We start from the raw sequence: 288,358 nt of genomic DNA on the forward strand, positions 1-288,358 counted from the left end.
GAAGCCGGCACGCCAGGTCACAGGATACGGCGCCGCGAGATAGCGACCTGAGACGGCGCGGCGAGATAACGACGGGAGATCGGTTTCGCCGCGACGCGATAACGTCGGCATCGCGAGATACGGCCGGGATCGGTTACGCGGCGTCTCACCGCGATCGGTTACGACTCGGTACCGCGGGAACAGCGCGCCACGACCGCGGGACACCTGCGCGGCGCAGAGTGACGTCACACAGACACAGCCGCGCACAGCCGCGCACGCATCACCGGGCTTCCGCGGGACAGGAGGCGTGCGAGCACGGGACACTGACCCGGGGGTGAGGGGAGGCGGTCCTCCCTACCTGCTCGCGCCCTGTCATCGGCGTCCTGATCCGTCGACCGGACAGTCAGCCGCGAACGCGTAACAGGTCACAAGCCAATATGAACGGGGACAACCCGTGGGAGATGTGCTTACGGGCGGGAAAGCACGCCGCGGAGAGGGGCACCGCAAGACGTCCTGGGGACGAGAGGGACCAAGCCGCGAAACAGGAACCACAGAAACTGGAATCGCGAGTAGGCGAGTGCGGGGCCGCGCAGTGCCGCGGACGGGACGACGAGCTAGCCATGTGTTACCAGTGTGGCACGCTGCGTCACCGGACATGTACAGTCGCGCGGGAGTTTCTGACGTTTCGGGACGGACTATTCATGTGCCAAGCGTGCGAGAGCAGGGCGATCGCGCCGGCGCCAGTAGCAGTCATGTCCGGCCCAGTCCGCGCAGGCGCCGGAATATGACTCCCCGAATTCGCCGGGCAAGCACACGAAGACCCAGGGGCATTCGGCCGCACCTGCCGAGACCGTTTGGCCCGTTACAGCGTCCCGCTCGATGAATGGACAGAGCGGGTGAGTGAGCAACTGAGGGGAGCCGCACGGGACTAATGGACCATGGTCGGAGAAGGAGAGATGCCCTGGGACGATTTCATGTCCCGACTGGAAAGCCGTTTCGACGACGCGCGGGCACGCGCGCAGTGTCGACGTTCCCTGTTTTGCACCCCACAAGGCGACGGAGAGGACGTGGAGGCCTTTCATTCGGGCCAAGGTACGACTTCATCGCCGCCTAGCCACAGGCGGTTATCTAAGTGAGGCACTAGGGATAGTGGTCGAGCTGATGCGGCTGGAGCTGCGCCCTCACCTGAGGGGGGCCACTGGTCAGGACCTGGAGGACTTCGTACAGCTGGCCAGGGAGATCGAGCGGGACGTACTAGCATTGCCGCGGCGTGTGGCGCCGGAGGATCGACTGGCGGTAGTGCCCTACAGGGCCCTTGCGCCTTCAGACGCTACACCGGCGGGCGAAAGACGGGACCGCACTCCTCCGACGGCCGCACGCCGGCCCGACTAGGCAGCCCAGCAGACCCGACGAACAGGCGAGCAACACACACGGCCACCTAAGTGCCGGTACTGCCAAGGGGTGGTGTATCATTGGCACGAAGTCTGCCCCACCCTCGCCGCGCTGGAGCAGGTTCAGCGCTCAGGAACGTCGCCGGCGGGAAATGCCAAGTAGGGGGCAGCATACCAGCGGGCTACTGCCCCCAGCTCACGGCCTTGTCACCAGAGACCAGGCCCGCCCGCACCGACTCGCCAACCGCCACGTCAGGCGGTGGTGCCTCGCACCACGTGTCGCCGCCCCGCTCCGGGTCGCCGCCGCGCCACGCCGACTCGTCGGCGCACCTGGCGACTCCGGCACCACCTGCGGGGCGCGACCACGCACCACCGCCACCTGTCACGTCAGGCGGTGGTGCCTCGCACCACGTGTCGCCGCCCCGCCCCGGGTCGCCGCCGCGCCACGCCGACTCGTCGGCGCACCCGGCGACTCCGGCACCACCTGCGGGGCGCGACCACCCACCACCGCCACCTGTCACGTCAGGCGGTGGTGCCTCGCACCACGTGTCGCCGCCCCGCCCCGGGTCGCCGCAGCGCCACGCAGACTCGTCGGCGCACCCGGCGACTCCGGCACCACCTGCGGGGCGCGACCACGCACCACCGCCACCTGTCACGTCAGGCGGTGGTGCCTCGCACCACGTGTCACCGCCCCGCCCCGGGTCGCCGCCGCGCCACGCCAACTCGTCGGCGCACCGGCGACTCCGGCACCACCTGCGGGGCGCGACCACGCACCACCGCCACCTGTCACGTCAGGCGGTGGTGCCACGCACCACGTGTCGCCGCCCCGTCCCGGGTCGCCGCCGTGCCACGCCGACTCGTCGGCGCACCCGGCGACTCCGGCACCACCTGCGGGGTGCGACCACGCACCACCGCCACCTGTCACGTCAGGCGGTGGTGCCTCGCACCACGTGTCGCCGCCCCGCCCCGGGTCGCCGCCGCGCCACGCTGACTCGTCGGCGCACCAGGCGACTCCGGCACCACCTGCGGGGCGCGACCATGCACCACCGCCACCTGTCACGTCAGGCGGTGGTGCCTCGCACCACGTGTCACCGCCCTGCCCCGGGTCACCGCCGTGCCACGCCGACTCGTCGGCGCACCCGGCGACTCAGGCAGCGCAGACGGCAACACCAAACCGGCTGGGGCGTGCAGGGGGTAACGCGGAGGCGCTGATCCGTGTGCCGGTCCTGGTCAACGGGCGATCTGTCCACGCACTGGTGGACACCGCGGCGAGCCATTCCTACATCGCCGCCCACCTGGTACCTGAGGCAGAGCTGGAGCCGGGGGAGGAGGACGTCCTCCTGGCCACTCGTGGGACCCGCGCGCTCACGTCTGGGCGCGCCCAGGTAACGATCACCATCAGAGATATGACTAGTCAGACCACTGCCCTGGTGCTGCGGGAGTTGAGGGACGACCTCATCCTGGGCCTCCCGTGGCTCGTCCAGGAGGACGCATCCATCGACGTAAGTGACGGTAAGGTACACGTGGGACGTACGAGCCGCAGGATGGTGTACAGCGTCGGCGGGAACAGGCCCCTCGCGACCGCACCAGCCATTACCATAGGGGAGTTGCGTAATGAGGTACCGAAGGAACACGTAGGTCGGTTCAATGAGGTCCTAGCGCAGCAACCGCAGGTGTTCGCGGCCGCGGACATGCTTCGCCGCACCACGATAACGCAGTACACGATCCCGACCCGTCCTCACGAACCTAAATTCGTAAAAACCTTATAGTTTCGGACCCAAAGAACGTGAGGCCATACAGGTGCAGATAGCAGAGATGCTACGGGACGGGGTGATTGAGCCAAGCGAGTCGCCTTACAACTGTCTAGTGGTGATGGCGAAGAAAAAAGATGGCTCACTGAGATTTTGCGTTAACTTTAAGCCCATCAATTCCATCACCATACCAGCACCTCCACCTCTCATCAACATAACCGACGCTCTGGCGGGGCTGGGGGACGCCCGTGTCTTCACCTCACTAGACCTGAAGTCAGGGTATTGGCAAGTCCCAGTGTGCCCGGAGGACAGACCCAAGACAGCCTTCACTGCCCCCGATGGCCGCAGGTTACAGTTCTGCGCCATGCCGTTCGGGCTGATGGACGCCCCCGCGACATTCCAGACCATGATGGTCCGCGTCCTGGATGGGTTCGTGGGCAAGTTTGCCGCGGCCTACCTGGACGACGTGATCATCTGGTCACGTACGTGGGAGGAGCATGCGCAGCATCTTGCCATGGTCCTCGAGCGGCTGGCCAGACATGGGCTGACCTGCGCGCCACACAAATGCCACGTAGGCGCCACGGAACTTGAGTACCTAGGTCACATCTTGAGCGCGGACGGATGCCGACCCCTGCCAGCGCAACTTAACCTAATTGAGTTCAAGACCGCACCACATACCCGCAAACAATTGCAGCAACTCATAGGCCTACTCAATTGGCTGAGGGGCTTCATTCCCCACTTCGCCACTGTCACGGCGCCGATGACAGCCCTTCTCTCTCCCAAGAACAGGTTCAGGTGGACAGACGAGGCGGACCGCGCGCTGGCTGACGTGAAGCGTTTGTTCCGGGAGTGCCACACCCTCGCCCGCCTCCGCCCCGAGGAGCACGTGTTCCTGCAAACGGACGCTAGTCAGGAGGGGATGGGGGCGGTGCTGTACCAAGTAGGTCCGGAGGGGGAACGGCGCGTAGTGGAATACGCGAGCGCCAAGTTCAGCCCAGCGGCGCGCCGCTACCATGTCAACGAGCAAGAGTGCCTCGCGGTCGTGTGGGCAGTGGGGCGCTACCGACATCACCTGGAGGGTAGGCCATTTACCCTAAGAACTGATAGCCAATGTCTCAAATGGCTCGACTCGGCACAGGGCCGGAAGTCGAAGTTCACGCGGTAAGCCCTGACACTCCAGAACTTCGACTTCCACGTCGAGCACGTTCCAGGGCGCGAAAACCAATTGGCGGACGAACTTTCACGACATCCCGACCCTAACACGGAGTATCGCGACGAGGGCAGCTGGGAGGAGTTGCTACCGCCCGTAGGACACCCCGCGCACACCCCTGGGACAGGCGAACCCACAGTTCTGTACGCTACCAACTCCAACCCAGATCCAGACACGTCTTCCCCGGACACGCTCACGGCCCTACATCGTGTCGTGCTGGAGGCACAGCACGACGACGAGTCAACAAGGGGGTTGGTGGCCAGGTGCGGGGAGCAGGTGCAGCCGCACCACAGATGAGTGGACGGGACGCTGCTGACCCGGGTACCAGGGGACAGGGGGGCCTGGAGAACATACGTGCCCGTAGCGGCCCGTGCAGCTGTCATCAACTTCTACCACGATCATGACCTGGCCGGCCACCCAGGCGCGGAGCAGACACGAGAGGCGCTAAGTCGGGAGTTTCACTGGTCCGGTGTTACCGGGGATGTCCGCGACTACGTGCGGAGGTGCCAGCTGTGTCAACAGCGCAAGTCGCGGCGAGCCGACGGAGTAGAACAGCAGCAGTCCCGCAGAACAACGGAACCCTTTCACACACTTGCCTTGGACATCATGGGACCATACCCCCGCACGTCACGCGGGAAAAGGTTCTTGGTCGTCATTACCGATCTTTTCACCCGCTGGGTGGAAGCCTTCCCGGTCTTCAACGTCAGGTCGGGCACCATTCTGTCCCTCCTTGAAACAGAAATTTACCCACGATTCGGCTTCCCGAAGGTACTTCTGACATACAATGGGTGCCAGTTCACTGGGGGGCGCTGGCGAGCCGGATGCCGCCAGTGGGGAATTCTTCACCTTACCACTCCTACGTACCACCCTCAGGCGAATCCCACCGAGCGGAGGAACCAGGAGATAAAGGTTCAGCTCCGCCTCCGCCTCGGGGAGGATCATTCAAAGTGGGACATACACCTACCAAAACTTCTGTATTGCCTGCGCCGACGTACCAATGTGGTCACGGGCCACTCTCCAGCCGAACTCCTCCTGGGGCAGAACCTGGCCCTCCCTGGGGAGTGTCGGGTAGCCGCGGCGGCCACTGAGGATCTATGTGGGGAGGAGATCGCAGCCATGAGGGAGCAGGCACGCGTAAAACAAACACAGTTCCTGGCCCAAAAGACACCGCAGTCCACCCGCCCTCCGACTCAGCTTGAGCCCGGTCAGTGGGTGTATGTGCGGCAACACCATTTGTCTTCCGGAAAAAATAACTTCTGCGCGGGGCTGGCCCCCAAGTGGTCAGAACCCCGTCAAATCCTGTGGCGAACCGGGCCGTCAACATACACCGTGCGCACCCCCAGCGGACGACCGGCCAATGTACACCGAGACGATCTGCGTCTCGCAGCACTCCACCCGGCCCCAACAGGGGCGGGAACCCCGGATGATAGGCCACCAGGCACACCTCCGGGCCCGATTCCGGGCTCGCCCGAACCGGACGTAACTAACCCACACCGACACCACGACGGCCATACAACCTCCACTGCACCCAACCTCCTTCCTCTTGCAGGAAGTGCCGCACCAAGGACTCCAGTCGAGTCCATCAACATCATGGACTCCACGGTCCCCAACGACCTCCCACCCAGCCTCCTTCCTCTTGCGACAGACAATACCAACCTAAACCCGATCTCTCTGGAGGGGGAGGAGACGACTCCCCTGGTCTGGCAGCCGGATGATATGAACGCGACCAAGGTGGGGGACGAGGTTGACGAACCCTGGTGGCCGCTGGACGTCAGCTTGAGCGAGTCCGCGTTTAATATGTCCATTGAGGAGCCTACGTCAGAGGGGGAGGGTGAGACTGGGCAGAGGCGGTATCCGCAGAGGCGGCGGCGTTTGATGACCCGCACGTGCTGCTCTCAACCACAGCCGACAGTTGGAGGCGCGACAAGCTCCGAGAAAGAACGCACGGCTGAGAACAACAGGGTCGGTGGCGAAGGGGAGGAGCAGGCGCTTGTAGATGTTAGTGTTAGCGAAAATACCATACCTCGCCCCCCCGGTGCATTCACAGGACTACGTCACCGGAAACACACAGAAACAGGTAACGACAAGCGTCCCGGAGGTGACTAGCGCACAACAGGGAGGGCGACGGGAACAGACGACACCAATATTAATTCCTACCAGAGTATCTCGCCGTGTTCCACGGGTACCCACTCGCTTAGGAGACTACTTTCTGGGGCAGATCATGGTGGAGGAACCTCGAGGGATGATAGGGCGGTCTCCCACCTCAGCAAGGGAGGACTCACTCGCAATTTTCGACCCACTATTAGGCTCGCAATCACTAACAAATGAAAGCCCTCAGGGCCCACGATTCTCACCCCTCAGACGGGCCACGCCAGATCATCCCCTGATTCTGTTATAAACGGTTCCACTAGGTACGCCACACCCAGGTCCCCACCTTGCCTACCCCGCAGTGCATCGATCGGCGTACCTCTTCCATGCGTGTGAGGAGCCGTGTTGTTGAGCATAGTGGCCTCGTTGAGGGGGGGCATTTGACGCCAACCGCCGGTGCTCCCTCTGGTCCGCAAAGGTCGTTATGCCACAACAACATGGGCTCCGAAGTGCGACGAACACGCCCGAGCGTGATCTTCACAAAGTGTAAGAAAGTGCACCGCAACGAACGCCGCGACGACGACAGCGCCCGGCCGGGTGTGGCAATGCGCCTAACTAAGCACTTGATTATTTGTTAATTAGAACAACCAAATTAATAACAATTTAAAAGAAGGGTTCATGTAAGGGTAATTATGCCTAATTGTCTTATAAGCATATGTTGTATAATTTGTTTCTAAGTCCAAAACTGGTCGGGTCGGTTTTCCCGCGTTCCACGCGTTTAGGCGCGAGGCCGCCAGGCAGTCTCGCGCTCAGTCTTCAACAGGGGCTCTGAGGGGTCGGGCGCTCCGCGAACGTCGGGCCAGCACTTCTAGTTTCTCTTCAACATTTCAGCAATAGTGTAAGTTTCTACAAACCTTTCAATTAGCTCGGCGCCGACCCCACTTAAGTCGCACGATACTTCGTGCGACACTTAACTTAATATTTTATTCCCTATAGGGATTTTCAACGTAATACGTAAGGCCATGTCCAGTTTAAGGACCGCGTAATATTGGCACGCAGTTTTCGGCTCCAGTAGCCAATTAATTGTTATCATCGAGAATCTTGTGAAAGACTGAGTAACTTTCATATTGTAACTTTCTTCGTGTTTTAGTGTAATTGGTAACGTGTGTTTTAAGTGACTATCTTGCCACGCATTGAAACTTTATGCGTACGTCGCTCACTGACGTGATAGCATAACTTTTCGAGACTTTAGTTTTTCGTCGCAGGCTAGACTGCAAACCACCCTAATCACAGGGTTTCCGCTACTCGTTTACTTTTCTACATAATTTGTTGCAACTATAATTCCGTGACTGAATACTGAATCTTACTCAGGGACATGTAGCCACCGATTCAACCCGTTGATTTCACTTTGCAATCTACCCTGGTCGCGCGTATTGTTCGCCCGCGTTTATACGTGTGTCACGGCGGTTCGACAACGGACGCGGCCAGTAACAGGACCAATCCGTGTATCAACGTTGAATAAAGTGCAGTGTTTTTGTAATCTGTTTATTACTCATTTACATGGCGTCCTGGGTGGCCTAAACAGCCCAGGTAATTTTTGAACGTAGTTTTCAAACTTCGATACGCACTCCTGCCTGCAGCCACGAGGCCGAACCCCCGTTAAAAACCCTGAGATATTTCACATTATTAATAATTAAATAAAAAGCTAAAAAACCAGGCAGCGGGAGTGGCGTCAAATATTTTTACAAAAAAAATCGTCAGTTGTACCAATATTAGTACAAAACAATTTTCAACACATTAAATTTCTCATCACAACAAAATACACTATAGGCATGGGCATCACTAGGTCATTCTCAGATGATTTCATATAAATTCAAATAAATAAATATGAATTTTAAAGCTTGTGTTAGTATACTTCTACCAAATATTATATTCGGAATAATAAAAATATATTATACAAATTAGAATAGTATAAACTAATCAAATGGAAATGTTACAATAATCAATTGCAAATCATGGATCATCCAAATGACGGTGTTGAATTTTATTACTTTAAGTTTTAACCCTTTATAGGGCAAAAGGTTGGCAACAAACATTGTTCCCTAGATCCTCAGACAGATGCTACAGTCGTCCAAGCTACTGTGGCTTTGTATGCTATCTGTTGGTTGCCAGAGGAACTTGGAGGAGCTCGGTAAATTATTCTACCACTAACAACAATTTAATGTGTAAGTTTCATGAAAATTCCAATTTGCAGTTTATAATTATTAGTTTTATCACTTTTTGTGGTGGTCCTTTTCAAGGCAAAATGAGTCATTGTGAAAGTATGGCGAGCACTGTTACTACGCTTAGATCTCCTTTTATTAAATATAAACAAAGACATCTTATATGGATCCCCTTTGGAGAGGTTTTGAAAAATGCCCAATAGAAACGGTAACTTAACCAGAGGAGGAGATCTGAAGGAGCACATAAATTTAGCACACACACCACTCAGGTTGAGTGTAAATGTGGATCGGCAAAAGCACACTAAATAAAACACTGGATATCAGGATCTAATTTACTGATCTAGTTTCGTTGTCACCATAATCAAGTGTACAAAGATATATATCAGATAAAAAAAAAACAGGTCACTTTTAGTTATGGTTAGGATTAGGCAATCACTATCTATGGATGCTAAATTTGAAACAGTCGACAATTCATTTTTACAGAACAGAATTATAATTTTATCAATTTTACATAATAATTTTTCTCAGGCCAGCCTGTTAGTTGTGGAAATACATTAAGCAATTTTTACATGATACTAAATTAAGTCAAGGCTATTACTGTATAATATTACAGACATATATTTGTCTATTTTTCTAATTTCTTAAGATCCTAAAAGGTCCATTATGAAATATCTTCGCTCTGTGGCAATCTGTTAATTATTTTCGTTTTTTAAAGAGTCTAGAGATAATAAATTTTACATTTCAAATTTTTTTTTGTCTACTCATACTGCCAGCCAGTACACGACGGAAGTACCGGGGATGGCACAGGCGGAGAGTAGGGGTAGGTCCGAAAACTGGTCCTCGGACTGGAGTGGAAATGATTCCCGCTCGTGACATGGAACCCACTGTGAAACAGAAGGTCACACAGTGGTAGAAAAAGGAAAAATAATCAAACCGGAAGGATCAGAGTTTAATTATAAGGCCAAAAGGGGGAGGGGGGTAGGAAGTGAAATCTTAGTGAGAGATAGAGAGAGAGAGAGAGAGAGAGAGAGAGAGAGAGAGAGAGAGAGAGAGAGAAGAGAACACTTAGCACAAAAGTGGGCACGATCCAAAAGATTTATTCCATGGATGGGGATCGGAGCACCGCAGGAGCCGATCCGAAACGCACTACCGCACGCGACATGGTGACGACATTTAATACTACTACAGATTGTAAAGTGAGTTGGGATAACACCCTTACTTTAGGTAACTACATATTTTCGAGTCGATGGGTCGTGGAACTTTGTCGCGGTAGAAGACGATTAGTTGTCGTGGCGGTCGTTGAGCCAAGACTCGATGATAGCAAAAATCACAAGTACCCAAAAGGTACTGCCCCCCAGGGTGTTGAGACCAGAAGGGAGGGGAGAGAAACCAAAAAAGGGAAGCTAGTAGGACTTACCGGGGGGAGAAACGCTTTATTATTGGTCAGTTGTACAGCCTGGGTAGGCCCGACAAGAAAATTAAAACAAACCGCGGCTGTGCAACTTGGTTCGCGAGGCTGCCGCTGGCTCGCGCCACTAGGTCGGTGCTCTAAGCTAGTAGCATAGCATACAGGACTCCAGGAGGTGTCGCCACCTGGTGAGCAAACCCAGGAGTTACCAATGATAGTTCTAAACATTGCCAAGAGATGGCGCATGGCTTCAGTTAAAGGCGAAGACTACAGCGGGGAAGGAGGGATGTTCAGAATTTCTTGGGCGTAGCCATGGTTCCTGTAGACTCGGCATGAAACTGAATTGGCGAGGAGGGGGGGGGGGGTGCGAAGGAAACTGCGTGCGCTTGTAAAGACAGCACGATACATTATCCAATGAGCGTGACCCGTCGTGGGACAAACAAGACAAGAGAACTGATTAGGTATGCTGGGCACCAGTGAAATACTAGCGGGAGACAAGACTGCAGGTGCTGAGGAGGCAAAGACAAGCCTATCTCGTGCGTGAGGCGAAGCGAGAGCTACGTGAAGCTGACAGCCCGCAAGCAATGTGAGCAAGTCTTGCTTGGGAACTCCCAGCCCTCAGGGAATTTGTGTTCATTCTAAGGCAAAAGTATTTTGAGGTTTATCGAATTACGAATTTTTTAATTTTTCAGTTCGAAAACGGGAAATTTTCTCTCAAAACGGGAATTTTTCCCGTGAAATTGGGAATTTTTTTTGGAATTTTGAGGAATTTTTGAGTCAAAAATGTTCGCCGTGACGTCACAACCAAAGATGGCGGACCGCCACCATCACCACGCGCCTGGCGATTGGCGTAGTACTGACTAATTCACAGATATATAAAAAATAACACATATTCAGACTTTTAATATTTTTAATTTGCAGTAATAATAGAATCACCTGTTTACCGAAACGCCATCTTGTTTTCACCACTCGATATTCTATGAGTGATAGTGTCGTGTAGAAATGTTACCTCATGTTAAAACAAGAATAAATTATTAGGGCTTAGCTTGAGATATACCTATCAGTAACTATTACAATCTTCCTGGAGATTTCGTGATGATCCTTAACAGCATTTGTCAAAACATTAAAATCATATAAGGCATGTCTTCCACATCAAGTCATTCAAAACAACTTACATCGGGTTTTCTAAAGTTGTAGGGGCATTCATTACATGAATACGTGGAAGGGGCTAGCTGACCTTTTTAGTGATATCATCCAAACCTCAGTTTGCCATCCTTTTTTGCTACCAGGACGACTGGCGATGTCCAGGGACTCGCTGATGGCTCTATTACCTCACCCATTATCACATCTGTAATCATCTTCTCGGCCTCCTTTTGCTTTGCTAAGGGCAGTCGCAGTGGGGCCTGTAATCCTCGAGGGAGAACACATCCTGGTTGTTTCCTAGAAAAACAGAAACTTCTACTTCTTCAATGGCAAGGTTAGCCCGATGTCGCTTTAATATCTGCGCTAGAGCAGGACTCAGAGGTGGTAGTGTGTGCTCGTAAGGTGAAGTAGTCTAACACTGGACTAGCCAAATGACTGGTTCACAGATAGCTGTTGGTTCTTCTTGTTTCAAAACCCGCATTTATGAATCGAGGTTGGCCACCCTTATTGGCAATCTCACCAGCCTATTTATTGCTTTTTATGATTTAACTTTAGGTACCTCTTTTTAAACTTAATAATTGTTTAAAAGTGAAAATTATCTTATGACTGTGCCCATTTTATTAAACCTGGCTTCTTGCATGAACCTTTTTTTTTAAGTTTCTTGTGTAAAAAAGAAAATTTTTTCCCCCAGAAAAATGTCTGATCTTAATTATTTGTGTATTTGGGTTGGAAGTAACATTGGTCTTGTTTTTAAAGTCTCTATATATTCCGGATCTTGGCAACCATATTTGCTGCATTTTTTCTGTCGACTGTTGCTCAGAGCCGCTATGCAGCAAAGTTTTTTTTATTACAATAGAGCCGAGGCGAAGATGCATATCGTGCCATTTTGATGAAACAAATTACACATAAAGAAGTTTTTTTGTGTTCTGAAAGATAATATGGTTGTTGTAGTGAAATAGTGATAGAATATATGTCACGAGAGAGGTATTTAACGGCTAAACACAAACAGAGGGAAGTTGAGGGAATTTTCAATACCTTTGTGCTTTCATTTAAAATATTAGACTATTTCACATAATAAAATTAATTAAATCATAAAAAAGGTGTAGTAATTTAAGCACAAGCAATAAAATATGAAAAATAGACTTATGTTATTTATTTACATATCATGCTTATAATAAGTTTACAAAAATATACAATATACAAAATATTTTGATATAATTTCCTTAACAATTATGCAATACCTATAAAGAAATAAATTACATAAATAATGTATCGAAAACTATAAAGTAAGTAATGTTGACACTTAAAACAATGTGTAGGTTTAAATTCATACATAATATTTCAGCATAAATGTGGCGGTTATTACTGATTAGAGGAATCACAGATTAAGATTGGGTACCAGCCTCTTATTCTGTCAATGGCTTGAGAATTTCATATACATTTTTAAGCCCACAAAAGAGACGCCACCCTAAAGGGTCACTATTTATAAATCTAGAATCTTGAGGTCATCGACAGGGCAACGAAAGTGTCCATAGTTCGTCTCTTCCCTTAATCAACAGACAAGTTACATACTTAGGATTGAATGTTTATGTTAACTCAGAAAACTCAGAACTATAAGATTAAAAAAAAAATGGCAGTTTAATAACCCCATCCAAATTGCGAGTAAACTTCTGGTTTCCTCCTTTTTTTAAAGCCTACCTTTATGATGCAATACTGGTAATTACAATAAATGGGTTTAGGGCTACTTGGATTTATTTAACCTATTACATATTAAAGACCATAATTTTGCAGCTAAAGAGATTCTTATTATCTGCTCATGATTGGCTGGTATAGAAACAGTTTCATCAACTACTAATACCTACATTGTGGGTACCTTGCTTTATAGCTCGTTAGCACCATCTGTTGTTAGCTTTTAAATTAGCTACTCAACTAAAGTTTTGTTATTTAAATTATATACTCAACAAAAGATGGTACTCACATCCAATTGCAATACAATTTTATTGTGTTATTATGTTAAGCGATCAACGTGTCGTGTTAGCTATATATTTCTTTGGTTATCAGGCACTCGAATTTACAACAGAATTACTTAATACTATCAAAATTTCAGACATGCCACCACACTAAATTAAATTGAGAAAAAAAAGCATTAATAATGCTGTTGCGTAATTTGGATGTATCAGAAGGTTTATGTAACGATGTAAGACTAATTGTGACAAGTCTTTGTGATAACATAATAAAGACAAAAATTGTTACTGGTGAACAATCCTGCAAAAAAGACATATACCTAGAATAATTTTTGATCTATCAAAAGGCAATCTGGGATGTACCATGCAGCGACACCAATTTCCAGTAAGATCTGCATTTACCATGTCAGGACACAAATTTCAAGGCCAAACTTTTAAATATGTTGGAATGGACTTAAGATCATGTTTTTATGCATGGCATGTTGTATGTGGGATTTTCCCGAATCAAGCGACCAAGGTCATTAAAATTACTCATCACAAATGAAAATCCTCAACATACCCGCTACACAGTATGGAAGGAAGTATAAAATTAAGTTCATAAACTTATAATTAATGATAACTGACTGATGATCTGTTTGGTAATGACCTAACTGATGATGGGATTGAACCTAATAGTCTACTCAAAGTAACCAGTCCAAGAGAAATCAAAGACATTACAAAAATACAAGCTTCCAAATCTTGCGGAGCTGGCATTTCTTCCCGGTGACAGGATTTCTCTGCGAGGCGGCACTGCATGCCTCCCTGAGGAAACGACACAAATGCGAGGAATTTCAGAATAATAGAACAGAATGAAGGGCAAAAAATAAACTAAACATTGCATCTAAAGACCAACCAGGATTAAACAAGGACATGTGCTTCAAGCTTCAGTACGACATTGAGAAAGAAATTAACTAAAGTGCAATTCTTATCAAATGACTATGATGACAGTCCGATGACGTTGATGTGCCATGTCCTATTTGTGGGAAACTGTTTAATCAGGACAAGCAGAGATATGGCTTAAGTGCACCAAATTCTACGAAAGATGTTACGAGTTGTGTCCATCCTCACCAACATCAGCGTATTTTTTGTTTGGGAGTATGAAAAATACTTTTAATTCGACAACTGTAAACTACTGTATACATGTAAAAATTAAAAAAAAAATATTTTTTTTTCAAATTCAATCAGTCCTTAAACGTTTATCAAATTTAAATAATAATCATACTACATATGGCTAAGGGAATATGGATTTAGACCCTGACTCTTGAAATATTACCAATTAATTTTTTTGTTTTCTTTTAATAAGTTTCAAGGAGGTTTTGCTCCATTGATTATTTTACAATTAATATGAGGTTAATTTTATTAAAGTTATGGCTATGGTTATTTTTTACCTCTAACTCAGTTTATACAATTCGTAATACCTTCGGGACACGATGTTATAGACACGAAATATCAAAACTGAGATAAAATTTTAAAACTCAGACTCACTGATTGCTATGGTTACCTCAAAAATATGTAAATTGTGTACTCCAGAAGACTTTAGTTTAGCAATTCTATTGCTAAATAATATGTCGAATACCTGAATAAAATATTTAATGCGTGGTTTATCCCACCGTTTGTCTGTGCTCCGACCAGGCCTGTCTCCTAGAAGCCTTCGTTGCTCTTTCACCAGTAATAATGACTTCTATTACTTCTTGACGATAAAAACAAAGAGTAGTTTATAAAATTTTAATTTCAGAAATATTTCGGCTATTACTCGTATAACAGTGAACTATAGCTCGTTGTTTGGGCGATATTCTCTATGCAACAGGATATGAAGACACGGATTTATGGAAGCATTGGCACTAGAGATAGCAGGTGTGTTGATGCGTCGATGCAGGGCGTCTACGTACGGGGAGATCGAGGCTATCGACAACTGTAGCGTACTATTTCGACCATACACTGTGTCGTGATCACGAACAGAGAGCGCAGCGAACAGTAAAACCTTCTTGTTAAGGAAGTCTTATATGCGCGCTGTCTGACGCCTCGATCGAGCAGCACGCATAGTATTGTGTATGCAGTCCCGAGATTGACGAAGGAGGGAGGGGAGGCCGGATAGTCACTGGGGCCCAGACACGATGGGGGCCCGGTTAAGACTCGTGATTGTTTTTAACGCATCAGTTTACACTGATAGCATAGGAAATTATTAGTCTTTGTTAATAGAATTTATTGAAAACCTCCAAAACTATGCGATAAGCTCCGATCACATTTACAGCTAGTAGGTACGTAGTTTCTTTGGGTGTATGTTGGGACATTTTTACGCCAGACTGAGCGTCTCTGCTGTGCTAGAAAGAATGAATGCGGTGTTGTTGCGCTGAATTTACCGGTGCATGTGGCATGACTGGGCTATGGTTTGGCCAGCTAACAGCGCTTATGTAACGTACGGCCTGGCCTTTATTTGGAACAGCTTAGGTCGATGGTCTGTGCCACCATGGTGCGCATTCGACTGCCTTCACGTGAAAGTGTCGCAACCTGTCGCACGCTTGTTGTACTACGTGGACACTATTGTGCCCAAAGGTGAACACAACGTGGATTGGACGTCGCAGAAGTTTCTTTTTAGTTTTTCTTCAAACGTTCTCGATAGAACCTATTGTTTATTCCTGGATATGTATTAGAAGAAGACGATGATTTCAAAACAATCGGTTGTGGGCAGGGGCCAGTGACAGTCTCATACGCTCGACATGTTGTCCGATATCGCTGTGATTAGAGAGAGAGAGAGAGAGAGAGAGAGAGAGAGAGAGAGAGAGAGAGAGAGAGAGAGAGAGAGAGAGAGAAATTTGGCGAGTAAAATATGGTGGTGCTTACTTGTGAGTCCTTATTTAAATATATTTTTTAATGTTAGTAGAATTTTCCTGGAGAAACATGAATACATATTAAACAAATTAGTAACTAATTGATTTTCTAAAACAAATCTTGAAGTTAGAAACAATTTTGAAGATGTTTTAAAGTAAACATAAAAGCATTAACAATTTTCGTATCTTAACCAATTAACATCACAACGTGGATTTACTTAACCAATTATTTGTTTATGTCAGGATAAAAAAGGAGTTACTTATTTCTTGAAGTGTTTATGTAAGAAGATGGAGTGAATGTGACAGTGAAAGGGAAGAAACTTGCACTGTAGTTTTATCTTTTACCTTTAAAATTAAAGTGAATGTGGGTTAACCTTGTGGTTTTTTTTTCAGTTAAACCCTACACTCCCTGCAAGGGCGCCCATACCCGGGGGCAGGGGGGGGCCGTGGCCCCCCCCTAGTTTTCAGGGAAGGAAAAATATATAGTGTAGTCAGGTGTTTTACTTTAAAGAAAATTATTTAAATTCGGTATTATGTAGAAATGGTTCAACACGAAGATATTATTGTATATCGTTTTTTACACGTCTACTTCATTTTTTATGTTAGTTCAAGCATTAGTTTCTGCTGCTGCGATATAAGGTGTTGTGTACAGGGAGAAAACGCTGTTCAAGCGCAACGCCCGTGGCGAGTCATTCCCCTTCGTAATCCCGCCCAAGCTCACGCGATAACACAACACAACAGATTTAGACAAGTCAGAGTTAGACGACGCGACAGTTGACATGTGCTTGTAGACGGCAAAATGTTTTGCTACTTTTTCGTCATAATAATGTGAATGTTCACAAATAACTTCTCAAAACAGAGATTTTTCAATAGTCTTTAGATCTACATTTTTCTGCATCTGGTCTAGATTTATTTTAGTGTATTCAGTCAGTATAAATAACTTAAGTGTAAATAAATCAGTGAAAAGTGTAAAGATAAAAACTATTGTTATTATGTAGTGTTTCTTAGTTTTCCTCATTCGTCACATCCGCTCAGAATATTCACAATTTTTAAGGTAAGCTAACACCTTTAAAGTTACTCAAATAAGAATTATTGTTCAGAAAAGTCTACAACGTAAAATTTATTTTGGAATTTTGAATTTAGAGGAAAACCACTTTTTCCCTTCAAAAGTGTTTAAAGGAATAAGGATTCCGCTACCTTCAGTAGACTCGGAAGCAATTTACACTGGAATCTCGATTTTACGTACGCTCACGGTCGCTTGGATTGCATTCGTAAAATCGTTATCTTCATAAAATTTTAAACACCCCATCCCGTGAAGATACATGTTATAATTTATTTAACGGAATATATATAATATTAAATAGTAAAAACAATGACTGCCGTCTGCCCTCTGCCCTCCCCTGCGTTCCCCTTATTTTTTTTTAACATTCCACAACTTGCCTCATTGCACGAGTGATATAAAAGTGACATCACAGCGACTAAACACAGTTGCACCACGCATTGCATCATGTTAACTTTTGTGTGGTGACAGTAGGTTGTCCGACATGCCTTTCTTGGATATCTTTCCTTTTCGTAAGACGCGTGCTACTAAAATAAATTTATATTTGAGTTTGCAAACTTGTCCACTCCTTGCCAGAGACGACTGAACACAGACGAGACTATCCAGGGTAGGGTTGATGAGCTGGAAGAATTCCCTGCCTTGCATTTTTATGGACTTTACCTTATCATATTTATCAGTTAATCTTTAACAGATCGGCTTGAAAAATATTAATGAACGCACTTTTAGTAACATAATCGAGGAGAACAAGCACACAGTTCAGTGTACACCTGTACTGTTTCATAAAAGTGATCATAGGTAGGGATTGGAAAAATTCGCGGTTTCAATGACCACTAGGATAGACTCCACGATTCTCTATGTACTCGGGCAAATATCACCTGGCTATTGGCTACCGACTCGGGACACCTGTTTATTGCGATTCTTATGATTCGATACTTCTTTTGTTGAGTGTTTGCCATTGGCTCAGAGTCCTTCAGGTAAATTGCGGTCCAATCACTGACGCAGCATTAAGCTAAACGAGTTTGGATTCCAGCCTGTCTCGAAAGGAATCCGCGAATTTTTACGGTCTCTAATCATAGTCTTATTTGGTGAAGAAAAACGCTGCTCTGTAACGACAGACATTCATTAAAAACACAGTACATTTTAGTGCGAGCATACCTTGAATTTGTGATAGCCATAGGGAATTATTTGTTTGTATAGTAAGTTAAAAAAAAGCTTAGTTAAAAAACCGCTCGTCACGTCTACTTGCTGCGTCACTTATACCATTTTTGAGCGGTTTTTTTACTGGCAAACCGATGCAGCGAAGGTAATGAATGCGACACATGTCAAGAAAATGCCTAATGACATGGGTTGCTGGATATTAGCGGAAAGGAGAGGAAGTAGCTACTCAATATCGTTTCTTTCTCTCACGCTTCACAAGGTTTCAAGCTCAGTTGCTATGCTCACGAGCTGGAAATGTTGGAATGGGTAAGGAATGTTGAGTATAGTTCATTTGCGGTAAAATAAATATTTTTACGGCCTTGACATAATTTTTCAATCGAAGAAATTTCGAACTATGCGACAAATAGTGTACCTAGTCCATTTTTTCTTTTAGATTTTGAGTTTGATGACGCAATAACGTATACAATATTCACTAACGGTAAATGGATGTTGTATTAGCTTAAAAATATGAATACGCTGTGCATTAAAATTAATATTTTTATATGTTTTCGTAGTGTTTTTTAATTTTTTATTAAATAAATGTTGGTGTCAAATTTTCCGAATTTTAGATGGTTCCTGAAAAATGTATTCGTGAAATCGCGGCTTCGTTGAGTCCGGGCTCCGTAAAATCGAGGTTCTAATGTACTCTTAATTCTGAAGTTAAGTAATGAACATGTTATTTAAGGGTTTATTAGGGCCGTATTTACGCGCAGGCTATCTAGGCTGTAGCCTATGGGCCCGCACCACAAATGGGGGAAAAAAAAAAAATTATACTGTGATGTGGATCTTCTTATATTCTTAAAATACGCGTCGACATAGTGTCCAGTTGTTTTGTGTGGATTAATTGCGCCGAACTAAACTCTTCTGTGGAAAGCTGACATGAGTTATGTCAGCATTTAGAAATTTTCGATTAGTTTCATTGGTTTTGGTGTCAATTAATTCCTTAACCTCTAAATACTGTTTGGTTAAATTGTCTAGTTAAATAATAAACTAATTTTTTCTGCGCTTTTCTATCACTAAATAAACTTATAGTCCTCGACTACTGAATCCATCTGTGCTAATTCTAAATGATAAGCAATTATGATTCATATCGAAACATAGTAATATTCATTTAATTGTGAAACAATTTTTGACTATAATTATAAGCGTAGTTCAGGTGTTACATATAAAAACAACTGTTTTCTGACTGTGATAACATATTTAAATCGTTTCTCTCCCAAAGTTGAATCTTTTGACCAACACGTTTTAAACTTTATAATTATTTTAATTTAATTTGTACGCGATATTTATTCATGGGTAAAGAGAGCAATTAGTTGAAGGATTTTATTCTTGATATCCGTGTACCCAAGACGCTGTAAAAGTATAAGGACTGTATTCCTGCATTTTTGTTGCTAAAAATTCATTTGTTTCAATAAAATAGTTAATAATTAATTAATAAAGTAGCCAATATAGATTTTTTTTATGGCGAATGAGTACTGTTTGTCTAGTATTTTAGTAACAGGACAAAAAATTTTAATAGGGTCAGAATGGAACTATTTTATGGCTAGTAACAAGCCGCAGTTAAGTCTTCCAAAATATTAAAAATACTTCATACCCCTAAGGGGTCGTCCATTAATCACGTGATGTTTTTTTTAAGCAAATTTTTAACCCCCCCCCCCCCCCACAATAAATCACGTGTATTTTTTTGGTACAAAATATTTTTCAAAAATTCAGAATATTATCTTCTTCCTAGTGTGTTAAAATTAAGCACAGTGATAAAAATGTCCAGACACACATTAAGGTTGCAGGTTTATTCTCACTGGCATAAAAATAATAAAGGAAAGGCTTATATGTGATTTACGCATGTATTCGGCGCCAAAATCACAGTCTTACTGGCGACTGGCAAGCGTGCCGGGTGGTTCATGTTGCGGCGGGCGGGGATATTGTTGCCTGGCTACGGCGAGTCAAGGTCACGCGTCGCTTTTCGGTTTAGTAGAAATCGCGCGAAAAAATAAATACACGTGATATCTCTCTACACCCCCCCCCCCTCCCACATTGTGATATTTCGTGATTTTTCCCGACACCCCCCCCTCCCTTTTCGAGCCTCACGTGATTAATGGACGATCCCTAAGTCTGGCCCCCCCCTACAAATTATCAGATGGGCGCCCTTGACTCCCTGTACAGACATACATCGTTAGGGGATTTCTCACCCCTTTGGTTTGTTTACCCAGCCCTCTAAGCATGAGCTTTTCCAACCTGGGCCCCCACGGGCGTGGATAAGGAATACGCCGTATGCGCAATCGGGAAAGGTGTTAGGGCTCTGGCTGTGACCAGAGGCTGAGGCTAACCATCCCAGTATGGTTACCACCTCGACCCACTGCCTCACTCAGCTAACCAGACAGTACAGGGAGACAAGATTTAAATATATTTTGTACCTTATCACTTGACATTAGGCCTACACATTATTTGATTTCAGTTCTGAGTTAGTTAAACAACCGCCCCCTCCATTTGGGACAATGTTTTTATTTGTGAAGGTTTTGAAAAGTTGTACATTAAGTAATTAGGGGAGAGGGGGACAAATAATTTGCTCCCTGCCAATTAGTTTCTCTTAACAGCCCTGTGTGTAATGTAATCACTTCCCATTGAGATGCATGTAAGTTGTTTTCAAATAAGTCAAGACACTCCAGCAAGTCACTTTTCCCATATTTAGGCCCAAACACAATCAACATAAGAACTTCACTAGTACAACACAGGATTACACATAACAGTTAAACTTCACATATTTATAAATTACTAGATTCAATCGTACATTGCGAGAAGAATTTATTCAAGCATAATATTATTATTATGTCAAGTTCGCTAAAGATTTATTTAATTCTTTTTTAATAGTGTTACTTCTAAAACCATGTCACATTTTCGTCCAATAAAAAGTTCTGAACATAGTTTTATGTTTTAATTTGAGAAATATATTTAATAAATAAGAAAATGCTTGTGATGACATAATTATTCTGAATATTTTCTTTTGATATTTATATTCGCGTGATGACGTTACTCTATATACACTACGGGGCACTTCCCAAATGAGGAAAAATCTATTCCACAATTTAATGTCTAATTATTGTGCTATTATGATTTTTTTTATTCCGTAAATACTATTCGGCGAGGTGCACGACTGCGCTCACCCAGCCACAGGTAGCTCCCGCACCTGAGGCCAGCATGGCAGTGCTGCCAACTGCACCGCCCGCGCCCCAAGAGCAGCCAGCCCCGAAACCAGGGCTGGCTGACTTCCAGAAAGTGCTCGAGCAGTCGCGCACTTTCAACACAGATGAAAATCTGGCGGCCACCATTGTCCCCATGTGCCAGCTTATGGTTATATGGTGCGACCCATCTGTTTCACTAACGGAAAAAGTCCATGCGATGATGGGCTTCGTCCAGTCACTGGCTGCCAAGCTCAATGGCAGCCACTAGACAGGCCCCGAATTGCACAACAACCCCGGCCGATAGGTTAAGTCTTCATTCCCTCCTTTTCTGGAATGCGCGTGGCATTAAACGTAAATTACCGGAATTCATCCACCACCTGGAAAAATATAAAATCAAAATAGCTGCGATTAATGAGACGAACTTGCGGCCGACCGACCAACTAACAATACTAAACTATACAGTTTATAGGCGCGATAGTGAACAAAAAAGATGGGGAGGAGTAGCTATGGTAGTTCACCACAGCATTAAACACACTGCATGCCAGCTACCTATTTTTAAAAATTTAGAAGCTGTTGGAATAAACTTAAACATAAACCAACAAAACATTTAACTCATCTCAATGTATGCTCCACCAGGTAGGTCCCTCAGAGTGGCGGATCTAGATGCCCTGTATGGGGCAGCTCCGAGCTTCCTCGCTGTAGGTGACATAAATGCGAAACACCTGGAGTGGAATTGCAGGCGCGCGACGGCAAATGGTGGGCTTCTCTATGCGAATCAGCTCGATAAAAACTATCAAGTTCATGCTCCTACTGAACCCACATTCGTTTCAGGCAGACTGAACCAGCTGCCAGACATCCTACATATCGTGCTTAACAAGTGTGTAACTTTGGGATTCGAACTCGAGGTTGTACACGACATGTTGTCCAACCATTTCCCTGTTCACCTACATTTCGACAATGCGAACATGGAAACCAACCTGCCATGTAAAATTCGGGACTACAAACACGCCGACTGGGAAGGATTTAAAACTCACGTCGCGCAAAATCTGTCAGACATCGCTGACATAAATGATAGCGAAAGTTTAGACACCGCATAACTAAATTTACTGCGGAAATCCAGGATGGTATAAGCCAGTGCATCCCAGAAAGGGAGGTTAAGTTAGTGCACGACGAACTGCCAGCATACATACGCGACTTGATATCGCGCAAAAACAGACTGCGTCGTGAATACACACGACGACGCACTCTCCAAACAAAATCTCGCTGTGGCGAAGCAGCCAGTGGGAAGCAAAAATCGCTTGACTAAATATTCAGGATGGGAGTGCTTGGACCATGACGAAGCGATTTTTGAACAAATCTGAAAAAATTCCGCCCCTCGAAACCAATAATGGCCTATCCTTCAAACCCCTTGACAAAGCATAAGCTTTCGCTAATACACTGGAAGCATCCTTTCAACCAAACATGGTGCCTAGTGATAGGCAATATACAGCGAGTTACGCGAGAAATTGCGCCAGCCCACTGTTTCTGAGCCTTTATTAACTCAGGCACAGGAAATCAAGCGAGCTATCCGGAATAAAAAGCCGCGAAAAACACCTGGAAATGACAGCATACAAGCTATCATTCTCAAACAGCTCCCAGACGAGGCCTTGGAATATTTGGCTGCTTGCATTAATGCAATGCTCAGACTAAGTATTTTTTCCTCCCAGTGGAAGGAAGCTAAAGTAATAGTTTTCCACAAGCCAGGAAAAGATAAAAAAAAACTGCCCCAGAATTACAGACCAATAAGCCTGCTTAGTACTGTGTCGAAAATAGCCGAAAGCATAATATTGCATCGACTAAACTGCCACATACACGAAAACAACTTGCTGACAAATGAACAATTCGGCTTTCGCGGTGCTCATTCGACAGTTCACCAGTTAGTGCGTCTCAGTGAAGAGATCACTAGTGCCTTTAACGTACGAGACTATGTTGTTGCGACGTTTCTAGACGTAGAGAAAGCCTTTGACAGAGTGTTTCATGCAGGGCTTCTCTATAAACTATATCAAGCTGATTTCCCTGACTGCTATGTCAAGGTAATCACGTCCTACCTAGCAGGCAGAACCTTCAGAGTGTCAACTGAAGGGGCAACATCAGACTTCAAGCAGATTAGAGCAGGAGTGCCACAGGGCAGCATCCTAGGCCCTGATCTGTTCAATGTAAATGTGCGAGACATGCCACGTCCCGCACATCGACTCGTCAAGCTAGGCTGCTATGCGGACGATACTGTCCTATATAGCAGATCACATAACCTACAGCTGGCCACGACCAGGCTGCCAGTTGCGCTCACTGAGATAGAACAGTGGTGCACAACGTGGCGCATTAAAGTGAACACAACGAAGTCAGAAGATATTGTGTTCACTCGTAAACACCTCCCGCCAATAGACCGCAGGCCGCAACTGAGTTTGTTTAACGAACACATTCCACACAAAGATGTGGTTAAATACCTAGGTGTACACATGGATAGGAAACTAACATGGCGCCACCACATAGACACTAAGAGAGCACAGGCTCAGACTAGACTGTGCTCCTTGTATCCAGTTATGAGTAGGCGATGCGGCAGCAGAGTTAAAACTGGCCTACTGCTCTACAAAGCCCTCATACGACCAATGATCACGTATGCAGCCCCTGTATGGGCCACTGCAGCAAAGACACACTAAAACTACAGCGAATTCAGAATAGATGCATTCGAATCGCTACAGACGCCCCAGTGTACTGCCCTGTCGAAGCATTGCATCGTGAAACCTGGGGCCTATTCCACCAATAAACTTTGCAACTTTTCACTTTGCACTTTGCACTTTTCTTTCTTACTTCTGTTCCACGAAAATTAGAATTCACAAAGCAAAAATTGAAAAGTGCAAAGCGAAAAGTGCAAAGACTTTGCACTATTGAACGTGTTTCTGTTCCACAATAATCTCTCTCTGCATAACTCATCTATAAATATTTGCAAAGTTTTCAGAGGTTATGCAAATATTATTTTGCTTTTGCAGTTTAACTTTTTATTGTGTGATCTTATTTAAATAATTTGTTTTAGGTGGATAAAAGTGTTGTTTGTTATAAATTTAGCATCTAAGTAATTATTTAATTTAATTTAATGTGGTTGAGAGAAATGAAAACATAGTAACATAATCACATAACCTACAAAAGTAAAAGATGGAAAATGATGAGGCATATTTTATTGTATTCAAGTGATGAATCTGATGAAGATGACAGAGTTCCAGTAAGGAAGTGTACAGATTAAGAATAAATTTCATGATTGACAATGATATTTATTTTGCTTTTAAAAGAATGTCAGTCCATTCCTTCTCCTTTTGTTTCTGTGTTACTGTACTCGAGAAACTTGCAAATAATATTTTTTTTTCTTTTATAAGTTCTAATACTGCTAATTTTTTTATGCACAACTTCTATTTTCTTACTCATCATACATTATATAACCTACAAACTAGGCAACAGTAATGTAAAAAATGAATAAAATAATGCAAAGACTTTGCAGACTGGCTGTAGGAATGCAAAGAGGTTAAAATTTTTTGTGGAACACATTTACTTTGCACTTTTCAGTTATATGCAAAGTGCAAAGTGCAAATTGAAAAGTTGCAAAGTTTATTGGTGGAATAGGCCCCTGGTCGGAAACTTTGCATGACTTCTACATCCACACTATTCAGACTTTTTACGATAAATGCGTAAATAGTCTAAATCCACATATTTCCTCGCTAGGGAACTATTACCCGGACGTAGAACAGAAGTATAAACGCCCGAAGTCACTCCTGGCTCACCGGCCGCCGTATTGCCGCGTGATTGGCCGAGGAGTCTGTCAGCCAATCACAACGCGCGGCGCGCGACCCCACTACAACAAAACTAGTTCCGCCTCCCGCACGGAGCTCAAGCCCTGGGCGCGTGCACACGCGTCAGACTCACGCCAGTCCGCAAAATAATAGTTACGGACTGGCGGAAACAAATCTGCCTCTGTGCTTCTCACAAAGAAAGGCGTCCAATTGTACCACAAAATGACATGCGCACCACACGCATGTACGCTGGAAGTTCATTTAGTTTAAGTTATATTTCTATTAAACATAATTAATTTTAATTTGAGGCCCCCCCTCCCTCACCCCCAGTGTCCCTAATATTTTTCACACAACCGTAGCCTACGAATGCGTAGATGCTGAGGTTAGGGCCTCGCGATGAAGGACTGGATAATTTTCCTAGCCGACTTTGGTCAACCTGAGACGCTGTCCACTCCTGAGTGCAGGTTCGATGCACCAGCTCGCGAAAAAGCACGATTAAATTAAAGCTACCAAACTAAACATAATTTTTAATGTTTATTTTTATGTTAATTTAATGTTTCTTTACATTTGCTTAAATTCAACAGCGTACACGAATTTTTCCCCTTATTAACTTAGTCTAGGCTGGCTGGCAGCCTGGTGGGAAACGACAAAGTCGCCCCCGAAACAACCAGTGCCGCCAAACCAAATGCGGACAAAATGTGCAAGCGCCCAACCCCCCACATAGTAGACTCTTTTCTACTCTGTCCAACTCTTCTTTCAGAACCATCCTTCTGTTTCCTGTAACCAACCTGCTTGTAATTAATGCATTAAATGTTGTATCCCGCATGTCAGTGCCCAGGGTTTTCCCTGTGTCTATGCAGGTTTTACCTGGGCCCAACTTATCTAGTTTTAACTTAGAATAGTCAGTGAGGGGAGTTAGTCATGGCTTAAACGTTGCCATGGCTGGCCAATCCCCTCCTAGCACATGATGCATGCATCCCCTCCTGCATGGTTCATAACCTGCATGCTTAGAGCGTATAGGCTTCGGCCTGAGACGCACTTAGAGTCTTCCCTACCCAGACCCCTCCCAAATACACTTAGTTATTAGTTAGGTTAGGAAAAAACTGCACTGACGTATTTGATAATTTCACAAACTGCCGCCAGCCATTGACAGGCGACAGGCGACAGGCGACCTGACGCTCTATCCATTATGGAGTGAGACCCGATGCAACATCTCGCGATTAATTAACATAATTTACTTATCTAATGTTTTCACATGCGTCCTAAACACGCTTCTCTAGTTTAAAGCACACGAGCTGGCTGGCAGCCTGGCGGGAAACGAATGCGGTCGTAATATCCAAGCGCCCAACCCCCGCATGGTAGACTCTTTTCTACTCTGTCAAACACTTCTTCATAGGCCGCCCTTCTTTGTCCTGTATTGAATCTGCTTGCTTAATGTATGAATTTTGCATACCGCATGATGTTTCCAGGGTTTTCCTGTGTCTATGCAGGTTTTACTTGGACCCAACTTAACTAATATAAGCCTAGAGTTTAAGATAGGGGAGTTAGTCATGGCAACAATTGCTGCCTTGGCTGGCCAATACCCGAACAAGGCACACGATGCATTATACCATTTCCGCATGGCTTAGAACCCGCCTGATTTGGCGTAAAGTCTTCGGCCTGGGAAGGTTAGGAAAAAAAAATTAAAATTTTCACAATGTTTCACGAAAATGATGCTTTAAAATTCGGCCTTGATATTTTACTCCCATCGCGCCCAAAGAAGTTTCACTTCAAAAAGGTGGAATTTACATATTTTCCGATCAGTGTAGGCAACTAAAGCTGTCATAAATAGTCCATATACTTCTTAAAAGAAAAAAAAATTGTGGAGTACATGTATCACAGTAGATCTCACAATATTAAAATTTTTAAATATTTTTTCGCCGGGAAATTTTATTTATATAATATAGTAGACACATTCATTAATATTTAAAATGGACAAACAAACATGACTAATATGATTGAAAGTTTAGCAATATCTAAGAGTACTTTACAATGCAAGGTCTTAATAAAAAAGCGTTATAAAAGTTGAAAGATAGTTTGTAAGACGACGTGACTGCGCATCAGTCAAGCTTGAGCTGCCGCTTGCACAGGGGGCAGTGCTGCGAGCTGCCCAGGCAGCGGCGCAGGCAGTCGCCGTGGAAGAGGTGGTGGCAGGGCGTGACCCTGGCCCGCCGCATGGCGCCCAGGCACACGGCGCACACGTCGTCCCAGGCGGCCAGCTCCTCGGGCGCCGCGCGCCGGAAGGGCGCCAGCACGGCGCGCTCGGACCGCAGCCCGCGCAGACTCTGCGCGCGCGTCTCCTTCACGCGCAGGTGCAGGTTGACGTAGGCCAGCGCCAGCAGCAGGCGGCCGTGCTGCTGCGGCCTCGCGGCCAGCGGGACGGCCACCAGCAGCGACATGAGCAGCGTGAGCGCGCGCAGCAGCACGGGCGCCCACAGCGCCTCCAGCGACTCCAGCGCCTCCAGCCGGCACAGCGCCAGCAGCGAGGGGAAGGCCTCGGCGAACACCTTCTCGGTGGCCAGGTAGTAGGTCCACGTGAGCGCGGTGTAGAGAGCGGTGGGCCGGTAGTGCTGCAGCCCTTGCTCCAGGCCCAGCACCAGCAGCATGAACACCACCGTGACCACGAAGGTGACGGCCTTGGTCCACTCCAGCACGATCTTGGTGGCGGACATGGCGAGGTGTCGCACGCTCGAGTGCCCGGCCACGGTCACGTAGGGCGACCAGTCTTCCTTCTGCACCAGCTCCTTGATGTAGGACACGCAGTACGCCAGCACGTTGTAGAACATGAGCGAGTAGAGGCACGTGACCTTCTGGCCGGGCACCAGCACGCGGTCGCACGCCATGAAGAACAGCAGCTGCAACATAGGCCCTATAGTTACACACAGCACTACAGGTTTCAGTAACATTTCACTTGCAGAAATGAATTACAGCTTTTAAATTTTTAATCTTTAATTATTTGCATATTTTACAAATATTTATTTTACGAAAATATATTTACTTGCTAAAGTTGTTAAGTTTTTGAAATGTAACCACTAACATATTACTTTCACTTTTTAGAAATATATTCTACAGATTATTGATGTTATATTTCTTTAGGTGCGTTTTGAAAAAAATGCTGAGAATGAATTCACAGAATGGAAAAAATGCGACACACAAATAAAAATTATATATGATTTTAAATCACATACTTTGGTAATTGATATTAAATACTAGTCCATATAATTAGAAACATTAATTTATTGTGAATATTAGTGATAGAAATTGTGTTGGTAAACTTTTTTAAGTGTATTTTCAATTGAATTTATATAAGTGAGGAAATGTTCCCGTACGTATAGCGATGTCAGGTTCCTTGAAAGCGCCCATTGTCGCTGGCAGGAAATGTCTGTGGAAGGTTTAGTAGGCCGTTTTCATGGGAGTGTTTTTAAGGCTATGTTCCCGTATGTATAATTTATTTTCTTTATATATAATAAATTATTATAATTTTTAATAAATAATAAAAATTGAATAAATTAGGAATGCTATTGGACATATATTGCTTTTCAATATTAATTAAGATTTATCTTAATTTTTTACTTAATAAATAATTAATTTTTACATGTGTCAATACTATTAATAAAATACTTAGGATTTTAATTTTTAAATTTAATATATACTTTATCAACCGTATTTATAATATCACTCCAGTCCTTTTATTATTTTATTTCTATTAATTATTTGCATGCAAAATTAATTAGTTTTTACTACACCAAGTAAGTATAATTTCTAACGCGCGTACGTAAGTACACGCACCCGTTTCCCCCCGCAATGCCACATTTCTGTTGTTTCAAATATTTCTCTATTGAAATAGAAACTTTATAAATTTTTTCTGAATCCTTACTGTAACACTGAAATAATATTAGCCAATGTTTGTTTATTGCTAAAATTTTTTTAAATATTTCTGTAACATCACATATCTATACATTCGGTTCTTGTTACACTGATATAATATTTACCAAGATATATTGTTTTTGTAAAAATCTTATATAAGTACATTTTATAAACCTGAATTACTATAGAAACTACAGAAATATATTTCAACATACAATTGCATGTTTTCAGTGTTAACAATTTTATATTTCTGAGTTATTTTCCAATGATTTATCATGCGCGGATTATTTGTTACTTAACATAATTTGCAGTAAATTTTCTCTCGTTAACATATTCAACGTCTGAATGTAAGATTTAAATGATTTCACTATATCTATGTAGAGATATGTAATACAAAATTAAGAGTTTAAAAGGCCCTACAACTTAACTCAGAATCATTGTTAACGAACATTTTATGTGGTTGTGTGTTATCATATTTACTTTTGTAACTATGACATATGTATTATTTATATTATATATAATAAATATTGTGATTTTTCAAGGTGTATTCGTAAACTATATTACCTTCCACATTCATTGCTATTTTGGTTTAGTATCTGTACATCATATCTGGACGTCAATTATGAAACAAAGTATCACATAAAATATTTTTACTGTTGCTGATTGAAGAAACAAACGAAAACTTCTCACTGGAGTCAGCTAGTCCAAGCTAGCTACTATGTGGTACATGATGGCGTGGATGTTTGGTTTTGTTTTATTAGTGTTGAGTATATTTCTCCAGCTCTGATGTGATTAGAGTGCACCGGAGGTCTGATAAATAGGGTTGGAAAACGATTTACTGTACAACAAAGAAAAAAATGAATAAATGTACGTCTTACATGGGACAGAGTACATCACTGACCTATCCCACATATCCCAGTTAGCCATACATAATTAATTCAAGCTTCAATCAAGCGAACTTGTAAACTTGCAGCAAGCCTGCCATGGCAAGTAAGTTAGCTTACAGCGAGCTTAAGTCATTGTTACTAGTTTACAATGACAAGCTTGCAGAAAGATTGATTCAAGATTATTAGTTATACATGACAAGCTGGCAGTAAGCTTGATTGAAGGTTACTAGCTTACAAATGACAAGCTTGAAGCAAGCTTGATTCAAGGTTATAAGTTGAATCATGACAAGCTGGCAGGAAGCCTGCCACAACAAGCTTGCCACAGCAGGCCTGCAAACTTGTGACAAGCTTGTGTTTCCATGCTTGCTGAAAGCTTGCAGCAAACTTGTTTTGACAAGGTTTACAGAAAGCTTGTTGCTATATTGTCGTGGTATATTGTGGTGGCATGCGTTGTTGCAAGCTTAATGCGTGGAGACTAGTTAGCTTGAATTAAGCTTTTACAAATCTGCAATACTACCGCATAGATGTCTGTTAAGTTTGAAGTGTGACACTATACTTAATTTTGATAAGAGCAAATTCCGATGAGTCATGGCCTGGGGGGAGGGAACAAGGATAGCAGACTAGAGAAGATAAGAGGAGGAAACGAGACGACGAGTCAAGAAGAGAGGAGACGTGACGAATGGAGTGGAGAGTAGAGAAGAGGAGGGAACAGAAGCTGAGCCGAACCAAGCCAAGCCAAGCTAAGCAATTCAGAGTCGAGAAATTAAAATCAGGAATAAGGAAAGCAAAGCATCGAAAATAAAAGAAAACAAAAACAATACAAGTAAATCAAGCCAGCCAGCCTTAGCAGATTCGCTGCATTGTAGAAAGTTGTTTTTTAAGTGTTTCTAGCAATCAAAAATTTTCTGGTATATTGATGTTGATATTTTTAAAACTATTAGGTTAGGTTTGTGTAAACATAAAATGTTTTGAGAATATGGGACAGTTAATGTTGTGCATTATATGTGCATTTACTGTACGATATGGAATGTGTTCCTTATGCACACCATGCCTAGAACTTTAGAATCAAATTGATTCTTTTTTTGTCAATTATTGATAGTGATATGACAGCACTCCCAGTGCCGCACCCTAGCCGCTAAATTTATAACTAAAACAGAGAACACTTGAGTAGTATAATATAGAGCATACTGGCACGAAGCTATTCTTATGGTGGTTTTGATTTTGTGGTGTATTTATTCTTGTGGTGGCTTGTCAGTCGTCAGGTTTCGGCCATGTTCGAACGTTTCAGTCGCTGGATGCCTAAGATTGAACAGTCGCTGTATGCCTAAGATCGATAGTTCTCGACAATCTTCGGGAACTTTCGTCTTTTGTTATCCGCAATTCTGCTCAGTGGTTCACAGTTGTGCAAGTGTCGCATGCTAGGCTCACTACCGTTTTGGATAGTCATATTTTTATATTATTCTCGGTATAAGCTACTTTTAAATTAAAAATCGTTTTATATTAGTAATTATTGTGATTCCTGAAAATAATTACAGATTTTTTAATTATTACGGAGGTGGGATTCTAATCCACGACCTTCAGATTAACCACTCAGTGCTTTGACTGCTCAACTACTGAATCGATCATTTCTAAGAGTAGATTATAAATGAATACTAAAAGTAATTTCGAACTTTGGTAACTCGGACCTCTGAATTGGAAAATTTACGCCTTTGACAGCACGGCAAACGAGACATTTACCAGACCAAGAATTAAATAAGGTATATAAAAAACTAACACACTTTTCGGATATTATTTTTGAAAATTTGAATAAATAATGCCACCTGCTAGAAGGCGTTGCCGCCACCTTTATTTTCAATACTTGCTACCAGGAACACTAAATAATACACATAGTTAGTTATCTAGGGCGCGGCCGCCAAATTGTTTTCAGCAATCGATATAAGAAGCGCTAGTGCCATGTATGGCATTTTCTAGATTGCGCTGAAGTACAATTATTTAAATTTTTACCTGCTAGAGTACCAATGAACCGACCGTCATGTAATCCGCCATTTTGTCAACCATCTTGGCCGCCATCTTGAAATTCTGTAATTATTAAACTGTGCCCCTTGTGTAGTTAAAGAAACTTTATATATGGTTTTGAAAATACTGGAAGCTGCATCAAGTGGGCGAAACAGTAACTACTGTTTACTCAGAGGACACAAGGGAGCAACCAAAAATATTAGTTAGTTCTCACAATGGGAACTAGGAAGGAGGATCGTATTTGAAGTAAAAAAAAATATGTTTGCTTAAAATTTACCCTTTTTATTGTTAATTAAAATCTGCATTATATTATTTTGATGTTCTTTGAAATTACAAATTTACCATTATTGGAATCAATAATTAATTATTTTAAAGGGGGCCCGGGCCATTTGAAGTCATTAGTTACAATTTTATGATACATTTCATAAATGAGACTATGAAAATAACCATAATAGTTTTAACATTAATAAAATTGATAGCTATAAAAAAACATTAATTGCTCTGATTGGTGCTGGAGTACATATTCAAAATGTTGCATAACGGACTATTCACTGGCGAAGCATAATTAGGAGGTTCTGAGCTTCAATCTCCGAAGGATCAGCGTAAATTTGGCAGACTAAGTCTTGAACGGAAACTTCACTCGAGTCTTGAAACATTTCTTGACTCAAGTCTTGAACCTCACTGGAACCAAAAGGGAATCCAGTGGTCAAGAATAGTAAACTAATTAAGTTAGGGCAAAAGGATAACCGGGAGACAACAATTGTCAAACAGGACGTTGACTTTTCCACTTACCGATCTGAGGTTGAAGGGAAGTGAAGTGAAGTTAAGTGAAGTCACTCCCCTAAGGGAGGTGGCGCGAGTAGTCGCGATGAACCGTCGCGAAACATTATGCGAAATTACTACTTGGCTAAACTAATGGCAAATGCCAACCAGAAGAATAAAAGAAAATGTTAGGGAACACTCCCGAACTTAAAAGAGATCACATCTCTTAGCTAGGTTGCGGCGGCTGAATACGTAAACGGCGCGGGCGATGCAGCTCCGGCGCGAGATGCTATCGCGGTGACCGCCTGAAGGAAGAATCTCTCGCTCTTCCAGGTGACATGAAGTTAAGTTCGAGCGAGATGCCCGGAGTCTTAGGGAGTGGGAGAAGTGGCCTCTGATTGGCTAGAATAAGCCCGGCGGAGTACTTGCTCCGCCCTCCAAAAAATAGATATGAAGAGGGCTCATTGACTAACTTAAAGGGGCCTCGGAAGTGCAAAGTAGAGCGCTCTGTTGGGGACAACAGGAACTGACTCTGTGTTGGTACGCAAGAGTCCCGGGGGGAGGGGGGGGACTAGCGAAAGGTAGTACCATATGGAGCCCTCTTGATGCGAACTCTGTCGGGGAGGAAATGAACTTAGATTAAGTATGGTCGCGGCCGCCAGAGCGCTCGATCCGACGCCTAAGAGAAGGTAATTTAGTTCGCCGTGCCACCGGGAAATGGCGCAAGCTGTCCATTCGCCGGCCTGGGGTCTGTTATAGAGACCGGGAGGGGGTTTATCCAGAGGGAAGGATCTGGAATGGATAGAGGGGAAAAGAGAAGGGGGGGGGGGTTAGTGCTGCATAGTGGGAACGGCCGCCGACAGGACTCCCGAGGCGTGTCGGGACCGACTGTAACCTGTGCTGGCGAACCTGACCAAAGTTGCTTCGGTCAACTGTAACTTGAGCTACGGGTGTGCCTAAAAGGGCTGACGGAAGCAGAGGTAGCGTGTGGCAGGACGTACGCAGAGCACTGAAGGGGTGCGAAATTTCACTCGCGTACGTGCCGAGAAGCGGTGAGACATGAGACGATGCTTAATCAGGACTTGAGTGGTGTGGGAGCCCGTGGATGAAACGGCCGGAGACAAAATTAAGTAGGAGAGTACAATACTGGGATAAAATTTTGATAGGCTGTAACAGGCTACAGAAAAAATACAAAAAATATTTATTTAAATTATGCTAAGCCTAATGATGAGCCAGGATAATAAGACAATTTATGGCTCATACTCCCCCGCTCAAAGGCGGAGCCCAGGGTAATCATCATACATACAAACACACAGGATTCTTTTTTACCCTATTAATAGATAACTAACATTTGATCTAACTCAGGTGAGTTTCAACTCATTATACACAAATTATAACTAAAGTGGCGCCACTTAAATCTAATAAATCTTGAGCTCAACTTAAATCTAGTACCATGGTTTTTTGGTGTTCTTACGAACTAGGACCTAGGGATTTTTTGTACATCCTGTAGATGTGAAGAATGGCATGCCGATATTTAGTGGATCTCCTATGGTAGGAGCAGGGAAAGCCCAATAACACACTTATTTCATTTTAGGGTGTGCCTTTTTCAAGTGGTAGACGTTAGCCCTAGTCACATACTGCCCCGAACTTGGGTCTACTAGTGACACTGTTACAGGTGTCAGAAAGCGCTGGATCTGTAGTGGACCAGTCCAGCGATTCATAAACTTGGCCGACTTCTTGTCAATGGCCTTGCTCTGAGGATGTGCCCGGCACATCACTACATCTCCTACCAAGTAGGGATTAGGGGAACGTTTCTTATTGTACTTGTTTCGGTTTAACTCATGTGCAAGATTAAGATTCTTGTAAGCCCTATTACAAATCTCCCGGATGTCCACTGGATCATCGGGCAAAAGTTCCGTTAAGGACCACTGATTGGAAAGGGGAGTGTTTGGCTGGTAAGTGAACATGAGTTGGAATGGGTTTGTTTTATGACCCTCATGATGGGCATAATTGAATGCCATCTGTAACCACATTAGGTTACTGTCCCAATTGTCCTGTGCATTCGCATGATACGCTATAAGCGTAGAACGGAGATTCCTTTTGAATCTCTCCGCATGCGATGGTTTAGGATAATATGGAGATGTGGTGACATGTTGAATTCTGTGAGAAAAACACATGTTCTTAAAAAGCTTGGAAGTAAATTGAGAGGCGTTGTCAGAGACGATTATGCTTGGGAGTCCAGCATGTTTAAATATCTGGGTTTGCAGAGCGGTAATTGTAGTTGTAGCCGTGGCTTTCCTTAAGGGAATGAGCCAAACGAATTTGGAAAATGCATCGATGCACACCAGAAGCATGGTGTGACCACTTTTAGAGCGTGGGAATGGCCCTACGAAGTCAATGAACATTTTCTGCATAGGTCGGTCTGCTACTTCGGATGACAGGAATCCAAATTGGGTATTTTGGGCAGGTTTACTGAGTGCGCACAGCTTTCACAGTTTTACACGCTCGGCAATGTCACGATGCATGCCATCCCAAATGAAATGTCGGCGTATGCTCTGAATTGTTTTATATGTACCCAAATGCGCACCTAGGGGTGAAGAATGGTAGTACTGGAAAATAATATCCCTTAAATTTTGCGGTAGAACAATTTTGAAAGATTTCGACTGTTGTGTTCGTCGATACAAAAGTCCTTTTGAAAACATGTAAAATTTTGGGGATGTACCGGCCTTAACTTGATCAATGATATTGGTAATATATTGGTCCGATTGCTGATGAGACTGTATGTCTTGAAAAGCCAAGGGAAAGTCTGTAAGAAGAGCCTGACACCTATTTGGGGGGGCCTCTGGGGTAATTTCGTCAGAGGTTTTCTCGTACATGCGAGAAAGTGTATCCGCCACAATGTTTTGCGAATCTCTTATGTGTTGGATTTGGAATTTAAGAGATGAAATCTTGGCAATCCAGCATCCGAGTTTCCCCAGTTGTTTCGGATGTGCCAATAGCCATGCAAGAGCTTGGTTGTCTTTTTCCAAAAGAAATTCGCGGTGTTCTAAAAATTGTCTAAATTTATCAATGCCAAAGACAACTGCAAGGCATTCCAATTCGTAAACAGAGGATGATTTTCTTTCCTGGTGTGTAAGCGTTCGAGATGCGAATGCTATAGGCTGTCGGCAACCATCAATTTCTTGCGATAAAACTGCTCCAATGGCTAGGCTGGATGCATCTGTCTGTAGAATGAATGGCTTGCTGAAATCAGCCATTCGCAATACAGGAGGACTAGCTATCGCCTGTTTCAAAAACTGGAAAGATTTTTCCTGTTCCGGTCCCCAGTGGAATTGTATGTTCTTTTTGCGCAGCGCATTTAATGGGGCTGCATGCTCGGCAAAATTTGGGATATACTTGGAGTAGAAATTGGTCATGCCAATGAAACGAGCAATGCCCTTGTGGTCTTTAGGGGGCTGGAAATCCATGATGGCCTGTGTACGGTTGGGATCTATTGTAACTCCTTTGTTTGAGATTAAAAGTCCTAAGAAGGATATTTCCTGAACTGCAAATCTTACTTTTTTGGTATTTACTGTCAAACCTGCTCCACGTAACCTGTGGAGTACTTCTGTCAGGTGGTTAAGATGCTCCTCAAATGATTCCGAATATACCACTACATCATCCAAATAGTTGAAGACAAACTTAAATTTTAAATCCCCTAGTACGTGGTCAAGCAGTCGTGTCAGCACTTGTGCTCCGGTAGCCAGGCCAAAGGGAACTACTGTATATTGGTAGAGGTTCCAGGGGACTCAAAAACCAGTGATAGGTTTGGAATTTTGGGTCAGTGGAATTTGGTGATAGGCTGAATTAAGGTCGAAAATACTGAAATATTTTGCCTTGCTGAACCAATGGCAGGCTGTGTTGAGGTCTGGGAGAGGAACGGCCTCTAAATTTATTTGCTGATTCAACTTTCGGTAGTCGACCACCAAACGATGATCTTGACCTTTAGGTACCAGAAATGTGGGCGAAGAGAAACTGGAGGTCGAGGGCTCAATCACCCCCTTATCCAAGAGGTCCTGAATATGGTCACGCATAATTTGCATTTTTGGACCAAGCAACTGATATGGGTGGCATTTTACAGGAGTTGGGTCCAAAAGTTTTATATCGTATTCCATTAAGTGGGTGTGTCCTAAATTTTTTGTTAGAACATCTGAAAATTTGTCGCACAGATTTTTAATCGCTGATTGCTTTTCATGGCTAAGATGTTCCAGAACTAAATTATCTGCATGCTCAATGCTTGTTGTTATATTGTTGGTGTGGCCTTGGAGTACAGATTCTTGCCTAACCAAAGGGATTACAACATTTTTATTAAATTTAAATTTAATATTTTGTGCATGTAGGTCAATCACCAATCCTGTTTTAGCAATAAAATCCGAGCCAAAAATAAGTTTTGTTGCTAAATCATTACACACTAAGAATGTGAATGTCCAAGAAAACAACTCAATTTTGACTTTGATTACCACAGCGGTGTCAATGTGTAAGGGCTGCTCAGAGGCTGTAAAACATCTCACATTTGTTGATTCAACTTTCTTAATTAAATGGTTTTCCTGCAATTTTCGAAAAAGAGTTCCTGAAATAAAGCTGTGAACAGAACCTGTGTCAATTAATCCAGGTATTTTATGTGTGCCAATCAAGGTGCTGGCATAAGGAGGCATAGGGATTTTACCAAAAATGTTATGACAAGTACGTTTTCCTGGAACCTTCGGACAAATACAAGATTTGCACTGAGTAAGTTTAGGGAAAGTGCTCTTTGTGCTTCTTGGTTGAGCAATGTTTTGATAATTTTGTTGCTGATTTAAAACCCTTTTTCCTTTTTGGAAAATTTTTCCTGTTCTACCTCTTTTCTGGTTGAATGTTCCTGAATAATTACCTTTATTCTTGTTAAAATCTTTATTACCCATTAGGGGCTTCTCTGTCACTGAAGTGTAGGTAATGCTAGAAAGGCGATTCTCCTGGGCATATAGCTTAGGTGGCGCAGAGTACTTGTTCTCTGGCCACCGAGTTACAGGTTTTTTGATGTTTTTGAATTCTGGTAATTTTGGATTCTGTTTTTCGTGCGACATTCCTCAACTACATGCCCCTGTCGTTTGCAGAATTTGCAGAATGGGGTTTGCATTTGGGGGTAGTTGTATCTAGGCTGTTGGTTGTTGTGAGAGGACTGTTTGGATTTGAAATTAGTATTCATGCTTTCGTTCCTGGGCCCTTGGGGCTCCGTGTGAATTACTTGCCGATTCCTTTGGTAGTCGGCATACTCAACATTTATTGACTGAATACACCATCGGTCTAGCTCGGCAAAATTCTGTGGTCGAGTCTGGAATACCGATCGTGAACGCTCCGCTGGATTAATTCCATCAATAATGTTAGTAACAATCTCGCATTCTGAAACTCCTAAACGAAGGACTTGTGCGGCCAGCCTAATGTCTGATATGTAGTGGGGTAATGCTTCGTTTTTGTGTTGCAATCTATTGTACCACTCTAATCTCAGGTTCGTGATCATACGAGCTGGAATAAAAAAACTCAGTACATCAGCATGATACTGGTCAAAGTTCCAATTATTTTCTATAGCCATAGAAGTTCGCTCACTCAGTGGTGGTTGAGTCAATGGGAATATTACCTCAAACAGTTGTTTATCTGGTATGTTACCCTTTTGGTGCAATTTGAGCAGGTGACATAGAAATTTGATTAGTTTTGTCGGCTCTAACCCGTTGGTTTCCGGGAAGCCTGTTAACAACCTTTCCACTGGGTGGGCAATTTTACCATAGACCTGATATTCGTGTCCTGGAGTTGCGGGTGTTTGGACCTGTGTTTGTACAGGGGTGGGATTGATATTCTGTGTTGTGAGGGATGGGGGTTGTATTGGGGGAAGGAGGCTCTTGGGACTAAGGGAAGGTAGGTTGTGGAAGGACTGATCTGTGGCAGCTGCTGGTCTGCCCTAGGAACGGGTGGTACAATTACTGGTTGTGAGACCGTGGCTTCCAAGGTGCATGGGAACGGCTGGGGTAGGGGTGAGACTTGGGTGCCGAGAGCCAAGGGGGAAGGACGATGTTCAGGGGTAGTTTGGATCGAAGAGGAGGCAGAAGGAAACTGATGGTAGGGGTTGTAAGTGGTGTGGGTGGTGGGGGGAAGGTGCATCTGTTGGGAGGGATGAAAGGCAAAGCCTGTAATGGGGTGAGTGTAGGTTACCTTGGTAAGTGGGTGGGATGCAGGCGCCATGACAGTTGCGGAAGGGAACAGCATACGACCGGGAGGGTAGGTGATGGTGGTGAAAGAGGGATGGCTCATGAATGGAAGGGAGGGAAAGGAAACTGGTGGTTGGGGTGGAGAGTGCTCGGGTGGTGATGCTGGTAAGGGTGAAGCCAGAGAGGGGATAGGCTGCAACACCTGTTGCCCTGTTCTTGGGTCGTGGAGGGGTGTTGTCCTTGGATTGGGTTCTGTGATTGTATTACTTCCAGGCGTTTGCAGCTGGGGACTGGAAATTGGATTTTCAGGCTCGGGAAATTTCTGTTTTAATAAGAGAAGCTTGGTTTTTAACCTATAGGTGAGCTTTGGAATTTGTTGCCGACACTTCTCTACTTCCTTGCGGTAAACTTCATTCAATTTACCCGGGGACAAAATCACTAAATTTGTGAGTCTGGTGGAGACATGTGAAAGTCGTGTAAGAACACGCAGTATGTTATTTTTGTTTGTTTCCGCATCCAAGGTATTGGTATAACTAGCAATGTCTTGGAACTTGCTAACCGATGTATTAAATTCGTCTAGGGCGTCCAGTGTCAAATTCGTCACCGATGGCTGTATTTGATCATGACAAGCGGCCCTAAGTCATTTTCTTAACATTTGGGCATCACCTAATGAAGATAGCCCCCGGAGGGCTAGCTCATACGCTGCCTCGTCCTTCAAGAGATACTCTGGTGTAATCATCTTACATTGGTTTCGGTACAACCTAATATAATATAAAAATGAGGGTGTAGAAACACCACTCATAACCTGTACTTAACCTAAACTTAAATCTAAGGACACTCTTAGACTAATAAAGTACTTATTTTAAGTCTTACACTAATTTATAACAGAAAGCTCTTATTGATTACCCTGAATTCTGCCAGGAGTAAGGAGTTTAGCGGATATGTTTGGGTGGTAAACCAAGGTTAAAAAGGTTTTGATTTTATTCGTAGCATATATAGCAAAAGGGGAAATTTTCTTAACAAAATTTGCTGCTAAAGGCGGGAACCATTGGGTACCTGTAACGATGGGCGATCGTAATTATCTGCACCAATGTATCAATTGTAGAGAGACCCTTAGCAGGCCTCGAGTCGCGTGCCTGAGATAGCGGGTCTGCGACGTGTGTTATCACGGCAGGCGGACGTACTCCGAAAGAAGAGGGGAGAAGGGGGGGGGGGCCTTGTTCTGCCGGGACAAGGTTGGTTGATGTCACAAGGGCGTCAGCCTGGCGAGGTCGCTGAGCGGCAAGTGATGAGGGGGAGGGGGAGGGTGCTACAGCGTGATAAGGCAGTCACGGGCGGTCCGTCTGGACCGCGCTAGTTAAAGAGCGAAGAAGGGGGGGAGGGGGGGGGGTCAAGTAGCTGGGTTGCTGGACTGCGCCGAAGACAGAGAGGCGGCCAGCGGGGAATGAAAACATAGTTCGTCTACTGAATTAAAAATGTCAACTTTCTCTCATTAGTTGGGAGTTGATAGCGTAAATATTTAGAAGGCCTACTTATAAGGAAGAAAATCCGCCAAAATTTGAAGCCAAGTGACGATTTTGTTTATAAGTAGAAACTTATCTTTTTATGTTTTATTTTTAGGTATGGGAGTTAAATCTAGTATCACCAAGGGAAATACTATCCGCCAGTCACAGTTTACAATTATAAAAAATTAAAAGATTAAAAAAAATATGGATTTAAAATTTATATTAAATTTTTTGTAGTACTTCAACACTTAGGGTAGACTTATAAGCAAACCATTCTAATGCATTTAACCAATGCTCTGCTACCATCTGTGCCCCTTGTGTAGTTAAATAAACTTTATCTATGGTTTTGAAAATACTGGAAGCTGCATCAAGTGGGCGAAACAGTAACTACTGTTTACTCAGAGGACACAAGGGAGCAACCAAAAATATTAGTTAGTTCTCACAATGGGAACTAGGAAGGAGGATCGTATTTGAAGTAAAAAAAAATATGTTTGCTTAAAATTTACCCTTTTTATTGTTAATTAAAATCTGCATTATATTATTTTGATGTTCTTTGAAATTACAAATTTACCATTATTGGAATCAATAATTAATTATTTTAAAGGGGGCCCGGGCCATTTGAAGTCATTAGTTACAATTTTATGATACATTTCATAAATGAGACTATGAAAATAACCATAATAGTTTTAACATTAATAAAATTGATAGCTATAAAAAAACATTAATTGCTCTGATTGGTGCTGGAGTACATATTCAAAATGTTGCATAACGGACTGTTCACTGGCGGAGCATAATTAGGAGGTTCTGGGCTTCAATCTCCGAAGGATCAGCGTAAATTTGGCAGACTAAGTCTTGAACGGAAACTTCACTCGAGTCTTGAAACATTTCTTGACTCAAGTCTTGAACCTCACTGGAACCAAAAGGGAATCCAGTGGTCAAGAATAGTAAACTAATTAAGTTAGGGCAAAAGGATAACCGGGAGACAACAATTGTCAAACAGGACGTTGACTTTTCCACTTACCGATCTGAGGTTGAAGGGAAGTGAAGTGAAGTTAAGTGAAGTTACTCCCCTAAGGGAGGCGGCGCGAGTAGTCGCGATGAACCGTCGCGAAACATTATGCGAAATTACTACTTGGCTAAACTAATGGCAAATGCCAACCAGAAGAATAAAAAAAAATGTTAGGGAACACTCCCGAACTTAAAAGAGATCACATCTCTTAGCTAGGTTGCGGCGGCTGAATACGTAAACGGCGCGGGCGATGCAGCTCCGGCGCGAGATGCTATCGCGGTGACCGCCTGAAGGAAGAATCTCTCGCTCTTCCAGGTGACATGAAGTTAAGTTCGAGCGAGAGGCCCGGAGTCTTAGGGAGTGGGAGAAGTGGCCTCTGATTGGCTAGAATAAGCCCGGCGGAGTACTTGCTCCGCCCTCCAAAAAAAAAGATATGAAGAGGGCTCATTGACTAACTTAAAGGGGCCTCGGAAGTGCAAAGTAGAGCGCTCTGTTGGGGACAACAGGAACTGACTCTGTGTTGGTACGCAAGAGTCCCGGGGGGGGGGGGGGGGGACTAGCGAAAGGTAGTACCATATGGAGCCCTCTTGATGCGAACTCTGTCGGGGAGGAAAGGAACTTAGATTAAGTATGGTCGCGGCCGCCAGAGCGCTCGATCCGACGCCTAAGAGAAGGTAATTTAGTTCGCCGTGCCGCCGGGAGATGGCGCAAGCTGTCCATTCGCCGGCCTGGGGTCTGTTATAGAGACCGGGAGGGGGTTTATCCAGAGGGAAGGATCTGGAATGGATAGAGGGGAAAAGAGAAGGGGGGGGGGGGGTTTAGTGCTGCATAGTGGGAACGGCCGCCTACAGGACTCCCGAGGCGTGTCGGGACCGACTGTAACCTGTGCTGGCGAACCTGACCAAAGTTGCTTCGGTCAACTGTAGCTTGAGCTACGGGTGTGCCTAAAAGGGCTGACGGAAGCAGAGGTAGCGTGTGGCAGGACGTGTGCAGAGCACTGAAGGGTTGCGAAATTTCACTCGCGTACGTGCCGAGAAGCGGTGTGACATGAGACGATGCTTAATCAGGACTTGAGTGGTGTGGGAGCCCGTGGATGAAACGGCCGGAGACAAAATTAAGTAGGAGAGTACAATACTGGGATAAAATTTTGATAGGCTGTAACAGGCTACAGAAAAAATACAAAAAATATTTATTTAAATTATGCTAAGCCTAATGATGAGCCAGGATAATAAGACAATTTATGGCTCAAAACAAGTGATTCGGGAAAAACTACATCATTCATCAAAAAAAGCCATTTATTAAGAAAATGATTGATTCGATTGATATCCATTCTCGGTTAAATCCTTGTTTGAAGCATAAATATAATTTCAGATAAATAATAATTTAATTTAAATTTCCATAAAAATGACAGTTTCGAAAAATAAGGCAACAAAAATTGAATTAAAATTTTATTACATAAATTCTACAAGTACAAACGAAAAAATTACTAGTGTTTCTCGATTTCTACAGGCATTGCAGAAGGCGAAGCGAGTTCTTTACATGCCTTGACATGTGTTTTCAGGTCAGTTATAAATAACAGTCGACTAACCAGGCATGACTATTCATCAGCCAGGCACGTAATCGGCGGCCAGGCACATCCAGTCGTAGGTTAGGCACATTAAGTGAGTGACCACGTACATATTCGACGGTCAGGTAAGTCCAGTAGGTAGCAAGGCGCGTCCAGTCGGTGGCAAGGCATGTAAGTTCAGTGGTCAGGCGTGCATTTAGCGTACAACCACATTCAGTTTGTTGACTAGACCAGTCCAGTTGGTGCTTAGGAACTTTCAGTTTGTGGTCAGGCTAACACGATCAGTTGGTGTCAGGCACATCCAGTCGGTGGCCAGGAACATCAGGAGTTGTTGGCTATACACCTCCAATCTGTGGCCAGGCACGTATATTTAGTGGCCAGGAAAACATGTCCAGTAAGTGGCAAGACGCATCCAGTTGGTAGCTAGTCATGTCTATTCAGTAGCCAGGGACAATCAGTTTATGGCAGTAAGGTCCAGTTATACCGTTTTATCTTAAATAAATACCGATGCACTTACTATTAAGATAAAAGAGCATTATTTAAAATATATAATCATGTCTTAAGATTATTATTAAAAATTACAATTAAACTTTTAACGTAAGTAATATATATTATAGGCTAAGGAACATATGGTAGAGACACACTTGTGCAATAAGTTTATAAATATATTAAAGTTTTAATTACAAAAAAATAATGTTATGATCTAGGGTACAAATTTAAGGTTGGACTTAATTATGTCATTAGATTATTAATATCGATTTTTAAAACAATTTTAATGTATTGTATAGCAATTATTATATATGGTGCGAATAAAAATGGCGTATGCTAGAAACAAATTTATGTCATAAGATCATAGTTGTGTGAACTTTTCATTTAAAGGCATTTAAATGTATATTTATAGGTTATACTATTATATATGGTATAGATAAAGGGGCTCAGGTTAAAGACATACCTTCATTCGATCATAGGTATATTAACATTTTATTATAATAATTTTTTTAACACTAGTGCTCTCTATTAGCAAAGCATATCGACTCCTGGCTCATGCACCTGTTATAGAATATACTTGTTCCATTAACTCACATACATTTGTTTCAATGGTAAAATATCATAAGTATCTTGAAATTTTCACGAGCAAAATCACGGGTACTTATCTAGAAAATTACACTACAGTAACTAATATTTGTAATTCGATGTGTCATAAGTAGGCTCTTTTTATGTTGGTTGCAGGACCCTCTGTCATGGTTGCAAGAGAAAGAGACCTTCGCTATGTCTCAAGAAGAAGGGAAATTATTTTTTGTAGTCTTTGTTATATGATAGTATTTCTGAGTTGTACTAAGGCAAAGTTAACAACTTGGTGATATTTTTTTTCCCATTGCCTATCACACAAAGCTAAATTTTTCCCTTGCCAATACAACAAAAGTAAGGTAGGTTGTGGTTATAAGGCCCACCAGGAAATAAGGCCCAGTTGTTTTTTAAAATATATCCCGCCAAAAATCTTGCACGCTGAGAGTGCCGTCATGAAGCTACTAGTAGTGCTATCTAACGACAAACTCATCAACTTCGTAGTCTTCGTTGTGTTCAGTATACATCACGTCAAAGAAACGGGAGGTGAGTGTTTGCTTTATTTTATAAAATTTCTACAGAAAAGAAGCTCTACATTTTAATCAATATATTAATAATAAGTTAAGGTAAGATAGAGTGTATTAGTGTACTTTATTAACAATGCAATCATGCATTGAAATTTAGGTTAAGACTATTCCTCTTTTTTGTGTTGAATAAAACAAAAATGGCGTGCTAACAGGAAATAAAGCCCAGTGTTATTCGAGGTGGGCCTTATTACCTGCCATTGGTTTTAAAAAAATGTTACACTTCACGTACATGAATTTCAATTCTAAAATAACTTTTGACTATTGTTAAGTAAAGTTTTAATGAATGTGATTAGTGTAAATTTTAAAGAAATCTTTTTAATAAAATATAATTTCAACAAAACATGTTAATCTCTGTCCAGATATATTAATTTTAATATTTAAAAATCTAGAATTTAAAGAAAATATGACAGTTACTGCTGCCATGCTTCGATTTTTATTTTAAACATGAATTTCAAATAAATACTTAATCACTATCCGCAAGTAAATTCGTTTCTTGTTAGTGGCCACACATTTTTCTATCTACAACATGCATAGAAAATAACTTATAACCAACACTTATTGTTTGATATATCAAAAATAAAATTGTTGTTCCAGATTATTGAACAATGGGCAAGAAATGCATAGGACTGAGAGCAAAGTGGGACCAATCTACGATGCAAGAAGCTCTGAGGTTACTATCACAGGGGAAATCGCAAAGGTATGTGGAAAATAAGTTGGGTATACCACGCAGAACCCTGAGGAATCACATAAAATCAGGGTCATCTGAGCATAAGCTGGGGAAACGATGCATTCTAACAATTGATCAAGAATGTGACCTAGAGAACAGAATAATACGCTTCTGTGAAATTGGATTCCCACTCACACCGGTAATTCTACGCAGGTGTGTTTACAAATTTGTTGAAAAGCACGGTATTCCACACCCATTCAACAAAGAGGAGCAGCTCGCAGGTAGGGAATGGTACCGTTCATTCATGCGCCGTCATCCACGTCTTGCTAACAGAAAAGCACAATCATTAAATCCAGCTAGAGCACAGAAACTGAATCGTGTGATTGTTGGCGATTATTTCACTCAGCTTGCCGACACTATTGATACTCTGGATTTAAAAAGTCAGCCGCAAAACATTTTTCATGGACAAGAAAGGGGTTAGACTTACGTTACATCATCAACAGTCAGTATTGGCACAAAAAGGAGCAAAGCGAGTGCATCTTGTAGCTCAAGAACATGCGGAAAACGTTACTGTTGTAGCATGTGTGAGTGCTTTAGGCCAAGTGATACCGCCAATGATTTTGTTGAAGGGTGTAAGGTACAAACAAAGTTTTAGGTATGGATTGTCGCCTGGCTCAGCTGTGGAAATGACAGGAAAAGGCAGTATGACAACCCAAGTGTTTGTTAAATGGTTAGAACATTTTAGTAAATTCAAACCTCCCGGCCCTACACTGCTCATTCTTGATGGAGCAAAATTTCACCTTGACATTTCAATTGTCGATAAAGCTGAAGAACCTGATATTACTCTGTTTTGCTTGCCGTCCAACACGACTCACGAGCTTCAGCCTTTGGATAAGGCAGTGTTCCGGTCTTTTGAACACTACTGGGACCAGCAGCTCCTTTTGTTTTGGGAAGAAGATCCCGAGGAGCCAAATAGGAAGCTTACTAAGGAGACTTTTTCTCATGTATTCACTCCTGTTTGGAGTAAATGTATGACACTAACAAACATTGCCAGTGGTTTTAAAGCAACAGGCATTTGGCCATTTAACAGTGCTGCGATACCTGATGAAGATTTTGCGCCCAGTCTTGTATCACACCAAGATGCATCAGACGATGACATGCCTCTTTCTCAAAGATTGGAAAAGCTTAGCAAGTCACCATTTCAAGAACTTGTGGGTACACCTAACATAAAACCTAATCGTAGCAAAGTCTCACGAAAAAAGGCTGTCAACTATAAAGTTCTAACATTGAAAAGAAACCTTTTTGAAAAACATTCCACCCAATCGTTGCAGCAAAATGATTCTACAACCATGGCTCAACCGTCCACTTCAAATGCTGATGCTGATGAAGGGGCTGCCCAAGAGCAATGGCTGTGTGGTGTCTGCCAAGAAGATTTTATTGCAGACATGCGAGCATGCCGTTCCTGCAATACTTGGGTCCACGAGGACTGTGTTGGGCTCACAATTGATGATGATGATTTTATTTGTTTTGATTGTAATGAGTAACTTATGGAATTTATTGATGTTAGCTTGTGTTGTTAACTTACCATAACTGTGTTACATGTTGTCTTTATTTCTCAGTTTGTATTATGGTTTAAGCTTATGGTGTCGATGGTTAATTTTTTAAGGTTATCTTTAAAAGATTTGTGCAATGGGAGTGCATGACTTGATGGAAGTTTTTGGACATACGCCATTGCTAAGAACTTTTTCTGTTGAAGAAAAACTAATAAATAAAATAAATAAATAAAAATAAAAATAAAAATACTCAAAAAAAGATACAAAAAACACACAAAATTAAGCAAACAATTGCTGTTGTCAACAAGGATATGAACACCACAAAATATTCCGAAACAGGAATATGGTCAGCAAACAAAGAAAAAACAAAGAAAAATGTACTAAGAGAACGAAAAAATCCCCACAAATGATGACAACACAAAAATATTGAAACCCAAAATAATTCAGCACAACAGTTGAAGCGAGACAAAAAACATGACAAAACGAAAAAACAAACAAATACAATAGTTTTACCTAAACAGAAACAAGCGACGTTTCGGGAACTGCTATCTGCTCCCGTCCTCAGGCAGAGACGCACATGGTACGGAAACACAGGTGCGACTGTCGCGACAGTCGCACCTGTGTTTCCGTACCATGTGCGTCTCTGCCTGAGGACGGGAGCAGATAGCAGTTCCCGAAACGTCGCTTGTTTCTGTTTAGGTAAAACTATTGTATTTGTTTGTTTTTTCGTTTTGTCATGTTTTTTGTCTCGCTTCAACTGTTGTGCTGAATTATTTTGGGTTTCAATATTTTTGTGTTGTCATCATTTGTGGGGATTTTTTCGTTCTCTTAGTACATTTTTCTTTGTTTTTTCTTTGTTTGCTGACCATATTCCTGTTTCGGAATATTTTGTGGTGTTCATATCCTTGTTGACAACAGCAATTGTTTGCTTAATTTTGTGTGTTTTTTGTATCTTTTTTTGAGTATTTTTATTTTTATTTTTATTTATTTATTTTATTTATTAGTTTTTCTTCAACAGAAAAAGTTCTTAGCAATGGCGTATGTCCAAAAACTTACATCAAGTAATTTTTTAAGGTTTTTTCTTAAGTTCAGTATCCTTTACTCCCAAGTTAGATGTTAAGATCAGATTAAATTCAATAATGCGCACATAGATACACATTTTGTCTGCTATGAGTTTTATTTGAGTATTCCAGATTTATTATTTTTATCCTCGTGTTAACATTTTGTTTGTCAAACCAATATAACTATTTACAAATATTTCTGCACTTTATATGTTTTCATTCTGATGTTATACATGCGGGCCTTATTATATGCTGTTACAGGTAATTTGGCCCAGTTACACTTATCTACATTTCTTTTTACATAATTTCCATTATCTATGTTATAGTCAATTTTGTACAACCCTCATGTAGCAATATAATCTGCGAACGTTTTTTATAAAAAATATTTTTTTTAAATATCCAATATTAAAATAATTACAAGCAATTATTTTGTAAGTGGGCCTTATTTGCCCCTCTTACCTTATGTGATATTGATATTAGTAATATGAATATTCAAAGGATGATTCTATGAATAACATATTTAGGTTTGCCGAGATCTTGTTAAAACCAAACCATAATCTCGGTCAGTTAACACCAAGTTACGTGAGGAATAATATTAATTATGGTGAATTTTTGTCTTCGGATTAATGGGAGTGGAACAAAAAAACCAATATCAATTTCAAAATAAGTTTAATAAAAGTGACAGTTTGTATTTTGATAAACACTATAAATCTGGAGGACATAAAAAAGACTGTGTTTAAACCCATTGCATAAAATATTAATTTGTGATAATGTTGCAGGTGGTTTACAGGAATAAAGAGTTAAAAAGACATGATAGGACTTGTAAAGTGATGCTCCTCATAAGACAAGAGAACAACGGTAAGTTGATGCACATCCATTCAACACTGACAAAGCAATTTGATTCATTCTCCAACATTGACACACTATTCGACACATTCACCTACTCAAATGCACAATTTGACGCACATCCAACTTCATTCATGCACAACTCGATGCACATTCGCTAACATGGACGCGCAAGTCCACGCACGTTTACCAGTATAGTTGCACAATTCAACACGCATCATCAAGCTGATGCAAATTCACACACATAACACCCTATCAATAAGACAAAAACCACACAAACATGCATGTACATAGTCATGTGTGTTTACAGAAAGTCAAAGCCCAGATTTGATACGATCTTGGATAGTTGACGTACAATATTACATTTTTAAAAATAAATTTTGGAATAATTTTTATTTTAATAGCTTTGCAAATAAATGTGAATTAATATTTATTATTTTTCATTAAATATTAACTTAGATGGCATAATGTTGATTGGAAATACGGTTTTGTTTTGTAAAGATTTTACGAGCATAGAGGCTATGTTCATCTATTTATATTTACTTACTTTAGATTACATTGAAAATGAATGTCTCGATAGCCATGGTTACTAAGGAGTAATGATTGAATGATATGGGTCGTAGGTACCTAAAATCCACCATCATACAGAATATGTTTTCTATACGAAGAAATTTTTTTTATAATCTCTATATGAGGTCTTATTTAAAGTGATTTTAGTGAGAGTGGTAGTCAATAATTAAAACTAAATACAAAATAGAGTAAAAATATTATATGCCTGTATACTTACCTACACTTCCAACTATTTGTAGATAGTGCTTAGTACATTAGATAGTTAAATAAAGGACTACTTAAATGTAAGCAAAACTGTGCTCAAAAAAGAGGCTTCTGATGCAACTGTACTGCAATGATGGTCGTAATTTACTAAGTAAAATATATTACAAATCTTTGACAAGCAAGAAAAAATTCAATTATTATTGTTAAAATAGCCAACAAAGTTGCATGATTTGTATTTGTACCTTTTTACTAGTCTTGAAAATGTTTTAATTTGCCTGCTGCTTGGTTTTATGAAATCTACTACACGTTGGTAAATACCACATATAAAATTTAAAAAAAATAAAAAAATCATAAACATTGAGCTTAATACAATACAAAACACTAATTTTTTGCGTATCACAAAATTATTCATTCATAACCAACTAATAAGACAAATATTTAAAAACTTTATACTTGCAAACATTACTGCATTTATATTTCTACTTTTAATTTTTAAAAAATTAGAAAATGTGATTCCAAATTTTCACACGGATTTGGTAAAATTATGACTGATAAATTATTAGTTAATTTTAATATGTTTTATAATCGGAGTGATTAATTTTATTACAATGCAATTTCAGTATCAATACTATAATATTATAAATGTGAAAGTAACTCTGTCTGTCTGTATTCTGTTTGTTTGTTACCTTTTCCCAGCTGAACGGCTGAACGGATCATAATGAAATTTGGCAAGGAGATAGATTATATCATGGGGATGGACATAGGCTATCTTTTGTCTAAAAAAATAATCTTTAAACGGGTTAAAAATATATCTTAATTTTATGTAATGTGTGTCATAGATATACAAACTGTTAGTGTCATTCCTCTATGCCTGCCGAGCAATAGCTTTCAAGCCATTACGTTACGTTTTTCTATTGTAAGGAACTAAGTAGAGAGTAAGAAAAATATAAAGATCTTGACAGTTTGTAGTGTTGCCATATTTGTTTCAATTTTCAATTCCGTTTTTGTATATTACAATTTAAATTGCAGAAAAAAATCATTATTCATAAGTAGGTAATAAGTTTTTCTATTTGTCAATATTGTTATTATGGTAGATAGGAGCACAGTAAATGCCTACATTCTTATATTCCTTTATATCTCTTTTGATTTGGAGTGTTTCCGTGCCATTCGGGGTCCCCCCCCCCCCCCAGGTGGTTAAAGCCCCAAAATTTCGAAAGTTTAAAAATTTTTAAAAATCTTTCTCTTTCTATTTTAAGTGTTTTAGAGCCATTCAGGGTCCTCGAATCCCCCGCCCCCCTCTGGAAAAAAAGCCCCAAATTTCGATAATTTTAGGAATTTCAAATATCATTTCTTTCGAGATGGAGTGTTCCGAAACATTCCAGGTCCTGAACCTCCACCCCCTCCCCTTCCACAAAAGTGAAAGCCACAGAATTTCGAAAAATTGGAGTAAATTGTATTAAAATTAAGTCATTACGAACTTAAGTGTCCGGGGCATGGTGGAACTTTTACCCAAAGTCGACTTCCCACCCAATTTTGAGGGAGGGGGGGAGTGCTAAACCCCAAAATTACGAAAAATTTCAAAAATTTCTTAAATTTAAGTATAATTTTTTACTATTTGGAGTGTTTCCGAGCCATTCGGGGTCCTCAAACTACCCTCCCCCCACAAGGAGTCAAAGACCCAATAATAAAAAAATTTCCCAAAATTTCGAAAACCTATTCTCTTTCGATTTGGAGTGTTTACGAGCCATTCGGGGTCATCAACATAACCCCCTCCCCCCTTCCCAGGGGTCAAAGCACCAAAATTTAGAAAATTTCAAAAATCATTCTCTTTCGATTTTTAGTGTTTCCCTGCCATTCAGGGTCCTCAAAATCACCCCTCCCCCTCTGGGTACAAAGCCCCAAATTATCGAAAATTTCAGGAATTTCAAATATCATTTCTTTCGAGATGGGGTGTTCCAAACCATTCGAGGTCCTGAACATCCACTTTCCGCAAAAGTGAATGCCCCAAAATTTCGAAATATAAGAATATATATAATTGGAAGTTGGCATGTATGACGTCGATAAACTCTTACACCGTTTGAGCGATCGCCATGAAATTTGGCACATCGAATGTTTTTATCATGAAGAAGGTTTTTATGATGCTATCCATTTTTTTTGTAACTCGCCGCTAGATGGCGCTGTAGCGCATCAACTTCTAAACCTTTCAACCGATCGCCATGGGTAAACAGAAAATCATAGGTCACAGATACACAAACAGTAATTATGTGTCATTTCTTAATGTCCAACACACTGGACATATCGCTATCCATTTTGCTGTAACTCGCGGACAATATATCACCCGGTGTTCAGCCCGGGCAAAGCCGGGTACTGCAGCTAGTTTGTAATATATTTAAATACCAATTTTAAAACAGATTTATAAGAGGTTAAGATTAAAACTAAATATAATATATATTTTGAATTTATGAACACTTAAAACGTTTTAGCTGGCTTAGTAACGAGTAAATAGTGTTTTATCATTGTTTAGTATAATGGAATTTATCATAAATATTCTACTATATATATATATACTTATATAGTATACAGAATATTTCAACAACAAAATTACATTATATATTCTCCTTTAAAAATAATTTTTCATGTTCAGATACCTGATTAGCCATTGTAGAAATGTTGGACATTTTGATGAATACTTGTTCGGTCCTGTCCAGGGGCGCGTACACTCGCTTCAAGAAGCCGAATACAGGCCTGAGTCGCACTGTGGTTGCCGCTGTAACAACAGTTCACTGTGTCAGTGTACACTGTACATGTCAAAAACATTCTAAATACAAATAGAAATGTTTGCCATTGTTTGACTCGTACTTTTTGTCAACACAACCTGACTACGGAGCACATCAGATATCGAGCTCGGCTTACATGACGTCACTGTGCGGAGGAACGCTAGGGCTGTACTCTGAAAACTCTGCAGGAAGGGTACTCTTGATTGGTTAAACTTCTGGCTAATATTTGTCTCACAAAGTAGATTTTGACAGCAAAACTAACTCACATTAACTAAATAATGCTCAGATTAAAACACACACATTCAATAATACGAGTGTAATACATTTGGTGGCCAAGTTTAATAACTCTAAATTGAAATATATGTGCTGCTATCTTGTTTTTTTTTTACTGAACACGTTCTCATTTTAATTATCGTACATACACTATGAAATTATCTAATGTAATAAAAGAAGCTAAGCAGTTTGAAAAAAAGTACTATGAAATGAACCATTTAAATGTTCTCTGTTTAACTTAACCAAAATAACATTGGAATTGAAAAGACAAATGTTATTTGAGAAAACAGACATATACCATTTACATCACTCACTCATATGATTTACAGAACTTCTAAAAACGTACACACGCAGTGACGCAAGGATAGGAAGGGTGTAATTATGATTAATGTGTTAATCTAAAGCACATAGATGGCTTACTTGATGTATATACTTATATGTAAATTTGTACAATTACCGTTTCTTATACAACATAAATTATGGAAGTTTTTATAGTTAAAATATTTTCAGCACCTTTAAGGGTGAATGCAATTATATCATCACAAAACTTAAATGTTACCTCTCGCAAATTAGGCCTATCCATTTGAAAGAACTGGTGGCGCTTGAGCTGACACTTTTAACCCTATCACAAAAGTATTCAAAATCATTATGATATATTTACGCACCTCTAAATTGAACCCTGCAGTGAATCATAAGGCAAAAAAATTTGGTGGGGAAGACTTGCTCATAGATTTTTTTGTCTAAACATAAATTAAATAATCCTGCAACTTAGCATCTTACAACAAAGCAACTAGTCTGGAAGAAAGAGGATACTTAGAGGGTAAAATGTTCTAATAAAACATAACATTAAAGTCTAATGTTTAAGTTACATCGCTTGAGGATAATTTGCGATATTTATTTAAGTAAGAATCGTAGTTAACGTTTGTTAAAAAACTTTTCCCGCCTCCTCTCTGGAACGGCTCGAAGCTGACCCATCACGCCTCTTGACGTGTTTTTCTCGTCGAACTGTTGTTTCCCTGAAGCACGTAATTATTCCAGGCCACGGCCCAAGTGTCTGGAGGCTTCAATCACCCCTCCGCCCTCCCGACCTACCATCTGCCGCCTGTCAGAGTGTCCGGCCTGGCGGAGCGAGTAGCTCGACCAGCCCGACCTCGCAGTGACTACCATCTGAACCGTACTGACGTTTATCCAAACCGATACAGGTCATCCATGTACAAGATTTAAGTAAGAATGTACAACGCAAATACATTCTGCACGAATATCTGGAATGCAATCATAAAGCTAAAATAAGTTGCTCGAATAAATTACGAAAATAAAATTATCCTTCTATCTCAGTGTTCAAATAAATTTATTTTCCTCTGTAAATGACGCAGAAATGGTGTCATTCAGAACAGACTTGCTGTAAAGTATACAGATAACAGCAAATATGTTCTTAAAAATACAGCATAAGATATTCTTAACCTTTTAATCGAAATTATAGCCTTTCACCATTTCTGGAAAACACAGATTACCAAATGAAATTTCATAAATTCAATTGAAAATCCAGGCGATTTTTTTTTTTTTGGGAAAAGCACTCAATCTCAAAATTGCTCCTTATATTATCCCTGTTTAAAAAAATATATTCTGTAGAAAGAATCCATTAATGCTTTTGCGACCTATCATCAGTTTTCGCAACTTTCTATGCCAGATGGTTTCTTATATCTGCTAACGATTGTTGAATAACGCACAGTCCGAACACGTATCTCCGGAAAATATTCGGGCCACTTCATCTCCACAGTAAAAACATTAGAAATAGCATAAACTGGCACACCTGTGAGCTTTGATGTTCAAAACCTCTTCACCGATATGCCTGTGGCAGTAACACCTACTTTTATATAAAAAAAGGTAAATGATAGAAAGCTGAAAAATCAACAACATAAATATTTATTCAATCAATCATGGAACTTATAACTGTCTGTGTACACAACATATTTCCAATTCAAATACATATAATCAAACAGATGGAATAACAATGGTTTCTTCACTTTCAAATTTCATGGAGAATATTTTAATGACAAGTTTCAAGCAAGAGACAACGAATATAACAAACACCCCGATTAAAATCTGGCTTCGCTATGTTGACGGAACTTTTCTTGTCTGGCAACATGGACCTGAAAGGTTCACTCAGGCCTTCTATACAGTTCACATATAAAACGAAAACCAATGGGAGCCTTCCTTTCCTAGATGTTCTTATCTTCAAAGAAAAGTGTAAAATCACCATTTAAGTATACTTACAGGAAAACCGACACCTACATGCCAACACAACCCCTGTACTTTAATTCGAACCATCCAACAAGTACTAAAACCGGCATTATTCACACTATTATTAACCGAGCTGAGGTAATTTTCTCTGACAAGAAAACAATTACACATAAAAAAAAACATCTTTTGTATGAACTCCTAACAAACAACTACCCACCTGGCATCATAAAACAATACATGGCAACCTACAAGTTCCATTTCATTCTACAAATATTTGGTGAAAAACCAAGTGATACAATCATTACTCCTCATGTCCTTGGCCTTTATAAAACACTAGCTGCCCGACCCGGCTTCGCACGGCTATACTAATGGAAAAAAATTAAGCCACATCTCCCTTTTACAGTAATGGTAAATAAAAAAAATTCATTGAAAATTTATTACAATGCTGTATAATGTACCGGAGAGAAAATGAATAGCACCGATGGTTTCCCGACTCGTGCACGCAACGTACAACTAATGTACCCGTATTTCGCTACGGCAGTCTACAGGCAGATAACTCTTGCGCCGCTCATTATACATGCCCCTCCTTGTGGGTATGCCACTGCCGCGCGATTCTCGTTGCCATGGAGACGCAGAAGGCATGAACAATGCAAAATCCTGTTCTCATGCAGACAAAGTACCCACTGTTGCCTGGTTTTAACCACCCATGGGATCTAATTTTCGGAAAATGTCATCCTGCGTAACATAAGAAACATTACTGTGAAGTTTCAAGTCTGTAAAATATATATACTTGAAAAAAAGGACAATTTTTGATATTTAAAGTACCAGCAAAATTTCAACGGTGATGAGGACTGCACTAACAATGAAATAGTCGTTAACTTCTAGCGCCTGCGGCATCGTCAACACACACTTCGAACGTGTACTGCATGTTGTATCTAACCCCCTCCAACGCATTTGATTCTAAATTGGACTTTTAGTAAAGATCCCTAATTTTATTGATAATATAATATAGCATATAGCCATCCTCGATTAATGTACTATCCAACCATGAAAGAAATTTTTAAATGGGACCAGTGGTTCCTGAGATTAGCGCGTTCAAACAAACAAACTCTTCAGCTTTATAATATTAGTATAGATGACGATTGGGAAACAAACATGGGTAATAACAGTTTTCAAGTAAAATTCCACAATCAAAAGCATGATCACCAGAGTAAATACTACCACAAATGTTTTTTCAATGTCAGATTTATGTTTATCAGATTCCTTGTGAACGTGGATACACGTACATTGAAGAAACTGCTCAATTGATTTCAACACGCATTATAGAACTCAAAAGAAATAACAAGGACGAAACTCAAAAATCTAGATTTACCAAAACTTCCTCTACTCATAAAGAAAAAACATCCATTTAAAAATAAAATAAAAGAATAAGGATTTACTTTCTGCAATAATAATGTTATCAGTGAAAAAAGAATAAAATTAAAAAAAGTATACCATAGTTAAAACTGAAACTTATTTACCACAAAAAAAAATTGCAAACCTCTCACCATCGCAGTAAGACACAAGCCAATAAGATAATTTCTCAGGCGTTCGGTATTATCTGTCATTGGCCGTGTCTTACTGTCGTATCCATGGATTCGAACAAAGTCGCCATCTTATGTTGAACCTCCACATAGCGATTTATGAGTATCTATAGGTCTATTGCGGATCTCACATTACCCCGTCATAACGATAAGGCTTTATAGTTAAGACCTCGCACAGCGAAATGCTATTACCGATCTCTTATGACGCCTTAATATTATGATATTCCGTCATATCTAGAGTCGCTCAAAATCTGCTGTCGTAAGTTAACAAGTCGTGTTATAAGACATAAGATTTTTCTGCGAGAGATTTTATAATATTAGAACATATTCTCTGCAATATTGTTTTATAAATACAATTATAATGTATTCCAAACTCGACACACAATTGCGAGATGTCTGTGATTAATGTGTTTCTCACGAAATATTTTTACAGGTTATTGTACTAATGTTTAAGTACTTTAAATTATGAAAATATTATTACAAAGTATAACAGGAATTAAAAAATACGCGTTGACAGTAAATAATCGGGCATTAATATTTACAATTCATGACCTACCCTTGTAAGGATAAAAGCAATTTCGTCACTGTAGATCCACAAAGTGGGATATTTCATTATGCAAGAAAGATTAACTTTATGATTAAATATTGTTTGTAAATAAATACCCTTTGTTTCCCCTATTCCTAAAACCAATTCTCTAGATTTTGGTGTGGAGTCAAAATTATCCTTACAACAAGTGAAGTGAAAAATGTAAATATACATCATGTTTAGAATTTTTTCTACAATAAAATAGCAAGGCTGCTAGTAAAATAATGTTATTCACCAATGAAAGATTACACAGTTAAGACAGATCCTATTTACGAAACAAAAAAAAAGGGTTTGTCTGTAAAGTCGGTTTACGGACGATAATTTTACGTGATAACGTCATTAGAAAACATTGATGAAAAATGGCATAGTTTTTAATTTTCAAATATTATTTACAGTTTTGCAAATTTAATTTAAATAATTTGTTTAAATATATTCACGAACAATTAGTTATAGAAATAAACTGAAATCAAATCAATGTCAATAAATTGTTAATATGAAATGACGAAATAGGACAAATAAATCATTTTTTTTTAAATTGCTGCTTTTAAAAAGTCCGCCTTAACCTGTTTGATATTATAAAAGATTTTCTCGCACGGTGGTTGGCCGGATCTTGCACGCTCGACTCAGGCGGAACGTGACAATGAGTCATGCTTTTTCGTGCGTGCAGCCGGCGTTCATCGATTTATAAGACGTAATCACGTCAAAATTATCTTAGTATTCAGAATGTACACCTTACTAGAACTAAAATTAACCTAGGCATAGGCATACTGAAATAATGAGTACGTATTATTAAGTCAAATGATTGGAACTAAGCATTTAATGAGGATTCGTATATGTTTCACAAGGAGTATAATACTTAATTGGAACACAAACTTGAGGTTTGTTCACAATATCATAATTTTGTAAAGTAGCGGCTTCTGGGAAATAAGGCTAATCTAATGTGAGTGAAAGTTTTGGTTGGTCAAGTCAGATACATTAATAATATGTATTTAATACACAAGTAATATTTATACGTAACTAATAAAACTACCCTAACCTTTCACATAAGTTATTATTCATGTTATTTCCCAGAAGCAGCTTCTCTGTTAATGTATCCTGAAACATGGACATACTGGATATTTGGAAAAAGGTTTATTTTGAATGCATACTGACGTGAACTGCTTAATTATTATAATTACATACGGAAACGGTCACGTATTCTTCTTCGATTTAAAAACTCATCAGCAATTAATAAATAATTACACGTTTTTGTTCATAATTAAAATGTTTTACTAAAAGGAATGTTGTGTGTTTCAAGAGAAGTACCCGATATTTGTTATTTTCACCTGTACCGTTTAAAATAAGACAACATTATATTAGCGAATATGTACAAAATACAAGAAAATAATTGGACCGTAACGCTTGTAGTGAGGAAATAAAGTCACCAAAAAAAATTATATTGTAGGATTATATTGAAATCAATGAAATCATTATATGTGAACATACAAAAGTTTAAAATTTATGTAGCTAAATGAAAAATAAAAGCGATCACACGGGGTAAATCCACAAACATAACTTTAAATATTTATTTAGAGAGGAATGTGTGTTTATACATTTACGCTATGTCAGTACTGGAAATGGTTGAGATTGGTTTTTAGCTGACTAGTGTGTTGCTGAAGTTAGAAGACCACAATAATTCATAGAGTTGACACAATCAAAGCGTCAGTAACACCATCGACTGAAAATTATACGACTTTGTAGCGTCGTACGTAAAACGCCCTGAGTAAGGCGCGGCCTTTATGACGAATATAAACACCATCAATTTTTTCGCTCCCCGTCATAAGGCGACCGTTCTAACAATAAGGCGTAATGTTTATGACGCCTTAGGCTAAAAGACCCGGAATCGTCACGCCTCTGGCCGAGCATATGAGCATAAGGCAGCGTATTGGCGGACGGGAGTAGACGTGTAACATTCCCACCATGCCGAACAAGAAGAAGCAGATCCAGAAGCTAATTGCAGAGACGTAGCCCAAGCAACAGAGAAGCCCTCGGCCACGGCGCAGCCACTAAGCCACGGCCTCACCAACTACCGGAGCAGGCTGAGCTCCAGCCCAGCAGGAAGACACGTGTCGTGGACGGCTGAACCCGTCGCCCAGCTGCGAGCTGCCTGAAGCCCCAGGTTAGCTGCGAGTGTTCTCGAGGAGCTCTGCACCAATGACACCGGCCCCGCAGTCGACACAGCCAGACGCGGGCACCCCCGCCTCCCCCCCCTCCCCCGACACAGAGCGACCAGGCGGTCACAGCCTGCTCAAGTGCGCAGCAGCGGCCACAGGGAACACTCGGAACTCTGCCGTCCGTCAGAGCGACAGGAAGGCCGATGACGCGACCACAGAGTGCCCCACGGGCCACTCAGGTGCTCGAGGCCGGGAACATCACCAGTGGTGGAGGCGTCGCACGGCAAGTCCCAGCAACCAGCCAGCAGCTGCCCTACACGGGTGCGAGGGAGTGCTGCTAGCTCTCCAGGTGCTCTCAAGATGGACTCGTTCCCTCCGCACACCTTGCCACCGCTCCCGCAAAGGAGTCTCTCAGTATTAACAACACACCTAGCACACAGAGACACAGCCCAGAAATAAATACCATATTCAGTCAGTAGCAACCTCCCCACGCAGATAAGTTAACTCAACCACCCCTATATATCACAACTTGTAAACTATCAAAATTTACGTTCAAACTGAAAAATAATTTCAAAAATGAAATTTCAAACATTTTGCAAATAAATAAAAAAAAAAAAAACTGCTTCAAAGCATGTTTGAAGACTGGAGGTTGTGGGCGACATTCAGCCGCCTGTACTCCCGGCGCTGCCCTGGTCTGGCATCGGCCTCGGGCTCCGTGGCCCTGTGGCAGCCAGCAATGCTGCCTGGGACTGCTGCATTAGGCAGATAATATGCACAGGTAAATACAACATCTGTGTTACAACCACAGTGTTTGCCTGTGTTGCCGACCAATGCCTGTGCTGTCTATGCTTTTAATTTTTGACATCGGATGATCTTGGTTTGTTCTCAGCGTGTCTGCATATTCATATTATTTTTTGTCAGGTATTGGCATATAGTGTAACCAGCAAAGGCTTGTGTTAAAAAAATGTGAGGAGAGTCTTTCAGTACTCGCTAGAGATGTGTAACATCTAACCTCGGTAACAAGTTAATTTATGTGTTCTCATGTTGCAAATACACTTATAATACGAAACTTGGATACGATTTTTAACTTTATTTAAAATAATGACGATAGTGATAAATATACGTAAAACGTTTAGTATGCACCAGAAATACAATGAAATATGTGAACATTAAGGACACAACGGAAATTTATTAGGATGAAAGTCCAATGAGCACATGCATGCAGAAACTGCTATAACCACAAGCCGAAGTCCTCAAGATGGCGGACTCAAGTATGGCAACATGCAACCGTACACCGGGAGAAGTAGTACGCGTATGGGTGTACCAAGAAAAACTTCATGATAGTGAATCTATCCTAGAATATATTTTGTAAACTTAAATAGTCGTAGCAATATATAATCGCAACTTTAAAATCACCTAAACATTACTAGCCAGAAAATTGTGTTGGAGCAAACATAGCGTATAAAGATAATTAACATTTTTGGTTCTCTAGAGCATTTAAAACGTGGCGCTATATTTTAAGTATTTTTCAAAATAAAATTTACAGATCAATAGATACATAGAACAAAATTAATCTGAAAATTTTTAAAACACATATTATAACACTATGTATATGCATACATACATATATATATATGAAAACACAATTATGAATTTTATCACGCTCGGCATTATATAAAAGAATTTTGCTTTAAATTTCGTGTCAGAGTTTCGTATTATAAGTGTATTTGCAACATGAGAACACAGGAATTTGCTCGTTACCAAGATTAGGTGTTACACATCTCTAACATTTAAAAAAATTTTAAAATTTAATCTGTGAAATGTTTTTACGCAATATAATCTTAAACTACTGCAAATAGTGAAACAAAAATTAACTATCAAACGTTTTATAAAATTTGGCCAAAAATGGATTTTCAAACATTTATGCAATATTTTTCACATAATATAATCATAAACTACTACAAAAAGTGAAACACAAACTTTTGTTCTACGCCAATGTTGCACCGAGGAAACTGTGATTAGAAACATCTTGTTACCCAGAGATTTCAGAATTACCTGAGAGTAAAACGCGCTCAGGGAAAGCATGAAGGAAGACCTTCGGGTCATCCTCGCTGGCACAAAGCCACCGAAACCACCAGCGACCTGCTTGCCAGCATCAGATACACGTGTAGCACAGGTCTTTATTTTTAAACTTTTCTGATTCATAAACGTACTGGCATTGGCCCGGTCAAGAAAAAGATGGCGGTCACTGACACATCGTGAAATAGTAATATAACTAGTTGTCGCAGAAGTGCAAGTGTGTGGTAAATAATGAGAATGGCTTACCACAATGACAAAACTGTTAAGGTTGCTGGATCGTGTAGTACTGCAAGTCTCAACGTGACGTTAGTCCACAGAACTAAACGCCCGCATGGTAGGCAGTCCGCCAGCCACTCACGGCCTACTGCTATCTATCTCTCAGGCTGCACAATGCACGCCAGGAGGAGAGAGTACCTCACCACACTCCCACGGAGAGGTTGCTGGGGATAGAGACACATCTAGGTACAGCCTGGCAGTCCGTCCATACAACCACATGCGGTGTTTCCGACCAGGCTGGACGACTACAGTTTATAAAATATGAACTATGACTCGGTGAACGTGAGGAAACCCAGCCGATTGAAACAAATGCAATAACTACAACACAATTACTGGCAGCAGCACCTACTTCCTCTCCCTGAGAGGCAGGCTCTGGAGTGCATCGCCTGTTGCGTGTCGGCCAGGCGCGACAGACCACTCGGCAACAACGTCAAGAAACAGTTTTCCCACATAGCGTGTTTCTGACAATTTCAGGCACAATTTAAGAAGATTTTCGCAACGCCCAAGAAACCTTACATATCGCTGGAGACCCTAGACTTTGACAGTCAATGTTACCAGTAGGCTGAAAGTTCAACATATATGTTTGAATGAATGAACAATTGTAATTTTAACACGCTCTACGAACCTACAGTCAATAGTAAAACACTTAGCTCTCGGGTGATTAAAATCGGACAGAAATACGCAGTGGCATGTATTTTTTGAGAAAAAAATGTGATCGCTCACTGGACTGCGTGCCCCTGCGCTAGAGAGTGTTCCCTTGCAACTGGCGGTCGTCTGCAGGAGAAGCCATCGCTCTGTTTGGCCGGGCCCTTCAGGACGCGTCTGCTTCCGCAACGAATGGCTATGGCCGGTGTGCTGGCAGTGTGAATGTACCTTAAAGAAACCCAGTCCAAACATGAAACACAGACAATGCTACGAAGTTTTAACAAACAGGTGGTCGGGGATTCTTTTAGTGAAAAATACATGCCCTTAGGAATGCGGCGTCACGACTTTGCAAGTAGGCCTAGGTATTAGTCCTAACAATTAAGTCTTGAATACAAACACGTAGAATAATATGCTGACATCAGCTATGCATTAAAAAAATTTCTGGATACGTTGTGGTGTTTACGCAGAACGTTGTTTATAAATTATCTATTGAATTTTGTTATTTTAGTTGACATATTTAACATGAATCAACATCAATAATATTATTATATAAAAACATCCAAACACGTTTTGGTTTAACACATAACTCGGAAGACAGAATCCGGCTAGTGAGTTTATCAGAGACGACGAAGAACCCCTGGTGTCTGCTGGCAGTGAAGTGTGACGTGATGGGGCGAGGCGACACGTGACGCGGGCGCAGTGGACCGTGCTGACGGGGGCTGACGGGGGCTGACGGGGGCTGACGGGGGCTGACGGGGGCTGGCCGGACACCGTCCCGCCGCTATATAAGAGGCGGCAGCAGTCCTCACGCACAGCCTTCTCAGCGCCGCCCCACAGCCACACACCGCGCAGAGCCACAGGTACGAGCCGGCGTCACATTGCTTCCACACGCGAGTATTGCCTCCCACTTAGATTATGGTGTAACATTTTTCAATCATTACCACATAGAAAAGTATAATACAAAGTCCATATTGTAAGTTATGCCATATTCAAAGGGTTAGTAAAAGCAGATATTTCAAATTTTTCTTACTTATGTACATTGATTTAAAATGTAATGTTTTCGTATCCGAAAAAAGAAGCAAAAGTGAAGCAAAAATTAACGATCAAACTTTTATAGAATTTCGCCAAAATGGATTTTCAAACTCCTATGAAATATTTTTCACGCAATATAATCATAAACTACTACAAAAGGTGAAATACACAAACTTTTGTTCTACGCCAATGTTGCACCGAGGAAACTGTGATTAGAAAAATCTTGTTATCCAGAGATTTCAGAATGATCTGAGAGTGAAACGCGCTCAGGGAAAGCATGAAGGAGACCTTCGGGTCATCCTCGCTGGCACAAAGCCACCGAAACCACCAGTGACAGTTCCACGTGCAGCACAAACTCGGGGCCACGAGCGCAGCTCCAGGCTAGCGCTAGCCGCGCGAGTTGCTGTGCTTGGGTCGCAGGCGCCGCGGGAGAAGTGGCGCAGACTCGCGCTACCCAACTGTTAGTTGCTGATGCTAGCACGCATCTTGTATATTGTATATTTTCTCGAAGAGTGTACGAATGTATTGCAGTATTATTTATTCACGCAGGTGTTCCTCTGATAAATGGAACCCTAGATAAAACAAACTAAAAAAAGATAATATTTTTTTTCAACATCATAATTTTTAAACTAACCGATTAACGAGTCGTATTATCACTTTTCTGCTATACAGTAAAAATTTAGTTATTTATAGTAATGTGAAATTTTATTTTTGTGCATGCTGGCCTTATTTTTAATTTTACTTTGCTATTGCTCTCACTATTAATATATTCTTAATATTTATATTTGTTGTAAATGAATTAATTTATTTCTTTTAGGTAGTTTTCGAAGAAAGTCTCTGCCTTTTTAGTCATTACGTTAGTGCAACTTTGGGTGAATTTCCAACTTAATTTTTGTTTCATGGTTCCTAGACCCCCAAAACTATTGTCAATTCAAAAGAATATGTGCATACACAAACCCGCACACACACACACACACACACATATAGTTTTTAGACGAAAATGGCAGTAATTTTTCACAAAATACATCAAAAGTTATACATAAAATATAAAAAAAGGGGTTGTCTCTAAAGTCTGTTTACAGACGAAAATTTTACGTGATAACGTCATAAGAAAACATTGATGAAAAATTGCATACTTTTATGAATTGAATTTAATTATTATCACTGAATTATCATTATTTTGTATAATACAAAGAAAGAGTTAATTGAAAATTACAATTTTTTTCATTGATAAGGTATTGAATAAAAGCGTTGACTTTTTATACGATCGTTTATATGAGATAATAATTTTTTAGTCAAAATTGTAACATAACTTATTATTACTGCATTCGCCGACCGATTCTACTTTTTTTTTAATAAGCAAAGAACAAATATATGAGACTGTTGTTGTAATAAACAATGGAAACCACATTAACTTTTCACTTAACTTTATAAACAGTTGACAAAACAGTTCACGTGTAGGTTGTGTGCTGCCGCTGTCTCTCTTCTACTCGGACGCATCGGCCGATGGAGTGGAAGAGAGATAGATGCGTCACAAGCCGATCGTGCCTCTATCGCTTGTTCCGCGCTCTCGCTTGCACGCTCGGCTCAGGCGGAACGTGATAATGATCATGCTTTTTTGTGCGTGCAGCCGGCGTTGATCGATTTATAAGACGTTATCACGTCAAAAAATGGTCATTTTAAATAATGGCCCGAATCAAACTAAAGGGAGAAATTTGTAGGTTTAGACACAAAATACCTTATAACTCCCATGTAATAAAAATATTATGTCCGTTGGAATTTATTAAACCTTCTTTTAGAAGTACCACAAAATAATTGTCTGGGACTATAATAAATACGACCAAACATTACTGCAACGGATAGCCAAAGTTAAATATCTTATAGGTAATTTTACCAAATAAATGATACTATTTCACATGCGTAAACTGTACCTCACATTATAGATTGTCAATTACTATATGATGACTTGTATTTTCTTGTTGTATTTTTGCAAGGTGTCTCGCTATCTACTGTGTCCTGGGTCTACCCTAAGATCATCATTATAACAAATGAATTAGTGAAAATATATTCATTAATAAGTATGCATTCATTTTGATTGTTTTTTATCTAATGTTATACTATAACTGACGGAACAAAACCTATTTACGTCTCACTTCAATGCACTATTTTTTGTAAGTGAAACAGAAATATTCATGTAAAATTACAGATATTCGTAAATTTGTACATTTACATGAAAATACTGTATGACTACAAAATAGTTTTCGCAGTAATACTGTGTTCGGATTATTACTTACCCGAGCATTTATGCTTTGTGTTGTACTAGTACTTCTAAACAGTTCTAAACAGTTGTAAGCAGTTCCCTGAATAGATTTCCAGTATTAACTGCGCACATTAATAATCATGATAAAACAAAATAGATGTTCAATTATTAAAACATTCCATTATATTTTCCTAGCTTAAGTTAATATAAGTGCGTGCGTGTGTGTGTGTGGGGGGGGGGGGGGGGGGTTCCAGGTTAGGGGAGGACCTAAGTGTGTCTCAGACCGAAGCCTATACACTCTACCATGCGGGGTTTTAACCATTCAGAACAACAGCACGTGCATCGTGTGCTTATTGGGGTTTACTGGGCAGTCATGGCTGCGATTGTAGCCATGGCTGGCGCCCCTTTGGTTGCCTAGCCTGAAAGCTAACTAAAGTGACCCAGGTAAAACCCGAATAGACACAGGGAAAACCCTGAACCAGGTCATGCGGGGATGAATTAATCATGCATTAAAGAAAGCAAGAAAACTACTGGACAAGAGGGAAAAAGGTCCAGGTAAGAAGAGTTGGGCGGGCAGAAAGATTCAACCATGCAGGGGTTGGGCGCTTGGGCCTTGCGTCCCGCATTATTTGTTGGGCACACCTGGGTTATTTTTACCAGGGGCGCTAGCGCCCCCAGGAGCGGATGACTTCATTCGTTAGCCCAGCCCAGCTGCCTAGGCAGCCATATGCTTGAATGAAATATCAATTAAAGAATAAAATTATTTGCCAATTTTTGTAAGAAAATCACAGTATTATATCCCAAAAGTTATTTCATTTATGCGAAAATAAACATAGCCATGTGTTGTACAATGTTACAATATATTTTTTTTATATTACAAACTAATTCTTTGCAACTGGTTCCCAAATGAATATATTGCAAAAGTACAGAATTTTTTTTATATGCAGTGACGTCTATCGTTTATCTTCCATCTCCGCAAGACCAAAAAGGCGATTAGTTACTTTTTGCGCCACATGAGGGCAGTGGTGGTGGCGCGGCGAAACACCTGTTTCAAGTGGTCAGTCTGGGCGTTGGTATTAATTTCTCTAGACCATAAAATAAAATACCAATTGGAGTGGTGCGTGGTTGGCACGACATGTGTGAGGGACTTGGAAAATAAGTGTTTCTTTGAGAAGCGCGATAGTCCACCCGGTCACGGCAGGGCGATCAGCCACGACACTGGCCGAAGCTGGTATCTGACGGCGCCAAGTGCGCGCCCAGCACTAGTCGTTAGTGCATCGACGATTGGCCACGACACTGGAGAATTCTGGAGGCCACATACACGCACAGTTTTGCCATTATTCCAGATTGATGGATCTGAGACAGTTACGTCTGTCCCCTCACAACTACTCTTCGGACTGACAGTTCACCTTGAGATCTGGTTGATTGTTCACGCGTAGCAAGATTTCATGGGGAAAATATCATCAGTTTATTAACTCCAAGTGTACCCAGAATCTGGTACTATTGCTTACGCATGTATGGAGAACTTATTTGCAGCTTTTAAATATGGTTTCTCCTCAAATCATGAAAAAATACTTGTACACCCTTAGAAAATATTCAAGCCATATCACCGTAGTAGAATATGATGTTTCGTAAATAACACGATGTTTTTCTCTGCACGCTGCAAGCGGAATTAATATCCATCCTCCACACACGGCAGTGGCGCCTGAGAGGCCATGCCTGTTGGGCCTATCGGAAGGCGTGTATGGGGAGCCTAACCCAATGAAGTGAAGATTATAGATTCACCCCTTATTCAAGTAAATCCAACGCCCATGCTGACTGCACCTCAGCGACATCTCAAGGTATCCAGAAATTTGTTCCATGCATAGCTGCGGTCAGAATATTATTCTACGTGCTGATATTAAAGACGTACATTTTAGGACTGATACTTAAGGCTACTTGCAAAGTCGTGACTTGAGGCAAAGTAGAGTGTTTAATTTCATTTGATTAAACTTTCAAAATAACGCTGACTCTGGAAGTAACACTTGTTTGCTACGCCTACGGCCACGGTTAAGTTCGCTCGTGCGGCGAGTCAGCACAGCAAGAAGCGAGTCGAGTGGATCTCCGAACTATCGACCGCTGCTACGAGTCATTGCGTCTTCTATACAGATAAGCAGACTTCATGTGTCTGTCAACCACTAGAGCTAGGCGAGGGCAGTAATATGTATGATACAATCCGGTTATAACACTTTGGAGAGCTTGCAATATGGTTTACATTTTAATGATTGTTATTACATTTGAAATATAATTTTTAATCTTTAATTTTTCATTTGTTTGAGATTAGTGAAATGTTTAGAGTTTAACACATAAATGATGTGGATTAAATGTCACGAAACCAAATCACGTTCCCCTTCTTCAAGCCTGACATTAAAGTAGAAACTCCAGGTAATAGTCATGCTGATTTACTTTACGTCATCAAATTATTGAGTAATTACCTGCTACTTAAGATCTGTCTGTTCTTACAAGGATGTCATAAGGTCATAGGTGACCAAAGCTATTTGCATTAATAACTCGAAACTAACAAAGATTTGATTTTTAAATGAGTCATGAAATGGGGAATTTTCATTTAATGCAGTTTTTTGGACATAAGACATTGCAATTTTACACTGTTTGTTATACAAAATTCCAAAAATCAAGAACAAAATGAAAATATGAAGATAACAATTTCACAGAAAACAAGACTGAATCAGCTGATGTCGGACAAATGGAACCAACGATGAAACTAAACACGTATTATGGACAAATAAACGACGACAGCAACAAAGATTTGCTGTAAAGAACATCAGTTTTGTATTGCTAAAAAAAATAAAGGTGTTGTACAATTTACAAATTTGTCATCTTGAAGCTTTTAGATCACAATTGAAGTATTAATTTTTTTTAAGTACAGAATTTTTAGCATGTATGTTTGCTGTTTTAGTTGATTAAGATGCCATATTTAAGCTATGGAATAGAAATAGTAGCGTTTTGGCTACATTACCGGCTTTTGTGAATAAAACTATTACTTATGTAATTTACAATGACTATTTACAAAGAAGACAGGGAGGAAATATTTTAACTAGAAATACCTTTAATTTTGTATCTAATTTGTGCCTATTTGGTTGCGCTATAAGCTTTGTAACTCTCTTTACACCAGTACAACACCTCTGTTTAAAACTATCGCGTTCCTAAACTTAAAATGTAAGTTTTTAACCTCAACGCTGATTAATAATGCCTCCCTTTACATTACGGTCACTTTTTAAATAAGTTTAGTAAAACGTTAGACACAAAGGAACTGCACCACAAGCATGCAGTGCTTATAGGTGCAGGAATGTCCCCGACACTTCGCCCCGCTGGCGCTGCGCCGCGAGCGCGTGGACACTGCGTGGCCCTCGACGGCGCGTCGCTGTGCAGAGCTTCGGGTAAAACCCAGCGTGGAGTCTGTTTACGTCAAGCGTTTAAGAATACTCCGAGGTCGCGCATTAGTAGTTCTCTTTCCGGATTTCATTTTCGTTTTTAAACGTTCATTTTAGATGATGAAAATAGCTCAAACGCCTGTTTTCAATGCACTATTTTAGCATGAAACACACGGTAAATATTTTTGAAAACATTCAAGGATCTTGCATTAAAACTTAATATTCATTTGTCCTCATTTTAACGTTATGGTTACCACAAAAAAACTCCTAGTTGACCTAAGGACGCCTAGCAGACTGCGCGCCTTTCAGAGCCTAGCGCTTAAGGCTGATACCGTGTAGCGTCGCACATATCATTCCGCCTCAGAAACACAAATAAACCCCTGACTAGAAGGGAATCTGCCTCAAATTCGTCTGTATTAGCCCACAAAAGCGCGTTCATCACTTTACTTGCACACAATAGCACGGGAGCGGCACAACTCCCGTCAGAGAACTGACAAGCGGCGCTGCTCTCTCTGGAACCGGGCGACCATTTCATCAAACTACAAGTTCAGAAGATACAGGGGAATTCAATAGTAAATCGTAACATTACAGTGGTTGTTGTCTCGTGAAACTACATGTCAGCATTTCTTGTCACAAATGATCACTTATAAGTTTATAATTTGTGCATTTTACAAATTTGATTATGATTATTCCTTCAAGCACCTTGTTTTTATCACGCACTAACAGATTTTATACAGGTATCCGGATCTGTTGTAACAAAAATTTATACGTGGATTTTCAGAGGCATTTGAGTAATAATGTTTATATTTAAGTTTTATTAACGTACTTAAAAAATCTTAATGAAACACCTGTAAATTATACGTGTAAAAATTCCCTTGTAGCCTGTACATTGTAAACTTGTAGTTTTATGAAACAGTCCCCAGGTCTTGTTAAAAGCTCCACGCGCCTGGGAGATAGACTTCCTGTAGATGCTGCCCAGAAAAAACAGTCCTGATAAAACTTTGCTCTATAATTAGCATATTTCCAAAAGGAACAGCTTCTGATTAAATAAATATGTGGCATTTCTGTTTTCATGCAGGCACACACAAAATAGTTCTGCCAAAAATAGAAGATGTACTTTGCTCCTACTGCGATGATAATCTCTCCGCTCTCCAACATATTTTCGGTAATCATCCGGGAACACGTAAATGATCCGTAAACGTGTTCGCCGACCTCGAGCGTCAGAACTTAAGCTGCGCTCACGCGCTTCCGTAGTTAGTGTTTGCTGGCAGGTTGAGCGCATATACAGAGTGTATCTAAAACACGCGTCGACACACATGCACGACATGTAGGGGAGGCAGGAATATCCATTTACATTGTTCCGGAAATAATTATTTTTATTGACAGAGACAAAACCCATTAACGTGTACAATGAGCTACACTGGATTCACGCTAAGTGAGATGCCATTAATGGCGATCGTGTGTACAGTACATATCATACCATACATACCTAGTGGGAGTCCATAATAGAGATAGTTGTAGCATGTTGTGTGTGAATAAAGTGGGTTATTATTTCAAAAGTGGTGCCTGTTTGTATTGAGTTAGGCACCAAATTTATCAGACACAATGTAAACACCCTAAACGATACATTGTTTATGTTTAAAACTAATTGGTTTCATGTTAATTATGTTTGAATTGTATGTTTTCTTAGAAACTATAAAAATTAAACTAAAATTATTATCTTCTATCTACGTGTCACAACAAGTATTTCAAATTAAAACAATATTCTTATAGTAGTATGTCTTATTCACAAATGCATATACTCGTAGAGAGGCCATAACAATACTAAATAATTATAATATAAATTGCCCTTCGGTTTAATGAAGATTTTATCTGAATTATTGTCAGTAAATCAGATAAAATCTCTACTGGTGAACATGATATTTAAAATAAATTATAGGCTATCTGAAAATGCATTCAGGCTCGTGTAGCAATTATAAACAGGACTACTGGTTTCCATACCAGGCAAAACAATGTTTTTTACATTAAAGGAAAAATCTATTCGTGTTGATGTAGAATTTAACGGTAATTATTTTATTGTCACCTAATAATTCAGATTAAATACCTACACTACAAGTTCAGCAATCACATACAAAATTAAAACTACAAACTTTTCTACGACTTTCTATTGAGATGATGAGATAGCTACAATAGTCCTCAGAACCCGATACTACCATAAAACTTCCAACTGTAGGAATGCTACTAGTCTGTAGACATAAATCCTTGAAGAAACAGGCCTCCAACTGGTCAACCGGAAAGTTCGTATCTTGAGGCGTCAAACAATTGGATCATAAATTATCTTATGATTGTAAGCAAACATTTCTGAATGACTATTACACTAAATATTCTGTCATCACAGTTATGATCCATCAAAGTTTTTAGTCAAGTTCTTACGTATGAACAAGCAAGAACCATAAATCATATTCCAATAATCTTACTAGTAATAGCGGTGATAGTAAAATGTCTTAAATTACTTTAAATTATTATAATACATACAATATTTAGAGGAGAACAGAAAATATGTCCAGACTCTTTAAGTCCACGAAAGCTATTTTCTTTTCTATGAAAAAGTTCCCAAAAAACTGCAATGGAAAATTTTTATGTTTTGTGAGTAAAAAAACATAATTGATTTGTAAAGAAATATATATAGTTTATACCTTTTAACAGAATTGCTGAGGAAAATAAAATAAATAATAAGTTTACATATAAGTATTTATGGCATTTAATACGTTCAAATAATCAAAAATGGAAACGTCTGTAAGCATTCTTTGAATATATACTTGCTTCAGATAGGTATATTAAGCACTTGTAATAAATCATGTACCGGTAATATTCACATGGTGCAGTTTCCGGTATTGTAAGCCGTGTTTCTTGGCAGCCAACATTACAAAGATACACCGTACCTCAAAGTGCAAGGAAACAGTTCTAGACATAAACAGAAGCATTTCTGGACCTATATTTACTGTTATTTCTTCTTCCTCTACATGTCACAATTTTAGCATGTATTGAATGTGTACTGTGCGATGCATCGCGCTAATCTCTTGATTTAAAACCTTGCGTGAACATGCAACTAAACACATGCACCAGCCTGCAGTTGCAGCAAGTCAGGGAGAGCAGTTAAACGTCGAGCCCTCCATTGCTTACTTACATCAGCACAAAAAACTGTCTGTTAGTCACAAATAAGACACACAAGACATAATAGAGACAAGATTCCCGGTTGCAGTAAAACTTCCCATTAAAATAAATTTATAGGTTTGTCGTAAGCGAGTGCAAGATTTGTAAATAACTTAGATTATTTTTTTTCTTGTAACAGTAGTTTGTAAATGGAAAGTATAGGACAGGATACAGGATGTGGTGAATGGTGTAGTTACATGATAGACCAAAATCTTAAATAGTGTCATGGCCTCTAGGACATCAAAATTCATATGATATCACGGTAACACAGACGCCATTACAACTATATTAAATCCCCTACACCTTAATCAGGCATCCAAACTGAAATTTGAAAGCTCAATAAAAAGAAACAAAAATTAATTAAATAGATACTTAGTATTTAATATTAATATAAACAAATTTGTAAAATAAATGATTTTTAGTAAAATAATCTATATAAATTAAATCAATAATAAAAATCGATCAATATGCCGAATGTTAATCATAATTTATTAATTATAATAAATAAATTTAAAATTTATAATGTAAATAATTTATAGCATACATACGGAAATATAAACTCACTTATATAAATAGAAAAAAATTGAAAATACACTTTAAAAACTTAATTAACACAATTTATATCACTAATTTTCACAATAAATAAATGTTTTATATATGGATCAGTATTCAAATTCTGAACGCGATTCACACGCAGTTCCGCCCCCGACGATAGAATTCACTACTAGAACAGCTACGTCAACTATCGAATCATTCGATTTGCAGAGCGAAAGGTAAACTATTAATGAAACGTCTCTGATAAAAATGAAAAATATTTGAAAAAAATTCTAAACTCCGGCTTGGACTTAATTTTTGACAAGACATTATATTAAAACACTGCCCAGCTTGTTGAAATTGATAAAATATTTAATACTAAATAGTATCAGCATATGTTATATGAATTTAAATTACGAAGTAATAAAGAATATGTGTACTATTATGAAGTTTAATTTATTATTACTAATGCGAATTTAAGGGAATTTCATTTCCTAACAAACGCAACTAATTTTTATATAACCTTAAGTAAAAAAAGAGGAATATAACCGTACCTAGTATGAAATAATCAATACAATGCAGTGAGCTACGTATTTAATAATAATATAGCAAGCGATAAACAAATAACATGTCTTTATACATATTCACTTAAAGCACAATTTATATAAACCAGTATAGCGTAAATAAAAAAAAATTAAATAAAAAATTCCACTTCACTTTTGAACCACTTAAACTGGCACTTAAATCACTGCGCTATCAAGCTAACTGATGACGTTAAGGTGAATATGTAATATATTATTGTAATAACAGGATACTTAAAACCTGAAAAAAATCTAGCTATGATTATTTTAATTCTAAAATATACTCTAGGATATTTCATTATCATAAAGATTCATTTGGCATTCCAATACGTTTCGTATGTCTCCTAATTTTTATTAAAGTGATTATATATGGATTTATGTTCATACATGTGGGTCCACCATCTTCAGGTGAAAATTTCGTAGCATGGTGCGTGAGCAACGTAAAAATTCACTCTCACCATTTTTCCATAAAGCGCTTAAAGAAACACAAATTAAAAAATTAAAAAAATAATACTAAAAATTAAATAAAACTAATAAAACAACACTAATGCCATTAAACACACTTTAGACAGCAAAGGTAGCAGTAGGCCAGGCCCATGCTGCCTAACATGAGATCACCTCGCTAGACTTAGAGCGAGGAGCAGAGTGGCTGACCTGCAGCGCGGGCAGCGTAAGGCAGCAGCCAGCCGAGCGGCCGCCAGGCGAGCGGGTACTTGTAGTTGATGGATACCACCATGGGCAGCACGAGGCAGGAGTAGGCCAGGCCCATGCTGCCCACCATGAGTGGTATATGACCTCGTGCCAGGTAGGGAAGCAGCAGCACCACGGACAGCAGGCACACTGCAACAAGCACGCAAGTCTTATCTTTCTTTGTTCTGACTTTGTGAGCCTGCATATTATGTAACCCAGTTTTATAGCTTTTTGGCTATTTTGCCTATTTTTGCTTACATTGTTTTATTAAATGAAGAAACAAATAGTGAATTACCGAATAATGTTTAAATAATATTTTAACTTCGAATGTTAGTTTGTCACTATACTGTTTAGTACTTTCTTTTTATTTTCATATCTGTTTAAGTAATGTGTTTTATTTTTACTTTTTAAAATCAATACAGTGGATGCTGGTGTGACGTTAGTTGGCATGTATATGTTATAGGAACATGTATAGTGTAGAGTCTGGTGTTGTGTCACCTTCGTGACTTTGTTTTGTTTTGTATTACTACCTTTCTATGACTCTGTGTGAATTACCCCCAACTTAGGTATGTAATGAACCAAATATATGACACAACTCTTGTAGTTTTACATAACTAGATTTTACCAGAACCACCCCCATATACTGCACCACAAAAAAATATACAGAATTTATTTTGGTACACAATATACCATGAGTATATTTATAGGTCTTAAGATTTATATTTTATTTATTTGTATTTTGATATCCAACACTTTCCAACATTAAAAAAAAAATAATGTTGGTGCTCGAAACTTCAAGAGTTCAATGGTTTGTTAATATTGTTCATAAAATAATTTATTTAAAACCAGGCATTTAATTTTATTGATTAGATTCTCAGGGTGCAAATATGTTTACAAAAGTTAATGCTCAGTTGGCTCAAAAGCAGAGGTAGTTTAATCCCAGGATATTAACACTGGTTTTTGACTTCAAACTATTAGAGATTAACTTTTTTAAATGTTTTATTGGTTATCAATCTAAGTAAACAAGCTCAAAATCTTTATCCCTGGTGTGATTATTTGGAAAAATCCCATCATAATCAACAATTAAATTGGAATATATTAGTGCAGCAAAATTAATTGTAGCTTCAGTTGGTGAAAATATTTCACTCATCCAAAATAAGCAATATGGCTATAACCATGCATTTAAAATCAGTAACTGATTTTTCACTTGAAATAAATTCCAAGTACTAATTTCTTGCACAAACTTATAATCAGTCACACTTTAAGACTCACTTGGCTTTACAATTTACCAGTCTTCAAACTTAATATGCGGCTAATATACACTATAGGCCTTAAAATTTGCCAAGCCAAAATCAATTCATTCTTACTACATTATGGTAGAAGAGCTTCCTTCTTAATCTCCTCTATCTAGTTTACTATCACATAATTTTTCAAACTATGCCAATTAAAAGAGTTGAAATACAATTTTAACATTGCGCCAAACAAGCTGCCAAGTAAATTTAAGGTTGCTGAATCTTCAATATGAAGCAGTTGGCACCACTGGCCAACAACGATTGGAAATCCGTGTCTAATGACGGGAACAGATGCCAGTTTCCTAAACGTCACACTTTATTGTAATATGAGACCTACTGTGTTCGTCAGTGTTGTCATTGTGTTGTCAATAATATATGTTTATCTGCATCGTTGTGTTCGTATATTTTTGCGTTATCCATGTTTTATTGTTCGTCTGAATTTACTGTTATTGTTGAAACTGTCTCGTGTTTGTCATCCCACTGTGTTCGTCTGTGATGTTACAATCTTTTATAACTAAATTCCTTACACGGAATTATTGTGCATTCTGATACTTAGTTTGAAGGTGTTCGCCTGTGCTGTCGTCGTTGTGTTGTCCATAATACCTGTTTAGGTTCATCACTGTGTCCATCTGTTTGACATCAGCTGGCTTAGACTTGTTCTCTGTGGGTTTATGTTCTTATTTATTTATTTCTTATGTTTTATTTATGAATATTTTCCATGACAAAAAGTGCAAAACTGGAATGGCGTATGTCCAAGAAATTGTATGAAATGAAAATACCCCATTACATGAATCGTTTAAAGAAATTATATCACTAAATCATTCAACGAAGAAGAAAAGGACATAATGAAGGATCTAAATCCCTGCAACTTCCTTTCGCTTCCAATGCACCATCTATAGTAGCGGAGCCCATGCGGCTAAATGGGGATTTTCTCGAGCGTCGTGGGGACCTGTTGGATTTTTAAGATTAGATGATAGTAAGAATAAAAGGTTATATACTGTTTTATCTTTCAGCAGTGGAAGAAGCATCTACAGGTTTTCAAAAATGTAATATATATATATATATATATATATATATATATATATATCACATATAAATACTTGAACTTGTCAGATATTTATAGTTTAGGTTTCCCAACGTGTCTCTGATATCAAAAATATTTTAATCTGCCAGCTTGCGTGGTGGGGTTTGCCATCCGGAAGGGTAGAAAATTAAGAAAAAAAAAAAAAAAACATATATATTCGAGCGCGTCAGATAGATATTCAGAGGGGATGTTAAGTGAACCCTAAATATGCTCCCATTCAAAAGACTGACGATTCGGAAGTGACGCAAGATCTTAGCGATTTTGTTTTAATTTTTTATACAGACTGTTCAGCATGATGTCCCAGTCGTACTAGCCTAAAATCTGACAATTATTTGGAGGGAAATTCTTAATGTGACGGCAAGGAATTTTTTTTATGAATATTTTTTTTCTTTTCAATAACCATGAAATGTGACAATTAAGAGCACGAAAAATTATGTAAATATTTAGAAATATAATTTATTCAGAAAATTTTTTTTAATAAAATATAATTGTTGAAAATATTTTTTTTTCAATCTTCATCATCATCAGAGGAATTATCGTTGAACTGCAAATATACTGATTCAATTGGGTCGTCGATATTAACTGCGGTTTCCATATATGTAACAAGAAATCGTTATAACACTTTACAATATTTTATTCATTCCATGAAAGGCGTGTTATTAAAGTATTGAAAATAAATATATCTAAATCAGAATTATGGGTGTTATGACAACATCTTCATACGTTTCTGGTAGTTGATTACCAAAGAACCAGGTTTGAGAGAGTCAGAGATAGGGAAAGAGAGGCGTGGAGTGGGGAATACATGCTTTAACCCAGCTGCACGCACTAAACGTTTTAGACGATTTTTGTTACTTCGGCTTTATGAGATCGGCAGGTTACATTTTTTCCGTTATTCTTGCATTATTTCTAGGGTTCTGCGAATATTCGAAATTACCGAATTCGAGTTCGAATTTTTTGATATTCGATTCGTAAATTCGAATCGAATTCATTTTACAATAATTCGACTTGACATCCCCCTTCCCCAATTTAAAAAGAAATGTAAATGGACGATTACATCTTCCACTTACAAAAAATTATACATCGAAACCCCTTAGTTACGTTACCGTTATTTACGTTTTCACGTTATTTGAACCATTTTATTTCTGTCCCGTTTTAACCTCATTGGATGTAATGCAATGAATTCCCGTTGTTTACAACGCGCCTATTGCTTTACGCAGTTTACGCCGTTCGTTCTGATAAAACTGCTTACTAACTTGATTAATTATATTACAAAGTAATCTGATATGTAAATCGTGTTTTAAAGACTTTTTTAAAAGTTAAAAACTTCATGTTAAACGTCTTGGGAGTCGCTTTATACAGCTTATAAAAACGTAAACAGCACCAGTTTGGTTGTGTTGATTCCTGTATTCCTGTATAGAGCGCGCGCACGTAGTCGAAAACTGATGCCGATAGCTCGCAGACTGCATGCATGCGCGCGCTCTGTCAGTAACCAAGTTAACCCGCACGATCGTTATGCGTATAGTTACAAATCACGTTCTTGTTACAGGTTTCTTTTCTTTTTTTTACGTTGCATAAAATGGTTTTTATTGCATCACTCATTAATTTAAATTATTAAGCTTGCTTTCACAAAGTCTACTTTTTAAATAAACGTACTTTCCATAAAAAGGTCTTGTTTTTATGGATTACTTTACATTTTTTTTTTGATAATATTATTCTCCTTTCGCCCTAACCGGAATTTTGGAATAAACAAACATTTGCATTGGTTGCCGTCCGCCGCGCACATTATTCGTGCCCAAGAAATAGTCCCTTGGTTACGTACCATTTGTAAGTATTTTTACACTGCCTTTTTTATAACAATTGTTGTTATATAGCATTATAGCGTTTCACCATTAATATCCAATACAGTTTAATGTGTCAGCAAGTATTTACTTACAATTATGTTAGCAGACGCTGTGTACGGTCTACAGTTGATACCCGGCGCAACAGTTGTATTTCGGATTCGTGCGCGCACGGTTTGTTATGGCTGACGCCGGACAAGGTTTTGTAAAGCACAGAACGGGAAAGCCTTTGAAGAAAAGGAAACTTGAGTATCCTGTTATCAAAACTTGTGATGATTTTGTGAAGACGGCTTTCAGGCGTAAAGTGCATAGTTTTTTCTTCGCAAATGAACCACCTACGCTGAACAAAGTGCTACGGTGCTTCCTGTTATATTACTTCGCCGTTATTTTATTAGCACCTACTGTACTGAAGTGTGTGTGTTGCAACTAGTGCTTGGCGCGCAAGAAGAATAATTCAGCCTATCACTTGCTGACGCAGCGCAGTGATACGACGGTGTTTGTTTATTTCAAAACTCAGTTAAGAGTGAACCCACGGTCTCACCCCTAATTATAAACTTGATTTTAGAATAAAAAGTGCAATGCTTACGCGATAAAAACGGTAATTTTTTTTGACGTGATAACGTCTAATAAATCGATGAACGCCGGCTGCACGCACGAAAAAGTGTCCCGTTACTAACATTGCACCGTTACGCTTTGTCCCGTTACGCTCATTGTTCTCTTGCGCCACATCTATCTCTCTTCCACTCGATTGGAACAACCATCGAATTGACTTTTTCGAGGCACATTAAACTTGAAACACTCCCATTCGTTTCCTACTTTTCCTATCATCGTCCTATCCTTAACAGAATAACACAGATTGGAAGAAGTTAAATAGCAAACATGTATAAAAGTTATAGTTAAAATAATCTCTTCGTTAAAGTAATAAACATATTTGAACTAATGATTGCAAATAAAAGTAAATTCATCAATTAAATTGTAGATTTAATTTCACTTCTTCTTTGTATCCATACAAAGTAGTGATAATTCAATAAAAATTATTAAATTTTATTCATAAAAGTATGTAATCATTTCATCAATGTTTCATTATGACGTCACGTTAAACTATCGTCTGTAAACCGACTTTACAGACAACCAATTTTTTTTCTTCTTTTGTACCACTTCCTTATGCTGTGATATTTTTATTAATATTTTTATCCTTGAAAGTCAAACATGCTAAATAAGGTGGCATGTGAAGAGTTTTTTCTCTACAGTAGGCAACATAGTTACCAGCCGCAGAGAATTGTTGTTGCCGCACCATGTCGATGAACTCACCTTTCTCCATGACAATTTGAAATGATTTGCGAAGTAATTTATAGACATATAATCTTTTTTTTTTTTTAATTTTTAAGAATCTGGTTGTGCTTCTTCAAAATAGTCTCACTTTAATTTTAGTTACTTGATTTAAACTTTGAATTATGTGACAAGTTTTTCAAAGAAGGTATGTTAGAAATTTTTCATGATCTATTTTATTTTAATAAATATTCCCAAATTCGATTCGAAAAAAATTCGAAACTCGTGAATTTTTTTGAAATTCGATTCGAATTCGATTCGAACTGAAAAATCACAATTCGCAGATGTCTAATTATTTCATTCAAAATAAAAAAATTCAACCACGCTCGAGACTACGTTCTTTATTTGCAAGTTTGTGACCCTCCCACTTCCTTACGTTACGCTCAAATCACCAGATTATTGAAATGCACACTTTTCTTCTAGTAACTAACCCACCTTAACTTAATATGACGCGCTTGAGTATTTCTGACGATCGATTTTCTTTACTATTCTGATAGGCTGCCCTTGACGTATGCTCCTATATAAATGGCTTATATATGGTGGAGGTACTCAACAGGATGCAAGGTATCCTCCTTTATGTTCCTCTGCCGCACTCAAGTAAATCCAAAAATCCCCTATTGGGCTCCACTACTACTAGAAACAAGACGAAACAAAGATCAGTTTGTCAAAGCAACAACACTGTCGAACTGAGACTACCTGGAGGGGACTAATGACCTGAAAGTAGTAACCAAAATGGACGGGAATGTGCGAACCACGAAACACAGATGCATAGGTGGTCGGAATGTTGCCTAATAGGACCGACAGTAGGCCCATGGATCCAGAGGATATGGGGCTGTGTCAAAATTTAAAATCGAAAATGCCTAAGAAAAACTTAAACTAAATACAGATTATAAAAAAAATGTGTTTCGAGACACGGTCGCAAGATTTACCATGAATACGTCGTGTAAATGTGAGTTCAAGAAAATTCGGTTGGTCCAATAAACTGTTTATAGTTTCAATATCCATGCTGTTTCTGTTGCAGAATCGACATATATTTATAACGATAAAAAATTTGTTAATTGTAATATTATTATTGTAGTCTCAATGTATGTTTTTCTTATTTCATATCCACGGACTTATCACCGGAACTGTTTATAATGGCGCATGTGCTTATCCTACACACACATGCGCAATTTGAGTATTCTTACGCCAGTTTATAGGTTAACGCGTTTAAAAATCTCTATTTTCGTTACACTCCACTTTTAAAACAGGCATTACGATCTATAAGACGTGTTCACGTCAAAACCTTAAACTGGTTTAACTGTTGCAGCATAACTTTAAGTTTATTATTTGTAGTTTCTATGTTGCGACCCTTAATGTATAATAATTATCTAAATAACTGGAAGTATGAAGTGCAGCGAGTGCTTGTTTTGGCGATCCTCTCACTAACCTCATCCTGACAGAAGATAAAACACTAATTATAGCGAACTGGGTCAACAGGTCGGCCTGGCCAACTGTTTGTTTCGCATTCCAAGATTATATTTATCTGAAGAAATCAAAGGAGGAGGGGGTCTTTACTTCGACGAAATGAAGCATGAAAAATATTAAAGGCGCATAGATACTAAACACCTCAAAGTACTCGGAAACAAAGCTTCAAGAATATCTTGGTAATATATAAACACTAATAATACATGACAAATTTACTTACTGCTATGTCTAAGTTACGTAACGCGAGGTTAAACTCGCGTTTCACAATCATCACACTAACTAAAGTTAGTACACACAAACTGACGAAAAACTAAATTATAGCTAGCAACAAACAACGTGCTCTAACGAGAGGTCATTAGTTCGATACTCATGGGCGCAAAAAACGATTTACATGGAGTCCAATATTCTGTAAAAAAAAAAAAAAAAAAAAAAAAAACACAACATGTGATTTACTCATCGAATGCCCATGCATCAAGCTTTAACTTCAACTTTAAGGGGCCAGCCTATAGGCGGAATGATAAGTGCAACGTTCGTCGGTGCTTCTAGCTTGGTATCGCCTCCAAGTTCAAGGCCCTGAACTGGCACGTAGTCTTCTCGTCATGCATAGGGAAACTATATGATTTGAGTGGCAACTATACCATCATATGGCGGATAACTGAAGATAAAGGCCTAATTCAAGCCTCTTAAGTGTTTTCAAGAATCTTTACCGGGCATTTCCTGCCTAAATTTACTCAAAAAATGCCATTTCTTTTAGCCATTTCCACGCTTCTAAAAATACCGTTTAGAAATGAAATACGGAAACAGAACTATTCACCCGCCCTCAGGGTGTTATTAAATACTTTTCGTAACAAACCCCACTCAAATATCTTGGTGGTTTTCAAATCACGTGGTTTGTTCTGAAGCTCTGCACACGACAGATACGCGTGTTCAGCCGGGGCCCTTAACTGCGTTATGGAAGATCCCACACATTCTATACAACCGACATCACACATTCAAAAGGGTTTAACTTACAGATGTAAACCATGGAAAGTCTCATAATTACACTATGCAAAGCGTATGAATTAACGAGTAACTTCATGTTCGTGATGCTGGGAAAATCAAAGTCCCGACTGTAAAACGATTTAAGTAAAAATAAACACAAAGGAAGACGCCTGTCGCACAATGGAATAAAATGAAAGCCGTGCACAAAGTCGCGCCAGGCGAACGAGCAGGAACGTATTAGAGAAAGATCGTTTCACAACTTGGACATTAGGAGCAAAAAGACAAGGGGAAGTGTACAGTAACCATACAAAACTACCTCCAAGCAATAACGGCCGCGAAAAGGCAACAAATTCTGCCTAGAATATTAAAGTCCTCATTGACTACCTGAGCATTACACTAACAGCTGCCAGTACAAACCAGGCGAAGACAAGCCTCAAAAAAGCGGTAAAGAAAAAAATAGAGCATTCAAAATATACAAAATTTTTCTGTGAATAATTAAGTACACTACTGTGCTCAGACATGCGGGGTGCAACAAGTATTGCATTAATAGTGCAGGTTAAGTACGAGGGTGCTTGGGCACGAGGTAAAAGGAGAGGTGTACACAACAGGCTGGGTGGTGAATAGAGTGAGTGAGGAGGGGGGGGGGGGGGAGAGGTGTAGAAAACAATCTCGTAACTTGGTGGATGACGTCGAGGCACGGCCGGGTGTTCGAGCGCAGTAGTCCTGAAACCCGCCACCGGCTCTTATTTCTTAGGGAAATTGTTGCAGTAGTGTTGCAAAGGACGTGGGCCAGGGTGCTGGTTAATGACCAACCACCGTCCTGTGTTTAAGGTACCTTTAACTTTGAAATGTCCCTTTTATTTAACCAAAAACGAATCAGAAGTCAATAACATAATCCAATATCTCCTTTTTTGAGCGAAAATACCCCATTTCCTCCCCCTTTAAAAATGGTTCAAATAGAAAATTCTTATTACAAAGTGGCCATTTTCCTTGAAAGCTGCCATCTGACTTCGTGATCTTGTTCTTGACTCGGGAACCATATGGGATTTTATTTTGAAAATAATAATTAATAATGAATGAAAATAAATAATTATATCAAACATTATTTAACAAAAATACTTAATCACTTTTGAAGTACTTGGTTCGAAACTGACTAATGAGTAAATAGTTAACTAGAAAATTTTATAAAAATAAATATTAAAAAACAATTTTCTTTTCTAAATACACACTTACGTCCCTGATTTCAAAATTCCTTGACTCTATCCCAACTTCACATAGCTGAGCCTTTAACAAACCATACACTTAAACTGATTGGCCACTTTCACTACTCCCATTGCTCCCACCAATGCGAGGTCGTGTCAGCCACATTGGTCACTATATTAGCCGCTATTATGAATTAATTTCTTTTTCTGCTTTTGTATACTGGCGTTGCCAACTTGCTTTACTCTTTATCCACCAGAGTACACTAGTGTCAACCATCCGACCCAAGTATTACCTTTTATATGTCGCTGAGTCTTAATTGGTAGCCTATCAATTAACCTATTCGTCTAATAGCATCTTCATTTTCACCTTCAAAAAGCTTTTTTAATATAGTATGATGTTTTCCATTTCCATATTATACTATTCATTAGTATTTAAATTCCTAAAAATTAATATTAAATATATCCTCAACAACTATCAATTAACGATCTTTCTATTCCATCGCACTCGTACAATAGTGCAGGAACAATGAGTGATCTTTTTCGAATGCTTACACTAGTACAAATGCACACGATGACTTAACACATCAGGGCTGCCAACTGACGAGAACAATTTCATCTTGGAGGGAAATTTCTCGTGTAATGGTTAATTAATTTTATCATGTAGGCCAAGGTTATTTCATTCAGTGGTTTATTTCCTGAAATTTATTAATATGTTTTCTAGTCACTGCAAACAAAACTTGTTGGTACTTTTAAGAATGTCCATGTTTTGAGGTTTTTTAACTTCAAAAATAATTTTTTTAAATGTTTGGAAATAAATAAAAATTGCAATGGAAATTTAAAGACAGGATTTAACAAGTCTAACCTAACCTATAGCGTGTCTCATCCTTATTTTTAAGTGTGCAATTTAATGTATATATATATATATATTCACTCTCTCTTCCCAATGCACGATGCCTGCTATTTGCGCTGTCCTCGCTTCAGTGTGCTCTGTTGCCAGGTATAGCCTACCCAAACAACACAAACGTTTTAGACACAACTTTATAATACAAAGAAAATGTTTTAAATGTACTTTAAATATTGAAAATAAAGATTTGAAATGAGAATTTGGGATAATACATTTTCTTGTATTTAATTAAGAACATCATAATATATTTTTTATTCTTACCTCTAAGGAAAAATAAAAAATATTTCATCTTGGTGTCAAATGTTGCAATTAAATCTTTTTATGTCTTTTACTATTTAAAAAATGATTTGTTTGATTGTAGCAGACAATTAAAGTGGTGCCTTGTCATTAACTGCTACAAATAGTTTCTCCTTTGAAATAATATTGGTGTTTAAAATTGATGATTGTTTTTCAGAATGTATACAACTGCAATTATATTGTCAATACACTATTTTATAGTATTAGAAGTATCAATAAACAGTAAAACTAAAAATATATATAACTTATTATAATTTTTATTGGTATAAAAAAATAAGAAATTGAACGCTGACAAGCAGAATGGCATCAGTCTGACAACAGCAGTGCAATTTGCCGTGTGCAAGTGAGACAGACTACAGTTGCAACCAGAGAAAGGCACGAGACAAGGGCGAGTGAATGGAGACCGTCAGCTCCGCAGCCTGCTCGGGCGACACGCCGGCGGTACCACGTGACCCGCGAGTCGCCCTCGTGACCTAGGCTCGCTGTAAACAGCCTAGCGGAAGACAGTTGCGAAATTACGCGCACTGCAGTTTTCTCCCTGCTGACAACTGCTGGGGGAAGATTTCTCTGTGGAATAGGCAGCATGCCAGATTTTATGGCAACAAAAGTTGACACCAAAATGAAATATTTATTATAATTCCTTCCAAGTAAGAATTTAGTATTATATTATGATGCTCTCAATGCAATACAACAAGAAATGTATTTCCCAAATTATCATTCAAAATTTTCCTTTACATAATATTTTTAAAGCACATTTAACAAATTTTCAATACACTATAAAACTGTGTCTAAAACTTTTGTGCACTTTGGGTATGCTATATCTGGCAACAGAACGAACTGAAGCGAGGACAGCGCAAATAGCAGTTATCGTTCATAGAGTAAATGTCCATTAAAATGCACACTTCAAAATAAGGATGACACACGCTATAGGTTAGGTTAAACCTGTCAAGAATATCTTGGAGTTTACATTGCATTGTTAATTTATTTGAAAACATTGAAAGAATTATGTTGTAATATAAAGGTAACAAATATAGACATTTTCTTAAAATACTAAGTTGTTTTTACGTTGACTAGAAAACACATGAATAAATTTAAGGGCATCAACCACTGAGTGAAATAAGGTTAGCCTACATGATGAAATAAATTAACCTTTACACAAAAACATTCCCCCGGGATGGAAGTATTCTCGTCAAATGGCAACACATACCAAGCAAACCTGCAACATGTCGTTTTGTTACCGTATCTGTGCAAGACTGAAAGTGAGTAAAGGAACAAGTACTGTGCAAAGGTTTTTGGTGGCGCGAAACACTCACGAATCGATTTATTTCACTAAACATTTATCATAAAAGTTTTCCTTACAATGTCCTTTCTGCATTTCGAATGTTCCCATGATTGTTGCCTTGCATACTCTACAGACTAGATATTCAGAAATTGTTGGGCATGAATATAGTGAATGGCAGGAAACACCAAAAATATGCTTATTAATGGACATGTCTGGAAACGCAACCAAGCAAAGATACAGGCTCTAAAATTAGCGCGCAAATTTGAATGTCACGCGTATCTAGGTGTCACTCCAACAGGAGGAAACGCGCGATCTTAGCGCAGTGAGAACAGAGTGATGTGACTCGCAGGTTCCACGGAACTTTTAAAGTGGAATCGGACACCATCATCATTTCAATGCATGTTGTTGAATTTTTCAATTCAATTTTATACTTTTATTTTAAAATAAATAGTTAAACGTCAAGTACAAATGTAAATGTCATTAATAACACATATTGATCAGCATAATGGTTCATACTTTCTTAATTTTTTTATCTAGTAATTTTTTTAATTTGATCAACTAACTTTAATTATTTGAAATTAGCAAAAAAAATTTCTCAGTGAATATTTTTATTAATTTTGTGTTGCATCTACAGGGTATTAAACTTTTAATTTGAAATATATGACAAATAATCCTTGTTTTAACTAAGCATAGGTGAATAAGCCACCTAGTGGTACAGTTGCCAAGTGTGTGGAACAACCAGCACTACGGGCGCAGAGTGGAGGGCGTCACGAGGCGGTATTTCGGGCCGTCACGCGCCCCGCGCCCCGCGCCGCGCAGGTCACGTGGTGCGGCGGCCACTGCCGTCTCGGCAGAACAAGCGTCCAGCCACTCTGCTCGCATTCTCGCATTAGTCAGCGGTCTCTGTGGTGACCATTATGAACAAAGGAAAAGATACAATTTCTAGTCAGTAACAAAAGGGTCCTAATATGTTTATAACTATTATAAATTGGTTAACACATCATCATGTTTTTAATATCCGTTTGAAGAATATTTATGAATTAATGTTTTCACAAAATATGTAGCCTAGATCATTGAGAACATTAATTAGTTATTTGTGTTTTTATAGTTTATTCAAAAATGATGCACTGAGCAGGGACTAAGTGTCCACGCGCGAAGCTCCGGGATCAGGGCTCGCAGCCACTGCAGCGCGGAGTTTCGTGTTGGTGAGCCAACGTGCCTGTTATACACTTCTCCGTAACCAGGTGTCGTCCAACCCAGCCATGCCTATTACCCACGACCTTCAACACCCTAGAGAACAATTTGCGTAATTTTTCAATTCTACCTCAAATGCTGGAATGTTTTATGTGACTTAATTGGATAAGGCATCTTGTATCAAAACCCATATATTCGTTATAGTCATTCCCAAAAATACGAACGTACAGAATTAAATCATTTTGTTTATCATGCAAAGTAAAAATAGCGCAGATGCAGTATAGGAACATTGCAGCAAGATTTGGCCTTACTGACTCCATGAAACCAGATCCACTCGACTTGGTTACGACGGTGGAGGACTGATGTGCACGAACACTCGTTGCTTGGATGAAGATGCACACAGATGCCAGATTGCTGACGTCTCGGGTGCACCTGGCTCAGGCGAAGCAGTGACTGCTACACATCCGCCGTACAGTCGTGGATGCGTCGAAACATCGTTAAATTATTTCTGCAGCAACTAGATAGGTTAAGCATGCACTGAAAAATTTCTTAAGTCATTTTTGCAGAAACTCAATTGGTTCAACGAGCATTTTAACTTAGATATTTTTCTTATTTTTTTATTCCAGTTAAATGTTGCTAATTATGATTTGGCTCTTAACATTTTGGATTCCGAACAGCCTTTACTCAAAATAATTTATATATTTTTGTCACAATGACAACCAAAAACTACCTCACAGTGTAATATGTAACTAACTCAAACATTGAAAGACTAAGGCCGGGTTCATAAAATACACAAGACGAATACACGCAACGCAAGTATCGGAAAACTATCAACTGCTTGCGTTTTGGCTTGCGTTTTCGCATTATATATTTTAAAATAATTTTTTACGACAAAATTTGATCACGCAGATACTTTTTTTACAGAAGTCACTGATGTTTTTATTGCATGCATCACGTTTTCAGTTTTTAAATATTTGCACAGATAGAAACACTTTAAAATAAAATTATTGATATTTTAATATGTTTTCATGATAAACATGAATCAGAAAAAGAAGCCCGGGGAAGAAATTTGTTTCCTACTTATTAAATTTAATGTTATAGTGTGGGAGACGTCTTGCATCTTTTCGGCTCTGTAAACGATCGTGATTTTCTCGCATTGGTTAGTTGAAGTGCTGTTGCGTGATTACGTTCCATACGTAGTTTCTCAACCCGGCATAATGCTGACTGGCTATGAACAGAGTCCTCGGATACACATTGCAGAACCTCCAAACTTTCTTATCTCAAACAAAGTGTTTTATTTTTATAACTTTCATTTTTTATCTCAGGAAAGGAATATAAGACTGCCATTAGGGTTGTAATCTATTTCTTTAAGTAGGCAAACTGTTTAAACCCTTTTAACTTTTTATATTTTCAAAGCACCACGAAGGAAATTTAAGCAGTATTATTTAATTACACTGTAATAATAAACTTTAACGTTCCTAAACATATAACATAATATTTTACCCAACCAAATTTTATGGAAAATTTTCCAAATAAATATGATAACATTAATATGCATTTAAACTTTCCCTAACTAATTATAGTAGAGATACTATAATTTATATAGTACATTTCTCATATAGTAGCTACAATAGAGTCAAAACTTCCATTGCATTCTTAGGCATGTTTCTGAAAATGGTTTAGAATGATTCTTTACTACATTGAGATAGGGAAATTAGAACTGTCTTGTCACAGATCATTTTCTAAAATTAACTCGGGAATGTTGTATGTGTCCAGGCGCTAGCCACAGAGGCAAAGACGTGCTGAGTGACAGTGTGCAAGTAAACCATATATACATTCTCACTAGTACAGTGTCACACAGAGATTTTGGTAACACTTAAGGGGTTTGTCTAATAGACACACTGCTAACAGCTGAGGTATAGATTTACATTTATACTCTAAGGGCCGTTGCAGTTGTCTTCCAACACATTGCTTTCAGACAAAATTTACACTGTGCACTGCGACGAGACGAACACTGTGTATTTCTGTGCCTACATTCTTAATATTTACTTGAACCTTTAACAGTTTTATTTTTAAAATTATTTTGGTAAGGGACATTAGAACAATAAGATAGTTCCATTTGTCTCAAGCCCATAGGTTTGAGGGATTAGAAAAGGTCCTCCTTTAAATGATATCGAATAAAGCCTGAGTGAAAGAACAGATTCATTATTTTACGGTGATCTGGAATGTGGTTCTATTACCGTACAAAGATTCGATAAACAAATAAATGTTTAAATAGAACAACAGTACTTCTTATTATTAGATTTACCAGAGATGATTGTCCCAAAACTGTATGACATATAAGAATTAATCTTGAATAATTTTCTGTCAGACTCATCTGCTTTACTGCTATGATATAACAGAGAAACTAATATTTATTAAAATTAAATTTTGTTTTAATATTACCGATGAAATAAGATAAAGTTACGTACTTTATCACGTTAATAAGTTGTTGAAAAACTAACCAAATGTTTCCTCTACGTTTTAGATTTGGTCGGGTAGAATCAACCTTCGTTGGTGCTGTCCAACTACAAATTCATTGGTTCTCTTGATCATATATTTTGTCACAAGTAAGTAAAACAGGTCCGAAAGGATAACCGAAATATTTAAATACGGTTCTCTTTAACAGCTAATATTTAAACTATTAATTAAATTACAACAATTTATATGTCAATAAACAAATTAATCACACACTTTTGTTCAGAGAGAGCCACATGTCGAACCCAGTTCGTCTCTTACCGCGCACCTCCGTACCAACACACTGCCTCGCATCACTCACTCGTCCGCTGCACACACAACACCGTCCCGGAAGCTTCGGTCCCACTATCGCTCGCCAGGGGCCAATCACCCTCTTCGCTCCAATGAGTCACTCGTCCTGCACTGTCGCCGGTGTAGCCACCCGCCTGTCACTCCCCCGCCGGAGGTCGGTGTCGTCTTACACACCTGGCAAGTCCCGCCCTGGGGAGGTCCCGTAGCCCTCACATCGAGGTCGACGTAGCACCCGAAGTTGCGAGAGTAACGACGTCCTAGTTACGACACTTCTCGCGGAAGAGGCTCTGGGAACGTGCCGTTCACTCAAGAGGAGCAGACAGGCACCACTGCTCACCGGATGACTATGTAGCGCTACCTGTGCCCAGGAGGCGAGGCCTCCCCTGGACTCCCCGCTGGCCGGCGCACCGGGCTGACCGACCTGCCTCTTTTCCAGCAGCTTGAAAACACAGGCCTACCTCGTCTCTAGCATCCTCGTTATAATATATATATATAGATATGACTCGTAAAATATATATTTTGTTATCTCAGATCAATTATTTTTAATTTTATTTCTCGGCGTGCCTGTCCTCGCAGTTCCAGTCATTTCATTAAAAATCTAGCACAGCACAGGAGCCGTAACCAAATGTCACCTGCAAAATTTATCGGGTAGCGTTAAACCGTACGAAAGAGACCAAGGCGTTAACGATGGATAACGAGACGCTAAACCGTCTGCACGGCCTTGCAGGCGTGCTCGGCTCGTGTCTTCTGTAGCGACTGACAACATAGTATTCTCTTTCCATCACTTACAAGGAACTCAATGTCCTTATATGTTAGATGTATATTAAAACAAAACATGCCTAGAACTGTTTCAAAATGGCTAACAGTTATACTTTATTTATGTGAGAACTGTATAGAGCGCAGAACATTAAGAGATAATGAAATGAAGTTCGGGAGGAAATACTGCACCAGAGTCGTGCAAGAGTGGCGAGACGGCGCGACTGACCTGTGTGGGAGGTCCTCTCCTCCTGATCGCGCGCGGCAGGCCTGGCCAGCGCCTGCAGGCTATGCAGCCTGCCGCGCACCCGTGTGATCATGCCCATGCTGCACCTCGCTGCAAGGTCGCTGCAACACACAGCACGCAGCAGGCCGGGTCAGCCACACTCTCCTCTCGGTGCCAGTCGGTACCTCCTGTCCTGTCTCCTGGGTTAGGTGTTCATCGTGCGCTATAGTTCACAGCAATGGAAGCCACAACCCTAACTAACAGTTCCCGCATTATACTCGTAACAATATTTTTTCTTACTTAGCAGGTATTATTGCTAAAAGAATAATACAATTTATTTAAATTAACTTCTTATTATATATAATGATTCATATAGTCATTGTTAAAAAACCCACTCGAATATGTAACAAAATAGCCTACATTTATTAAGAAAACAGCACAACGATTAAATCGTATTACAAAACTCTTCACCTTACACATAGAGATCTGAGGAGAGCGTACTCGCTTCGCCACAACCATAGTAATAAACTAAAGTCGCACACGTAAAAGTGCCTCTACCATAGATAAACACATATGCATAGTACACTCGTACACTTACATATGAACACCTCTCGCTAGTCAGACCCCAATAATAAAATACACTCACATTCCAACACTTGCTACCAACACATACTAATATATTATAAATTGAATGCTTATGTTCTTAGTGGTTTAAGTATAAACATATAATTACACTTTTGCTTTAGGTACTCACACTTACTATAACGAAGGCAACAAAACGATCACTGCACTTATAATTCCTTATTGCAAAAATATATTTGTATAAAAATTTATACACTGAACGAATTTCCATTGCACGACAATACCACAAACGGGTAACTTTTATAATCTAACAATTAATTAATTACGCTGGCAATATTTGCGAGCCTGTAGGCAGCCACACGAAGACAGAGGGCGCGACAGCGACCTGCCTGCTGCTGGTATGTCTGGCATAGGGCCGAGGGCGAAGGGTCTCGCGCGCAGGGACGACAGCGTGACTGTCTCAGATACAATAACGGCAAATATTGACTTTGCTAATTTTAACATTTTTTTTACTTGTGCTGAGCGAGTTCTGCGATGCCATCCATTTCCTGTGCGGACGAGAGTGCGCTATCATCATCGCTGCCCCTGCCGTACTGCCAGCAAGGCCAACATTTATACTACTTCGTCCATCTCAAAGTTCAGATGCACATCTGTGTTGTGGATGTTGCCGAGATATTAATTATTGAAGCCTTCAGCACTAACGCTTATAATGTGAAGACTGTAACTTAGCAATAAATAAATATTTTTAACTCCTTTTCTTCTAGCTAATATAATACAAAGCCTACTATTAATAAAATTTACTATCAAAAATATTATTATTTTTCCATATGTTATGAATATAATTGGAAAATTGTCATTTTGATCACTCGTATACATGACATATGGTCAAAATATTTTATATTCAGGAATCGTGATCTGGGACTAAAAACAAGTTCAAATATTGGGACTTTTTGTTTAAGCTGTAAAAACCTCGGCCGTGGATTTGTGTTGCGCCGGGAGGGGGGTGGGGTTGATCCGCGCCTGGCTGGCTCCGGCGTCAGATCTCTCAGATCACTCGTTAATATCAAGAAGTGCGTACGTTTTCAGTTTCTTTACTTTCCGGACAAGACAGCTGTTGTGAATCTTAACAGTACCCCATATCAATAAATCCGGTAATGGTTTTCAGAACAATGCCTACTACAGTTTTATGTGCATGATAATTATTTAGTTCTGTGTTTACCCATAGCATATCTAAGAGAACCCAGAACTAACGAACACACACATTACAGAAGATATAAGGTAATATATATTACCAGGATATCTACATGTATTTTTGTTAAAGCTGTGATTTCTGCAACAGCGTGTGTTTACTTTTCTGCGTTTTGTTGAGAATTGTTCACAAACCACGTTCATAACTATACAGCTTGTTAGGATTACACCTATACCAAAAATTTGATAGTGACAGAGAAAATAGTATCCCTTGTATCAACACACCAACTAAGTAGGTAATATTTGTAGTAGATTCTCGTTACAGTAGATTTTGAAAGGGATTGTGTTACATAAGTTTATTGCGTAAAAAATTGTTCAGAATAGGGTCTAACCATATGTGTATTCTTGAGACCTCTCGGATCTCCCTGCGCGCATTGACTAACTTTCCCTCCCGAGGCGTGGCAAAAGAGGGGTGGAAACCAATCGTATAGGTTTATACTCGTTGTTTATCCCACAAATACGTAAGTATACAAACTTTTTTCAGATATCTACATATTAAAATGCGATTGCCAAGGCATGGATGAACAAACTCATACAATCAAATTTATTTTATAGCTAAGAAAAATAACTGCACCGATATTTAGCAGAAGTGCTTAAGTACCCGTTTAACACATATTTGCCAATTTTAGAACTTTGAAACAGGATAAAAAAGCACTTTTCTCCATATGAATGCACAATAATTAATTGTGTAACTTTCCAATTGGATTTTGTGACACCGATTTCCGCTTTTGAGTACTGACAAGAAATTGGGCTGTGTGTAGCATGAACGTGATTTTGTCAACATTAACTACGGTTCCATTAACCATAAGAAATCCATGCATTTGTATTGGTTTGAGAGCAAGCTCTCGCCAAACAATTAATTCAGGCTTTTCAACCAAAATATATATCTTTGCTTTGACGTCTTTCCCCAAAAAAACCAACATCAAATTTCTGAAATATTTATCTGCCGTTAAAGTTGCTGCATTCTAGCTTATTTGATATTGAGGGTGATTCATTTACAGAAAAAAAATCTTGGTTTTTCCCCCGTTTACTTTAATTACTTTCCTGAGCACTGTTTTATTTGCATCAATGTATCAACATATCAAACTGGTTTTTACTATTTCCCTTTCCATTTGTCAGAATTCTTTCTACTGTTGATATTGAACCACCGACTGCAGCACTGATTCACACACACAATGCAAGAACCAGGAAGATGCACGCCTTCAAAGACCCGGCACTAATGAGAAGGTTACCTTCCTCAGTCCTCCAATAAGAACAATATTGCTAGAATCGCTGAGTTAATAGTCTCGTAGTTCTCAAAAGCGTTTCGGGCCAAATAGAACGTCGAAATTTCACTGTAATGTGTTCCAGCATTGTAAACTAAATATCCCGTGCTTTTCCCCACAGTGGTATATCCTATTTAAATTCCTACGTAGAAGCCATTCTGTACATTGGATCGTGTTACATGAAACCCCAGACATCCGTGTGCGAACGATTTGTAGCATGTATGTTTTTCTGACAGTAAAAAGGGCTAAAACCGGTGTTTACACAAAACATTTTTTGGAATGAAAAATTCTAAATACAGCATTGTAAGTCGTACAAAGACGTTCAGCATATAATTACTTGGTAGCCGACAAAGTCCCATAGAAAATCGTTACAAACAAAATGCCGCACACCAGTCCGTTTCCCGGTGCGTAGAGGCGAAGAGGCGTGCCATGCACGAGCGAGTGTCGCCCTTAAGCGACCCCGCGATTTTAGAGCTCGTGCGCCGAACCTGACGAGTGCCTTAACACGAGAAACCAAAACTGTTATATCTGCAGAGAAAGCAATTATTGCGAATCATACATCATGTTAAAATAAAAAATTTGGTTCGCATTCTTTTCTTTGGTCGAAATTTAAATCCGCACTTTGACATTTACAATACCAAGAAACCCCACAAATAACTTCCATAGGTCAGTAACATGCGATGTTCATAAGCCGACGCGGTGCCAAGTAGGCCAACTGCCAGACTCACCGAGCAGCTGTTTCTGACGTTAACGCGCCCGAGGCATAAACACCTCACGTGTCTTCACTGCGTCACTGAATGTGTGACCGTTCCCTGAAAATGTGGTCAGTTAAAATGCAATAGTGGAGCTTTTCTCCGTTAAAAAATACCGTGTTTAAAAATATTCACATTACTTTGGGATTTTGACTTAAGTGCTTTCAAATAATAAATTCTTTTAGTACAAAACCCTATTCAAAAAATATTGATCTTGGAGTGCATTTGTGTAAGTAATGCGGGATGATAAGTGCGGCGCTCATTGGAGATTCTATCGCGGTATCGCCTCTAAGCGTAATGCTCTGAACTGGCATGTAGTATTCTCGTCGTGCATTAGACAACTATGGTATTTGAAAAGTAACTGTAACACCACATGGTGAATAAATGAAGGTAAAGGTGTAGTGAAAGTCCCTTGAGTGCTTTCCAAACGCTCTACACAGTGTTTCATGCCAAAAAATTATTTTGAAAACGTATTTTTAACTATTTTTCACTATTCTAAAAATACAGTTTAAAAACAAAATCTAGAAACAAAACAATTCATCCACCCTCAGAGTATTCTTAAATGCCTTCCGTAAACAGACACCACTCTGAGATCTTGATTAGTTTGTAAATCAGTGGTTTTTCATGAAGTTTGCACACCATATGTATGTAGGTCATAAGTGAGCCGAAATGCCCGAGAGAAAACAAACGATTTACTAATTGAAGGCATATGCGACCCGCACTTTCTCCGTCGGTTCAGATAACCTTATTTGTGGATGCACTCGGTGCGGTTGCACGCACTGAGCGGTCGAGACGTGACCTCTGAGGTTGGGAACGGACTTGGTCGTGAGCCAAGCACGGCTCATGGCGGTAGGGACTTGGACTTGCCTCCTCACCACGCCGCAGCGCGCTCGGCTACCGACTTGCGCAGTGGGCAGAGATGCGCAGAGTCGCGAGATTAAAACAAACTTTATTTAAATTTATTCACAGTATAGAACTCGTATGACGCACTTGAACTACTGAGAATGTAATATTTATTCCTGTTATACATGTATAATTACACACGGATGAAAAAAATTTTTTTGCATTGTCCAATAGAAAAGCAAGTTATATGTAATATGTAAAACAATGACTAACACAATGTGCGTGGCAGCACGTTTTGGTCACATCGAAGAAAGAAAATTAACAATTGAATATTTTTGTCGCACAGGGCTGTTCAACAGCCTATTTGGTTCATAATGTTTGAGTTTCTTAAACAGTAATATTTAATGGTGAATTATACAAAACTTAACAAACAAAATTGTGACATAAAATTCCTAACTACGTGCCGAGTTAATAATAGATTTCCTGACTTTAACTTACCATTTTACCAATCGTTCCTTCCCCCACTACAGACTCGGATGCACATGATGAAACTAAACCGAATACATATTTAACAGGGCGTTTATTCATTTTATTTATTTGTCTTGAATAAGGAATGGGAAGAGCTGTTATTGCATGAGAACATCGAAAATCGTGGTTCAGGCAGAAGGCATTTCAATACTAATTGGTGTTTGACGATTATAAAACTCTAGCCGCTGAAAAGTGTGTTATCATGATCACTCTTTTCCACAGCTATGTAACTGACACAGGTACTGAGATCTGGCATGTTTGTGACTGTACTGGTGGTATTTTAAAAATAAGTGAATATTCCAGTCCATTCCATATCACAGCAAATTTGACTACTAATCCACACATACTCCAGAAAAGGCAAAGATTTATTTGGCTATCAGGAGACATAACACAACTCTTTGACTCTAATCACACAGAATTTCTTCACCTGAGCGGTAGGTGTTTACCATTGGCTCAAGGTATTGTCGAGCGAGACTGAAGGATGGTCCAATGTTGTATGATCAGCGAAATGGCAAAGTTATATTGTCATTAAAGGCACGTATTTTTCGAAACTGAATTGTTAACTCCTTAATTACAATTGTTACTTTTCTTCGCACTGCAATCGTAACGATCAAACCTCTGCAAAGTAATCACACCTTATAAATAACATACAGCTCGTTTCGTTCCACCGAGTGAAGTTTAAAACTGGTCTACTTTTGTTGCTACTTGCTTGATTTCTATTTTTATTGGTCGTTTATTATTCGACAAATAGCTGACGAACGTAAAAGTTAGGGAATCAAGCAATATTGTTATTGTTTCATTAATCTTATAATAATATACACATGTAAAACAACAAGAAAGAAATGTGATCCAAGATAACATACACAAACCGAGTTACAGGCGCTATGAACTGACCCAGTGTAACTAAGGCTGGAGTGCGACAGTGCGAGGTACTTACCTGAGGCTCGTAGCACCGTCCAGGTGCCGGCTTCAGAGCTGGCCGTGCGTCTGGCCCAGGTCAGGCATCTGCCCGACAAGTCACTTGCACGAAAATAGCCCGCGGCGGCGGGGGAAACTACCTCGCACGCAGTCACGAGGCCACGCCTTCTCCCCCCACCCCTCCTTCACACCCGAGCCCACACTCGTGCAGCTCGAACAGCGTCATTGCTAACTTAATTAAATCACGGCATTTTACACTAAGGAATTTTACTGATATTATAATATAATTATGATCGTAAATTAAATGAAACTTACATTTTATAATACATGACTTATTTAATATGTGAGAAAAGGAGAGAAATATATAATTAATTACTGAACCATGTAAAAATTCTGTACGACACTCGCCATACTTAAAGCCCCGCCTACCTGGGCACACATTCGATGTGCAGAGATTCAGAAAAAACTACGGAATTTAAAAATATTCTCGAGATATCCGAATGGGGTCTGTTTACGAAAAGAATTAAGTAATACGCTGAGGGTGGATGAGTATTTCTGTGTACGTATTTAATTTTTAAACTGTATTTTCAGAAGAGTGAAAATGGCTAAAATGCGTGTTTTAAAATCATATTTAGGCATGTTAAAATAGTAGAGATTCTTGAAAGCACTCAAGGGACTTACATTTCACCTTTATCTTAATTCCTCTGCCATATAATGTTATGGTTACTGCACAAATGTCACAGTTTCCCTGTGCACGACGAGAAGACTGCGCGCCAGTTCAGAGGCGACACCGCGCTAGAAGCACCAGAGAGAGCAGCACTTGTCAGCCTGCGAGGCGAGCCAACAGCCCAGCGGAGCTGAAAGGGCCCGAGCGACACGTCTTCTCCCTGGGCTTGAGGTCGGCGCGGCCCGTGTTGTATCCAGTCCTCGGGCCGCATCTGTGGCGAGACTCTGCGGCCGCGTTGTGAGACTACATCTTCCCCCATCCAGCAGCACGACTCCCACAGCCTCCTCGGCCAGAACTGCAGCCAGTTCTAGCAACTACACCAGAGACAGCGCTTTGCTAACAACCAACAACCAGAGGAGTCATATCAGCTTTATAACTGGGTTGGCATGCTGTACCGTTAACCCGGGGGGGGGGGGGGGGGGGGGAGTCACTGTTGCGGCAACAGTGTTGCCGTTTCCGGACTTTATGTCGCTCATTCTTGTTCTTTACGCATCTATTTTTGACGTCAAGCCTGCTACTCAACTATTTATATTTAACATTATAAAATACAAGTTTCAATAAACATTTTATTTTTCTGCGCTAAAGAAAGCTTGATTAATTATGAATGAATAAAGTGCCATGCTTATAATATTTTATTTTATAATTGTTTGTTAATATTGATGATTTTTCTTCAAAATGGGGTGACTAAATATTGGGATCGACAATTATGAGTGGCAACTGCCACACCTTGCCACCAAATAATTACGCCTAAGCTAACAACACAGGCTAGAGTATTTAAAATAACTTAGTGGCAAGAGGTGCGAATACAAAAATATTTTATAGAAAAATTGTTACATTTTATATAATATTATGTGATGTCAAAAATGATTAGCTTCTTTTTAACACCACCCTTAAAACACTGGAGGTTTATCCCCCCCCCCCCCCCCCCCCCGTAAATTTGTACGGTTATTCAAAATTCTAAGAGAAAATAAAGTTATTTTTATTGTCATTATATTAGTATCATAAGTTTTGAACGTATACATAATTCATACTGGGCATTCTGTTTGCAATATATCGGATAGACTTGCTGACAACGCCAGGTTATCTCACAAAATTCTGGAACTGCACGGTTTTAGTCTCTATGTTCCACCGTGTGCCAGCGCTGCCGTATCTCCGCTGACAACAGATCTCATCGCTACTGTGTGCTGAGACAGTGTTCGGCCCGCTCGAAAAATTTGATCACATTCTTACTATATATGATTTTATTATAATTATAATTATAATTAAAGGAAGTGTTTTTGATTTTTTGGAAATTTTTAAAGTAATACAGATTATTAATGTAACCCGCAATTCTTTCTTGATTAATGCACATGATTTCTGAAAATGTTAGTTCTTCATTCCCTCAGTGAAATAAAAATTCGAAGATTAAAACTAAATCACAACCACAAGAAAACTGAAATATGTAAGTTGTAGCATACAATTAACTAGAATTATTATTGTTTTAGTGCTAAATAAACTGACACTTCTTTCATAGTAAGCGTAAATGTATTCATCCAAGATATTATTATATGTTATTAAGTGTGCTAGGTGCTTTGATAAACGCAGGAGATAATCAATGTACTTCGGAAAAGCTTTTCAAGACAAGAATAAAGTTAAACAATGCAATGAAGGTCATGACCAATTGTTCTTGACTATCTTCCCTATCAACGCCAACTGCTGCGCTGTATTTATTTTAAGATAGAATAAAATATGTACATTATAAGCTCAACATATATATTACATTTCAACGCACACGAGAGCACTATATTGAGAATATCTTCGTTTCAAGTAGATAATCGTTGGGAGCTTTCTCGACCTGAATGTATGACTTTTAAATACAAGTATGAAATTGTTATGGAGAAGTTTGTGATTAGGATTCCAATACGGATCCCGTCAGAAAGGCATTTATTTTCAGCCACTTGAAACACAGCGTCATACTGAGAAAATATACATTTATTTTAGCTATAAGAAAACGCAGAATCCTACCTAATGAAGAGTAAAGTTGACATGTTTATTCAAGGTTACCAACCAATTTTGTTTAGTTATTTTTTAAATTAATTTACTTGGTTACTGTTTCAGAGAGTGCAGTTATTAATTTCTCTCCAGTATCCTACTTCACATACTTCACGTTAACAGCCCTCGGACACAATGCTAGATGTGTGACCAAAAAGTAATGTTTTGTATCAACGGCTTACGCTAACAACCAGAACTTTATGTATTCTTGCCTTGTATTTTATCTGATATTTCAATTTGCTTCATGTACATCGCACGTTATCGTTTTGCATAGCTCTATTAGAGCTTTTCTTATAATCCATGTATACAGATAGTGCAATACGGAGTACACGGTGACCCAGAAGTCATAGAGCGGTGTGAGCCATTTCTATGAAGGCTGCACATTGAATAAAACTGGTCACTTATATTTTGAAATTAGGATCTTTATCAGCTTAAAATTTTATGGTAACATTTAATTGTATAAGCTAAATAATACTTCGTAAGAGGCAGTAAAAATGCAGAGCTGCTTTTTTGTAAAGTGATGTAGACAAGCGGAAGGAGGGGACCAAATATTTAATAGCATTGAGTGTCCACAATATACTAGTACCTTGTTTTATACTCTAGCTCACATGCTGCATGATAATAATAGAATAAATATGAATTTATATTCTGTGCAAGCTGCACAGCAAAAATAAAAAGTTTCTCACAACATTGAACAGCTAATTTTTCAACGGAACTATCATAATCTTGTGTTGCGGCGAACGGAGCTGGTGTGTTTATGAGGTTATCAAATCTCGTTGCAATGTTTTCGTTTTGAGTTTCAATGCAGTAACGGTTTGATATTTTATTACTGGTGCAAATTCATGTTCTATGTCAAACTGTTAGTTCAGATGACTAGCTTAAACAAAACGCCCGTGAGCAGAATATATAAGCTGGGTAGGAAATGCTGTCTTCATGCGTCCCGTGTACATCCGGGTGCGGTGTTGCGGTGAGGGTGAATGAGCGTCCCCCGCGGTGAATGGCGTGAGCGCAGGCGCCAGTGCGCTTGCGCAGTACGCGGAACGCGACACGGCGCCTCCAGTTCCCCCGCCGCAGGGTGTTGCGTCAGCATTGCCAACCTGGCGGCGCGCCTGCCAAGTGCCACGCACGCCGGAAACAACACACTCGCGCGCGTAAACATGTTTACCAGCGGCCCGCTTCTCTCGGCTCCTCTTCACAACACGCTCGCTTCTGTTTCACACGAACAACAACTAGCTGCATTAGGATCAAACTATTCTAGCTTCCAATTATTTGAGAAGAGACTGATATTAATTGTCTCTAGAAAAAGTGGTTAACACTTAAAAAAAATAATCTGATTTCAAGTCTGAATACTATAAGAAATAACAAAATATAATTTTAATTTAAATGTATTTATTTCAACGACAGTAATTAAAGCAGAATCAACCATAACCTCAACGTCAAACATCCAAACTTTCGCTCAGAACTACAAAACTTCGAAAATAAGTTAAATGGTATGAACATTTCTCATAGAACATGTTGAGTATTTATTTGTAAATTTAACTCTAAATGTAAAGTGAAATAAATACCTGTATACAGCAATGAATTTATAGTTATTTGCATTAAATTATTATGCAATGCAGGCTACCTATACAAAATAACAATTTTGTGTACATAATAAAGATTATAATATATGTATATTGAAGCGTGAGCCTTACCTCGTCGACGCCCGCCGGCTCCACCCCTCCCCTCCCCCTTGAGATTCCCTCGCGCCTTCACTTCTGACGTACGCGTGACGTAGGCTCCTCCCCTCTCCAGGCCTACCGATTGCTACACTAGTGCCCTCTAGCTTGGGTATATAAGCTCTGGTTTTAGCATAGCTGTCTGGAGCGGATGTGAGTGGTTTGTGTTTACACTCACCGCCAGGGGCGCTTGCGTCCCTGGCCATCAAATTCCAGTCCCGGAGAAGACATCAAAGCGGACCTAAAGTCCAAGTGCCCAACCCCCGCATGGTAGAATCTTTATACTCTGGCCAACTCTTCATCCAGACCATCCTCTGTCTCCTGTACTTTCCTACATTTAATGCATGCAAACTTGCATCCCACATGAGAGTGCCCAGGGTTTTCCCTGTGTCTATGCAGGTTTTACCTGGGCCCAACTTAACTAGTAGTTTAGACTAGAGATAAGAGTGAGGGGAGTTAGTCATGGCAACAATCGCTGCCATGGCTGGCCAATCCCCTCCTAGCACATGATGCATGCGACCCTCTCCCCGCATGGCTAATCCCAGCATGACTAAGGCGTGATAGGCTTCGGCCTGAGACGCACTTAGGTCCCTCCCTAACCCGGACCCCTCCCAAACACACTTAGTTTTAGTTAGGTTACGAAAAAAAAAATAAGCTTGTTCTGTTCGGGTTCTCGGTTTCGTCGGTGGTGCTGCATCTTCGGCCATTCTGACGATGGCAAGCTTCATTTTCTGGTCGTAGCTTACTTTTTGACGTTTGGTAATTTGTGGCCATGCGTACTAAAGTTGCGTTAGTTTTGACACTGAGTTTCTGATTGCCCTTTGACGGCAGGCGTGGCCATTGTTCTACTTTATAGCTGCGTTAGTGGTAACTTGCGGGTCCCATTGTATAGCTTGCTTACGTTATTCGTGTATGCTAATTAGACCCCTTTTTTTTAACTTGGTCGCGCATTTCTCATCCTTAAGGTTCCGTGCTCAGTGATCCTTGTTACGCAGCTCCACGCCCAGACAGACAGCAATAATTTAATTATATATATATACATATTGATGTGTTCAAGCACTGTTACTTACGTCCTATTAGAATCAACGGTTTTACGTATTTGTTTGAGAGCTCATGTACTCACCCACGTAGGTATTGTAAACTGCTATTGAATGGGTATGCAAGTGTAGGTAATCCCATATCTGAGAATAGTATGTAATGCGGTAATCTTATTGTTACGGTATTTTATATTTTGTTTTAAAATTAATGGTGTCATTGTGCCATAGTGCCCTTAAACACGCCTCTTTGGAGAAGGTTAAATGTAACGTAACTAAGCCTCTTGGCACTTACTGGATCATATAGGCCCTATGCGTCGTATTTTTCTTATGTGCTATAAAGGTTCTTATTATATTGTCCTTTTGTCAAAATATTAATGCATTGTATAATACACTTATTTACGTATATATGTCATCTTGTTAGCATCTGTACTATTTATATTTTTGAATCTGAATTTATTGGATTATCATAATTTGAATAAATTTGGCTTTTGCTTTCTTGTTCATGATTAGTTTACCACACATTACGCTCTTTGTGCCCCTATCAGAAGGGGTTATTTGTCTCTGCGCGCTGTTGGTACAGTGCTGAGGTTGAGGTGGAGTGTGAGGTAACTTGCCTGCCCCCACCACGATACTTAAATATATATGTATATGTATGTATATGTATATGTAGCTGCTATAATGTTTCTCACACTTAGATTGCAGTACATAGTAAAATGTGATCACTGTACTCATATTAAAAATACTCAGATTGTTTTTAAAATTTACTGATTATTTATTTTATTACTATTTTTTTTGTAGTCGGTAACTATTAATAACACGACATTCCATAAAATTATGTGCTCTCTTCAAAGATAATTTTTTTTGTAATATGGCGTCTTGCAATTAAGACTCCTTAGAAATAAACAGAAAAATGTCATTTCCAAAATTCTCATTCCAAACTGTACTTTTCCAAATACAATAAAATACATTTCAACACACAATATTAAACATTGAAATAAATTTGTATTGCCTTACAAAGTTGTGTCTTAAAACGTTTTTGCTCTGGGTTGTATACTTGACAACAGGGTACACCCAAACAACGACAGCGCTAATGGCAGAAATCGTGCATTGTAAAGAGAAATTAACTGCTCATTTAAATGCACACTTCAATCTAAGGATGAGACGCGATATAGTCATATGTATCAAGTGATGTAACAAATATACTTGCTGCAATTAAAAAATATTTTTCTCGTTTTCAAAGGCTTGATTATCTTCTTAATATCACGATTTAAACCCGGGGGGTTTCATTAAATTAACAAAAAACCAAAGTTACACGACAGAAAATATTCGGCGCGTTGAAAATGCCTTGTGCATAGTAGGCTCCCCATAGGCAAATATGGCTGCGCAGGGCTACTGACACCTAGCAAGTTCTTTCCTCCATTGGCTGTGTTCCGCCATGTTGTTTACATTTGCGGTGGGAGTTGGCCGGGTTTATAAACTACGCAAGAAACGCAATGACGCAAGAAACATAAGGCGCAAAATTTTCAATAACGACTTTTCAAATACTCGTTCTAAACCACGTAACGCGCAAACACGGAACGCAAGTATCGAACTTTCCACTTATTACATTTATGCTTGCGTTTGCGCCTTTTGTATTTGTAACGGAAACTTTTAAATACGTAGACTTTATGGGCATAGAAGACAACCGAAGTTTTTTTTTATACATCAGTTTTTCACTTATTAAACTTACGCACAGTGAAAGAAAGTAACAATTTTAAATCATATAATTGAAAATTTAATATGTCTTCATGTTAAACTAAAGAAGCCCGGGGAGAAATTCGTTATCTACTGTTTTAAAATTTTAAGATATATGGTTGTTATCGACTTACGACTTCCGTGCTTTAAAAACGACTGCAATTTTCTTGCGTTTTCTGCGTGTTGTCTTATCGGGTCGTTGCGTTCCTTGAGTAGTTTATGAACCTGCATAGTGATAAACAGGGCAGTTTCGCTTCTGTAGGTCACGCCGTTCTGTGCGCACGCTGGTCAACCCGCAGCCAGAAGCAAGGCCGGCACATGAGTAGGTGGCGTACCGGGGTTTTTACAAGTAAGGGGTCACCCGGATCATGGTCGCTAGCGAGTCACGCTCATGAGGCGAGGGTCGTGTGTTCGATACCGATGTGAGTCGATACAGAGAGATCCCGTCGGTTTGAGCCTCTGTAACGTAAACCAATAACACACCCTAGGCAGAGGGAGATGAAGACAGGTGACATTCGTGAGGTAATGTGGCGAACTAACCGTACTGAACGGCCGTAACACTCAGGGCCGACGTAGGTAGTGGTGAGGGACGGGGGTATGGGAAATTTATCCCTCATCCCCTGTAGTTATTAAACAATTTTGCAAGATATCGGTGAATGCGCTATGTTATTTTAGGTGATGCAAGGTGAATCACAAACCACAAATACAATGATACATTTTATGAATGTAACTGTCCAAATCCCTTGTTGAATTGAGTGTTTTTAATACAAAACATAATAATTATTGGTTTAAAATCTGCTCCGAAATAAATTCATGTGGCCGCTTCTGTTTACAGCATCATGTCTCGGCCTGCACGCCGCTTGTGAGTGCTTCAGGGAAAAACAAATCTCATTGGCTCGTGGCACAGACGGGTTCTAGTTCTAAATAAACAGAATAAACTGGTACTACTGCCATCTGTGTTTTCGGTAAGTAACTTGATAGCTTAAATATGATACATTAATTCACGTTTCAAGGAGCTTTAGTGTTAATACTAGTAAAGTACAATAACAGGTTTCGTGTAAGTTATGCGTTGTAAAATGTACATAAATCTAGAAATTCAGTCCCAGTAGTGCTAAGAGGCTTCAAAATAATGTTTTTCATGTCCGATTGACGTATCCGCATTTACATGGCCTCGCCACATCCGATTGGTCGGTGTCGCCATAGAAGTGCAAGTGAAACAAACATGGCGCTAAATAGCAATGCAGTTACAACACTCTTTTCCTCATCCTTAAACTTTACATAACGCGCTGAGTGTTATTATGTATAACTAGTTTTCATTTCGCTACTTCCGTTACGCTTTTATGACATCGCCTCGACTAAGACTCTTCCCTAGTTGTGAAGAGGTATCACTTCTAAACAGTTTGATAATTTGTTATTTATGTTTCAATCAACTTACGAAGGACATAAAGGACTACTCAATCACAATAGAATCATGTCACATGATTAAATTTTTTACCTTAATTATGGAAACAAATTATCAACTATTTCTATAATTTTTAACTTTAAAATTGTCTCAATTTGTTACGTAAGCACTCTAAATTCACATGAAAGAGCTTCGGGGGGAAAAGAAAATAGTGATTTTAGTGTAATATTAATTGATTTAGTAGTCTGATATGACATAAGTAAATTGATACACACGTAGTTACCCACTATACGGAAACTGCCGGTAACAGCCACAACAATATACCAGTAATACACACGGTGACCAAATCCAAACTGTTTGACTATTTATGAAAAAATATAATGTCGTTTACTAATAAAACAGGTATGCAAGTTCGAGTTAAGATTTTACTAACAAAATTACTGATTATTATAAAAATGTGAACATATGACATAATATTCCACCTAAAATTTACTAAGAATACATCTGTGGCCACACCAAGCAATCGGATGTGGCGAGGCCATGTAAATGTAGATACGTCAATCGCACTTGAAAAACATTATTTTGAAGTCTCTTAGCACTACTGGGACTAAATTTTCAGATTTATTTACATTTTAAAACACACAACGTACAAAAAACTTGTTATTGTAATTTACTAGAATTGACACTAAAGCTTCTTGACTCGTGAATTTATGTATCATATTGTAGCTATGAAGTTAAATGCCGAAAACACAGAGAGCAACAGTAGCCGTTAATGAGCTGATTTAGAACTACAACCCGTCTGTGCCATGAGCTCATGAGATTTGTCAATGATTAAAAAAATTGCGGATATATTTATAAATGTATGAAAACTGATTTCACTTACGCGGACATGAACTCACAAGAATCATCCTGGAGTACAACAAAACATTCAAAATTGGTTTAGTCTACAACATTATCACTCCCTTCTTCCAAGTTCGTGTTTTTACTGTTTACAACGTATCACAGAAATTTGGAGACAGGAACGCGAAAGGTTTCTACGAAAAGAGCCATTATTTACAAGGAAAAACTAATATTAATCTTTCGTGTATTTAAGTTGGTTTATTCGTAAAAATGTTTTTAATTTACTGTCAATTCTAACAACTATGCTGAAATCACTTTCAGAGATTGAACTAGAAACCCGATATTTCACATACAAATAAAGACTAATTTTCTAATTAACATAGTAAAAGGCAAATATCCTAAGGATTTGTCCTAACAATTACGGTGCATAATACCTCCCATGTATGTGTTTGTGTGTTTTTGATGTATAAACAGCTTAGCTAACGGTATACGGCATTTGGTAGGAGTGATTTCGAGAATGAATCTGAAGTTAATTGGAACGAAAATTTGTGAACATGGTGCTGCCATCTGTAGAAGTCTAAGAAATCACGAAAAGTTATGGACTCACGGATGCATTCGTATATATTAATTTTCGTGAATGCTCTAAGTGTATTGGTGTGCCAAAGTAAAATTTATAATAGTAAAACTGTCCGTTAATATATTATGTTATCATTTATAGTCATAAAAAGAAATAATGACAAATTAAAAAATACTTTAAAATACTAGAATTACAATTTTGACAACCCTTTAGTTAACACTGAAAAGTAGAGATAGCGCAGCGTTCATCATTCTATAGAGACACAAAAAATTGTTAGGTTACATATATTATACGCCATGATGAACATAGGAAATTCATGATGAAATTTATACTGTTAAATATTATTTGTTAAAATAAGCTCAATAAGGTTAACGTTTGTTTGTAATAAATTTTTACAGACTGATTTATGTCGTTTGGACTAAAATATATACATTCATGTACTTAGTGTTATAATATGTGTTTAAATGTTTCAGGTTAATTTCCTAAAATGTAACTATTGGACTGAAACTTTAAGTTTAAAAAATACTTCAAAGTTACCACGCGTTCTCGTGAAACCAGAAATTTTTTAATTTATCTTTGACACCATGTTTGTTCCAACAAAATTTTAATGGCTAGTAAATTATATGTATTTTAAGTTGCTATTATATCTTGATATGGCTATTCCAGTTTACGAAATGTATTCTAGCATAGTTTCACTACCACAAAGTTTACTTTGGCACAATAATTCGCTTAATATATGCATCGATGTCACGACAGTTAATATAGACGTTTACATGTTGCCACACTTGGGTCTGCCATCTTGACGACTTCGGCCTGTGGCTATCGCAGTTGCTGCATGCATGCACACTGGACTTTCAACCGGTTAAATTTTCGTTCTGTAATGCGCACTTATTTCATCGCATTTCTGGTGCATAATACTAAAATTTCACCTCCAACGTGCATAAAGTAGCATAACCTCAAAAACGCAGGCGAAGAAAATTACGGTCTAGGGGGAAATGTCACAGGCATTTACATGCGACATATTCGGCACAACTTACTGCTGTTCGGCTTGCCCTTAAATATCAATAGTTAGGTTTGAAAACGGAGAAAAAATTTACCATTTTTCCATAAAATGAATACTTTTCGTATATTTATCACGCTCAGCATTATTTTAAAGAATTTATACGTTAAAATTTGCGTCTTAGTTTCGTATTATAAATTTATTTGCAATGTCAGAAGACACAAACTTGCTCTTTACCGAGGTTAGATGTTTACACATCGCTGGCGAGTACTGTAAGACTCGCTCGCATATTAATTTTACTGTCAAATGTGTCCTATAGTATTAATAGAAACATAAAATCTTGGCAGGAACATGAATTCATTTAAACTATACATATTCAATACAAATTTGTAAAATACACCACACAAAATAGACGAAGTAAGCAGTAAATCACCGAGGTGCCACTTTCAAATGTTGTAAGTTACAGCTGGCTAAGGTCACAATATATAGGATAACTATCATGTCAAAATTACTTGATTCTGTTCTCATTATGCGTGTGTAGATAAAGTTCCGCGAAAGATACTCAGTCTTATCGCCTAAGGAAAATTCACTGCTCAAATCAGACGCTGATGATGTTTATTTTTATTGTTTTTCTAATAACATGTAGAATAGCAGTGCATGATTGACTTAGTGAAATCAGAGCTTAGGGAAATATACAGTAAGAGCAAAAGTTCCAATTGTAGGCGAGGGAGGGGGTGAAGTACGGAGGTTTGAATTACCTGCGATTTTGTCTTTGGTTTATTCTGACATTTTTTGATTGATTTTTGTTTATGTAATTGAATTCTATCAAGATATTTAGTTAATGTACACTAAGTGTTATATTGTAAGTTACCACGTGTTAAGTAAACTTAATATAATACTTTGATTTGTATCTCATTCTATCATGAAGCCAAATTGGTAGGGGGATTTCAGTGTACTACACGTACCAATATGGCAGCCGCTTGTTTACAATGTATCAGCTGTACCTGTATTGGAGGTTAAATTGGAGAAAAATGTCAACTAACTCATATAATTACATTTATATTATGAAGATACGTTTTGGATTTTTAGAATATATAAACATAATAACCAGTAATTTTTATATCTAATTTTCTTCCTAAAAGGTTAACTACAGTCCTTAAGCTAGAACAGCTGATACAAATTTAAACAAATGTCCGCCATATTGGTATTTGAAAATCAGAAAAAATGTGGAAAAAACGGTTTCACGTCTGACGGCTAATTCTCCATCTGTACCCTTCCTAATCTTTGAGAGAAATGCTTAAGAAAAGAAGAAGCAAGCTTGCCCGCTTGCCATCTTGTCCGCAAGAGGCGCGGGTAGCGACAGCGCGCTGCCTGTAGTCACGTGACGTTGTCCGCGCGGCTCGTGTTTGTGCCACCAATGTAAACTTTGCTCGCCGCAGTATTTATAGCGCCGGTTCAGTTCGACCTTGTGTTTCCAGGCGGAGCGCTACGAACAACACGTGTCAACAACAAGTCGCTCTAAATATTGGGCATGTACTGTGGTTTTATAAACTATTGCCATTCTTACCATCATCACTTAAGACATGCTTATATTGTGTTCGCAATTTCCAAAACTTGAAAAAATTATTGCAACAGTACATTTAGGGAATTATGTACACATAATGTAAACAATTTAATTACTTGCGTAAACGTAATGAACATCCAACCATTTCCTTAGAGAAAAACTAAGGGCGCGTGGGTTAATGATTTGGTTGGGCACATATCCTGTTATTTGATGAATTACTTCTCAAACCTCTAACAATTAAAAAAAAAGCTAAGGATTTTAAATGTTATCGTAACTCCAAACGTAACCTGAAATTTTCGTTTAACATGCAAATGTTAAAATAAATCGTATTAGTAATTGATTTGTGATTGCCATTCTACTATCAGGGTTAATTCACGCGCATAAACTCACCCTGATGCCCAGGACGCGGAGATTTTCCCCCTTGGCAGATTTGCCACGACGGCCTGCATGAAGCTCACTTTGATTACAAACTACAATGCGGACATATCGACATCACAAGTATATCCGATATTGGTATTGCAGATGCTATAAACAATTCTGATATGCGATACATTTTAAAATGGGGGCGTATGCAGGGTGGGGATTTCCTGAAATCCATGATTCCCACATACAATGGACATAATTTAAAAGCAAAAAGTGGGCATAGTGGTTCATCATCGTCTACGTCTCTCCCCCCCCCCCCAAGTCACATTCTGCGTATGCTCCTGATTAAGATGATATTGTTATATACTACGAATCATAACAATCTCTTTATCATACTCGGTCTAATTTATGGATTGAACCTTCTTTACAACTGGAAGGGTGATTCGAGGCGACAAATGATTACAGTGAGGTACTCGATGGTGGACACAGGGTTTGGAGAGGATGACCAAAGTTTAAAGTAAAGATTAAAAAGCTCTTCGAAGGCTTTTCTTTGCCAAGTTTCTTACGGATATTGAAGTGGGAGATTTAATCTATAACGCGCGCGGTGGCCAGGAACAAATCCTCTTTATTAGGTAAATCGTATTTGCAATTATTTAAATATTTTTTTAATTGTATATGTGCTCCGCACGCAATCCCCAGTCACCGCATGAAGCCTGCATCGCGCTCAGTCGCACGTTTCAACATGTTGAAAACTATAAATCATGCAACGTTTGACGTCAACATCTAAAAATTGATTTGAAACCTTTTTATGGTCATACGTCATTTCTGGACAAGAATGGACAAGAAAGATGAATACACATTACACAGATAAACAAGCCAAATCAGCTGATTTCAAATGTAAGATGCATATTCGGCACATATATAATTCCACGGAATGAATTAGAACGAGAAAAAAAATTGGTTGTCTGTAAAGTCGGTTTACGGACGATAGTTTAACGTGACAACGTTATAACAAAACATTGATGAAATGATTGCATACTTTTATGAATAAAATTGAATCATTTTTATTTTAATAATAAAAGAATAAATACTTGAAATTATACTAGTAATCAGATTTTTAAAATGCAAGAATAATTAACCTTTATTGCCGAAATTGTTGTTGTAATAAGCAATGAAAACCACATTAACTTTTCACTTCACTTTATAAACAGTCGACGAAAAAGTTCACGGATAGATGACTTGTAATTAATTTTAAAAACTGGCGTTTAGCTTTAAAGTTTAAATATAATTATGAACAAGTTTTCATATAAATAAACTCTAATCAAATATCTATAATCAATTATATGAATCACCATAATTTTTAGTCAATTGTAACATAACCTATTATTACTGCACTCGCCGACAGCGCAACGCAACAATGAGCGTAACGGGACACAGCGTAACGGAACAATGAGAGTAACGGGACACCGCGTAACGGAACAATGTGCGTAACGGGACACTTTTTCGTTCGTGCAGCCGGCGTTCATCGATTTATTAGACGTTGTCACGTCAAAAACTTTTACGGCACAGACGTACACAGTGAGCTGACAACGACGAGGCAGTTTCAAGAAGAACAGAAAACACAGACGAAAATATCCTCGGACAACACAGTGGCAAACAGTAGAACCATACGTAGATACAAAACAGATAACATGTATAACAAAACAACAACATAGAGAATCACAGGCGTACTCAGCGATTAAATTAACTATTCTGGACAACACAAACATGACACCACTGTTGAATATAGTAGACTGTAAGCTCCCTTGAGACCAAACCACAAGAATAATAACTTAAACAGAAAATCTGTTTCCAAACATGCAAATTATCAAATGGCTTTGTTTAGATTACGATAAAAGGTCTTGGAGAGCATTGTGAAGTACAATCAGGGAAAATAGACAAGACTGGCTTCTGTCCTGCATCCTTTACAGAGAATGGAAAATTAATGATTATCTAAAAGCACACAATGTATATATACCAACAAAAAATTTTAAATATAGAGTAATTAAGAAAACACACATAAATACTTATACAAAATGCCCCAGAGTCTCTAAATATAGATTGTCCAACATATGTTATTATCGTCGCAAGGTGTACCGTACCATGCCAATTTTAGGTTCAACCCGAGTCAAAGACTTAAACACGTGGCCAAATGTTTTTAACTGCCAAAATGAACAATGCTGGAGGTGTGCCAAGCGAGCAGAGTGCCTGTGGTGTGACGCCTTCATATGTCACGCAACTTGTAATAACGTAATTACCAAAAACGTTCAAAAGTCCAAAATAAGCATAGCTTTTGTTGAAATGTAAAAATGAGGATAAGTTCAGAATTGCGTTCGTTGACCAAGTCAAACGCCACATGCATTATATTAAATAAGTTTTCAATACTTTCACAGAGTAATTTTGCTCACAACACAAGGTGTGGTAATTAGTCCAGTGTAATAAGCCTGCGTCCCAGTCAAGGCAGGAGTTCATGCAGAGTGTAGACTGACACTACCGACGCCGTTTCACTGCGCAAAATCACTGCATTCGAATTCCTCGCACTATTTATATGCAGTAAAGGGATGGCTTACACTGGCCAGTCTGAGCCGGTCGAAACAGTAGAGAAAATGTTTCGTATTAAATAAGTCCACAAAGGTACCTTTACCAGCACGCCCAAATAAAATAAGTGAACTGACAGCGCAAACTTTTATGCGGACAGATGGCAAGCTAAAATTAAAGTCTGCTCAAAAATCCAAGATTGCACAATTTTTTTTGCTTAAAGTTCATTTTGTTCCGTAACACAATTACGTAAAAAGAGTACTGGCGTAAATGTTTGTAAGACGATCCGAGCCTTGAAAAATATTCTCACGTCTAATTGTTTGATTACAAAATGACTGTCTGTGTGTTACTTGAATCTCTGAGACCTTGGCAGGTGGCAGGGCGATGTCGTTCCTTCGTTGCCAGCTGAAGTCGCTGCGACCAGCTCGCAGCACGAGCCTGGGCTTGGGTCGCGGAGCATCGAGCGTCCCACTCGGCGCGTGTTGCCCGCACCAATTTCGCAGTCGTTCTGCCCACAAAGAAAGAAAGATAGAGTCGCAACTCAATGTTACAACTAACGCTCTTATTTACTTTGGAAATCAGTGAAATGTGCGGTATTTTTTGGTAACCTATCAAACTAAAGGTCGTTTATGTTTCGATATAAAATTTTGGCTAACTTGATTTTTTTTTGGGCCATTCATTGCCGGGAATATTCACCATAATGTTTTCAGATTATTTATTTTCCAATACTGAACAACCAAAACAATATATACAAGTACCTTATCTTTGTTTCTTAACTTAGCAACTGTAGGTATAGCCGCAAAATAAGAATGTTTGAAAATCATAACCTCAGTTTCAATTGCAAAAAATACACACATGCACACGTCTGCACATGTGCTCATGGCAGACATGCTTATTTCATTGCTTCCAAGATAATTCAGCGTTGTCAACATTTTTTCCAAAGTATAATATTGATCATTGATACTGAATACGCTACTCCGTTAATACACCATTCCATATAGTCTGAACTAAAAATGTTTGTAAAAATACTTTTTTTTTAATTTAAGTCTTTTTGTTTAAGAAATTTCTATGTTTACTTTATATTTAAAACTTAATTTTTGATTTTGGCATTTCTCAACCGCGCAGTTTTTTAATGGCCCAATCCCGCCTGTACAGCTGCAACCCTCGGTTCTCCCGCGCCGGGTTCGCTGGCTCGCTCGCTGTCCGCACCGCTCACCCCCTGGCGATGATGCAATCCTAAACCCCGGCCTTGGACCTGATTTTCGGCTAAACATTTGATTAAAATACTGCTCATCTTCTTAAAATTCACCAATTAGTTGATACTGTAAAGTTTTCGCACACTTTAGAGGTTATATTCAATGTCATTTCTAAAATAATAGCCTGAAATATTTTTTAACACATATTATAACACTAAGTATTAGATTTTATACCTTTTTTGCTTAAACAACTCAAATCAGTGTGTAAATACTTCCTTATAACAAACCTTACCTCATTGAGCTCATTCAACATTATTATTACTTAATGTTATATTATTATGTTATTAAAACAGGTAAAACAAATTTTCCAGTGACGAGGTTCCAACCACATCAAAAATTTGCACTTAAAAATTACAAGCGTGCAGTCTAACGCTGTGATACCGAGCCTAATATAATTTTGCAAGGAGAATATGTATTATAATCATTGTGATGCTAGTTTTTTCTTACGTATTTTGAACTTGTATTTATTTTCTACTATGACTCTTTTATTTTACCAAATATATTACAGGGTAGTTTCACTATAATAAAGTTTAATTTGACAGACCAAATCGTTTGGTATGTCCCTTATTGTTTACCAACGTGACTGCAGGTTTATTTTATTTATCTACACGTGGTTTCTCAATCTTGACGACTTTAGCACCGTGGTTAAACATTTCTGTTAATTCGACTTCCGTTACATTCACGAAATTACTACTACCAAATGCCGTATACCGAGAGCTAATATGTTTACATATTAAAAAATCATTTTCTGTCTGTTAGCAGTCACCGGTTTTGAGTCCAGCATTTGTTTTTATGTCTGTTAGAAGTTGCTGGGGCATACACTACCCGAGACACGCCACGTCCCTTTAAACCACACGCACCGTTAAGTCAGACTCTGTTTAGTGCTGTTTATGCAGTCACAATCATGTGGGATGCAGAATGCTACCTCACGGTTGTAAAGAAGGGGAAGGGAACTTGACGTTTTTCTGTCTCCGTCGATGTTAGCATTTCTCAGCTGTAAGAAGAACGAGACTTCAATTTACGGGTCATCACAAATGTCATCTTTGAACAAACTAACCAAAAATCTCAGTCCACAGCGAGTTGTGTAGAAATAAACCTCTTATGAAGAATTGTTACATCTGAATTTGCCAATGGATTCTGAGAAAATCTAGTTCATTTCCAATTTAAGTTCACAAACATGTACTCAGGGAATTAAAACTTTATCACTTATTTATTGTGCATATTTACGCATATGCATATTTATACATATTTTACATGAAAAGAAACACTAGGAGAAAACGGGACGTTTGAGTAATTGGACCTCTAAACGAGCACTTACGACTGGAACATAAAATAAAATTGTGTGACTTTACACATAATGTATGTAGCACTAATGTTTCCTCCTAAGTTATGTAATTATACACCCACCAATTATTGTTTTCGAATTTGTTGTTTGAGAAAAATTTGAAAAAAAATAAAAACGTAAAATTCAAATGTATATGAAATTTATTTGTGGCATTCGCACTTTATTTATACTCCGTTTTACGTGTATTTACACAAACACACACACACACATATATATAGAATGTGCAAATATACCACTAACACCCTTTAATTTTACTTCAGTATATACTTTTACGCGACTTATTTAGGCACATATAAGTTGAAAGTAAATGCCGAAGAACGCCGGAGAAGGGAGAGCTGACGAAGGCTCGCGGTGCTGCCACTGCACGCCCATACAGCTCGGTGCTGCAACTCGCTGTTGATGGGTCACGGCAGCCCCGTGCCAGCTCGGCATACAGGGATTCCCTAGCCGTGTTCCAGGAACAGGAGACCCGCACAGCCCACTGCCTACAGGTCGAGGGTCACTCGGTCGACAATCAACAATAACAAGCAAGCGATTGAAAGGTTTACTTTAAATTCGCGCAGTCAGTTACTCGCCCCGTGCTGACAGTTGCGAGTGTTTACCGGCGCAAGACCACAGGACCCGAGGATCGTATTTTACAGACGTTACAAGTAAGTGAGCTTCATTGTCTTATCGGATTAAATTTACTCTGAGATTGCACATAGAGTTAGCAATTATTTTGATTATGGTATATTTGAAAGTTTCCGAACTCATATGCCAGTACACGTGACGGAAGACGGTATACGTACTATATTACACACTGAACTCAACAGTTGTGTCACATTTTGACCAACTGAGTACACGTTTACCGGTACGGTTTTTCAGAAAAAGAGATAAGGACTTTCTTTATTGGGAGCAAAATGTATTTAAATTCCAACCGAAATAACTTGTATTGACCATTAAACAAACGGTCTGCTAGCAAGTATGCATTATCTCAGTTCTGCACCGATAGAAATACACTGTTGCTAATTGTATTCGTTTGTCCCTTATAGTCTCTACAGTGCACTTAGAGTAAGCACACGCTGTGTTTGTGGCATACTGCGGGCGCGCGCAGTATTGCTACGTGCGTGATACAAGTGTCCCATAAGGAACCAGGCCTGACTCAGCTGTCAGTGCCTGCTGCCTCGCCAGGGCTGCCGGATTATGAGCACTGTCTGTGAGCACACGCCTCCACCTCCACACCTCATGAGCTCATGCGCAGCCCCGTTTCCAAGTATCCAAGATCCACGCTTGTCAAGAGAAATGTTTAAACACGGGTGAAGATAATAAAAAAAAAGCACTGTAGGCCAGTTTCACCAACTCTACATAAAGTTGAAGTGTCCTTTAACCGAGAACTTTGTAATGTTTCACAATGTTTAAGTGCTTCTTAAAGTATGGATTATATCCTGTGAAGAGGGAGGGGAGAAGTGCCCCACTGTAATTAAGAAACCCTGACTGGCGGCCTGCTTGCACTTGAAAATAGTTACAAAAAATAGGGTGGATAAAATAATGTGAGAGAGTCTTTTAGTATTCGCCAGTGATGTGCAAACATATAACCTCGGTAACGAGCCAATACATGTATTCTCATGTTGCAAATAAACTTAAAATTCTAAACTCGGACACGAAATTTAAAGTAGAATTATTTTAAATACTGCCGAGTGTGATGAAAATTACTGACCAATTAAGTATTAGCTTTTAAAACAACTACCAAAATTTCGAGACCCAAACCACACACTAATTTCTGTGCCCACCGCTATAATTCGCTGCCGGAGCAGTTACGTCGACTATTGAATTATTTGATTAGCAGACCGAAGTTTTAAACTATACAATGAAATGGCTCCGATGAAAGAGAAAAAGACGTGAAAAAATCTTAAACCCTGTCTTTGGACCCGATATTCGACAAGGATTTTTTTAATACTGGCCATTTTGTTAAAATGCATTAAACAGTTAATAATATAAAGTTTCTCTTTGTCTTTGTGAACATTGGTTAACACCACTCACCACAGATGGCAGCACCGTGGTTGTTATACATTTCCGTTCCTTGATTTACGTCGCATTCACAAAATTTCTTCCACCAAATGCCGTACACCAAGAGCTAAGATTTCAAATCTATATTTTATGGAAAATTTTCTGTATAATATAATTTTATTTGCATATTGCATGCGTACAGGTAAAAATGTGGGCTGTATACAACAAACAAGCAACGTATCAGAGATGACGTGTCGGTAAACCCCACTCGCACATCTCTCGGGGCGCGACACCCCTCCCCCTCCCTCTCCAGAGAAAATCATACACATTTAAGAAATAAATATATTATTATTAATAATTACCTAAACATTTTTAGATTATTGGGCAAAATAATTTAGGGGTTTCATACAAATTTTAATATGTAGTTATATCGTTTACACCTTTAAAGCCCATAAGGGCATGTTTAAAAAAAATCATTAAAAGATTGAAGTTTAAATTTATTTTATATTGATTTTCACACATTAGCAGACACCAATCAAGATCTGACATGTTTTTAAAATATGATTACAACATTACAATTTTGGCTTTTTACCCTTTTAAAGACAAAATGATATATTCAAATAATAAGAGCAAGGCTATGAGTTAACTATTATTAATAATTTAATAAATAAATCGCAACTCTCAACTTTAAAGGTAGTTTCACTGGGTTATAAGTTCTTAAGATTATTTTTAGTTTAGTGGTAAGATTTTTTCAATTGAAGTCCATTCCAGTCCAGTATGTCTCGGGAAATACTTCAGTGAACCACGAGTTCAGTGCGGGTATAAGTGTTGCTAACCACCTTATGGTAGTTGGAGGCGCTGATGAGAGAAGCACGTGTGAGCCTAGTCGCGCATGAACTGACGCGAGACTTTGCGCTGGTACACTCGCACAGCTTTTCTCTATGAAGATAAAACGTGCTTTTTAAATAAACTTGTGACTCAAACTTAAACACTCGGTTAAGAGGGTTAATAAAATGTCAATTTCTTTTGGACGAGTTTAGTAGCTCCTCGTGTGCGAATAAACTGTTGCGTCTGTGAGAATTTTGCCACCGGCTTAACGAGTTTTAGATTCATATGGCGAGTAAACTCGGTTAGGGCTGGTTTACAAAAGATGTTGGTGTTAAGTTATGTTTCATTTATAAATAAAGTTGACTTGTATTTATTTTATTTTAAACAAAATGATGGATTTAATAAAACAATAATGAAAATTATGTACTTCAAACAAATACGGACGTACTGTAAATATGTGTCATCCCAAGAATCCAGCTATGATAGTCTGCGCTGTCTCTGTTGTGCTGTCCACAGCTGTTTGCCTGTTGTCAGTCACTTAATCTTCTAGTTTACGTGTTTTGTACGGTGTATAATGATTTAGTACTTTTCTTGGAATTAAGTTTCTTTTACAACTTTTAGTCTTCGACTACAGCTAACGCTGACTTGTTTTCTCTGTTTTGTACATATTTAAATAGTGTATCTGCCGGTCTTTTGCGACTGTGTACCACAATTCCTTGCTTGGGTGTTGGTTTGAACACACATGTTCACTAGCTGCAGGATTCAATCCTGAAGATGCCTGCTGCGTCGTAGGGTGAAACGTCGTGGCACTGTCTGCCACTTCGACGCAGCTCGACCTTGAAAGACAAGGCAGTTTATTGAACCAGTTTGTTTAGTTAAATGTTTCTTCTTTTCTGGAAAAGCGGATAAGCACGGTTGTAAGATTGCATTCCTTCATTTCGTCAAAATATGTGCTTTAAACTATTTCGAAACTATTGTTGAATTAGGGTTTTATACTTTTTAAAAGCGCAGCAAAGAAAACAATTAAGCGTCAACTATGAAATCTGGAACATCACACGCCCTCTGTTCTCTTATTTAATGTTAATGCACTATTGAAACCCTCTTCTCCCTCACAGTTTTAACCAGATATCTCGTTGTAGCAGGCGCTCGACAGCCACAGGGGAGAAGACGTCTTCAGCGAGAAGCTCACAGGTGGGCCTAACAGTCTTCACCACCAGTACAAGGTTCACACCTCTCACGACATGTCGGGCAGTCTCCACGGAAGTGCGCGTCCAGCTGCCGAGAGTGCAGGTCACGTGACTACCAGGGGTTGGCTGTTCTCAGAGCCAGTGACAGGTAGTGATGCCATATTCCGGAAAAGCATTTGAGGAAAATTTTCCGCTTATTTACCGTAAAATATTTTCGCAAAATCGGGAAGTTTTCCAACGCGTTACACTTTCACAGAAACACGTAAACAAATTTTATCAACGTTTTATTCGAAAAGAACCAAAGAATTCGTTCGTTTCGTGTTTCCTGACCACCTAATGCCTATATTAACGTTTGAGAGTTAGGTAAGATCCATACTACCCTCAACCAATTGATAGGAAGGAAAAAAAACGGTAGCTACAGCTCTAAAAAATATAAATTATTTTGTAGCACGCAAATGTTTGTGTAATTACCTAAATATATGTTGTTAATGGCAGAAAACGAAAATTTGCTGGACATTTATGTGGATATATTTTCCAGAAAATTTCCCTAGCGGGATATTTTAACAAAGATATCTCTAGTGCCCAGTTCTTGAAATTAATCAAGAAAGTCTGTCTGGATGGGAGTATCCCCCCCCCCCCCCCCCCCCCCGCGTAAAGCATGCTTGCGACGTCGCAACCAGGACCCGGTCAGGTGAGGTCGTGCACTCGGTGACGAAGAGCAGGGTCAGCTCCGGGGCAGCGCAGGGCGAGATAAGCGCGAGGTGAGACCTCCCCCGCCCCCAGTGGCCAGGAGGGGGGGCCCGTGACCCCTTGGAGCCCTGGCGGGGAGGGGGAGGCAGTGTTATCTGTCGGCCGGCGAGTCCAACGTCTGCTCGCCTCGGCAGTGTGCCCATGGACACTCGCGCGCCGCGGCTGTGAGCGCGCTCTAGAGTGGCCCGAACCGCCCCCGGGGGCAGCAGCCCGCCGCCTCCGCCCCAGGTAGGTGCCGGTCACTGCTTCCGGCACTCGCTTAGCCGCCTTCTCGGCAACTTCTCGCCTTGCAACTATGTAACCGCCTTAAATGCTGCACATCCCAATATTTGTCAGAATTATAGTTAATGTGCCTGATTGTTTTCTAGAAAAGTCCAATTTCTTGGTAGTATTTCTTACGCAATTTATTATTATGCTAACTTAAAACATATAAAATATTATTGCAAATAATATTTCAGTTATAACAGACACGTTAAAACAATGTTAAACAGCATTCCTTAAAAATATTCCTTAAAATTATTTCATGTTAAAATGAAATTTATTTGAATACTTTTTAAATTTATATTGCAGGAAATGTAAAAATATTATTAACTCACGTGGTAAAGGCCTCTGCTTTCTCTTGCTCAATCCGAAGGGAAAAGAACTGTATCCGAGTTGTTCGTACGTACGTAAGGACGTGAATGTAGCGCGGGATGCCAGTGCTTCAGCCTTAAGCCTAGCGCTAAGTGGGGAAGCCCTGCTCAAAAACTCGTGACCTCAGACGTGAATCACTTCCTGTACTAGTAAGTCAGAAGTAAAAAAAGTTTTTATCGAAAAACTAATCAAATTTTTTTATTGAAGTGTTATTTAAGCAATAGTTTAACTCCTTGCTTGGCTATTATTTAAAAGTTTACTAAATAAACCACAGTGACACAGAGGATAGTTGTGTAAGTGATTCTTCGAGGACACTCAGGTGTTTACTTCCAGTGCGCAAGTCTCACTTGGCGCAGGGCGACGCAACACCTTCGTGTTGGATGCTCCTCCGTGAAGTACGCCCGTTCCTCGCGCCCCCGTGCCCCTCCTACTCAGGCTTCATGTCCAACCAGGTGGCCACTTCACCGGCACTACTGGACACCCAAACGAACGCTGGGGTAGGGGTCTTCATGTTAAATACTGTTAAGTGTGATTCAGAAACATCACCGTGCGCTTTAAAGATCCCTACTAGTCCCTACTAATATTATAAATGCGCACGTGTGTTTGTCTGTTTGCCCTTCTTTCACGCAGCGGGTCGACGTGTTTTTTTTGCTTGTAGATAGTTTATGGGCTGTAGAGTGACAGAGACTTCATATAATTATGTGAAAATGAAATCACATCCCTAAGGGAGTGAAAAAAGTTAAATTCAGTTTTATCATATAAAATCAGAGGAGGTAGTAAATATACACACGAATAGTAAGTTTGTGCCATTTTCAATGTCCGCCACACGGTTATATAGTTAGGTCTGGCAACTTCCTAGCTTCTCTTTGGCAAAACCCATCCGCTTAGTGAAGCTCGTGGCTGTTAGCGAAATAAAGGCGCTAATAACAGTTTAGTTTAGAACTTCGTCAAAAGATTGCTTTGCCTTGAATTTGTAACGCGCTATCTTTTGGTGCGTCCGTCACGTCTTGCCTAGAGGTTACTTGCCTTCCCACAAAATGAAGCTGAAGATTGGCGTCCCAGTTTGGCTAATACGTAGCCTTGATGCACTGAGATGTGCAATCAATAGGTCTTTAAGATCACAATTTCCCGTTTTACAAGTGTATGTCCTACAGACTTTAAACTCAGTAGTGATGTTCTTTATATTATGTGTTTAGCCCGGAAAAAGTCGGGTACTTCAGATAGAATATTAATAGGTATCAAAAGTTATTGTAGGAATGTGTTCCTGAGTATTTTTATAGTGTTTAAATGTTTAAATCTTTGAAACACAATCTAAATAATGTGTTATCCGTCATGTTGTAAATGGTGCATCAACACCAGGAGCAATGCACGCGACGGACGTTCAACTAGCTATGTGAAGAAACTAAGCTACTCTACAGTAATAACACAACACACGTAAAACATATGTGGCGACAAAGTCGCATAAACAGTTAAAGTTCTTCTATCATCGGTTCTTTGGGATTTACAAAATATAAAATTAAACTAGCATGCAAATGGAAAACCCAAACGGAGGTAATGCGAATGATGTGCAGCGGCTGCCACGGACTAGTTTTAGATTTGCGTGCATTTAAGTAATAACGAGTGTGCGTGGTTATGTTTAGTTCGAACCAAAGATTATGAAATGCTCACAAATGGAGCTTTAGCCGGCAGACGTGAAGCAGTTTTTTCCTCCCCATTTTTTATGATTTTCACACACCTATATGGTGGATGTTAGTTTACATTTGTATAAGCTGTTATAGCCTGCTTTTATTAACGACTGTAGTTGGCTATTCGGAAGAAAATTATCTCAAAATATCACTGGTTGATATATTTATATATTAAAACTCCAAAACGAATCTACATAATACAAATGTAATGATACGAGTTGACATTTTTCTACAATTTAACCTACAATACAAGTAAAGCTGGTCCATTTGTAAACAAATGGCCACCATATTGGTATGTGTAGTACACTGAAATCCCCCTCCCCTTTTGGCTTCACCCTCTCGACTAGAATCGGACTTTATGCTCCATCTAATCTCTGGTTCTAACCTCCAGTAGCGCAGTCCCTGGCGAGGCTTGTTTCGACACGTGGTTGTGGACAGCGACTCCGACCAGCCGGGGTTTGTTTGTGCGAGTGAATGACGGAACGACACGGTGGCTCATTTTTGCGATATCGCATCTATAGAAATGAACACGCTATGAACTGACGTGCGCTGCTTTGGTCGTTAGTAACACAAACGTGGCAAATGTAGTTGCAACCCTACGATGTTTCCTATAGAATGCATCTGTCATGTATTTAACTTAGTCTTGGCCTGAAAGGTTGATGCTCCATATTCGACGTTTCCATTAATGACAAATGTGACCTCTTACAACTTTGTTACCTGTATGTATCCGCAAACAAACTGCTAATTTGTTGTTAGCAAATGATCTCGTATACATAGACGACAGTTTAATAACTAACACAGTCTTCAACTTCACTGCTGAAACCTTCAAACGATGCTATACTCTGTTTTAAAATTCCACAATGTTTTTGCCAAAATGTACATATTAATCACGGGAATCAGTCCATAATGTCGAAAGAAATATTTCAATTCCATATTTATAGTACTTAATATTTCTGTGTAATTTGTGTATTTATGAGTGGAAGTAGTACATTATTGAAGCTACAGGAATCTTACAAAAACATACAGGAAACAAGATCTATGCTGCTCATTCTTATTGCAGCTGAGCAATCACGCCTGTACCAGCCGTTACGTCAAGTACAGTCACGTAGCACAGGGTGAGTTACTGCGGGAATATATGATGGTTTTCATATGTTTTGAACAAGGCCGGAAGTTAATTATCAATATATTTCACGTGTTGAGACACACTGCTTCAGCCTTCTTGAGAAGAAAATATATTATGTAGCGTAACATGAAGTGATGGAGGCCTTGGTCAGAAGACTGATGACTTGAGTGTCACGGAACGTCACAAGCGAAGACGCGAAGAAGTCGCCAGCAGAGGCAGAGGCGGCGCTATGTCGCTCATGGCTCATGTCGCACGAGCCCCAACGCAGGTCACGTGACTGCACGCCAGCTTGCAGTGAGGCTGTAGAGACGACTGGGCTCTTGCCGTGCGTGCCGAAATTCGTTTTTAAGGGGAATTTTCCTAGGAGCAGGTTATTTCCACTGCACCGAACGTATTGAGCTCGGCAAACTAAATGCGGTGCTCTTGTTGGAGGTTTCCTAGCAAGAATGTTTTAGGTTGTCAGTCATGAAGTGATCTACTTACTATTAGCCGAAAGAAACTTGATCAAAAGGCACTAGACTGAAAGGTACTAGATTGAAAGTCGTTTCTCCGAAATGTCTGTGAAATGATTGGGTGTAGTTCTGCTGCCAGCCAGGGGCACTCCCCCCGCGACAAGCGAGACGAGACACTTGCCGTATTTCGCCTCGCAAACAATTCCACACGACATTACGAAACAAGTTTTAGGAAGATAAAAAGGGAGCATACGAAATTTTTCGAAAATCACGTTATCATTTTTAGTTCATTTGTTCGTTAAAGAAAAGGTTTTATTAAAAGTTTGTTGCATTGTCTCGTCCGCCAGCAACCAGCATGTATATTCTCCAGCGCTGCGCTACTGCCACGGTTTACTGCAGTAGTCCTTTCTTACTTTACCTGAATCTACCTTCGACGTTTCTGTTACAGACCTACAGTTTCAAATGCGTGGTCATTTGCTGTTCTCGCTATAAGAAAACCCTGCTTACTATTCGATGAGTTTATGCCTTGTTGAATAGCTCAGGCATTCCTTACAGAACTACAGTTTTATTGTTCAGAGGTTTGTATTAGGTCTAAAGGGCGTAAACAGATACAAATGGAAGGGGGTGAAGAATTTCTCAGAGTTAAAAATCTTTCATATTTTTGTGAGGAGGGAGGGGCAACGGTGCCATAAGATAACAAACAATAACATAAGGAAGAACATAATTTATTAAAACAATATTATTGACCATTTGTTTGTGAAGATTAGTTACAACTTTTTAACTATAGCTCCTTGCTGCTTGTTTTACTAACTGGAAGGGAGGTCTCTCCTCCTCCCCTCCGAGACCCGCCCATGTTCAGTCTGTATATGGTCTACTGTAGTCACCTACGGAATATTCGTGCTTGAAATATCAGGGCCACGATGACGCTGGCCTGAGAAATTTGTAGTGATTATTTGATCCTAAAATGATGCAATATGTTGAAGCGAATCAAGAGATGAAAGTTTAATATATTTTGTAACTGCAGTAAATTACACGAATTAAATTATTTAAGTAGGAGTAAGTTAATAGACAAATGAAATAAAAAAACTTGGTTGAAAGATAATTATTTACGCTCTTTTATTAAAATATATATTGGGTGTTTGTTCCAGGTCCATCCAGGATGTACGTGACAGCCGTGATCGTAATAGCTCTTTCAGCTACAATGTTCATGATCAGGTGAGTTGACATGTAAATCACTTACTGTAACATACATACAAAATAATAACATATAAACAGTAAGGTACGAAACGCGGTTTTCTATTTCGGTAAAGCTTCTCTCCAAATATAGTCATATAATCGAAAGCGCATAAAAGTTTTTCCTTTCATCTTCGTACGCGATCCCTGGTACTAATGTTCAATGACATTAACTTCTCTCTCAGTAAAAACCACTTGTTTAGTAAATGTTACCATCAACAGATTGCCATAGAGGAATGTTAACAATTCACGCGCAAGATGCGGTCTGCTCAATGTCTAGGTGCGAAACACGCAGTGGGGTATCCATTATGAATTTTTTTTGCAAATAAAGATTTAGGCCAGTTAATAATACAAATGGTCACATTAATTACAAAGCTACATATATAAAAATGAAAATAAACATGAAAAATTTAGATGGTTTTGTAATTGCTTTTCCTTAAATGGAGTTGAGGTGACCATGTATCAACCCCATATTTTGTCATGTGCAAAAATATCCCCAAATTTACTTAAACTTACTTAATTATTTGATTAGCCTTAAATTTATTATTTCTGATATCAACATTAAAACCTTATGGTAATATTAGGTGGATTTTTTCTAATTACATTTAACACAGAGATAGTGAGTGGAGGTGAATTTATACTTTTACTTCGCTTATTATGTAGTAGAATTTTAAATATTCTCTCAAAGTAAAATATGAAAAAACTAGCTGCAGTACCCGGCGTTGCCCAGGCTGAAAACAGGGTGAAGGGGACTTTTTTCGAAATCAGATGTAGTTAGTAATTGTATTCTTAATTTGAATGTCAAGTGTGCTAAATAATTTATATCACTTTTAGATCTCGACAGACGTTGTTCTGCCAGTGTATAGTTATTTATTTACCTGTATATATCGAAAAATTGGTGGTCTGTATGTAATATATACTTTATAAAGCACTATAGAAAAAAGATGAAAAATAAGAGATTACTAATATTGAAATGATTCCATTATCTAGCTAATGCTCAGCATGCATTGCAATGCCTCATTCAGTTTCGTTTTGTAATATGTTTAAAGTAGTTACACATATACAAATCATACATCCATATCTCTAAATGTATATTTATCTCTATTTATCTCACTATCTCTATTTATCTCTTTATATCTACATATATACATATATACCTCCCACTATCTCCATCTCTTCTATATATAAACTGGCTCCGGCCCTCCTCATAGGAGGGAGGGAGGTGACAGTAGCCAGGCTTCAATCTCCTGTGCAGGGCGGGAAAACAACATCCGCTCCGAACGCCAATCTCCTGCACAAACACTTTTCTGGGCCACTGGGATGATAATGTTACACTCTGGGCAACAGCTAAGGCCAGCTCATATCAATGACGCACACCTTAATTAGAATAATTTTATTTATGCATCATGAAATTGGCTCAAGTCTTTGTCTTTAGTTAGGGGTATGTCAGTGTTTAATTAAACCAAAATAATTAACTGAAACTGAAAGAATTAACGAACACTGTGTGCGATATTATGCGGCAAGTCTCTTGCTTCACTTGCTCGTACTGTACAAGATTAGAATCCACTTGCCCCGGAGCCTAATGGGAATAATTTTTAGGACATCGGACCTTCGAAGATTTTTCTTTACGAAATAGGTCTTTAGTTCCTGACTCCTGGCACTGGTCGTTGATATACACACATCACGCATGTTTCTCTCTAGCTATGCCCAGAGCTTGTTGTGTTTCTTGCTGTATGTTAGCCCAGCACTTGGCCCATGGTTGTAAGTGTTAATAGTGGGGACACTTGTTGGACTGTAGCTGAGACATGTTTTGGCATGCCTGTTGAGTGCAGAACCGTGCATCCTGACAAAAAAGGCGAGGGCAAGAGATGTGATTGGTGATGAAGGAGGACCTGCGTGGGGAATGCTAATGATGCTGTTCTGATCCAAAATTCTCTTCTCTGGTCACAACCTTTGTTTTAAGTCTTCGATGTATTTTTTCTTGTGTTGCCAGCATTCTGATGGTTCAGGTGTATTTTAACAGCTATAAGTGCTGAGTCTGCTAGTATATACTTGTATTATTTCACAAGGTCCTTTTTCGATATTTCAGTGCCATTGTTTCCTTCTTCCAAAAGTTTAGCATTCTTTGATGCTTCCCATCCAATAGGTGACAAAGAGTCAGGTACTCGCATAACTAGTCCGAGACTAAAAATGTTTTGTGATAGTATGCTGATAGTAAATTAAACTATTTGATATTTTTACTATAATAAATAAGACTTAGTTCTTCTGAACAAGTCTTACAGTCAGGGTTCGAAAGTTTATATTCATGACTTTTCTTTGCTTCACAGTAAGGGAATATGTGTGACTGAAGTTTAAGGTCGATTACTGTGACTTTCTAGAGAACTGTAAGCTGTTTTTACGATTAGTTTGTAACTTATCTGCTTATTGAATTGTTTTAAAATATGCTACCTTGGTATTGCTGCAGTACTGGACAGTTCTTATGTAGATGCCTTCCTGGACAATAATTAATATCATGGGGGTTTCTTGATTTAGTTTTGTGGCTTCTGAAGTCATGCCAGATCTCTTTCAGTTTAACATGACAGTGGTTACCTTGTCCTTAAGTACTTATAAGTCCACTAGTGTTGGAAAACACAATAATGAGCGCACTCCTTGGTGAATCACTTAAGTAACGAGAGCTACTCGTTCAGCTGTGCTTGTTTTCGTAGCCATTCATCAATCTAAGTACGGTATTCTATTGGATATGAGTTACACTGGCTCACTCGGTATTTGCTTCTTCACACTAAGGTCCTTCATGAACATAAAATCAGATATGGAAGGGAATTTGGCTGTTAGGCGCTGAGACAACTCCTCCCAGGTGTGGAGAATATTGCTATGCTGCATCAGTTTGCAGCACACCTCTAGGTTAGTGGCAATATAGATGAACCCTACTGATGAATGCACATTCGCAGTAGCTAGTTAATCAGCATAGCCTTTGAGAAATTCTCGGAGATCCTTGTGAGCGAGCTCTGAAAACTCAGACAAGTCATGGTCTCCTGTTAAGGTTATAATTCTGAGTTAGTCTTAGCTTCTTTTGCCTCATTAAAAAAGGATGATGTGACATCCATCTATGGGTCGTGCATGTCCCATGACTCATATTTCTACTAGAAGCAGGGTTGTGACTATAATACCAGCAGAAGTTACAGCAGACTGTGTGTATGTTGGCTGGGCAAGAAGGTCGTTTGCACATTCTCAGCAACTCCCTGCTGGTTAAACAGTGGAACTCAAACCTCTCTTGATCACGATTTCTTAGGTTCAGCTGAGGCAAAGGTAGTTATGGGGCTTCTCACTGTGCACAGTAAACATACCACTTTTCTCGGCATTGCAGCTGGACACAGCAAACAAATGGTTGCACATCATAGGGTTGGATGCCACAGGATGTTCTCGAATCCCAGAAGTTATGGTCGTCTGCATTAGACAAAGTGTCTGGCCTGAAGAAGTTGATAGGAAAGATAAATATAGGGCCAAGGACAGAAGGTTTCTGTACAAGCCATACTGTACCAAGGAAAGGTAAGTATGAAAGTGTGTAAGTATGTCTGTGCTTGCAGGGCTGAGGGCGCGAGTTTCCTCCTTTGCGAGCCATGCAATACCATAAAAGATTGCCAGAGAAAGCCCGAGGATGAATGTAAATTTGGCCAAAGTCAAAATACGTGCGGCAGATGGGAGTGCGCCAAGGTAAGCCATGAACCTTGACCAACAGCCTCGAGTCCCGACCACTATATCACAAGTCCTACCCACTACACCGCGAATTCTGTTTACTACAGCACGATTCCTCTTCATTTTACTGCAATTCCTGCCCCCTAACTCACAAATCCTGCCCACTACTCCACGAAACCTTTCCACTTTACTGCAATTTCTGCCTACTACACTGGAGTCATGCCCACTACACCACGAGTCTTGCCCATTTCACTATGAGTACTTTCGACTTCACTGCGAGTCCTGCGCACTACACCATAATATTAGCCCACTACACCACAAGACCTGCCCACAACACCACGAGTCCTCCTCACTAGAGTATGAATCCTCCCCATTTTACTGCAATTCCTGCCCACTACACTACGAGTCCACCACTACAATGTGAGTCCTACCTACTACACCATAAAAAGCTGCCCCTTACACAACACGTGCTGCCTACCACACCATGAATTCTCATTACATCACGAGTCCTACCTATTTTACTGCTATTCCTGCTCACTATACTACGAGATCTGCCCACCCCACCACGATTCCTGCACACTAAAACACGAGTTTTACCTAGTAGAACTTTAAACCTGCCCACTACACCACAAGTCTGCCCACTACATCACGAATCCTGCCCATTACACCGCGAGTCCTGCACACTATATCACAGTCCCGCCCGCAATACTACAAGTACTACCCACTACACCATGAGTCCTGCTCACTACAGTAATTTTTATTGCAATTTCTGTACTCTATATTACAGTTCCGGCCAACTACACCACGAGTCCTACCAACTAGATTATTAAACCTGCCTACAACACCACAAGTCTGCTCACTTCACCACGAGTCCATCCCACTATATTGTGAGTCGTTTCCACTACACCTTCAAATTTGTCTATTCCACTACAATTTCTGCCCACGTCACAACGAGTCCTTCCCACCCCACCGCGAATCCTACTCACTACACCACGAGTCCTACCCACTACACCATGAGTTTTGCCCTCTAAACCACGAGTATTTAGCGCTACACTACGAGTCCTGCCCATTTCATCACTAGTACTCTTGACTTTACTGCGAGTCCTAGGTAATGCATCGCGAGTCCTGCTCACTACACCACAAGTCTTGCCCACTACACCAAGTGTCCTGCTACACCAAGAGTCTACTAAATAAAAAAAAGCATAAACTTAGGTATGTATGTTCGAAATTATACTTATTTTTTATTTAATATACTAAACTATTTTGAATTTAAGTTACAAATATTATCAAATTTTAGTTTCATAACTTTTGCAGGTAAAATGTTTTGCATCACATGAGATGTAGAGTTTATTATATGTATATATTCATAGCTCAAGTACCCGGTGTAACCCTGGCTTCAATTTTTATAATATGGAATTGTTTTACTTAGATTCAGAAATTAAAAAATGTTTACAAGGGGATGGGATTATTTTTATTTAAATATAAATAGGATTTCTTTGCTAATGTGCAAATTTCATTAAGAAGTAATAATTTCTGCTTTAAATGGTTAGAAAAAAGGATGGAAAAAATAAATCTTATATGCCAACCCAGTGTAAAGTTACCAAACCCACTGATTTATTTGTGAAGATGGTGGTCTAATTAAACACCTATACTAGTCCACCAAAATTTCCTTTAATATATTCTTTTGCAGGATAAATAATTATTCAAAATATTTACTGAAATATATAAAAAACAGCATAAGCACCATTTTCAAATAGCTCAGTGTTTACATGTTCACTTGATTACTTGGCCAGCAGCTATGAGGGTAGTTCCCCTTCTGGTCCCTGATTGGATAGCGCAAGATAAGCAGAATGTGGAATGGGAGACTGTAAAGGCTCCCACACACAATCAGTTCAGCTCCCAGTTCGGACTGCTCAGTCCGAACTGGCAGTTTGGACTGAATTGAGACCCTGTGCACACACGATCGGTCCAGGTACTCAGTTTGGAATGAAAAGTCTGAACATTCAGTTTGGACTAAACTGAAGACTTCCCCACACACGATCAGTCTTCTGGTTGCTGTTGCTGTTGGATGCATCGTTTCATCATAGAATATGTAAGAAACTTTAGATGCTGCAATTGCAGCTGCAATTTTAGTTAGAAAAAAGGGAAAAAATAGCAAAGAAACCAAAGAGTATAAACAAAGATGTCTGCCACGACACTCAGCTGATGGAGTGATGGATGGAATTATTTTCTTTTAACTGACAGTTCTGACTGGCGAGACGGCAGTTCGGACTGAGCGCTCTCGAGCCCACAGTGTGATTTGATGGTCAGTCCATCAGTTCCGACTGATCAGTCCACCGTTCTTGCACACACACGGCAGTTCCGATCGTGCAGTTCGAACTGATCGTGTGTGAGGACCTTAAGGAACGTGTTTGTGCAGGGGCCCCTGGAGTCGTGCGGCGGGTACTTAAACCGCCTGGGCCAGTGCGGAGAAGGAATGACGTGCCGCTGCAACCGCTGCATGGGCTGCTACGCCGAGTCGCTGCAGTGCGCGCTGTCGAACCTGGTGCTCAACTGCTGAGACCGAGGCCGCCGCGCCGCCGCGCCCACACCTGCAGTATTACCGCTCGCCCCACACTCCCACACTCGCATCTATTTATTATATCACATCACGTCACCACGCATTCCACTCACTTCATTTCTCTTCCTCTCGCCACACCTTCCCTTCCTGTGCCATGTATAACACTTTACCTATATATTATTTATTTTATATTTGTTGCGCAGTTCTCTATTTTGGGAATATAGATATGTAATATTTAACGAAACCAAACCTGTAAATATTATAATTATACAATAAATATATGCCATTTCAACAACACATTTTTCATACTTATTTCCATTTTATCCTTTACACCCGTGTACTTTTGCCTCTCACCTAAAACAATAGGTATTTTTATTTATGCAGGAGAGATTTTTCACTTACACTGAAATTTTTGGAAATAACCATTGTGATTTATCTAGATTGTTTCCAGGCAGATCCTAATTTTTTTCGGAACAAAAAACATCTCCAAGAATTAAATTGATCTATAAACATGTGTTATACGCGATAATCTGTTTATAAGCTGTAAATATGTTTCACATGTGTGTTTAACCTTATCAAAAGGCATTTTTTGTGAGAAAACTTATACTAATTTTCACGAAATTTTCCAGTTAACTCATCTCCACTATCCCAGATCGGAACTGTCCCAGTTTGTTATAATAAACGAACTAATACTAGAACCACTGATTGCATTTTTCCTCATGCTAATGCAGAATGCAAATATTCATGTATTTAGGGACCAAGCCAGGTGACACAATGTTTAAGCAATTGGTTTGCAGTAGTGAGGTCCCGGTGCTGATAACACATTATTCAAACAACGTTTGGAAGACTACGCACGCTTGTGTGACATAAAAGCTCCCGGAGGAGAGTTCACGTGGAAATAAAATCATTTTCCCGACTCACAACATGCGGATTGATTAAAAATAACCTGCCATGCATGCATCGACACCAATACACTAACCAACCTAACAGATACCAACCTAAAACCTAGCCCAGCTAAGTGTCATGGTGACGACTGCAAAATTTACTGTGGTTGCCACTGCTGTAATCCAAACAATCCTACTGGAATATTAAATTCAGAGTACCAAACACACTGCCCACCAAAAAATAATGTTTTTACAAAAATTTCTTTCCTATGTTTACAAACTGATAAGATTCTCTATTACGTTGGAAGAGGGCACAGCTTAAGCATTGCTCAGAGGAATGAGTTATTTTTGGTGCCGATGATGTCAACGCGTACAACTCTATTGTCCTCTTACTTCAGTTTTACATTGACTCAGCTGCTCTGAAGTAGGAGTAGGGACATTCGAGTATGATATTTTTGGAAGGCAAAATGTCTTTAAAGTAATCTGAGCAGCTCTTGCACTACTTCAATGTATGTAGGATACTTGGACCATCTCTGTAAAGTTTGGTTATTTGTTGGAGTAGTCGGTATCGGTCAAAGCAATTCATAGGGATGTCTGTCAGGTTTAAAGATGGCTTGGTAACAAACTCATCACTAATTAGTAACTGGGACTGAAATAGCATCGTTAAATCATTTGGACCAGAGGAAAATGCATACAGAGACTTGAACTGAGGACTGCCTCAATCTAATCAAACAGAGCAAAGAGCTCTTTAACTCCATACAATTTTGATCAACCAAGTGTGATGCTGAGCTGGTTTTATAGCTGCCTGCTGAAAAACTCAAATTAGGGTGCAGAAGGAGAATTAAAATGCCACTCAAAAGTTTTTCCCCCAAGATGGGATGCAGTGTCGGTAGAATTAGATGGAGAACTGAGAAACAGGTTAAATTAATTGAGATATCTTCGGTTACGAAAAAATTTCAATGCCACAATCGCCGGACACACCACGGAATTTTTTTTTGTGGTACAAAACAATGGATATCATTTAGAAATACATTTGTGGTAAGTGAATACGCAACCTCCAAGTCCATTGCCTTCTGTGCTCGTCAAACAGATGAAGGTAAGCCTTCAGAATACATGAATTTCAAATCCTTGACTGTTTTATCTGGAACATGGTCATGAGAGGAGTTAGTATGAGCTTCATTCACCATCACGTGAAAACCAACAGTATTTACATGCCTGACTAGGAATTCAGCCTCCCATCATCTTACATACGCTATTTCGGCATAAAATTCCTGTATGGTCATACATCAGGTAAACTTTTGATGGATAAATTCCAATGGGTTCAGAAATAAAAAAAAATATATAAGTTGGAATACATCACAATTAATACCTCTGGTGGTTGCTTCTACTACGTGGATGTTGATTTGTTCTTCCCCACTGAATATGATGATTACCTTTTTGATCTGTTTCTAGCACCACAGAATTGCCAAGTAGCACTATTAATTTTTTTGTTAATTTTAATCCCCGAAAAAAAATTAAAATGCATGCCACAACACTTAAGTGCTATTTGCAATAAATCACTATTCTCGATAATGTTCATAGATTATTATATTTTGACCAAAAATTTCGCCGTTTAATTAAAGGCATGTGTAGGCAGCGAAATATTTTGAGAAATCGTGTTTGGGATTGATTTTTTTAAAGATTTTTGGAAGTTTTTGAAGTCGACCCGCCGGGAACAGGACATTTGCGTAGTTTCGCGCTGCGATTCTATCCAGAGTGGCATAGAATTGATTAGCTGCCTGACGGTCAGAGCGAGGCATATCGTCGACGAGCATTTGTATAAATAAAAATAATAAATTAGATTTTAGATTTTAAAATACATTGTTATTATTTCACGGAAAATGAATCCTAAGTTGAGTTATCGCTACTGCATGTTCCATATCTGCATTACATGTCCATTGCATGTCCTGTTTATACTTTGTGTGTGTTCATTTTATGTCCTGTGTGTGTACTGTGTGTCCATTGTGTGTCCAGTGTGTGTACTGTGGGACCATGTGTGTACTGTGTGTGTTCATTGAGTGTACTGTGTGTTCATTCCGTGTCCTGTGTGTACTGTGTCCATTGCGGAAACTGTGTGTTCTGTGAGTCAATTGTGTTTCCAGTGTGTACTGTGTGTCCAGTGTATATTCAGTGTGTGTATTATGTGTTTACTGTGCGTCCATTGCGTGCATTGTGTGTCCAGTGTGTCTACTGTGTGTCCAATATGTGTACTGTGTTTTTGTTCTGTGTGTACTGTGAGTCCAGTGTGTGTACTGTGTGTACTGTGCGTTCGATATGTGTATTGTGTGTACTATGTGTTCATTGTGTGTGTACTGGAGTCCAGTGTGTTTACAGTGTGTACTGTGCGTGTGCAGTGTGTGTACTGTGTGACCAGTGTGAACTGTGTGGCCTAGGTGTGTGTTCTGTGTGTCCAGTGTGTGTACTATGTGTTTCTTTGTTGAATGTATGTGTATTGTGCGTCCAGTGTGTGTACTGTGTGTTCTTTTGTTGATTGTGAGTTTTCGTTAAATGTGTGTAGTCAAAATCTGTATTAGCTCTGAATATTTACTGGTTAAAAATCTCTTGGTCTTGATAAATCATGTTTAGGGATTCTTTGTCCTTAGTAAGCCTTAAACATGTTCCATTGGTTTAAATGCTTGTCATTGATTTTATCGATACTCTAGATTTGACATTTCGAAGACTTTGTCTTGACTGCTTCAAATATTTTATATAACCTATCTACGAAGAAGGTCTTGAGTTTCGGAATTGTCTGGTCTATACATCTGACATTGTTCATGACCTGGTCTCTTGGTTCGAAGACATTTGGCCTTTTCGTACAGCATTGTACATAAACTGGTTGGAATGTATTTCATGCATCAATAAAAATCTAGATCTTCATGTTATGCAGAGCGCGACAACATATTCAATTCTTCGGACAGGTAACTTGTCTAGTGATTTTTTCGTAGAGCGAATAATTAATAAACTTCGTGAAAGGTAGGAAACAGAATTAAAAATTTATTTTAAGCTTGAGTTTTCTCTATCACTGGCCGAGAATCAAACCAAAGAGGGAAATCTATAACTTCAATCTTTATTTTAATAAGTGATTTTTTTAAAATAAATTTTGGAATTGTTTCCGAATTTCTAGGAAAATAAATACTGATTTATAAGATATTGATCATAACGGCTTATAAGAGGCTGGTATATGAGGAACTGAAGCCTATTTTACGATTTTGAACATGAGTTTTAATAAGAGTACTTTTTTTTTTTACATAAAATTACTTTTTGCATTGGCTAAGGATCGAAGAAAGGACAGGAATCCATCGATTCTATCAGTATATTGATTGCAGATTTTTTAAAATGAATTTTGGAATTTTTCCCGAATATCTAGGTTAATTATTACGAATTATCAAGATGGCAGTCAATATGTCATCGTCGGCTTACTAGAAGCTGGTAGTAGAGGAATTGAAGCCTCCTTTAGGACTTTTCACGATATTTTATTGAATAAGAGTTTTTTTTACATAAAATTAAAATTTCTTGCACCACCCAGGGATCAATCCAAGAAAAGGAATCCTTCGAATCAGTTAATTAATGAGTGTTTATTAATGAATGTTGGTATTTTTCCTGATTTTTTACATTAATTATTTAGATTTTTTTAAAATGGTGTCCAAATTTCAAGATGGCAGGTCCCACAGTTATAATAAATTTTTCTTTCACTCTAGCAGGTAAAACTAAAAACTAATATGGCGGTAACGCACTTTAGCAGACGATGTGTGTACTAAGTGACACTAGTGCTCCTAGTAGCAAGTATTGAAAACAAGATGGCGGCAACACTCTCTAGCAGACACTGTGTGTACTACATAACACTAGCGCTCCTGGTAGCGAGTACTGAAAACAAGACGGTGGTTCTGTCTCGAACAGGTGATGCTATTATTTTTTCAAATTAAAAAAAAAAATACTAGTCCGAATATGTGTATTATTTTTTATAAATCTTATTTAATTCTCAGTCTGGTTAATGTCTTAATGGCCATGCGGTTAAAGGCGTTTGTTTTTCAAGCCAGAAGTCGGTGTTTTGATACCTAGTTCTAATCACAGTGCTTCCAATGTATTTTGCATAAAAAATTAAATTTAATATAATGATAAGGACCATAATGGCTCTGATAGGTAATGAAACATCGACCTTATGTGATGAGACAGAACGATGCTGGCTCTATCTAGGAGTAAACAGAGGAAATAAAGATGTCGGTATCCAAGATAGTGGTATCCCGCAGAACAGAAAAAAAAACAATATGGCGGTCGTGATGTCATCTAAGTTGGCGGCCTCCAGCAGATGAAAACAAAATGGCGCACATGATGTCAGAATCGAAAAAAAGTGGCTGTGAAATCAGATCCAAAATGATGGACATTTTATCAGAATTTAATATGGTGGCCATAATGAAAATTGTATCTATGACGTCATACACGTCATGGCAGGCATAACTAAAAGTCCAGCATTAGTGAAGGGGATGTTCGAGTTAAAAATTAGGATCCAATATGGCGTTTCCAAGATAGCCGACGGGGTCAAGGTCATCCAAGATGGCCACTGTGACGTCACAATCCAAGACGATGGACATCGGCACCGGCACCACAAGACTGAAGCCTGGTGCAGGACATACTATTATATACTACTTACATTTAAAATGTTTGTATCAGTTGTAGCTATTTGGAGCAATTGTAGCTAGTTGCAGCAATTTAAACTATTGTAGCCAGATCCTATTGTTCTCTGTGGATCGCATCATATCACATCCTAAAGTATTCTGTTGATCGTATCCTATCGAGTTCCATATTCATTAAATGTGCGTAGTCAAGTCTGTAATCAGGTCTAAAGATTTAATGGCTCAGCAACTCTTGGTCATGTAGTAAGCGTAAAACATTATTCAGGTTTCTTCGTCCTATATAAATACTAAATCATGCTTAGTTAGAGTGTCTATATGTTTATAATATGTTAAATCCATATTGCAGGCCTGACACTTATGATAATCTTGTCTTGTCAGCTTTAAATATGTCTATTTGTTTGAAATATATCACATGTATCGAAAAATAAGGGCCTCGTGGTTGGGAGATGCTTAACCTACAGGGTTAAAATTTTACATGACCTGGTTGAAAAAAAAAGGTCTCGAGGATTGAAGACAAATTAGTTTTCGCATCCACTTAATTTAAAATCGAGAACATAAATAAAGCAAATAATAAATATATTAAGAAGTAAATTTATTAATGATATTTTGAATTTATTCTTTATTTTTAATTTATGTATTGTAGATCTTTAAGATGACGGTCAATATAACATTAGCGGCTTACTGGTAGCTGGTAGGTACAGATTTTATGCCGTTTTAAGGACTTTGCACCATATCTAATCTAAAATTACTTTTTTTCGCATTAGCAAAGGATCGAACCAAGGACACGAATATATTGAATAAATTAACATATGAATCCTTTTTTTTCATGATTTTTAGAGAAATTTTCCCGAATGTCTTTTTAGATAATTGCAGATTTTTATATGACAGCTAAAATGGCAAACGATCTGGTTATTGATATTAGTGAACACTTGCAGGTAAAAAAAAATCAAGATGGTGGCTGCGCACTCTAGCATAAGTTATGCGCACTATGCGACACTAGGGTTCCTAGTAGCAATTATTATTAAAAATAAAGATGTCAGCAGCGCCCTCTATGCAGATGGTGTGTGCACTATGCCACACAAGCGCTTAAAATAGCAAGTATTGTAAAGAAAGATGTTGGCACATCCCTCTATACAGATAGTGTCGGTACCTATAAGGTTTATCATTACTGATATAAATTTTGTTTGATAACGTTTTTCATTTTCAGTTAAATTAATAACATTAATATTTTTTTTATTTTAAACACAACTTTACATAAATTTTATAATCTCAGTTATTCAATTTTATTCTTCCGCACAAAGCTCGATCATACAGACATTGTATTAAAATTTCCACATCGATGGTTCAATACAATTAATATCCTCACCGGATATTGATTCTGGATTGCTTCGGTGAAAAATGGATGTTCTGATCCCTTTGATCCCTTTGCCGTTTCAAGCTATACTTTCTTTATACAAATACAATAAATTAAAATAATGCGAAGTATGTCAGACATGCGTGATAAACATAAGTTGAGGAAGTGCGCCATAACCGTTGCTTCCTTTATGGGACACAGGCGAGAAAAGAACATGATTTAGAAGACAACTGTTCACGGACACTCATTGTCTCAGCCGTGAAAAGCAAGTGCGTCACTGAATGCCGTGCGAGACGGGTGTCACGAGCTGTTCCCAGTTGATCCCGGATATGTGGTATCTACCGCAAGAGAGCTCTGTGGATGAGAGACGTCAGAGTTTGTGAGCTGTGCAAACATCACTTCTCTGGAAATGTAGGGAGAATACAAGGTAAGTAGGTTAAACTGAGCATGGTTAAATTGTATAGAAGTCTGGTATATGATAACGGCCGGCTAAGACGATATTTGTGAACATCGCCATGACAGAAATTCTTCCATATCGCGTATTATTGGACCGTATAAAGCAAAACCCCGCCCTGACTTGAAAAAACCCAACAAATCACATACAAATATGGTCCTCAGTGACTTATCTCATATACCTTGTATTAAGGGATTTAATTTCCTTGTTTCGTCTCGAATGTTTTAATACGCCAATCTTATTGGCATAGTTATGTGTATTAGTATAACTCCAAACGAAAAGTAGTAACTTCATTATTTACAGCAGTTTCATTTGATTTATTTTTTTTCTTACGTTTAGTGAGCTATGACTGCTTACACACAAACTCGTGAATTGATTATTTAAATTAATTTATTAATTAAATAAAAAAACTGGTTTAGTTAGGTTTTAGTTACAGACATGATTTGAAAATTCAAAAACTAAATACAATAATCTATGTTTATATCAGTATATACGAGAAATTGGTGTAAAACAGATTTTATGAAACCGGATATAATTGTCCTGAAATATCATTATTACAGAGTTTAAAGGGTCATTGTGCCCTCAGGCAATGTTGATTAAACATTACTTTTTTAAGGGCTTGTTTACTTTTGCCAATGATATTTGTAATAATTGTAATTATATCATAGAATTTAAAGTTACTAGGTTGGAACACATTAAATTATTAAACGTTTTGTTAGTTTTTTGTGGTGATTTAAACAGTTTAATTTTAATCAGCATCGGTTTTTCTTTGAACCTTATGTGCTTTCTTTATGCTTGAAGCAGAACGACTTGCGTGCTTTACATCAGCTCTAAATTTTCCGTAAGTTAGCCAACTCATTGTTTCCACGCGATTTATGGCATTCTCAATTTTGAAAGTTCGATGTTATGACGTGGTATGGTCATAATGTCCCAGACCGTGTAAGAGAAAGTGCCACTATTCAGTGAAGTTCCAAAGTTAGACTTTTCTAGAAGATCGTGAATGAACAGCCTAATTAACACCCTATATTACGGATTGATGGTACCTGCTAATACGTAATTACATGCCAAATGATGGGAAGTAAAAATTTAGCAAAAGCTTTTAGTTAATAATTTTTGACTGTTACAGACGCCATTATTATTTTTAGATTATTTTATACAAAACGAGAGCGAACCTTAGTGTTAGAAACAAAATATTGAAATGGTTCTACTGCCGCACACTGGTCCCAAATCCCGAAAAGCTGGCCAAAAGTCGAAAACAAAATTCTTTCTAGGAACGTTTGACTGTTGGAATAGTAGTAGTGGTACCTCTAGCACGTATTAACACAGTTAGGGATGGGTAAGGGTCTCTACCTGGCTCAAGAATTGAGTTTGTTTCTAAGCGTCGAGCGTGTCGCTTTGTTAGCGTGTGACGCACCCAAAAATTCCTCAAGTTCAAATACGTATAGAAAAGTGAAAAGTGAACAGATTAGGATTCTGCAAAATGGATTATTCTCCAGAACGTACGTACATTTCAGATGTGTTTCCCTTAATTAATATTATTAATTATTTTAATAAAAATTAATAATATATGATGAAGTGATTTCTATATCAGTTTTGAAGAAAACATTTTTAATAAGAGCCATAAGTTAAAAGTCCCACAAGATCCCACTCTGAAACCAAATGGCATTTGTAGATCATTAATATTTTTAAAACATCTCAAAAAATTAGCTGCAGCTAGCTGCAGGTTTGACTTCTGTTATGATTACTATTCGATGATATGGATGCGCTTTTAAACCTGCATTTTTCACATTCAGTTTTGCATTTTTTTAATGAAATTTATTTCACAATAAATTGATAAAAATATTTTTTAATACCCTTTAATTCTTAACTTTCATAATCTGTAAACGATACCAATAAGAAATTTCTTGCACGAGAAAGGAAATTTTTCTATTTGTGAAAACTGTATTAAATGAAAATATTAACATGGTGAATGAAATTGTTGAAACAGAGGTATCGAAAAAGTTTAGACATCAATACATTTTGCCACAAAATTTAAAAGTTGTCATTGCGAAATTGGTATGGAAGTTTAGAAAAAAGTGGAAACAGGTTAATAGAATCGAAAGAAAATTCTTCGAAAAATTAGATATTTGGCTCAACGTTCCTGTAAATTTCACAGTTGAAAATAAAGGTGCGGAGGCTTCCGCGAACAAAACAATAGGCCGTCCTTCGTCAAGTTGGGACGATTTGAGTGAACGGTCAAAACGAAGGAAGACAGATAAGGTTCGAGGAGAGCATAGCGTCAAAGCACTGGCCTACGCTACACAAATGGGTCTCCGGGCTTCAGGAAATATACATGTTTCGAAATTAATTAAGGATGTCACAGAAGGCAGTCCATCAAAAGCATCAAAGTACCAGAAAGCTATGCACGTGTTACAGAGAATACACTGTCAGTAAACGAAGCATTATCATTTGTTATAGAAAATAAACTGTCGAAAAGTCTGTATCAAGTAATACGTTCTTTAAGCGTAGAAAAAAATTGTTAGTTGTACCCCCCTTAAAATATGTATTGGATTCTAAAAAGAAGTGTTACCCTAAAAATTCAGAAATTTCTGTAACTGAAAGTGTAGCTACAGTTACACTTCAAGCATTATTAAATCATACAGTTAAAAGAATTTTAATGGTACAATCAGAGGTAGATAAAATTCTTCCTGAAAACGAAGTTGTTAATTTAGAATTAGTATGCAAATAGGGATGTGATGGCACTTCTGGTCAAAGCACCTACAAACAAACATTAGGCGATGAAGATGGCCATAAATCGGATGCCAACATTTTCGTTATTTCGCTCGTTCCGTTGCAAATCTATGATAAAGTCAGTTCACATGTCATTATTTGGAAAAATCCTCGATCTTCATCGCCAAGATTTTGTCGCCCAATTAAAATTCAATTTGTGCAAAAAACTGCGTAAGCTACCAGACACGAAACTGATAGTATCAAAATGTAAGAAAGAAACCTTGCGCCCTTTCAAACTGTAATGGATGGAAAACAAATTAACATCAATTTCAAACTTGTGTTAACAATGGTAGAGAGTAAAGTTTGTAATGCTATAACGAATACATCGTCGAGTATGCGTTGTTACTTTTCTCAAGCTACATCCAAAGAATTTAATGATATCGACAGTATTTTACAAAAACCCATCAATGAGGATCACTTCAAATTCGAAATATCGCCACTGCATGCTTGGATACGATTGTTTGAATGTTGTTTGCACGTGAGTTACAAATTAGAAATAGAAAAGTGGCAAGGACACAAGGACTATAAGGAAAGTGCTGAGAGAAGAAAAAATACATACAACAATGTTTACGTGACAAATTAGGGCTTATTGTTGATCAACCAAAACAAGGATATGGAAATTCAAATGACGGAAATACAGCTCGGCGTTTTTTTCGAAAATTCTAATATTTCAGCTTCAATAACGGTAATTGATGAAGAATTTATAAAGCGATTTCATGTTATACTGCAATAAATTTCTTGTGGTTTTGAAATCAATGTACAAAAGTTTCAGAACTACACTGAAGATACTACACGTAAATTTGTCGAACTCTATCCATGGTATTTTATGCCTACAACAGTCCATGAAATTCTTATTCACGTTCAAAAAATTATTATTCCTATCGGACAAATGTCTGAAGAAGCTCAAGAGCCGTGTAACAAGTACATTAAAAGATTCAGAGAAGATTTTTCGCGAAAATGTGACTGAATCAAAAACATGGAAGACGTTCTTTGCAGGCTTTTGGTAACGTCAGATCCACTGATCTACAGTTTGCGGAAACTCTTCCAAAAATACTTAAATCATTATCCCCACACGCAATTTATTTTTGGATCCACCATCATTTGCAGAATCAAGTATTCATAGCTCTTCGATGGATGCAAGCGACGATGGTGGTGGTGGTGATGACAATGAATCTTCAAAACATTCGTCGGATAGCGACTGAGAAAAGGTAAAATTATAATGGAAATAATGTTAATTATCATTGTAATAATTATTATTTATTAATTACTTTATTCTAGTAATCTCTTTTCTCGACCTTAATATTTAAAGTATTACAATTTGCATTTATTTGATTAATTATCATAGTTATCAAACGCATTTTAATATTTTAAAATTCATTTTCGGTATCAGCAACCATTTAAACTCTTACACACTGAATTTCTTGTCCAGAGAATGACGTTTTCCCGAATTTTTTGTCTATATAACGTTCACTATTTATATATATATATATATATATATATATATATATATATATATATGATTCGTGTCAGCGCTATGATATAGTCACCATTTTGATTTTTTCTTAATTCTACTTTGGATTTATAATCAGTGAACCTTTAAAACCCCCAGATACGAATTTTCATCGAAATTGATAAAGGCATTGACTTTTGGCCAGATTTTTAGGATTTGGGACGTGTGTGCCGGAGTAAATCCTAGAATAATAATAATAATAATAAGTTAGTCATATACCGTTACTTAAAACTTTTCTGAGCCTTTATTTTATTTTGTAAATCCTAGGAAATTCACATGTGATCCAAGTCAGACACTTCACCCAGATTGTCTGAGATACAAATATTATACTTTATCACAATTATTTAATTTATAATATTTAGTTTATAAAAGAGAAATGTGATTGAAGAAGAGCCAACTTTAATTTTATATATATCCGATATTTGTAATAATAACAATTATTTTCTCCAAGAAGTTCCGCCCCACAGAGCCTTCCGGCCTGGAGCGACTGCTCCGCTCGCTCCGCTGTCGCTACGCCACTGCACCAAAAACTCTTGAGCTTTTAGGGTGGAACTTGATACAATTTACAGGATCGTCAAGTGTGTCTTTGAGGTTTTCTTTCATTCCTTTCACCGCTAAAGCCTCTCTGTGAATACTACAGTGAACCCATTCAACTAATGGAGAAACTGCCTTAATTTTCGCTGCTAGTTCTGAGTATTTGCCAGACATTGCACGGGCTCCATCGGTTGTTACTCCGACACACTTAGGGCGGAATTCATAGTGGTGATATAAGCAATACTTGAAAAGAGTACTGCTTATATGCATGCTTAAGTATGGCATTAAATTCATAGCGAACAAAAAGAGCACTGCTTATTAGGACTACTTCAAGTAATACTTCACGAAGCACTGCGTCAAATAAGTACTGCTCAATACGAATTCACAGCCATGAAATAAGTTTGCCTTGTTTCGCAAGTATTCATAATCAAATAAGCCGTGCTTATTCATTGATATAAGTAATACTTCATGAAGTCGTCTATCTAGGTGACTCAAGTACCGGTACGCCGTCAAGATGGCGGACCCACGTGTTGCAATATAACCCCGTATATAGTCTGTATTGTCAACATTAAGGGACGTAACAAATGTAATGGTATGCCAAATGAAACTTTATAATAGTAAAACTACTATGGAATATATTTGTTAAGCTGAAATTGCCACAGAAAGAAGTAATCGGAAATTTTAAAATACGTTATGAAAATACGTTGCTTGTATATTACCCATTATCTCCTATTACATGAGTAGAAGTTGCGGTAGCGTAGTGGCGAAGGGCACGATGGCAGCGGTAGAAGGGTAATTTTGAATGTGGTTCGAATCCTCATCAGTCCAATTTTTTTTTAGTTTTTTTTAAATAACAGATAATTAAATTGTACATACTGTGCTTTCTGCAAATATAAATTATTATAATTAATTTATGATATAATATTATTAACTACATTTAGGTGTCTCAGTCCATTGATTTTATTCATAGTACTACGTACCTAGATTTATTTTTACTTTTAAAAAAGTAAAGTAAAATCACATGTTCACAAATAATTTAAACTAAAAGTTAATTTTATAATTAAAACGCCAACGTTTATTAAGAAACGAGTGTCCATAAATTAATAATAAATAAACTGATACTTCATAGCGACACACCTGTGAGGGTAAAAAAAAAACATGCAAAATGTTTTTCTTCACCTAAGATTTAAATTTATTACGCGGTATGTGCGTGTTTATTTGTCTCACTGGGTTACAAAAAATATTAGTTACAATTCCTCTAATTATGTAGTTAAATATATAAGTAATCAATAAATCTTATATATAACATATATGAATCGGTAGCATTTTTTTACTATTACAATGAAATTAGCTTGATTAACTGTATAATTAAATGAATATTAGAATTTAAACCGTACATAAACTACATTTAGTAAACCTAATGTCCCTTGTATCATTTAAATTTATATATTTTTAGATTTTGAAATTAACCTACAACTTAAAAATATATTTGTAATTCCAAAATTTCTCTTAATTTGTTTTTAAATACTAAACCAATTTTGTTATTTATTTGCAAATGAAAAATATAAGATAAAATATCAAATAATATTTCCGCAAGTTACATAATTTTTAACACAAACAGGTGTAACTTTCACTTTTTTTTTTTTCAGTATTTTGATAAGTTGACTTCGACAGGTTTATCCTCCCCTGATATGTTTGCTTTGGTCGGCAACTGCGTTGGCTGGTTTTCTGTTAGCATTCTAGGTATCGTGTGTATGGAGTTAAGAAATCTTTCTGCGGTTCTGCTATACAAATTTTTATGAAAATTTTTATACCCATGGGTATAACAGAAGTTATAGCAGAAAATGGGCATCGTGTGGGGTGTTGTAAGGAATAGGTTATGTAAGTTATTAATTCCCGTTAATTTTTCCATATATTTAATTAAAATTGAGAGAGTAAACAAATTCAATTTGGGGAAAGAAACGAAACAAATCGTTGCCGCTTAGTTTTGTAAACAATACAGGCTACATACATAACCTCTTCTGCATCTAGCGTGATGGATTTTGGTGATTGGGACGATTTTGAACAATTTGCGGATGAAGTTTACGAGGACCATGTCAATGTACGGACACCAAAGCGCTACGTACAAGATGCATTAAACCCTTTCGAATGGTATAGTGATTCTGAGTTCAAGCGACGTTTCAGGTTCAGCAAGAACACAGTCATCCAAATTATCATGCCGTTAATTGAACCTGCACTGAGGAAAGAAACTACTGCTTTGTATTTTAAGACCAACTGCTTAAACAAAATTCTTTCCGAATCAGTATAATGTTTTCCTCTCTTTTCTTTCCCACTAGCCATCACGAATCATGAAAGTTGTTTCGCTACCACGTGGTTAACTTCACCTGCTTATAGATCACAAACACAATATGGCCAACATAATTTAACAACACAAAGATTCAAAACATATTTATGTAGTTGTAAGTTCGTTTTTAATACATGTTCATATTTATGTTATTCAAGTTCACTATCAAATAAAGTATAAATATCATCTTACGTATTAATTTCATTATTTTAAACGCATATAAGGTTTGAAACTTGGGCATTTTTATTTTCAAACAGGTAAACTATGTATTTACAGCGGTATATTTGCTTGCGTTACTTTGACACCAAATTCGTCCTTTACTTTTTGAGATACTTCATCAAGTACAGCATGGCCAATATAAGTAGTGCTTGTTCAAGTATTACTTCGTCAAGTATAGGTTTATGAATTCATTGCTGGAATAAGTACTACTTGAAGAATAAGCACTACTTTATAAAGTATTACTTATTCGCCAAAGAAGCCTTCGACTATGAATCCCGCCCTTTGACCAGTCAATTTCGTTTTCTTTCATGAAACCATCCAAAAAAATTGAAAATATCAGCCCCAGTCATACTGGTAGGTAGAGGTCCGCAAAATAACATTTCTTCTTTTACTGATTCATTGGTCTCAAAACTTACAAAAACTAATAAATTTGCATTATCAGCTATATCAGTGCTTTCATCTAATTGTAAGGAGTAAAAGTCACTTCGTTTCAAAGCAGAAATAAGTTGCGGTTTTATATTTTCAGTCATTTTTTATAATATCCTTTTAACCATGTTATTTGAAAGTAGTATTTCCTCAATTTTCTTCGTTGCTTTTTCTTCAATCAAAGAGGCAGAAATAAGCTTAGCATCTGGCAAAATGATCTTCTCACCTGCTGTATGAGGTGCAGCTTTTTTGGCAATCAACAGTGACTGTTGGTACGAAACCATTGTAACCTTTTCATTTTCACGTCCTGTTGAGACATTTAGCACACTGGTAATAGTCGATATCAAATCTCTTTTCTTATTTTGAAAAAAAAAGCTATAGGCTTATTAACACATTCTGGGTGTTTGGTTGAAATGTGTATTTATAGCTTAGAAGACTTCATGCTATGATTTGCCAATGTTTCAAAGCAAAACACACATTGATGTAATGGTTCTTCCTCTGTGCCTACAAATGTAAAATCATATTTAATATTTTAATATAATCGGTACTATATTTCCTAAAGAAAGATTTTGGTTTCTTTGCATTCGCCTGTACTTTAACATTTTCAGAATTTATTAGGTTAGTATTTTATGAGCAAGGCTCACCTTCATTAATAGCTACTTATAAATTGTCCTCTTACCAAAAGATCCTGTTCTAAACCATTTGTCCATCTTCAAAACTTTACTAAACCACAACATAACCACAAATCGAAAATTCAAACCAAACACCAACACGTTGTAGAACTAGCTGCACCAAATTAACTCACTGCACGATGTCCACAGTAAGACTGAGTGACTGAGGTTAGTGAACAATAATGCTCACGTAGCGTGACCTTCGATAGTGTGGTGGTAGAACTGGAGGGGGAGCGGCGTTGCCAGAGTTTGCACCACCTGTGTGATTGTGTGAGCCATATGTTGTCTGCCCCAGATTTCAAAAATCAAGAACCAAGAAAACAATCAAAACACAATTGTATTTGTTTCGATTTTTCTTATCTTTTCTGATGGTTTATTCCATGGTTTCTGATAGTTTTAGGATCGAGCCGCGACCCACCTGTAAACGTTCCGCGACCCACCAGTGGGTCGCGACCCGCCGGTTGGGAACCGCTGGTCTCTCTTATTTTACTGACGTGCTTTCTGCTGAAGAAGTATTTATTATTTATTGTTTGCATTACTTGCAACATATTTAAGTTACTATGATCTACAGATCGCACAGGCTACGGATATACTTAATGTTATAAATAAAAAAAATTGGTTGTCTGTAAAGTCGGTTGACGGACGATAGTTTAACGTGACGTCATAACAAAACATTGATTAAATGATTGCATACTTTTATGAATAAAATTGAATCATTTTTATTTTAATAATAAAAGATTAAAAACTTGAAATTATACTAGTAATCAGATTTTTAAAATGCAAGAATAATTAACCTTTATTGCCGAAATTGTTAGTGTAATAAGCAATGAAAACCACATTAACTTTTCACTTCACTTTATAAACAGTCGACGAAACAGTTCACGTCTAGATGACTTGTAATTAATTTTAAAAACTGGTGTTTAGCTATAAAGTTTAAATATAATTATGAACAAGTTTTCATATAAATAAACTGTAATCAAATATCTATCATAAATTATATGAATCACCATAAATCTTTAGTCAATTGTAACATAACCTATACTTACTGCACTCGCCGTGCCTGGTTCCCGCGATAGCGGATAGATATCGCGTTTCATTCGGTTCGCGTCCGTCACCGTAGATAACAGCACGGTAGGGGAATAATATTATTTCGTTTTTATAACACGATTTAGTATCAAATACGCATCCCAAATACACCAAACTTATTTATAATGTGTTACAATATTTTTTAAAACACTGCGCAAAAGATCCCGGGGGTAATTTGAATTATTATGTGTAATTGTAAAATACCATTGTCCGTTAAAAATATGTTATTCTTTGAGGAAGTAATTTTTTTTAAAAAATTTTTCTATCTTTTGTATGATAAGATCTACCTCTGCATACTTTTATGAATAAAAATGAATAATTTTTATTGAATTATCACTATTTTGTATGGATACAAAGAAGGAGTGAAATGAAATCTACAATTTAATTGATAAATTTTTTTTTGCACTCATTAATTCAAATATGTTTATTACTTTTGTAGTGTCGCTTGCGCCGTATTTATTTTTACAAGTACAAAAATGAAAATATAGCGGCGGCGGGGATTCGATCCGTCAACCTTTAGATTGGTAGTCAGCGATACTGACCGCATGACACGAGGCCATATTTTAAAAACAATAGTTTCAGATGTTATATTTATATAGTTATAAAAATTTTGTTCACTGTAGGGGAATAATATTATTTCGTTTTTATAACACGATTTTATAACAAATACGCATCCCAAATACACCAAACTTATTTATAATGTGTTACAATATTTTTTAAAACATTATGCAAATGATCCCGGGTGTAATTTGAATTACTATGTGTAACTGTAAAACACCATTGTTGGTTTTAAACATATTTGAATATTCAACATTACTTTTAAATAACCGTACCGATTGTGCTGAAAATTGGTGGACGATCGTTAAATTACATAATATTAATAATTCACACGACGAAAATATGATTGAAAAGTCAAATCGTTGGTTGTTCCAATCGAGTGGAAGAGAGATGCCACGCATTCGTACAGTGAGCAAACAGGACACATCCGTAGTGAGACATCCGTAGTGGGACAATGTGCGTTACGGGACACTTTTTCGTGCGTGCAGCTGGCGTTCATCGATTTATTAGACGTTGTCACGTCAAAAAAATATGCAAACAATTTTGATATGTACCTTGTGCTTATCAGTATCTATAAGTCAGTAAAACAAATCCTTCAAATGCGTTAACTTGATTTGACGTTACAATTCAAGTGGCTGCGTACAGCTGGCATTGCTCGTATGCAGTCGAGGCCATGACTTAAGGCCCTGTCCCACTGTCGAATATTCACTAGCAACACCTTCCAATATGTTGTGTCTAATAAAGTTGTAGAGGTATGACGTCACCGAGAACGTCACTAGAGTAGCCATATTTGTTTGACATGTTGGATAACTTGAATTTCCATAAAATATTTTGTATATAGTATGGGTTCTAATATAACCTGGATGATGGATGTGATCGACTAATCTAAATCGTGCCTAGCGGAAACAAAATTGACATACTTTTTCGTCACAAAGATTCTTGAAAATGGCGAAGAACACATTGGCAATTAAAGATGTCATAAAAGTGAAATAACTAAAGTAATTAAAAAGGAATGTCGTGTGAGAAATAATATTTTGTGTAAAAAAAACTGTTTTTCTATAACTTAAAAAATCACTAAACATTAATTTCATTATGAAACGAATATTATTGTAAATAATAATAATAATAATACATTTTCAAAAACGTTAAAAATCTACAAATAGCATAATAAGATCAAACATTCAATTCATCGGTGTGATATTATGTTTAATTTCAAAAATTTAAATTAAAATTGATAAATTTGAGATAGCTTAGACCAAAAACAAACTTTGATAGTGTGACATGATTTAAAACATATTTGCGGTTATCTGTTTAAATATATTTGATGCAGAAAATTGGAAGCCATTTTGCGTCTAATAATACCTCCCAAATTTTATTGCCAAACACCAAGGCTTTTTTTTCAACCTCCAATGGGCTACGAAAATCACAAAATTACTTTACATTATAATTTGGTTACTAAAAGTTCAGCAGGGTCATATTTATTTTTCTACAGAGCCGCGAAAACAGTTGAGGCCTTTGTCATATCAAGACACATGCTTCTCGATGGCTTCTTCAAAGAAGTTAGCTGCCAGTGAGGAGATCTGCAGTCATTTAAAGTCATTTAAACCGACTAATGACGCGGCGCACTGGCTCCCGCGTCAAGACGTATCGCAAGAGCTGCGAATAATGCGCCACAATGCGCCGCGTCTTCAGTCCACCCGCCTCACACTAGCGTCGTGAGGGAGAGGGAGTTCCAGGCGCTGGCCCTATCTCTCTCCTCACTGGCGGCTAACACCTTCGAAGAAGGCATCGAGAAGCTTGTGTCATGATAAGACAAATGCCTCAGCAGTTTTGGCTATTATGTAGAAAAATAAGTAAGACCCTGCTGAACCTTCGCTAGTAAAATTATTATTTTAAGTAAATTTGCCTTTTTGATAGTCCATCGGAGGTTGAAAAAAAAGCACTCGTATATTAGAGACAAATATTTGACAATGTGACAGGGCCCTTACAGCCCATCGCTGATCCTCACTCAACTGTATATCAGACCTATATCCACCTCCTGCTGTGGATGCGGCTATGTCCTTCTACCTGAAGCCACCAACGTGACGCAAGTGAACTGGGCCAGGAAACGCTCATGGTATGTAGCAAGAACCATCCCAGCTTTTGCCTGCCGTGATTTATGAGAAACCATATAAATTCACAATCAGTTTGACAGTTTGGAGGATTCGAAACAGGGTACTGCCGAATGCAGGTATAACCATTTACTTTTGAGTAAATCTCGCTCGATGCTGCTGCTTTCGCATAATCTGCCATGCAATACAACATGGCAAAAAGGCTCCTACTGGCTACGAGGCTACAAATCCAGGAGGATGCATTACTACACGACTACTTGGCCACTAAGCTACAAGTCTACTAATCTACGATTCTAGAAGGATCCAAGGGGCTACGAGACTACATGGCTACAAGGACACTTGGCTACTAAGCCTAAGTCTCCAACTGGCTACGAGGCTACACGATTACAAAGCTACTTTGCTACGAAGCTACAATTCTACGAGTCTACAAAGCTCCTATTGTCTACATGGCTACACGGCATTCGACTGAGTAATGGATCTTTTATTCAATGTATATTACAGACAGTCTCTCTTTCATGTGGGGTCCGGGATGCTCACTCACATTCGCAAGAGAAGAAGAGCTTCGCTAGACATCAAGCAGAAGGAAGTTCGTTTTCCATGTGAGTGTTTCTCGGCTGTCTCAAATATAATAATCGACTGAGTAATTGATCTATTTGTTTGATAAGTTCAGCAAACAGTCTCTCTTCATGTGGGATGCAAGTTGCTCACTCACTACTGCAAGAGAAGGTGGGCTTCGCTAGACATGAAGGAGAAGGAAGTTTGTCTTGCATGATAGTGATTTTAAGCCTTCTCAAGGCATATAATTTGACTGAGTAGTGAATATATGTATATATATTTTTTAAATACCATCTAAAAATTTTTTATTAATGATTTAGTAACAGAAATTCACTAATCAAACGAACACTGAAAAAATTGCATGTCTCATTAAGTAAAATGTTTTTCTTGCAGAGTATGATTTCTCAGAAATAACCAAAAGCACTCGGAGAACATCAGCAGAAATCTTGCCATGAATAACAAGGAGCACATAGAGAAAACCAACAAAAATCTCTTCAGGACTGACCAGAAATATTTGGAGAAATCTAGTGCTGATTTGGTAACAGGAATTCAGTTATTAAACCAAACTCTGAATAAGATTGCTTGATTCATTTAGAAAGAAAATTGCATGCAGAGATTATTTTCTCAGGAATAAATAGAAGCACTCTGAGAATACATGAAGAGGTCTCAAGAGGAATAACCAAAATCACACAGAGAAAACCAACAAAATATTGACATGAATAATCAGGAATACTTGGAGAAAACCCACAAAATATTTACGGGAATAATCAGGAGCACATGGAGAAAACCAATGCACGTTTTGCTAAATCAAAATAAGTAAACCACAATAACTTTGAAAAATATAAAAACTCCAAAAAAATTCAGGCTTGTGCTTGAAGTAGTTTTGTAATTTTTTTATATTTTTTATAATTTTTGTGGTTCACTGATTTTGTTTTAGTAAAATGTGCATTGACTTTCTCTGTGTGCTCCTGGTTATTCCTGACGAAACTTCTGTTTATGTTCTCCGACTGCTTCTATTTACTTCTGAGAAAATAATCCCTGCATTTAATTTTTTTTTCTAAATGAGACAAGCAATCTTATTCAGAGTTTTTTTTTTTACTGAGTTCCTGTTACCATATCAGCACTTGAGAGCCTTTTGTTTGTTTTCTCTGTGTGCTTGATATTCATGGCAAAATATTTGATGATAATCTCCGAGTGCTTCTGGTTATTTCTGAGAAATCATACTTTGCAAGAAAAAATTCTAACTTAATGAGAAATGCAATTTTATTCAGTGTTACGTTTAATTAGTGAACTTCTGTTACTAAATCATTAACAAATTTTTTTAAATGGTATTTAAAATATATATATATATATATATATATATATATATATATATATATATATATATATACATATATTCACTACTCAGTCAAATTATATGCCTTGAGAAGGCTGAGAATCACTATCATGCAAGACAAACTTCCTTCTCCTTCATGTCTAGCGAAGCCCACCTTCTCTTGCAGTAGTGAGTGAGCAACTTGCATCCCACAAGAAGAGAGACTGTTTGCCAAACTTATCAAACAAAGAGATTAATTACTCAGTCGATTATTATGTCTTGAGACAACTGAGAAACACTGACATGCAAAACGAACTTCCTTCTGCTTGATGTCTAGTGAAGCTCTCCTTCTCTTGCGAATGTGAGTGAGTATCTTGGACCCCACATGAAAGAGAGACTGTCTGTAATGTACATTGAATTAAAGATTCATTACTCAGTCGAATGCTTTGTAGCCATGTAACCAGTTGGAGCCTTATAGCTAAAGACGGTTGGAACCTCGCAGAATTGTAGCCTTGCAACCTTGCAGCCAAGTAGTAGTCTTGTAGACTTGTAGCTTCGTAGCCAAGTAGTCTTGTAGTCTTTTAGTCTTGTAGCTTCGTAGTCAAGTAGTCTTTTAGTCTTGTAGCCATGTAGCCAGTTCAAGGCTTCTGGACATGTAGTCTTGTAAACTTGTAAATTAGTAGCCAAGTAGTTTTTTAATAATGTAGCCTCGTAGACCTGAAGCCTCGTAGCCATGTAGCCAGTTGGAGTCTTGTAGCCAAAGACGGTTGGAACCTTGCAGACTTGTAGTCTTGTAACCTTGCAGCCAAGAGTAGTAGTTTCGTAGACTTGTAGCTTCGTATCCAAGTAGACTTGTAGTTTAGTAGCTGTGTAGCCATTTTAAGACTTCTAGAAATGTAGTTTCGTAGACTTGTAGTATCGTAGCCAAGTAGACTTGTAGTCTCGTAGCCATGTTTCCAGTTTAAGACTTTTAGACTTGTAGTCTAGTAGACTTGTAAATTAGTAGCCAAGTAATTTTGTAATCGTGTAGCCTCGTAGACTTGTAGTCTCGTAGCCATGTAGCCAGTAGAAACCTTGTAACCATGTAGCCTCTTAGCCAGTTTAATCCTTGTAGACTCGTATCCTTGTAGCCAAATGCCATGGTATCTGTTGGAGCCAATGATGGTTGGTGCTTTTGGAGCCAAAGACTGCTGGAGTCTTAATTACTTGTAGCCTTCTAACTTTGTAGCTAAATGCTGTTGGAGATGCTGGAGCCAAAGACAATTGGAGTCTTGAAACTTGTTTCCTCGTAGACTTGTAACTAAAAATCGCTGGAGCTTTTGGCGTCAAAGACAGTTTGAGTCTTGAATACTTGTAGACAAATGCTATATAGCTATGGGATTAAAAGATTGCTGTAACCTTGGATACTTGTAGCTTTGTAACCTTGTAGCCAAATGCCATTGGAGCTGTCGCTGCCAAATACATTTGGAGCCTTGAATACTTGTAGCCTCGTGGCCATGTAGTCTTGTAGTCTTGCAGCAAAAATTCGTTGGAGCAGTTGAAGCCAAAGACAGTTGAAGCTATATCATATTGTATCCTGTGAATGATCTTATCATAGTGACGCGGTTATATAGAACTGAGTTGAATCCTCGTGTAAATGTACATAATTTTCGTAAAATGCGGGTCTGTCAAGTCTGTAGTATCGTATTGTATTGATGGGATCGTAACCTACCTAGTTGAATTTTCATCCAAAAAATGTCCAGCATGTGCATTACGTGTCTATTGCGTGTCTTGTATGTGTATTGCATGTCCTATGTGTGTATTGTGTGTCATTTTCGTTTGTTGATTGTGTGTCCATTTCTTTAAAGTGTTGCCGTTTTGTCGAATGAACTTCCAAATTTACGTATTTTCGTTGATTGTGTAGTGTCAAGGTCAAGTCTGAAGTCAGATCATAATTGATTTCGTGGTTCGGAGACACCTGGTCTATACGTTTGACATCTAAAGTGATATGTTTAAAATGTTCACCGAGTATCGAAAAATTAGACCTCTTGGCTGCTGACTGTATGTGCCTCAGCACCAACAACTAGTTGGGACTGGTCAACCTGAAAGATGTGTTTGTCCAACTTATCTGACGTTCCTGGCTACCGACTGGATGTGCCTGGCCAACAACTGGATGTGTCTGACCACCTTCTGCTCGTGTTAGCCTAACCAAAAACTCGAAGCGCAGTGCTACCTACTGGACGTACGTACCTGGCCACTGGTATCTGTACTTACCCTAGCAGTCTTTTCTATGTACAAGAAGAACGCTGACATAGGCCGATGGTATACATCCAATCACGAAGAAAATATCCTGGAATTATATTAGACACCTAATCGAGCACATTATATATGTCTCGGTGATCTTGAGCTATACCAGACGAGAGATGAGGGCATAATGTCTGCTATGAAAAAATACCTTTTGCTCACACCAGACGAACCGTCTGCTGAAAAAAAATGCGGGTTGGGGCCTCGAGGATGAATACAAGCTATTTGTTTATACCTAAGGAAAGATCGTGTGTTCCTCTGTCCATGCTGTTCGGATTCACTGAAGACTACAGCATATAATCATTAATTCTAAACAAGATCTCCAACTGCTTCTAGCCAATACGCAAATTAATTCGATAGTTGCTGCTTAGGATGTTTCGCTAACGCCAAGTCCATCAAGTGGAAGTAGTACATTCAGACTGGAAGACAGATCAACACAGAAGTGAGCTGTTCCATGTTCGATAATAATCCAATGCCTAAAGTGAAATTACTTTTAAAAAGCGAAAGCTACCCGTATGTTTACATGAACATGGGTTGATACTGACTTTAAAATGGAACATTTCTTCTCGCAAATATCAAATGTATGCCAAGTTTCAGCAACCATACTATAGCCGCGGACAATCACCGGTACTGAGTCCCAACAGTTTCAGGAACAAGGCTTCATTAATGGTATTTGAAGTTTCTAAACAAGACTATCGAATAAATTTAAACATCATTGAATGTAGAATCGAGATTTCGACGAGAGGAAATATTCCACCAAACACTTATGATTTTTTTTCTGATACTTCACGATCGGCTTGCATCATACAATTGTTGAGACAAGCTTGCTCAAATTCTCTCATAAATACTGGTACATTAGCGAGTTTAATTTAGTTACGACCGAGTATTGCTAGCATCAAGATGTACTGCAACCTGCAACAGATTCGTGTTCTAGGATACTGCTGTCACCCGCGAAGACGATGGCCGAACTCAAAACCGCACCTTCCGGCCTCTGTAAACTTGGAAACTACTGGATGAAAGAAAGCATGAGTTCCAACGAATGGCTTTGCAAAATTACCATTAACTATTAACGATTTTCTACTGAAAAATCCGCGCAGCATCATTTACGTTGCAAGAGACGAACAGGAGAATTGGCTGAGCAGGTTGTGGAGTCGCTGAAATAGTTGACTTGCAGACCGACTAAGATTGTATTCGAGTAAAACCTGCATACGTAAAATGTGTGCAATGGTTCGTTCTTTCAGTTTTCGTTGTGCAATAATATGTTTTAGTTCCATCCTGACAACGTGTACGCAAGCATAAGACCTAGCTTTAGCAGTGTCGAGTACTACTACTGTGATGCCAGATATCTATACACATATACAGAAAATTGCGATGGAGGTGCTCAGCACTGGCAGTTTTTGCATTTTACTCTGATCTGCAAACCAACTCAGCAGCAGCTAGATTGCCATGAATCTGGAAACTGTGCCATCTCTCACATGAGACCACTTACGATCCTTTCAACCAGCATCGAAGAAGTAGTAGGTTCTTCTTCTTGTGCAACATCTCATTTGGACTTGTTACAACCACGTTCACCCTCCATACATTTCCACAGTAAACATCACCTGGTTGCCTCAAGTCCACTATCTGGGGGTCACCCCAAACCGTTCCTTCACCTGGACTCAATTTGCTCCAAGTCCTCTGTCATCATGGCTTCTGTACTAAAACCTACATCTGGCACTTAATTAAACGTTAGAATCACTGAATATCGATCTTATGTCATCCTGCACTTCACCTACGCATCCACTGTCTGGGCTCACTCATCTAGTTTCAACCTTCACCATTCACACGATCATAATTCCTCGGCACCAGACTAATCCTAGGACTACCCCGAGCAACTCTGAAATAGATATTCCTGGACCAGACAGGACTCCCACACCTTCACGAATCACTTTGCAAAACGACTGCGACTTTTTTAAGCCAATGCCGACTTAGTACGAATACACTGATACGACAGCTCGTGAAGCCACTCCCCGATGGCTGTTCAGCACTGACAATTAACAAGACGACGAGGACGAAGTACATAGGGCCGCTAGGCCCGGTGGATGACGACAGTGACCACATTAACAGGTAGCACTGCGGAGACCTACGAACAACATCACTGCCAACGCCATCATCTGCATCCTCCAGTTCATCTCTGTAATCGTTGCCGAAACTCCTTGCTATCTAGATCTGCAGCACGGCACGACCATCATCACGAGTCATCCCCGAAGCACAAAAAAGATGTCCCCACACAATAAGGAGCTGAGCTAGAAGGCCTTGCGCGCATGTACCACGTGTTTTTGTTCACCTTTATGTTCTGATTTATTATGGATGTTTTTAAACGGGACTCCGAAATCATGGGTTCCAAGAGATAAAAATTTCATCATAGTTCTAGATGAAATTTTTGAATGCTATTTTAATTTTTAATTTTTTTTTTAAACTCACATAAATTTAACTCACAATAATATGTGTTAAGTAATATAAACATTTAAAGTTAGAAAATATAATTCCCTTTTTACACTTAAAATTATTTCACATAGGTAAAACATTTATTATAATTATATTTGTTATTTCACTTGTATAACCTCTTTAATTACCCATGTGTTTTCGCCACTTTAAAGATTCGTTGTGACAGAAAATGATATTTCCGTTTTCTATAGGCACGACTTTGATCGGTTGAGTACATCAAACATCCAACATATTTCAGAACCTGTCTTATCTGCGAAATATTTTATGGAAACTCAAATCATCCAAATTGTCCAACTAACGTTTTTAGTCATGTCATGACCCTCCAACTTACACAACATATTGGACGGTGTTGGAAGCGAAAATCAGACAGTGTAACAGGGCCTTGAGGATGTGGGGATGTGTGTGCTATGTATTCGGTTACAGCTATTGTCCTCCCACGAGCCCACGCCGATTCCCGGGCCTCTCAGAATCGCCGCGAGGCGCGCCACCCCGCTCACTGGTTGTTCGGTTCTGCCATCGCGCTCGACTCTGGGGCTGGCTTTAGAAACTACACCAGGAAAGGCAACGATGCAACAGTGCCACACACAACCAACACAAAATAGCAGTCGGTTTATAAAGCACGCGAGTAGAAAATATTAGTTTTTATAAGGGATAGCCCAATCAAGTTTTATTACAGTTTTATTGATTACTAATAATTAAATTAATAGTGTATAATTGTACTTAAAATGTCCGATTACAAACCACTGGCACTTAAAAATGTTTATTCTTAAGTCACTCAATGTCTGTCAAGTTACGCAGTTCGCAATTCTCTCTGGAGCTAGGCTCAACGATGGTTCGCCCCTTACCCCGCGCCTGGCCTCACACACAGTCTCGTGCCACTCAGTCGCCGCACTCTCACGATCCAGTCGGACTCCGCAACGCGCCACTTTCATGGTAAGGGAGTTTTCTCTCACACTCCTCGCCGATGTCGCATTTCCCTTCGCTTGGAATCCGCTTGGAACTCGGCACTCACGCGGAACTCTCGTGGAAGCCAACGTTGCTGCTTAAGAACTCTGGCACCCTTCTCGAACCGACGAGAGCAGCTGTGACGCGTCGCGTCATCTCGGACCGACTCGACGCCCGAAACATTGCGAATAACATCGCTTTCTCTCGCCACTTCACGCGGCAGCCCACGGAATATTCAATGCCGCTCAGCGATGTATAATGGCGCCGAGGCAGGATGATGCGCGGGGAGCAGATGGGAGAGAGGGTAGCGACGACCCTTGTAATCCGGCCAGGCACGCATGGCATGCCTTACATCAGTGTAGGGCACGCGACACTACGCGTGAATCCAGTGGCCGTGCAGGGCCATCAGCCAGCTCCGAAACTCGCATCGTGGTCTGGTCTCTTGCGATCGTAACAATAGAATCACCAATAATATAACTTAAAATTGTAAAATGTAAAAAAAAACTGTACACTGAACTTCTTTTGATTATTTATATATGTCACTAGCAGACCCGGCCACGCGTTGCTGTGGCTGAGTGTTTAGAAAGGATTTAAAAGACAAAATTTAACACAGATTAACATAACGTTTTCAATTCTATTTTATTATTAAATACTCTGATTACCTTTACTTATAATAAATCACAGTTCATTTTATTGATAAATAAATTGATTAGTTCTAACTATAATAAATCACAGTTAAAGTTTAATGAAGCGCCAATCGGTGTTCAATATTTTTGGTCAACCTATCTTTTGTTAACACAAATAAACTTGATGGTCTTCCTACACGTGTACATGCAACGTATAATTGTCCATGGGAGAAACAAGGATTTTCTAAGTCTAATCCGCAAATAGACATTGTTTGGCCTTGTGATTTATTTATATTCATCGCAAAAGCCAAGCGAATGGGGAATTGCGGTATTTTGAATGGTATTGGAGATTTTGATGGCATCATTGGAATACGTGGTAGCAGAACGATTTCTCCTTTAAACTTTCCTGTCAAAATAGTTGCTTCGAGAACATTTCCGGTATTTTTCTTGTTAACCAAACGTGGGCCATTGCATAGTTTAGGGGGGTTCAAATTACGCAGAATAATAATCGGTGATCCAATTTTTAATTGAAGATTGTGTGGTGGCATTCCAGATATGTCCAGAGAGTTTAAGAATTAATTTGGAAAATTCACTGTCTCGTTTTCATCTACAGTAGCGTCAATTGACTTAATACCAATCAACACTGATGATCCGTTTATTATTAATTATAAATTATTAAGACCATTAATCGAAATAAAAACTATCCTATCTCTCAAGTTAGAAAAAATTACACATAAATGCCCATTTTCATCGAAATCGGTTGACTTGGTGAAGAGTTCACTGGAAACAAACATCAGGACACTGGATTTATATATATTAAGATGTAAAATTTAAATGGTCAGTATTTTGATTCAGTAATCTTTTATTTCACAGCGTGAAAATTTTCCGAGTGTAAACATTAAGTAAATACGTAATAAAAAACATTCTGCTCATCTTTGCACATCATGTTTGCGTTTTTAAAAGTTTTCGGAAAATTTATCAACTATGGACTTCGAAAATGCAAACAAAAATCTTAGGAAGTTGCGTTTTCGTGCCTCGCGTGAATTATTAAAAGTAAGCTGCCAGTTAGCATTTTTTGGCACAATTGTAAAATTTGAAGTTTGAACAATAATTTTACCAGTAATTTTCTAACTAAAACTTAAACTTTATCTGCTCTCTGCACACTTCCACTTAATCTTTGTCAGGGTAGTCTCCCCAATCTGTTCTTAGCGCCAGATCTGATTTTGCCGAGTCTTTGCAAGCCAGAATGTGTCTCGTGTTATTCTCGCTTTAGCGCATGCCCGTCGCCTGTAATTCTTCCTGTAGCTGTGACATGAACTGCTATGCCCTGCAAGCTATCAGAGCATCTCGGTTCTAAGAGCCCAGCCTTAAGCGAGCAATTTCATATTGACATGATCATGAGTCGTTTTACCTAACGTCCTGGCACGTCTACAGGCTCAGAAGAATTAAGTTCCCACCGTCGTGCAGTTTCCACCCCCCCCCCCCCCCCCAATCACCAGCCTTTGCTGGGAACACTGTCCAGAGCACTGACCGGCCACTAACCCCGGCCGAAGTCAAGGCTAGCTATAGGTCTTCAAAAGTACTGCCTCTGCCCTCTCTTGGCGGATTTGTGATTTATTTCCCCTGGGTGTTTTAACGCCCGCTAAATGCCTGCCCCTGGCGACTCACGTCACAAGCAGTGCCCTGTATTTATTCTGCAAGCCACCAGAGCGCTGCACAAGTCTCCTCCATAAGCCTCATGCTTTCGAAGGAGCCTCGTGCGAGAGATGCACTTGTCATTTCTTTTTGTTCGGCCACTCCTCAGTAGGTAGCGCTGCGATCGACCACTTACACCAACGCCGAGATATGGAAGTCAGTATTACTCGACCACCCCCTTGGAAATCTTCGGAACCTTTCGGTCCGGAAGCCGAAGTCCCCTCCTTTCTTTCGAAAGCAAGCAGCTGTTTTAATTAAGAGCCGCTCCCGCCATGTAGACTTCGCGCCACGCATTCAGACTGACCACTTCGCATCGTCAGCCAGCCCATAGCTAGTCTTCACTTCTGCCGTCATGCAAGAATGTAATCATCCCTAAGTTTTTAAAGACCTTAATCAGTCAGTCTGTGTTTCCTACGTCGAGATTTTTATATTTTGCTAAATTCTAATTTCTACCAATGATAAGTGCGTCCGCGTCAACTGCGCTTGTTCGGGACGGTCTTCGCTCACCTCCCGGCGGGCAAACGTTCTGAGTGCTACGAGCCACACCCTGTTTTGGTGAGTTTTGACAACCTTTCTCTTCCCCGACCATCACCTTTTTTGTGGGCATTTGTTCCCTCTTAATGACTGTCTGTGAACCAGGTCTAAGCACGTTCGATTTGGCTTGTTCACAGGCAGGGTTCAAGAGCCGGAGCAAGGATGGCGACCGCATGCTTTTTTCCCGTCCTCGGACCCAGGACTGCTATGGCGCCCTGGTAGTCCAACTCCAGCGTGAGACTTCATCTTCGGCCACCTAGTTCCAAACACCGTATTTCTAAATTCTCCGTTAGACCTCCAGCGTGCCAAAAAGCGATAATTAGGGAACTTTAATTACTCGATGTGCCAATCATTATAATCATGGGATTGTTTCTTCTTTATGTTAATTGTTTATTCTTATTTTTAATTGCTTATTTTTATTGTTAACTATGGTAAAAGTCGTCTCGTAATATTTTTACAAATAAAAGGGTCGACTCAACGAACCAAGATTAACCCAATTTGTGTTTTAGCCACCATTGGAATGTCTAATAATGCATTAGTAAAATTATGTATGTCATGGTAATAACTTCTTTATCATGTTTATCGTTATAATGTTTTGTTGGCTCAGTTTACAGTAACTATAAAAGTAAAATAAATAAGTGCACAGATGTAGAATAAATTACGTTTGTTATTTATGTATTTGCAACTTAAAGATCCACCAGTCTCCCAAAGTTTTTCCAAGGAGATATTTATCTTACACCAGTGTAGAGAGAATAGTGTGTAACAAATGGTACTCTAAAGCATGGTTGCTGAAAATTTTGCATCTTGCAAAAAAAAAACAACAATTTTATCTGCAAAATTCAACCAATAATAGACGAAAAAGATGAATATTCAGATCTCCCAATCTAATCAATCATTTGTGAATAAATTTGGTACCATTAATAAACATACGAAAAATAACACCTGTTTACTATTTTCCGAAATTCAAAGCCTAAGGGATGTAAAAAGGGCAAGTATGATTTTCAAAAAAAATATATGATCATTTCTGATTCCGTTTTAACAAGTGGTTATAAACTAAAAAAGTACAACTTGCATGTAGGGTAAGGTATTTTTTAACTTTTTTTATTTAACGAAATTCTATTTTTAAGAGGGTAATAAAAGAGTAAGTTTTGATTTATTTCATAAATCATATTTTCTTAACTAATTAAGTACGGCGTAATTATTTGGTAGTAAAAATATGTAAAAAAAATTACTATTTTGCGAGATTCTCCCCTCAGGGGTGAAAAAATGGTTAGTTTGGTTTCCAGGGGAAAAAATGCACACTTCTGTATCTACTAGATCTAAAGGTAAAAAAAAATTAAGAATATACAACAAGCATATAGAGATACGATTTTTTTTTTAAATTCAAACTTCAAGGATATGAAAAGTGGGTAAGTTTTGTTTTATCATAAACAAATTATATATTTATAGGAAATGAAGCTGGATGTTAGAAACATAGCTTTAAAAACTTAAATAATAAATTCCTTAGTTCAATACAATTTTTTTAATTGACCTCATAGTGAAACAGGTGTACATACGTTTTATTAGTTACTAGCTAATACCTAGCATGCATTGCGTTGTCTCTTTAAATTTGTTTGAAGTAGGTACACATTAATATATCATAACTTTCTACCTATCTATATCAACCTCTACACATCTCTACGTATATATATATCTATATATATATCTGCATCTATATATCACTATATTATATATCTCCATATATATCTCGATCCGTCTATCTCTATCTCTACATCTCTCTATATCTTATTTTATATATTCCTCTTCCTCTCTATATCTCTCTAAATATCTATCTGTACATCTATCTCTATCACTCTATATCACTATATTTTTTATACCTCTCCCTATTTCTCTTAATCTATCTCTAACTCAATATCTATCTATATATCTCTATTTATATATCTATTTTATCTTTCTATCGCTCTTTATTTCTCTCTATCTCCATTTTTCGACTCGCGTGCTACCATTATTATTCGGTCCATATAAAAGAGGAACTGTCATAAAACACTTACTGGTATTTATCCAATACTACTCGCGTGCCACCTAGTGTTTATGTCACACACACTGTGTTTATCTTATTCAATTAAATTCTGTTATGCGTGCGCTCTCATACACCGAAAACTCACAAACTGCTGCTAAATTATACTAAATACACACATTTTTTTAAAGGACTCGCGCACCACTCGTAAAATAGTTGTACTGATTCAGAAACCTACGCGGGCGTGCGCACAATAACTCGCCAAAGTTTCATTGCAATCGGATAATGGTTTATGAACGCATACGGGACAAACAAACAAACATTAATTTTTATATAGAGATAAATCATATATCCAAGCAAATTAAGCTGGACGTAAGAAACCGAGCAAGAATAACTTATATTATTTTATTCAATACTATGTCTTTTTACTTTAACCATTTGTCTTTATTCGACCTCGAAAGGGGTGAAAAAGTGTACAGTATTTTTTTTATTATAAAAGTCTTATCTCTAGCTAATCAAGCGGGATGTAAGTTATGTGGTATTATTATTTTATAAACATTCAAAATCTACCAACTCATTTTTACTACTTGCTGCAATTCTATTTCTTATGGGGTGAAGGATTGTAAATATGGTTTTCTCATTCAACTTTATTTCAGATATTAGCAATTTTTATGGAACGTTCTTTCAAATATCTCCTCTTAAGTTTTGACACAGGTGGATATTTATTTAAAAAAATATATATGAATCCACAAAATCAGCATTGGCAAGACAAATTTAAATTTAACACAAATTTAAGTTTTAAAAAAATTATTTTGAATTGCCCATCTGCTATAAAAAAATAACGGCAAAAGCTTGTTTTTATTTTGTGGGCGGATATTGCCACATTTACTAACACTGTAGTTCTGAATTTTCACGTAGCCATCCCCGGAGAAGAAAGAAGAGGTGTGAAAAATTTGGAATTTTGAATAAGTAATACTAAACATAACTACGAAACAACTTATTTGTTCGAAAGAAATATAATACCTTTAATACCTATACAATTTAAACAAAAATGCAACTGTTTTAAAAAATCTCAAATTATTATAAATAATTGGAAATTGTGTAATTATTAAATTATTTAAGCATATATATAACAAAAAAAGAATTTTAAGTGTAAATGATGGAATAATCTTAATTAAATTAATTTTTTTTTCCTTTCTAATCGGTTATCACATGAAATGAAAATAGGGTGTGATTTCATCAAGGTAAAATATATCCTCGAATTCACTAAAGTGGGAAATAAAATCAGATACTTTATCAATACAAAAATTTACAACGGCTTACTCATAACCACTTATGAACATATTCTTAAACAATCTTGTTATGAAACAAATCTATATACTTAGAAATATTTTGTGTCAATTTCTTTCGTAAATTTTTTTGAAATTAAACACATACTTTCTAACACAGGTAATATATAAGCAATACCTGAGTTTCCGCGAGCGAAGACGCGGATTATTAGCTAGAGTGTAATATTTTTGTAAAAAACGTGAAAGGATAGAAACATCATGCTTAAGTTTTATGAATATTCACAGGATTAATCACAGTAGTTTTATATATATGCTGTAAATTAATAGCATTTACACCAACTGTCAAAAAAAATTACTTCCAAGCTCTACATATTGTCGAATGCCGAGTCGTCGTAGGTACGGCGCCGTAGAGGCAGCGAGAGAGTTATGGCGAGGGATCACGCGGCCGCCATAACTCAGCTGTCGTACTGTACCAGAAACACGTCGTCGCGATGACGGTGGCGAGTAGAGGCACAATGCTTGACCTGCTGGGTCACTTACTTTTGCAGGGCTCTAATATTTTTGAGTGGAGCTTTACCTTCCTTGATTTTTTTTTTGGGGGGGGGGGGGGGGGGAGGGGAATGCAGAGAGAGATAGAGAGAGAGAGAGAGGGACACACACGCACCACACAATCTCACACACAAAATAGCCCCTACAGACTAGGGAATTGGGGGGCCCTCCCACGGGCAATAAGAAAAAAAAATCTTTTTAAAACAACGATTTCAAGCAAATTTGTAACTTAAATTTTAACGATTGTTTTAGTAATTTATCTTAAGAAATTTTAATTTTACAGTTGCGTCGGTATAAAAGGCAAGCGCGTAGCCCCAAAAATCGCGGGGCCATGGCGGTGGCCCGGCTTACTCAGCCCTGGAGACACCCCTCACTTAACTTAAGAAACTACCATTGTTCTTTCAGTTAAGCATCTCCAGTGAACTTGAACTACGTCATACCCAATTATCCAATACGTACACAACTGGTGAACGTCTGGGATGCTGTTGCTTCTTTGACGCGCTAAGCGCTAATGAGGAATACATAACCCGAAACAGGATGTGAAGTAAACTTGTGAACAAGGGAGATGAACGTGAACGAAAGTTCGCAAACACTTGGTGACGCAACTCTGAACGGGCGGGCGCAGGCGGACGTGTAGTTATCCGGGTGTGGCAGTGCTGCCAACAGGCCCGAGGCGCGCAGCGCTGCCAACAGCACGCGCAGCGGCCGGCCTTGACGCGCGGAGCGAGGAGAGCGAGGAGAGCTAGGAGACAGGGCAGGCGGCTGTCACTCGCAGTTGCACGAGGCGCGACGGTGCGGTCGGACCAGGAACTACTGCGCGCTGCGATGGACGGTGCGACGACTCAGAGCAAGGAGGACGCGGCGGCGGCCAGGATACAGGCTGGAGTGCGCGGCTACCTGGCTCGCAAGAAGCTGCAGCAGGAGCGGGACGCCGCCACCAAGATACAGGCGGGCTTCCGAGGCTACAAGACCCGGCAGGCGGCCCAGCAGTGACCGGCGAGGACATCACACGCCCAGCATGCACCGCGGCGCCAGCCTGCTCCAAGGCCACCCCTCGTCGAGCCCAGTGAACACCTGCGTGCATTGTGTTCGATCGTGTGCCAATATTGTAGGGGCAACCAGCGCAACAGCGAAAATAAGTGTGTGATTTTTTTTTATTCTAAGGTAAAGTAGTAATAATTTTTTTTATTGTTACACCTTTGATGTATACATATATACATATATGTATTATGTATGTATATATACTAATATATAAACATTCTTTTTCTAATTAAAAATTTGTAAACTATAATTTTTATGAATCCTGGAATGGGTTCGCAATTATATACTTTTCAGAAAACTTCCGGTTGAAAAAAATTACCAATGTATAAACACACAGATATTATTAATAATACAATCTAACTTATACATATGGATTTTTTCATAACAAGAGATATTTCCTTTACTCTCATTTAGTAAGTATTTGCTATGACAAAATGAACGTGTATGAGGGAGCACTTAAAGAATGCTGCCTGGTTTTGTCACGTTGGTATACCAGCGAGAATTTAATTGCTTGCAAAATGTTTATACGAGGAAAAATAATCACCATTTACTCAAACAAAGTATCCTCTTTTTCCTCATGTTACGTTATGTTCACGTACATGAACAACCTGTTCGGAAGAACGGCCATGAAAGTGGACGCCCGGTTCTGTTGCCGGCAGTGTTAGAGCGTGACCTCAATCCTGCTGGAGAACTTCACGCTGAGTGACGTAATGTCTTTTATATATTCTTGATTTAAAAAAATTGAATTATGTGGATTCGTTTGGACTTAAAAATTCAACTTCAAGCAGGAACTTTAATAGACTGAAAGTTGTAAATCACCGATTAGGAATCATGTGTGTGTTAAAAATAAATTAACAAGATTATATTTTAAAGTTATTTACGTATATAATTTTGTATGCTCTCTTTTTTCTTTCTCCGCTTCCCCCCTCCTCCTTCCTTTTAACCCTCTTTTTTTCTCTTCTCTTTTATATGTGTGACGACTTTCAGTATTTATCAGAGATGTTCAAACTTATGTCGAAACAAACATATGCTAGCCTAGTTGGCTGTAGACTGATTCTTGACATCTACACAACAGGCATTTGTACTCTGCCTACATACCTGTTGGAACCAGCTGATGCCAACTATGACGTACGTGTTTGTTTTCAACTATTACAGTACCCTAACATATAATCGCGTCTAAGTAGGTATTAAATGTAATTTAAGTTGTATTTTGATGCAGTTCGCAGTTTAATATATAAGTTACAAAATATCCGACACAAAGGTCTATTTAATTAAAAATAAGTGAAACAAATGCTATGAGCAAACGATTTAAGACAACCTCAAAAGGTGTGCTAACAACGTCCATCATGATATATGATAAAACTTTTTTCAGTTGAACATACCATAAAACCTAGAGAATATAGAAGGGAATTTCAACATGGTAAGCCTACTACAGCTGAATTTGGTGGACTTGTCAAATTTATAGCACTGCAATCGTTTCTTCATAACCCAAAATAAATTTATTTTCAAAACCTGACAAACCATCAACAATTTTTAAAGCTATTATAAACAATTGAACAACTTAAAAAAAATATATATCTCTTATGAAAAGCATTGCTAGTTGGCACAGTGCCAAGATATTAGGTTGAAAATGTAATATTATTTGAAAAAAATTAGATACATACATTTAGCACTAGCAAGTGGTAAAAGGTAACTTTTGAGTGTATTCTAAGCCTATTAGTGAAAGGTTAAGGTATATACGTCAGAAAAATCTGAATATGTATTTTTATGAAACAGTGTGAAATATTTACCTAAGTGGTTATTTAGCATAACCATATAAACTATTTCACTTAAAAATTACGAAATAAACGGGAACTGCTAAAATCTTAAGAGTATTTGTAATTCTTCTACAAAGGAAACATTCCATAACCTGACAAAAATTGCAGCTTGATGTAATATTAAATTTATCGCTACCACAATCAAAAAATCCTATTATTTACACAGATTTAACTGTAATAGTAGCAAAAAAATATGTAGGCTATAATCTCTAGCTCTCCAAAAATTATCAAAATAATAACCAAAAAAATGTTCAGATAACAATGAATTGGATGAAAGAATTTACAACATAATGGCATTGTATATAATTATAATTTAATCTAATTAACACTCATATAGCTAAATCGCATAATGGTGAATAAAAAATGCACGTTTAAATTTTTCAATATACAACATCGCACTTGAGAATTGTATGTTATGGAAAATACATCAGCGACATTCAACATAGAACTGCAATGTTGCGGTCCAAAATTTGTCACTTTCAAATTCCTTTATTTCAAGAATCATACAAAAAACTAATTGAAAGTATTCATCTACGATATTACATTGTATGATTACAGGATACTTACTATAACCTAACTACAAAGTAAAAACCGAATACAAATCAAGTTTACAATCTATAGTACAACATACTTTTTTACACGTTTTATATTAGCTTCACCTGTATATTTGTTTGTATGTTTGTAACCGACTCCTTTGGGTGCGATTTTGACCCACTTTAAACGGCCAGATTTCATTCAAACTCTGTAGATTTATCGAGGACCGATGACAATACACTAATTTGATAAGCTTATTCCATTATTTTATTTGCAAAATAAGATTTTTGTCAATTTATATAATTTCACAATATTTAGTAGGCTTTGTTTATATCGCGCCAAAGAAAAACTGAAAGTAAAGAGTTCGCACATTGTGAAGAAAACCATTTCGCTCATGTACGAACTATTTTCTTTCAGTTTGTCTTTGGCACGATATAAACAAAGCGTACTATATATTGTGACTTTTAATTAAATGAAAAAAGTGAGAGTGGGTTATGATTATTGTGAACAATATACTTTCTTTAAGAGAAAATGATCTATATTTGTAAAAATATGAAAAAAAAACAACCTTAAATAAGGGCTTTAAATGTTGTTTCTTTCGTTAAATAGAGAAACACAATTACGCATTATTTAATTTTACCAATTAACCAAGAGTGAAACATTATTATAAAACAACATTTTCTGCAAATATTTCACGAAACATGGAAAAATTGATGTTTGATTTTGCTGTGAAACCAAAAGCAGATGGGAAATCAAACACCATATGCATAACCTCAATAGCTAGGTACACATGATGGGCAGATTTTTGAAATTCCACTTGAACACCAACCTGAAAATCTACACCAAACAGTTAAAAATACTCCAAACTATGCCAGGGTCAGTAAATCATTAGATAAAAGACATCAAACACCGAAAATATGGATAAGTTTGAAAGATGATATTTCAAAAACATATTTTGATAGAGAACAAAACTTACAGTTTAAGGATTTTTACCTGGAATAAATTGAGGAAAAAACAAAAAGTGCCTCAACTATACCTAGTGGATCAAATAAAAAATTGGAAAAACTGTTAGAAAAATTTCTTGAAGGAAAAAAACTATATCATAAACTCAAAATTTAGGGAAAATTGCAAAAGATTTCATGATTGAGAAATTCACGGGCAGAAACTCAAATGCTTACCAGTGGTTTTTAGATTTCAACAAAGAAGGTGAACGTTTCCTAATCAAAGAAGACAAAAAGAAAATAGAAATTTTAAAACATTTCTTTGAATACGCCAGTGTAGTTTGGTACGACTGCATGCAAATGAAACTTACAGTGGAATCGGACTGGAACAAATGGGAGAAAAATTTTTGCGAGACATTTGCAAACAAAGGATGGTCACCCATCAGATATGCTGACTTAGAATAAACATCAATGACTTCCCGAATATATTGATTTTCATAGCAGGATATTGAAATTATTGAGAACTGTAGTTCTTCAACACGCTATATTGTATATATATTTTAGAAGCAGCCAATATCTACTCAAATTCACTTTAATAATAAAGTCATGTAATAAATAAAAAATTGAGCCACATCTGAGACACTTCTGAGATAAAACAATATTTATCGACTTTATTTTAACTGTAGCCAATATCTATTCAAAATCTACTTTAATAGTAAATTGATGTAATAACTATCAAGTTTTTTACATTGTTATAAAATTTCGTTCATGAGTAGATAAAGAAGTATCACTTTAAATTATAAATAAACCAAACTAAAAAGTAGAAAATAAATAATAGTTTAAAAAACTAAAAAAACACGCTTTATATAGAAAACCAAACGAAAAAATAGAAAATAAATTTTAATAAATTTGAATTAAGAATAGTGTAATTTTTTAAATAAATATAAAGTAATAATAGTGTATATAAGAAAAAAAGTATTTTATTTAAAAAAAAGCGTGGGGTGCATGGTGTCAATAGTTATAAATATTTTATTGACATACATGAGTAGAAGGATTTTCATTTCGATAATATCTTAAAAAGCACCCAACGCTTTTTTTTTTAAATAAAATACATTTTTTCTTATATACACTATTATTAATTTATATTTATTAAAAATTTTTACACTATCCTTAATTCAAATTTATTAAAATTTATTTCCTTTTTTTAGTTTGGTTTTCTATATAAAGCGTGTTTTTTTTTAGTTTTTTTAAACTATTATTTATTATTATACTACTAAACTTACAAGTATTCATAAACAAATATGTGTTTACAGTAAAAACCATCTAATACAATCTTAATGTCACTCAACAAACCATAAGTATTTAACCAGCATTAAACATAAAATTGTTAACTAAATTATAATTTTATTGGTTGTCATCATTACATTACAGTAGTCGGAGACAAATCCGTCTGAAAATGGCAACGCCGTAATGTATCTACCACAGTCATATAGCCTACATAGATCTAGCAATTTCTTATCTGTTGCCTTGGCGTGTATCGTCGGCTTAGTGAAGCTCGCTGCAGCCTGCGAACTAACGGCAATAGTATTAAGAGTTCCCTTCATTAACACTGGATTAAATGGGAGTTTCATATAAAAGTAGGTATATTTACAAAAAAAAAAACAGTTTTGTTTTAAACGTCGGGAAAACGTTTAGGGTTTTTAATTTAGCTGAAAGCTTTGTAGGGTTTGAATACATAGCAATAACGTGTTACTTTACCGCGATTTTCAGTTAATTTTTTAATCTAACAAAGATAATATTTAACCGATATTTTTTTTTTAATTGTTAAGTAAGTGGTGTAATGTAGTGGTAAAATGCACAGACTGTCTAATCTGAGGGATGGGGTTCGATACCCGCAATGGTCTTTTTCTTCTTCACATTACATTTTAATACTTCTCGTAAAATTAAAATATTAATTGCAAAATCAAATATGTTTAAACAGTTAAATTACATAATCAGGTGGGATTCTGAATAAAATAAATATTTACGAAAATTCTAGCAAGTAATTATCTAATCTGCTTTTTATTTATTGTAAGGAGAAACATTACATTTTTTTCCATTTTACAATAAAATAAATTGTTTTTAACAGAAATTAAATATATTCAACAGTAAAAAACGTATTATTTTATATGAAAATGGAAAAATGTAATGTTTCTTATAATAAATAAAGAGCAGAGATGATAATTATTTGCTAGAATTTTCTAATGTTTATTTTATGCAGAATCTCGCCTGATTATGCAATTTAATTAAATGTTTAAACATATTTAATTTCTGTTATTAATATTTTTGTTTTACGAGAAATATTAAAATGAAAATGTGAAGAAGTAAAAGCAAAAGAAACTACTTTCGTTAAAAAAACATTCTGGTTTTCAATTACTTGCTAGAATTTTCGTAAATATTTATTTTATTCAGAATCCCACCTGATTATGTAATTTAACTGTTTAAACATATTTAATTTTGCAATTAATATTTTAATTTTACGAGAAGTATTAAAATGTAATGTGAAGAAGAAAAAGACCATTGCGGGTATCGAACCCCATCCCTCAGATTAGACAGTCTGTGCATTTTACCACTATATTACACCACTTACTTAACAATTAAAAAAAAAAAATATCGGTTAAATATTATCTTTGTTAGATTAAAAAATTAACTGAAAATCGCGGTAAAGTAACACGTTATTGCTATGTATTCAAACCCTACAAAGCTTTCAGCTAAATTAAAAACCCTAAACGTTTTCCCGACGTTTAAAACAAAACTTTTTTTTTTTGTAAATATACCTACTTTTATATGAAACTCCCATTTAATCCAGTGTTAATGAAGGGAACTCTTAATACTATTGCCGTTAGTTCGCAGGCTGCAGCGAGCTTCACTAAGCCAAGGCAACAGATAAGAAGTTGCCAGATCTATGTAGGCTATATGACTCGCTTTTGCGATGCGACAGAGACAGCTGGAAAGGAATGGTTCTCTGGTTTCATGAAACGTCACCCTGAAATCAGTCTGAGAAGCCCTGAAGCGACCTTTCTTGCAAGAGCTTCTGAATTTTACAAAGTTATTGTTCAAAAGTTTTTTGATACTTTGGAAAATCTGGTTGATGAACACAACATCACAGCATTCAAAGTGTTCAATATGGATGAAACATCGCACACTGTTGTACAGCGTCCAAACAAAATTGTTGCAATGAGGGGCAAACAAAAAGTTGAGAGTCACAAGCTGTGATCGTGGACAGAACGTGGCTGGTGTTTATGCATTCAGTGCAGCAGGGGGTTATTGTAATATCAAATTTTTAGAGGCGTGTATTTTGGACCGATGGCGTGTAATTTGGCCCATCATGGTGTGTAATTTTGACTGCACCATAGATTTTACAAACTTTTACACTAAATTTCAGATTTATTTCTTTAATATGAAAACAACATATTTGACAGTAATGATAAATATGATTTAAAATGATAAATGATAAAAATACATTTTACAATCCAAATTAACGTAAAAAGTATGATTCAATTGTAGGATATTAATGTTTGCTAATTTTTGCATGAAGATTTACATTTTCTTTGTAGCACACATCACAAAAGCAATAAAGCTGGTCACTTATGTCCGCACAGTCTTCATGAGCCCATCCTTTGCATTCATGACATTGGATCCAGTCTTCATCATTTGAATCCTCACAAACGATACACGATACAGTATTTGTTGATTGGTGAGACACTGTTTCTTCTTTTTGAAACACTTTTCGTTTCTTCGGTTTGGTTATGGTGGGGGGTGGTTGCAACAGGGTGTTCTTGTGGGGTGTACCTGTCAGAATCACACCGGAAGCAGAACGTCGTTTTGTTGTTCTCCTCTTCGAGAATTCTCCAGATGTCGATGGAATAGGACTTATCTGTTGAATTTGGCGAAATAACATTGTCCACATTAGCAGTAGGTCTAACAGATTCATCTGGTGTAGGATCTTTGTTCACCTGAGCAATGGGCCCAACTTGGTGATCAATGACTGAAATTTTTTTCTTATGGAAGCATTAATGGTGGCTGATCTGTGACTTCGGATGGAGCAAAGTCAGCATCTGAGAAGAAATGTCGATCAACTGGCCATAATCCTGTGGTCCTGAATGCATTTACTGCAGTTGACATTGTTGCAGCCCTTGGAAATGCCACTCCAACCAGTGATGCGATGTGTTCTGTTGTCAAAGTTTTCCCTGGCTTCTCTCTCAGTTTTGTAGAAATTGCACTACTCACGACGGTATTAAGTGGTTTGAAAAAGCCCACATCTAATGATTGCATGCGATGCGTGCAATGGGATGGCAGTGATAACATTATGACACCATGTTTCCGTGCTATTTCAATCGCAATTAAGCTTTGGGTGTAACTGATGTGGCCATCTAGAATCAGTAACACCTTTTCTTCGAGTGATGGTTTCACAAAGGAAATAAAATGTCTCATCCATTCACAAAATAAATCAGTATTCATCCAGCCCTTCTCTTGACAACAGAAAATTGTACCATTCGGTGCTCCAATTGTAAGACTTTCCTTCATACGTTTCCTGCCATAGATAAGCATAGGTGGAAGATAAACCCCTGCTGCACTGAATGCATAAACACCAGTCACGTTCTGTCCACGATCACAGCTTGTGACTCTCAACTTTTTGTTTGCCCCTCATTGCAACAATTTTGTTTGGACGCTGTACAACAGTGTGCGATGTTTCATCCATATTGAACACTTTGAATGCTGTTATGTTGTGTTCATCAACCAGATTTTACAAAGTATCAAAAAACTTTTGAACAATAACTTTGTTAAATCCAGAAGCTCTTGCAAGAAAGGTCGCTTCAGGGCTTCTCAGACTGATTTCAGGGTGACGTTTCATGAAACCAGAGAACCATTCCTTTCCAGCTGTCTCTGTCGCATCGCAAAAGCGAGTTGTGATTCCATTTGCCTTCGCTATTTCAAATGTCAGTTTCATTACTGAATTCTGGGTTCAACTGAAACAAATAAAACATGTTTTATAGCATAATAGAACTACATTAGAGTTTACAATTAGCCCTATTGTGAATAGCATTAAAAATTTCATAGCCTATCCTAGGCTAGTTTACTCACCCGTAGAACAATCTCTCCCAAGTGCAACATATGCTGCACTAGATCTTCCTCTAATTCAGGAGGTAAATCTGTTGGTCGTCCAATGGGTACAATAGACTTTTTTTGATCGGCCGCATAGGTACCTCTTAAGTGTATCTGGAGGTAAATTAAATCTCTGTGCTGCCTCATTCAACCCGACACCATTCTTACAGCATTTAAGCTTCACTCAAGTTTTCTAATGTCCATTTACAGTAAATTCCCTTCAACTTTCGGTCTTCTCTCGTTGTCATCTTAAAATTAAAATAGACATAATTAATATACTCTAGGTGTAACTGTAGTTCGTGAACTGCAAATATTTTATTTGACTTTAAGAACTGGATAAAGTTATATAGAAATATGAATTTTCCGAATTTTTGTGTTGTCATTTCTACTGTCCGTGTAATTTGGACTGGTCCAAATTACACTGATTTCGTTGGTCCAAATTACACACCAGGTAACAGGCACCGAAAACATTGCACAATTTGTAACAAACATTTTACAGACATTTGATACATTAGATTACTTACCCCAGAGGATTGAATATTTTTCAGGTTTATTGACGTTTCCAAATAGGCAACATGAATACAAACGAACACAATTTCCAAATCGGCACGAAATAAGATCAAAATCACCGTTCGCAAACAAAGCAGCGTCACATGTGTGTCGTTAGCACTCGACAACTGAAAGTTCCTAGGTACGCCGCTTCAACTAGAGCCGGACCAAATTACACGCCGGTCCAAATTACACGGACTTCCCCTATTCAAACGCTACAAATGTTTTCAAATAAATTATAAACCCTAAAATTTACCCGCCGTTTAAAACAAAAATGTTTTAGTCGTATTCCTCCTGAAACTGGCTTCTAGCTGTGGATGGAGATTGTCAGTCCACCATCTTGGATTGTGACGTCCAAACGGCCATCTTGGATTAATACATCACTGTTGCGCTTTTCGTTACGGCCACCACATTGAATTCTAACGTCACAGCGGCCCTCTTGAATGACCTTGACATAAGCCACCATCTGGAATTCTTTAAATGTTCACCAATTTGAATTATGACATCATCTTGGGATCGAACGCCTTAATCACTAATGTTGCATTTTTCATTACGGCCGCCATCTTGAAAAGCCACAATTTTTATACGATTTTAACACGAAAAATTTAAAAATTTAAAAATATTAATACTAAAATTTCAATATAAAAAACACCACCATTTTGAAATTCGTCTGCCAACTTGAAAATCTATAATTATTATCCGATTTTAATGAAAAATGTAAAAATTTGGGAAATTTTAATAGTAAAATTTTAACATTAAAAACCTCCACCATTTTAAAATTCATCCGCAGTAGTAGGCCTATAAAAAGTATGTCCGAGCCCTGGCTTCTGACTGAGAATTGAGGCTTTAATACGCCATCTTGGATTGTGACATCACGATGGCAAACTTCTATTACCTTGACCTTTGACCTTGAACTTGACACTGGAAGCCATATCGGATCCGCTATTTGTTTTCTAGAACTTTCCGCCATTTTGAGTTCCACCATTTTAATTTCTAGAACTTCAATCAAAATTTCTAACTATGGCATCACCGTTGCAATTTTCGTTATGGCCACCATCTTGAAAATCCGTAATTATTATCAAAACATTTCGAAACGTTTTTTTTTAATTTATAAAAAAAATTAATTAATCAAACTTAAATAAAATAATATTTTCAAAACGCACGTACGTCATGGAGCTCGGAGTCCTCGGTTCGAATCCGGTGAGGTCAAAATAAAAATGGTGACCGGTCCTTCCCCCATGGTGGCTGCTGGCAGACTGACCGCCACAACCATGGTGTTAAACCATGGCCACAACTAATACCATTGCATATATGAATTACGCCCTTCACCGCCTACCCTCACTGCCTAACAACTTCCCTACCCCCTTTCCAAAAACATTTTTCTTGTAATTTTTCTCCTCCACCTCTTACCCCTACCTGTAATTATTATTATTTTCTTGGAATTTTCCCCCTCCACCACCTATCACCATCCACATCTCAAACATCTTTTTTTCTCACAATAAACCTCCACCACTACCCCCTTTTTTCTCCAAGAAATTGTCACACCACCCCTTCCCCCCTTTTTTCTTTCCGAAATTCCCACCCAATTTTCTGACTCCCTATCCCCTCACCATCTTTTAAGCTATAAATTCCGACCTGATGTCCCGGGAGCCTTCGGTTACCGGCAGTTCCTCGCCCGCACCAGTTGTCTATCGAGGAGTCAATGAAGGTCGGCATATGGATTATGATATCACAGTCGTCATCTTGTTTTTGTCTTCTGGATGCCGCCATCTTGGATCATAACATCACAACCGCATCTGATTTCGTCTGCTGTAGGACGCCATCTTGGATTGTGACATCACAACCACCATATTGTCTTCGTCTGCTGGAGTCCGCCATCTTGGATGACATAATGTCAGCCATCTTTTTTTTTAGTTCTGCTGAAGGCCTCCATCTTTATGACATATCAGCCATATTTTTTTTTTTTGTTCTGTTGGAGGCCTCCATCTTGGATGCTTCCATCTTTGTTTATTCTTTGAGTGCATCAGCATAGCTCTGTCTCATGCACGTAAGGTCGATATTCCATTAAATTCAATGTTGTGCAATCTTTATCGACTAATAAAATTTAATCTTTTATACAAAATACATTGTAAACATTGTGATTCGAAACATAATATCTCGAGTTTGGAAAACGTACCCCTTTAACTGCACGGCCATCGAGACATTTGGCAAATAAGATATATAAAATATAATACACATATTCGGACATGCAATTTTTTTAATTTGAATGAATAATAGCATCACCTGTTTGAAATCGAACCGCCATCTTTTATTTTTTAATACTTGCTACTAGGAGCACTAGTGTTGTGTAGTACACACATATACTAGAGAGTGTGGCCACCATATTGGTTTATTTTTTCCCACTAGAGTTCATTATTATTTATTATTAGGTTGCCCATCATGTTGACGTCCATCTTGATCGCAATGTTGAAAATCTAGAAATTGTATGCTTTTAATTCAGGAAAACTTCCAAAAATTCACAACAAAATTTATTTATAAATATTTTGATTGGATCGATTGTAATCCCTGGTACGATCCAAAAATAATAATTTTATTCTAAACATACTTATTAACTAAATTATCTTCAAAAAGTCTCCAGAGCAGCTTTAATCTCCCATATTTCATCCTTCAGTAAGCTGCAGATGCTATATTCTCCGCCATCTTGATATTCTGTAATTATTTATCTACAAATTCTAAAGAAATTCTAAAATACATATAAATGTTAATTAGATAGATTTCAGTACTGGGTTCAAACTTTGCTCAATGAAAAAGAGCAATTTAAGCCCTAAAAAAAATATTTCATTGCAAACAAGGAATATATACAAGACAACTAGGCCTACCCAAACGAAGATACACACACATATATAGCTTAAATTAGAGCTTTGTACTATCAGACTCACATTATGAGCTAAATATAATATACTTGATGATTACTATAATATGTATTGCAAGCATTACATCAAATATCTTTGAAATACAGAAAAATTATCATTACACCCCAATAATATTCAACGAAATATTTTATAGTGACCATACTCATCATGACTGAGCTTAATAACACATGTATTCAAAACCTAAGAAGAGTAGACCAAAACATAAGTGATTATAGGCCCACTACTTAACATAAATCTGCTTAACATGAATTAAATCGCTGTAACCTAACCTAACCTAAACTAACCTACCAACCACATCCTGCCAAACGTATCCTACATTTCGTATCCCATCGATGCTTTTCTCGTTGTATCCTATCTAGGCCCACAAATCATAATAATTCACTGTCCCATTTTTTGTTCATATCTACCGAGACCGTTACTTTTTTTAAATTTTTTTTATGTATCATACTGAGCTCAACTAAGCAATGTATTCCATTAATTTAAAATGGTGCAGTATCAAACCAATGTAAAATAATAATATTCTATTGGTCATACTATCCTCAAAAACTTACAGTCTTTTAAATCACAACAATCATAGAATGTTTAATATTTGATAACACGCATAATTTCAGTCATTGGTTTTTAACAAAATCAAATTTAAAATGTAAAATATAGATGTTAAATCGAATAACCAGGTATGCTAATGTTTTATACAATCCATGAACACTTTAGGCACCAAAAACTTGAAAGTACTTATGTAATAATTATATTAAATAAAAATCATAATTATTTCATATTAAATTGTATATTTTATCGAAACAATACACATCAGATAAAAAAAAAATATTCTATGAACCCCGCACTTCTTAGCACATGTTTCGTTGATGTATAAATTTTCAGCATTTTGCGAACCAAGTAGAAGTTTTAGCATATTCACCAATCATTCGGATTGTCTCTCGATGTACCATATGTCTCGTGTGCTACTGCTTCCTTCTTCTTTGCATATTTGTTATTAATATTCTTAAAATCTCCGAGTCCATGTCACTATCACAGACTCAATTTCATCATCATCGTAGCTATCAGCAATATTACCATGGGCTGTATCGATGTAATTCATTTTATCATATCGTTTCCATATATATATGTTGTCAGAGATTTACTACAATCTTTGATCTTGAAAGTTTCACATTACTCTATATTGTTTTCAAGTTCATCGCTAGCTACATTCTCAATTTCTGAAAAACTAGTGTTTCCAGTATTATTATTTACTCCTTAAACCCAAAATCCCAAACACAATTAAATCAGCAAATTATAGGTATAGGAAAAATCAACAAAGTACTATTCATTTAATCTTAGGAACCTCTTCATCCTTTCGCTGTATAGTATAGTTTCTTGAGCGCAAGAGTCTTTCATTGTTGACCATGTAGTGTTATTGAAGTGAGATGGTATATTACCAGTTCCACACACAAATCCAACCTGTCAATGGTATTTTTGCACTAGAAAAAAAAACCTTCACGATTCTCTACTTGTTTTATTAAATTATCACTTAGACTAAAATTACTACCACACTTAGTATTTTCTACAAAGCGCTCTTTGCCCAAGTCATTTTAACCATCATCACTGAACACAATCATGTCTCATCTATATCACAAAGTAAAAGCTGATCAGAGGAGATCGCACACATGACAAGTGCTAGTCACCCACAGGGTAAGGACCATGCGTTCAATACCTACATTAGGCATTGAAGAAATTTTGTATTTTTCTTGCCTCATTTAGGAAAGTAACTTCCAATACATGTGAAGTTAAGTACTCACATACAATTAGTCAAAATACCCAAATTAATTAGAAATTCCCAGGCTAAAGGCAGAGGCTGTCGAACGAGGCACGCCTACAGGCACCTGCAAATGAACATTGAACCCTCACGTGCGGGGAGAGACTCACAAGTTAGCAGAATGCCACGGCAGCCATATGTTCGCACGAGACATGTATCACTACTCTCCTAGCCATCACGCCATTACGTAAAAAAAAAAAAAATTGGTTGTCTGTAAAGTCGGTTTACGGACGATAGTTTAATGTGACAACGTCATAAAAAAACATTGATGAAATGATTGATCCAGAAGAAAATGAAATATCATATTCGGCCTGAGACTGAGCCGTAATAGGTTTTTGCATCCAAACCATTTAGGCATTAAAAATATTATATTCTTTGAGGAAGAAATTTTTTTAAAATTTGTCTATCTTTTGTATGATAAAATCTACCTCTGCATACTTTTATGAATACAATTGAATTATTTTTATTGAATTGTCACTATTTTGTGTGGATACAAAGAAGGAGTGAAATGAAATCTACAATTTAATTAATAAAATTATTTTTATTTGCATTCATTAATTCAAATATATTTATTACTTTTGAAGTGTCGTGCGCGCCGTATTTATTTTTACAAGTACAAAATTTTTTTTTCTGCCGCTGAGATTTGGTCCGTCAACCTATCGATTGGTCAGCGTTGCTAACCGCACAGCCATATTAAAAAAATTGTTTCAGGGGGCGGCCTAGCAGCGCCATCTGCTACCGACCGCGTCCCGCGGGTGGCGGATACGGGAGACCAGCTCGAGAGTTGCAATCTCGCTGGGGTGGCTGTGAATAGCCAATAGCAGTCCGCGGACCAATGGCCGGCCTGTGGAGTCGTTATCACGGCTGTCGGGGAGAAAAGTAGCCTGAATGTAGCTCGGCGTGTGGCAGAAAGCAGCTTCGTCGGCGAAGGCACCGCAGGGGAGCTCGATGTGCCTTAGTAGCGAAGTGTAGACGAACTGCGGGCTGGAACTTGCGGAGCTGTAGACTGCCGCGCGCGCAACGGAACTGAACAGCATCGGAATTCTGAAGGAAGAGATGGCGGCGCCTTCAAGTTGGGGCCCTGTTGGAGCCAGTGGTAGCCTGGGCGGCGCGACCTTCAACCGACCCGGGAATTTGGGGGGCAACAGGGTCCGACTCGCAAGACACTTCATTCGCCTGAACGACTTACCCCCACCCTGGCTTGAAAGGTCGTTGGCTGTTGACTGGAAGAAGGAAGATGAAGATGGCGCAATGTCAGGCTGCCTTTCGCTCCGAGAGCCAGCAGTTCGAGCCGGTTTACTGGCTCGTCTGCCCACTTCTGTTTTAACTGTAGCTGCCTGGGCAGCTGTGGCTGGGCCGACGAGTGAAGTCGCCCGCCCCTGGGGGCGCATGCGCCCCTGGTTAATAATAACCCAGGAGTTCCCAACCTTTAAATGCGGGCCGCAAGGCCCAAGCACCCAACTCTAGCATGGTTGATTTTTCAGCCCCTCCAACTCTTCTTACCTGGACCCTTCTTCCTCTTGTCCAGTAGTTACCTGCTTGCTTAATGCATGTTATTTGATCCCCGCATGAACCGGCCCAGGGTTTTCCCTGTGTCTATGCAGGTTTTACCTGGGTCACATTAGCTAGCTTTTAAGCTAGGCGACCAATGGGGCGTCAGTCATGGCGCCAATCGCAGCCATGGCTGGCCAGTAAACCCAATAGCACACTATTCACGCGCCCTTGTCCTGCATTGTTAAAAACCCGCATGGTAGAGTGTATAGGCTTCGGCCTGAGACACACTTAGGTCCTCCCCTAACCTGGACCCTCCCCTACACACTTAGAATTAACTTAGGCTAGGAAAAAAAACAACAACAAAGCTATGAAGCAATGACGGACGAACTAATTTCTATAAGTGCCGACAGCCATTGACAGGCGACAGGCGACAGGCGACCTGAAGCTATAGTTCCTCCGGAGTAAGGCCCATGTCTCAGCTCGCGGATACTTAACGTAATTAAAACATTTAATGCCCACACATGCGCTACATACATGTCGCTTAGTTTTAGGATACAACTTAGTCCTAAGTCTCAGCTGGCTGGCAGCTGGGTGGGAAACGCCTTAGTCGCCCCCAAAAAATGCCATTAAGCCACCCAAGCGGACACAACTGTCCAAGCGCCCAACCCCCGCATGGTAGACTCTTTCTACTCTGACCATCTCTTCTTCCTGAACCATCCTCTTTTCTCGCAGCCAACCAGCTTGTCATTAATGCATGCAATTGCATCCCGCATGACAGTGCCCAGGGTTTCCCCTCTGTCTATGGAGGTTTTACCTGGGCCCAACTTATCTAGTTATAGTCTAGAGTAAAGAAGGGGAGTTAGTCATGACGCCAATCCTCGAACAAACTCACGATGCATGCTCCCTTGTCTGCATGGCTTAAACCCAGCATGAATAGGCGTAAAGGCTTCGGCCTGAGACGCACCTAGAGTCTTCCCTAACCCAGACCCCTCCCAAACAAAATACACTTAGTTAGGTTAGGAAAAAAAAAACAAATCTAAGTCTGTTCCGGAGTACGACCCAGTGCCAATACTCGCGATTAATTAACGTAATTAACAACGTCGTGTGTACACTTCATAAAACATTCTTCCTTTAGTTTAGGTACACGAGCTGACTGGCAGCTTGGTGGAAACAACAACATGTTGCCCCTAAATACCAGTACCAACCAAACCCAATGCGGACAAAAGGTCCAAGCTCCCAAATTGCTTAGTAGAAATTTTCTATCTGTCCAACTTTTCTTCCAGGACCATCCTTCTTTTCCTGTACTCAACCTGCCTGTTATTAATGTATGATATTTTTGCATCCCGCATGAAAGTGCCCAGGGTTTTCCCTCTGTCTATGGAGGTTTTACCTGGGCCCAACTTATCTAGTAGTTTAGTCTAGAGCTAAGATAGGGGAGTTAGCCATGGCGCCAATTGCGGCCATGGCTGGCCAATCCCCGAGCAAAGCACACGATGCATGCCTCCCTTTCTGCATGGCTTAAACCCAGCATGATTAGGCGTAAGGGCTTCGGCCTGGGACGCACCTAGCGTCTTCCCTAACCTAGACCCCTCCCAAACAAAATACACTTAGTTTTATTTAGGTTAGGAAAAAAAAAGAAAAATTAAAAAAGAAAAACAGATCCGTAGTTGTACATCTGTAGTGGGACAATTTTTCGTGCGTGCAGCCAGCGTTCATCGATTTATTAGACGTTGTCACGTCAAAAACATGTCTGAAATCATAATCAAGCTTATGTAACGTACTTGACGGAATCAGTTCAAAGTATGAAACGCAGAACTACAGCAGAAAACCAGCCTACGAATGTATAACTTACAACAAAAAAGAAAAAAAATGTGTAGTGCATATACTAGAGGAGTCGAACCCACATACCATACTGTGAAAGTCGACACTCCAAAAAAGTATAAGCAGCAAACATTAACAACTAGCCACTTGTTAGTATACATTTTTTCATGTTCCCAAAATTATTGTTAGTAATCAGTTACGAAGGAGTGAGAAACTTGGACGAAGAATCGCTTACCAAGTATTAAGAATCTTACTCATATGGTCCATACAATGCACCAGCTTATTCACTTGCTTGGTTAATTGGTTAACATTTTAATATTTAATATCGCTGCCGTAGTGTACAATGATATGTGTCAGGTTATGATTTTAAGGTCATACAATTCCCAGAGGTCTATTATTTTTATTTCGAGGAGTAATAAATTATTTCACAGAAATAGTAAAAAAACATGTTCTTATCAGATTTGCTCTAATGCTACGTTATTACCTGTGCCCCCACTTTACCAGTTTTATCACACACTCACACAAAGTGTAGGGCCTATGCTTAACACTTATGCATAAACAATTACGAAACCCAATATCTTCGCATAAACAATTCCTATTAAAAATCAAATTCCCATTAAAATTTTTAACAATGCAGGCAAAAATGATGTTAGCAAAAACTGCCTTCAACATAATTGTTAAAAAAACAAAAACACAAACGAGATAAAATGTGCATTACAGACCTGACCTAATAACAAAATTACTTGTCGCCTGTAGTTTGATAAATTAATAAAAATGGAGAAATATGTAAATAAAAATAAACAACTTAATATCTTTAATGCTATAATTTAATTTAAATTACACACATTTACATACAGTAAAACCTAACACTTTAATATATATCGTAGGTATACATTTCTCAGTTCCATGCTACATACATTTAAAAACATATATTGTACTGCAACAATGGTCTAGTTCAGATTTTATATTTATTTGTTTATTTTAATTATAGTTGTGTCACCTAATATTTTATTTATGTTAATTACATGCTCTTTGGTTTAATTAATGCGTATCCAGTGTTGTTAAAAGTACTCGGAAAAAGTAATTGGGCTCAAGTACAATTACTGTGGTGATAATGTAACTAATTACAAGTAAAAATTACTTTACATAGAAGTAATCAGTAAAATTACAATTACAATTACAATTACTTTCCGCTACCGTTTTAAAAACCTACGATAATTTTTTTGTACACTTTGTTAAATTAATAAACATACATATAGGTTTTGTTAAAAAAATGATTTCATGTAATTGTTAAATTTATTATCTTTAATTAAATTAATAATATTTGAGGACAAACTTGCTTGAATAACATCAAAAGACTTCATACAAGTAGTGGAATTGACCTTTCAAAACAATTTCATTTTATAGTTCTCATCAGAGAGATTCCCTCTCTTGATGGCAAAAACATCTTTACCAACACTAAAAATACGCTCAACGGCAGCGATGTGTTATATTTTTAAAATGCAGATTTTAGGATAGGGTTATGTTGGAGACACTGCAAGTCACTATGGCTCTTCATTTTTGATTATAGATGTTGTGCATACGATCGTAGCACTACAAGCGTAAAATTATAAACTTTACTAATACAAAAGTGTATGATCTTCTTGTTCTTAATTGTATTCATTATACGTTCCGAGAATAAAAGTAACGGCAAGTAAATATAAAGTATCGATTACCTTAATGTATCGATTACAATTAATGTTATGTATTCCGATTACAAGTACGAATTACATTTTTTAAATGTAATTCGTTACAAGTATAAATTACTTGAAAAGTAATCGTTATAAGTAATCCGATTACTTGTAATTCGTTACTTAACAACACTGTGCGTATCTATGAAATACAAACTCTATGGTATAATATGAACATTAAAATCCAACAATATGAGAGACCCCTCTAGAGACAATTGAGTTTTACAACGGTAAAGTAATATTTTGATGGATGTTTTAATTATGTAACATTTTATGGTTAGTAATTGTTATTTTTAATTTAATGTGAATATAATGTTTTGGTGTTATTGTTGAGCACCTGATTCAAAAGTTAAATGTAAATTAAGTGTAATTGTCACTAGATTCCGGCCAATGAGGAGCCGCCTTGCCAACAACAAAGGCATAAGTTTTAAATAATTTTAAAAATGATAGTTTTTTAGGATGGCTTCGATGGGACTTGCATGCAGTATATCGAAGAGATAAATATCAACAAGAATGTAAGCTGGAAATAGGCATCCGCACAAATGGACGATAAGGATTGATTGAATTAAAGTGTATAATTATTGGTAGGGCTTTATCAAAACGATAAAGTAATTAGGAGTGCATATTTTTATGTGAGTAACATATGCCCTATTTTCCACCATTCATCTTTGGTATGGAATAATTGTAAAATACACTACCTAACTTTAAATTGGATCTATTGTTGTGATTTGAGACTTTGAAAAGACTGTAAAGTATTTTTGAACACACAAAATCTATAAAAATTAATATTTTTGTTAAATATCCATTAACATACGACTTGGTGATCTAGAGGTCCAGGGAGACGTTTCTCTGTGTATCTACCGACCAATCAATAAGAAAACTGAGAACAAGCCGAGGTAAAAATACAAAACTGTGTAAAAATAATAAATCCTAGACTTTGAGAGACATTTGTTAATTTGGAGTAAATGTGCGCAACCTAAATCCAGACTTTTTTTTAAACTACATGTGTTCTGGAGTGCCAACATCTTTGTAGGTTTTATTATAATAACATTAACAGTAATTCTTGTGCTGACAGAGATAGAGCTATGTATTTTAATTAATTCAATTTATGATTTTGGATTCCTTTTGTTCCCTAGAATAATAAAAATATGTGTAAGCTAAATCTTAATGTTTGAGAGTAATTTGTTTTTATAATAATAGAAATACCCATGTCCTATGGTATTATCACCCACTCAAGCTTAATAAGGGAAGAATCCTGGCGCCCACAAATATTAATAATATTCAGCACAATAAATAATGACACTACACCAGTAAAAGAAAAAGTAGTGGAGAAACATATTTACCAGTTTCATATTAACAGGTAACAACGGACTATAATAATAAAAAGGAGTCAGAGAGAAAGAAGGGACAGTGGCTAAGGTCCTCGACAGTGTCACCCAACACGTGGGGCCCGATTTAGTTCAAGTTGTATGTTATTTATAATCTAAGATTTTGTGTGTATTTTAACCTGTATTTTATAAGACCATTCTGACACAATGGCCAGCCAGAACACTAAATATTCATTGAGGAGTCGACCTGAGAGTGTTAATGAGGAATATGTCACTGCTCCCAGTTCGGGCAGTGATACTGCCACGGCCACATCTCCATGCAATTCCCCAGAGAGAACTTTTATAGAGCAGCCTAACGAACACACAGTCGCAGATCATGAGAGGTTAGGACGGTCCATGTCTCCCCCTGTACTGGAGAGGGAGGACATGAATGTCACTGCTCATCACAACACGACCCCATCAGACACAGCTACAACTAGTACAGGGAACCTGGAAGCGTTATTGCAAATGATGATGCAACAGCACAAGTCTGACATGACCCAGCTTCAGACACAGCTTGCCCAGAACATCGCAGCACAAACTGTGCACTTTAATGACAAACTGGAGCAAAACAATGCTACCATGTTAGGGATGAGAACAGACTTGAAACGCATAGAGAGCAGTATCGAGGCTCGCCTGAATCAACAACATGATGAAATACAGCAGGTGGCAGAGCAAATAGTTGAGACCATTAGTTGTGTGGACTGCCTAGAATCCCACGTAACAGCGGTCAGGAACATGGTTGCCAACGAGCACCAAGGACAGGTCAGTGCGAGAGAGGAAATGAGAGGCCACCTACAACATCTAGAGGCCAGACTCGAGGACATGGAGGTAGCAACCGCCACATTGAGGGATAGGATGGAGCATATTCATGTTAGTCCTTATCCTGCTACTGAGTCAGCTGATTGCCACAGGAGGGAGCAGTCGAGTGCCCCATGTAAACAAACTGTGTCTAGTGCCCCTATAGGCAAGCAACAGGGCGGCACTGATTTGCACCAGTCATCTCAACCACACATGTGCACACATGAGACACCTGACATAAACAGAACCAGGGAATCGGCATATGTAAACACCCAGTCCCTCGACCCCGCCACCCTGATGCATCACCCTGCCAAACATTGGGCAGAGGCCATGCCAACCTTCTCAGGACAAGCAACAGAGAACCCTGTCAGATTCCTGAAGCGATTTGAGGAATATGCGGCTACATTCAATTTGAGGGATACCGAAGTGCTCAAGTGCTTGAATAGTGCACTAAAGGGACAAGCCTTCTACTGGTGGGAAATGCTCAGTGTAACCACCCTTAGCTACGCACATTTTCAAGTCTTATTTCGACAACAGTACTGGAGCCTGAGAATCCAGAGTAACCTACGAGCACAACTGCACACTCAGAGATACGACCCAAAGAAAGGAACCACGCTGGAGGCCTACTTGTCGGCCATATTCGAGAAGACGAGATACTTGGACCTGCCCATGACCGACGAGGAGTTCATTGCTGCCATCTTAACCCAGTTGCCCCTCAAGTATCAAAAACAACTATCAGGCTTAACCTACAGAGATGTGAATGAGTTCAGGGAACGACTCCTGAATTATGACAAGTTGGAAAAGCTGGACAGGGTCCTTACCAACAGAGAGGAGGTGGAGAGAGCACCACAACATCATCGTCAGGCACCCATGAATGCCTACTGGCACAACCGAGATGGGAAACCGAAGGAAAACCGCCAAGCAGCTGTGAATACCCTCAGTTGGCAGAAACGAGGAGGAGGACCGAGTGCCTACAACCGGTACTCGAACAACAAGTACAGAAAGGGCCCCTACACGAAGGGAAAGACGTGGTGGTCCAGCGGCCGCAACTACCACAGCGACGACGAAGTACACCGGAGGGAGCAGGACGACCGACGCAACGACCGACGAAGATCCTACTCGCCTGAAGGACGGCCTCCCAGGGAGTTCTACCACCGCCACCCGAGGTCCTCGTCAGACGACGAGAGGGAGTACAAGAAGTACAAAAGGAACGACGAGCCTCGCTACAACGGACGGTATGAGGACAACCGCATGCCACACCCATATGCCCCCCAGACACGTGAGAACAGTGGAGGCCAGTCCCCTAACATCCACTACTCATATCAAAAGAAACAACCAGTTGCGACTTTCCCACCACCATTCACAGCACCATCAACATCGCAACAGACTGCGTACTATCAGACTGGAACCCAGAATCCAGTAGCAGCTGAATTCAAGGCTGCAGTGTCAAATGCTGAAGGACATCAACGATGGAATGACCGCGAAGGAGCACCGACAGTTCAAGGTGGACGTGCTAGTTCCAGCACGTTAAACTAGACCGGGTTTCCGTGCGATCGCCCCGAACAGAAACCCACTATCCAGACTCAGGGGTGAATGAGAAAACTCCAATATATAGTTGTGTAAATTATTATAAGTTTATTTGTACTGTTATGCTTCGCGAAAGCGAAAGAGAATTTTTGTTTAAAGAGAATGAGGAAGATTCAGTCCCTCAACTACACACAGTTTGGCCTCAAGTGACATTGAGTATTTGTAACCATGATGTATTTGCTTTAATTGACAGTGGTGCAGAGGTCACATGTATCAGCGAGGAGTTAGTGAGCTTCCTTGAACAGCAAGGTAACCAAATACCTAAGATCCCAGTGCCAGTACTCAAAATAATAGGAGTGACATCAAGGGTCAGCCCTGTAGTCAATAGACAGGTGCTAATTACCATACACAGTCTAGGAAAACCAAAAGAAATGACTGCATTGGTAGTAAAAGGACTAGCCAAACCTTTAATAATTGGAACAGATTTTTTGTCACAGTTTGGCGTAGTAATAGATTTTCAGCTATGTGCTATTCATTCGAGTGATTGTGACACTCCAATATCACTAACTGATAAGTGGCATGTAAGGAACAATTTTGTTGGCATTTTGTACAATGAACCAATGTATCTGCAAATATGTAGCAGCAATACAAGTGAGCAACTCCAGGCATCACTTGAAGACATACGGCAGTCACTACAAGATGTAAAGAGTGTAACACCCATCCAGCTGCAACAGCTGTTTAGTGTATTGGCAAATTTCCAGACAGTATTTTCGGACAAGCCAGGCAGGAATAAATTCTACAAGGCAAAAATTAGTATAAATGAAGATGCACCATACCTCCGGAAATCATACCCGATTCCAGTGAAGTATGTACAGGAAGCGACAGCCTATCTGCAGCTTATGATCAACTGGCAAGTAATAAGGAGAGAAGCTAGCCCCTATGCTAATCCCATAGTATGTGTGAGCAAGCGAGACGGTACAGTGAGACTGTGTCTCGATGCTAGGGAGCTGAACAAAATTACAGTGAAAGACAGGGAAAGCCCTGTACAGACCACAGAGATACTGAGGCTTTATCAAGGTGTGAAATACTTAACCACTATGGACCTGTCTTCAGGATATTGGCAAATTCCACTAGAGCCTAGCTCTTGCCAATACACATCTTTCCTGTTCCGCAACCAGCAATATGTATTCACAGTAATGCCATTTGGACTGTGTAATGCAGTAGCTGATTTCACAAGGTATTTAGATGCCACCTTAGGACCCGAGTGTCAGGGATTCGCCAGGGCGTATGTTGACGACATACTAATCACTTCAACAAATTTCGAGGAACACCTACAACATGTTGCCACAGTACTGCATAGATTGCAAGAGGCAGGCATGACAGTAAAGATTCGCAAATCTAATTTCTGCAGAGAGGAACTACCATTCCTGGGGCACATCCTCACACCTGAAGGTATTAAGACATCCCCAGAGAAGTTACAGACCATCCAGGATTTTTCCACTCCTAGGAACATCAAACAGCTGAGAGCCTTTCTAGGCATAGTTGGTTTCTACAGAAACTACTCCAACCAGGTAGCACAGTGTGCAGTCCCGCTTTTTACCTTGCTAAAGAAAAATCAAATGTGGATATGGACTGAAGAGCATGAGCAAGCCTTCATCCATTTGAAAAATTTGTTTTTGTCAGAACATGTAATTTACCACCCCATCCAAGGAAAGGAATTTTTATTGTATACGGATGCTTCCGATACAGCCCTCGGATGCAAGTTAGCTCAAGAGGAGAATGGAATTGAGAAAACGGTTGCTATGGCTAGCCGCACTCTAAGCCAGGCAGAGAGAAACTACACCGTAACGGAGCGAGAGGCTCTTGCCATAGTATGGTCATTACAGAAGTACAGAGATCTTTTGCTAGGGGAAACGATCAAATTATTGACAGACCACCAGGCCTTAACTTGCCTTAAGGCAGGCAAGCTATTTGGGAGCAGACTAACAAGATGGTTTTTATTACTGCAGGAGTATGACATCCAGATACACCACATTAAAGGATCAAACAACACAACAGCTGACTACCTTAGTCGCCTGCATGAACTGCAAGAGAGTTCCATTTCAACACAACCTCAACAGAGATAATTTTTAGTTGCTCCTGTATCTACAGAAGTTTTTCAAACCAGCCCTAAATTAAAAGAGATCCTACAAGACCTGCAAGTAAAACAGCAGGAAGATGATTACTGCAAGAGCATCACCATGCAGCTAAAGAAGCAAACAGCTGATCACAAAATTCATCAATATTTTTGTCTGTCACCAGACAACGTTTTATTTGCACACTCTAAGAAGAGAGGCATATATGAAGACAATTGGAAACCAGTGATCCCAGTTGACATAAGACAACCAATCACCTGGGAGACACATGTGTCATTAGGACATGTAGGAAGTAAGAAGCTGATTGAAGCCCTACGCAGACAAGTATATTGGCCTAATATGCCACGTTTTGTAATAAATGTCACAAGTGCCTGTGACCTATGTCAGAAGGCAAAGCAACCAGGAGAACATCTGCATGGTGTGTTGCAGCCTATCATTCCAACAGCACCATTGGAATTAATATCAGTAGATTTATTTGGCCCCCTACCACAGTCAAAGGGAGGTGTAAGATATATTTTTGTAATGCAAGATGTGTTTACAAAGTTTGCAAGACTTTATGCGATTGTAAATCCTACTGCAAAAGCAGTATTAAGTAAGTTGAAATTGTTTATTGAGGAAATTGGTAAGCCTAAAGTGGTACTATCAGATAAAGGTACCCAGTTCACAAGTGAAATGTGGCAGAATGGAGTGAAGAAATTAGGTGCTACACCAACGACAATAAGTGTGCGGCATCCACAAAGCAACCCTGTGGAGAGACTTATGAAATCGATTGGCAGTCTACTACGCACAATATGCTACAGCTCGCAGCAGTCATGGCGAGACAAACTACCCTATGTTGAATGTGTAATTAACCATACAGTTCATGGTTCAATTGGAATTACCCCTGGGGAGGCTATGAGTCTGGATAGGTCGGTGGCGATCGACCCGAATATTCTACCTAAATGTGACACCAACCCGGAAGATGCAAGACTACCGACCGGAGGAGAGGTCGAGGAGTTTGTGAGAAAGAAACTAACATCAGAAGCAGACACTAGAAGAAGGAGGAAACCAGCATCAAAATTTTGCAAGTTTGAAATCGGCGACCAAGTTCTAAAGAAAACGACTCCAGTTAGTAAAGCTTGGGAGAATGTGACTAAAAAGTTATTTTTATTATTCGAAGGACCATATGTCATCACAGACATAGTGCGAGAGAATTGCTATGCTTTAGCAGAGCCAGTTTCAGGCCGACCAGTAGGCCGGTACAATATAACACAGTTAAGGGCATACAAGATCCCTACCACAATGTGAAAAAAAAAATCAAGGCCAGCATAAGTTAAGATACCTCGCAATGGTACGAGTGCAAGTGCTTTCGAACAGCTGAGCGCAGTCTAAGTGTCAAGGTTAGAGCCAGAACCTGACTATCTTGAAATTTAAGTGTGTTATAGTGTTATGGTGTGTTATGATACGCCATGTGAGGCGTGATGCAGCCACTGAAGTGTACCTTGTGCAGCGGAAGTGTAATCCCCGCTGGTACCCTATCGTCGTTGCGGAAGTGTAATTCCCGCTTGTTTCCTATATTGAGGTGAAGTGACTTGCCACCCATATATTAGATATTTTAGCCTGAGATGCTATGAATGTATAATGTTTATGTAATTTGTATGTGAGTCAGTGGCTGGCATGATTTCTTCGGATGTGTATGAGGACCACTAACACTTAACACCTATATGTTTGGAATAGACTTGCCTATGTGTATGAAGCTGTATATAATTATCACCAAGTAACGAGAAGAAATGTAAGGCCTAAATGTTTCATCGAACCTACGTGGTACAACCCCACCCAACTGTGTGTGAAAAATGTAAAGCGCATGCGAGCAGCAATTCTAAAAGCAACAAAACACTTTGCACTACAAAGCAAGAAGCGAGCATAATAATGTATTGTGTAAGTTACCTGAAAATCAAGATGTTAGCTGGTTTCTCCTCTTCACTAGTCGTCGAACTGCACTGAACACTTGTATGTGTGATAAAGAATAAAATTTTGCATATACGTAAACACTTTTAACTTTTTAATTGCAGATATTTTTGTACGCAATATCTGGGAATTCATTAGGGAATGTATTACTTTAGGGTGGCATCCTCCAAAGGGATGAAAAGTAGATAAGTATGCTCTCCTTCGCATACAAATTCACTATTTTAGCTATATTGATATTTAAGCTTTGAATTATTTTAATAAGAATTTTCTGAAAGAAAAAAAACACGGAATGTGAAGACTTCACTTCCCAGATTTATTGAGAGAAAAGGACCCTATACATGTGTAAGAAATTATCACAATTCGCTACGCGAGCACTGTCACAGTTTTGTGTGATATATCATCGAAGATTGTAAGTCGTAACGACGTCTTGAAACCTGAAAAACACTGCGTCGAACCCTGTGTCGCGAGAAGTCAGTGTACTCTCGCAAGTAAGTGTCCACAAGCGTTGCAAAACCAACTAGAAGTTTGGAGCTTTCAAGAATAAAAGTTAAAAGAAAAATTGTAAATACTACATGGAATGGTAAAGGCTATCCTGAAAGCCAGCGTGTTTGAAACAGCTGATTGAACGAATGTTTATTTTTTTCGCAAGGCCGGGAGCCTTGAGCGATAAGCAAGACTCACGTTACTGAAATAAAGAAAGAGGCGAAATGCAATATGATAGCACCAGTCAATCCAGCGAGCCCGCTACGGATATCTCAGTACATGAAATGTGAGATGAAAAGACAACACACCAGCTGTACGATTACTGAATCGCAGTACATGTATAGAAAAGAAGCGATAAAAAAAAAGGGTCACAAGTATTCCTTATACAGTCTTGCTGGTAATTAAAATATTGTATGTAAATGTTTTTTATGATCTGAAATGAAATTTTAATGTTATGAAATGTTAATGGAAATGAAATGAGACATGAGTAATATGGTGCATTGTTAGGCACTAGATAAGACTAGACAAAGTAAACAGACCTAATGTATGATATAAGGATATGTTGTCATTAATAATTTTTTTTTGTTAATAATCATAAATTTATGCAATGTATATACTAACGATTGTGAATTGTAAGTTTAGATAAGGTTAATTAAGCAGGTATTAATGCTATTCTTAATTTGAGTAAGTTAGTCATTTTCCTTTATAATTGTTTAGAGTTAATTAGTTAAATTGTTGGTATTCCATTACACTACTTTAAGAACACAAGTTTAACTGCCTGCAGACACTTGTACCAGCAAGAGTACAATAACGCACGTATTGGTAATTTATTGATTTAAGCTGGGACACCTAGAGTTAAGTGGTGCGATAGTTCAGCACCAAGTTAACCTGGACACAGTACGGTATAGAAACGGTAGTGTACCTAACGAGTGGTGAAATACCGACGAAATCTTCAGAGACGTGACGTGGTGATCCCGTCACGCGTACAGCAGCACCGCAGACAGCACGACGCCGTCTCACGCGTTGTCGTGAGGCAGGGCGGCAGCTGCAACCCGCAGCTGCAGATGGTCATCGTCGAGCCGGAGGTCGTGGACCCCGGTACTGCACCACAGCAGCACGCCAGTCCCGCCGACGTCAGGTGTGGACCGCGTGATGTGGTAGGCAGCTTCGAGGACGGGCGCCGTCTCGTTGCCCCGTCAGCCATCGTCGTGGACGTCGACATCACCGCAGGTGGACGCCGATCCGCTGCCGTGAAGTGACCTGTAGAACGTCCTATTGTTGAATCTCATGTACACTTTCCAGAGCAATCCACCCGTTGCGACCCTGGCGACGAATACTCACAGAAAGTAAGTCCTCCCATGTCCACGACATCAGGAGCGGCTCAAGGAAGGAGAGACCTACGAGGGGCGCAACTCCAGCATCAGCAGAGAAGAATTTGCGCGGGAAACCAAGCAGTAGCCAGACGCAGATCTGCACATCTCCAACTCCCGATGCAAAGTGGTAAAAAAGTGCGCGAATTTGCAGCCGTTACCAGAAAAAAAAAAGTGTGCGCGCGCCGAGGTTTATTTGTTTTGGTTGTTTTGGTGAAGCGTTGCTAGGCGACGTGTTGATTTTTTTTTTTTAGCTTCGTGCAACAGGGGAAGAGAGAGAGTTGTAAAAGAGGGAATGACAATCTCATTGGCCTGTTTGAACGAGCACGTCAACGGCACAATATGATTGCCAAGGGCGGTCATAATCTGTACTGCCACAATGGTCTAGTTCAGATTTTATATTTATTTGTTTATTTTAATTATAGTTGTGTCACCTAATATTTTATTTATGTTAATTACATGCTCTTTGGTTTAATTAATGCGTATCTATGAAATACAAACTCTATGGTATAATATGAACATTAAAATCCAACAATATGAGAGACCCCTCTAGAGACAATTGAGTTTTACAACGGTAAAGTAATATTTTGATGGATGTTTTAATTATGTAACATTTTATGGTTAGTAATTGTTATTTTTAATTTAATGTGAATATAATGTTTTGGTGTTATTGTTGAGCACCTGATTCAAAAGTTAAATGTAAATTAAGTGTAATTTTCACTAGATTCCGGCCAATGAGGAGCCGCCTTGCCAACAACAAAGGCATAAGTTTTAAATAATTTTAAAAATGATAGTTTTTTAGGATGGCTTCGATGGGACTTGCATGCAGTATATCGAAGAGATAAATATCAACAAGAATGTAAGCTGGAAATAGGCATCCGCACAAATGGACGATAAGGATTGATTGAATTAAAGTGTATAATTATTGGTAGGGCTTTATCAAAACGATAAAGTAATTAGGAGTGCATATTTTTATGTGAGTAACATATGCCCTATTTTCCACCATTCATCTTTGGTATGGAATAATTGTAAAATACACTACCTAACTTTAAATTGGATCTATTGTTGTGATTTGAGACTTTGAAAAGACTGTAAAGTATTTTTGAACACAAAAAATCTATAAAAATTAATATTTTTGTTAAATATCCATTAACATACGACTTGGTGATCTAGAGGTCCAGGGAGACGTTTCTCTGTGTATCTACCGACCAATCAATAAGAAAACTGAGAACAAGCCGAGGTAAAAATACAAAACTGTGTAAAAATAATAAATCCTAGACTTTGAGAGACATTTGTTAATTTGGAGTAAATGTGCGCAACCTAAATCCAGACGTTTTTTTTAAACTACATGTGTTCTGGAGTGCCAACATCTTTGTAGGTTTTATTATAATAACATTAACAGTAATTCTTGTGCTGACAGAGATTTATGATTTTGGATTCGTTTTGTTCCCTAGAATAAAAAAATATGTGTGAGCTAAATCTTAATGTTTGAGAGTAATTTGTTTTTATAATAATAGAAATACCCATGTCCTATGGTATTATCACCCACTCAAGCTTAATAAGGGAAGAATCCTGGCGCCCACAAATATTAATAATATTCAGCACAATAAATAATGACACTACACCAGTAAAAGAAAAAGTAGTGGAGAAACATATTTACCAGTTTCATATTAACAGGTAACAACGGACTATAATAATAAAAAGGAGTCAGAGAGAAAGAAGGGACAGTGGCTAAGGTCCTCGACAATATATTTTGTTCCTTTTAAGAGTGAAGAAATACAACTAATTCATACAGACCACGATACAACTGTTCAGGAGTGTTACACTTTAGAGGACCACAGATGTAAAGGTTAGAAACCTACCTTTACAAACTTTATAATGTTGTTTCAAGTACAATTGTCGTGTAACCTGAACACCACACTTATCACACAGAAATTTTCCATGGTCAAGATTGCTTCTGCAGCCATGGTTTTCATGTGTCCGTGTACTTCGTCGTCGTTCAAAACGTTTACCACAGTAGCGACATTGATACAGATATCCATCACAATTACTATCGCTTATTCGCTGTACAACTTGCAAATGAATTTTACTTTAACAGTGCCTAATCAAATTACTTTTATTCGTAAAATGTACCACATAGGTCACATGGAAATGTCACACGATTAGTGTTCCTTTTGCAGACATGATATTCATGTCTTCTTGAATGTTGAAAGTATTTAAAACTTTTGTTACAGTACCTACACACATAGGCGTGCGCAGGACTTCAGTATTGGTGGTGCCAGATTACACAACAGCCCTGTCATTCACGGACCCCGAGCTTAAAGCGGGGAGTCCGGGGGACCTCCCCCGGAAAAATTTGGATTTGAAAGCGCAAAATGGTGCTATTTAAGGTGTTTCCGAACAAAAACATTAAATACACAGATGTAAAAATTTTAACATTTTTTATGACATATTATGGCTTTGAACGTTATAATCACCAGGAAAACTACTAAACTATTTACAGTTTTAAGCTTTGTTGAGCCATAAAGTAAATTGCACAAATTGTTTGCACGGAATTCATGCTGGTGGCTTTGAAAAACAATACTTTACATGTTTTCTGAAGACGCCAAATAAATGCTAGAAAAAACATTCTCAAATATTAAGTTTTAAAATCAACAAATCAAGGGAGTTTTTGTAACATACCTTAAATATGTAAAATATTAAAATAATAAAAATACACAAATAAGAGTGGGCAAAAGTTTTAACTTTTGGAATACAACAAAAATGTTTTGTCGGCGACTGCATATAAGTCATCGAGTAAGCCTATCTTTTTTTAAATAAACCCTGGCGGACGGCGGCTATTATTCCGTGCGCCTGCCGAATGGAGTGAACAGTGGACACCGAGCGCGCATACTATGTAATTCGAGGAGAACTAGGAGAAGTATTTACATTTCAGAAGTTTCGTAGCCGCGGCCCGCGTGTACAACACAAGTAATTGCACCTGGCTTGTTTCCGTGTGTATAGTTGGTTCGATTGATAATTGATATACTGATAGTGTTATGAGCACATATCTGTAACTCGACACGATTGGAAAACATATATTTTTTGAAATAATACGGATTTTCGTAAGTATGTATTATTTCTGCTTGTAAAAAATAAAATAACGTTAACCCTAATGGTGGTGCCAAGGCACCTGTGGCACCTACCGTGCGCACGCCTATGCCTACACAGATGATTCGTTGATAGATTCTGAGCCATCAACGGCTCGGAAAGTATAGTTCTTCCAAAGTGCACTGCTGTTGTAGGCAACGAAGTCCCGAATGTTGCATGAGATATTTCCCAGTCGACATTGACATAACATCTGTACTGGATGACAAAGAAGCTGAAGTAGCCACAACTGATTCAGAAGCTGGAAATTTCTCACAAAATGTTTTATCTACAAATACGGTGTATTAGCAAGTATCGAGGTCTCCGCTGCAGACGATAATGCACACATTGAAGTCTCATGCAGTGAAGAGACTGTATATGCAGCCAACATCGGGATCTCTGGAGATGGTAGCCTCGTTACCATCGGAATCTCTGGAGCTGTCCTTGTCTTTGTCATCGGGATCTGCTTCGTCGTCGTCGCCGCCGTCGTCAAGGTCATCGGTGACGATGCTAGATCTTCCCCCAAGATCTCTGCAGCTGTTAAACACACCACCATCGGGATCTGTGCCGATGTCGACGTCGCTGCCATCGAGATCGTCGTTAAAGATGTTAAAGATGCCATCAGATACACAAGAATATTCATATACCAGACTTATTTGCATACTAGTCAAACTAGCCAATCTGCACTGTACCCAGGCCCGGCGAGAAGGGGGGGGGGGGAAGCAGGGGTAAAAACCCCGGGGCCCGACTCCCTTCAGGGGGCCCGAGGCCCGAGCATAGTATGTCAACATTTGCGTTCTGAAAAGGCGATGGTAGATTTAAATGACTATTAAATGTATGTAAACTTTGCACTGCAATCATATGTTATTGTCTGAGACCTTTATAAAATATGTTATTGGATATTATTCCCTTAGTGATGGTTTTAAAAAGCGCATACTTGCCATAAAAAAACAGAGTAAATTATGTACTGTCTAGCAAGCAGAGAGCCAGGGACACTTGACTTACTGGACTGCTAGTACCTGGTGCTGATAACAGATAACGTCACAGTGAGCTCTTGAGCGTACAGCCTGTTGCGCGTGCGCCTAGTCCTAATATTTGTTGCGTTTAGCGATTCCCTGTGTGCAGAGTGCAGTGCAGAAAGATATACAAAATGAAGTTACATTTACATGTAGGCATGTAGCATCGGTCGCTGTGTGAGTGTGTTAGTGCTATACAAACTGTAGTATATTATAACTCATGCAACGTGACTTTTACGATTGTGCAAACAATTCCAAGAATTCAATAGTTGGCCTTGGTAAGTCAAGTGCATCCAGTTATCTGCTCTGCAGTTTAAGCACATGTAATGTTGTTCATAACGTCTGTGCATGTGCCTGTTTCCATGTTAAAATCAATCTCTGCAGTTTACACAATACTACATGTACAGTCTACAATCAATCAATTATATATTAAATTAAATTAGGGTTGTTGCGAATGTTTGCTAAGTTACTTCAAAATCGAAATTTCGCCACTTTAATTTCGATTTCAATTAGAATTTCAGTTATCTAAATTCGTAAATAAGCGAAATATTTCAATCTAAACAAATTTTTGATAGCTTAACAAAGTTCGTTTCTTTTTAATTGATTCAGAAAAAAAATTATTCAATGTATTTTAACCACATTCACATATGCAAGTAATGCAAACAATATATACTACCTATTTGAAAAGATTTATTTACATGCTATTTAAATAGTGTGCGTGTTTATTTTTGCTCTTCAGTGAAATCGCAATAAAGTGTAAACAAACATGGCCAACAATGTGAATCGCCAGGTACTATTCAGTCAGACGATGACAAAAATAGTATTGCACTAACGTTGTGGCATTGTAACAAAATCATGTAACATTTGAAGAAAAAAAATACCTGATTCATTTGTGCTATCAAACAGCAGAGTACATTTTAACTTCTGAATGTACAATTTTGAATTGTACAGTGGTCAACTTTATTCATATTTTACGCACTTTTTCTCTGCGTATTAAAATGTTTATAATATAGGTAGTGTCAATAAATAAAGGCTGGATTCATCTAACAAGAACTTTCGTTTTCGTTTCACTTTCGCGAAACTTCATAAATTTTCTTTCGCTTTCGTTTCGTGGGGGAAATGTTACAAGCGCACAATCCTATAAATATATAAGTTTTAAATAGATGCAAAAAAATTAACCGTTTACTATAACCAACCTAGTAAAATCGGTTAAAACTGATAATTGTGTTAGCATAAGTTAACTGGTATTTTTTTAGGTATGATTATTTTTTAAGTGGTAACTATAATGGAATACCATCATAAATCTGGGGCACAGAAAAGAAAATAAAAGGCTGCTCGGGACAAGATTTTTAGTCGTGGCCAGAGATATATGACAGGCTTTGTAGTTACAGCTAAATCGGAGGACAACAGATCAGACTTGGAAAAAGTTCATGATAGAAGGAATCAAACTGATGATATTACTCATGGGTTAGATGACAATGTCATGACATGCAGCGTTATCTCCACTGTACACTCTGATAAAACTGAAAATGCTCTTAGCAGTGTCACAGAGAGTTCACATGACGACCTTGTAACGAGTGCTAACACAAATGGTGGTAACTTGGAGAAAGAAGTACCCTGCAGTTCTCATGATTTGATGTATAGAGCAGCACCGCAGGAGGATCTTGCAGATGGCCACATCTTGATAGATTCAATTGGTAACTCATCTTAAAATCAAACAAACAAAGAAGACCCAATCCGTGGGGGAAAACTGCTGGATTTTGATATTGGTCTGCTTAAGACAAACCCCTCTTCAAATGATGTTGAAGATGCTGTTCGGCGAGGGCCAAAAGAAAAACCCTAAGACACTGCCTACTGACGCAGGAAACCATGCATTCCCTGTCAATATTCTCTACTGCAAATTGAAAAATGGATAAGTTTTGCCACGTGACTGGCTTGTATGGAGTGATGCCAAACAAGCTTTATTCTGTTTTCCTTGCAGTTTGTTTAGTAAGTTGCCGCCATCAAGTCGTTCTATTCTGTCGACTTCCATTGGTTGGGGACCCTGCAAAAACTGGAAGAGGATTTATGACAAACTGCCAGAGCATGAAAGCAGCATCAATCACAAAAGCTGCTATGTAGAATGGCGCAGTTTGGAAATAAAGCTGGGTAAAGAAGTTACTGTTAACAAATTTCTACTGCGCAATATTCAGTCTCAAGTTGAAGTTTGGAAACAATTACTCTGTAGGTTTCTCGATGTTATAGTATTCCTTGGAGAACATGTCTTGGCTTTTCGTGGGGAAAGTAATTTGATTGGTGATCCCAGAAATGGAAACTTTTTGGGAATATTAGAGTTGATAAACCACTATGATCCATTACTTTCAGAACACTTAAAAAAAAGTAAAGGAATCTCAAATGGAACATAGACGACTTCAGGTGCATTATTTGTCAGTAGAAATTCAAAATGAATTCATATAGTGCTGCGCTAACCATGTTATAGGCTGTATTTTAAAACAGAGAGAAGCTGCGAAGTACTATTCTATCATAGTCGATGCAACACCTGATTCAGCTCATATAGAACAAACAGTCTTCTTAATACGTTATGTCTACTTGTGTGATGAGAGTAACAAGTATGTCATCTTCGAGATTTTTTTAGCTTTCGTCAATTGCAACCAAAAGAATGGTGCCTCCATTGCGGATCTAATAATTCAGACATTAGCTCATCATCGTATACCCATTGGTGATTGTCGTGGTCAAGGATACGATAATGGCCGCAACATGAGTGGCATGTACAAGGGTGCTCAAGCTCACATTAAGAAGGAAAATCCACTTGCCATCTTCTCACCTTGTGCATGCCATAGCTTGAATTTGTGTGGAGTTCATGCAGCCGAGAGTTGTGTTGAAGTTATAAAATTGGTCGGGGTGTTACAGAAGTTGTTCACTGTTTTTTCTGCAAGCCCTCAGAGATGGCAAATACTGAAGGAAAATACTGGCTGCTCTCTGCATAGCATGTCTACTACTCGCTGGTCTGCAAGAGTTGAATGTGTTAAGCCTTTTGCAACACACATACCAGGAATCAAGAAGGCAATTGATCAGGCTCTTGACTTGAACCTTAATGTGGAAGTTCGAGCTGATTTAAATGGTATCCAGAGCTACCTGGAAAATTTTGAGTGCATTTTAATGGGTTCAATGTGGTTTAAAGTCCTGACTTCTATAAATTACACCAGTTTGGTTTTGCAAGCAAGAGATGTTACACTGGATGTAGAAGTAGAAAATATACAGCATTTGATTGAAAACATTACGGCCATAAGAAATAGCTGGGATTCGATTTGGGCTGAATGTAAATGTGTTGCAGAATGTCTAAATATATTACCAGAGTTATCAAAGGAGCAATCAAAAAGAAAACGGTGCAGGAAACAGTTTGCAGATGAGAGTCTTCCTGCAGATGCTTTCGAACAAGCAAACCCAGAAGAACATTTTCATTGGCAAGTATTTAATGTACTGTTGGATGCTGTTATTGGAAATTTGACGAAGCGTTTTGAAGCAGCTAAAGACTTGTGTAACATTTTCAGCATCTTGTGGAAATATCCTGAGATAGAACAGGATCAAGTTCGTGAATGTGGAAGGCAAATTTATGAGAAATATAGTGTGGACATAAGTGAGGAAATATGTGAGGAACTGTTACATCTCAAAGCAATTCATCTTCCCAATCTAGGACAGAAAATTCTTCCGCCTATTGATTTGCGAATGAACTGCATGAAATGAAACTGGACAGTTTATTTCCTAACATTATTGTTGCTCTGCAATTATTTTGCACATTTCCAGTGACTGTAGCACAAGGTGAACGATCTTTCAGTTCTCTGTCTAGGATCAAGAATGTACTGCGATCTACAATGTGCCAGGACCGTCTGACCAACCTAGGAACATTAGCAGTGGAAAGCAGACTTGCGAAAAAATTAGACTTTAATCAGGTCATTGAAATATTTGCTAATCGCAAAGCTCGCAAAGCCCCATTAAAATAATTGTGAATTTGGAACTCTGTGTTCAGGCTGTGATAAGAGTGCTGTTACTTGTACTGTGAACTTTTATGTAGGTCCTATGTAAATTTTTAATGTTAAATTTTCAACATCTGTTATCTGTGGCCCAGTATAATTTTTACTTCATATTTTTTAAGTAATTTAATTACATTATGTGGAATTTGCAATACATGTGATGAGACTGTGGCAGACTACAGGCTTTCATTTAAATGATTGTTAAGTTTGTAACATCTGTTATCTTACTGTAGCCTAGTTTTCGAGTATAATTTACTGTACTCCAAGGTTTATGTAATTTAATTATGTGGAATTCGTGGTGTTTCTGATGCTTATATCATTGTGTTCGACTTTAATTTGTATGCCATTTTTCATGTAAATTATTTATGTAGAATTAGTGACTTCCTTGATCAGACTTTGACAGAGTTTATTTTGTACCCCATATTTTTATTAAAATTATTGTTAGTATAAAATAATTTTCTGACTTTTAATAACATAAGTACACGCCATTTATTATTTTAAATGTTGTATTTTAATAAGAGAATAAAATTTTTCCTTTCACTGTTGATAACATTAGGTATTTTTAACAGTGATGGGAGGCCCCACTGTTAGTATTCCCTGGGCCCCGGCCTGCTCTCGACGGCCCTGACTGTACCACAACCAGATGTGGACTGAGGGTTCTGTTTTCTGGGACTCACTAGAATAACAGCGGCCGCTTGAATCATATGTGAGTCAAAATAACATCAATTGATATCACTTTAGTAGTACAGTTTGGTATGTCCGGGGACAGGTGCCAGGCGCTGGTGCCTGGTGCCGACCGAGCTCTGACGTCACGTCCATCTCCGATGACGTCACGGTGGCCTTATTGGACGACCTTGACCTAGACCTTCAAAATTTGCCAAAATATGCCAAAATTTAACCAAAATTCCTCAAAATTAGCCAAAATATCCCGATTATTCTTGTCAATATTTTGATGGTTTTCTCCGTGTGCTCCTGATTATTCTTGTGGTTTCTCCAAGTGCTTCTGGTTGTTTCTAAGAAACCGATCTATGCATGGAGGATTTTATACTTAATGAGTCATATCATTTTATTCAGATTTTAATTTAACTAATTGAATTTCTGCAACTAAATCATCACTTGTAATATTTTTATCAGAAGGAATTCAAACGAAAATAACATTACTCAGTCATATATAACAATAATCTCTGAGACATTTGAGAAACACTAATAAGGAAGACGAACTTCCTTCTCCTTGGTGCTTAGCGAAGCCATCCTTCTTTTGCGATCGTTAGTGAGCATCCTGCATCCCACATAAAATAACTAAATTTTATTTACCTGTAAGCAGCATGTGGTTTCATCTGTTGACAAGAATCGACACTACTTTAAACGGGTTATTTTGCATGAGATAAATTAACTCTCTCCACTGAATGGTGCTATTGTATTCATTTAGAGCCAAGTAGTCTCGTAGCCACGTAGCCTCGTGTCCTGGAAGCTTCGTAGTCCTGTAGCCTCGCAGTCTCGTAACCTTGTGTTCTGGAAGCTTCGTAGTCCTGTAACCTCGCAGTCTCGTAACCTTATAGACTCGTAATCGTGTAGTCTCGTAACCTCATGGCTCGTAGTCACGTAGTCATGATGCCTTAGAGCCTCGTAGACTTGTAGCTCCGTAACCAAGTTACCTTGCAATTTTATAACATAATGCTGCTGGAGCAATTGGAGCCAAGGAGAAAATTCCGCCGAAGACAGATGCAGCAAATAGTCTCGTATCTTCGTAGCCTCCTAGTCTTGTAGTCAAATAGCGCTAGGCCTAAGACTATTCGGAGTCAAATACTTTTGACGTCATTGATTGTTGGAGTCAACGACAGTTGGAGCAAATGACTGTTGTAGGCATTGTATCCTAACGTAAAATTAACGAACGCAACCTACTAAGTTGAATTTTCGTGAAAATGTGTGTCCTTTTCGTTAGATGTGTTTCCTTTTTATTGAATGTGCTTCCGATTGTGGTTCCTTTTTCTAATTGTGCTTCGAAATGTGCTTCCTTTTTGAGATTGTACTTCCAAATGTGCTTCCTTTTTGTGGTTGTGCTTCCAAATGTGCTTCCTTTACGATGATTGTGCTTCCGATTGTGCTTCCTTTTCGGTGATTGTGCTTCCTTTTCGGTGATTGTGCTTCCGATTTAACTTTCTTTTCTATATTTGTGCTTCCGATTGTGCGTCCTTTTCTATGATTGTCCTTCCGATTGTGCTTCCTTTTCATTAAATGATTGAACTGCGTGAACGTTGTGTGGTCATTGCGTGTACAATGCGTGCATTGCGCGTCAATTGCTTGAACATTGCGGCTTCGTACCGTTCACTGTGTGTACTGTGTGTACTGTTTGTACATTGCGTACATTGCGTGTTCATAATATTTGTCGAATTTGCTTTCAATTGAGTTACCTTATTTTTGTGTGCTTTTTAAAATGTTGTTTTGACTCGAGTATTATAGTAAATGGTTCTTGATTTGACTAGCGTATTATTCCATCGGGTGCATGCATATAAGCGAGTCCTAGACAGCAGGTCGCTCAGTTTGTTACTGTCGTCGACCGTGTAAGGTTCACATAGTTTGTTTCATCTGATGCATAAGTCGTGTAATTACCTGTTCTTGAGAACTCGATGGCATTTTTACCGTCTTTAACGTCAAACTCGATGGAGGTTGTGCCATCGACTACGGGAACCCTGACGTCAGTGACGACGATTATGGAGCAGATCCCGTTGACAGCGGCGACGTCAACACTGGAGGAGACTTCAACTGTCGTGGTACCACCAGCAGAAGAGACTTTAATGTCGGCAGTGCTGGCTGTACAGGAAACCTCGACGAACGCTGTTTCGCCCTCGATGGAGACTTCAATGGATGACGAATCGTCAACAACTAACGAACATCAATGTCGTTACTGCAACAAGATTTTCTCAAACATCAGCAATGCTCGTTGACACGAGAAGAGAGAATGAGCTAAGCACCTTTCTCGTAAAATGCTTGGCTGTATTAAGTGTCGTAAGCAATTTACAAGAAACGATAATTTGAAGTATCACTTGGAGACATGCAAAGACCCTGCATTGCGGCAGAAAGTAAAGGTTTCTATACAACAACGTTACATCGATGTGCATAAGAGTATGCCTGGAAATGGTACAACTACAGTTACATCAGCATCTGGTTCGGGTTAGTCTTCAACAAGTCATCCTTGTGGGTACTGCGATATGATCTTTGCATTTGCACATGATGTACGGAGACATGAGAAGAGTAAATGTACGAAGAATCCTTCTCGCATGAAGTTTCGCTGTGATGAGTGCCATAAATGGTTTACTCGAATTGATAATATGCGCCGACATGCGAAAAACTGTAAAGGCGAAGTCCATGTTCCTACTGTTGAACTACTTGTATAAAGTTCAACTACTCGGTTTAGATTGGAGACTCGTGAGCGTACAAGCAAAATAATCAGATGTGCAGCAACCGATTGCTATGACGTATGGACCTGAAACTAAACCCAAGACTGTGTTCGGTGCATTACAGGTGAATAACAATGGCTTCTATTTGGCACAGTCTGCATTTCGTGGAACATTGAAAGACTACTATTATCTAAATACGTTAAGTGAGTCGAAGGACATTTGTACTATTCTTGACGATATCAGACAGAACATAATCAATCAGCTTACTGATGACGTAGCAACAAACGGCCCATTAAAATATAACTTGTGGTTGGACTGTATATATGGAAAGCCGTATCGGTTCGATTAAAAAGTGAAGAAGTGTGCATTCAAGACATCGGCTGCAGTAATTTACAGTTATAACGATGTGAAGCAAACTTTTAAACACTGTGTCCAGAAACTATGTCAAGAAGAGGAGGACTATGTCAGTAAAGGTTCTGGCTGGTCTCTGTCTAGTATAAACCGATTGGGGCTAAGAATTAGTCATTTCACGCCTATGCGGACCTAAATTTTTGTATGATTGCTAACCTTCGCATGTGATCCTGTAGCAGAATATAAATTAAGTAATAAAATTTATTTTGTGAAAGAACTTGTGGTGTTTTATTCCTCGAACCTGTAACTATTATGTTAAATTTTTGTTTTTTAATTTTTTTGCATCATCCAGGATCGTAACGAGGACCTAAGTCCATCTAATTAATCAGTATATTGATTGCAAATTTATTTAATTAATTTTTAATTTTTTCCTGAATTTCTAGGTTAATTATTACGAAATTCCAAAATGGTGGTCTTGATGGCTTATAGAATGATGGTAGTAGAGGATTTAAGCCTCTTTAAGAATTTTAAACATGATTTATTGAAATTATTATATTTACATGAAATAAAAATATATTGCTTCGATCAAGTATCGAACCAAGGACAGGAACTGACCAGATCAATCAGTATATTGATTTTGGATGTATTTAATGAATTTGGGAATTTTTCCCGAATTTTTAGCTAAATAATTACGAATTTCCAAGATGGTTCCCAAATGACAAGATAGTGGGTGTCACAGTAATAATAAATGATTAATCCACTCTAGCAGGTAAGAATTAAAACAATATGGTGGCCTCTAGCAGACAGACAAGATGGTGGACATGACGTCATACCAGCTGACTATATATAGTTACCTTGGTATTGGTGTTGGGAGGTTAGTTTGCCTGCGGCTACTGTGGAGGAAGTATCTGGTGACGATTTTTTATTTTTGGTCTTATCAGGTTCGAACCGAGGACTGCAAAGCGTAAGTGCATTTTTAAATATTATTTTATTAAAATTTAATAATAATTTTTTAATATAACTTTTGAATTTTTTTTACAAATTTGTAGCATAAAAATTGCAGATTTTCAAGATGGTGGTCGTAACAAAAAGTGCAAAATTCTAGAATCCAATATGGCGGACATAACATAAATTGTAGCGACGATGTCATAGTCATCCAAGATGGCGGGCATTACAGAAAATTCCAAATTTATAGAATTTAAGATGGTGGTCGTAAAGATGTGTACAATAGTGTTTTTTTTTAAGATTTTTTATTAAAAATTAACTAATTTTTTATCAATTTAAAATTTTTTTCATTAAAATAAGATAATAAAGATTTTTAAGATGGCAGGCATGACGTCATACTCGCTGACGATGTATACCTCAAAATAAGTGGTGGGATGACAGTCTGCCGATAGCTTCCATGGAGGAAGGACCTGTCGCCAATTTTTTTAATTTTTGTCCTCGCTGGGTTCGAACCAAGGACTCCGAGCTCAATGCCATAAGAGTACTTTTAAATTTTTTAAATAATTTTTTTGTTAAATTGTTATTATTAAATTCGATTATTTATTTTTTTATAAAATTTTAAAATTTTTCCCAGTTTTCTAAAATAAAAATTACGGATTTTCAAGATGGTGGCCGTAACTGAAACTGCAACGATGACGTTATATTCCAAGATGGCGGCCATAATCCTAGATGATGTCAGAGGCTTATCAGAGGCTTTAGACATGGATGCTTAAGTCTCTTTTAGGACTTTGTATACTTTTTAAGGCAAAAAGTATTTTTAGGTTTTTATAAATCCTAATTTTTGAATTGTGGAATTTTTGGAGAATTTTTGACGTGATTTAATTTTCCAAAAAATATACATTATGGCGAATTTTGAGGAATTTTGGGTAAATTTTGGCAAATTTTGAAGGTCAAATGTCAAGGTCAAAGTTCAAGGTCAATGTCAAAGTTAAAGGTCATCCAAGATGACCGTCGTGACGTCATCGGAGATGGACGTGACGTCAGAGCTCGGTCGGCACCAGGCACCAGCGCCTGGCGCCTGTCCCCGGACATACCAAACTAAACTACTTACTTAAAAAAATAAATATATAATTATATTAGATTGTTTTTTAGGAAGTTCAGAGAAAGATAAGTTTCAATTATATATTCGAACAAATAATCACACAGCGTACATTCCCGGTGCAATTAAGCTTACTAGAGGTCCAACAGTCTCTGAACAATGGAACCTTCAGAATCCAAACATAATTTAAACTACTCAAATAAAAATTTGGTTATGCAAGCTACTCATAACCCCCAAATGACTTCAAATGACTACAACACATTAATACATTATTTTATATGATTCCAAGATAGGACCAAAGTAAATGATTTGTACCCCTCGTCAACATTTCAGGAGACCTTCAGTGTTAATATAGTTACAGCCAAGACATACTTCGTACCCAGCATCTTCAAAACCTGAAGTCCTCAGTGTCGATCCTTGTTAAGCCTTACGACAAAAGTCTCCGAAATGAGAGACATTATCTATGTGTTTACTAGACATTTTTTTTTGCTTGTCATTGCAAACATCAATAAATATTTTCGTAAATAACCAAAAATATTATCAGGTCACTAGCATTCAATTTATGCACATACAGTAGGACACCAACATATCCATCAACTCAAGTCAATTCTACATTCAGCGCCAAACTTACATTCATCAGTCTACTCGGCTATACTCAGCACACAGACCACTAAAATAAGTCAGCTAACTATCTATCATTTCTTTACATTTGGACATTCAACAGCATACTGACTGCTAGTTGGACGGGTCTGAAAGTCAACATATTTAGCAAAGTATACACTTTTATAGGACCTGGAGTCTATGAACCATAGAACCTTCAGAACCTGGATACACATACATGATGCTGGATACAAGTAATTCCACTCTCATTTTCCATCATCAATACCTACTCAATTCGATGCTAATTTTCCATTATCGACACTCATTTTCCATCATTGACACTCAATTCGACGCTCATTTTCCATCATTACTACTCAATTTGACACTAATTTTCTATTATCGACACTCAATTCGGCACTCATTTTCCATCATCGGCATGCAGTCAGATTCAATTTCTCCATAATTGACACACACACACACACAGATCTACACTAAAATATTCATACTCAACTCAATTCTTTAAAGTAGCAAACAGTTTGTATACACATGAACTTCTTTGGGGAATGAATTACGACACTTATTTAATAACAATTTTTTTAAATTATATTTTTATCAAAAATACAAATGTATAATAATTCGTCAGCCAACATAGTAATAACTTATTCTATATATATATATATATATATATATATATATATATATATATATATATATATATTCTTAGTTTATCACGTATAGTCCATGTTTATTTGATAACATACATTTACAACAATTTGCGTAGCAAGTAAATGTCACAACCTCTTCATCATTATGTTTGGATCTTTCCACGATATGTAATCAATTTTGCGTGATGCCACCATCTTCTTCAAATGTTTGCCGATCACATTATGAAAATCGGTTTAATAATGATAATTATAATATTAATCATCATCGGTGCATACTATATCTTTATTAAACACATTGATATCTTCATCTAGCTAATCCCATAATTTAAAATTCTTTGACATTGGAGTACTATCATTATCATCAAGCTTACTTGCTAAGTGTCCCAAAACATTTTTTTCCAAAATACGTAGAAGACTACTAACTATAAGTCGAATTGTCACGTTTTCTGGTGATGCTACTTTCATTATCTTCTACCTTCCTTAAATCTTCAACATCCTTTATACTATTTCCCTTGTCGAGACCTAGAGAGATTTTAACTTAATCACTTTTAAGACTAGGAAGATCAAAGTCATTGTAAGACTGTAGCATCCCGGGACTGCACGAGTCCCGACAGACTACAAGACGACGAAGTCAAAACAATTATTATGAACCAGAGTGGGTTCCAGTACCCACAGTGCAGAGCACCAATAAATGTGTGTTATATAATATTTAAGAAAAGACTGTAATAGCAAAAACTTTTTAGGTATGTTTCAGTTATATTTATTAAAACACATGAAAAAAAGGCAAACAAAAAAAACATGTGCACAACGTGATAGATGTTATACAATAATTTAAACAGTATAGGGAAAAGATGTTGACTATGACCAAGTGAAAACGGTACTGACGAAACTCGTCGACCCTGAAGACGATGTATTCTGCGTGCTTGGAGGCCAACAAAAACTTGTGAGCGAAGTGTGCAGTGCCAAAATCATTGATTTGCGTAAACAAAGAAACTGTCCTTCCTTCAACAGACTTATCAAGATGTATGGAAACCAAATTAAAAAAATGTAATAAATTTTAGAAATGTTTGCACTCTGCACATTGTATTTGTCAGTTACTGAAGCTGTGGCTCTATGAAAATCCATTCTACTACGTGAACTAAACGTGTATAAACAGTTTAAATATTGATTCTTCTGTAAATGACTGGTGCGGAATGATGAATTGTTGTAAATACAAAAATTTTTATCGAATGTATTTGTTTGTTTTTTTCACCTTAATTTCATTGCAGTTCTGTTTGATGTAGTGTTTATTTATTATACTCTTTCAAAAGTGTGTGCAGAAAATAATCACAATTGCAAAACATATAATTTACTCTTTCAAAGCACATTTAAATATAATAATGTTAATTATTTTTTACTTTTACAGTAAATTAAAGATTAATAATATTTTCTCATTTCAAGGATTCATAATATAAAATATTTTACTCATACAGAAAATTAAATCAGCAATTAAAAAAAAAAATCAACTAAAGGGTTTTATTATTCCAGAAATAAAACTCACGGTTAAAATTCTGTGGTGGGTGTGCAAAGTGTGATAAGTCACAAAACTATGATTGTGAGAAAACTGTATTTTAATGTTTAATTAAAGCTAATTTTTAAAACAAACATTTCAATATCTGCATTGTGAGAGAAGTAAGTTCGTAAACATTATAATTCACATGTAAGTGTATATGCTGTTTACATTACTACTACTTTTTGATTCTGGCAATAGTGATAAGTCATTACACGATGTTTGTTGACTTATCACACTTTACACACCCACCACAGAATTTTTTAAACATATTGTTACGAACGTGAGCAAGGCCGCGACACGTGCAGGTGCAGAGCTGGCTGGCGGCCGCCGCAACATGAGACGCGCCAAGCGCGTCTGGAAGATTACAAGAATTTTCGTTTCCCCCCCCCCTTTCCCTCCCACCACTCCCCGCGCGGCGCTGATAGCTAAGACACCTGACAACTCACAGCTGCGAAGTCCCGCGCGTCACCTGGCAGCTGCCGACTTGTGTTTCGAGAGATATCTGCCGTCGGGTCGGCGCGGAATGACGCGACTGGCCCCAGCCACGCTCGGGAGTTCTGGAAGGCGTTTGGGCCTATATATGTACCCAGGACGCCGGCCTAGTGGAGAGTTGAGTGGAGTGAGTCAGAGTTCAGGCGGGAGCCTTCCCGCGGCGGAGTTTCCGGGCGATGAAGCGGCGAAGTCCCTGGACGAAGGTTCCAGGGCGAAGAGTTCAGTTCCGGGCGATAGTGTCGCGGGCGCGGCGGAGTCCCGAGCGAATTTCCGAGCGAGGCGTCGGGCGGATCCTCGGCGAAGGCAAGTTCGTCAGCGGCGGCGGAGTGCGGCGACAGAGTCCCACGGAGATCCGCGAGAGTTGCGCCAGAGGTTGGCCCCCGCGAGGTGTGTGGATTGTAAGAAACGAGTGACTGGAGAAGCAACATTATTTTTAAGTGCAATTGATTATTTGCCATTTTAGAAGATTATTTGCTAGTGACATAAGTAGTGGCCAATAAATAAAACTGTGTGGTAGCAAAATCTTTAATTGGGCTATCCTTTAAAAAACCCGCAATCGTAACATTTTTGGCATCAGAAGTGGGATAGCTTTAATTTAAATAATTTAGGATTAGTTTATAGTGAATTAAAATTTAATTAGATTTTCGAGATTGGAACAAGTATTAGAAAATGTAGTTTGGAAGTTAGGGTTAGTGTTTAGTAGGGGGTTTGGTTATATCGTAGAAGAAATTACATTGTCGTTATAAGACATTAGTGTTAGGATTGTAGTATATGTGGACAAGAAATATGGCTGCCAACGAGTTTAAGAATGTCCTGGCTTTCTTGGCCGAACTGAAGAGTGGCCAGGAAGAAATTAAGAATGAAATGATGAGTGGCCAGGAGTAAATGAAGAATGAAATGAAGAATAACAGGGAAGAAATGAAGAGTAACAAGGAAGAAATGTAAAATGAATTGAAGAGTTGCCAGGAGAAAATTTAAAATAGGCTGGATGAGATGAAGAGTGGCCAGGAAGAAATGAAGAATAAAATTGATAACTGCCGAGAGGAGGTAAAAAATGCTATGAAGACCGATATTGAAGACATCAAGAAAAACCAAGAAGATATGCGAAACAAAATAGTTGCTGCACAAGACGAAATGAACAAGAAGATTGATGAAACCAGCATCCATTTGAAAGGTAAAGTGCAGTTTTTGGAGCAGCATCTTGCAGAACAAGAGCAAAATCTAGCCGAATATTAAGAAATGATGGCAGAACAGCTAGCTCAGCTCAAGCAGACCACCGAACAGCAAGTAGCAGCTGTAACTGAAGATTGCCGTCGGATGATCAAGGAAGCTGCATCGGCTACGAAAAGGAGCAGTTATTCTGGAGATGTGAAGGGGGAAGGCACAACCGGTCACCCAAAATTCAAGCCACCCACTGATAGGCAATCGTAGTGGGCTGTCTACAGGCGACAGTTTGAGGCAGCTGCTGAAGTGAATGGCTGGTACGATGAAGAAAAGGCTACGGCTCTCGTCTTGGCCCTGCGAGGATCTCCACTAGAGCTGCTGCAGACCATACCAGGTACAGACCAGAAAGAATATGGGGTATTGGTAGAGGCCCTTGAGTTGAGGTATGGCGACCGAGCACATGAGCGAGGTGTACAGAACAGCCCTGAAGACACGTCAGCAGAGATCTTCGGAAACCCTCCAAGAGTTCGAATCCAACATCGAGCGACTCATGCACCTCGCCTACCCAGAAGCACCAACAGAGTTCCGCCAGAAGCTAGGCACTAGTGCTTTTATAGACGGACTCAGAGATGCAGAGGTGCAGCAAACTATTCGGTTGGCTCGCCACATAAACATTCGCGATGCTCTTGTTCACGCCCTGGAAATCGAAGCTGCCTGCGTTGCCTCGAGAAACATGAGTATCAGAGCGAGACGGGCCATGATAGAACCTTACCACCAAGCGAATAGCCGCTCAGATACTAACGATCATCGTGTCAGTATTATTTGTAACCTAAAAGGAGGAAACGGGGTTGGGTTTGGGGTCATAAAATTGGGTTGGAATGTCGGAAAGAAGAGGGGGAATGGTTGAGTGACAATTTCTTTGAGATATGTGGTGGTGGTAGTGGTGGGTGTTTATTGCGAGAAAAAATAATTTTTTGAGAATGTAGTGGAGGGGGGAGGAATTTAAGGGGGGATATTCAATGAAAAAAATAATTGTTAAGAGCGGGAAAAGAGAGGAAGGAAATAAAAAAAATATACATTTTTTTGGGAAAGTGGAAAGGGGCGGCGTAAGGAGGGGTGAGGGAATGAAGCTGATAGGGTATTTTTATATAGGCAATGGTATTAGTGGTAGGGGTCAGTCTGCCAGAAACCACCATTTGGTCTCACCGGGTTCTAACCCAGGACTACGTGCTCCATGATTTAAGTGCGTTTTTAAAATAATATGCTATTAAAGTTTCTTTAATTAATTTGATTTATTCATTTTTATTTATTTTTCCAAATATTTCTGATAATAATTTTGGAATTTTAAGATGGCGGCAGTAACGACAGTTGGAACGGTGATGGCATAATTTAAAATGTCGGAATGTTCTGAAAACAAAATTGCGGAATCCAAAATGACGTAAAGATCTAGAAAACCATTTTCCAGATCCAAGATGGCCCCCGGAGTCAAAGTCAAGGTCAAGATCATATAATATGGCAGCCGTTACACCAAAATCCAAGATGGCGTTGAAAATCCACAATCCTTAGCCAGAAGCCAGGGCTCGGACACACTTTACTATACTACTGTCTGCCATCTTGAATATCCTTAATTATTATCTTTTTAATAGGAAAAACTCAAAAATTATAAAAAGTTATTTATTTACGAGTTTGATAATTTGATAAGTGACCTTTGACCTTGTCCTTGAGCATTGACCTACAAATTGAGATTGACATTGAACTTGACATTTGAACTATAACTTGTTAGTTTACCTTGACACTAACCTTTAACCTTGACCTTGACCTTTAACCTTGACCATGACCTTGAACTATGATCTAAGATGCCATCTCAAATTTAACTATCTTGGAACCAAACACTCCAATTCCGGATTGTCGCAATTTTCGCTATGGCTGCCAAAAGCCAGTTTCATGATGAACATTTATATACTACTCTACTTTTACATGAAAATCCCATTTAATCCATTGTCAATGAAGGGGAGAGCTATTACTAGCGCAGTTAGTTCGCATGCCACCGCGAGCTTCACTTAGCCGACGAGACATACCTAGTCAAAGGACATGAAGTTGCCAGACCTATCTATATGACCGTGGTCTGTACCAAAATTACTTAGTAATAAGCTACTCTATACACAGTACATTTAAGGGTTCGGAGACTTGAGTTTACTTTAAGATAAAGACAAAATAGCTTGCTCATAACAGCTATGAAACTGTAAGGATTTAAAAAATAAATATTTGTAAATTAGAAGCTAACACCCAGCCATTGTTTTAACGCGATTTATTCTCCAAGAATTGAGATATCTTCACCAACTGTAAATCAAAATATCCACACGTAAGTGTATTTGTTTGTAAGTTGATCCAAAATTTTACAAAATGATGATGTCAACGCGAAACAAATTTTATTCAAGAGTTAACTGCAGGATGGGAAAAGCCGGGGTAGGCTTTTACCAGGATGATGGCAACCTAAGAAAATTATAACTATCACGCTACAGATTATTGCTCTAAACGTTTGTTGAAAATGCAATGTTTAATTTAATTACATCACAATTTAAGTTTTGCCGTTATGAGAGAAACTGAATTGCATTAATGAAAACCACTGTGTTGGCATTTTAATGAGGTTGGAACTCTATACGACTTACTTGGAACATGTTTCAAGTGAGCGCGCAGCTGTACTGGCGACGGTGAAGCGGTAACCAGGGAGCGTTGCTAGCATTAATTTGTTTCTATTATGAGCTAATTTTGGGTTGAGCTTGCGATACGTTGTGATATTTGTATATTTTGATTTCTGAACGTTTACTTAATGAATGTATTGCAGATTATTTCACTTTCAGAAAGCTTTAAGCGCCCTACGCAATGATCATTCGCCAACTAAGAAATGTTTAGTGTGTGGATAATTCTACCATAAGTTAACGTAAATATATCTGCTGGTTCATAGTGTCAAAAGTTTGTCAGACTCCATGAAAATTATATGGACGGTGAAGTGTTTATTATTTCCAATTTCAATGGGTGTAGTAATTTAAAGGTGTATATGGAACATAGAAAAAAAAAGTTTATTTTTTATTTTTATCATAACAAATTTAATATGTACCTGAAACTTATTTTTTTTTAAATTTAATTGATAAATAATTTTTTAGCCCCTATTTTGATTATCTTCACTGATATTTTTATATCTCTATATTGTATTTTTTTAAATTATTTTTCAGGAGTATTATTGGAAACTCGATCGCCAACTATATAACTTGTAAAAATGCAAGGCAAAGCATTGCACCGTTTGCAATTTTACAAGGCCAATCTTTGCTAAAGTACAAAAGCATTTTTCAGTGTAGTTATTAAATTCGTATTTCAGTAGGAAGGATTCAAAAAGAGTTCAAGGTGTTAAAATAATAATTTATTGAATGTGAAAAGAGTGTCTGATAATAATTTTTAAATTGGTTACTTACGAAAATTACAATTTTATATTTAATGTTTTGTATGCACGAATGGATTTCAGGGTGTACCTCTATACAATTAAGATGTGTTATATGTTTAAAAATAATATGCCAGCATAATGAAAAAAAAAAGATTTTATGTAATTGCAGAGTAAAATTTATAAATCATTGACTTCTGAAATTTTCTGGAGAAATCGATATCCAAAAATACACAACCACAGAATTTAATAATGGTCGCTCCATTGAAAACTGGTTTCCAGGTCCTTGCTTAGGCTTTTCTATAAAAATACACAGTTTACTGATAATACAGAACAAGTAATAATAAATAGCTTAAGCATCTGATCGCACTTGTCATCACATTCCACTAAGGTCATTGTCATTAGTTGTCTGAAAGCTACTAACAAGCAGCTACCGAAGAAGTGGGCTTTCTATAAGAAGATACTTACTAAACAAATAACCTCTTATTAAACGTAATTATATTATGATGTCTTTCTAAGTAAATACATTATTTTCATTAACATTTTTTTTCTAAAGATTATGATACGCATATGTACTTAAAGATGTGTCAATTTTAACATAAAGATGTAGGAAAATTGAGACTACTTGGTGCACAAATTTTGTTTCATTTACATACAGTTATATTGTCCCATTACCAAACTATGCAAACCTAACCAAAATGAAAATTACAACAACGTAACCTATTTTTTGTTAACACAATTGACATAAGATACAAGAGAAAATTACAGAAATTACCCCAATCAAAGAAATTCTATATATTTACAAACTATTGCAGTGGTAGAATTACTGGCAACTCATAACCTAGCACACATTTATAATATTCATGCATTTAATGCTCATATATAATTAATTTAAATTATATATAATTAATTTACATTATTGTCACACATTAAGTGAAAAATATTTGTTACAACATCTAGCATTTTAAGTGATATCTTACTATAAAGACACATGCATAGTGTACATTAGTTCATGTTAAAATACATAACATTAATTGTTTGGAAACTCCTGCTTCTTTCATATTCTTTGTATTGTAATTCACTTACTTACTAAGACAATTCACATTTTCACTCCAAAAATACATTTAAGCTTCTTACAGAAATTTTTCGCATAGTAACTTTAAAAACTTTAGTACTTTACCTACAAATATATAAAATTTTAGCCCTTTTTAAAGATTTCCTGTTAATAAATAAAATTTCTAAGTACCTTGAGACATTTCTTAACACAGTTTGACTGTATATCCCAAGAGCATATTTCGCACACTGATCAAATTAATTTTTCCAGTTTCTAACAATGTTCGATCTATATGGTCATATTTATAGAAATGTGGCAGGGTGACGAGCTACCAGCAAACTAACAAAGAGATGCACACATGTGGAACGCAAAAAGCAAAAAAAAAAAAAAAAAAAAGATAGCAGTAAGCCACCAGTGCGATTTCCGTTAAAATCCCAATGAGAAAAGCTGAGTTTTTTTATAAGTAATGAAAAACATTTACTACTGCTAGACAGTACATATTAGTTATATATTTTTTATACATCGTATGATGGCATATTCCACAGCTATGCACAGAAAAAAATTAAGAGAGCAAAAATCATTACATAAATCATCATTCTTGTCAGAACAGTTTACATCACTGGTGTTGGAACATGTTGCATTCCTCTGATGTGTGCTGGCAATGATAGGACACGCTCCATCAATAATCTGTGACTGCTCATGGTCAGACGTGCTGTATCCATATGATTCGTGCTAACAATGCTAGGATGCGCTCCATTACTTTTCTGTGACTGCACGTGGTCGGACGTGCTGCATCCCTTTGAGTTGTGCTGGCGTTTTTATGATATGCTCCATTACTATTAACTGTTTGCTGGTGCTCGGTCGAGCTGCATTTCTCTGATGTGTGCCTGCGATGCTAGGATGAGCTCCATCACTATTTTGTTGGTGCTGGTGCTCGTACGGGCTGTATTCCTCTGATGTATGCCAGCATTGTAAGGAAGCACTCAATGACTATTCGGCGGCTGCTGGTGCTAGGACGTGCTGCATCCCTCTTATGTGAGATGGCTATGCTAGGATGCGAGTAGCATAGAAAATGGGCTCCGAGAACAGGCTTCTAGGCTGCGGATTGTGGATGGGGTCAATAACCGATTGCTCTGACGTCACAGCGGCCATGACATTTGATCTTGATCTTGAACTTTGACCTTGACCTTTGACCCGGCAGCCATTTTAGATCCACTATTTGCGATCCGCCATTTCGTTTTCTTGAATGTTCCGCCATTATGTTGTCTAGAACTTTCCGCAATTTTGAATATTGAAGTCACAGTTGCAATTTCCGTAACGGCCACCATCTTGAAAATCTGTAATTTTTATGCTATAAAATCGGGAAAAAATTTAAAATGTATAAAAATAATTAATCAAATATTATTTAAACAAGCACTTACGACTTTGTTTCGAACCCGGTGAGGCCAAAATAAAAAAAATGGCGATCGATCCTTCCTCCATTGCGGCTGCTGGCAGACTGACCCCCACCACTAATGTCAAGGTATATATATCATCAACTAGTATGATGTCATGACCACCAACTTGTTTTCAAAAATCGATACAAGGAGCACTAGTGTCATCTAGTACACATTCCATCTGCTAGAGTGCGCTACCATCATGTTGGTTTAATTTTTACCTGCTGGAGTGCAGTATTCATTTAAAATGTATAATTGAAAAACTAGACAAAAGAGCACTGAGTGCTGGCATGTATACTAAAATTGTGAATGTACCAAATGTAAAACTGACCAATAAAAACCTATTGAATTGAATTGAATTGCCTTTCGTAGAGTTTATTAATCATTCACTTTACGAAAATCATCACTAGAAAAAATACATGTCCAACGAATTAAATACGGTGTCACTATACCTAACATGGTAGTCTAATTTTATTTTGATACTTTGAATACATTCCGAGCAATTAGTATAAAATGCTATACGTATAGACCAAGTGTCTTCGGATTACGAGACCAGGTCATGATCAATGTCAATTTTATAGACCAAACATTTCCGAACCATGAGATCAATCATGTCCTGAGTACAGACTTAACGATCGACAATCAACGAAAAGGAAGCACAATCACCGAAAAGGAAGCGAAATAGGAAGCACAATCAGCGAAAAGGAAGCAGATTTGGAACCACAACCAATAAAAAGGAAGCACAATCGGAAGCGCAAGGAACGAAAAGGAAGCACAATTAAAAGCACATTTGGAAGCACAATCACCGAAATGGAAGCACAATTGGAAGCACAATAAACGAAGAGGTAGCTGTATTAAGAGATATCAGTCTTAGTTAGAAATTAGTTTACAAGAAATAAAACATTTTTTTAAAATATAAATATTAATTTATTTTCCATATTATACACATTACAGTTCAACAAGTGATTATTGTATTTAGCAAGCTTCCCGCTCTTCTTTAAGTATGGACGATACTTCGTCGATATGCGAGTAATTTCCTCTACGAACAGATGCCACCAACGTCTCAGGCTATCAACTGATATGTAAGGATATTCCCATGACATATAATCAATCTCTTCTGCTATTACCATCTTCCTGGAATGTCGGTTCTTAATTTTTTATGATCACTATCTTCCCAGTGTTCATCATAAGCTTTATCAGAATTATTTATTTTATCACGATGTTTCTACCGTTTCGATCACAGGGCTTCATCACAGCTTCCGATCCTGACAGTGTTAGGATGTTCTTCAGAGTCATTGATGTTGTCACCAGCCTCAGAGTCACTGTCGACACCATAGTAGAAGTCAATGTCTTCACCCTGATTAATGTAAGAATTCGACATCGTTGATGTCGAAGCTTCTTCATCGTCTTCAAGTATCGTTTTTAAGAGTCCATCTTTATTACAAAGTACGGAGGATCTACTTGAATTCGGCTTGAATGTATTCTCACTTTTCATTTTAAGGATTCTTCCATAAATCATCATCGCCTTTCAATTTAAGTTCTTTGACGAGATCGGAAGAGCTATGCAAATAATATCGTTCAAGACAAGGGAAGTTATTGTCGTAATGCAAAACACTCTTATTTAGACTAGTAGATACATCGTTGTCCTCCAGCTTGTAAGCAGACTTGGCGTTACAAGTTCTAACGTGTCTTTTTAATAGGGATGTGCGAAAGTGACTTCATCCACACGAAATGAAAGTGAAAGAAAATTTATCAAGTTTCGCGAAAGTGAAACGAAAATTAATTTTTCTATGAGATAAATCTATTCTTAAAGAAAGTTAAGCGAAATTTTTTAATTAACAAAGAAAAAAAGTGCCCCAAAATTTGCTTTTCAGTAAAAAATTATATTACATAAATCATTTTGGTGCCTTTTGATGTATCTAAAAATGACAAGTTCATCAACTCATGTTTGATGACATGCTAGCAGGATACAATATAACCTCAAATTTCATTTGAAATTTTCTACAGATGACAAACCAATAAAATTCTTGTGTTACTCCAGTTTAAGGTTGAAATGCACTAAAGCTACATGAACTTGATTCAGATTTAAAATTAGGCTTTTCTAATCACGTGAATGGTACTGACGAAAAAACACGTGACTTCTGCGGAACGGCCGCCATCTTGCACCATTGTCACACATGGCTAGCTCAGGAAGCTGTAGACCAGGCAAAAGGACATCGTCAAAACAAAACATAACAAATGGTTGCTGCCGGGTGGTCGTTACACGCAGTGACTTGTTGACCTTTTTGTCTAATTGGTTGTATATTATGAGGATTTTATATGCCGGACAGAGTATGTAAAATTTAAATAAAGCCGACGACAATGTTTTTGTTTGACCGTGTGCGAATAAAAGTAGGTACGTTCTTTGTTTATGTGTATACGGTAAATACTAAATAGTGTACTAACAGTTCTGGAATGTATGTTTTACGAATATAGTACCTACACTACTGTTTGAAAGCGAATGAATCATGTAATTTTTCAAATATTGCATGATTTTGTTTTGATACCTTGGCCTACTGTAATCACGTTTTAATTTGTTTACTTTATCGGCCATGTTTGTTCACATAATGATTTTACCGTATTTTCATTAACGTGAGATTTTTTCATCACCTCGTAAATTAATCTTAACGGAAATTTTTTTTCTAATTAATGTCTTTATATGATTTACATATGTTATTACGTTATTAGTAATAACATATGCAAATCATATAAAGACATTACATTTTTATTAAATAACGAGTTGATTTTCAACTAGAACAAACGAACTTCGGTAAGCTATTGAACTTTCGTTTGGCTCGAAATATTTCGCTAAAAACGAACTTCGATAGATGAAATTCTTATCGAAATCGAAAATGAAAGAAGCAAAATTTCGATGTCGGTTTCGGTATACCGAACATTCGCACAAGCCTACTTTTTAAGCTCTCTCTTCGTGTAAACGACTTGCTACATCGATCACAATGTTAGTTTTTTCATTTTACGTAGCGGATTTTTAACACAATCATACTTCTCAAGATAATTTTTTGCTGCAAAACTTACACCAGTATCCGTTCGATACAGATGCACACATCGATCAAGGATCCATGTTAGTAACTGAGACTAATAGCAGATCTTTACTGAGAGTATTAAATTGGTACCATTACTTAAATAGAATTTTTTTAATATTTCGTCAGTGAGATTTAATTTATCTCATACAAAAACTGGTTGCAAGTATTTCCTATCCCCGCCAACAGATAGCAACATGTGTTGTGTTGAGAATATAATTTATTTTATGTGGTATGCAGGATGCTCACTAACGATCGGAAGAGAAGGATGGCTTCGCTAGACATCAAGCAGCAGGAAATTCGTCTTGTATTATAGTGCTTCGCAGACGTCTCAAAACATATGATTTGACTGAGTAATTGTTGTGTTTTTTTTTATTCAACGTGATAAAAAATATTTTAGTGATAATTTAGTAGCAGAATTTCACAATATAAATGTAACTCTGAATAAAAAAATTTCATGACTTATTAAGTAAAATTTTTTCGTGCAGATATCGATTTCTCGGAAATAATCAGAAGCACTTGGAGAACACCAGCACAAGTCTCGTCAGGAATAATACGGAGCACGCGAAGAATACCATCAAAATGATGACAGAAATAATCAGGAACACACGGAGAAAACTAACGCCAGTTTTCCTTAATATAAAAAAATCACAGGAAAAAATTACAAAATTACTATAAAAATAATAAAAATAAAAAACAAAAATTAAAAAAGAATTACAAAAGATTCTGAAAGCTTGTGAACTTCTCGTTTGTTGAGCAAGGATAGAGTTCTAGTACAAGCCAGAATCTTTTTTATTTTTAATTTTTTTGTTTCTATTTCATTTTTTGTTCTTTATAACTACTCTCTTGATATCCGTATTTTTTTATCAGAACAAATTGGGAATATTTTAGAATTTATAAAAAAATTAAAAACATTTTAAATACAATTTTAATTACAAAACGCAATTACATCTTGGAACTCGGAGTCCTCGGTTCGAACCCATTGAGGGAAAAAAATATCCGACAGATCCTTCCTCCACGGAATCCACCGACAGACTTACCTCCCACCACTAATGCCAAGGTATATATCGCCAGCTAGTATGACGTTACATCCGGCATCATGTTTTCGTCTGTTGGAGGCCGCAATCTTTGATTCGGCACAATGTTTTCGTCTGCTAGACGGTGTTACCGTGTTAACACAATGTTAGTTTAGTTTTTACCTGATAGAATGCAGTAATCATTTGTTACTGTGCCACCCGCAATCTTGAAATTTGGGTGCCATCTTGGAAATTCGTAATTATTTAGATTGAAATTCGGGAAAAATTCGAAAATTCTTTTAAAAAAATCTGTAATCAATATTATGATTGATTCGATCGGTTCGTGTACTTGGTTCAATACTTTATCAATGCAAAAAAATAATTTTTTGTAAAAATATTAATTTCAATAAATATGGTGGAAATACATAAAAGAGGCTTAAATTCCTCTACTACCAGATTCCAGTAAGCTGATGATGACATATTGACCACCATTTTGAAAATTTTGTAATTATTCAGCTCGAAATTCGGAAAATTAATAAATAAAAAATCACTTATTAATTTACGGATTAAATCGTTGGATTCTAGTTCTTGCTTCGATCCTTGGTCATTGCAGAAAATATAATGTAATTAAAATACCATAAAAGTGTCCGGTTAGAGAAATAAATCACCACCAGTTCTTATACAAACAGAAAAATTATGTAAATTCTACACTAATACAAGTACAAAAAGAAACAAGAAAATTAATGAAGTCTTTAGCTTTTCTCGATTTATACTGTCTTCTTAGAGTGTGAAGCGAGTCTTTTGCAAACCTTAACGTGTCTTTTCAATTTATCGGATCGACTAATTGGTACACTATAATTTTCACGCAGCGAAGAAATTTTTTTAAAAAGAGATATATTTCATTACTTTTGCAGTTTGAATATTTGCTATTCTTTAGCCACAGAATTCACAGTTTGATTCTGATGAATGTTCAAGCAGTCCTTTCAAAAACCACATGTGCCTTTTTAATCTTCCGTAGTGTATAAACTGACTACAACACCTGTTGCACTGATATTGAATGCGTTCAGATATTATAACAATCGGTTATTGCATAATCACGAATTTTCAAGTTTTCGCTGTTGTCACAGTACATACAGTTTGGTAATGGAACACCACCAGTTGCTGCTTCCTTCATCGACTTCACTGGCACTGTTGACAACCACTGCAACACTGGTGAAATGTCAATCACAGAAGTCTTCAAGTTCTGATCTACTGAATACAATGCAGGAATTAAAATCTCCTGCTCCGCTGGAACAACAGGTGGAATGATTGATGCTGAAGCCAACAGGATCTGTGTCGTCGACGCCGCCATCGGCACCATTGGGATTTCTGGAGCTGTACTCAACATTGCCATCGTGGTCTGCACTGTTGATAGTAGACCTTCCATCCAGGTCAACATTATTGATGGTAATGATGCCATCGAGTTCTCAAGAATAGTCAGATACTGGAATATTATGTCAGACCAGTCTAACCAGCCGATCCGCACTGCACCACAGCCAGAGGTGGACTGCAGTTCTCATCGTCTGGGCCTCACTTATATACTCCCAGTGGCTGGTACAATACTTGAGTAAAAACAAAAACCATTTTCATTTTGCTTGCACTTAACTTACCCATAGCAGAATTCGTAAAGTCGTTTCAAGCCATATAATCGTGAAATTAGTTAATTGCTCTTGCTGCACTGAAACAGGATTCTTTTTTAATTGTTTGGACATCCACTTCTTTCATGCCAACGGGCATTTGAAGTTGTAGTGAATTATGCAACACAGTATTTGCATAGGTGCGATTAAGTCCATCGTCCGCTGAAATCTTCGAGGTTGCTGAAGAAACTTCAAGCAATGGAACAGCACCTGCTGGTTTCCCTTATGTTGGTGAAACCACTGCTGGAACCTCTGCAGATGAGAGTACATTTGAGTGTTAGGATGTTCACAACCATCGGCAATGCTGTCATCAGGGTCTGCATCATCGTTAGTAGACCATCGATCAAAATCGACCTTGCAACAGGAACCAAATCTTATGAAATGTACTGAATAGAGCCTATCTGCACTGTGCCGCAATCAGAGTAGGACTGATGGTCCTGTCATTTGGAACCCACGGTTTACATTTCACTACATGAGTCAAAACTATGGCTTTTTTTAATTATTATTTGTTATTTTAAAATGTAGGTACTTTAAAACTCCAGAAATAAAAGCACACAAACTTTAAGTTTCAAAAATCTATTTTTAAAAAATACACCAATACATTTTAGATTGAGACATTAAGCATTTTCGTAAACAAAGTCTTTAACACTGCACGGACTGCCTCGTTGATTCTGGGTACTCTTTCAATAATTCCTGTTCCAACTGGTTCACCTATCTCGGGCACAGGAACACAGGTATCCAACTGGACATCTTTTTCGACAATACTTTCGGCGATGACTGTTTTGGTGAGACATGGACGACGCCATATGCGAGCATGGCTGCGACTTGGCTTTGACTTAGTGCTTGTTGGGACAGAATCACCGACTGAACTACGACAAGACGCACGTCGTTTGGGAGTTTGCGTAGATGCATCGCAGGCTGCAACATTACCATGTTTGCTGTTGCACGTGCAGACGAGGCGATTACCTCTTCGATGTTGGCTGGAAGGATCGTGTGCAGTATCATGTGATAGGAGGCACATTTTCAGTTTCGCAGCAATCTAGCAGCTGCTGAGTTGGTTTGTAGAATAAGGAAAGTGCGAAAAGAGCCAGTGCTGAGAGCGCCTCCATCACAGGTTTCTGTATGTGCGCAGATATCCGTCTTCCCAGTAGCTGTACTCGACACTGCTGAAGCTAGGTCTTAAGCTCACGTACACTTTGGCAGGATGAAACGAAAACATCTGCTTGCAGGACGGACTAAAACTGAAGGCAAAAACTTTTGCACGCCTTTTATATATGCAGGCTCAGCAGACAAGTATATTCGCACCCAGAAACCATCTTTATATTAGCTGTGATTATGTACAGGCACACACTCGTTCAATGTTATCGTGTGTCTGCCCACCATACATTATACTAAGCTTGCGCAGGAAAGGACAGCCTGCAGATCGAAAGAAAAAAACTGGTGCTTCGCAAAACTTGCACAGCCATTCTTATGTTCAGGTCTCTCGACATACATGGTGCCACGTGGATTCTACTGTAACAACTGTTTTTCACTTGGTAGTACGGAATTTTACCTTTTACCCACACCAAGCCATTGTATCATTTGCATAGACATTCGTTTGAACATTTACTTTTTTCATTGAGTAGTTTCCAAGGTTACGGAGATCGGAAGGCTTGGGTTCAAGTTTTGCAGTCGTCCTCGTAGGTAACGGCCATCTCCTTGAGCACAAATCCGTTTTGACTCTGGAAACCTTGCAGGTTGCAGTAAGTCTTGCCGCTAGTAATGCTCAGTCGTAACTTAATTAATATCACAAACGAAAAAAGTATATATGACAGAATCTTCACAAGCTTGTCTCGGAAATTGTACGATGCAAGTATCCGACAGAAAGCATACTTGTTGGTAGAGTATTTCCGCTCATCGATATCTTGATCCTACAGTCGACGATGTTTGAATTTATTTGATCTTCCTGTTTGGAAACATCAAACACCATTATCGTAGCCTTGTTCTTGAAACTGTCGGGAATCAGTATCGGCAAATGTCCATGGCCATAGTATACCTGCTGAAACTTGGCATACATTTTCTATGTGGGAAGAAATATTCCGTTTTCAAAATCCATGTTCATATCAACACACGGACATCTTTCGCTGATTAAAAATATTTTTACATTACGTACAACACGGAGTGGTTCATTCCTGCATTTAGCTTTCTTCCACTCTGAAGCCCGACGATATTGTATCTTGGTTTTTTTCCTATCAAAGCTGGACTTAACTATCCAATTTATTCACTGACTTTGAAACAAGCCAGGATAAGTTTTCAGGCTCCAGGATCGGGATGGTACATCAATGTTTTTTCCATTTTCTACATACTTCAGCATATTGATACGTTCGATCGTGCTCACTTGGATGTGCTGCAGCATTTACCTGATAGACTGTAGTGTAAGCGAGACATCCTGTGGGTTTTCTGCAGCAGTGACATTTGCATTACTGTATAAGTTTGATAAAATCGGTACAAGCTCTTGTTTCAAATTAATGATTACATGCTTTTAGTTTTCAGCAAATCCAAGAGTCATGGACAGAGGAACACAAACTTAGCACTTTCCTTCGGCTTTAACAGGTAGCTTTAATTCTTCCGCGAGGGCCCAGCTGGCTATCTTTGCAGCAGACAAATTGTTCAGCATGAGTGATGGGTTATTTTTCACTGCAGATGAAATGCTACATTTCTTGTCTGATCTAACTCGATGCTATTGTGCACATATGAAATGCGCTCGATTAGGTGAAGAATACTGTTGAAGGATATTGTCGTATAATTTGGATATGTTCATCTATTTTTGTCAGAATGCCTCTTATACGTAGAAAGGACTGCGAAAGTGAACTAAAGTAATCCTGGTGCTATACAGCAATGTGTACTTCTGAAGGTAACGAATACAGTCCGAGCAGAAAAGGTTGGTACTCGTGCAGTTGTATTTTTGTAACGCTGTCATCAAAAATAACCGGTTCTTTCACATTGAGGATTTTTCTTTCATATTTGTTTGGCACTTGGCCAGTTCTAAGAAAAAACTTTACACTGTCAGGTGTTAATGCATTGACGTCTGGTAAGAGAACTGGTCTTTTTCACACCAATGGGATTATTTTATAACTGCTTGGTGTCACAAACTTTATGCTCATCGCTTCAAGTGTAGACGAAGTTAGTGTAATATCTTCGTTTCGAAAATTCACCAAGCGTCCTCGCTGACGACGATTTCGTCTGCGCTCTTTACGATGATTGGAAAGTAAATGATACTTTGCGGCACTTCGACCAGTTTATATCTTGGTGGGACCATTGGCCAAAACTCGTGTAGCAGGTTGTTCAGTCTTCCATTGAGATATGTTCCACTTGCCAAATTAGTGTTTATTCGTATGACATTCACGGGTAATATGTTTATTGCATGTGTAGATTCGTACGTTTTTCCTGCATCATACACCTTTGGTTCGAATCCTAGCATCGTACCTATGGTTCCAGGTTTCGTAAAGTCGACATTTTCAATACATGTTGGAATGATTTTTTGAGTATTTGGATTTCCATTCAGTTGAAAATATATGTCTGGTGGTACGTATTTAGCATGCTTCGGCTATCTTCGATTTTCTCCATCGTTTAGCCTAGGGTGTCACCTCACCTCCCACTTACTCACCTCCTTCTCTCTTCCCCTTTGCTTCCCTACTCCACTCCTTTCTTTTGGTAGTGTTTCCCCCCCCCCACACTTCACATGTAGATCTTCTTTCGTGGAGGTATACATTTTCTAGTTTATATAAGGTCATGTTTCCTTTAAAATCCTTCTTGTTCGTTTAGTTTTCTTGAACAGATACTTAGTTTCGGTGTTAGGATCGGTCATGGGCGTGTAAGTATATTTCTTTGGAGTTGTACTTTTGTTTGTCTTTCGTAAGTGGCTTAGTATGTAACTGGTTTCGTAACTCTCCATATTTAAATTTATTTTGGTCCAGCATGCTCAAAATTTAGTGTACTTGTTTCTTTGTTTTTCTACGTCGCTACTCAGCCCATGATCGGTTCCACCGCGGCACATTCTTAAATATTGTATATCCTACTTAATGTATATGTGTCTACCTCAATGTTTAAAGGCACATTGATCATTTTTGCTTAAATTTTATTTCGAGTAACATACAGCGCATTGCATTGTTCACAGTCTAGTCAATACATGCATCTTGTTGCATGTTGCATGTTTAGGTAAACTACGAATTTATTAATTAATTTATTATTTGTTTCTACTTGAATAAATATTTAAATTTAGTGTGTATCTTGTTACCTTTCATACAGGTACTAACCAATTGCAGAAGCCTCCTACCTTTAGGGGCGAAATGTTCATTGACACATTTTTTCCTTAATATTCTTGATTATAACTTATATCTCCTGAGCAGGTTGTAGCATCCTCTGACAGAGATAGTACTCTATTGCTCTTATTGGTTACAGAAAGCTGCAGTGTCTCACTTAAACTCTCCTCTAAAATGTGGCATTTTCAGTTTGCGAGCATACATAATTAAATCTATATTGGTGAGCTGACATTTACGGGAAAGAACTTAGGATTTCTTTAATCTTTTCTTTCTCATGCCTCGACCTAATTTGAGGGGACTCAAGTAGAGTCCTACGCTGTTTCGTTTTACCCATGGCAATGGCTTCCATAATGTAATTGTGTCTTTGTGCTTCCTTAAACTGATTGCGCTCGTTTTTCAAAGTGTTGACTGCCTGCTCTATACTACTCGTAGCACCGATGAGGCCACCGAGAACACCGAACGCAGGTAAAAGTAGGATAGGAATCCTCCACTAAACTTCTTGTCGAAATTCTGTCTCTTTTGCTTGGCTTTTTGTATGCCTGATCCAGTCTTGCACTTGGTCTTGTGGGCCTGGCTCGGCGAGCACCCATTCCTAATTTAGTATTTGCCTTCATGATTTTGGATACGCCCCACACAGCAATATTCTCTCCTAATCCTGCGTTCGACATTTGACTGATGGCTTCGGCTTCCTGTGCCACTATTTCGTCAGCTCGGTGTCTTGATTTCAGATCCTGGCTGAGGGAATAGGCAATAACGTACTGCTTGCACTTTACGCCAAGATAATTAACGCCTAAGTCGTCTTGAGCTATTTGTTTGGTAATTTTGTTCCTGGACCACAGAATCTGCATCCTGGAATGTGTATGTGGAAAGGCAGATTGTTTATCAGCGAGTTCATTAGTTCTGCACCGATGTGTTTTTGTTCTTACCTCACGGAGTCATTACGTACAACTAAGCAGAAAGTATAAATGTGTTTGCTTTTATACAGTTTAGTCAGTACAATGCAAGTTGTCAAGCAGGAAGTGTGTTTGCCCGTGCGCATAACGCAAGACGATGAAGTCTGTGCGTGCGAATTGTGGCACGTATCTTTCTTGCCTTTCACCGTACGATGAATTATGGCAAGCCCGTTCAATGGCTGCAAAATTTGTGTTGTACTGAGTTTGCTGGAGGAACCAAACGGCTTTAGGTTCTAAAACGTGTATTTCCATACCAAATCGTTGCAACAACCAAAGTACCAGTGCTTGACCAAGATTCTACAAATTGATAGTTTTTCTGAAGTATTTACAGTTTACTGATAATGTAAATGTGTGTCTCCAAGCAAAGCAAGAGCCAATTCCGTGTTTGTATTCGACGACGTCGTGTGCGATAATCAAAGCATAATAGTAGAATACTTTTCCATGGGAAGACATATCAAAGTAAACTGCATTTACATGTGCCAGTCGTAATTATAATAGAATTCCGAAGCATCTGTTTCGTCACAATGCGAATGTTGCAGTACTTTTCCTCATGGATGAACTTAATTTATGTCATGCTAACGACGATCACATAAACACCGACATCACATTTCAGAAATTCAAAGACATGTGCTACTTGTGCTGGAAAAACGAGCACGGAATCCTAGTTATATTTAAGGGCTGGCTTCTATATAAAGGCAGATACAGACAAGGTTTCTAACCGTTTATGGTTAAACATGAGTCATAGCATTTCAAAATTCGGTCATAGCAGTCGCACTACCGAACTGCATACTGTTCTCAAGTTTCACGACGCTGATATCCGCAAATACATTTCGCTACTTGGCCAAAAAGTAGAAAGTACGAAAAACGAATTACTAGAGTACCTCGTCATCGACCAGCGAGTGGTGGCCTTATATTCTCGAATTCGCAACATGATCAAAGTATCGAATTCACAAAGGCGTGGCAATTTAAAGACTTTGCAAATTAGTCTGAATGCATCAATTACTCACTCGACAACAAAAACAGATCTTGCCAATCCCAAGGAAGAAGTTTCTGCGGGCAAATATAAAGTATAAAAGGAAGTCTTGCAATATGTTTTCAGCCAGTACAATGTCGGTTTTGGTCAGTGACCTTCATCGTGCTGTTCGTGAAAAATGGTGGGAGTGGACCTGACCCTGCGGGGAAGGTGATTGTCCCTTGAGGTGTTGGCGCTGTTGCCGGCTCTAGTATCCGAGACATGATCCATCAGGTTCATGGAATGGGTGAAAGGATGCGAATATATAGCCTCTCCGCACCAAGTGGCAATCCTCTGCCTCCACGTGGGCACCGCTGTTGGGGGCGAATCGTGGTGACATTGTTGGGATGGGTAGCCTCAACCTCTGGTCATAGCATCGCCTTAATAGTCCGGTGGCAGATCAAAAAAAACCGGAAGTGAGGTCCGCCCAATGTTTTATGGGATTTTCTGATTCTATAAGGGATACTTAATGATATTCTATAGGGTGCCACTTTGACACCCTTGAGCAATTTAAGATATTCAAGATGGCGCCTTAGATGGCTCAAAATGTATTTATCGGCCATAAATGCGCATATAGAACACACTTGATAATCAAGTTTGTGTCTAATATAATGATTTCAGTGTCTGGCAATATTAACGACTATTTATTTTGGTGATTAAATTGATTTTAAAGCTTTAACATATGTATTATGCAGATAAATGGGACAACCACTGCTGATATACAATTTTTTTATATTTCTGTTTCAGGCGATGTGAACTGAAATATTTGAAGTGGTAACTGGTTTAGTGTGTAATAATCTAGTCAATGCTGATGCATTGGTTGCAATTGGGTTAACAAGCATGATTCAATTTGAAGAAAGTTGCCCTGCAGGATTTAATCAAACGTTGTCCACCAAAGTTAAAACTATGTCTACAGACAAGAAAAAATTGGTATTGGGAACCAAAGATGTTTGGGATACAGAAATTATATTTTCCCGATTCATGGTTCTAGTAGGTTTACATGGACTTAATACAGAAGAAGTATTTCGTCATGAACTCTCTCCTGTGCCTACTTCAATGTTTGATAACAATGGTAACATGAGGGATTCAAAAAATAAATCAACTCTGAAAAACATGCTTCAAGTGCGACATTCAACAAGAGCTCATTCATCAAGCGAGTTACCAGCAGTTATCCTAAATGATGGTTGTGCTGCACTGTGGACAGTGTTTTATCCTTCATCAGGCACTGTGAGTGACTTTGTGAATGGCTTCGTAACTTGTGTTTTGAATGAATTAAGAAAGGCTGATGTACATTTAATATTCGACCGATACCAAGACTTCAGTATCAAAAGTGTGACAAGGACATCTAGAGCTGGTAAACAAGCTAGCCGTAAACATAAATTGACTCTCAACACACCTCTTCCATCTCAGAAAGTTTTATTAACTGTTACATTCAACAAGATTCAACTAAACAAAATCATTTGTGAAACATTCATAACAGAGGTGGCAAACATGCTGCAACATATGAACATAAACTCATCATTAGCGGGTTGGACTCAATACCAGTTCAAATATACGAAGGGGTTACAATATTCAAAACAGACCTACAAACAACGCATGGAGAAGCGGATGTTATTATCCCACATCAAATAGTATCCTGTGTTAATGAAGGTTATAAACTTATAACGATTAGAAGTGATGATACAGATGTCTTTGTTCTGCTTCTTCACTATTACAGACATTGTGCACTCAATTGTACTGTTTTAATGGAAGGAACTGCATCCCAGCGTCAAGTTATTGATATTAGAATGACAGCTCATAAGCATCGCGATATAATTACGTATCTTTTGGCGGCCCATGGTTCATCAGGTTGTGATACTGTATCCCATATTTATGGTATAGGAAAGGCAACTGTTGTGAGAGCACTCCAAAAGGGCTTAAAGCTATCGCTTTTAGTGAAAATAGGAGCCAAGATTAATGATGTAATATATGAATCTACAGCATTTATAGCATCATGCTATGGGCGAATCTATCGCCGGAATTAGGTCTATGTCAGATATAAGATACAAAATGTGGCTTAAAAAAATGGGAACTGACAAGACCAACAAGGCTGTGAAACTGTGTACCATGCCACCTACTACCGAAGCCTTTGCGGAACATGGGAAGCGGACTCATTTCCAAGTGTGTATTTGGAAAACTGCACTTGAGGAAAATCCACCACAACAACTGGCAACAGAATTTGGCTGGGTAGAAGATGATGTCCACAAAAGCCTGATTCCTGTAACTGTACCAAGTGGAGTTAATCTGGCTCCACCCGAGATACTTCATATGGTACGCTGTGGTTGCGCAAAAGAAAACCCTTCTTCTAATGGAAGATGCAGCTGTGTGTTTTCTAAATTAACATGTACACAATTTTGCCGTTGCTATGGCGAAGAAACTTGTTGCAATCCGTGGACACAGTTCGTACCAACTGACCCTGCTGACGATTTGGATGATTAGAGAGATGACTTATTAATTGTGTAACATTTTAAATTTAATTTTATTAGTTAAAGAATTTTACATATATAGGTGTAAACACATATGAAATTTGCTTGACATTAACTCCTGGTTAAGATTTTAATATTTATGTCTATAATTTTCAGAAAATTGATAACATCCATGCTAAATTGTCGGCATAGTTTGGCACTTCATGTGAAAATGAAATGCTAGGATGATCTAGTCTGGACTATGAGACATTTTGAATTGTCATAAGAATGTGATGTATACATTTATGACTTATTAGAATGATCATAAAACTTAATCAACTTTTGATATGTTGTTTGATATGATATCCATAGTGTGAGTGCAAATGATTTTTGGTAATGAAGTTACATTCCATTGGCCTATTCAATTTAGTAAGGTGAGACTGCAAGATAGTTTATTTTAGTTATTTTTATATATAAAAATTATAACTAAGGCCTACATATTTATACTGGATGTTAATATTTGTTTTGTTTTTTTACTTCTGCAACAATTAAATTAAATACGTAATATTTAAAATTTTGATGCTAATCCTTTGCATGTTTAATAATATGCTTGTAAATATTACAGGTTACTTATAACATTGATTACAACATAATTTATGTATATGAACGTTACAGCTAGCTAAAGATATTTCACGCCACATACAACTTCAATTAATTTTACAGTCCATGCTTTTAAATGTATTGTAAATGTATGTGTTAATGATTTAGTATTTAATCAAAGTTCACTTTCCTTGGAATCAAGATATTCCAAATATATCATTATCACTTTACGAAATATTTTCTGCTATATTTTATAAAAGTATTTAATTGCCAAAATAATTTGTTCTTATATTTCCTAAGCCCTAAAATCATTTTATACACCACAATGATTAAAAAATGTGTCTTATACGCGCATATATGCCCGATGAATGAAGTTTAAACTATCTTGGTCGTCGTCTTAAATATCTAAAATTGCTCAAGGGTGTCAAAGTGGCACTCTGCAGAATATCATCAGATATACATTGAAGAAACATAAAATGCCATAAAACTTTGGGCGGACCTTACTTCTGGGTTTAGGTCAAAAATGCCATTTGGCAACCGGACTATAACTGAAGAGGACAATGCCGGGCGTAACCCTGCCGCAGTGCATCCTCAATTGCATGTATGGGACCAGAAATAGTGAATTGGCTGAATCTGCGGGCAACAGCAGATGAGTTTGGAATCTTTCTGGGGGTTCGACTGCCGAGCCTCGGCGTTTCGGCCCCAAAGGGCCCCATAGTGAATGGATCAGGCCTACAGTAATGGACGGACCGAGAAAGGTGCCCCTGTGTTCGGGTGCACCCGGGCTTAGAAAAGAGCTGTAAACTGCTCGACTAGGTGTGATATGTTCCCCTAGTCCAGTGGTCGGGGGAGGTACCGAGGCAACCCCGAGACCCTCCAGCATACGCACAGTTGGTCTGTCATTTCTAGCCATAGCTTCCTGCGATCGCCGCCGGATGAGTTCAGACACTTCCGGGCCTTAATCGGCTGTAAATCTGCCGGCCCGAGGTACGGCAGGTCGGAGGGTAGTCCGAGGAGACGAGGACATCCAGTGGAGTAAGTCTGAAGAGTGGCAGTCAGTTAGCTGCTGGCGAACGGTCTGCCGAATCGACGCCAAGTTGATAGTAGTACGGGAAGAATCCATGAAAGATTGAATGGTGTCCCGCTGAGGTTTCCTCCAAGGCCCTGGATTCTGATTGGGTAGGACTCGTACTTGGTATTGGTGCTCCGTTCGCTTGGAGCAGGCTCCAAGGGTTTCCTAGCCTGATGCGGAGTCGAAGTGGTGAGCGACGACACAGCTCCGATACTAGCCTGAATAGCTAACAGAGGTTGGATAGGCCTCCACCGGACCACGGGTTCACTGGGTGTTTTGAGGGGTCCTAGCGTGATGTGGGAGATCGGGGAAGGCTCCAGCAGTGCTGATAAAATCTTAGGGCTCAGGACACAGCCAACTGTATGGATAGCTGAGTGCGTTAAAGGGGCTGAGGCGGCAACTATGCTGGGTTGGTGGCCCCAGCCGCTGGTCGGCGCCGAAGCTCTAATACCCTCCTGATCAACAACAGTGAGCGATCCCTCACAGTTCTGTTTATTTAAAAGCTCTGAAATGTTTAATCAAAGAGAACTGGAATGTTACTCCCACCCTACCCTATTAGGGCGCATATGTGGGAGGGGAATGCGAGAAATCTGGCCGTAAGGTCGGAATAATCTGTTCGTGAAAAATATCTACTTGCTAGAAGAGCCAGACTTGCAAGTGAGATGGAAAATAAAGAGATATTTAAACCAATCACTAGTTTTTTCGACGAATTTAAAAAAGGAAGTGCCACCCATCACGGTAAAGACAGAAGTTGATTTTGAAATGCCAAATGTAAAGAAGAGTAAATATGAACCAGATCTAGAAGAAGAGGATTTTATGAGTACACAGTCAATGCACAAGAAAAAAATACGGAAACGAGGACACTAAGTTAATTTACCTTATGGTCCAGCCATATCTGAGATCTTTCACAAGTAGGAATAATCATACGACCTACGGAGTGTACTGAAATAATAAGTAGTTCATCGGTGCTAAAGAAATAGACTTTTTACCTGGAAATATCATGCGCGTAGAAGAGTTCAAAATGCACGGGACTCCGGGTCTGTACGATTTGCTGTTTCGCAGGGCGCCTAAAGGATATTCTTACAAAGATTTACAATCGTACAAAAAACTGCTAGAGCTAACCAATGCACATTATCGCGATAACGATCCGGAAAGTGGCATATATATATAAAGACGAAGATCACGAAAATATCGACATTTTTGCTAATCTCTTCAGTGAACCAACAGTACATTGTGAAGGTTTAAAAAAAGCTAATAATATCAGCTTATCAAATACAACTTAATTTAAGATTGGTAATGAATGATATTTAATTTTTGATATTTAACTATTGATAAAAAAAATACCTTAAACAATCTTTTCTTATTCAAGGTTCATCTTAATATCATCTATTATGACGTATCAGTGGTAAAATTATAAAAACAATAAAAATCATATGGATCCACTAAATCAGTATTGGCATGATTATTTTTAATTCAATATAATTTTAAGTTATAACAAATATTTCTGATTTCACATCTGCTGTTAAAAAAATAAAGAATGGGATGAATTTAGTTTTAGTTGGTTAACGGATATTGCCATATTTACTAAATCTGTAGTTCTAAAAATTACCATCAGACAAACCTGTGGGAAAAAAGAGAGGGAAGATAATTTTGGGATTTTTGTTGAATCAACAAGTACGTACGAAAATAAATTTAACACCTTGACTCTACTTTTAAAAGGAAGTTTCGGTTGTTTTAAGAATCTTAAAATAATGGAGTTATCTATAATATGGTGAAATATTTTATTATTTTAAGGATAGATATAACAAAAATAAATAAATGAAATTTTAAACGATGCAATAGTCCTAATTAAAAGGAAATAGGCACGTGTTTAAAAATTTTTAAATTGGCTACCACATGAAATGAAAAAGAGGGGTGATTTTATCAAGGTAAAATAAATCCTCGAACACACTAAAGATATTTACAAAATCAGAATCTTGATCCATACCAACAATAAAAAAATACTTAGGCTACGCGTAACCACTTCAGAAAATATTGTTCTTAACGGTTTTGTTGTGAATTAAATATTTTATACGCCTGAAAATTTATTGTGTGTATTTCTTTAGTAAAAATTTTTTCAAAAAAAAACATACTTTTCTTTCAGTGGTAAAATATCGGCAATAACATGAAATTGCACGGGCGAAGCCACTGGTTATTAGCTGACTGACAACGTACAGCTTAAGCCGGTAGTCTACAAGCATGAAGTTTTACATAGGAGTTCCTTATATAACGTAGGTGAGCACAAAGAAAGGATTATTGAAAATCCATCCCCTTAGGAGGTTAAATAGGGGTTGAAAATTTGTATGTAAGTTGGTAATTTTTGAAGTCAGGAATATGAAAATTGGAGTTTAGGCTCCTGTTTACAAATAAAATTCATTTGTATCAGGGTTTTCGGTAATTCATCAAAAATGAGGATCAAATACTTTCCCATCGGGCACACGGCTAGTTACAATGTAATTAGATTACAGCAAACAATCACTCTAACCTGAAAACATACAACACTGATAGCAAAGCTCACGTGTTCGTACCAAATCTTTGGCGTAATATACGAGATAGCTGGCACATAAAGCGCCTGCTATCTATGAATGTCTGCGACACCTACAAGGATCATTGGAGCCCTTTATTACTGTGTTGCTCTTATCACTTAGCACCTTGTTCCGGCCGTAACTTAATTTTCTAGAAAATGGCCATTAGATCCTCTTTTACTTCAAGTCCTCATGCAAAAAGAATACTGTAAAGTTATTTTACTGTGATTGCCTAGCTACATTGTATTCAGGATACGGTGTCTTTTTTTTTTTCTTTTTTTTTTTTTTTTTTTCAGCAAATATGTATTCTAAAATTATTTCTTTTTTTTCTTTTACTAATAAAATTCCACGAAACATCGTAATTTTCCTTTTGGTAAAAATTAATGGTGATCCAGTCAACCATTTTTGTTTCAATCTTTGCCTTCATAATGCTCAGAGACAACACTCAGTCTGGGAGATTTGATCTTGGAGACCTGCTTAGTGACGTAGTTGGAGGGGGGGGGGGGGGGGGTATGCACAAAGCGAAAAGAATTTCACCTGGGGGAACAAATTATTTCGTACACGTTCGCATAACTTGAGCCTTGTTTTAACTTCACGTGTAATTAACCATTTTAACGGTTCGCCTAAGCAGTAACGCGAGCGCCACCACGCGTGAATTACTCGTTACTGTGCTTGCCTCAATAATACACAGAACCTGTTGGTATCAAGTGACATTACAAAGATACGTTATAAAATTTTTAAACGGTTTTTCAGGTTTTTAATGGGTTAAGTCCTGCACGATTTTCAACTAAAAAAAAAAGGTCAATGAAGGCAAATATTCAGTCTTGTTGAAAACACTTTTGTGTATATGAGTTGCTTGTCTTCTGGCTTGTAGCCGCGTCGAAGGAGAAGATATCACCGACGTTTCGGTCGACGTTGAAGTCGCCATCATCAGTATAGCAGGCTTCTCTTAATCACGACCACTAAGGGAACGCCTTGCACGCCTGGCCCGAGTAGATCGTGGTGTAGAGCCCGAATGTCCCAGGAGGCGGCCAAAGCACGGAGCGGCCTTCACTGACGCAGACACATCATTACGGTTGTGACATTAGAAAGCGTAGCGAAGGTTTTTTTTCCTCGCGCGGGACGATTAAACGTTGCGGAACGTATCGCAGGATGTCGAGCGCGTGAAGGCGCGTCCCCGCTTGCAACAGAGTCGCGGGCACCGACTCCGCCCGTCTGGACGGCACGTCGCGGCCTGACCTTGGAGCCGAGGCGATACGGCACAGTGCGCTGCTCGAGCCGCTGTGCGGCCCATAGAACAAGGAGAACATGTACAAGTGAGACTCTTACAGTGGAAACTGAAACCATGTTTTGCGCAAAATGTGGCGCTATCTGTTCGGCAGGCCCATAACTAATGGCAAAAAAAACTCAGAGGAGAGGTTAAAAACAAAAGTGTAAGGTTTATTATGTTATTTTAACGGTTTGAAAACTAATTGCCTGATAACGGAGATTTTTTATAAATACATATTTTTCTGAAAAAATATTATACTTTATCTTGTATTTAAATCAATTTCTCTTTGTAACTTTAAATTTATAAAAACCTATTTAATATTTCATGAGTTTTTATTTTTTATTTATTTATCAATTTTAAAAAAATTTTGAAATGTGTACGTTAGTCAAAATACCGCACGTAGGCTTGCTTTTGTGAGTGCTAAAATTTTATGTTTTTTTTTTTTTTTTTTTAATTGCGGAACCCTCAGGGGTTTCCTGCCAAAAAAATTTATTTACAGAACCAAATACACAAATCACAATCTACAAGGTTACATAGATACACTGCTGGCAAAAGGTCCTCTCCAAAATCGGGGTTCTAGGAGGCCGGTGCTGTGTGGGTGGCTGCTGCAGTTGGGGTGTGAAGATGAAGATCCATGTGATAGCGGGTTTGTGCCATTTTGTCGGGTGCAGTGTTTCGGTGACTGGGTCCGGGTGTTGGTGGTGGTCAAGGTAGTGTTGAGGCGGTACCGTGCTGTCATTGGTCCCGCAGTGCTACTCATTAACGTGCCGGCCCATCCAGCGCCGACATAAGCATCTTCGTCTGAGGCGTCTACATTTGTGTGGAGGTGGTCCGACGTGAAGAGGGGACGTCGGGGTTGGGGTGCATTTGGGGGTGGTTGAGCGATGAGTTGGATGATAGGGTTGAGATTGGTAAAACATTTGCGGAAGAATTTTTCGGCGATTTGTCGTATGGAATCATGAATGTGGGGGAATCCTGTTTGGTAAATGTGTTGTCTGAGAGTGGCACGTGGGAGACCAAGGAGTAGACGAATGCCTACGAACTATATGCGGGTGATGGGTCGGAATTTGTAGAGGGAGGAGTGAGCACACGTTGGGCAGGCGTAGGTGAAGTGGGAGATGGCATGAGTGAGGTAGATGGTGATTATGTTGGGGAGTGCTGCGCCTGAGGTGGGACGGAGGACCTGAGCCAACTGCTCCATGACAGGATGGGCTTTGATTTTGATGGAGTCGAGGTGTGGGAGGAAGGTGAATTTAGAGTCGAGGGTGATGACGAGGTAGCGGATAGTGGAAGACCATGGGACTGCATGTCAGGAAATTCGTGGCGGGTGGTCGTGGCAGCGGTGTAGCGGGAGAAGAGTATGGTGTGGGTTTTGCTGTAATTTATTCCGATGCAGTGTGAGAGGAATGGTGTGCTTAAGGTTGGGGAGGGGGGAAATTTAACCGATACCCGAACAACTGCTCTGAGACAGAGGAGACTATGAGACAGGTGTCATCCACATACTGGACCAGGTAGGTGCCAGGGGGAGGGGTGAGATCGGTATTGTGAAGGGTGAAGAAGAGAGGGCTGAGGATGGCTCCTTGGGGGGACACCGGTGAGGATAGGTAGTGGGTTGGATAGTTCACCCTCTACTCGAACCTGGAAGGAACGCTCCACCAGGAACGAGCAGAGGAGGTGGATCAGTTGGGGAGGGATCTCTGTGGCATTGAGGCATCGGATAAGTTGAGCATGGAGGACGGAGTTAAAATTGCAGGCTAGGTCCAGGAGCATTATTCCCGTGTGCTGCCATCTGGATAATCCCTGGAACACCAAGATCCCCACACGGGCATTGGCGTGAGAGGCGGATTTGCGGGGATGGAAACAAAACTGGTGATTTGGGAAGAGATTGTGGGTGTTAATGATGGGAATGAGGCGTTGGAGAATGGTCTTCGCTGCTATTTTGGACAGAATGTGTTGCAAGGAAATGGGGTGATAGGAGGAAGAGAGAGTTGTTAGTTTTGCAGGTTTGCGGATGCGGCAGACGATGGCAGTTTTCCAGGATGAGGGTAAGTGGCAGTGGAGGAACATGGCATGGTGTCGGGATGGAATCTGAACCAGGTGTGGCGCTGAGGTGAAAGTGGGAGATGATGGGTTGGGGGTCCTTGGGCGTGACCAGAGGAAAAGGTGAGGTTTCTGGAATAATGGGTAGTGTGGTGTGATGAGAGAGATGTGAGGAGGGGGTCTCGTCATCCGAAGAGTCAGGGGTTAGGAAGGTGTTTGTGGCTGAGTCGAAGGTGGTTTGGAGGTTGGGGGCCACTGCTTCGGTTCTCTCTTTGGCAGTTTCCGCCACTCCTATGGGAGTTGTGATGGGTGAGTTTGTGGTAGGGGTGGCTTTCAGGCCCAGAGGGAGCCTGTGGTTTTGGAGAGGGATGTGAGGCACCATGTTTCCTACTGGGCTTTCCATTCCACCGTCTACCGACGGCACTTACCTCGCAGCAGTTTCATATTTAATTTATTAAAGTGTTGTCAAAGTGTAAAAAAGGGACATAAAATGTATTATTATATTATTTAAAATTAGCGAGAATCACCAAAGGCTGTTTTGTGATAAAATAGCATGTTCTATATAAATTAGTAGGAGATTCAGTAATTCTGATATGCCACATCACGAAGCATGTGGCTTCCAACATCAAGTGAATTAATTCTTACTGGTTTGTTTGCCTGATAATAGCTTATGCATTACTCCTTGCAATCAATACTGCTATGTAAGTTATATAATTATGAAAGCTGCTATCTAGCGGGTGGGCCTAAAAGTTCTTCAAAAAACCAGTATCATTCTCGGTGCTAGAGTCTCTCCCTCGCCGCGTGGCCGTGTCTGCTGCCTGCGCGCGAGTGTGGGCCGCGGAGGTACGGAGCAGCCGTAGAGGAGATTGGGTTTCGGGGGCTGCTTTGTCTGGAAACGTAAAATATTGTAAAATCTATATAAAGCTCAACTAATAATAACGGTTCACTTGCTAACATAGCGATTTGCAGTAAGCATGCACGAGAGCACAACGTACCGCCATTATGGTGAGAACAAGAACTGTTGCTGCTTCACCGGAAGCTGCAGGGCTGCCCACCTGGGCAGGCAGCCAACTTGAAAACTTGTCTTTACTGGCAAGCAGCACAGGGAGTTAAAAAGTCACACGTCTCTAACACTATGTAGGTACACTAAATATTAAAACACACTATTTACACGTCCAAACAGGGGCTTTCCTCCTAAACATTTCTTAAAAAAAAATACACTTTGTTCCAACGTTTATAAAAAAAGGAGACTTAAAATTGAAAAAAAAAAAACTTTATTTGGACAATAACAATTATAACTATTCCTTTACACTCTCAATTATCCCGCGATGAAACTATTCTCTTTTTCATAACGGCTGAAAGCCGGGTAGGATATGACAGAAGTCTTCCCCCCCCCCCCCCCCCCCAAAAAAAAAGAGATCGCTCAAACGAAAATTGAACAACAATGTCCAAGTTCCTGTCCATTGCATGATAGTCTCTTTCTGCCCCGATGAACTTATTTTCCTGGTCAATCCTTCCTTTGTCCTTGAAACAACCTGCTTGCTTAGAGCATGGCTTATTGCATACCGCATGGATATTCTCAGGTTTTTCACTGTGTAGGCTACATGCAGGTTTCCTGGGCCCAACTTAACATAGTATTAATCCAGATATAAGATAGGGGAGTTATTCAAGGCATCTTCCGCTGCTATGTATGACCAATCCCTACCTAGCACATGATGAATGTTACCCATTCAGTATGGCTAAAACTCTTAATGATTATGCATATATGCTTAGGCCTGGGACGTACTTAGAGTCTTAGTTAATCCAGACCCCTCCCAATAGACTTAATTTTTATTAAGTTTAGAAAAACAGTTTGCACAGGATAAATGTGTATAGTGTCAGACGCAGGAGGGTCGATTAGGGAATTTATCTACCCCTCCCAAACCACGTATTTGGAAAAAAATCTACGAAATATCCCTCAAAAGTAGTACGATATTTTGCATGATGCAGTATGAGCTGTTGAAACATCTGCAATTTAAACTGTTTGAAAAACCACGTCGCCTACGGCAACTTCTGTAGGCCCGTAAGTCAGTATGTTAAGAGTCAATTATAATGTAAGATTTTAAAGTTTTTGTGTTCAAATTGTAATATTTTTTATTATTTTGTTGTAAAACCACCTCTTCCCCTTACACCCTCGAAAAAATATTATTGATGTGTCCGCCACCGATTGTGTCCAACTGTAGACACGTGAGGTACTCCCGTGGTTACACAGAAATGGGCTGTATCCGAATAAATTTGGATGCATTTATAGCACACACATCTCTACATCCCTTAGCAAATGCAGCCACAATGTAAAGTACGCAGTTCTAATGGATGGCTAATATCCTAATTCTTTTCCTGCTAGCACCACCTGTTAACAGTTGGTCGCACCAATGTTCACATAGCCATTTTGAGTAGTGATATATACTAATATTCATAAAAACGTAAATAACAACGACCAATTAAAAAAAAAATAGCTTGGTTGTTATAAATGGGAGCGATCAATATATATTTTTATTAATCCAAAATTATAAAACAAAATATTATAAGTAACATTAAACTCACCTATCTAATATTTTTATAAACGTCTTCATTCCTCTATATTTTTTTCATCGATATCGAATTCTTACGGTAATCTGGGCGGAGACGATGTCTTATACGGTTATGGCTACAGTGACTCCGAGGCTGTTGACAAAGGCATATACTGTGATAAAGCACCAAAAGCTGACAAGATCGAAGACTGTGACGGTGTCGTGAGACCGAAACGATGGAAACGTCGCGTTATAATAAATAAATCTGATAAAGCTTATTATGATCACTGGAACGATAGTGATATTAAAAGCATTTATAAAAAACATGCAAAGAAGATGGTAGCAGAAGAGATTGATTACACATCATGGAAAGATCGAAACATATTGGTTGACCGACTAAGAATTCTACATGGCTCGCTTTGTGCAGGAAACTATTCGTGCATCAAAGAAATATCCTTCATACTCAAAGAATTGAGGGAAGCTGGCTACATACAATAATTGCTTGTTTTACTTGCATTTGTATAATGTTGAGAAATAAATTAAATATTTAAAGTAAACATTTAATGTTTCATTTCTTGTATTCTGATTTCTAACTAAGACTTAGTTCTCGTAACACAGCTTCCTTTTTTTTTTTGTGCTTCCAAATGCGAGTCCTTTTCGTTAAATGTGCTTCCTTTGGTTAATTGTGCTTCCTTTTGTTGATTGTGCTTCCTATTTGTTGATTGTTCTTCCAAATGTGCTGTCTTTTTGATTGTGCTTCCAAATATGCTTCCTATTTGTTGATTGTGCTTCCAAATGTGCTGCCTTTTTGGTTGTGCTTCCAAATGTGCTACCTTTTTGTTGATGGTGCTTCCAAAATGTGCTTCCTTTTTGTTGATGGTGCTTCCAAAATGTGCTTCCTTTTTGATGGGATTCTTGGTCCTCTTGTAAGCGTAAAACATTTTACGTTGGTTTAATTGAATATAATTAGCTGTTGATGAAGAGGGTCATGAGGTTCGGAAATGACTGCTCTATACGTCTGACATTGTTTATGATCCGAACTCGTGGTCCGAACACGTTTGATATATCTGTTGTATGGCTTTGTACATGAACGTTTTAGATGTTATTCTAAGTATCGAAAAACTAGACTTTCATATTAAGCTTATCGTCAACGTATTTAATTCGTCGGACAGGTATATTGTCTTGAGTTGTTTTTCGTAGAGTGAATGATTAATAAACTCCGAGAAAGGTAATGGAAAACAGAACATAACATTTATTTATATATTTAGTAACACTTGACACTGGTCAAGAATCAAATCGAGGACAGGAATCCATCTATTCAATATGTAAATTAATGAGTACATTTTTCGGTGGATTTTGGAAATGTTTCACCGAATTTCTAGGTCAATAAATACAAATTTTCAAGATGGCAGTCAAAACCGTTTGCTGAAGGCTGATAGTAGAGGATTTTAAGCCTCTTTTTTAGATTGAGAACATGATTTATTGATGTTATTTTTTTACATAATTAATTTGTTTTATCTACCAGGGATCGAACCAATAACAGGAATCGATTGAATCAATAAGTTTATTAATAATTTATTTATTTATTGAATTTTGGAATTTTTCTAGAAATTCTAGCTAAATAATTACAAATTTCCAAGATAATATCCGAATGGTAAGATGGCGAGTGTCACAGTAATAATAATAATTACTGCACTCTAGTGGCTACGAATTAAACTAATATGACAGTAGCGCACTCTAGTAGATGTAAACAAGATGTTGGTCTCCAGCAGACGTAAACAAGATGGCGGACGTGACGACGTACTATCCGATGTTATATATATACCTTGACATTAGCCGGCGGCTTCCATGGAGGAAGAATCTGTCGCCATTTTTTTTCCTCTTTTTTTTTCACTTCATCGGGTGCGAACCAAAGACATAAGTGCGATTTTAAATAAATTTTGTTAAATTTTAATAAATTAAAATTATTTATAAATTTTAAATTTTTTCTGCAAAATCGAATAATAAATAAAGATTTTCAAGATGGCGACCATAACTAAAATTGCAACGTACTAGATTCCAACATGGTAGCCATAACGAAAAGTATAACGATGACGTTATAGTCATTCAAGACGGCGGACATAACGAATCAAGCAATGTTTCTAGAAACCAAGATGGTATCCATAACATAAATTGCAACGGTGACGACATAATTCAAAATGACGGGTGTGGCGGAAGACATTTTAAATGAGAATTTTTAAAATAATATATATTAATAAATTACTGGTTTACTATCGCTGGGAATCGAACCGAAGACCGAAATCGTTTAAGTAACTAAACATTTAAAGTACACAATTTTTAAAATATTTTTTGGAATTTTTTCGGAATTTCTAGCATTAAAAATACGGATTTTAAAGATGGCGGCCATAACGATAATTACAACAGTTACGTCTTAATACAATATGGAGGTTCTGTCTCGAACAGGCGATGCTATTATTACTTCAAATTTAAAAAAAAAAAGTATTTTAAGTTCGAATATGCATGTTTTTTTATATAGACCTTATTTAATTATCAGTATGGTAAATGTCTCGATGGCCGTGCGGTCAAAGGAGTATGTTTTCCAACCTAGAGATTATAGCTGCGATGGTTCGAATCACAGCGTTTCCAATATATTTTGCATAAAAAATTAAATTTAATATGCCAATAAGGACCATAATAGCTCTGATAGGTAATGGGACATCAACCTTATGTGATGAGACAGAGCGACGATAGCGCTCTCTAGGAACAAACAGCAGAAACAAAGTCGACGATATCTAAGATGGTGGCCTCCAGCGTTTCAGAAAAAATCAATATGGCGGCCGTGACGAAAATTGCATCATGAGTGGGGCGCTCGTTTTAAATATGGCGGATCCAATATGGCCACTGGGGTCAAGGTTGAGGTCAAAGGTCAAGGTCATCCAATATGGCCGCCATGACGTAATCAGACATGTAGATTCCAAGGCAGAAGCCGCCACCATACACCAGCGCCTGACGCCTGTGCCCGGAGGAACCAATACATACTACTGACTGAATATACATAGGATATAACAATGAGTATAATTGCTCCGATTGAGGCAGGGGAATAAGGCCGCCTGGCGACAATGCGCCTAGGCGCTGCGCTTAGTTGGCGCTGCAAGCTGCTCCCTCGCCTTGTACCACTGATTGACTGACACCGGCCGCTATAAATAGTCCGCGCCCGGCACAAACAGCTGTCGGAGCGGACATATGGCCAGCATCTCCTGGCGACCGAGTAGCGACACAGCAGCGCGCCAGTAGCGACACACCCTCATGAATGTGAGTACAGTGTTGTCAGACTGCCTGGACTACTAGTATTACCTACGTTTCCGACTTTCAGATTACATCACCATGCCCCGACCTTATGGATACACAAAAAGCATGGTTATTAGGCCTACCCATAGTTCAAAATTAGTTGTTTTTTTAACCCTTTGACCCCTCAAAATATTGTATTGTCAAAGGTCATTTACATGTATGCAACATTTCAACACATTTGGACGTCGAAAAGTGGGTAAAAATTTAATGGAATAATTTTATTACAAAGTCCATTCATTTATCAATCAGGACAAGCTAATAAAAGCGTGGTAAAAAATCCTTTTTGGCACAGTCTACAGGCGTAGGTAGATTTCAAAGTACCTATTTTTCCTGGAAATGTTTTGGAAACTTCCATAATCTCCTGGAACATTTATAAATTAATGTATATTACAACATTTATATGTTCGCCGTTATTCAAAAATTATCGATTAAACATTTTCTCATATTCCATGTAGCAAAAATATTTTGAATGTTTTTAACTCAATGCATCCAGCGTTGAATGTCTTAACGTATTTTATATTATGCCTCATCTCTTGTATTAATAAGTGGTCGTATAACAATTTTTTTGGGGGACAAAGATTTAGGTAAATTTCTCATTTCGAGGGAAAAATTTCCCGTTTCGAGGGAAAAATTCCCGTTTTTAGTCCTTAAAAATCCCAGCGGCTGAAAATTCCTAAAACTGGCTTAAGCATCCTTAACTCAAGCCTCAGTTAAGCCATTTCTAGGAATAAGGATACCATGACCGACATCTTGGATTATGTCGTCACCGTTGCAATTTTCGTTACGGTCGCCATCTTTAACTTTTTTATTATCCGATTTTAATAAAAAAAATTTAATTTATTAAAAAAATTCAAATAATAAAAATTTAATAAAAATATTTATTAAAAAATATACATTTACGACACGGAGTTTGGAGTCCTCGGTTCGAACCCGGCGAGTGCAAAAAAATAAAAATGGCGACCGATCCTTCCCTCACAGTGGATGCTGGCAGACTGACCCCACCACTTATTTCAAAGTATATATATCTTCACCTAGTATGACGTCATGTCCGCCATATTGAAAATCTGTAATTTTTATGTTAGAAAATCGGGTAAAATTCCAAAAAAAAATTAAAAAAAATTAACTAATCGAATTAAATAATATAAATTAAACAGAATAGTACTTATAAACCACTGTTGCACGTATCGTTATTGTCGCCATCTTGGATTATATAATTGTAGCATGTTTTGTTACGCCCACCATCTTGTTATCGTTGGCTAGAGTGCGCTGACACCATGTTAGTTTAATTCTTACCCGCTAGAGTGCAGTAATCATTTATTATTACTGTGGCACCCACCATCTTGTCATTTGGACGCCATGTTGAAAATCCGTAGTTATTTAGCTAGGAATTCGGGAAAAATTCCAAAATTCATTAAATAAATCACCCATTAATTTACATATTGAATCGCTGGATTCCCGTCCTTGGTTCGATACCTGATCGATACAATAATGTTTAATTTTATGTAAAAAAATAATAATTTCATTATACCATGTTCAACATTCTTAAAGAGACTTTAAAACCTCTACTACCATCATCCTATAAGCCATCAACACCACCATCTTGGAAAAATCGTAATTGTAATGCTAGAGATTCGGGGAAAAGTTCAGAAATCATTAAATAAATTTACAATCAATAAAATGAGTAATTAGATCGACATAGGCCCATTGGTACGATTCGGAATGAAGATAAAAAAAAATAAACATAATATAATAGCGGCAGGTTCGAGGAATTAAACACCACAAGTTCTTTCACAAAATAAATTTTATTACATAATATATATTCTACTACAGGACCACTTGCGAAGGTCAGCAATCTTATAAACATTTATGTCCGCATAGGCGTGAAATGACTAATTCTTAGCTCCAATCGGTTTATACTAGACAGAGTCCAGCCAGAACCTTTACAGACATAGTTCTCCTCTTCTTGACAGAGTTTCTGGATACCATTTTTAACAGTTTGCTTCACATCGTTAGAACTGTAAATTACTGCAGCCGATGTCTTGAATGCACACTTCTTCACTTCGTCATCGAACGGATATGGCTTTCCATATATACAGTCCAACCACAAGTTATATTTTAATGGACCGTTTGTTGCTACGTCATCAGTAAGTTGATTGATTATGTTCTCGTTGATATCGTCAAGAAAATTACAAATGTCTTTCGACTCACCTAACGTATTTAAATAATAGTAGTCTTTCAATGTTCCACGAAATGCAGACTGCGCCAAGTAGAACCCATTATCATTCACTTGTAATGCGCCGAACACAGTCTTAGGTTTATTTTCTAGTCCAGACGTTATAGCAATCGGTTGCTGCACATCGGTTTTCTTGCTTGTTCTCTTACGAGTCTCCAATCTAAAGCGAGGAGTCGAAATTTCTACAGGTAATTCTTCAGCAGACACACGGACCTTACCGTTGCAATTTTTCACATGTCGTCGCAAACTATCAATTCGAATAAACCATTCATGACACTCATCACAGCGAAACTTTATACGGGATGGATTCTTCTTGCATTTACTCCGTTCATGTCTTCATGCATCATGAGCAAATGCGAACGTCATATCACAGTAGCTGCAAGGATACCGGGGTGATGAAGACGAGCCTTTCAGACCCGATCCAGATACTAACGTTGCCGCAGTTGCGCCATCTCTAGGCATACTCTTATGAACATCAATGCATCGTTGTTGCACCGAAACCTTTACTTTCTGCCGCGCAGCAGGACCTTTGCATGTCTTCATGTGCGTTTTCATATTATCTTGTCTTGCAAATTGCTTGTGACATTTCTCACAATCAAACATTTTACGATATAGGTTCTTAGCACATTCTCTATTCTCGTGTCGTCGAGCATTGCTGCTGTTTGTGAAAATCTTATCACAGTAACGACACCGATGTTCGTTAGTCGTTGTTGAATCACCAGTCATTGAAGTCTCCATCGAGGGTGAAACGAAGTTCGTCGAGTTTCCCTGTGTAGCCAGCACTAGCAGCATTAAAGTCTCTTCTGCTGGCGGTACCACGTCTGTTGAAGTCTCCTCCAGTGTTGACATCGACGTTGCCAACGGAATCTGCTCCACCATCGTCGACGCTGACGTCATGGTTCCCGTAGTCGATGGTACAACCTCCATCGAGTTCATCGTTTAAGTCGGTAAAGATGCCATCGGGTTCGCAAGAACAGGTAATTACGTGATTAATGCACCAGATGAAACAAACTAGGTGATCCTTACACCGACGACGTCAGTAACAAACTGAGCGTCCTGTTGTCTAAGACTCGCTTATATACATGCACCGTATGGAATAATACGCTAGTCAAATCAAGAACCATTTACAATAATACTAGAGTCGAAACAACATTAAAAATAGAAGAACCATCAACGAAAATACAACACATTTGGAAGCACTGGCAACGAAAAGGCAGCACATTTGGAAGCACCGACAAAGAAAAGGCAGCACCGCCAACGAAAAGGTAGCACATTTGGAAGCACCGACAAAGAAAAGGCAGCACATTTGGAAGCACCGACAACGAAAAGGCAGCACATTTGGAAGCACCGACTACGAAAAGGCAGCCCATTTGGAAGCACCGACAACGAAAAGGCAGCACATTTGGAAGCACCGACAACGAAAAGGCAGCACATTTGGCAGCACCGACTACGAAAAGGCAGCACATTTGGCAGCACCGACAACGAAAAGGCAGCACATTTGGAAGCACCGACAACGAAAAGGCAGCACATTTGGAAGCACCGACAACGAAAAGGCAGCACATTTGGAAGCACCGACAACGAAAAGGCAGCACATTTGGAAGCACCGACATCGAAAAGGCAGCACATTTTGGACGCACCGACAACGAAAAGGCAGCACATTTGGAAGCACCGACAACGAAAAGGCAGCACATTTGGAAGCACCGACTACGAAAAGGCAGCACATTTGGAAGCACCGACAACGAAAAGGCAGCACATTTGGAAGCACCGACAACGAAAAGGCAGCACATTTGGAAGCACCGACAAAGAAAAGGCAGCACATTTGGCAGCACCGACAACGAAAAGGCAGCACATTTGGAAGCACCGACAACGAAAAGGCAGCACATTTGGAAGCACCGACAACGAAAAGGCAGCACATTTGGAAGCACCGACAACGAAAAGGCAGCACATTTGGAAGCACCGACAACGAAAAGGCAGCACATTTGGAAGCACCGACAACGAAAAGGCAGCACATTTTGGATGCACCATCGAATAAGGAAGCACCGACAACGAAAAGGCAGCACATTTGGAAGCACCGACAACGTAAAGACAGCACATTTGGAAGCACCGACAACGTAAAGGCAGCACATTTGGAAGCACCGACAACGTAAAGACAGCACATTTGGAAGCACCGCCAACGAAAATGCAGCACAGTTTGGATGCATCATCGAATAAGGAAGCTCCATCAACTAAAAAAGGCAAAAAGGAAGCACAAGTTACGAGATCTAAGTCTTAGTAAGAAATCATAATACTAGAAATAAAAACATTAAATTCTTATAATTTAAATTATTTATTTTATTGCTTTACATTATACAAATGCAAGTAAAACAAGTCATTATTGTATGTAGCCAGCATTCCTCAGTTCCTTGAGTATGAAGGATATTTCTTTGATGCACGAATAGTTTCCTGCACAAAGCGAACCATGTAGAAGTCTTAGCCGGTCAACCAATATGTTTGGATCTTTCCATGATGTGTAATCATTCTCTTCTACCACCATCTTCTTTGCACCTTTATAATAAATATTATGATCTCTGATGTCTTCCGTTTTACCACCAACCTCAGGGTAACTTTCATGTTTGAGACGGTGATCATCACAAGCTTGATCAGATTTATTTAATATATCACGTCGTTTCCATCGTTTCGGTCTCAGGACACCACCACATTCTTCGATCTTGGCAGCTTTAGGTGCTTCATCATAGTCTATGTCTTTGTCAACAGCCTCAGAGTCACTGTAACAATCACAGTAGAAGGAATCGTCTTCACCCAATTTACCGTAATAATTCGATGTTGATGATGTTGAAGTGTCTTCATCGTCTTCATGCTTCCTTTTTAGGAGTCCATCATTTTTACAAAGTAGGAAAGATCTACTTGAATTCGGCTGGAATATATTCTCACTTTTCACGTTAAGGATTCTTCCATTGTCTTCATTCTTCCGTAAATCATCAACCTTCTTCAATTTAAGTTCTTTGTCGAGATCGGAAGAGCCAAGAAAATTATTGTCGTAATGCAGATCACTCTTCCTTAGGCTAGTAGATTCATCGTTGTCCTCTAGCTTGTACGCAGGCTTGGCGCTACAAGTTTTTGCCATGTCTTTTTAGGCTCTCTCTCCGCGTAAACGACTTGCTACATCGAACACAACTTATCATATTGCGCAGTGGATTTTTAACACAGTCATTCTTCTCGTGTTGTCTTTTATTCTTTCTCAAGATAAACTCTTTACTGCAAAACTTACACCTATGTTCTTTCGATACAGCGTCAGATCCCAAATCGGAATTCATATTAGTTACTGAGACTAATGCCAGATACCAATTGAGTGTTTTAAATTAGATTCAATACTTAAATAGAAATTTTTTCATATTTCATCAGCGAGAATTAATATATCTCATGCAAAAGTACTTTATGCATGTAGTTCTGCTTTTCAACAACAGATGTCACCACATGTTGCTTGCAGGTAAATAATATTTAGTTCTTTTATGCGGGATGCGGGATGCTCACTAACGATCGCAAAAGAAGGATGGCTTCGCTAGACTCCAAGGAAAAGGAAGTTCGTCTTGCATGTTGGTGCTCCACAGATGTCTCATGGCGTAATATTAATTTGACTGAGTAATGATATTTGTTAATTCCACCTGATAAAAATATTGCAAGTTTTTATTTAGTAGCAGAAATTATCGAATTAAATGTAACTCCAAATAAAATGACATGTCTCATTAGACCAAAAAAAATCCAGGCAGAGAGCGGTTTCTCAGAATAGTCAGAAACACTTGAAGAAACCACAGGAATGATTCCAAGAACACGGGAAAAACCATCAAAATATTGTCAAGAATAATCAGGAGCACACTGAGAAAACCACCATAATATTAACAATAATAATCGGAAGCACACGGAGAAAACCACCACATGTTTTCTTTGATATCATAAAATTACAAGAAAAAATATTTAAATATAAAAATAAATTAATAAAAAAATAAAAAAATGCATAAACAGTTTCTGCTAGCTTGTAAACTTATCATTGTTGAGCAAAGATAGAGTTCTTGTACAAGCCAGAAATTTATGCATTCTTTACCGCGTGCTGGTCGGAGAAGGGTCAGCCTCTCTCTTTGCCTAGCCTGGCGTTCCTAAAAAGGAAGCTCAGGTCAGTGGCCAGTGCGTAAGGTGCTAGGTTCGATAGGTAGCTAGGACGCGGCGAACAGATAGGAATACCACGCTAGTTAGGTCGGACGATACGCCTGTTGTGTGCCCTGCTTTTTTCAAGGCGGGGCACCTACTTGCGATGAGTAGTAGCGACGAGGAGATGGAGGTCGGCACCGCGACGAAGCGCACGCATGAGGGCAGCGACTCAGAGACTGAACACTCTGTTCAGTCTAAAAAACCGTCAGGGCTCCAGCCCACCACAACCGAGGACGACAACAGTGGCTTCACCACTGTTGAGCGTAGACAACGCAGGCGTAATAGCGATGCGTCACAAGCGGTACCGACACCGCAACAACGGACACCGACTGACGAGGCTCCGCGCTACAAACGCGTACCATTCGTAATCCGCAACAGTCAGGCAATCGGCAGCTTGGGCCCTGCCTTCGCGCGACTCGGCATCAAAAACCGAATGACGCTGACGAAGCGTCAAGAAGTGCGCATAACATTTGATGGCAAATTGGACCAAGACAAAGCGACCGCTTGGTTTAAAGCAAACGATGTGCCTTTCCACACTTTCTCCCAGCCCAGCGAGCGAGGGGAAAAAGTAGTGATCAAGAATTTGAGTAAATTCACGCCGGTTGATGCGATTTCTGAGGAGCTCACCGCGCTCGGGTTTAAAGTAAATTTCATCAAACAGCTCAGTCGGCGGCTAACAGACCGCAACTCAGGGCAAGAGTTTTTCGAGCCAACACCGTCATTCGTGGTGTGCGTGGCACCTAGCGCGCACGACATCTACGCCGTCAAACAACTATACTACACAAGTGGTATAAAGATTGAGCGGTACACGACTCGCGCGGAAGACGTCCCGCTCTGTAAGAGGTGTAGTTCCTTCGGACACACCACCGGAAACTGTTCAGAAGTACCTAAATGCATCAGGTGCGCGGGTTCGCATCCCCGCAGCGAATGCCCAGTCCCAGAGGAGGCACCAAAGGTGTGCTCGAACTGTAAAGAGACAGGCCACACCGCGGCCTGGCGACAGTGCCCCGCGTTTTTGAAGATTGTAGAGTCGCGTAGACAGGCCGCCGCGGAACAGGCAGCACAAAAAGCTGCGCGCACAGCCTCGCGAGCACAGCCGGCCGCACCGACGCGGGAAAGTTTCCCCCCTCCCCCCGCGAACACCAGGGGAACACGTGCACCGGGCAACAACAACAACAACAGAGCGCAGTCCGCGAAACGCACGGCCCAGCGAGCAGGCCAGCCAACCGGGCATAAATCAAACACAGGCAGTAGCTTCGACGTCATACGCGGCAGCTACGTCAGGCGTAAGCGCACCACGGCGCACGGCAACGGAAATCGTGCAGGCTCGCGTCGAGAAGAGCCAGCAGCATAGAACAGAAACCGCGCCAGAAGCACAGCCAAATAATAATATCACTAGCCTCGCGGAACTCGCAGATATCTTGCGCATGTGCGATTATTGGAATTTAGTGAAGGCACTCGAACCGTATTACGCACGCATCCGCTCCACCGAGAGCATTAAATACCGCCAAACCATTCTATTGGAAGCACTTGCGACAGTGCTCCAGTAAATGGCAGTAAACATGGGGAAAACACTACAACTCATAAACTTTAATGCATGTGGTCTCCGCCTTCGGTCGTACGAGTTGGAACAGTGCCTTGTAATATATGGGATTGATGTGGCATTCATTACCGAGACTCACCTATCACCGCATCATCGATTTAATATTTGTGGTTACACCACTTACCGCACTGACCGCGCCACTCGTGGGGGCGGCACAGCCATATTAATTAAACACGGGATTCATCACCATCCGATAGAAATAACTGGCTTAGAGCACCTAGAGGCCACCAGCATAAATATTCGTAATAAAAATGCGCATGTTTGCATGTCGGCAGTATATAAACCCCCAGATAAGCCACTACTTTCTAGGGATTTAAATAAATTAATTAATCCACAGCAACACTTTTTCATCGCAGGCGATTTAAACAGCAAAAACGAAGACTGGGGATGCAAAAATACTAACCCAGCAGGCAGAAAATTATTAGATCATTCGGTAGCAAATAATTACGAAATTTTTGCTCCAGGCTCGCCAACTTGCTATCCAACGAATGGTGGCATGCCTGACATATTAGATATAGCTCTTACAAACATACCAGGTGCGCAGGTTATTTCAGAAAAATTAGATGAGCTTGACTCAGACCATTTTCCGGTACTAATTCAATTAACTTTTAATGCTCAATTTTGCGCAGCGATATTTAGCCGCACTTTTGGTATTCCCGACTGGGACAAATTTCGCGAAGACCTGGAATTAACTTTTACAGAAACTCCAGCGATAGACACAGCAGATGAGCTCGAAACTCACGTAAAACTTTTCACCGACACAATTACAGACGTGCGCAAAAAACACACGACAATCGTGAATAAAAGAGAATTTACGCGAATAAATTACCCAGATGTAGACATGCTAATCGTTTTAAAACGGCAGGCGCGCAACACTTATCAACGAACGAGAACACCGCAAGCTAGGACTGAATACAATCGCCTTAAAGCTCAAGTCTCGCGAAAACTTAAAGATTTAAAAATAGAAAAATACGGAAACTTAATAACAGAGTGCGCAACTCAACCTCGGCAAATGTGGCGGCTCACACGCAATTTACGAGGGAAAAATAAATTTATCTCCACACCGGCCATTGTTACAAACGCGGGCATTAAATATGACGCGATAGATAAAGCAAATGCTATAGCAGACATTTTTGAAAAACAATTTTCACCAAACGAGGACATAAACGAGCCTCAGTTTACTAGGACCACGACAGTAGCTGTTAATAACTATTTACAAATCGTTCCACAAGCCGAGCCGGAACTCGTAACAATTAAAGAGCTCTTAGAAGCTATTCACTCGCGACCAAAAAATAAAGCAGGCGGACCTGACGGAATAAATTTTGATACTTTAAAGAAATTATCATTTCAGGCTATACAATACTTTCTTAAAATAATAAATGCTATTTTTATTCTTAAATCCTACCCAGCGTCATGGAAACTAGCTAAAGTTATCACCATTCCGAAACCGGGAAAAAATGCGTCACTACCACAAAACAGGCGACCTATTAGCCTCCTAAATAGCATGAGTAAAATTTTCGAAAAAATTTTACTCAAACGACTTCAACACCATTCGGACGAACACGAAGTCATTCCAGATAACCAATTTGGTTTTAGAAGGGGCCACTCTACCTCTCACCCCCTAATTAAGCTCATTGAAGAGGCCACTGACGGTTTTAACTCACGAGCGAAATTTACTGTCGCAACGATGCTAGACGCGGAAAAAGCTTTCGACAAAGTTTGGATACCTGGCTTAATTCAAAAATTAATTACATTTAACTTTCCAGACATGTATATTCATCTGGTGGCCCACTATTTATGGCGTCGAAAATTTTTTGTATCAATAGAGGGGGCGAAATCATCCACTCGGGAGCTGACAGCAGGTGTGCCGCAGGGGTCCCCACTCTCACCCTTTTTCTATAATGTTTACACAGCCGACATCCCGCGGGAACATGCCCACGTGCAATTATATGCAGACGACACTGCAATAATATATCAATCCCCGAATTTGAAGTTTGCTTTAACCAAAGTTCAGAGGCAGCTTACCTCACTCGAACAATGGTACACTCGCTGGCGCATTAAAATAAATGGAGCCAAGTCCACAACTTTAATTTTAACTAAAAAATACACCGCCCCCGACCGCGAATTAAAAATTTTTAATCAAGCCATACCATTTGTTAAATCGGCTAGATATTTAGGTTTAACTCTAGATACCAGGCTCACCTGGAAAGTTCACACCACTAAGGTGACACAGTTTGCGCGAGGCACTTTGCGCAGCCTATACTCAATGTTTAAGGCCCCCCAATTTCCTAGAAAGAAAAAATTACAGCTGCATTTACAAATAGTTCGCCCTCAATTATTATATGCTTGCGTAATCTGGGGCTATGCAGCAAAATGCCATATCGATAAAGTACAGGTCACTCAAAATAAATTTCTTAGAGCCATTGCAGATTGCGGCTGGTACACCACCACACTAGAAGTACACCAGCTACTCAAAGTAGAATATGTAGAGGAATATATAAAACGGCAAAACAGGTCTTTTTATGGCCAGCTCCATGAACATGCCAATACTTATATGAATTCACTTCCGGACTACGACCCAGCTGCACAGCGACAGTTTAAAAAACCGCGACTTGCCTAAGCCAGGTTATACTAGAATCCACACATCCCATGTACGCAGGGCAACTTAGCAAACATAGCAGACGTTTCTCTCTGGCCCCGATGTGCCTGTCTACGTCCTGCGGTGCAAATAATCAACATTGGACTAGCCAATGATTGACATGCCCAGGACTCGTAAATATTGCGTCAACACTACTTTTGGCCCAGTGGGGCTCTATTTTATTGCGTCAACACTACCTTTGTCCCAGCGGGGCTCTAATTATAAACCAGCGACAACTCGACCGCAGGCCCAAATTCCTTTAATTACCAAATCTTTCCTTCCCCCACCTCCTCCACTAGTCCTTGCTAGTTGTTTTCCCCAGCCATTATTAATTAATTCATTAATGTAACTTTCATTTTCTTGCTAATTCGAAATGGTCCGAAGCATGCAGGTGTAGGTTTTGACCCATGCAGCGGTCCACTGCCTGTGTGTTAGGGCTGACTCCGTATGCCTGAAGGGCGAGACCCGCCTGGCAGGCTTCACCTTCAGTGCCGGTCGCGTTTCGGAAGGCATGGGTTTTTGAATTGCGACAAAAAAAAAAAAAAAAAAAAAAAAAAAGTGGACGAGGGCATCTCTCTGCTCGAACAATAATAGAATAGGATGACATTCATTCACTAATTTCACTCTCTATTTTTCAGGTTTAGACGACAACAGCCTGGGGGCTAACTACAGCAATACTGGTTTAGCCTAACTTTGACCGAACTATACTGGAACGCAATAGTTCGGTCCTTAAGGCGGCCAGGTGTTTACTAATCTATGTAATTTCTCCTACACATCGGTAAACTTACACGATGATATGCCTGCTTGGTCAGCCGGGTATGTGCGGCCTTGGAGCTATACACTACACTCACACAACGAAATTAATTAGGCCATTTTTGCGCACACTCCACACGCCTCTAAATACAGACATCACGACACTCTCATGCATCAGTTAGCCAACTAACTGAGGGGAAAGGGTGACCTCCCCCCGCCTGACACCTACACTATTAAAAATAGAGCCAAGCAACATGCGACAGCTATTTTACTTCTTCTGGACCGTGAGCCACCTTTAATCTTAAAATCACACACATCGCGCCCCGCCGACGTTTCCAATGATTCGATCAAAGTGACGGGGTTGCACTATTTATATTGGCGACCACATAGCGAGTTATGGGAACGTAATAGTTCCCGGTATCGCTGTAACACGCTCCCGGCCGAGCATATGAGGAAACGGCGGCGGCCCCTTCTCATTCTTTACCGCGTGCTGGTCGGAGAAGGGTCAGCCTCTCTCTTTGCCTAGCCTGGCGTTCCTAAAAAGGAAGCTCAGGTCAGTGGCCAGTGCGTAAGGTGCTAGGTCGTTAGCTAGTTAGGACGCGGCGAACAGATAGGAATACCACGCTAGTTAGGTCGGACGATAAGCCTGTTGTGTGCCCTGCTTTTTTCAAGGCGGGGCACCTACTTGCGATGAGTAGTAGCGACGAGGAGATGGAGGTCGGCACCGCGACGAAGCGCACGCATGAGGGCAGCGACTCAGAGACTGAACACTCTGTTCAGTCTAAAAAACCGTCAGGGCTCCAGCCCACCACAACCGAGGACGACAACAGTGGCTTCACCACTGTTGAGCGTAGACAACGCAGGCGTAATAGCGATGCGTCACAAGCGGTACCGACACCGCAACAACGGACACCGACTGACGAGGCTCCGCGCTACAAACGCGTACCATTCGTAATCCGCAACAGTCAGGCAATCGGCAGCTTGGGCCCTGCCTTCGCGCGACTCGGCATCAAAAACCGAATGACGCTGACGAAGCGTCAAGAAGTGCGCATAACTTTTGATGGCAAATTGGACCAAGACAAAGCGACCGCTTGGTTTAAGGCAAACGATGTGCCTTTCCACACTTTCTCCCAGCCCAGCGAGCGAGGGGAAAAAGTAGTGATAAAGAATTTGAGTAAATTCACGCCGGTTGATGCGATTTCTGAGGAGCTCACCGCGCTCGGGTTTAAAGTATATTTCATCAAACAGCTCAGTCGGCGGCTAACAGACCGCAACTCAGGGCAAGAGTTTTTCGAGCCAACACCGTCATTCGTGGTGTGCGTGGCACCTAGCGCGCACGACATCTACGCCGTCAAACAACTATACTACACAAGTGGTATAAAGATTGAGCGGTACACGACTCGCGCGGAAGACGTCCCGCTCTGTAAGAGGTGTAGTTCCTTCGGACACACCACCGGAAACTGTTCAGAAGTACCTAAATGCATCAGGTGCGCGGGTTCGCATCCCCGCAGCGAATGCCCAGTCCCAGAGGAGGCACCAAAGGTGTGCTCGAACTGTAAAGAGACAGGCCACACCGCGGCCTGGCGACAGTGCCCCGCGTTTTTGAAGATCGTAGAGTCGCGGAGACAGGCCGCCGCGGAACAGACAGCACAGAAAGCTGCGCGCACAGCCTCGCGAGCACAGCCGGCCGCACCGACGCGGGAAAGTTTCCCCTCTCCCCCCGCGCCCACCAGGGAACACGTGCACCGGGCAACAACAACAACAACAGAGCGCAGTCCGCGAAACGCACGGCCCAGCGAGCAGGCCAGCCAACCGGGCATAAATCAAACACAGGCAGTAGCTTCCACGTCATACGCGGCAGCTACGTCAGGCGTAAGCGCACCACGGCGCACGGCAACGGAAATCGTGCAGGCTCGCGTCGAGAAGAGCCAGCAGCATAGAACAGAAACCGCGCCAGAAGCACAGCCAAATAATAATATCACTTGCCTCGCGGAACTCGCAGAGATCTTGCGCATGTGCGATTATTGGAATTTAGTAAAGGCACTCGAACCGTATTACGCACGCATCCGCTCCACCGAGAGCATTAAATACCGCCAAACCATTCTATTGGAAGCACTCGCGACAGTGCTCCAGTAAATGGCAGTAAACATGGGGAAAACACTACAACTCCTAAACTTTAATGCATGTGGTCTCCGCCTTCGGTCGTACGAGTTGGAACAGTGCCTTGTAACATATGGGATTGATGTGGCATTCATTACCGAGACTCACCTATCACCGCATCATCGATTTAATATTTGTGGTTACACCACTTACCGCACTGACCGCGCCACTCGTGGGGGCGGCACAGCCATATTAATTAAACACGGGATTCATCACCATCCGATAGAAATAACTGGCTTAGAGCACCTAGAGGCCACCAGCATAAATATTCGTAATAAAAATGCGCATGTCTGCATGTCGGCAGTATATAAACCCCCAGATAAGCCAATACTTTCTAGGGATTTAAATAAATTAATTAATCCACAGCAACACTTTTTCATCGCAGGCGATTTAAACAGCAAAAACGAAGACTGGGGATGCAAAAATACTAACCCAGCAGGCAGAAAATTATTAGATCATTCGGTAGCAAATAATTACGAAATTTTTGCTCCAGGCTCGCCAACTTGCTATCCAACGAATGGTGGCATGCCTGACATATTAGATATAGCTCTTACAAACATACCAGGTGCGCAGGTTATTTCAGAAAAATTAGATGAGCTTGACTCAGACCATTTTCCGGTACTTATTCAATTAACTTTTAATGCTCAATTTTGCGCAGCGATATTTAGCCGCACTTTTGGTATTCCCGACTGGGACAAATTTCGCGAAGACCTGGAATTAACTTTTACAGAAACTCCAGCGATAGACACAGCAGATGAGCTCGAAACTCACGTAAAACTTTTCACCGATACAATTACAGACGTGCGCAAAAAACACACGAAAATCGTGAATAAAAGAGAATTTACGCGAATAAATTACCCAGATGTAGACATGCTAATCGTTTTAAAACGTCAGGCGCGCAACACTTATCAACGAACGAGAACACCGCAAGCTAGGACTGAATACAATCGCCTTAAAGCTCAAGTCTCGCGAAAACTTAAAGATTTAAAAATAGAAAAATACGGAAACTTAATAACAGAGTGCGCAACTCAACCTCGGCAAATGTGGCGGCTCACACGCAATTTACGAGGGAAAAATAAATTTATCTCCACACCGGCCATTGTTACAAACGCGGGCATTAAATATGACGCGATAGATAAAGCAAATGCTATAGCAGACATTTTTGAAAAACAATTTTCACCAAACGAGGACATAAACGAGCCTCAGTTTACTAGGACCACGACAGTAGCTGTTAATAACTATTTACAAATCGTTCCACAAGCCGAGCCGGAACTCGTAACAATTAAAGAGCTCTTAGAAGCTATTCACTCGCGACCAAAAAATAAAGCAGGCGGACCTGACGGAATAAATTTTGATACTTTAAAGAAATTATCATTTCAGGCTATACAATACTTTCTTAAAATAATAAATGCTATTTTTATTCTTAAATCCTACCCAGCGTCATGGAAACTAGCTAAAGTTATCACCATTCCGAAACCGGGAAAAAATGCGTCACTACCACAAAACAGGCGACCTATTAGCCTCCTAAATAGCATGAGTAAAATTTTCGAAAAAATTTTTCTCAAACGACTTCAACACCATTCGGACGAACACGAAGTCATTCCAGATAACCAATTTGGTTTTAGAAGGGGCCACTCTACCTCTCACCCCCTAATTAAGCTCATTGAAGAGGCCACTGACGGTTTTAACTCACGAGCGAAATTTACTGTCGCAACGATGCTAGACGCGGAAAAAGCTTTCGACAAAGTTTGGATACCTGGCTTAATTCAAAAATTAATTACATTTAACTTTCCAGACACGTATATTCATCTGGTGGCCCACTATTTATGGCGTCGAAAATTTTTTGTATCAATAGAGGGGGCGAAATCATCCACTCGGGAGCTGACAGCAGGTGTGCCGCAGGGGTCCCCACTCTCACCCTTTTTCTATAATGTTTACACAGCCGACATCCCGCGGGAACATGCCCACGTGCAATTATATGCAGACGACACTGCAATAATATATCAATCCCCGAATTTGAAGTTTGCTTTAACCAAAGTTCAGAGGCAGCTTACCTCACTCGAACAATGGTACACTCGCTGGCGCATTAAAATAAATGGAGCCAAGTCCACAACTTTAATTTTAACTAAAAAATACACCGCCCCCGACCGCGAATTAAAAATTTTTAATCAAGCCATACCATTTGTTAAATCGGCTAGATATTTAGGTTTAACTCTAGATACCAGGCTCACCTGGAAAGTTCACACCACTAAGGTGACACAGTTTGCGCGAGGCACTTTGCGCAGCCTATACTCAATGTTTAAGGCCCCCCAATTTCCTAGAAAGAAAAAATTACAGCTGTATTTACAAATAGTTCGCCCTCAATTATTATATGCTTGCGAAATCTGGGGCTATGCAGCAAAATGCCATATCGATAAAGTACAGGTCACTCAAAATAAATTTCTTAGAGCCATTGCAGATTGCGGCTGGTACACCAGCACACTAGAAGTACACCAGCTACTCAAAGTAGAATATGTAGAGGAATATATAAAACGGCAAAACAGGTCTTTTTATGGCCAGCTCCCTGAACATGCCAATACTTATATGAATTCACTTCCGGACTACGACCCAGCTGCACAGCGACAGTTTAAAAAACCGCGACTTGCCTAAGCCAGGTTATACTAGAATCCACACATCCCATGTACGCAGGGCAACTTAGCAAACATAGCAGACGTTTCTCTCTGGCCCCGATGTGCCTGTCTACGTCCTGCGGTGCAAATAATCAACATTGGACTAGCCAATGATTGACATGCCCAGGACTCGTAAATATTGCGTCAACACTACTTTTGGCCCAGCGGGGCTCTATTTTATTGCGTCAACACTACCTTTGACCCAGCGGGGCTCTAATTATAAACCAGCTTCAACTCGACCGCAGGCCCAAATTCCTTTAATTACCAAATCTTTCCTTCCCCCACCTCCTCCACTAGTCCTTGCTAGTTGTTTTCCCCAGCCATTATTAATTAATTCATTAATGTAACTTTCATTTTCTTGCTAATTCGAAATGGTCCGAAGCATGCAGGTGTAGGTTTTGACCCATGCAGCGGTCCACTGCCTGTGTGTTAGGGCTGACTCCGTATGCCTGAAGGGCGAGACCCGCCTGGCAGGCTTCACCTCCAGTGCCGGCCGCGTTTCGGAAGGCATGGGTTTTTGAATTGCGACAAAAAAAAAAAAAAAAAAAAAAAAAAAAAAAACTGGACGAGGGCATCTCTCTGCTCGAACAATAATAGAATAGGATGACATTCATTTACTAATTTCAATCTCTATTTTTCAGGTTTAGACGACAACAGCCTGGGGGCTAACTACAGCAATACTGGTTTAGCCTAACTTTGACCGAACTATACTGGAACGCAATAGTTCGGTCCTTAAGGCGGCCAGGTGTTTACTAATCTGTGTAATTTCTCCTACACATCGGTAAACTTACACGATGATATGCCTGCTTGGTCAGCCGGGTATGTGCGGCCTTGGAGCTATACACTACACTCACACAACGAAATTAATTAGGCCATTTTTGCGCACACTCCACACGCCTCTAAATACAGACATCACGACACTCTCATGCATCAGTTAGCCAACTAACTGAGGGGAAAGGGTGACCTCCCCCCGCCTGACACCTACACTATTAAAAATAGAGCCAAGCAACATGCGACAGCTATTTTACTTCTTCTGGACCGTGAGCCACCTTTAATCTTAAAATCACACACATCGCGCCCCGCCGACGTTTCCAATGATTCGATCAAAGTGACGGGGTTGCACTATTTATATTGGCGACCACATAGCGAGTTATGGGAGTAGGTAATTATAGTATGTATGGGGACACCGGTGGGTGGTGGGGGAGCCGGGGAGCCACGGCGGCCATCTTGGTTTACGTCACTTCCGGCGACCATCTTGGATTACGTCATTTCCGGCGGCCATCTTGGATTACGTCATTTCCGGCGGCCATCTTGGATTACATCACTTCCTGCAGCCATCTTGGATTTGACCTTGACCTTTAAACCCGGAGGCCATTTTGTTTTTCTAGAACTTTCCTCCATTTTGTTTTCTAGATCATTCCGCCATTTTGAGTTTCGTCCGCCATCTTGAAAATCTTTATTTATTATCCGATTTTAATGAAAAAAATTTAAAATTTAAAAAAATTAAATAATCAAAATTTTAAAATAAAATTAAAAATATTATTTAATAAAATTTTAATTAAAAACCTACGCATCGAACACCCCACTCCTCTAAATTACAAATACATCATCTAGCACCCCCACCCCTCTGTTACAATGACATCGTCATCGAACACCCCACTCATTCCTGTTACAATTTTTCGTTACATCCACCATCTTGGAAAATCATAATTATTAACTTAGAAAATCAGGAAAAAAAATTTACCATCGTTGTCTGCTGGAGGCAGCCATCTTATTTAGTGGAGACTACCATCTTGATTTCATCTGGTGGGTGTCGTCATCGGTTGTAGGTTTCTAAAGTATGTTAGTGTATGTAAGGTCGAGTTACAATTCTCTACCAACATTGTTATGAACCTTATAGACCAAAATCCACAGAATCCACAAGATCCACAAAATCCACAGTCACTTTGTTGTTGTAACCGACATTTTTTCTTAAAGTATTATCACTTATAGGTTTTAACTAAAATATATGTTATCAATACTGTCGTTGTGGATGCGTTAGTTAAAGTAATGATAATTTAAAAAAACATTTATTACTCCATCTTAGCTGACCAGAAATTTTTCATAGTCCTATCATACATGTAAACATACTAAATAAATTAATGTTTGTGTATTCGTGTTTAAAACTGCATGGAAGCAGATATTTAGGTGTTTGTGTATAATATCATTTCTTAGTGTTCGTGTTTGCGTTCCTGTGTTTAAAAGCTGCATGGAAGCAGATATTTTAGGTGTTTGTGTCTAATTACATGATCATTTTACGATATCAAATTAAGTATAAGTACCTTGAGGAATATAGGGCATTAATTAAAAAAAAAATAAGCGATATGTAGGTAAAATTATATTTACTGAATCAAAGAAATATATTGTACAAAACAAAACCCTCAAGGAGAGAAAAATATACTTGTCAAACGAAGCTATAAAAAAAACAGAAACTATATACAAAAACGAAAACTGTTTACAACAAAAAGACTGGAACTATACAACAGATAATTCATCTCCAACATAGCCGTGGGGAACCGTATGGATGCCATCCTCACATATTTGGCGCTTATCATCCTCCCATGTTATGGCCAGCTTATTTGTGCTCTCGCAATAGAGCACCTGCTGCCTCGAGCGTATGGCCCTAACTGCTACTCGTCGTGTGTGGTGATCGTGCAGGGCATCCAGGTAGTCACTGAATGTTATGCGGTTTTTGACCACACACCGCTGGATACCCTTGGCCTTCTTCTCAACTTTGTCACCACACTTGTATGCATACAGTTTGGCCCGCAGACCGACAAACTCACTCATCACTTTCCCCCCACACTCATCCTTAAACTTTCCGACAACCTTTTTGTTGATGGGGGAGAAGCAAGGGTGGTCGGAAGGGTAGCAGCTGGTGTCGAACTTCTCCATGAGTGTAGGATCGGCTTTGAGGTCATGGTAGAAATCATCGGTTTGTATCTCGTATACGAAACTATCGGTGTCCATGTATGCCAGATGAATGTTTTCTGCATATCTGGGTTTCATTGTGCTGTAATGGAAGTCGTACATGAGTGTTTTTGAGAGATCAAGTACTGCGAGTCCGGCATAGATTGGCTTATCGAAAATTATGGTCTCATGGTTCAGGTGGACTAGAGTCAAGTTCGGTTCATACATTGTGCGGTCCTTGAAGGATGGACGACACACCAGTTTCTTGAACCGCTTCTCGGAACATACCAACTCCATTTTGAGCCTCCGCCTCTTGTTCTCCATCAGTTTACCGAAAGTACTGTTTACAGCGAGCTTAAAGAACTCCTTCTCGAATTCGTTGGCTGCAGCCTTGCGCTTATTGGTGTTGAGCTTAATGTATGGCTCCAACCACGCCGACTGCTCAAACTGGAGGACTCTGTGTACCTTAGTAACTATCAACCCATTTGATACTGCTTGCTGGAGGTTTCTGTAGTGTACAATGTAATGTTCCTTAATTTCTAGTGTTGTCATGAGCTTTGATTGTTTGGAGCCGGGCGGACATTGATTGATGGGGAGAAACGGAAGGTCTTTGTGACTTTCGTGGAGTTCAGTAGGGTACTCCACGTCACATTCGATAATGTACCCGATAGGAGAATTTTCTGGAATAGTCATGACATCAATAGATGTGTCTGACCATTTGAAATGTCGAATCGGAAGCGACAGCGACATCGCCCACCCGTACAAATTATTTGCATCAATGTACTGTAGATATGTGGATGGCTTGGACACATCATGTGTCTCAGGAACGTATTTGTTGTTACCCACACAATGACGTTTGATGCTTTGCGCTACACCCCCACGAATACCTGCTTCCACAAACATATACATATCGTAATCTGTCAGAAGCTCGAGTTGTACTCCTGTGGTGCGAAGCATCGCATCGAAAGCGAACCCAGGACAGGAAATGTAGTGTGACGGGTCTAGACTGTACGTCTCCAAGCAAAGACTGCGAAAATTCTCGAATACGTCCGCCAAAATCAGGACATCCGTCTTTAGGTACAAGTCAGCGTACTCCCCCAAAGTAGCACACTGAAACTTGTCCCAGACATTTTGTGCGTGAGCGTAATCCGCCTCGGAAATACCAGAATCAGTCAGAATATTAAAGAACTCATCGATAGATGGAAGACTAGTATCGTCTAGTCGAGCAAAAGAATCAACGAAGTCGTAGGGGAAGACTCCCTTGCGAGTAACCAACTCCAACTCATCAGGAGCGAAAAACTCAGCAGTACTGACAAACTTGTCTGCAGGCAAGAACTCTGCGAGCGAAGCAAGACCCCGACTCATGAAACGGAACGTATCGACAAACTGAATGCTGAACTTATCATGCAACTTCTTGGAAAAAGTTATCAACTTCTCTTCCGAATTAGGAATGATGAAGATGTCTTTAGTGTCGTACCCCAACTTCCTGATAATGAAGTTCTGGTCGTACGCCAGGTTGTGGAAGAACACAATCATCTTTTTCGGTCTGCGCCTGAGAAGGTTGCAGTCATTACATGCAGGTCCAATAAATTCGCCGGTGAAGTGATTATGATCACGAACTTTCTTTACGACCCCTCCAAACTTTCCTCCACAGTAGCAACAACACCTTGCTTGCAGAAAAGCAGTGTTTTGTGCATGTGTGAGCGGAGTCATAGGAACAGACATAGAAAATATTTTCTGCACGTCATGTCCAATCTCCACAATGCGGGATATGAATTTATCTTCTGCGTCACAACCGCGATACACTTCAGGCTGTGAAGGAAGTGAAGAAGTGAGGTGTACTGGAATCACGGAGTTATCTGCTTTCATGTAAATGCAGTAGCTGTACGCTTTATGCTTTTGATACTGCAGTGTGTATGCTTCATCAGGATTCGGGTGACATGTATGGATTTTCTCCAGAATAGCTTCAAAGTCGCAATATACCACGATGGGCATTTTATCACTGTGATGGAAGTTTTTGAACTTCAAAACAGGAGGCAAACCATTTTCATCAACCTGGGGCATTTCCATCCTAACAGCAGCATGCTGTTTACAGAGCTCACTGTGTTTTTCCAAACACTGAAGACCAGTAAGCCCGCTAACCCTATCCTGATCATCATAATGCTTGAAGCATCTTTTGCAAACATGAATAGCCTCAGTGTGTGTAGTGATTTGGGACCGAACCAGAGCAGAAAAATTATTGATGTAGGCGAAATGGGACGAATTGTCATTGACCAAGAGCAGAAGATCGAAATGATGTTCTTTTTCTTCAGGAGCGACTCGTGCAGGAACAACATTCAGATTCTCGTCGATACTGTAAATGTTGATGGAGACTCCGGGGTTCTGTTTTTCAAACAGCGGTATTTGCTTGATTGGAGTAGGGGAGTCAATGTTGTTGAAGTTGAACTTCCCCTCCAAGTCATGGTAGCGCTGGTTGACACGTTCAGGATGCTCACCTTCCGCGTACTTAACAAGAATTGACCACTTGAAGCACATGTGGTCTTCGAGGTTTTGCGGATTGATCACAGCGTATTTGTCTTTGATGGAAGTAGGTAATTCAATGTAGGAGCTGGCACGGAGTGGATCAAGCTTGTTTATTCGGAGTTGAAGTCGCTTAACGGCCGACAAAGTCCATCCGGACCCCTTACCCATGTAATCTTCCTCCTCCTTGCAGATCTTGGAGATGGACTCGGTAACTGCCACCTCCACCTCATGAACTGCGTAGAGGGGAACATTCATGGTTTTGAAGGCCCTCTTGTCTTCACAGGCATCTACTGGTTTTTCGTAGTCGCACTCAAGAACGACATTAAACTTCAGCGGTCCATTCTCTTCAATCTCCTCCTCAAGTTGGCTTATTATTTTTGCCTTGATGGAGTCCAGGTACGTACAAATGTCCTTGGCAGAACTTGACGTATTTACAGCAACATAAGTCTTCAAGTTGCCCTTGAATCCCACTTTGGCGGTGATGAAGCCATGGGTATTGGCCAAACCCGCGCCGGTCACCACCTTTGTTCGGCTGGTCGATGGTTTAGGCAGTACTGCTGGCTTAACTGCTGCCATTCTCTGCTTCTTTGTTGGAGGCGGAGCAGGCCCCTTGCACACCTTAATGTGGTTGCGAAGAGTGTCAGCCCTGACGAACTCTTTAGCACAGTTCGTGCAGGAATGTGCTATGCGGTTAGGGTTAAGACCGCAAGCCGACTTCTCATGTAGTCTGGCGACATCAGCACGGGCGAAGGTCTTATAGCAGAAGCTACACCGGGTGCCTGATGTCGTGGCGACAGCACCAGTACATGTTGACAGGTGCTGCTGCATCTTGTCGCTGCGTGCGACCATCTTGCCACATAGGTGGCACTGCTGGTAGTCACGATGCTGGTTCTCGGCACACTGTCGCTCGTGCCGGTAGCGGTTCTTAGCTGCCGTGAAGGTAGCAGAGCAGAAACGGCATTTCTGCGCGGTAAATGCCATCTCGACAATCGGTAGACTGGTCTCAACGTACGGAACACGCGAAGGAAGCTCGACGTACGGAGAACTATAACATAAGAATAAAGAAAACAATGTAGCTAGATGTTACATGAAAACAAACATATCCTCAAAACTCTAGCCTCAAGCTTTCTAACCTAAACTACTAGCAATGTTACTAAATAAAAAAGTTGCAAACATAACCTCAAAACTCTAGCCCTCAAGCTTTCTAACCTAACGTGATAGCAATGTAATAAATAAAAAAGTTACAAACATAACCTCAAAACTCTAGCCCTCAAGCTTACTAACCTAAACTGTTAGCAATGTTACTAAATAAAAAAAAGTTACAAACATAACCTCAAAGCTACTCCTTCATTCATGTACAATCCTAAAAATGGTAGAATATTTAAAGTACTGATAAAAGTCAAAGCTGAAAAATATTCAATGTTAACTAAAAATGATTGATTACATAACCTCAAAACTACTCTAATGCACAACCCAAAAATGCTAGAATTTTAAAGTACTGTTAAAAGTTTAAGCTAAACAATTCCTGGTTACCCACACATAAGTGTACAGAGAAAAAACTAGTTAGCTGATAACCTACGAAAAAGCTGAGAAACATTCAATGTTAACGAAACATGTAGCATACCTCAGAAAAAGATGAAGTGGAGCTGTAGAACACAAAGTAGCGTTGGCGGTAGAAATCGTGGTAGCAGCTAAACTCACACACGAACTAGCTCACTCAAACTCCAAGAACACAATGAAGCTCCGACAGCTAATCCCGGCCTTTTATAGCCGCGGACCTGCTTGTTCTTGGAAAAAACCATTAGGAACATAGTATTTTTACCGAACCTACCAATAGGAATATAGTATGTGGAGGGGAAGTACCATTGTCTTCGGAAAAACCCAGCATGACTCATGCGCAGGTCGTAGCAGGTCTGTGAGGGGTGGGAGGTAGAAATGTAGGTAATAACTTAACATAGGAAACCACTCTCGGGTAAAACCACTAATGACCTAGGTGATGAGAGATTAGGTCGCGAGGCACTTCATGCATCGTGACTCATCACTCAGAAATGTCGTCTCGCAGTGCCGAGGGGACCCGAACAATAGACTTGACCGTGCATGTCACAACAGATCCATTAGTCGCCCGACTTTGTGGCGCCATGAGGCGCTCAGGTAGCAGTCATGGTCTACGGCAACAGACTCGTTAAAGTGTCATTACGAAGCACTCAAGCTGAGTTCGAGGAAAATACAGCTAAATATTCATTATAGATATGTAAGGAAATAAATAAAAAATAAATCGGGTAAGTTTAATACATTTGTTAAAAGTAAGAACACATTACAAAACTACAACATTAAAAATTTAACCTACATTTATTATGACCAACATTCGTTTAAAATTTTTTAGCATTTCATTGCGAACAATCAGTTGAACATCCACAGAATGACACATTTTGCTGATGTTCCAGGAACAAACCCTTTTCACAACCATTTAAGGAGACTTTCCTTAAGCTCTCTTTTCATTGGTCAAATAAAACATCTCCCTCTCTTCCCCTCATACAATGATGCTGCTTCACCATCACGCTAAAATTCTGTAAGACCAAACAAAATATACTTCCCTTAAACCTTATGGTAGAAATTTCATCCTAGGATGCTGTTACTGCATCTAGAAATTAAAAATTATATTATCTCATACAGGTTTTATTTACATGTTAGACTTAACCATCCTACCACACACTGGCTCACACTTACACACACATGCGTGCGCATGCGTGCACTGAGATTAAATACATACTTGCCCACATAATGTACTTTTATTTACAAAGGCAACATATTAAAACACATAATATTTAAATTTTGTGTAGATTGGATGGTACCAGGAAACCATACTGCAAAACGAGCGGACAACACTTGAGTCTTTACTATGATTGGGCTGACGGATTGCCTCTGAACGCCCTTACCTTCAACGACTTAGAATTAATACTTTTATCCATCAAAAAACAAAACAGTTTTACTAAGCAAACATACACCCCACACCCCTCAAAAAATTGTTATTACACAGGGCATTATTTACATGGCAGGAGACCGCACATACGAAGTGCGCAGCTTCAGGTTAGAAATATTGATTAAAATAACTGCTAAAGATGATAATTTGTTTATGAAAAAACTGCACATGAAATACAGACACTTGGTTATTTACACACACATACATACATACATACATACATACATACATACATACATACATACATACATACATACACCCTGCATCGCTTCAGATGGAAGTACGATATTTTGAAAACCACTCAAGACTTACATCTGTTTATGAAAAGGAGCTAAAAATTAAAAATTTTCAAAGTTAATTTTAGAGATGAAACATCATGTGCAAGTCCTTGCATGCGAGAACATTTTATTACGCAATTATCTTCATTTTTCCCAAACCATAGGTCTGATGTCTGGATACCACACAAATCTCATACTTAACATATGCACTACGAGATGACTGCGCGCCAGTCCAAGCCCCCTGCGCTTAGAGACGAAACTGCACTAGAAGCGTTAGCAAGCATTGCAATTATCTCGCTTCAGTAATGCAGATTCACCTCTGACTAGGTGGACCTCCTGAAACACTAAACATAGGACAGTGAAACACATTAAAATAATGCATTTCAAAATAATTGAATAATATAAAACACTGCATATTTCTCTAGAATCACCACGCAACTGACAGCCCTTTCAATCACAATTCTGCGAATGCTATCACAGAATGCTATATTAAGAAAGAAAGGATCATTCATTCCTTCATTATGGAACACAGTAATACATCACATGAAGAGAAACAAAAAAGGAACACACTTCGTTCTTAGACTCGTGCCGCCTCCTTGACAGAGAGAAAAGTTTTTACACATAAAATAGTGTATATTTCTTTTCCAGCGATGAAGCTGTACTAATATCACCTTGACAAGCTTAGATGATCTAGGGAGAGACAAAGTAAATTAATTAACAATAAAAAAGTCGACTAAAATCATTTACAAACAATATACTTAATATTTCTTCGATTACATATTTTTCTCAATTTAATAAATGTGTGAACACAAAAATTTCCTTAAATCACTATTTATCAATTTTAAACTCTCATGTACATCAGGAAAAAATATATAGTTTCAGGCATTATTAGTTGTAATGTAAAAAATTCAAAACAGTTTCTTTGTGGGATGTGGAATGCTCACTCACGATCGAAAAAAGGAGGTGCTTCGCTGTAACACAAGGGGAGGGGGAAACCATCTTTAAAGTTGTCGTTGCTCATATATTTGGATATATAGTAATCAAGCAAGTAATAACATTTGGTAGTATAATCTCTGGCTGATTAAAGTTTATTTGCTAACATGAATTCACAAATTAAACGAATCTCTAAGTACATTTGCTTATCTTTTATAGAAAAAAAATGCACAGATTGATTTTTTATCATGAATAACCAGGAGCACACTAAAAAAACCAACGAAATTCTCGCCAATAATAACCAACAGCACACGAACAATAGAAAAAAAACATTTTCTCAGTAATCACATACAGCATGCGGAGAAAATCACCAAAATATTGTCAAGAATATCCATTAATACATGTAGAATACCAATAAAGTCTTGACATAAAAAAGGCTGAAGTGCACGGACAAAAATCATCAAATTCTTGTCTGGTAAAAAAAGCAGAAGCACATGAAAAAAAATACCCAACAAAATTCTAACACAGTAAAGTTGAAGCACACGTAGAAATCTATCGAAATTTCATGTGAAAAAATAGGAGATCTCAGAGAAAACCATCAGGGAGAAGAGTTCACAAGCTGACTTGTGCTAGAACTCTCATGTTACTTAAGCAAAGAGTTCACAAGCTGACTTGTGCTAGAACTCTCATGTTGCTTAAGCAAAGAGTTCACAAGCTGACTTGTGCTAGAACTCTCATGTTGCTTAAGCAAAGAGTTCACAAGCTGACTTGTGCTAGAACTCTCATGTTGCTTAAGCAAAGAGATCTGGCAGGATTTAATTTGAACTTTTTCTTAAACAATTGATAATTTATGATGTTTTTAAACATCTTCTCCCTGATGGTTTTCTCTGAGATCTCCTATTTTTTCACATGAAATTTCGATAGATTTCTACGTGTGCTTCAACTTTACTGTGTTAGAATTTTGTTGGGTATTTTTTTTCATGTGCTTCTGCTTTTTTTACCAGACAAGAATTTGATGATTTTTGTCCGTGCACTTCAGCCTTTTTTATGTCAAGACTTTATTGGTATTCTACATGTATTAATGGATATTCTTGACAATATTTTGGTGATTTTCTCCGCATGCTGTATGTGATTACTGAGAAAATGTTTTTTTTCTATTGTTCGTGTGCTGTTGGTTATTATTGGCGAGAATTTCGTTGGTTTTTTTAGTGTGCTCCTGGTTATTCATGATAAAAAATCAATCTGTGCATTTTTTTTCTATAAAAGATAAGCAAATGTACTTAGAGATTCGTTTAATTTGTGAATTCATGTTAGCAAATAAACTTTAATCAGCCGGAGATTATACTACCAAATGTTATTACTTGCTTGATTACTATATATCCAAATATATGAGCAACGACAACTTTAAAGATGGTTTCCCCCTCCCCTTGTGTTACAGCGAAGCACCTCCTTTTTTCGATCGTGAGTGAGCATTCCACATCCCACAAAGAAACTGTTTTGAATTTTTTACATTACAACTAATAATGCCTGAAACTATATATTTTTTCCTGATGTACATGAGAGTTTAAAATTGATAAATAGTGATTTAAGGAAATTTTTGTGTTCACACATTTATTAAATTGAGAAAAATATGTAATCGAAGAAATATTAAGTATATTGTTTGTAAATGATTTTAGTCGACTTTTTTATTGTTAATTAATTTACTTTGTCTCTCCCTAGATCATCTAAGCTTGTCAAGGTGATATTAGTACAGCTTCATCGCTGGAAAAGAAATATACACTATTTTATGTGTAAAAACTTTTCTCTCTGTCAAGGAGGCGGCACGAGTCTAAGAACGAAGTGTGTTCCTTTTTTGTTTCTCTTCATGTGATGTATTACTGTGTTCCATAATGAAGGAATGAATGATCCTTTCTTTCTTAATATAGCATTCTGTGATAGCATTCGCAGAATTGTGATTGAAAGGGCTGTCAGTTGCGTGGTGATTCTAGAGAAATATGCAGTGTTTTATATTATTCAATTATTTTGAAATGCATTATTTTAATGTGTTTCACTGTCCTATGTTTAGTGTTTCAGGAGGTCCACCTAGTCAGAGGTGAATCTGCATTACTGAAGCGAGATAATTGCAATGCTTGCTAACGCTTCTAGTGCAGTTTCGTCTCTAAGCGCAGGGGGCTTGGACTGGCGCGCAGTCATCTCGTAGTGCATATGTTAAGTATGAGATTTGTGTGGTATCCAGACATCAGACCTATGGTTTGGGAAAAATGAAGATAATTGCGTAATAAAATGTTCTCGCATGCAAGGACTTGCACATGATGTTTCATCTCTAAAATTAACTTTGAAAATTTTTAATTTTTAGCTCCTTTTCATAAACAGATGTAAGTCTTGAGTGGTTTTCAAAATATCGTACTTCCATCTGAAGCGATGCAGGGTGTATGTATGTATGTATGTATGTATGTATGTATGTATGTATGTATGTATGTATGTATGTATGTATGTGTGTGTAAATAACCAAGTGTCTGTATTTCATGTGCAGTTTTTTCATAAACAAATTATCATCTTTAGCAGTTATTTTAATCAATATTTATAACCTGAAGCTGCGCACTTCGTATGTGCGGTCTCCTGCCATGTAAATAATGCCCTGTGTAATAACAATTTTTTGAGGGGTGTGGGGTGTATGTTTGCTTAGTAAAACTGTTTTGTTTTTTGATGGATAAAAGTATTAATTCTAAGTCGTTGAAGGTAAGGGCGTTCAGAGGCAATCCGTCAGCCCAATCATAGTAAAGACTCAAGTGTTGTCCGCTCGTTTTGCAGTATGGTTTCCTGGTACCATCCAATCTACACAAAATTTAAATATTATGTGTTTTAATATGTTGCCTTTGTAAATAAAAGTACATTATGTGGGCAAGTATGTATTTAATCTCAGTGCACGCATGCGCACGCATGTGTGTGTAAGTGTGAGCCAGTGTGTGGTAGGATGGTTAAGTCTAACATGTAAATAAAACCTGTATGAGATAATATAATTTTTAATTTCTAGATGCAGTAACAGCATCCTAGGATGAAATTTCTACCATAAGGTTTAAGGGAAGTATATTTTGTTTGGTCTTACAGAATTTTAGCGTGATGGTGAAGCAGCATCATTGTATGAGGGGAAGAGAGGGAGATGTTTTATTTGACCAATGAAAAGAGAGCTTAAGGAAAGTCTCCTTAAATGGTTGTGAAAAGGGTTTGTTCCTGGAACATCAGCAAAATGTGTCATTCTGTGGATGTTCAACTGATTGTTCGCAATGAAATGCTAAAAAATTTTAAACGAATGTTGGTCATAATAAATGTAGGTTAAATTTTTAATGTTGTAGTTTTGTAATGTGTTCTTACTTTTAACAAATGTATTAAACTTACCCGATTTATTTTTTATTTATTTCCTTACATATCTATAATGAATATTTAGCTGTATTTTCCTCGAACTCAGCTTGAGTGCTTCGTAATGACACTTTAACGAGTCTGTTGCCGTAGACCATGACTGCTACCTGAGCGCCTCATGGCGCCACAAAGTCGGGCGACTAATGGATCTGTTGTGACATGCACGGTCAAGTCTATTGTTCGGGTCCCCTCGGCACTGCGAGACGACATTTCTGAGTGATGAGTCACGATGCATGAAGTGCCTCGCGACCTAATCTCTCATCACCTAGGTCATTAGTGGTTTTACCCGAGAGTGGTTTCCTATGTTAAGTTATTACCTACATTTCTACCTCCCACCCCTCACAGACCTGCTACGACCTGCGCATGAGTCATGCTGGGTTTTTCCGAAGACAATGGTACTTCCCCTCCACATACTATATTCCTATTGGTAGGTTCGGTAAAAATACTATGTTCCTAATGGTTTTTTCCAAGAACAAGCAGGTCCGCGGCTATAAAAGGCCGGGATTAGCTGTCGGAGCTTCATTGTGTTCTTGGAGTTTGAGTGAGCTAGTTCGTGTGTGAGTTTAGCTGCTACCACGATTTCTACCGCCAACGCTACTTTGTGTTCTACAGCTCCACTTCATCTTTTTCTGAGGTATGCTACATGTTTCGTTAACATTGAATGTTTCTCAGCTTTTTCGTAGGTTATCAGCTAACTAGTTTTTTCTCTGTACACTTATGTGTGGGTAACCAGGAATTGTTTAGCTTAAACTTTTAACAGTACTTTAAAATTCTAGCATTTTTGGGTTGTGCATTAGAGTAGTTTTGAGGTTATGTAATCAATCATTTTTAGTTAACATTGAATATTTTTCAGCTTTGACTTTTATCAGTACTTTAAATATTCTACCATTTTTAGGATTGTACATGAATGAAGGAGTAGCTTTGAGGTTATGTTTGTAACTTTTTTTTATTTAGTAACATTGCTAACAGTTTAGGTTAGTAAGCTTGAGGGCTAGAGTTTTGAGGTTATGTTTGCAACTTTTTTTATTTAGTAACATTGCTATCAAGTTAGGTTATTAAGCTTGATGGCTAGAGTTTTGAGGTTATGTTTGTAACTTTTTTATTTATTACATTGCTATCACGTTAGGTTAGAAAGCTTGAGGGCTAGAGTTTTGAGGTTATGTTTGCAACTTTTTTATTTAGTAACATTGCTAGTAGTTTAGGTTAGAAAGCTTGAGGCTAGAGTTTTGAGGATATGTTTGTTTTCATGTAACATCTAGCTACATTGTTTTCTTTATTCTTATGTTATAGTTCTCCGTACGTCGAGCTTCCTTCGCGTGTTCCGTACGTTGAGACCAGTCTACCGATTGTCGAGATGGCATTTACCGCGCAGAAATGCCGTTTCTGCTCTGCTACCTTCACGGCAGCTAAGAACCGCTACCGGCACGAGCGACAGTGTGCCGAGAACCAGCATCGTGACTACCAGCAGTGCCACCTATGTGGCAAGATGGTCGCACGCAGCGACAAGATGCAGCAGCACCTGTCAACATGTACTGGTGCTGTCGCCACGACATCAGGCACCCGGTGTAGCTTCTGCTATAAGACCTTCGCCCGTGCTGATGTCGCCAGACTACATGAGAAGTCGGCTTGCGGTCTTAACCCTAACCGCATAGCACATTCCTGCACGAACTGTGCTAAAGAGTTCGTCAGGGCTGACACTCTTCGCAACCACATTAAGGTGTGCAAGGGGCCTGCTCCGCCTCCAACAAAGAAGCAGAGAATGGCAGCAGTTAAGCCAGCAGTACTGCCTAAACCATCGACCAGCCGAACAAAGGTGGTGACCGGCGCGGGTTTGGCCAATACCCATGGCTTCATCACCGCCAAAGTGGGATTCAAGGGCAACTTGAAGACTTATGTTGCTGTAAATACGTCAAGTTCTGCCAAGGACATTTGTACGTACCTGGACTCCATCAAGGCAAAAATAATAAGCCAACTTGAGGAGGAGATTGAAGAGAATGGACCGCTGAAGTTTAATGTCGTTCTTGAGTGCGACTACGAAAAACCAGTAGATGCCTGTGAAGACAAGAGGGCCTTCAAAACCATGAATGTTCCCCTCTACGCAGTTCATGAGGTGGAGGTGGCAGTTACCGAGTCCATCTCCAAGATCTGCAAGGAGGAGGAAGATTACATGGGTAAGGGGTCCGGATGGACTTTGTCGGCCGTTAAGCGACTTCAACTCCGAATAAACAAGCTTGATCCACTCCGTGCCAGCTCCTACATTGAATTACCTACTTCCATCAAAGACAAATACGCTGTGATCAATCCGCAAAACCTCGAAGACCACATGTGCTTCAAGTGGTCAATTCTTGTTAAGTACGCGGAAGGTGAGCATCCTGAACGTGTCAACCAGCGCTACCATGACTTGGAGGGGAAGTTCAACTTCAACAACATTGACTCCCCTACTCCAATCAAGCAAATACCGCTGTTTGAAAAACAGAACCCCGGAGTCTCCATCAACATTTACAGTATCGACGAGAATCTGAATGTTGTTCCTGCACGAGTCGCTCCTGAAGAAAAAGAACATCATTTCGATCTTCTGCTCTTGGTCAATGACAATTCGTCCCATTTCGCCTACATCAATAATTTTTCTGCTCTGGTTCGGTCCCAAATCACTACACACACTGAGGCTATTCATGTTTGCAAAAGATGCTTCAAGCATTATGATGATCAGGATAGGGTTAGCGGGCTTACTGGTCTTCAGTGTTTGGAAAAACACAGTGAGCTCTGTAAACAGCATGCTGCTGTTAGGATGGAAATGCCCCAGGTTGATGAAAATGGTTTGCCTCCTGTTTTGAAGTTCAAAAACTTCCATCACAGTGATAAAATGCCCATCGTGGTATATTGCGACTTTGAAGCTATTCTGGAGAAAATCCATACATGTCACCCGAATCCTGATGAAGCATACACACTGCAGTATCAAAAGCATAAAGCGTACAGCTACTGCATTTACATGAAAGCAGATAACTCCGTGATTCCAGTACACCTCACTTCTTCACTTCCTTCACAGCCTGAAGTGTATCGCGGTTGTGACGCAGAAGATAAATTCATATCCCGCATTGTGGAGATTGGACATGACGTGCAGAAAATATTTTCTATGTCTGTTCCTATGACTCCGCTCACACATGCACAAAACACTGCTTTTCTGCAAGCAAGGTGTTGTTGCTACTGTGGAGGAAAGTTTGGAGGGGTCGTAAAGAAAGTTCGTGATCATAATCACTTCACCGGCGAATTTATTGGACCTGCATGTAATGACTGCAACCTTCTCAGGCGCAGACCGAAAAAGATGATTGTGTTCTTCCACAACCTGGCGTACGACCAGAACTTCATTATCAGGAAGTTGGGTTACGACACTAAAGACATCTTCATCATTCCTAATTCGGAAGAGAAGTTGATAACTTTTTCCAAGAAGTTGCATGATAAGTTCAGCATTCAGTTTGTCGATACGTTCCGTTTCATGAGTCGGGGTCTTGCTTCGCTCGCAGAGTTCTTGCCTGCAGACAAGTTTGTCAGTACTGCTGAGTTTTTCGCTCCTGATGAGTTGGAGTTGGTTACTCGCAAGGGAGTCTTCCCCTACGACTTCGTTGATTCTTTTGCTCGACTAGACGATACTAGTCTTCCATCTATCGATGAGTTCTTTAATATTCTGACTGATTCTGGTATTTCCGAGGCGGATTACGCTCACGCACAAAATGTCTGGGACAAGTTTCAGTGTGCTACTTTGGGGGAGTACGCTGACTTGTACCTAAAGACGGATGTCCTGATTTTGGCGGACGTATTCGAGAATTTTCGCAGTCTTTGCTTGGAGACGTACAGTCTAGACCCGTCACACTACATTTCCTGTCCTGGGTTCGCTTTCGATGCGATGCTTCGCACCACAGGAGTACAACTCGAGCTTCTGACAGATTACGATATGTATATGTTTGTGGAAGCAGGTATTCGTGGGGGTGTAGCGCAAAGCATCAAACGTCATTGTGTGGGTAACAACAAATACGTTCCTGAGACACATGATGTGTCCAAGCCATCCACATATCTACAGTACATTGATGCAAATAATTTGTACGGGTGGGCGATGTCGCTGTCGCTTCCGATTCGACATTTCAAATGGTCAGACACATCTATTGATGTCATGACTATTCCAGAAAATTCTCCTATCGGGTACATTATCGAATGTGACGTGGAGTACCCTACTGAACTCCACGAAAGTCACAAAGACCTTCCGTTTCTCCCCATCAATCAATGTCCGCCCGGCTCCAAACAATCAAAGCTCATGACAACACTAGAAATTAAGGAACATTACATTGTACACTACAGAAACCTCCAGCAAGCAGTATCAAATGGGTTGATAGTTACTAAGGTACACAGAGTCCTCCAGTTTGAGCAGTCGGCGTGGTTGGAGCCATACATTAAGCTCAACACCAATAAGCGCAAGGCTGCAGCCAACGAATTCGAGAAGGAGTTCTTTAAGCTCGCTGTAAACAGTACTTTCGGTAAACTGATGGAGAACAAGAGGCGGAGGCTCAAAATGGAGTTGGTATGTTCCGAGAAGCGGTTCAAGAAACTGGTGTGTCGTCCATCCTTCAAGGACCGCACAATGTATGAACCGAACTTGACTCTAGTCCACCTGAACCATGAGACCATAATTTTCGATAAGCCAATCTATGCCGGACTCGCAGTACTTGATCTCTCAAAAACACTCATGTACGACTTCCATTACAGCACAATGAAACCCAGATATGCAGAAAACATTCATCTGGCATACATGGACACCGATAGTTTCGTATACGAGATACAAACCGATGATTTCTACCATGACCTCAAAGCCGATCCTACACTCATGGAGAAGTTCGACACCAGCTGCTACCCTTCCGACCACCCTTGCTTCTCCCCCATCAACAAAAAGGTTGTCGGAAAGTTTAAGGATGAGTGTGGGGGGAAAGTGATGAGTGAGTTTGTCGGTCTGCGGGCCAAACTGTATGCATACAAGTGTGGTGACAAAGTTGAGAAGAAGGCCAAGGGTATCCAGCGGTGTGTGGTCAAAAACCGCATAACATTCAGTGACTACCTGGATGCCCTGCACGATCACCACACACGACGAGTAGCAGTTAGGGCCATACGCTCGAGGCAGCAGGTGCTCTATTGCGAGAGCACAAATAAGCTGGCCATAACATGGGAGGATGATAAGCGCCAAATATGTGAGGATGGCATCCATACGGTTCCCCACGGCTATGTTGGAGATGAATTATCTGTTGTATAGTTCCAGTCTTTTTGTTGTAAACAGTTTTCGTTTTTGTATATAGTTTCTGTTTTTTTTATAGCTTCGTTTGACAAGTATATTTTTCTCTCCTTGAGGGTTTTGTTTTGTACAATATATTTCTTTGATTCAGTAAATATAATTTTACCTACATATCGCTTATTTTTTTTTTAATTAATGCCCTATATTCCTCAAGGTACTTATACTTAATTTGATATCGTAAAATGATCATGTAATTAGACACAAACACCTAAAATATCTGCTTCCATGCAGCTTTTAAACACAGGAACGCAAACACGAACACTAAGAAATGATATTATACACAAACACCTAAATATCTGCTTCCATGCAGTTTTAAACACGAATACACAAACATTAATTTATTTAGTATGTTTACATGTATGATAGGACTATGAAAAATTTCTGGTCAGCTAAGATGGAGTAATAAATGTTTTTTTAAATTATCATTACTTTAACTAACGCATCCACAACGACAGTATTGATAACATATATTTTAGTTAAAACCTATAAGTGATAATACTTTAAGAAAAAATGTCGGTTACAACAACAAAGTGACTGTGGATTTTGTGGATCTTGTGGATTCTGTGGATTTTGGTCTATAAGGTTCATAACAATGTTGGTAGAGAATTGTAACTCGACCTTACATACACTAACATACTTTAGAAACCTACAACCGATGACGACACCCACCAGATGAAATCAAGATGGTAGTCTCCACTAAATAAGATGGCTGCCTCCAGCAGACAACGATGGTAATTTTTTTTTCCTGATTTTCTAAGTTAATAATTATGATTTTCCAAGATGGTGGATGTAACGAAAAATTGTAACAGGAATGAGTGGGGTGTTCGATGACGATGTCATTGTAACAGAGGGGTGGGGGTGCTAGATGATGTATTTGTAATTTAGAGGAGTGGGGTGTTCGAAGCGTAGGTTTTTAATTAAAATTTTATTAAATAATATTTTTAATTTTATTTTAAAATTTTGATTATTTAATTTTTTTAAATTTTAAATTTTTTTCATTAAAATCGGATAATAAATAAAGATTTTCAAGATGGCGGACGAAACTCAAAATGGCGGAATGATCTAGAAAACAAAATGGAGGAAAGTTCTAGAAAAACAAAATGGCCTCCGGGTTTAAAGGTCAAGGTCAAATCCAAGATGGCTGCAGGAAGTGATGTAATCCAAGATGGCCGCCGGAAATGACGTAATCCAAGATGGCCGCCGGAAATGACGTAATCCAAGATGGTCGCCGGAAGTGACGTAAACCAAGATGGCCGCCGTGGCTCCCCGGCTCCCCCACCACCCACCGGTGTCCCCATACATACTATAATTACCTACTTATGGGAACGTAATAGTTCCCGGTATCGCTGTCACACGCTCCCGGCCGAGCATATGAGGAAACGGCGGCAGCCCCTTCTCAGTCGCACCTTTGTTTCCGTGCCATGTGCGTCTCTGCCTGAGGACGGGAGCAGATAACAGTTCCCGAAACGTCGCTTGTTTCTGTTTAGGTAAAACTATTGTATTTGTTTGTTTTTTCGTTTTGTCATGTTTTTTGTCTCGCTTCAACTGTTGTGCTGAATTATTTTGGGTTTCAATATTTTTGTGTTGTCATCATTTGTGGGGATTTTTTCGTTCTCTTAGTACATTTTTCTTTGTTTTTTCTTTGTTTGCTGACCATATTCCTGTTTCGGAATATTTTGTGGTGTTCATATCCTTGTTGACAACAGCAATTGTTTGCTTAATTTTGTGTGTTTTTTGTATCTTTTTTTGAGTATTTTTATTTTTATTTTTATTTATTTATTTTATTTATTAGTTTTTCTTCAACAGAAAAAGTTCTTAGCAATGGCGTATGTCCAAAAACTTACATCAAATCAAGTCTTGTTTTACTTGCATTTGTATAATGTAAAGCAATAAAATAAATAATTTAAATTATAAGAATTTAATGTTTTTATTTCTAGTATTATGATTTCTTACTAAGACTTAGATCTCGTAACTTGTGCATCCTTTTTGCCTTTTTTAGTTGATGGAGCTTCCTTATTCGATGATGCATCCAAACTGTGCTGCCTTTTCGTTGGCGGTGCTTCCAAATGTGCTGTCTTTAAGTTGTCGGTGCTTCCAAATGTGCTGCCTTTACGTTGTCGGTGCTTCCAAATGTGCTGCCTTTACGTTGTCGGTGCTTCCAAATGTGCTGCCTTTTCGTTGTCGGTGCTTCCTTATTCGATGGTGCATCCAAAATGTGCTGCCTTTTCGTTGTCGGTGCTTCCAAATGTGCTGCCTTTTCGTTGTCGGTGCTTCCAAATGTGCTGCCTTTTCGTTGTCGGTGCTTCCAAATGTGCTGCCTTTTCGTTGTCGGTGCTTCCAAATGTGCTGCCTTTTCGTTGTCGGTGCTTCCAAATGTGCTGCCTTTTCGTTGTCGGTGCTGCCAAATGTGCTGCCTTTTCGTAGTCGGTGCTGCCAAATGTGCTGCCTTTTCGTAGTCGGTGCTGCCAAATGTGCTGCCTTTTCGTTGTCGGTGCTTCCAAATGTGCTGCCTTTTCGTTGTCGGTGCTTCCAAATGTGCTGCCTTTTCGTAGTCGGTGCTTCCAAATGTGCTGCCTTTTCGTTGTCGGTGCTTCCAAATGTGCTGCCTTTTCTTCGTCGGTGCTTCCAAATGTGCTACCTTTTCGTTGGCGGTGCTGCCTTTTCTTTGTCGGTGCTTCCAAATGTGCTGCCTTTTCGTTGCCGGTGCTTCCAAATGTGTTGTATTTTCGTTGATGGTTCTTCTATTTTTAATGTTGTTTTGACTCTAGTATTATTGTAAATGGTTCTTGATTTGACTAGCGTATTATTCCATACGGTGCATGTATATAAGCGAGTCTTAGACAACAGGACGCTCAGTTTGTTACTGACGTCGTCGGTGTAAGGATCACCTAGTTTGTTTCATCTGGTGCATTAATCATGTAATTACCTGTTCTTGCGAACTCGATGGCATCTTTACCGACTTAAACGATGAACTCGATGGAGGTTGTACCATCGACTACGGGAACCATGACGTCAGCGTCGACGATGGTGGAGCAGATTCCGTTGGCAACGTCGATGTCAACACTGGAGGAGACTTCAACAGACGTGGTACCGCCAGCAGAAGAGACTTTAATGCTGCTAGTGCTGGCTACACAGGGAAACTCGACGAACTTCGTTTCACCCTCGATGGAGACTTCAATGACTGGTGATTCAACAACGACTAACGAACATCGGTGTCGTTACTGTGATAAGATTTTCACAAACAGCAGCAATGCTCGACGACACGAGAATAGAGAATGTGCTAAGAACCTATATCGTAAAATGTTTGATTGTGAGAAATGTCACAAGCAATTTGCAAGACAAGATAATATGAAAACGCACATGAAGACATGCAAAGGTCCTGCTGCGCGGCAGAAAGTAAAGGTTTCGGTGCAACAACGATGCATTGATGTTCATAAGAGTATGCCTAGAGATGGCGCAACTGCGGCAACGTTAGTATCTGGATCGGGTCTGAAAGGCTCGTCTTCATCACCCCGGTATCCTTGCAGCTACTGTGATATGACGTTCGCATTTGCTCATGATGCATGAAGACATGAACGGAGTAAATGCAAGAAGAATCCATCCCGTATAAAGTTTCGCTGTGATGAGTGTCATGAATGGTTTATTCGAATTGATAGTTTGCGACGACATGTGAAAAATTGCAACGGTAAGGTCCGTGTGTCTGCTGAAGAATTACCTGTAGAAATTTCGACTCCTCGCTTTAGATTGGAGACTCGTAAGAGAACAAGCAAGAAAACCGATGTGCAGCAACCGATTGCTATAACGTCTGGACTAGAAAATAAACCTAAGACTGTGTTCGGCGCATTACAAGTGAATGATAATGGGTTCTACTTGGCGCAGTCTGCATTTCGTGGAACATTGAAAGACTACTATTATTTAAATACGTTAGGTGAGTCGAAAGACATTTGTAATTTTCTTGACGATATCAACGAGAACATAATCAATCAACTTACTGATGACGTAGCAACAAACGGTCCATTAAAATATAACTTGTGGTTGGACTGTATATATGGAAAGCCATATCCGTTCGATGACGAAGTGAAGAAGTGTGCATTCAAGACATCGGCTGCAGTAATTTACAGTTCTAACGATGTGAAGCAAACTGTTAAAAATGGTATCCAGAAACTCTGTCAAGAAGAGGAGAACTATGTCTGTAAAGGTTCTGGCTGGACTCTGTCTAGTATAAACCGATTGGAGCTAAGAATTAGTCATTTCACGCCTATGCGGACATAAATGTTTATAAGATTGCTGACCTTCGCAAGTGGTCCTGTAGTAGAATATATATTATGTAATAAAATTTATTTTGTGAAAGAACTTGTGGTGTTTAATTCCTCGAACCTGCCGCTATTATATTATGTTTATTTTTTTTTATCTTCATTCCGAATCGTACCAATGGGCCTAAGTCGATCTAATTACTCATTTTATTGATTGTAAATTTATTTAATGATTTCTGAACTTTTCCCCGAATCTCTAGCATTACAATTACGATTTTTCCAAGATGGTGGTGTTGATGGCTTATAGGATGATGGTAGTAGAGGTTTTAAAGTCTCTTTAAGAATGTTGAACATGGTATAATGAAATTATTATTTTTTTACATAAAATTAAACATTATTGCATCGATCAGGTATCGAACCAAGGACGGGAATCCAGCGATTCAATATGTAAATTAATGGGTGATTTATTTAATGAATTTTGGAATTTTTCCCGAATTCCTAGCTAAATAACTACGGATTTTCAACATGGCGTCCAAATGACAAGATGGTGGGTGCCACAGTAATAATAAATGATTACTGCACTCTAGCGGGTAAGAATTAAACTAACATGGTGTCAGCGCACTCTAGCCAACGATAACAAGATGGTGGGCGTAACAAAACATGCTACAATTATATAATCCAAGATGGCGACAATAACGATACGTGCAACAGTGGTTTATAAGTACTATTCTGTTTAATTTATATTATTTAATTCGATTAGTTAATTTTTTTAATTTTTTTTGGAATTTTACCCGATTTTCTAACATAAAAATTACAGATTTTCAAGATGGCGGACATGACGTCATACTAGGTGAAGATATATATACTTTGAAATAAGTGGTGGGGTCAGTCTGACAGCATCCACTGTGAGGGAAGGATCGGTCGCCATTTTTATTTTTTTGCTCTCGCCGGGTTCGAACCGAGGACTCCAAACTCCGTGTCGTAAATGTATATTTTTTAATAAATATTTTTATTAAATTTTTATTATTTGAATTTTTTTAATAAATTAAATTTTTTTTATTAAAATCGGATAATAAAAAAGTTAAAGATGGCGACCGTAACGAAAATTGCAACGGTGACGACATAATCCAAGATGTCGGTCATGGTATCCTTATTCCTAGAAATGGCTTAACTGAGGCTTGAGTTAAGGATGCTTAAGCCAGTTTTAGGAATTTTCAGCCGCTGGGATTTTTAAGGACTAAAAACGGGAATTTTTCCCTCGAAACGGGAAATTTTTCCCTCGAATTGAGAAATTTTTAATTTGTGGAATTTTTTGAGATTGTTTGGCGGAACTTTTTTCCACAGAAATGGAAATTTTGGCGATTTTTGAGGAATTTTGGGCAAATTTTGCCCAATTTTGGCGGATTTTGGCGATTTTTGAGGATCAAATTCAAGGTCAAGGTCAAAGGTCAAGGTCACATCCATCCAAGATGGCCGCCGTGATGTCACAATCCAATATGGCGGAGCCGGCTCTCGGCTCCACAGCCTGAAGCCTGATCTCGGACATACATTCGTATACTACTAATGTATATATACAATGTATATATCTCAATTTATAGAGGAAGGGAGCCAAATATGGAATACGTTCCTAATATGGAATACTTACATTTCCAGGAAATTCAACGTGGCAGAACTGTACCATATAGCCAAGTGGGAGCTCATTCATGGCCATATCTTTTGTATGTGCCAGCAGTTCAGTATATATGCGTTGTTTGCCTGAGGTGGTCGACTTTTCGTTTTTTATCCTCTAAAATGTTGTGCAAGGTAAGTGCCGTATACAGATTAAAAATATCTAATCCCTTTTACGCTTAGTATTTAATTACTAGTTGGCTAGTGGAAGGTTTAAACTGTGATAGTTGGTTATAGTTCAAGCTATTCATTTATGTAGTGTTGGAAATTTCACAACTTATATAAAAATCTGGTAATGTACCTATTATGGAATACTTTTGTGTTCCTAATATGGAATACTATTGATACAGTATATTTAAGTGTTCTGACAATTACTAATTTTATTTACAGAATTATGTCTGGCCGGAAAAAGAAGCACAGTAGTCCACAACGAAAGAAGTGGAATGCCGATGACATGGAGAAAGCAATAACATAAGTGAGAAGTGGTTCAATGGGTTATAAAAAGGCAGCAACTGCATTTAATGTTGCACGAACTACTTTGTTTCGTCTGGCATCGAAAAATGACGAAACATCAGCGCAAGCAAGTAAATCGAACCTAGGCAGACGTCCAGTGTTTCCGCCAGAGCTGGAAAAAAGGTTAATAGATTATATATTAATAATGGAAAAAAATTCTATGGTCTAACAAGGCGTGATATCAAAAGGCTAGCGTACCAGTTGGCAGTTGTTAACGGCATACAAAATCCATTTTCCAAACAACATGAGACAGCTGGTCGCAAGTGGCCTGACTTATTTATTAAGTGTCACAAAGATGTCATCACAATCAGAAAGCCCACAGGAACATCCTTTAACAGAGCTAAGAGATTTAATAAAGCAAATGTGGCAGCATTTTTCGATTTACTTGAAGGTGAATTTGAAACGTACAACTATCCTCCAGATAGAATGTTTAATGTCGACTAAACTGGCCTCTCTGTTGTTCAATCAAAAATACAGTCTGT

General features: G+C 39.0%; 3 protein-coding genes and 1 long non-coding RNA gene across 10 annotated transcripts in view; 3 read left to right on the plus strand and 1 right to left on the minus strand.

Moving 5' to 3' along the window:
• Window positions 1-12,330: 12,330 nt before the first annotated feature.
• Window positions 12,331-165,655, minus strand: LOC134527506 (uncharacterized). Of its 6 annotated transcripts, XM_063360230.1 has the most exons (6): window positions 165,496-165,523; window positions 112,786-112,928; window positions 90,718-90,836; window positions 74,019-74,204; window positions 52,349-52,467; window positions 12,331-28,171 (listed from the first exon to the last, which is right to left on the minus strand). In XM_063360230.1, the coding sequence occupies exons 2-6, from the start codon at window positions 112,878-112,880 to the stop codon at window positions 27,377-27,379; spliced, it is 1,314 nt and encodes a 437-aa protein (XP_063216300.1). In that variant the 5' UTR covers window positions 112,881-112,928; window positions 165,496-165,523; the 3' UTR covers window positions 12,331-27,376. The 6 variants fall into 6 exon arrangements, with proteins under 6 accessions (XP_063216300.1, XP_063216301.1, XP_063216303.1 ...); XM_063360231.1 differs by lacking the exon at window positions 112,786-112,928 and having other exon boundaries at window positions 165,496-165,655; XM_063360233.1 differs by lacking the exons at window positions 112,786-112,928; window positions 165,496-165,523 and adding an exon at window positions 97,671-97,875.
• LOC134527508 (neuroparsin-A-like) lies at window positions 63,133-131,446 on the plus strand. Of its 2 annotated transcripts, none has more exons than XM_063360236.1 (4): window positions 63,133-63,173; window positions 124,814-124,880; window positions 128,483-128,609; window positions 131,011-131,446. In XM_063360236.1, the coding sequence occupies exons 2-4, from the start codon at window positions 124,825-124,827 to the stop codon at window positions 131,149-131,151; spliced, it is 324 nt and encodes a 107-aa protein (XP_063216306.1). In that variant the 5' UTR covers window positions 63,133-63,173; window positions 124,814-124,824; the 3' UTR covers window positions 131,152-131,446. The 2 variants fall into 2 exon arrangements, with proteins under 2 accessions (XP_063216306.1, XP_063216308.1); XM_063360238.1 differs by lacking the exon at window positions 63,133-63,173 and adding an exon at window positions 119,905-120,000.
• LOC134527268 (abnormal spindle-like microcephaly-associated protein homolog) lies at window positions 165,637-166,961 on the plus strand (the record flags this gene model as incomplete). The annotated part of the gene is made up of 1 exon (XM_063359799.1): window positions 165,637-166,961. A coding segment is annotated over one exon (393 nt), but the record flags the coding sequence as incomplete, so codon positions are not given.
• Window positions 166,962-198,676: 31,715 nt separating this feature from the next.
• The window catches only part of LOC134527510 (uncharacterized), a 103,390-nt gene continuing 13,708 nt past the window's right edge, over window positions 198,677-288,358 (plus strand). Inside the window, exon 1 of the long non-coding RNA XR_010074206.1 lies at window positions 198,677-198,901. This is a non-coding gene — a long non-coding RNA (uncharacterized LOC134527510). The remainder of the gene's footprint in view (window positions 198,902-288,358) is intronic.

This window comes from Bacillus rossius, chromosome 1, assembly GCF_032445375.1.
Source record: "Bacillus rossius redtenbacheri isolate Brsri chromosome 1, Brsri_v3, whole genome shotgun sequence".
NCBI lineage: Eukaryota > Metazoa > Arthropoda > Insecta > Phasmatodea > Bacillidae > Bacillus > Bacillus rossius.

Bases quoted from the DNA above. Each gene is read 5' to 3' on its own strand.
- LOC134527506 (XM_063360230.1), bottom strand. From the start codon at position 112,880: ATGCTCCGCGACCCAAGCCCAGGCTCGTGCTGCGAGCTGGTCGCAGCG. The intron at 52,468-74,018 runs GTCAGCCACTCT...CTGTTGTTACAG, and splicing joins TTACGCTGCCCGCGCTGCAG to CGGCAACCACAGTGCGACTC. The intron at 28,172-52,348 runs GTATCTGAACAT...CCTATGTTGCAG, and splicing joins TTTCTACAATGGCTAATCAG to CTGCTGTTCTTCATGGCGTG.
- LOC134527508 (XM_063360236.1), top strand. From the start codon at position 124,825: ATGTACGTGACAGCCGTGATCGTAATAGCTCTTTCAGCTACAATGTTC. The intron at 124,881-128,482 runs GTGAGTTGACAT...CTGTGCTTGCAG, and splicing joins GCTACAATGTTCATGATCAG to GGCTGAGGGCGCGAGTTTCC. The intron at 128,610-131,010 runs GTAAGCCATGAA...GTGTTTGTGCAG, and splicing joins GCAGATGGGAGTGCGCCAAG to GGGCCCCTGGAGTCGTGCGG.